Raw genomic sequence first — 288,358 nt, 5'->3', positions numbered from 1 at the left:
AGTACTGAGCGAGGCCCTCTGGGCCGAGGTCAGTATTCAAGGCCGAGGTCACGGTATTTCACCATACGGACCGACCTTAAGCTGGTAAATAATGTATTAATTTTTTTCTTTACCAAATACTAACAGAAAACGAGAGCGCCCAAAAGGGAAAACCGAGCTGAGCCACCATTTTGAATCCTCATTCACGGCTGCAATGCAAATTGCTTCCTCCTCGGTATACAAGTGCACTTCCATGGCAGGAAAAAAAAAAACTACATTTTACCACCTATGTAGTCCCATATTTATACAAATAGGAGTCCTTCAGGATTCAGCCATGTTTTTGCTCGGTGTTAGCAAATTACAGGTTTTTAGCTTTCTCCTGAAATGTTCCATTTTATTTCTTCTTCCTCAGGGTAGTAAAACTCGCTTTCGCTGTGAACACTGTCATCGCTATCCATGCTGTAAAATTAATGCTATTCTCCTGAGAAATGCTGGCAAACATTTATAAGATTTTTGATAATCTTATAAATAAATCTTATTTTAAAAAAAGATAAATGTTGACAAAAAATGCTACCATGTTTGTTGTTGTGGTGAACGAGTGAGCTGCCAGAAGTCCATAACCGGGGTCCGTAACTGGGGTCCATATCGTAGGATACAGACCCACTTGCCAGCCAATCAGAGCGCAGGATTTGATGGAAACCGGATCGCGAAAAAAAAAATAAAGTGTTTATTAATATAACCAACTCAAAATTCTCTTGACCTATCATTAAGCCATTTAATGAATAAAACACTTGGGGGTATGTGACAAAAGGAAGATAATCAAAAAGGTGGTGTGATGTGCCCCTGCATACAACTGATTATTTTCAAACAGCAGTACATCCCAAATGTTACATTCCTCTTATACCACAGCAATTTACAGCAAGTATTTTTTTCTTATTTTTCCAACACTACGAGACTTTTTTTTTTTTTAAATTCCATTTATAGTTACAATAAAGTTTATCTAATCTAATCTAATTTAGTGTAGTGGAACATCCATGAAACAAAGTGAGATTCACCTGTGTTATAGAAGCTATTAACATTAAACATTATTCCCACCCCAGCCTTCCTTTGGTCCTCTCTGGCAAAACAAAACAAAAAAAAAAAGTTACTGAGAAACTGCAAAAAAAAAAAAAAAACTTTTCATGGCTGAAAAAAATAAAGTTACAATCTGTACCTCTGGCTATAAATCACTGATTCTGGAGACTCCTTACATAATTCCTCACAGAATGGGAGCATTATACTGTTAAATAACATTTTATTCCATTTATAACGTCAGATTATGCGACATTTTATTACGTCAGATTACGCGACAGATAACTCCCTGTGAGTTCGGTGTTATGAAAATGACGTTATCAGTAAAATCCTGTGATTTGTCTTGCAGCTGGAACTATTGTCAGAGCTGCTGTCATAAAAACTGCACCAACACTATCTGACCAATCAGAATCAAGAATTGTGCTTAGAGTGCGTTACAGATACATACGAACTACTGTAAGAAATACAGTAAGATCTAAAGACTGGATGGTTTGGAGGTCATCAGTTGTCTGGACGTGCAGATGTAACCAAATCAGGGTATTGAGTCACAGTATTGAGTCTTTAGTGGAACTGTGAATAACTACAAGATAAAACGACATCAATAACTGATCATATTTCTTACTTTACCACAAGTGTCTTTTTGATACTCATTGAAATCTCTCAAGCTGCAATTTCTCTACCTGGAAGACAAATTTTAACCATTTAGAATGAAAAATAGGCAGCTTGTACACAAAAAATAAAATGGTCATAACTCCCCCCCCATTTTCTGCCCAATTTGGTCTTGCTCATTCCCACCCACTAGCTAATGCTCCCTCTACCACATGAAAGCAAACAGGTACCTGTAGATTCCTCCACAAAACGGACGTTGCCGTTACAGAGGCGACTTGAAACGGTTCCTTATCAAGCCGGTGAACCCATTTCGTGACTGGGTCATTCTTTTCGCCTGATCGCTGGAAACTGAGGAGTTCGGATCTCTTCACCCAGGGGTTACGGTAATGCTTCCTCCAAAGTACATGAAACCATCCTCTGAATCTTTTTCAAACTGATGCTCATGCAGCATCACAGGGCAGCATAACACTTGTAGTAAACTGCTTTCTGTCCTACATGAACTCACAGACAACCGTGATTTCCGAGGGTCACTGTGAATGACGGAGAGCGTAAGCATACCATCCCACCAACCCAGACAGCATGGTCAATTTTGCTCCATTGTCTCAACAGTTCAGACTGGTGGAGGTGGTATAGTGGTGTGGGGAATGTTGTCTTGGCACACTTTGGGCCTGTTAATACCAATCAATCATCGCTTGAATGCCACAGCCTATTTGAGTATCGCTGCCAATCATGGCCATCTCTTCATGGTCACGATTAACCATCTTCAAATGGCTACTTCCAGCGTGATAATGCACCATGTCACAAAACAAAAGTTGTCTCAAACTGGTTTCATGAGCATGACAATGAGTTCATGGTTCCTCAGTGGCCTTCCTAGTCAGGAACTGTGTCATGCAATTATGTCAACATGGACCAGAATCTTACGGAATTGATGCCACGAAGAATTGAAGCTAGTCTGGCTAACGCGACTGCAAAGCTCTACGAGCTATTGGTCTGGCCAAGATATTAAGCCCAACCGTTTCCCAGAGCCCATGGTTGACCCGCCTCCCTGAAATGCCTCAGTTTGCTACTGGTCGAAGCCAGAAAAGGCTGTGACGAAGCTTAAACCAATCACATCACTCTTTCCTCTGACGTATGTGACGCGAAGGGGCTAACTGGTAGATTAAACTCTTACCGAAGCCGGTCGGGAGCAAGGCGAAAACGTCCTTCCTTTCAATAAATACCTCCAGGGCTGCTCTTTGCTCCGTTTTCAATGAGAACTTGCTCCATGTTCGTAATGTTTCTAGTGAATGAAGCGCTTCCGGCATAGATTCTGTAAACAATCTATGACTTCTGGTCGCAGTTCTACTAAGTCACTGCCTTGAACACGCCTCTACCCAGGGCCGTTGGAGATGCTCAAAGTTGATTGGTTCCTGATTTTTCGGGAGCTTGGAAGAGCTGTAGATAGCTTGCCTGGCCAGACTAAGCTCACAACAGGCCCTCATGTTGCGTCACGCTTAGGATGGGCGGACCCAGGCTAAATTGAAGCAGCTTTCTCAGTAAAGGGAGGCCCTATTCAGTATTAGTATAGTGTTACTAATAAAGCGCTCAGTGAGTGCATGTTGCAATGTCAACGCTTAAATCACAAACTATTTTCATAAAGCTAGTTGTGATAACATTCTCCAAACATTATTTCTAAAAATTACTGTGGTTATTTAACAGTATACAACTGGAGCTCTGATATTAGACGTGTCATGGCCCACTGCCTTATTTTATTTGGCTCGTACAAAGTTATGAAACTGCATTCAGTACACTACTCCCCCCCTCCTCATTTTCACTTTGCGTAATATGATGACTGATTCCAAGTCCTTCACTGTATACCTGCTCTTAGTTTCTCTCCCCCCTTTTCATCACCAGTGCAGCAAAAAAAAAAAAGGCGATCAGTGTGACGATGCTGCTAAAAGAAGTGGGAGATGTATGGAAGAGTGAGGAAGAAAATTTCCATCACCATTAAGACACAAATCTAAATATGGCAGCCAGACTCACAGCTTAAAGCTTGAGAATTTAAACCTGGCTCTCGCACAGAGAAAAAGTAAACCTTGCTCACCCTGCTGCCTGTTACTGGAGAAGTCGTCTTTGCCCAACAGTGTGTGCGCGCAAGTGAAGAGGTTAGGTATGGAGTGTTCAACTTAACCCCACCACCACCACACACACACACCTTTGTAAAGGTCCATTTATAATAAATCCTTGCTTACAAAGGTTCTGATAAGCAACTAATAAAGCCCAACAGCGGATCTGCTATTTGGACCGCAGTCTACAAACCTTAGTCTTTCTTTGCCCTCCTAATACCCTTGAATTGCCCTACATTCTGCTTTTTAATTGCCCAGATTATAGATGCAACCTATGTTACATAGATAAACACAACAGGTGCACAAATAATTAGAAATTAAGTAACTTTACAAGTTACGGCCATTCAGATGCTTCCTGGAGGACAGAGAACGATTTAAAAACAACAAAAAAAGAAAGCCAGAATGAAGAAAAACAAAAGTAGGCCTGTGCACACATTACCTCCCGTCCTGTTAAAATATGACGTGCTAGTTTGACTTTGGCGAAGTTGCCCTTGCCGATGGTTTTGAGTAGCCTGTAGTTGCCGATGTGAGGCTGGTCGTCTGTGATGGACGCCATGGAGTTGCGACATCGCGGCAGACTCTGCCTGCTGGCTGACTTAGCTGGAGGTGCTGGGGGATCGGGGTAGCCGTCCACGGATGTGTGCTGGAATGCAGAAGGTGGAAAGAGTCAGAAAACTACGGATATAAACTTAAAAGTTTATTTCACAAGAGTGGTTGAGAACTTCAAACAAACCAAACTTCAGTAATAAACCAACATGACATGTACACAGTTCATCGTAATACACAATAATCTCCCTCATTCATCCCCCCCCCCAAGCGCACTGCATGTTTTATAAAACATTTCTTATTACACATAGGTCAGTACCAATGATGTCATTAAAAAAAAAAAAAAATACAGATGTGTTGCAAATCCCTCGTTGCACCACCATGCCTCTGGTAAAATGGGCATGCAGCATACTGAAAACTCTTCTTCCTTCCAGGAAACGTGTTGCACATTTCCAAACATGTCACACATTTGGGATCACAGCCCAGACTATACACAAGCAGACAAAACTATGCAGCTTAAATCACTAAGAAAACGCTAAATGTAACTTCAAATCACCGACAGTCACCGTACACCTCTTTACAGTTTCGTCCAAACTGCCAGTGATTAATCACACTTATATTGAAGGATGCATCAAAAAAGGAACGATAAACCTCAGAAACTGGTAACTTTAGCAGTCTTGATGAAACCCTGCAGCTTGACTGCATTCTCAAGAAACCCCCTGATGTGACCGACACTGCAATAATTACCACAAAGACCATGACAGAAAACCTCAGACCTCGTTTAGACCCAACACCATCACTGTAGGTCTGATGGGATTTGGAAAGACCCATTTGCTTGAGGATGTGGTATAGGAAATTACAAGTTAAACCACATGAAAACCAGCTCTTCTTATACACACAATCACAATAAGTATACATTTGGAAGCATGAAGGTTTTATCAAAGCCTTAAAAACTACTGTTCATGACGTAGGTGCTCACGCTGGACGACTGTGAAAACCAAAGATAAACATCATTAAATGTCGCTAGTCATCCCGGACTCAAAAATGTTGACAACAAGGAAGAGCTGTGCTCCAGTTTTGTGCATGATTTAAAGGGGAACAGAGGGCAATATATAGAGTAAATATAACAATAAAACACACATTAACGAACCTTATTCAAGACTTACAAAAGTTTTTTGTTCTAAGGTTGGAAAGTTATAGTGTTTTGAAAGTAGCTCGAGCAAACTATTTCCGCAGTTTGAACAGCCCGCCATGATATTAATTTTATCCAATCAGAATGCACGTTCATTTTCTCTGCGTAACACTCATGACGTATGTATGTGCCCAGTTGTGTTGGCTCATTGAGGTTGGGAATAGCACGTGTGAAATACCTGTTTCTGCCTCTTGTGACGATTTCGCAAGTCCACGGGTGGCGCCTATCTCATTGCAGCAAATAAATTCTGCTGGACTCGTGAGCAACTCCACGTTACGTTTTCCGCACGAGCACCACGCCGTGTCACCTACACGCAGACGCTCTGCCCCACACTCGCCATGGTCAGCATCAGTCTCATCCTCGCCGTCATCCGAGCTTTCTTCTCTTATTTCATCACCGGAGTCGAGAGTACCTCTCCTAGGTTCAAACTGGTACCCTTCTAAGCCATAGCCTGCTTGCAGTGTGTCTTGCGGGATCTCTTCGTATGATTCGACAGAGCTGTCGCTTTCACTTGATGCGCCCGACGCCATGATTACACGCTTATCTCCTCTATTTCGGAGAGTTCCGCTAGTGCAGTGGGTAGCGCTGACGTCACGGTCTTTTAAAAATGGCGACTCTTGTGCGGTTTAGCGTATAAAGTATTATATTTACAATTACTAAGATATTTCGTTGTTTTCTAGTATATAAATCTGATAGAATACTTAAGAATACGTTACTTTGTCACATCAGCAACTGTATATATTATATTTGGTACCCCTTTAATGCATGGAAAGGTCACAGAAAAGGAAGCGCTGAAATACATGGACACAGAGTCCACAAAGATTTACAAAGAGAAGAATCACACTTGTTAACATTTGGGTGAAACAGCAAAGCTGGTAAGCTGACTTTAGCAGAACAAAAGTTTGTTTAAACTTGTTGATAGCTGTCACCTTGCAGCTTATCATATTGAAAGAAAATAAAGAAGCTAGCAAGACTCGGGTAATGCCTTTCAACAGGGGGACAGAACTCTACAGCTCATAGCCAAAACGTTTACCAATTTTTTTTTTTTTGGTTGAGCCTGCAAAGGTAATGCGCTACATAATACTCATTTCCCTTAACCTGTATTAATACACTTAACTATGGTCATTTTCACACTCGTGTTTTCCCAAACTTTTCCACAGGGATGTTTGAGTCCAAGTTTAGTAGGATTAGTGAAATGTAAATGCTGGTTTCAACTTAGTGATCCGATCCTCAGTCCTCTTGCAAACAGTGGTTCGTGTCAACCAAACCGCAGAACAATCTGCATCAGATGTGGAACCGATCCAAGAGCACAACGAAAAAGGCACGTCTCATGTCCGAGACTTATGAGCTATGAGTCTGCCCATAGACAAACCCAGAATCGGTCCTGAATGCAGGCTAGTATTTCGACCAAGTGTGAAAATGCCCTGATTAACTAACTAGCCGTGTGTTATTACGTTACCTTAAGCCCCTTTCATATAAGAAACGTATTCTAAGGAGCATGAAACTCCACGAGATGTGCAAAATGTGAGACCGGATATGATGTATAATTAATTCCAATTCCCAGCCATATCTGCCCATGTTTTCTTTCCTTGTTATGCATTTGCAGCCGGCTGCTTTAGAGCATAAGGCAATCTGAATATTTAGGTGTTCGTGGCGGCATTTCAATATCCCTGCGTTATCACTCCTCCTCGAAGGAAATGAAATCTTGTGATGAACTGAGGAGTCTTGTCGGCATTGAAAACAAGGTACAACGCTGTTGATTATGTTGGTTTGGCCACGTAGAGAGATGTGATGAAAGCAACTGGTTGAAACACGTCCAGCGCCTGGTGAATGGTTCGAAGGGTCATGGCTGCCCTTGGAAAACCTGGTGTCAAGTTGTTGAGCAAGATCTATGATCCAAAGGAATATCCAGTTGGCTTGCACAAGATCAGGTCGAATGGAGGAAAAGCATCAGATGACAGTCCAACCAATGCTTGCATGGACTAATAAAGGACTATGGACCCTTTTCACGTGACGTCACGACAAACGCGGCCGCCATTTTGGACGTGTACTACCAGTAGTTTACCACAGCCAACATTGAGGAACGGCAGCAAAGAAAGTGTTTATTTTCAGCAAGACTTCCATCATGCCACTATATTGTTGTGCACCTGGATGTAGTAACCATCAACAAACAAGGCAAGGGTTATCATTTTATCAGATCCCGGTAGATGCTGACCGACGGAGAAGATGGATAGCGGCATACTAATGCTTGTGTAGTGACCACTTTGTTGGAGGCAAGACGAATAAAATTAGCCAGAAAAGGCATTACATTGCTGTTAACATTCCATTCTAGTTTACTGTAATTATGATCTGGCAGCTATTTACACCGGATCCAGTGTAAATAGCTGCCGGAGCCAACGTCCGAGGTTCCGGAGCGCGCTCGCTCGCGGCCGGCCGGAGCGCGCTCCGGCAAGCTCGGACGTTGGCTCCGGCAGCTATTTACACTGGATCCGGTGTAAATAGCTGCCAGATCATAATTACAGTAAACTAGTAAATACAGTTTTCTGCATCTCGCTCCTTTTTCTTTTATGTTTGTCGCCTTCCTCGCATTCAAACCGATTCGAGCCGAAGTCCACTACATGTCCAAAATGGCGGTTGCGTTTACGAAGGTCACGTGACTGAAAAGGGTCTATAAAGATGATGATGATCGTTTACATCACCACCAGCAACATCATGACCAGTCACAACACGTTAACCCAATGGTTCCAATTCCGACTGGAGCCATGGCAAAAGATTATCGTTCATGTTACAAGGTCACCAGGGGACAGATTAATGTTTCAACTTTATCGTTTTGATCCCATTCCCAGATGACACCATTACAGCAAAACAGTGATAAATAAATGAGTTTCAGCAGGAGTGTAAATGGGGTATTAACTACCACATTTTAGCTGCTGAGCTAGCTAATAAATTTATGATTTGTTCATCAGACTGATGACCCGTGTTAACTGAAGGTGCTTTTGCTATTTGTTTTCCCACACAAAACCAAGAACAGCAGGCTATGCTAAGCTTCTATTCATATTGCATTGTTACATGGATCACAGTATACAATGTCCAATTAAAAATATATTGATGAGTCAGGAGTTTGTCCTCAAACAGTTTGGGGGAAACACATTACTTGGGTATCGTGCGCCTTCTTACACCATGAAACCAACACCATCCGATTTGTGTGCAAATTGAACTAAAACTACAGAATGTAATTCAGGACAAACGACAAAAAACTCTCCAAAAAGTTCATTACAGCCCTAAAGTTCTGCGCCATAACGGGTCAAAAAACGAAGCACGTCACGCCCTTGAAAACGCCTGTGTAAAAATACAGTACAAGCAGCGAGCCATATCTTACCTTGACCTTTAACATATTCCTGTTTGCCAGCACTAGTCCTTCAGAACTTCTCTCTGCTCAAGCTGTGTTCCCGCTCATGCTTGCATGGCCCCTTAAGCCCTAGCAACCGAGGGCTCGCTAACAATAGTGCTCAAGTAAAAAAGCCCTCTCTCTCCCTCTGTGTCAGTCAGTCATGGTGGCACTCAGCACTCAGTCAGCAAAGAACGCACTGTTCACCGTGACTTCCTGCATGGCCTTTTCTCCTCCAGCATGACAGCAATGGAGCCTGGGCTTTCAAAAATAGCCAATGGTTATTCTAACGTGCAGTGTGAGAAATCCAGACAGAAACCCCTAACTCTACGGCATGATGAGGTTCCTATTGAGTCGAGTTTTGGTGAATCCCTGATTTATCATTTCTCTGCCTCAAAACAGTAGCCTAAAATTCACTAACCATAAATATGATCGAAGGAAACAATAGGCTATTTCTCCAGCTAACACAGCAAGACAAACCAGATAACCAGCACTAGCATGTGAGAATCACGGCAAATAAAACATGCCTTTGCTTTTTGTGAGAGTCGCAAATAAATAAAATATTAATTGGCCGAGCTTGCAAGGCTTCAGATTTCACTCGATTGGATTTGTGCGTTGTTCAGTAAATGCAACACCGCCAATTTAGCGACTTCCTGCATGCCACAGTCCGGCACACTAACAGAAGTCTGTAGGACAATTTCAGTAGGACAGACACAGAAGCTAGAGCATAAAACAACTTCCTCCTCCTCTGTAAGCCTCCACGCACCTCTCTCCACACCATAGCCCTCCCAGTGTGCCTTGCATCACACCACAGGCTGGAAGATATCACCCAATAAAAAGCCCATCCATCCACCCCAGTCGATAAACGGGCTCTTCCCCTGAAGCCTGGAGGTTAGATAGAGGGCACAGCTGCTGGCTCAGTGCCATCGCTGTAACCCTTTTCTTGTGTGATCACACGCAAGCTAGAAGTATCAGCCAATTTTTCAAGGTCAGGTTAAGGTCAAGCTTCCCGGAAACTTTCCAAAGCTCCAACGCTCACTTTTGTCCCTTGAATGAAAAGCTATTTTTGGTAGTAGGTTGCAATCAAAGTTCAGGACACAAAAAATGTGGGAATCCATCCTTCACAGCAAAGAAGCAATCGGTACAGGAATGCCATCCACGCTAGGAAGGAACCTGGCTTCGAGGGCTCACAAACTTAACACAATAATGATAACTCCCAGGTTCTTATTTCAGTCAGCAGAGAACTGACGTCATTCATGTTCTTCAAAAGACACACAGAGCTTGAATCTGAGAGACATGGATACTTTTGGTTAATCTGCCATTCAGTTTGGTTTGGTTTCAACTTGCACACTGCAAAAAACTGAATTTGAGGAGAAAATTCCTTAATACTAGTGAAATTATCTTGCTGCATGGACATAATTTTACTTGGCAAGACATCTTGGAATAAGTTTGTTACAATCTAGAACTAGTTTTAATAATCTCAGAGTTGGCGTCTTGTATTCTTCTACACTGCAAAAATTATATCTTAAGTTAAAATATCTCGAATATAGTTGAAACGATCGAGCATTTCCTATTAGAAGAATATAAGACACCAACTCTGAGATTATTAAAACTAGTTCTAGATTGTAACAAACTTATTACAAGATGTCTTGCCAAGTAAAATTATGTCCATGCAGCAAGATAATTTCACTAGTATTAAGGAATTTTCTCCTCAAATTCAGTTTTCCGCAGTGTACATAATTAAATGTACCAAAAAGAAAGGAAACAAAAGAAAGAAACCAAAGAAAGAAAGAACTCATTGAGTGATGAAGACTGAAAACATACACTCTTTACATCACAGCCTGGATGAATTCTTGAGAAAGTGTGGACTCAATTTGTATAACAGCTTGGACAGTAGTTCTGGCTGTAACACGAACAAGTGTTAAAGTGCATATTCTGGACCAATTTCTTTTTGTTTTTTTAATATGAAAAGTATGTCCCTTTACACACTCATCCAGAAGGGTAATTTTGCACAAGACCATCTGTCTACAGCAGAAAAAAAATTAAATAAAACGCATCTGGAAAAATCCGAAGGGAGTCTGGAGCCAGATTCGTGACTAGGGCTGCATACCGGTACTGTGTACCGGTACTGTACCGGGAAAATCGATTCGGTACAGGTCCAAAATACCGGCTCATGAAGTACCGGTACTGTACCGATATAAATTTACACCAAGTATATGCTTATTTTGTGACTGAAGATGCATAAATCCTACCACAAAGACAAAAATTTAGCACTGGAAAAGACGTAAAATGCCGTGCTGAAACTTGAAATCAGAGCCATCTTTGATTTGAGATCCTCTCACCACAGTCTCACGAGACATTGCGAGAGCTTGGCTGATCCAGCGTTCTGATTGGTCAAAAAGACTCAAAAGCAGGTCAGCCATTTTTCCTTTGCTGGCATTGGCAGCCTTTGTTGCTTTGTGTAATTTTGCCGTGCAAGTTAAAGGCTGCGGACTGTGCGGAGTGAATTTGTTTTGTCATGCCACGTGGGAAGACCAGTAAGGTCTGGGATCATGTAACAAAGCTTTCAGGGGGCCAGAACGCAAGTTGTCTCGCTGTGACTGAGAAGTGAGGTAGGAAACCTAGTTATGTTCGGTTTTCTTTGAATAAAGATACTGACAAGTTGTCAAAAGTTTATTAATGTTTCTGTCATTATTGAAGAAGTTCAGAAGAACACGTTAATTTGTCAAATTGTTCAGGTACAGGTCCGGACCTGTATCTAAACCTCTGTACCGGTACCTGATGTTACGTTTAGGTACGCAGCCCTATTTGTGACGTTACCTGCGGAAGCGCCAGCAGGCTGCGCGAGCTTTGCACGGTTTCAGTGCACAGCCTGTGTAGACCAAGCGCTCCCATTTCTCTCTCATTGTCCGGTCTTTTGGGAAACGATGAGTACTAATCCCATCAAGATTGGTATTGTTACACCCTCCTACGATGCATCTGTTAACCATTTTAATAATTACGCGATAACATTGAAGAAATCTGCAGAAAACCACCAGGTCGTTTTCTCATAAACAAACCAGCGCTGACGTAGGATTCAGAGGGAGGCGTCCCGCACGTGACGTCACGAAAATCAATGTTTGCCGGGAAATCCAAATGGCAAGTTTTTTCAGAGGTGGACCAATTCGCCTCAAATGGCTTGATTTCATCTGAATTTTTCTGGTATTGCGCAAAGTAACAAAATTGCACAAAATGCAAAAATGTGACAGATATTTGACCAAAGTTTAATATAAAATAGGAGAATTACATTGATCTTGCTCCTGAATTTACCCGTGATATGCACTTTAATGTCCTCGTTCTAATATGTTATCGTTCCTCGTAGCAGCTCATAAGCGTCATACAATCTAAGCCTAATAATAAACTGATAATTTTTTTAAACAAAGATAACTGTATAATGATTGATGTTTGTTGCAATCACCTCATTTTGCAAAGTATTTAGTTAGGAGGCATTTATTTAACATTTATGGAAGGAGTCTCGAGTGTCAGTGCTTTGTAACCTTTTCCAGAATGGGCAAGTCTTCAGGACAGAGGAGTTTATGCTTTCTGGTTTCTTGGTAAAATGACGAGATGTTTGAGAGAGACAGAGAGAGCGCGAGACACAGACATGCTGGTGAGGGAATTACTGTGGACTTCAACAAAAGAAAGACTGTTCTAAAATAAGGGACAACAGAAATTCACTTGTTTTATGGACGTTGCACAAAATTAAATTAAACTAGAAACAGTTCAAATGTGTATCATTCATTAAAGTGCTGATGACACGTTTTTGACATCTTTGGCGATGTTTTATAACATAAAAAGTAATTCCCGATGATCCATATATTAATTTACGAAGGTGCCTATTTTACAAGTTATGATAAAAAAACGCGGCTATTTGGGCAATTTTGACGGGGCTGCAGCACCCAGGAGACGGAGGAGGAGCTATATGACGTCAGCAAAAGAACCTTCCTCCTAACTTACCAGTTTGTTGTTGATGCGACAGGTGTTCAGTTTGTCATTATCAGTATTATTATTATACATACATACATATATATATACATATATATGAGCCCTGTGATGACCTGGCGACTTGTCCAGGGTGTACCCCGCCTTTCGCCCGTAGTCAGCTGGGATAGGCTCCAGCTTGCCTGCGACCCTGTAGAAGGATAAAGCGGCTAGAGATAATGAGATTTTATATATATATATATATATATATATATATATATATATATATATATATATATATATATATACACATATATATATATACATACACACACACTTTATATTATATATGAGTGATTCCACGCTTATGGGTACTGAAATGGGGACATGAACTTATTCACCTAAAACCATTTCTTTTTTACCATCAGGTCACAAAACATGTAATCTTTAATGAATGATATGTTAAAAGATAACTTTAATTTTCTGAGATGTAATAAAAACATATTTATATGCCAAAGTCAAGCCTATGAGTTCCAAAATGATGTGTTACATTACTTCTGTTACGATTGTCCATCTCGCGTCTGTTACAAATTAATTACAATCTAGCTATATACCATGTTAATCTTATTGAAAGAATGTGTATGTTTATTCTACTACACATGTTTATTAATTATATTTGCTAAAACATCACCTTCCTATGTTTCAAAAAGTAATTCTACATTGTTAAAATTGAGAATATATATGTCCACAACACTTGTGTTACGTTCTGACTTTGGCATATAAATATGTTTTTATTACATCTCAGAAAATTAAAGTTATCTTTTAACATATCATTCATTAAAGATTACATGTTTTGTGACCTGATGGTAAAAAAAAGAAATGGTTTTAGGTGAATTTTTAAAAATAAGTTCATGTCCCCATTTCAGTACCCATAAGCGTGGAATCACTCATATATATATATATATATATATAAGTTATTATGCCTTCGCGTTGTGTTGCCGGCTTTTGCTCCAAAACCCACAAGGATGGGGTAAGTTTATTCAAGTTTCCCAGAGATCCCAAGCTGCATGCGAAGTGGGTGAAGCAAGTCAGGCGCACTCGTGACAAGTGGGAGCCCTCACCAACATCCGTCCTGTGCTCTGAACACTTCGATTTGGATTGTTTTGACACCCTTCCCAGCTTAGAAGAATCTCTTGGGTGTTCAGTTCAGCACAAACGTGTGTTACTACCATCAGCAGTGCCTACACAGTGTTGCCAGATTGGGATTTTTCCCGCCCAGTTGAGTGGTTTCAAGTGCATTTTGGTGGGTTTTGAACATATTTTGGGCTGGAAAACGTCAGCAGTATCTGGCAACAGATACTGCTGACGTTTTCCAGCCCAAAATATGTTCAAAACCCACCAAAATGCACTTGAAACCACTCAACTGGGCGGGAAAAATCCCAATCTGGCAACACTGCCAGTGTTCCGGAGGGGGTCTACTAGTAGCTATGCCGGATCCAAAGACAGTCCTCCTGTCAGAACATGTGTTGTGAAACGACATAAGATAAAGGTACGTAGAGCTATAGATTCTACATGATAATCATAAATGTAATCATAAAGTCGGCGTGATATCAGTCATGTATTTGCTTGTGAAAGCTTGCGGCTTTCATGTAACTGCCGCCTAGCAACAAGAGGCAAAGGGTAAAGAGGGTAGGCTATCATAGATTCTATTCAGAAGATCAACACAATTCTAGACTCCCAGAAGAGGAACAGCTAGCACTAGAGAGTTCACCGGCATTTTCATGCGCCATTTCCATTGAGTAGAACCAGAGTAGAACAGCCAGTGAACCTCAGCGTGTTCTCCCGCTGACGTCACAACATGGCCGCGAGCCACGGACCCAGTTTTCTTGCGCTGTGCAATTAAAAGTTGGATATTTGCGTAACAACAGCTTCTTTTCACGTAATTATAACAGAAATCTAACATGTTTGCCATGTTGTATAGTTTATTTAAGAAATTGCATAGAGTCATGTTCGTGTCATCAGCCCTTTAAAGGTAGACTACCTTTCAAATTTTTCAAGTGTAGGTCATAAAAAGAATTTTCCCCGACACCCAATTATTTTTGTTTAGTGGACCAAAAGCTATTGAATTCAAATCAAAGACTTCCAATTTTATTATTATTTTTTAAATAGAACAATTAATGAATTTAGAGCCACGTGGCCCTAAATTCTCCGCTATTTTTTCCTGCTTCACCATGACCCAACTCAAGATACTACGTCATGCATCACATGGCGGGCTTTCCCCGTTCGCACAAGGCATTGTGGGATACAAATTTGAAACAGGAGAGAAAAATGAAGGACGCGAATAAAACGTGAAAGACCGACTACAGTAATGGAAAGCGAGAAGAAAAGACATCATGTTGTGAAGGAAAGGAAATGCAAGACCAAACTAATAAATATCGGCGGTCAGCGAGCACCTCGGTGTGATCAGCTGTTCGTTTAGCGACAGAATGATGTAACCGTCAGTGTACGGTCAAGGTAAACCTGTAGATAGCAGTAATGCAACACTGTGGATGCCAGCTGCCATAAAACCCAAAAGGAGGAAGGTAAACCTGCGCATGTGCACACGGACTTCCTCTGTCTGCTTGCCTGCGTGACGCGAGTGATTTCATGCCCATTATTTGCTTAGGAATCCCCTGAAATTAAATAACTTCCCAGCCACAGAATGGCCTGATATTTTGTGACATATAACAGAAATAAACACCTCTCACAATGACCAAATTTCAGAGGGAACTAAATTTCACCGATTTTATGAAATCGAAAGGCCATCTAACTTTAATAAATGGAACACTGTAGTCACTATGGTATAAAAGGAATGACACACTCAACTAGAGACGACGGTTTTCCGCGATCGCGCTAAACGGACGGAAAACACAGAATCCAGTATTTGAAACGGAATGTCCAAAAAGTTTATTTGCACAAATTAAAACTCAATATTTTGTATCAAAAAGCCATTATGGTGTCGGACTTCGTCTTTAACTTTGTTGGGGGATTTCCCAGGCTCGCCCATAGCGTGTATAAATCGCGTGTGCCTATTGGCCATTTGGTATCTGAGCTGGGTGTCCTAGCCAATAGCTTCGCTGCTCTCAGACAGAGACCGGTATTTATGTTGTCGTACTGAAGTGAACAAAAATGGTGACCGGACCAGCATTTAAATGTGTGAAACAATCAGTGCCTGTACTGACAGTAAATGCATCATCAAGAGTGAATCAATTTCCTGATGAACTATATGAAAACAGTATTTTATTTTCCAAATACTGTCAACATTCAATAGATTATGTGTGCCTTGACACGATAAAAGACCACTTGAAAAGTCAGAAACACCGTGTCAGATGTAGATGTCGAAAGATCATTTTCCGAATACAAACATATCCTGAATGATAGAAGAGAAAACCTAACGGAGAAAACCACAAAACAGTTACTTGTGTTATTTCATAATGGTGATGTAGAAGGAAGATTCCAGAGGTGTAATATGGACTAGGTCACTAAGTTTAGGTCTACAGAGAAAGTGACCTTGGGAGTTCTGGGAGCATGTATCAATATAATGTATGTTGGAGTCTTTAGACTGGAATATTATTACCTCTCCCAGGACAGCGTCCACCTAGTCTGGTTAACACCAGACCATATCACAAGTGAAATATGGTCTGGAATCCGCCTATTGAATTTCTCGTAGGGAAGGTGTGGTTTATGATTGTCAACGGCTGTTTATTGGACGTTGCGAATGTCTATCATTTGCCGTATACGTAGCCCATGGCCAATCATGGCAGTTGTACCCGGTGACGTAGTTAGAGCGACGAAGAAGACGAAGAGGCGAAGAAGAGAAGGAAAGAGAAGGCAAAACAAAAATAGGAAAACAATGGCACCGAACGATTACTGCCGTTTGTGCAAGACAAAGCTTGATCAAAAGTTTGGTTCGTATCGCTCGCCGCCATGTTAAATGTGATCTGTAAACAGTCCCAAATAAACTACAAGCTTCCGTTTGTCGAGTAGTACGCGTCACCGTCTTTCCACCCCTCCCCACTCTCTGATTGGCTCCCTAACTCAGGCGAGCCTTTAGACCATAGTTTCCATGCTGTCTTTTCAGATCGGAATGATTGTGCAAAGCAGCATGGGATTTCCCAGGCTAGCGTCCACCAGGAGGCGAGGTATTGTTTTCAGTGGGGTTTCTTTGGATTTTTTTTTTTTTTATTTTGTTAGCAACATTACGGGAAAACAGCTGGACCAATCTTCACGAAACTTTCAGGATAGGTGGGCATTGGTCTCAAATAGAACTGCTAACATTTTGAGGGTCATCCGGTCAAGGTCACCAAAAAGGTAAAAATCTTATTTTTCGCCATATCTTCCTTCATATTCATCATATTTACTTCAAACAAATCCAAAATGTTCATCTTTCAATTCTGCTTCCAGTGACATGCTACATGATGGGGTATCTCTCATAGTTTTCTTAGCGGTTGGGGGTCAAATGTCAGGGGACAAGGTGACAGGTTTTCAGAGGCTCATAACTGGGAAACGGTTCAAGATAGAAAGATACTTTAATATTATCGACATATAGGAAGTCATATATGGGCTTTCATTTGGCACCATGACCTTTGACCATGAGTGACCCTGAAAGCTCAAACTCAACGTCACGGGTTTTCAGAGGCTCAACTTTAAAATGGTTAATGATAGCCAGATGTTTACCATTATCAGAATATCAGAAGTCCCATATGGGCTTTCAGTTGCCACCATGACCTCTGACCTTGAATGGCTTTGAAATGTCAAACTCAAGGTCATGGGTTTTCATCGGACTAACCTGACAGCTGATGATTGAGAAATATTACCATTATCAACATATAGGTAGTCCCATATGGGCTTTCATTTAGCAGCATGAATGATGACCTTGAAATGTCAAACCGAGGGTGAGGTTTGTTTTGCCTGGCAACACTTATTCTTTTACTACTCACTTAAATTAGTTGCAGATACTCAGTTTATGATACTCTTCGGTCAACATGTGCCAATACAATGTTATTTTACTAGTCATTTAGATTACTTACAATTAGTTCAACTCTTCATATTCTTTCTTTTGTGGAAAATTTAAGAAACTTAATCATTTTTAAGTGACAAATTTGTTAAATATATTTTATTCATTTCCTGTAATATTACTCTAAACTCCTAAAGTTGAGTGACTTGAGTGAAGTTGAGTCCAAACAGTTGGTGGCATCTGTAAAGGGGGACAACAGACAAAATGTCGTTTTATAATTGTTAAAGCTTTAAAGTGCATATCACGGGTAAATTCAGGAGCAAGATCAATGTAATTCTCCCATTTTATATTAAACTTTGGTCAAATATCTGCCACATTTTGCATTTTGTGCAATTTTTTTACCTTGCACAATACCAGAAAAATTCAGTTGAAATCAAGCCATTTGAGGCGAATTGGTCCGCCTCTGAAAAAACTTGGCATTTGGATTTCCCGGCAAACATTGATTTTCGTGACGTCACGTGCGGGACGCCTCCCTCTGAATCCTACGTCAGCGCTGGTTTGTTTATGAGAAAACGACCTGGTGGTTTTCTGCAAATTTCTTCAACATTATCGCGTAATTATTAAAATGGTTAACAGATGCATCGTAGGAGGGTGTAGCAACATTACATTCTTCATCCAAAGGTGAAGTAACATTGCGCTCAGTTGACAATTCCATATTTCAATGCAAAATCGCGAGCTGCTAAACTTGGTCTACACAGGCTGTGCACTGAAACCGTGCAAAGCTCGCGCAGTCCGCTGGCGCTTCCACAGGTGACGTCACGAATCAAGCTCCAGACTCCCTTGGGATTTTTCCAGATGCGTTTTGTTATTTTATTTTTTTTGTGCTGTAGACAGATGGCCTTGTGCAAAATTACCTTCTGGATGAGTGTGTAAAGGGACATACTTTCATATTTAAAAAAAAACAAAAACAAATTTGGTCCATGATATGCACTTTAAAACTAACAAAGAGACAAATTTTCATATCATGAGAAGTTCATCAAAACAACGCTTTGAAAATAAATAAATTTAGAAAAATCTTTGTACTGAAGTAGAAAATAAGTACTCTGTCTGCTGAATTTTTGAATGTGCCAATTTACGAATTCTGATCATTTTTATGAATTCAGCATTAATTAAACTTTACAAATATAAATCAAAATGTAATTTACAAGTGTATTTCTTTGTTTTATATCTACCACAAGCCCTGTGATGACCTGGCGACTTGTCCAGGGTGTACCCCACCTTTCGCCCGTAGTCAGCTGGGATAGGCTCCAGCTTGCCTGCGACCCTGTAGAACAGGATAAAGTGGCTAGAGATAATGAGATGAGATATCTACCACATATACATAAAGTGTTTTAAAGCAGTCCTAAGTCCTTAAAATTTGTGTGTCATACAGGAAACCCTGAAACAGGTGTTGAAATGGAATTTAGTAAAACTGAAATGGAAAGATCCTGAATTACAACATGGAAAATCGTTGTCTCTACACTCAACCATGCTGTTCTACAAAAATAATGTGACTAGTGAAAAGTAAAGTAATCTAAATGACTAGCAAAATAACACCGTATTAGCACATGTTGACTGAAGAGCATCATCACACCACCCAAGCATTAATTATTTTTCATGCTTTTCTGTCAGTTAAGCACAAATGTAAGCAACCTGAAGTTCGGCGAAACGCTATGACAACTTTGACTGGAACCATGTTCTGTGGCCTTACGGAAGCCAAAAAAAAGAGCTTTTTGGCAATAAACACTAAAGGTGTGTTTGGTGTAAAAAGAAGGATGGCTGTGATGAAAAGAACCTGATCCCAGCTGTCAAACATGGTGGAAGTTCTGTGATGTTTTGGGGCTGTTTTTCCTCCAAAGGCCCGAGAGACCTTGTTAGGGTGCATGACATCATGGGCTCCATGAAATACCAGGACATTTTAAATCAAGATCTGGCTACCTCTGCCAGGAAACTAAAACTGGGTCATCACTGGATGTTCCAGCAGGACAATGATCTGAAGCACATGTCCAAATCAACACAAAAATAGTTATCTGACCACAGAATCAAGCTTCTGCCATGGCCATCTCAGTCCCCTGACCTGAACCCCATTGAAAACCTGTGGGGTGAGCTGAAGAGGAGAGAGCACAGGAGAGGGGTGAGGACCCTGGATGATCTGGAGAGATTGTGTAAAGAGGAACGGTCTCATTCCCTGCTCTGTAGCCCCAACTTTATAAAAATGTTATAGGAGAAACTCAGTGCTGTTTTACTGGCAAAGGGAGGGTGTACAAAGTATTAAATGCAGGGGTACCAATAATAGTGGCACATGTGTTTTTGTTCAAGTCAAGTCAAGTTTATTTCTACAGCACTTTTAACAATAGACATTGTTGCAAAGCAGCTTTACAGAATTTGAATGACTTTAAAATGGAGTTAATTTTATCCCCAATCTATCCCCAATGAGCAGCCTGCGGTGACGGTGGCAAGGAAAAACTCCCTCAGACGACATGAGGAAGAAACCTCGAGAGGAACCAGACTCAAACAGGAACCCATCCTCATTTGGGCAACAACAGACAACATGACTAGAACATTAACAGTTTTAACATGAAGACAGTTTCATTGATGTTATAAACTCTTCACTGATGGAAACTTGAGTGCAAAACTGTTCATGACAACTTTAGCAAGTCAACTGTAGTCCTCAGCCATAAAAGCATTACTATACAGTAAGTGTCCAGAGCATCTTCCAGGCGTGACTTTCAACTGTCCATATGGGGCCGTCCTCCACAGGAGCGATGTGATGAGACTCACATCAGGATGGATCCAGCAGAAGAGGTCAGCATCTCGATCTCAGGATTGACAAGTTTTGTTGAAAGTTATTATTTCTTGATTAAAAAGGGATTTGTTTTTCCCCTGAATAAAATTTATTTGAGGCGGCACGGTGGTGTAGTGGTTAGCACTGTCGCCTCACAGCAAGAAGGTCCTGGGTTCGAGCCCCATGGCCGGCGAGGGCCTTTCTGTGCGGAGTTTGCATGTTCTCCCCGTGTCCGCGTGGGTTTCCTCCGGGTGCTCCGGTTTCCCCCACAGTCCAAAGACATGCAGGTTAGGTTAACTGGTGACTCTAAATTGACCGTAGGTGTGAATGTGAGTGTGAATGGTTGTCTATGTGTCAGCCCTGTGATGACCTGGCGACTTGTCCAGGGTGTACCCCGCCTTTCGCCCGTAGTCAGCTGGGATAGGCTCCAGCTTGCCTGTGACCCTGTAGAACAGGATAAAGCGGCTACAGATAACGAGATGAGATGATAAAATTTATTTCAATTAAAGGTTGGCTTTTTCTCATTTTTTCAGTGTGAGAAGCTGCGACTTCACCAAAAGGTGGATTTTTTTTTTTAACCCTTTTTACTCATCATTACCAAGGGGGGCCTCTGTAACTAGTAAAGCCTTTTGTTCATGAAGTCCAACATTTACTTCCTCTTTTGATTTGTCATTCCACATATCATATTACACATTCTGCAGTTTAACAGCTCAGAACAGAGAGCACCTCATGCAGATGGTTCTTTCTGTCCACACCAGAGTGTAACTGCTGTGTGGAGCCAGGATTTGATTCAAATGGAATCAACGCTGCTTATGTGAAAGTGCCCTTAAAAATTTCAACCCCATTTGACAGGAGAGCTCAGACAACCAGGATTTGTTCCCCCAGAAGCATTAGAAGCAACACTCTAGGAAACATCATCCTGAGTTGTCTGACTGTGGCAAAACTCCCAGTCCAGGATCCGAGGCATGACTCAGCTAGATATCGGATGATCCAAATTCACCAAATGCTGCTCAGAAACTCCAAAGTTATCAGAGAGATGAGCAAAGGCAAAAAGTTAACTTCAAGCAAACTTCCAAATACAAAACCCTTTAGGAGTTCCCGTAAGTAAAAGAAAGTCATGCCATTATAGATAACAGCATGAATATTTCTTGCCATCATTACACACGTGGTTAGCCAGCTAGCAAGCAGACCGATTAGGTCAACATATAAGCAGCTAGTTACAATGTTTGCTCACTCAACAATACAGTCAGAATGAGTTTTCTGCCTCATTAGCATCACTGCCGGTGGTGTTTTGGTGCAATAAATCTAAGCAGGAGCTGGTCGATAGCTATCAAGAAGAAGAAACCTTTGTCACATGCACACTTCAAGCACAGTGACATTCATCCTCTGCATTTAATCCATCTGAAGCAGTGAACACACGCGCACACCCAGAGCAGGGGCTTCAAAGTTTGGGAGAGTAGCAGGGTACAAATAATTTACAGCAGGGTGCAAAATGGTAAAATGTCTGCCAGCGGCAGACATAATGCACGGGAGGGAGGGAGGGATGGATGGATGGATGGAGATATGCAAGTATGAATTTTTCATGGGGCGGGATGGTTTGGAACAGGTCATCTAAAATTGGGATAACATTTACCCGGGACGGGTATTTGAGGCGGGTCGTCTAGCTTAAGCTTGATTAGCGTTGTTACGCATGCCAGTGTTTCCCACAGAAATTTTGGAGACTATGGGGGAGGTGCGGGGGTTGTTTAAAATTGAGTGATATGTTAAATATTCAGTTATTACTGAAAAACTATTGATTAAAAAAAACAGACACTGAGAAATGGTCCTATAAACAACTTTACCAATATAAAAGATTACCAGGACTACAAAAATGCAGAAAAATAGGCTTTACTTATCCAAATGCTCCTGTTGGTTCAAAAGTTAAAGTGCATAGAACCTCACAGCACAACATGAAGTTACCTTAAAATATAATATAAATGCCTCAACTTTCATGTAAGAAAAAAAACTATTAATACTAGTACTGTGTGCAGGCAGTCTCTCCTGAAGACTAAATTAAACAATAATTATAAACTAATAAAATAAATGGCTCAGGCTTCATAGAAGAAAAAAACAATTTGAACAGAATCTCACAGTATGATGCTGAAGCTGCCTAAACAATGGAAAATAAAATACCATTTTGGCAAAAACGTTGGCATCCATTAATTTCTTGTATTAAGTAAAAAAATATGTTGCCAGATACTGCTGACGTTTTACAGCCCAACATATGTTCAAAACCCGCCAAAATGCACTTAAAACCGCCTAAATTGGGTGGGAAAACGCGCAATCTGGCAACACAAGCGGCAGTAATGGCTGCACTCGTGTCGAGGATGTAAACACAATCCGGCAACACAGGCGGCAGTAATGGCTGCACTCGTGTCGAGGATGTAAACACAGTTGACGCGGCAACGGACATACATGACATAGTGGATGTAATTTACGTTCACAACTTTTTTTGCTGTCAGAAATATTTAATATTAAATTTTGTGACTCGACTGACAATAGCCGGCGGCATAACCAGCCATAGCCGACGTTTTGAGACCACTGTCAGAGCAGTGGGCAGCCATACTATAGTGCCCGGGGAGCAGTCAGGGGTTAAGTACCTTGCTCAAGGGCACCTCAGCCAAGGCCGCCCCATGTTAACCTAACTGCATGTCTTTGAACTGTGGGGGAAACCGGAGCACGCAGAGGAAACCAACGCAGACACGGGGAGAACATGCAAACTCCACACAGAAAGGCCCTCGCTGGCAGCTGGGCTCGAGCCCAGAACCTTCTTGCTGTGAGGCAACAGTGCTAACCACTGTTGCCACCCAAATGAAGTAGGTTAGTGGATTAGGTTTTTAGCCTGCGTTTTCCCACTTTTCATGAATCCCACCCACACAGCAAGTTACAGTAGTGTAACTTAAAAAAAGTAAAATAAAATATTTGAATCATCATATCATGCAGTGGCATCCATAACCAGCCATAGATTTAATATTCAAATCCAATATGACCACTCATATGAAATGTGGTGCTTTTTTTTTGTTTAATAGATATAAAGTACATAAAATCTTCATTGCGAAGGCAGGGTCATTTAAACCCCTCCCCCCACCACACACACACCTTTTCCAGGAAAGCAGCATTCAAGTCATGCAAAATGTGCTGGCACCGATACGGAGCTCAGTCGAGACCATGCTCATTTACTCCTAAAATGCTCCAGTGGCATTTGATACCACATGAAACTATAGGGGTGTTCACACGGCAACTTTTGCTCCGGTGTAGCACCGGGGCTGGCCCGGTAGAGCGTTCACACGGTACAAAGTTATACCGGTGTAGCCCCTGAAAGCTGCTTAAACCGGTGCAAATCTAACCCTGCTCGGGAGGTGGTTTAAGAAATTTACTCCGGAGTAAATGCTAGTTTGCGGGGCAGCACCGATATAAAATGGGACGTCTGAACGCTACGGGGTAGACTCGCTACGTGTGAGGAGAGTTGATTACATACGGGCATTGCATAATTTGCATCCTGGTATTTTGCGCTTCCAAAATGGCGAATATCAACAACAACAGAACTGCGTGTCTTCCAGTGTTGCCAGATTGGGCGGTTTTAAGTGCATTTTGGCGGATTTGAACATATTTTGGGCTGGAAAACGTCAGCAGTATCTGGCAACACTGGTGTCTTCATCCACATTGTTTTCCCAGCGCTTGGTGATGCCATGACAACCGGGAAAAGGAAGTACATTTTCACGCATGCGCATACTTCATTTCCGCATTATTACTACCGTATAGCACGGTCGCAAAAACTGCCATGTGAACGCAAGTGGGACTGCACCGGTGCTAACAAGCTTCTCTCTAGTAAGCAGGTTTGTGACGTGTGAACGCTCCACAAAATTTACACCGGTGTAAGATATAACGCAACAAAATACATTGGTGCAGCATCGATGCAAATATGTGCCGTGTGAACACCCCTTAAGTGACGTAAAACTATTATACGCCATCATGCCAAGGAGAAAACACCATGAGATGACAGCAATCTGGACACATTTCATGATCAATGATAATCGAAGCCAAGCAAATTACAAATTGCTCTCTGTGAAAATATTAAGAGGAACCACAGCATCTTCCTATAATAACCTGGTTTAAAAAAAAAAAAAGTCTCATACTGTTTAAACAGTATCTTTAGACACTGTGTGTGTACACACACACACACACAGTGAGGAATTACAAGATGAATGTCCAGAGCTGTATCTCCAGCCAGGCTTCTGTTGCAGTTTTGTGTAAAATAGAGGCAATATTTAAAAAATTTCGACACAGCACAATTGCGAATGGGCTGCATTTCAATTGAGTGATATATGATTAAAGCTTGGTATTCTCCTCTCATGACAGCTCTTACAGAGCGTGGGGTTTTCAGGAAAATAGCGTTTCTATTTGTCCTGTCATGTGACTTAAACGCGAAAACTGCTTACATTTCAATTTTGCAAACACACTGCTTCATGGAATCATCTGAAAAATTACTTCATGACCATATATATTTTTTAACCATATTTGATAGCGGGCGGCACGGTGGTGTAGTGGTTAGCGCTGTCGCCTCACAGTAAGAAGGTCCGGGTTCGAGCCCCATGGCCGGCGAGGGCCTTTCTGTGTGGAGTTTGCATGTTCTCCCCGTGTCCGCGTGGGTTTCCTCCGGGTGCTCCGGTTTCCCCCCACAGTCCAAAGACATGCAGGTTAGGTTAACTGGTGACTCTAAATTGACCGTAGGTGTGAATGTGAGTGTGAATGGTTGTCTGTGTCTATGTGTCAGCCCTGTGATGACCTGGCGACTTGTCCAGGGTGTACCCCGCCTTTCGCCCGTAGTCAGCTGGGATAGGCTCCAGCTTGCCTGCGACCCTGTAGAACAGGATAAAGCGTTTAGAGATAATGAGATGAGATGAGATATTTGATAGCTATTTTTTTCCCAGAAAATCACATTTTCCATTACTTGTTTTTTAGTTTGCAATTTCAAACTGCACATAAAGCAAGGTTAATGGAAAAACGGCTAGTGAGCGTGGTTGTTAAAAATGACCACAAGATGCTGTTAACTGCATGCACAAACATGTACTGACAAACGTGCAGAGAAACTGTTGCGTGCAGAGAGCGCACTTCAGTTCTGTGAGCACTGAGCAATGCGCATGTCCTTTCCCCTTATTTGCCAAAGTCTATACTTTTCTCGTGAGTCAAGGTGCAATTCATGCGAATTCTGCTTTGTGCCAGCCATACGCAACTTCTCTCTTATAAAAGATACTGTTTACAAGCTGTAACACCTCAGAACAGCAAGTTCACTGCTAAGAGCACAAGGAAGGACCAAACAGAAATGGAGCTAAAACTGTGCTCACTCTAGGACCCAAATTGTTTTAGCGAAAAGTGCTAAAGACTCAAATTTTTCTTTAGCAATTTGCAATTTCACTTAGCAAGAAATGCTAAAAGAACAAATTTTCTTTTTAGCAAAGTAATTTTTTTAGCAAGATAGGTTATACTTCTAAATGTTTCTTGCACTGACATAATATTGAAAAATGAATTGTTTGTTGGTGTTTCAATAGTGTTTGCAAGCTTGTTTCCTGCCTTTGTCTTTCCATGTTCTTGATTTATGTTCATAGCATGCTTATTTATTCTTGAATCCTCTTATTTTGATCATTTCATTAACTGTATATATGGAATGAAATTGCGTGTTTAATTTAACCCACTTAATCTGGTTTATGGAGTCCATATTTTTCATTATAATTATATCTAACATCTGGTGTGATGTGCTTTGCATTCTTTGCTATCTATGCACCTTTTAGCCCTAAAGGCCAATTTATGCTGACAACGCAGTCCTCGCAGATGGCGTCGCAGATGGCGTCTGCGTAGCCCCCCCACCTTCGCAGACGCTCTGCGTGCACCTCACAAAAATTGTGACCACCGCAGAAGCCTCGCAGACAGCGTCACAGACAAGAGGGCTCTGATTGGTCCACTCTACATCCGCTGTACACACACTTCCGCTTCCCTACTTTCCCGGTTTGGTTTGTTTTCACTACCGCCATTTTTAAAAACACGAGCGAAGATGGAGCAGCATGAAGAGCGGTTGATCGAGGAAGTGAGGAAGTACGTACATCTATACGACTCCAGTTCTAGTCATTATAAGTAACCGGAGGATAAACACTCCACTAACCACACCCACCAACTACTCCTAGTGATTTCGCGACTTCGCGCCCCCTTGCGTTGTGGCGGTGAATAACATCGCGCACGCCTATTACTCCCCGCTCAACGATAAATTACTGTCTGCGAAAAGCTATCTGCGAAAGCCTTGTCGCAAGAGCATGCAGAGGCCCTTAGTCACCCTCTGTAGTATGCTGTCTGGCTGTGTAACATAACTGCATGGTGAGTGGCTTCCAACTCTATCAGAAATTTATCACACCTATGGGTCATGTATAAATTTGAACTGGTCAAGTTGGCCTGGCCAACATCAGTGTCTGACTTGACCAATATCAGTGGCTGGCCTTGCTAATATATTAATTTTATTTTTTATTTTATTTTTTTCAAAATTCTATTTTAACATCTCAACCACTGGTATTGCTTCGTGTGTGTGTGTTTTCATTATTGAGATGTGTGTGCGCGCGTGTGTGTGTGTGTGTGTTTAGGGGGAGGGGGGGTGTCTTTATGGGTAGGATGAAGGGAGCTCAGGGAGTTAAAATCAATGGTTGTTTTTTATAAATTAATCTCATAACCCAAATATAATGATATTCACCATTAATTTCTCAAATGAAACACTTGCAGTCAAAACTTTGAACCATGTGCGTCAAAATGCTCTGAAAACAAGGTACACTTGGTCGATATATCCTGGTTCATCTGTGAGTTCTTCCAAAGTTCTGTCAGGGTTGATATTATGTAGAAAATACGTCTTTAGAATGGTTATATCGTGTTATCATCCCTAACTGAGAAAGATAAACAGAATATTCTAATATGTTATCTTACTTTTTAGATAAGTTTTTGTCATACGTAAAGTCGGATAATTTATTTTAAACAAAGCTCGCTATAAATCTTGTACACTAATCAGCGAGAATTGCCGACATTATCAGCGCAACTCGGAAATTGATCATTTCATATGTAAGGTCCAATGCTATTGGAAGACGTAATTTGCGGTCAACCAGTAAGAAACCTCGAAACTCGGGGGCGTTGGTTATAGATCAAAACATCGAAGATGGACATGAAAGGTACTGTTTATCTTGAGAAATCGCAATTGTTTGATGGCTTTTGCTTAAACTTGAAATGACTTTCGCATAAAATGCGAATACAGATTATTTTCTTTTCGCAAATTGGAATAAAACTTCGCAATTTGCGGACGTGCGAGCAGCTAGCGTGACCCCAGTAAAGAAAACAATCCACAACACTCCTGAGTTCATAATATTTAGGAGATTACTCATTTTGGGATCAAGTACCATCAACATGTTCGTACTCAATCTGGAAAAAAAAAAAAAAAATGGCATCTATGCATTCCGATTGCTAGTCCCACAATTCATCCATCCATTATCCGTAATCGTTTATCCTGTTCTACAGGGTCGCAGGCAAGCTGGAGCCTATCCCAGCTGACTACGGGCGAAAGGCGTATGACCAGGCCCTTCTTGCTGTGAGACAACAGTGCTAACCACGACACCATCGTGCCCCTCCCAACAATACATTATTATTATATTATTAGATATGAAATAGCATTAGAAAGCACAAATTTCATCAATATGCAAATATAAAAACACCCCCAAACCTACAGAAAACCCTTTCCCCATGATAAACTCCAGCTGCATGGAATATATTTGCATGATGGCACATTAGTTCTGCTATTTTATGATACAATAACGTAGGACGGTATTTTTAGACAAAGATTTTAATTAATGAGATTTTAAGCTCTCCTACAGTTTTAATAAAATACCACTGATTAATTCACACACACAAATTAATTTTCTCAGAAGAGTTTAATCACGTGGGCAGCACGGTGGTGTAGTGGTTAGCACTGTCGCCTCACAGCAAGAAGGTCCGGATTCGAGCCCCGTGGCCGGCGAGGGCCTTTCTGTGCGGAGTTTGCATGTTCTCCCCGTGTCCGCGTGGGTTTCCTCCGGGTGCTCCGGTTTCCCCCACAGTTCAAAGACATGCAGTTAGGTTAACATGGGGCGGCCTTGGGCTGAAGTGCCCTTGAGCAAGGTACCTAACCCCTGACTGCTCCCCGGGCGCTATAGTAACCAAACATTTCAATAACACAAGGTACTGCAGCAGACATTGAATAGGAAGACATTTTAAGACATGGTGGGCAAGATGTCATGTCATAGACTAGTGCATGTTCAGATATTTTTTCACACATTTTGACTGCACTCCAGCCTGTGTGTAAACTCCTCTACTATAAACTACAGCATGTTCTGAGAATTGGTTCCTGGTGAGCCATACTGTCAAACAGTTGCTGTCAACATCAACTGTTAAGTATACTTTTATCCTCCTACATTCATCTTCAGCAACAGCTTGCACTGTGCTCGCTTATTATTATTTTTTTTAATTAATAGTCCACAGACAGCTTGGTGTTGTTTTCCATGTCTGAGGGGATTTTTGTGACTCTTGTGATCCCCAGGAGGTTTCCGACACTGGTTGTCCCCCAGTATTATTCTGGGCTTGTGGAGACATGAAGACTTGAGCCCAACCATGTGAGCTTAAACATGGCATCTCTTAGAGTGTACGTGCACCAAGAACGATTGCCTTGTACTGCTCCCGAGAACAACTGTCCCCTCTCCCCACTGGCCTGCACTCACACTGCGCTTTATGTTCTGATCCCAAGTGCTCCTACGTCATCACAATGCAGCTTTACTCGTCGGCTACAATTCACAGTCATCAGTAATGTGAGAACTTGACCTGTTATTAACCCACATATTCCCCAATGAATTGAAAAGTGCATACAGTGGTGCTTGAAAGTTTGTGAACCCTTTAGAATTTTCTATATTTCTGCATAAATATGACCTAAAACAATCAGATTTTCACACAAGTCCTAAAAGTAAATAAAGAGAACCCAGTTAAACAAATGAGACAAAAAATATTATACTTGGTCATTTATTTATTGAGGAAAAATGATCCAATATTACATATGTGTGAGTGGCAAAAGTATGTGAACCTCTAGGATTAGCAGTTAATTTGAAGGTGAAATTAGAGTCAGGTGTTTTCAATCAATGGGATGACAATCAGGTGTGAGTGGGCACCCGGTTTTATTTAAAGAACAGGGATCTATCAAAGTCTGATCTTCACAACACATGTTTGTGGAAGTGTATCATGGCACAAACAAAGGAGATTTCTGAGGACCTCGGAAAAAGCGTTGTTGATGCTCATCAGGCTGGAAAAGGTTACAAAACCATCTCTAAAGAGTTTGGACTCCACCAATCCACAGTCAGACAGATTGTGTACAAATGGAGGAAATTCAAGACCATCGTTACCCTCCCCAGAAATGGTCGACCAACAAAGATCACTCCAAGAGCAAGGCGTGTAATAGTCGGTGAGGCCACTAGGATCCCAGGGTAACTTCTAAGCAACTGAAGGCCTCTCTCACATTGGCTAATGTTAATGTTCATGAGTCCACCATCAGGGGAACACTGAACAACAATGGTGTGCATGGCAGGGTTGCAAGGAGAAAGCCACTGCTCTCCAAAAAGAACATTGCTGTTTGTCTGTAGTTTGCTAAAGATCATGCGGACAAGCCAGAAGGCTATTGGAAAAATGTTCTGTGGATGGATGAGACCAAAATAGAACTTTTTGGTTTAAATGAGAAGCGTTATGTTTGGAGAAAGGAAAACACTGCATTCCAGCATAAGAACCTTATCCCATCTGTGAAACATGGTGGTGGTAGTATCATGGTTTGGGCCTGTTTTGCTGCATCTGGGCCAGAACGGCTTGCCATCATTGATGGAACAATGAATTCTGAATTATACCAGCAAATTCTAAAGGAAAATGTCAGGACATCTGTCCATGAACTGAATCTCAAGAGAAGGTGGGTCATGAAGCAAGACAACGACCCTAAGCACACAAGTCGTTCTACCAAAGAATGGTTAAAGAAGAATAAAGTTAATGTTTTGGAACGGCCAAGTCAAAGTCCTGACCTTAATCCAATCAAAATGTTGTGGAAGGACCTGAAGCGAGCAGTTCATGTGAGGAAACCCACCAACATCCCAGAGTTGAAGCTGTTCTGTACGGAGGAACGGGCTAAAATTCCTCCAAGCCGGTGTGCAGGACTGATCAACAGTTACCGGAAACGTTTAGTTGCAGTTATTGCTGCACAAGGGGGTCACACCAGATACTGAAAGCAAAGGTTCACATACTTTTGCCACTCACAGATATGTAATATTGGATCATTTTCCTCAATAAATAAATGACCAAGTATAATATTTTTGTCTCGTTTGTTTAACTGGGTTCTCTTTATCTACTTTTAGGACTTGTGTGAAAATCCGTTTTAGGTCATATTTATGCAGAAATACAGAAAATTCTAAAGGGTTCACAAACTTTCAATTGCCACTGTACAATCGGGTTCAGGTTTTGTGCAGTTAGTGATTACACTGTGCACAAGCCCAAGTGAACCACACGTGAGTGCGGTATGCAGCAATCACACTAATCAAATGAACTGGACTTTGGGGATCAAACACGCTCAGGTGCAGTACGGATCGCCCAGTGCAGAGATCGGTTTAATCGTTCACCATTATGGGATGTCTAAGAGCACTTTTCCACTGTGCAGTGTGTCATGATTTGCACGGCAAATTAACCATGAACCTGCATTTTCAGCACTAGATCGCCCACATACACAACATGTACATGTATACGGGTGGAGCTAAACATCGTGCAGAGCACTGATTGGTCAAACACAACCGACAGCAAATCATCCTAATGCTCCTGCCTGGAGTCACTTCTCTACTCGAGCACTTCCGTGGTGTAATAACAGTCTCCCAAAGTTTCCTTCTTTTTATCCATCCTCAGACTTTAGAGAAATGTCATCAAAGCTTATTATTTGATATTTATTTTTTCAATGTTAAAACTCATGTTCATATAGTTTCCTTTGTGATATTATGCCTGTTTAGAATATAAATAATGAAAAAGGGCACGTGCAACCTATAACACAATCAGTGAGCAGCGTGTGTTCTATGAAGAAGAAACTGACTGGAAATTATGTGAACATATGCCTATTAATGCAAACACATTTACCTAGCAGGCGTACAGTACAAGTCGTAAAATGTCAGTTCATATAATGTAAATGTGCTGTTTATTGTTTTTTGGAACAAATCGCAACGGACTCATTTACACGGCTAATTCAGAAACGATCCAACCCATTAATGCTGATCTGTCTATTGATCTCAGACAGTCTTTTCACAATAAGCGCACTGAACAAGGGATGAAAAGCTATAATGAATGCAGCAATGTTAATGTGCAACAGTATCTCCTCATGCAGAGGATCTTATTTGAAAAAGAGCTATCAGTGTTCCCCACTTTTCAAAAATAAAAAGGTGGTGGCGGGGGTTTGGGGGCCACTGGGGTCCAGGGGCGGAGCCCTGGTAGGGGGTCAAGGTCCCCCCGAAGCTGACGGACTTCGGGCTTTTTTGACAGTGAAACTAGCCAATAAATGGATAGGAAATGCTAAAATCATTGTTAAAATCATTTTACAAAAAATTAACACATTCTTACTGTACATATCATCTTTACTGTCAATGTGAGACTCATTTGTCAGTTCAGTTGAGACTGATGTGCCTGTTGCGCATCCCTGAATTCACGATATATTTTTGTGTGTGAAAAATAAATGAACTTCCACGCATAAACAAAATACCCAATTACAATAAATGCATGCATTTTTTTACAACACACATAATTAATGTTAATTGGGTGAAACCACTCCAATCAATGCACGAGCTGGTGCGCGCGCCCGAGACTGGCACTACAAAGCCACCCCGGCCTCCGTAGTTTACGTCCTTTGACCCAGGAACCCAGAAATCCTGCAGTAAACAACCACAGGGAAGCAACGGGAAAATGCAGCTCTCGCCTACACAATCACAGATACGCAAAATAAAAGACCTGAACTTAACTATTTTGTATGTGTGCGCGCGCGCGTGCTGTTATATGATTACTGTAACTGTGTATGGTCAGAAAAGATGATAGATAAGGGCAGATTCTACCATAACAGAGGCCAGTTAAGTCCCATCTCCTTAAATTGCTGAATTGATTATTTTGATCATTCTATTAAGTTTTTCTAGTAGCATTTGGGGTCTTGGACATTCACAGTAAATTTTAGGACAGTAGTCCTGGTAACTAATGGCCCTTTTCCACTACCCTTTTTCAGCTCACTTCAGCTCACTTCAGCCCGACACGGCTCGCGTTTCGACTACCAAAAAACAGCACGACTCGGCTCGCTTCAGCCCTGCTTAGCACCCAAAACTCGCACGGTTTTGGAGTGGGGCTGAAGCGAGCCAAAGCGAGCCGAGTGAGGCTGGGGGCGTGAGCAGACACTCCCCTGTGCACTGATTGGTGAGGAGGAGTGTTCTCACATGCCCACACACGCCCCGCGAGCACGCTGGGATCTGTAAACACCGTAAACCCGGAAGAAGAAGAATTACTAATTACGAGAATTTCTGAAGCCTTATGCGCCTCGCCTCATCTATACGCTCTTGCCAGTATCTGTTGGCGTTGTCGGTGACAACAAGCCACAGAACCAAGACCAGCAACACTAACGACTCCATGTTTATTGTTTACTATTCGGGTCGTGAGACTACCGCTTAAAAGCTCACTGATGTCACTGTTTGCACTGCTTAACGACATCATGTGACGTCCACCCACTTTCGCTAACTCCACCCAATGTGTCCACCCACTTCCAGCCAGCACGGTTCAGCGCAGTGGTAGTCGAAATGCAACTCCAATAGCCTCACTCAGCTCGACTCAGCACGGCACGCCTCAGCCCGACTCAGCCGTGTTTGTAGTGGAAAAGCGGCATAATTAATAAAAGCCTGACATGACAGACATGCTAAATGACAATAGAAACACATCGGTTTCTATCATCAAAATCTGACAGACAAACTAACGTCTACCATCATATTCTGACAGACACTCTAGATGACAATAGCAACAAAACTGTTTCTTACATTATTAATCTGACAAATTTAGTAATAATATTAAATACCTCATCACTAGAACCAAATAAAATTAAATATTGAAATAAAAAAGATAAAATTTATTTTCAAAATTGAAATATAAACAATAATTGTCAGAACAGTGACGATAGACACGACTGTGTCACTTTCGCGAGGAAATAACACATTGAAATGGCCTGTCGGCTGAAAGGGTCACAAGTGGCTCCGATTTATCTCAACTTATGATAGTTTTCCTCCAGAAAAATTTAAATATGAATGCACAAATATATTCTCAATGTTTCTATCGTCAAAAATTTCTATCGTCAGGATAGCTGACTGAAAATCTTACCTTGATTTATTTGATGAAATCTAGCTGTCAGAACTCCAAATCTTGCCCGGAAGTAAACGTCTGCTGTCACAAAAATCATGCGCAGTAGAATTTCCTCTTTGCGTCAGTCAACATGTGCGTGGTGAGGGCTTCAATTCTGCTATCGTCAGGTGCATTTGACTGACAGACTGACGATAGCATTTTTTAAAAATAACTGTGGGCTTCTCTCGTGAACGAAATAGTTTTTTCGCTGTTAATCTATTTCAACTCTATCTGTTGACACCCAAAAATGATAAAGCCTGCTTCCACATGATAACTACCAAAGATCCATAATGGCTGAGTCTATCGTCAGGTCATCTGACAGAAATTCACTGACGATAGCAACAGGGATAATGAAAGTGATTTTTAAAATGGGAGTTATGTCTGTCAGATATGTCAAAGAAATAGAACTTTATTCTTTAAAAATCTTTTCTTGATATACTCAGTGTATTTTTAAATGACGTGCTGTTTTAGAAGACCAAATACCATATTTTCAATCTTGAAAATATTACCTCACTGAAAAAAAGGACAAGAAAAATTTCTTATTTTGTGGGCAAATGATTAATGGATCCAGTTACGGTAGAATCTGCCCAAGCATAACCGTTGCACAATAACGCTACAAACACCCGTAAAGTTATTTAGCTGCTGGCTAGCTGCAGCTTGTAGCTTCCAGCGTTACTGTGTGTCAGTATAGTGTAATGTGGTGCGGTGTAGTGTAACGCAGGGATAGACCTCAATCTGCACAGCTCTGTGTTACAATCTGTATGCAGCCAGACGGATGGTTTTCTATTGCAATCATGTGGCCGCTTCAGGTAGCCCCGTATGCACTCATTTAATGGTCTTCTGCGTGTTAAATAGTTACAAAATTATCATAAAGCAAATACCTTACGATTTATTTGGTGTATACTGATGAAGTTCCTTTTTTTTTTTTTTTGGCCAAGGGAAGGGCGGCTCGCCAGAATTCTAACGTGGTGGTGCGCCACTTTAAAAGCGCCCGTGGAGAACACTGACTGTTGAAAAAAAATGTATTTTTAACATCAAGAATGTGATTAGATCATTTGTTTGATTATACAGATAAAGCATGCATCTTATTGATAATTAGACGTTAATATTCAAATGTATTGGATACTATAATGTGGTGGACGTGTTAAAGTTTCAGAACACAGCTGTTAAAGTATTTTAAAGCCAAATTTTAGCTACACTGTAAGAATGATGCACCAAGTTATTTTATCATGAAATGTCTGTGGTTTGCTTTTGCAGTTACCCCTCCAAGTTCTCCATTTAACTGTAAAAGGTAACGACAATCATCTTTACTGCAAACAAACTACACTCGTCTCACACTGCTGTGCATTTGCACTTTATGTAGTTTTGTGTGTTGCACCATGGTCCTGAGGAAACATCGTTTCTTTCTAATATATACAATATTTAAAGGAATGACAAAAACACACTTGACTTCAACGTGATTAAAGATTTTTGTATTATTTTAACGTGTATCTATATAAACATAAAATACTGCTGCTATATTGTAGAAATGTGCAAAATGTGTTTGACTCACATGCTAAATGATTATACCTCGCCTTTTTCCCCCCCAAGAGGTGAAAAACTGCTCTTATCTGGTTCACAGCCCTAGAGCCACATCTCCAGGAGTATACAGGAGTAACATAAATATGAAAATGCAGGATTTACAGTCAAACAGGTGAGTGACAGTATAATGTGTTGTCACACCGCCAGAATTTTAACTTGTGCAATGCTGATACTGAGTGTACTATCAATATTCTCTCTGTCAAAATGACACGTGTTCAACCGAGACTCAGGAGACGAGTTGCTGTTGTCCAAATATAAATGCTATAAAATGATTCATAGCAGTTACTGTACGATCCTGAAGGAGAAATAAAAGGCATGGAGATCTCTGAGAGATAGCATCAGTTCATAATTTGGAGTTATGATGTTCTTCATGTTGATCACATTTTGTTTTTAAAAAAAAAAAAAATCTGCTTACATAAATTTCACTTCTTCTTTCCATCTCTCACAATCACAGCACTGACTCCAGCTCATTACTGGGATTGAAATGCAATCACTGCCCAGTGTGGCACAATTCCTATACACGGACAGTAGTAAAATACAATACGGCAAAGTTAATTACGTTCACAATGAAGGTTCTGCTTTTCAGTGTCGAACATTTCCGCATGTCACTAATGAAAAGCAACATCGTATGCAAGTATATTTAGAGTTTCCCCATATTTTTTCTCCTCTCATGACAGCTACCAACTAGGGAGGGTGAATGCCAACGCCTGTTTCCTCAGAGACGAAGAAGAAAAGAAGAAACCTTTATTTGTCACATGCACACTCAAGCGCAGTGAGATTCATCCTCTGCATTTAACCCATCTGAAGCAGTGAACACATGCGCACACCCAGAGCAGTGGGCAGCCATACTACAGCGTCTGGGGAGCAGTCAGGGATTAGGTACCCTGCTCAAGGGCACTTCAGTCCAAGGCCGCCCCATGTTAACCTAACTGCATGTCTTTGGACTGTGGGGGAAACCAGAGGAAACCCACGCAGACACGGGGAGAACCATACAAGAACACACATGCCTCTTTTCCACCAAATCAGTTCCAGGGCTGGTTCGGGGCCAGTGCTGGTGCTGGTTCACAACTTGTTCAACTTGCCAGCCAGCTGAGAACCAGTTTGCTTTTCCATTGCTCGCGGTGCTAAGGGAAGCCACGTCATTACGTCGCTGTATACGTCAGTTACGTCGTTGTATACATCATTACGTCGCTGTATACGTCAGTTACATCGCTACGTTTGCATAAACCTTGGCGCGAATATCGAAGCAAAAACAACACGGAAGAAGCAGCAGCAGCAACAACAATAATAACAATAATGGATGACTTCGCGTTTGTACAGCTGCGGCTTCTCGTCGCTTAAAAATGGCGATCTTTCGCGGTCTTGTTATTGTTGTTGGTCTTAACAACTCCGCCCCCCCCGCTGACGTAAGCGGTTCTTTCCTCTGGCCCAGCAGAGAGTTGGTGCTAGCCTGGAACCGGTTTTTCTGGCCCCAGAGCCAGTTCTTTGTCAGTGGAAACAGAAAATCCGGTTCCAAACTAAGCACTGGCCCCAAACCAGCCCTGGAACTGCTTTGGTGGAAAAGGGGCAACAGAAAGGCCCTTGGGCTCGAACCTAGAACCTTCTTGCTGTGAGGCGACAGCGCTAACCACAACATCACCATGTCACCTCGTGCCAGCCAACTGCATCTTTTTAAACCATTGCTCAGGTTGCAACACTGGACAGTGTAACAGACTCCGAGGAAGGCACTGTCGGCCCTCTTCCACATACTCGCAGATGCCCGCCATTGTTGCGGTGATCAACAAAGGAACGAGACCACGCCATCCCCCCACCCCTGCCAATTTTGCTCCCTTAGCTCCTGGCCATGGATGGTTGGGATTCGAACTTACAGTCTCCCAAGAATCAATGCCATTCTTGTATTGCATTTCTTTTTTTTAAACCACCGTAAATGCTTTTATAAACTAGCTGACCATACATTATTAAATGAAGTTAATGTTAAACATGGATATGGACAGCACACTGGAATATCCATTTGCCCAGTGGGTTAGATTATACATATATGATTTATCTACCCCCTGCTCATGCAACTCTCACACTGGAACAAAGTACCGGTAATAACATCACCAAAAACCACCAACTCCAGGTGCAGTGGCCCTCAAACATGCTGTAAGATTTTTTTTTTAAATAAAAGATTGCCTAAATTTTAGAAGTGAACCCAGTGACAAATCAGAAAAAAAACAGTATTTTAATTAATAAGCACTTAACACTAAGACATATGGAATACTGATAGTGCTGTAAAGATGATCATGTACGGGGAAATTTTCCATAACTGCTGCGCTAGAACATATAAATATACCATGCAAACCACTTAAACTGAACCATTTACATTTATGTTTCAGAATTACAGCCATCCATAAGAGTGAATGAGTTTTTGATGATTCCATAAAACTAGCACAGCTCTCAAGGTTAAATCCAAACTAACCCGCTCGCATTTTGCTCATGGTACTCTGGCGTGAAAATGTTTAGTGCTGATTTACAAAGGAGCGGGAGAACAGTGCTCAATTAGTTCCTTAATCAAATCTGAGCATAAATCTGAGACACTCGGAACACTAAGAGAGGGAGAGAGAGAGAGAACCAACAGCTGCTTTCTGTGCTTTTCTGAAAGTGAATGATCTACCACAACTCTTCCTGAATTAAAAGGACAATGAAAACGGTACGGAAATACAACATTCCTGAAAGGTACTCCGTCCTTATCCCCCCTCATTTAGGCTCTTCCCTCAGAAGGCTCTCGTTACCGCTCAGCCTTGTTCCCGTTATGCAACTGAATTGCAAGAGCCCAGGCAAAGACGATAAGCTTCACTGAACCCACAGATATGGTTAAGTAATTATTTTGTTTCATCTTATACCATGTCTCTATACATTCAACTATGTATACAGACAGGTGCCTGCAAATCGATAAAGTTATTTTGACTGATCAGCTATATTAAAGTGCATATCACGGGTAAATTCAGGAGCAAGATCAATGTAATTCTCCTATTTTATACTAAACTTGGGTCAAATATCTGTCACATTTTGCATTTTGTGCAATTTTTTTTTACCTTGCACAATACCAGAAAAATTCAGTTGAAATCAAGCCATTTGAGGCGAATTGGTCCGCCTCTGAAAAAACTTGGCATTTGGATTTCCCGGCAAACATTGATTTTCGTGACGTCGCGTGCAGGACGCCTCCCTCTGAATCCTACGTCAACGTTGGTTTGTTTATGAGAAAACGACCTGGTGGTTTTCTGCAAATTTCTTCAACGTTATCACTTAATTATTAAAATGGTTAACAGATGCATCATAGGAGGGTGTAACAATACCAATCTTGATGGGATTAGTACTCATCGTTTCCCAAAAGAGCGGACAATGAGAGAGAAATGGGAGCGCTTAGTCTACACAGGCTGTGCACTGAAACCGTGCAAAGCTCGCGCAGCCTGCTGGCGCTTCCGTAGGTGACGTCACGAATCTGGCTCCAGACTCCCTTCGGATTTTTCCAGACGCATTTTATTTTAGTTTTTTCTGCTGTAGACAGATGGCCTTTTGCAAAATTACCCTTCTGGATGAGTGTGTAAAGGGACATCATTCATACATACATTACATACATACATACATACATACATAACATACATACATAACATACATACACATATATATATATATATATATATATATATATATATATATATATATATATATATATAAAAATGGGTCCAGAATATGCACTGTAAGTATTTCCATCCTGATGGGAGTGGTCTCTTCCAGGATGACTCTGCCCCCTCAACAGGACATGAATGGTTCGAGGAGAATGAAAATTAGGTGATTCATAAACCCCTTTTTACACAGATATTGCATAATATTGGTGTCGAGACGACACCAATATTCTGGCTTCAGTGAACTAAAAGCCGGCATGAAGCTACACCAGTGTGTGTTTTTACACCGTGAGCCGGCGTTCCACAATCAGAGTCATGACGGGTCACAACATTATGTTGGGTCCAGTGTGACGCACCTACGCGTTGGAAATACGAATACTCCCATCATACCAGTGTCGCTTTAAAAAAAAAAACGAAGGTGAACTGAGTGTTGAGGTGCTTTTGTTAGCTGAGCACATTAATTACGACTCTTCAGACACAAGCAAAGTTGCTGAGCACCAAATGCAACATGTAATCACTTCTGTTAAATAATTCCTGTTTAAGGGAAATAATTGCCTCATTTGTGTCCTTTAGCCAAGCAGGCTTTTTTTTTTTTTTTTTTTGGGGGGGGGGGGGGGGGGGGGAACCTGTCACAGGACATCAGAATTATTTTGGAGAAGCAAGTGAAGTCAGAAGCGATTTGAGGCAGAACAGTGCTAGACACTGTCAACAGAGCTGTTTAAATTCACATTGATCTGAGATTCGATTCGATTCGATAAAACTTTATTGATCCCTTTGGGAGGGTTCCCTCAGGGAAATTAAGACTGAGAAAGAAGAATGCTGATGTCAAAAACTTCACACTCATCCTACTGTGTTGGCTGTTCCTTCTCTACAGACGCCGAGTCCAGCTCGGTTACCATCAGTCATTCCGGCTCAGAGGTGGAATAACACAGACCCCCCCCATTCAGACGTATTCTACAGAACGCGAGGCGGAATAAAGGCGCAAGACTCCCCTTCAAATACCAGGTATTTTCTATGGATGAATCCGGCGACCAATTTGAGTGTTCCACTATCTTGTGGCACTGCCATTACTGTGGTGACAAGTCGTAGTGACTGTGTCTGCTGCTGCCGCCAACAGCGGACAATGACAGTCACCAATTACTGATGAGGGTACCTTATTTGGATGGCAATCTTAATGTTATTCAAATTTTAATAATAGCCAGAAACAGAAAAAAGGACCACTTGACCATCCGCCACATTTCAAGTAATGAAATACAACATACTGTATTAACGTCACTGTACGAGCTAGCTAGCATAATAATTCCCAAGTTGCAGTTAACTATCACAGACCAGTTACATTAGAAATACAGTAAATAAATAAATAAATAAATAAAACGTTAAGCCAGTATCTCACTGGGCTGTGACAGCTTGCGACAAATTGCGAACGTCATTCGCGAGAGTGTTTCAAAAAAAAAGTGTCTTGAAACATTCGCGGGGCTTCTCAATTTCTTCGCATGACTTGCAAAGTGTCGCTCCTTTGTCGCTGAAATTTTGAACATGTTCAAAAAATTCGTGCGAACAAATTTCTCTCAAAATAGCCGCAAATGCGTCGCTGGTGTCGCAAAGCCGTCACGAACCCTTCTCAAGTCAGTTTCCATGAAGTGAGATACTGGCTGAAGTGCGAGAACTGAATTCGCATATTTTATCACAATTGTTGTGTCTCCAACTAGTCGCAGGCTGTCGCAGCCCAGTGAGATACTGGCTTTATTTCATCAATCGCCTGGCGTATGATGAACCACTTCTGGTGAACATCTTGGTCCTCTGCACAACCTGGGGATCTATGTAAAAGTGTACTGTCTCAGATGGCTATTCTTCATGAAGAAAAGGCTTATGTATTCCGCATTCAGGTTTTTTCAGTTTGCCATTACTGTTGGAGCAGCTGAGAACTGCACAGGTTCTTCCTGATCTCCGAGACAATGCTCTCAAAAGTAACGTTACGTAGAAAGTAAAGGTAAAAATAGAAAATTGTACATTTCTGAGGACAAATTGCACATGTTGTAGGGAGACGCTACCGCAGTAATGGTGACTTGTTTACTTCTGATACTTCCCCGGATTCGTCTATACAAGATCAAAAATATCAGTGCATGGGCCGATGCAAGCAACTTGTCCCAAGTTGTGCATGGGGGCATGTTTTGAAGCAAACCTCAAGCAGTGCATTCTAACTGCAGAATTTTCAATAAAAACACACTTTTTTCAACAAAACCACAATATGAACTCGTATTATTTCCTAGTCATCAATCATCTTGCAGACACATGAACATCAGTGTTATAAAACACCACTGAGTTTTAACAAGTAGCAAATTAACACTAGTTTTCCAAGCGGCCAGAACACATGATTAAAGACAAAGTGATGAATAAAAGCTCAGAATACAGCAGCAATGCAAAGCAAAAAAAAAAAAAAAAAAAGGGATGATCTGCCTGTGTGATGCACCGATCAGTTGTACGGCCTTAAAAACCTTTTCATAGGTTCTATGTTAATGCTGGCGGCACTGGAAAGCAAAAATGGCACCTACTTTACTGAGGTCATTACACCAGCGGCAGGGTTATAAACTCTTGTAGGTACACACACATGCGCACACACAAATAATGATTACAACCGTGGTCCCTTATGTAAAAATACATCCATGCATCCTACCTGCATTGAAATTGCATTTGAGTGAACAAATGACCCCAGTTTTACTGCCCATCTGTAAGGGATCACCGTCAGTAGAGGAGCGCTTGTTTTTTGTTTGTTTTTTTAAGGCCTAGAAAAAAAAAAAAGTGTGTTTTTCCGGTCTTCCGCCCAACCCTGCTAAAACCTCGCCGACCCTGTACATATTTTAACTAGTTCATTCAATAAAGAACTCAATTTCTAAACAAAATACATAGAGAAAATGATCAACAACGCAACATGCAGTCTGTGTGGACTTGTTTACTTAAGACGACAGGGTTCTCGCCAGCGCTTTATATGGTTGCGGCCCGCTACGCTAAAATTTCAGACCGCAACGGTAATTTCCCCCCGCTACGCTAAATTTTTAATATAGCGTAACGGTTGTTTTCAGTTGTTCATCACCATCGCCAAAAGTTTTTTTTTTTTTCCTGCGCACTTGAGCAGTTTTCAAGGTGTCAAAATCAGCCTACGTTTGTTAGGAAACCCATGCCTGGAAATCAGTTCCGAGAGAGAGAGAGAGAGAGAGAGAGAGAGAGAGAGAGATCCTGGCGATAACTTTCTCTTGAACTGGACTTCGGTGAATGACAATGGATGACGGACCCCCTCGCAAAAAAAGAGACATTCGCTCTTTCTTCACAGTTAGAAATGTAAGTGCACCACTTCTACAGGTTTTCCATCACGCTTGAAAACTTAACCCAAAGCCCTTTGATGAATGAAAACGTCTACTTTGTAAGCAGGTTTAGCAATATGACAGGGCGCACGTATCGGATGATTAGCGCTAATTTACTGGATCCCACTGTGGCTAACATTAACACACTGGTAATCTGCCTGCATGCCATCCATCGTTATATTTCTATAAGGAGACAGGCACAAGAGAGGTTGGAGGAGATGAAGGAAAGGACATAGGAGGCAGAGGAAAGGAGGTAGCAGATAAACGGGCAGAGGATGGAGGGAATGGCTAGGAGGAGATTAAATGTCATTTAATAGTTTTAGATTATATATTAATTATTTATTAAGGGGGCTGGGTGTATGTTATGCCTGAATGAAAATGCAATTTGTTTTTTTTTTATTTTTATGTGCTCAGGCATTTCTTAATTTCTTAATACAATAAAACATTCATTATCTCTTTGGTTGTGTCTGAGTTTACATATCTTTTGACAACACCCTTTGTAGTTCAGTGAAATACAACAGTAGGTAACACATTGCCAAGATCCAAAGATGTAACAATTTTCCATCAAGGATATACAACATAAAAAATGCAATTTATCCCCTCCAGGAACGTCAAATATGGCCAATTTTGGGCATGATTTTTCAAAATCTCCGCACCATCCCCCCCGCTCGGTCGCTACGCTCCCTCGCCATAACCCATTACGCTAAAAAAAAATCCTGGTGAGAACCCTGGACGATACACAAAAAAATCCGTTCCGGGCGCTTCCATGTTGATCAGTCACATGACCACATGTTATCGCGATCATATTATCACTTATGGGAGTTTGTCGAGACAAGAACATGGCGACTACCAGTGGCACCATGATTTTTAAAATTAACTTATGTTGTAATTTTTCAATAATTTCGTCCTTTAAATCAAATCTCAATTTAATTCAAATTTATAATTTACACCACCCAACACAAGATATAGCACACAACCTTAAAACATCCACTGTATAGAAGACATAGGTCACACACGACCATCAACAACAGCCCCACATGGAATACAAATAGCCGAGGATATAAATCTGGGCGATCTGCTCCATCGGTAAGTATTTTATCACTAGAGTGAAGCCGCATAGTCAACATAGAAAATTAAAAAAATAAATAAATAAATCTGACCATCCTACCCTAAATTTTTTTTGAAGGGTTGACAGGAAAAACACAATTTTTTTTTTCTAGGCCTAAACATCACTGTGTTTCCAAAATGTTCAAAATTTAGTCTGGACCAACTAGATAGGAAAAACACTGCGTTCAGCACAGAAAAGTTTTCAGTAGAAGTTTTTTCCCCCCTTTCTCAAACACCAAATGGACTAAAGCAGCACTGAATAAAGGCAAACATCACAATCATGCAGATTTTAGTAACACATAAAGCCAATATATTTGAACAAACACTAGCAGCCACCCAAACTCCTCTTACACACATCTCCTGATTCTCAACACTAGCTCTGTTTAGGACTGTATGAAGGCATTAAGTTGTGTGAGTGAACTGATCATCTCATTCACCATTTTAGCACCTTGGTAAACAATTCTGTTCAGGGAAACCATGTTTTAAATACTGCTCAGCCAAAAACGTTTCAAATATTGTACAGTGGTGCTTGAAAGTTTGTGAACCCTTTAGAATTTTCTATATTTCTGCATAAATATGACCTAAAACATCATCAGATTTTCACACAAGTCCTAAAAGTAGATAAAGAGAACCCAGTTAAACAAATGAGACAAAAATATTATACTTGGTCATTTATTTATTGAGGAAAATGATGCAATATTACATATCTGTGAGTGACAAAAGTATGTGAACCTTTGCTTTCAGTATCTGGTGTGACCCCCTTGTGCAGCAATAACTGCAATTAAACGTTTCCGGTAACTGTTGATCAGTCCTGCACACCGGCTTGGAGGAATTTTAGCCCGTTCCTCCGTACAGAACAGCTTCAACTCTGGGATGTTGGTGGGTTTCCTCACATGAACTGCTCGCTTCAGGTCCTTCCACAACATTTCCATTGGATTAAGGTCAGGACTTTGACTTGGCCATTCCAAAACATTAACTTTATTCTTCTTTAACCATTCTTTGGTAGAACGACTTGTGTGCTTAGGGTCATTCTCTTGCTGCATGACCCACCTTCTCTTGAGATTCAGTTCATGGACAGATGTCCTGACATTTTCCTTTAGAATTCGCTGGTATAATTCAGAATTCATTGTTCCATCAATGATGGCAAGCCATCCTGGCCCAGATGCAGCAAAACAGGCCCAAACCATGATACTACCACCACCATGTTTCACAGATGGGATGCTGGAATGCAGTGTTTTCCTTTCTCCAAACATAACGCTTCTCATTTAAACCAAAAAGTTATATTTTGGTCTCATCTGTCCATAAAACATTTTTCCAATAGCCTTCTGGCTTGTCCACGTGATCTTTAGCAAACTGCAGACAAACAGCAATGTTCTTTGTGGAGAGCAGTAGCTTTCTCCTTGCAACCCTGCCATGCACACCATTGTTGTTCATTGTTCTCCTGATGGTGGACTCATGAACGTAAACATTAGCCAATGTGAGAGAGGCCTTCAGTTGCTTAGAAGTTACCCTGAGGTCCTTTGTGACCTCGCCGACTATTACACGCCTTGCTCTTGGAGTGATCTTTGTTGGTTGACCACTCCTGGGGAGGGTAACAATGGTCTTGAATTTCCTCCATTTGTACACAATCTGTCTGACTGTGGATTGGTGGAGTCCAAACTCTTTAGAGATGGTTTTGTAACCTTTTCCAGCCTCATGAGCATCAACAACGCTTTTTCTGAGGTCCTCAGAAGTCTCCTTTCTTTGTACCATGATACACTTCCACAAACATGTGTTGTGAAGATCAGACTTTGATAGATCCCTGTTCTTTAAATAAAACAGGGTGCCCACTCACACCTGATTGTCATCCCATTGATTGAAAACACCTGACTCTAATTTCACCTTCAAATTAACTGCTAATCCTAGAGGTTCACATACTTTTGCCACTCAAATATGTAATTTTGGATCATTTTCCTCAATAAATAAATGACCAAGTATAATACTTTTGTCTCATTTGTTTAACTGGGTTCTCTTTATCTACTTTTAAGACTTGTGTGAAAATCTGATGATGTTTTAGGTCATATTTATGCAGAAATATAGAAAATTCTAAAAAGGTTCACAAACTTTCAAGCACCACTGTACATCATGTTATACCACATAAATGCTGAACAGTAATCAAATCACAGGTTTATATTAATGCACTCAGAAAATTCACATCCAAATCTAATAATAAATAAATGTGTTATTGGGCAATTCCATGTAAATGTCAACCTCACCATGCAAAAATAAAGCAACATGTAATACATCAAAACCACTCCCAGAGATATCACCTAGGCCTGTATTTTACAGATGTGAATAAGTTGAACCAATTTGTAACCAACCTAATATGTCACTGTCAGTCTTTCTTTCTTATAATGTAAACCCCAAGCTAAAATCAACTTTGATCATGTACAATTCTATATTATTGCCACAAGCCACAGAAATGTATGCTAAAATCCACAAAACAGCAAAACAATAGCCATCCTAAATATTATTTAAGAACTTTGATAGTTTTAGCTGATATTTAGAGAGTTTTTCAAAGGGTTATGGTGGTTAAATTGCTGATTTTCTAAACATATGCCATGTCTATTTCAGACGCGTCACATCCATAACGGAATTTCGTCACATCCATAACGCTGACTTTTCCTTCTGAAACTCTGCATGAAATACAAAATATTTTAAACAAAGATTTTTTAATATTCACCTTGGACCCCTCTATCAAATGGATATCTCCATTTCGACATTAGGTTTACAATTTCACAGAGTTTGATAAAAATGTACAGTCACCCAAGAAAAGTGATACTTTTTCTGTCACATCCATAACGCATCTTTTATTGGCATTTTCTGGCATGCCCTAGATGTACTATGGGAACTGTTCTTGTTCTATCACTTCTCCAGTATGGTACAGCCTTAAAATATGCAACACCTGTTTAAATACTGGGAGACAATAAAACATGCACTGGGTCATTTGTTGCCATTTTGAGTTCAAGTGTCACGTCCATAACGCTGGAATTGCTCTATTTAAAGGGGTACCAAATATAATATATACAGTTGCTGATGTGACAAAGTAACGTATTCTTAAGTATTCTATCAAATTTATATACCAGAAAACAACGAAATATCTTGGTAATTGTAAATATAATACTTTATACGCTAAACCGCACAAGAGTCGCCATTTTTAAAAGACCGTGACGTCAGCGCTACCCACTGCACTAGCGGAACTCTCCGAAATAGAGGAGATAAGCGTGTAATCATGGCGTCGGGCGCATCAAGTGACAGCGACAGCTCTGTCGAATCATACGAAGAGATCCCGCAAGACACACTGCAAGCAGGCTATGGCTTAGAAGGGTACCAGTTTGAACCTAGGAGAGGTACTCTCGACTCCGGTGATGAAATAAGAGAAGAAAGCTCGGATGATGGCGAGGATGAGACTGATGCTGACCATGGGCATGGCGAGCGTGGGGCAGAGCGTCTGCGTGCAGGTGACACGGCGTGGTGCTCGTGCGGAAAATGTAACGTGGAGTTGCTCACGAGTCCAGCAGAATTTATTTGCTGCAATGAGATAGGCGCCACCCGTGGACTTGCGAAATCGTCGCAAGAGGCAGAAACAGGTATTTCACATGTGCTATTCCCAACCTCAATGAGCCAACACAACTGGGCACATACATACGTCATGAGTGTTACGCAGAGAAAATGAACGTGCATTCTGATTGGATAAAATTAATATCATGGCGGGCTGTTCAAACTGCGGAAATAGTTTGCTCGAGCTACTTTCAAAACACTATAACTTTCCAACCTTAGAACAAAAAACTTTTGTAAGTCTTGAATAAGGTTCGTTAATGTGTGTTTTATTGTTATATTTACTCTATATATTGCCCTCTGTTCCCCTTTAACAAAGAAAACATCATTGATGAAGCTTTGTAAGTAGATGTTTGACATTTACAAAAGGAGTCTACAGTGTCAGTGCTTTGTAACAGCTTATAACATTAAGTTGTCCACCACAGGAAAGCTTTCAGGACAGAGGACCTTCCAGTTTTGCAGTAATACAAGTTCAGCCCCCCCATCCCCCCTTCATTTTATTAACTTCAAGACAGGAAAAACAAAGGATGGTGAGGGATTGTTTATAACTTTTATAACAAACTTGTCTCATGGACATTCAACAACATTAAATGTAACTATAAATGGATAAAAATTATAATTTGTTGGTCAATAATAAAATCTATAATTGCTGGCAAATTGCTGTGAGGTCAAAGGAATATGCTGTTATAGGAAAATAATTAACATCATTGTAGTGAAGTAACATCAGTGTAGAATCTATGTAACTCTACTTCACGGTGGGCTGCATCACACCACACCACACTGGTGCTTATTATTTTCCTATAGCAGCATTCCCTGTTGTGATTTATTCCTTATTACTACAATATATTTAGCAATGATGCACACACTGTTGTGAATAATGTTTGAAAAGGGTATATATTTAGGGAATAAGATTCTTTCTGGGCAGGTCTGGAATGGCTGTTGGGATGCTTTGCTCACACACGGCAACCCTGCTGCTGACGAATGTCTTGTTTTTGCCTGCTCATGCCCTGACCAGGCAGTTTCCTCATAAATAATACTCAAAAGATCCAACACATTTGTGCCTAAGTGAATCTCCTGGCATGCAAAGAGATGAAGGCAAGCTCACACATGATTTAACCACAACTTGTTCAAGTCGTTTTTACTTCTGTAGCACTTCTGATATTCATTACAGTGTGGGAAATAAGGCCAGACCGGCAGACATTGACCTGTAATTTTTGCATTTGTTCATCTGTTTTTCAAAAGCATCAGACCGGATGGCTAATTATTTTTCATCAGGGCTCGACATAAGTGGTAGTCCAACTATACACCAAGTTTCAAGATATTATTTGTCACATTTTTCCAAGTTTTGCTGCAGGAAACCGACCCTACCTCTTTACACTGACCTCAGCAGCTCATGGCATAAACCCACCGGACCTTTGGTCCAGGTGAGCTAAAAATTAAAATTTCTCACATTTCTTAGTATCAAAAGGCACATATACATTACTTAATCAACACATATACCAACTTTCAAGACCATACCACTCATAGTTTTCAAGTTCTGCTCCGTAAACAAAACCTACCCCTAAGACTAACCTGTGAGACTAAATCTGAAAGTGTTTCCATGGAAACATGAAAATTAAAATCTCAAATTTCTTCGTATGAAAAGGTACATCATCTTGTTAACATGTATACCAAGTTTCAAATCCGTATCATGAATAGTTTTGGATATATGCTCCGGAAAGAAACATTGCTCTGAGAAACTAAGTTTTAAATATAAAAATTTGAAAAAACACTTTTTTTCAAAAATCCAAAAGGCACCAATTCACATGTTGCTTGATATGTACAAAGTTTCACGAAGATACCTTCAGTAGTTTTAAAGACATGGCCCGGAAACGAAAACGTGACCGGACAGATGGAACCCCTTCATTTGGGCAGGGGATTTAAAAAAAAAAACCCGCACTTCACCTCAAACTACGTGAAAGTGTCCCCTCGCCTAATAGGGGTACAATAATGAGGATGTTGCACGCTGTACTGTTTGTAACAGTGACTTTAGCATTGCCCATGGCGGGTTAAACGATTTATAAGAGACATGCTGAGGTGCGTTTAACAGTGTCGTGTGTTCATGTGCATATTATTTCCACTCGCTGGCTCGCTGCTAAGGCTACACGATTAGGCCAAATGCCTTGAAAACGTGATTAAAAGTTGCAGTAGAATACAAAATGAGTTAAATAATAGTAATAAGCAGTTTACATAAATAGTATAAGTAGTCTACATATTTTATTGTCACATTTTCAACATACAGGCCGATCTAATTTAGTTTACAGACTAGAGAAAATTACTCAGAGTAATCATATATTAAACACGCTACTTGCACTCATAATAATGCAATGTCATTATTAGCAAATTAGTAATATGATACTCCACAGCACTGTTGCTTTCTCTCGTCTGATTGGTCAGAAGGTGTTGATTAATTTTCTAATAACAACAGCTCTAACAGTAGGCCCGGCTGCAACATAACTCGCAGGGTTATTAATGCGCTTTTTCTAATGCATTATCATTTCTATAGCAACAACTTACACAGGGACTTGGTCTGGCAGTGTTCCACATAACCGAAGCCCAATAAGTTTATTTAACCAAGAAAAATTTATAAAATCGCTGATACGGTGAAGTTTTCTGTGGAGATGTTTAACATTTAGCAGTTGAAACTTAAATTAAAAACTGTTGACAAACTGATTTGGTGTCAGAGAAAGAAAACACATTGGGATGTGCTGCAATAGGAAGAAATAATTAGGGCCCGAGCCCTATAGGGCGAAGGCCCTATTGTTCTTGTAAGAGTTCACTATTATTATTCTTCCGTCTTCTTCTTCTTCTTCTTTATTTTTCTCCGCTGTTGGGCCATTTTCGGGGCGCTTGCCATGGGCGAAAACGCACCAAATTTGACACCAGTTCCGAGAATTGCCTCCGCTACTCAGAACCAAAAGCCCAAACTTGGCCGGGGCTCAGGGCCTCTATAGCGCCCCCTAAGTCGTTGTGATTTTGGCCTCCCGCATTAAGGTGCCTGGGTGCCGTGTAGTTTGTAGTAGTGGCATGCCATTTGGTACGCATATGTATCTCACTAAGCCGGACAAAAATGTCTTGCCAATGCATTAGCCACGCCCAACAGGAAGTGAGGTAATTTCACTTTTGTGCGAAATGCATGGCCACGAAGACGGCGCAACTCCTCCTAGACCGTTCATAGGAATGTCACCAAAATTGATACACATCATCTACAGACATGGCTGACAAAAGTTACTAAATACGTTTCACGTAGGACAAACCGTTCAGACGTTGTACGTCAATCAATTTTCGATGCAAAATTTTACATGCTTAAAAATTCATAACAAATCTTCTGATTGCTCAAAACTGCTCATTCTTCACACGCAAATCACTCATTGGGCTTCTGACATGTTACCCAATTTCTGTGATATTTCGCCACTGGGGGCGCTATTTTTGGGCAAAAATTCCAATCTTTCCTCAAATTTGGTCAAACTTCACGGCCACCCTCTTACTACCTCCCATGTCATGTCTACCACATTTTGGGAATTTTCGTCCATGGGGGGCGCTGTTTTTGGCCGACGCAATTGCTCCAAAACGGGTTTTTGGTAAATAATTCCATAATGCTTTTCCGTCACACCACTACCTTGTGATAGTACGTTGCTGTTGTAGACACTTATTTTTCTAACTCATAATCGCTCATGTACAGCATAGCGCCACCTACTGACATGGGAAAAACCAAAAAATTTATTCTTCAAAAATCTATATCTCATCTTCTATTTACTCAATTGTCATCAAACTTCATACGCAAACTCTTCATAGCTCACCTGACATATACGCCAAATTTTGTGCACTTTCGCCACTGGGGGCGCTATTTTTGGGCAAAATATCCAATCTTTCCTCAAATTTGGTCAAACCCCACGGCCACCCTCTTACTACCGCCCCTGTCATGTTTACCACATTTTGGGAATTTTCGTCCATGGGGGGCGCTGTTTTTGGCCGACGCAATTGCTCCAAAACGGGTTTTTGGTAAATAATTCCATAATGCTTTTCCTTCACACCACTACCTTGTGATAGTTCGTTGCTGTTGTAGACAATTATTTTTCCAACTCATAATCGCTCATGTACAGCATAGCGCCACCTACTGACATGGGAAAAACCAAAAAATTTATTCTTCAAAAATCTATATCTCATCTTCTATTTACTCAATTGTCATCAAACTTCATACGCAAACTCTTCATAGCTCACCTGACATATACGCCAAATTTTGTGCACTTTCACCCCTGGGGGTGCTGGTTATGGCAAAAATGATATTGCAGCTTCTGATTTGTCAAACTTGGCAAGCAAACTCTTTACAAGACCCTTATTGGGGCGCTTGCCATGGTCGACAACGCACGAAATTTGGCTCCTTTTTCTTGGACTGCCACCGCTACTGAGAACCAGAAGCCCAGATCCAGGCGGGCCTCAGGGCCTCTATAGCGCCCCCCGAGCACCGTACAGTGCAAGACCCTATTGTTGCCATGTGTCCAATTCTGTGCTTTGTCGCCATTGTGGGAGTAATGTCTCTTGCCGAAGAAGCTGTGGAAGGTATTTCGCGGGGACGCGTGCCCCCGCCCCCCTTGGCCGCTGGCGCGAGGGCCCGTCGAGGCCGCTTGCGGCTTTAATTAACTTTGGGCTTGTAACTGTAGCTACGTTTACATGGATCCTACATAATCCATTAATAATCAGATTCAAGCTTGATTGGAACGAGCTTTTCTTTATGTAAACCGCTTGATCAGAATGAAACACCCCAGTGGAATGGTTATAGCATGATAAATGCATTCTAAATAAATGCACAAACGGCTAAACACAAAGTAGAGTTGTCAAAAAAAAAGTACATTCTAGGTTTTAACATCTTCTCTGGATCGAATTTTCATGCCTGTGTCTAAAATATCAAAATCACACATCAAGATTTTACCCAACACACTGATCTGATATTTACTGGATTACGTTATGACATTCGATCCAAATAATCTTGAAGGGTTATCCTACATTCACATCAAACACGGCAAGAGTGTCAAATCGACCAGAAGTCATTCCTGTTCTGTGTGAGACAGCATCTCATGGCAGCAAAATGGTTGCCGGTGGGGGCCTCAGAATAAAGTTGAAGTCTGGGAAACTTCATAGTAATGAGCTATAATGTGGTTTGTTGGCAACCAATCAGAATTTAAAAGTGCTCTGCTCTAAAGAATCCTACAGAACACAGTCGTGCAAATTTTGGTTTTGTTCAAACCTGTTCCGAAGTCACCTACCATGGAGGCGAAATTAATAACTGCAGTGGTGGGTTTCCCATTATTTATTATGTGTGCCTGTTTATATACAGGGACAAATATCTCTAAAAAACAAAGCATGGACGAAAATGAAGAAAAAGAAACCTTTATTTGTCACATACACACTTCAAGCACCGTGAGATTCATCCTCTGCATTTAACCCATCTGAAGCAGTGAACACACGCGTGCACGCACACCCAGAGCAGTAGGTAGCCGTACTACAGCGTCTGGGGAGCAGTCAGGGGTCAGGTACCCTGCTCAAGGGCACTTCAGCCCAAAGCCGCCCCACGTTAACCTAACCGCATGTCTTTGGACTGTAGGGGAAACCGAAGCACCCGGAGGAAACCCACGCGGACACGGGAAGAACATGCAAACTCCACACAGAAAGGCCCCCTGTCAGCCACTGGGCTCGAACCCAGAACCTTCTTGCAGTGAGGTAACAGTGCTAACCGCTACACCACCGTGCTAGAGACTGTAGGTGTTTCAGGTGAGCTGGTGAAATGCATAATATATTTCGTGCAAATAGGAGGGAACTGCATGCTAACTATCACCATAGCATGCAAAAGTGTGTTGTGTGAACATTTACAATTTAACACAGTGTAGGCTACACACAAGTTAAGGTTAAATTCAAGAAGATGGCAGGTCCGGCTCTGATGTCCATCTATCCTTTCTTGTGAAGGATTACAGTAGTGGTTTCCTGTTGCCTTCTACTGGATTATTATAGAGGTTTTCTCCTCTCAACCATTCACACCGCCAGTTAACCTAACCGCATGTCTTTGGACTGTAGGGGAAACCGGAGCACCCAGAGGAAACCCACACAGACACGGGGAGAGCATGCAATCTCCACACAGAAAGGCCCCCGTCAGCTGCTGGGCTCGAACCCAGAACCTTCTTGCTGTGAGGACACAGTGCTAACCACTACACCATCGTACCGCCCTAATGTTAATTAAGACCGTGTAATCATAACTGTTCACTATTTTCCTTCATCGATCAAGTTCTTATCTTCACCTGATTTCACGAGGTGAACTGGTTAGTCGGTACACAGATACCAGGTGACATGGGTTTGCTTTGCAGCCCCATTAAATAAAGTTTGCAAGACGAAGCATCCCGAACAAACTTGCAGCCGCCCATTTCATCTACGTCACAGAGCGTCCATGAACTCCAACAGCATCACAGGCAGGGCGGCGAGAAAGAATTTTGACACCCTTACTGCGTTTGGTGTCAACGTAGGGTATCAGAAGAATGACAAAACCCATTTATTCCTTCTGCAGTCACTTGGCTAACACCATGACTTGCTGGCTAGGTCGAATATTTCACAAGATACAGTACATCCTGGAAACATGTCCAGACTTCATGACGGCAGTTCACTGAAGCACGTTAGTCACTATTTCAATACGCGGAACCTGAAATTAACATTCAGTAAATAACTGTCAGCAAATGATCACGGAGGTGTTTTCTCAAATCCTTCAACTCCTCAGGCATTTCTTACAAAACTGTGCAGTGCGTATAGAAACTGGAGACACACTGCAGCAACCCAGGCATCCGATCCAAACAGCACTGAATCAGCATTAGTGACTGTTATAAATGTACCGTACATGAACGAACAAACATTTTATTTCCAAGTGACGCATGTTATACATATGATCACTGAACTGCTTTATATTATTAATTAGAGCTCTTATGCACAGCTCATGAAGATTTATATGGATCAGTTCTCCTATACATAATATAACAGACCGTGCATCTCTACAGTCCATTAGAGTTAAGAGCAACAGAAATACTGTCTTGTGTCTAATATTTGCTTTTGAGATATAGTGCAAGATGATGATGGTAGTCAAGGACCTTTTCACAGACATCTCTATTTTCATTATTACACATCAGATTTTACAAAATCTAGTCTGGGAGGAACTGAGACAGAAGGGAAAGGAAGGGAAATCCTGTGAGTCTTCTTTTCACTGCAATACTGTCAACTGTTATTGTTCCAGTTAGCATTAGCCGACTGTTAAAGGACAGAGAGAGAGAGAGAGAGAGAGCATCGCTATGCACCTGAATAGCTCTGTCATTAGGTTTACTAGTTAATACGAGGTTAACCTCATATATAAGGGTGTAATAAATACATTTTAACCCAACCTGTCCACATGAGCACTCCTGACTAAAACATTACATCAGGGTTAGCAAGCATGAAGAGAAAAGGAACCGGTTTATCGGCTATCGGTAGCTCGGCCAACACCAGGATGAGAGCTAGCTAGTTAGCAAGCTGATGTGTAGCATCAAAAATAAACACGACAAAGAGAGCAAATAACGTTTTTTATATCTTATAGGTTACTTACATTCTCTGTGTCGCGCTCGTTAACGGTCGGTAATGGCGTTCTGGTCGACATTTTGTATGTTTCAGGCCGCAGAAAAGGGACGAGAGAGACAAGAGGAAAGGAAGAAGGAGGAAAAAAACTGCCACCTCTTCTTTCACACCGGCATGCCCGGCCTGGGGGCTAAAATGGCAGTAACTGTCCGTCCTGGAGCACAACGACACCCCGGCGGAGCCGACATGAGCCGGAGAGCCGAGAACCGCACAGAGGAGGAGGAGGAGAGAGAGAAAGAGGGAGAAAGATGAGAGAAAGAGAGAAAGATGATGCGCTGCGCGCCGCCGCTCCGCTTCCAGGTGAAACAGCAGCGCGCGAGACAGGATGAGAGCGCGCGCGAGAGAGAGGGGAGCGCGCACGCACGCACGCGCACAAAAAACCCCAACACAGGCATTGTGAGGAGGATCTTCCTTTGTCATAATTATTAATGCAGCTAATTAATGCTATGCTACACTACACCTAAACTAAAAGGAAAGACTTGGCTTTTAATTTCATTTAATAAAAGCTGCATTTTTGTAAAAAAAAAAAAAGAGTAGATTTCCTCCTGAGAGGAACCAAGAAGAAGAACTTTATTCATCACATGGTTGTGAAATTCCTCTCTGCATTTAGCACACACACACACACACACACATACCCAGAGCAGTGGGCAGCCATGCTAACAGCACTCAGGGAGCAGTTCAGAGTTAGGTGCCACGCTCAAGGCTGTCCCACACAAACACACGCAAACTCCACATAGAAAGGCCCTCGCTGACCTCGAACCCCAGAACCTTCTTGCTGTGAGGTGCCGCCCCATTAAATACCCATCCATTCATTCATTATCTGTAGCCACTTATCCTGTTCCACAGGGTCACAGACAAGCTGGAGCCTATCCCAGCTGGCTATGGGCGAGAGGTGGGGTACACCCTGGACAAGTCGCCAGGTTATCGCAGGGCTGACACAGAGAGACAACTATTCACACCTATGGTCAATTTAGAGCCACCAATTAGCCTAACCTGCATGTCTTTGGACTGTGGGGGAAACCGGAGCACCCGGAGGAAACCCATGCGGACACGGGGAGAACACGCAAACTCCACACAGAAAGGCCCTCGCTGACCTCGAACCCAGAACCTTCTTGCTGTGAGGTGCCGCCCCATTAAATACCCATCCATTCATTCATTATCTGTAGCCACTTATCCTGTTCCACAGGGTCACAGACAAGCTGGAGCCTATCCCAGCTGGCTATGGGCGAGAGGCGGGGTACACCCTGGACAAGTCGCCAGGTTATCGCAGGGACGACACAGAGAGACAACCATTCACACCTACGGTCAATTTAGAGCCAACAATTAACCTAACCTGCATGTCTTTGGACTGTGGGGGAAACCGGAGCACCCGGAGGAAACCCACGCGGACACGGGGAGAACATGCAAACTCCACACAGAAAGGCCCTCGCTGACATCGAACCCAGAACCTTCTTGCTGTGAAGCAACTGTGCCGCCCCATAAAATACCCATCCATCCATTATCTGTAGCCGCTTATCCTGTTCTACAGGGTTGCGAGCAAGCTGGAGCCTATCCTAGCTGACTATGGGCGAGAGGCAGGGTACAACCTGGACAAGTCGCCAGGTTATCGCAGGGCTGACACATAGAGACAAACAACCATTCACACTCACATTCACACCTACGGTCAATTTAGAGCCAACAGTTAACCTAACCTGCATGTCTTTGGACTGTGGGGGAAACCGGAGCACCCAGAGGAAACCCACGCGGACACGGGGAGAACATGCAAACTCCACACAGAAAGGCCCTCGCCGGCCACGGGGCTCAAACCCAGACCTTCTTGCTGTGAGGCGACAGTGCTAACCACTACACCACCGTGCCGCCCCAAACTAAATTTCCATCCATCCAATATCTGTAGCTACTTATCCTGTTCTACAGGGTCGCAGGCAAGCTGGAGCCTATCCCAGCTGACTATGGGCGAGAGGCGGGGTACACCCTGGACAAGTCGCCAGGTTATCGCAGGGCTGACACATAGACACAGACAACCATTCACACTCACATTCACACCTACGCTCAATTTAGAGTCACCAGTTAACCTAACCTGCATGTCTTTGGACTGTGGGGGAAACCGGAGCACCCGGAGCAAACTCCGCACAGAAAGGCCCTCGCCGGCCGCTGGGCTTGAATCCGGACCTTCTTGCTGTGAGGCAACTGTGCTAACCACTACACCTCCCCATAAAATACCCCATAAGGTCAAAACTAGCAGATATTCCTGTCATTGTTGGGATGTTTGTTCCTCACTAAGCTATAATCACACACAGAGCAGGACTGGGGATGCATTCAGTGTACCGGATTTAATAGAGAATTCAAACTCAATATCTATAGATATAATTTTATGATGCTTATGTCCCTGTAAAAGGAGGAAGATTTTTTCCAACACACACACACACACACCCCTGATGTGACATGTATCATGTACTGTTTACCTGCTAGCATTTTGACAAATTAACCAAACAATGTTCATTGAAGTTTAACAGAATAAGACACCCAACGTGTATGATTATGTATTTATTAATTCTGCATTCCAATAAAATAAACAAAAACAGTTTAATAAAAATGGCAAAGAAAGATTTTAAATTTCCACTCAAAAGCAGGAGATTTTCCTCATATGGACCTTTTAAAAGAATATTTCATTCAAAAATATTTCACATAAATGCAAACTAATTCAGAGAACGCTTTATCCTGTCAAGGTCACAGCGGGTCAGGAGACGGTCCTGGGTGCAAGACAGGAATATGCTCTGGATGGGACACCAATACATCATGGGCAACCAAATGTACATTTAAATAAATTCATACATCATATCTCCCAGTAGCCAGGAACTCTATTTATCGTGTACTGAACATCTCCCATCTCCTTGGTGCATATACTGTGGTTGTGTAAGCATTCGTTGCTTTATTTGCCTCCTTCAATGTTCCAGATTACGTTATTGAATTCTTTTAGGACTGACTTGTGCAGTTTAACAACCATCTGCCTGTTTTGTACTGAGAGTTTATTGTTTTTTCCGATGGTGATGAAAGACAACGGGACAATCTCATGTGCAGAACTGAAATTTGTGTCAAGTGTCACTGGAGCTACAATTGGAATCAAACTTTTTGCACATGGTTAGGTTTAAAATGTGAACTGTGCTCAAGGAAAAGAGGCATATCCACGCAGAAATATGATGCTACACAATGCAATTCGTGGTTTGGAACCATTTCACATAGCTCATATATGGGGAAAACTGTGGCCTAAAGGCTCGAGAAGCAGCTTTGGGACCAAAAGGTTTTGCTGGTACGTATATCAGATACAACAGAATTTCTGGAGTTTTTAGACATTATTGATCATTTTATTAGTTAAATCAACCTTATTAGTGTATAGCTAGAGACCACAGCTCATCTTTTCCACGCACAGTGTTCTAACAGTCCAATAACCTGTCATGGGTGGTTAATGTTTGACCTAGTGATGCTGGCAGATAGACACTTCTTGGCTCATAATGACCGAGATGTTTGGCATGATACATCCGTACCAGTGCCACGTTAGTGTCTGTTCTTGTTTGAGATTGATCTTCTATACTAATATCGGTCACTGGTGGTTTTATGGATCCATGAATAGACAAGGTCGAGGGAAACCGATGAGCTGGGCACACAAAAATATTTCACATAAATGCAAACTAATTCAGAGAATGCTTTATCCTGTCAGGGTCACAGCAGATCAGGAGACTGTCCTGGGTGCAAGACAGGAATATGCTCTGGATGGGACACTAATGCATCATGGGCAACCAAATTTCTATTTAAATAAATTCATACGTTATTGTTATGCCCCTGTTGCCTGGGCATAACACATGGGCTACCATCAGCGATCTGGTAGATCAACTGGAAAAAGTTATATAATGATATAAAAAGTATATTGTATTATAAATGCAGATTAATAGGAATAAAATGGGAAATGAAGCAATAAAAATAATTTTGAACCACACTCGAGTTTAGGTCAAGAGTGCCCTCTAGCGACGTAACAGTGGAACTACCTTTAATAGATGTAAACGATTTTTTTTCTTTATTACAGATGCCAGAAAATCTCTCCAGTACAAAACTACAGGTGGCATATTTTGATAGTCTAGCCACTTATTCAAAAATGCCTCCAGCATAAAAGGAAAAAAAATACATGAAGCATGAATTTGTGAAGTTACCAAAGTGAAGTGCAAAATAAATAGGGAGGATAGGTGCCAAGGCGGCACGGTGGTGTAGTGGTTAATGCCGTCGCCTCACAGCAAGAAGGTTCTGGGTTCGAGCCCAGTGGCTGGTGAGGGCCTTTCTGTGTGGAGTTTGCATGTTCTCCCCATGTCCGCGTGGGTTTCCTCCGGGTGCTCCGGTTTCCCCCACAGTCCAAAGACATGCAGGTTAGGTTAACTGGTGGCTCTAAATTGACCGTAGGTGTGAATGTGAATGGTTGTCTGTGTTTATGTGTCAGCCCTGTGATGACCTGGCGACTTGTCCAGGGTGTACCCCGCCTTTCGCCCGTAGTCAGCTGGGATAGGCTCCAGCTTGCCTGCGACCCTGTAGAACAGGATAAAGCAGCTAATGAGATGAGATGAGGATAGGTGCCAATACTATTGTTTAGTAGTATGTGAAAATGTCAAATTCAGTTTGAAAGCCATACTCAATATTACCTGAAAAAAGTAATATATATTAACTCGGTTTTCTCAGTTACCTTGGTGACCATGGAAAAGCAATAGAAGTTACCTGGATGGATTTCACACTGATTAGATGTTGGTAAGGTATAAATACATAGATATTGTTTAAGGACAAAGTAATGTTGCAAAAGATACAGTTAAAAAAAAAAAAGTCTAACAAAGAGAGAACTGGGACTAAAATGAACATTTGCACACAAATGCCACCTTGCACCTATCTGTCTAGTCATTTATATTGTTTATTATACCTCGATAGCTATATGTTAAGATAGTTAAATGTTTACGTGGATAGCTATAGATAGTTATTTATATACCTTGTATTGTAATATATATATATATATATATATATATATATATATATATATATATATATATATATATATATTTCTCTATAAATGCCCCAGGGAGAGCCTGAGGGAAACAGCATTTCAGTGCACTGTATACTTGTATATGGATGTATTGACAATAAAGCCCTCTTCAATCTTGATTCTTTGTAAAAGATGAACCTTTATTATATTAGCACATTATATGCTAGTTTCTGTGGCTCACAGGTTTTTTTTTCCAAGAAATTATCAAAACCAACAAGTGTATATTTGTAACAGTAACTGGAAAACAAAACTAATGTATAAAAACATAAAAAGATACAGCATTCGGTGTGTACTAAGGCTATCCTTCATCTTACAGGGACTTCAGCTGAAATTTATATATCACATCAGTGACCTCTAGTCAGGTATATAATCTTTCAACATTTTCAAACCCAGCTTTCGTCTGGATTTCAAAAATGAAAAAGAAAAACAAGCTAACAAATAACATGATGAATATAAACAGTACCTTTCTGTACAGTACAAACATTTAAAAAAAAAAAACAGGACCTTTAAAATAAATTACGAGGTTCCTGGAACAATCCTTCTATAATACAAAAAAAAAAAAAACTGATCAGTGCATGGTATTAAGAGTCTATATAACAAATGCACTTGGTGAGAGTGTACAGGTTCTCTTCCTGCTCGAGGAGCAGAGGTGAAATGATGGTTATTTCCATTAACGTAGCTCAGAACATGTAGCCTTTAATTTCATTCTTATTTCTGCTGTTCATTCATTCCAGCATATAACGTAACTTCCTCAAACTCCACACATGGGCTGTATCAATAAGTAGAAAAAGAGAGTCAAAAAACACACAAGATCCAGCCATTGTTCAGAAACAGTCCGTTTTTCCTCTGAGAAGGAAGAGACTGAAGCTTCTTAACAGCTAAAGACTACGGACTTGATAGTCCTAGCAGCCGAACCCTTGCTCACACTTTGCTCTCAGAGGGAAGGTCGCTGAGGGCCGTGACAATGTCGCTGAAGGACGCTCTGTCTTTGGGACTGGAGGCCCAGCAGCGTAGCATCAGCTTGTAGATGCGGGATGGACAGCTGTGCGGAAGGGACAGCTTCAGCGTCCCTGCCTGAAGGCCTGGAGTATAGAGTGAAGCAGAGGCTTTTAGCAGAATCATCATTATCAACCTGAGCAAGACAGCAATCCTAGTCACTGTTCCCAAATCCATCATCAGTTCATTTCTCTGCTTGGATAAAACATCGAAATACTAAAATATCAGTTAATATTATATTCAATCAGCAGGTGTTATCAAAAGCGACTGACAATACAGTTATATACACACACACACACACACAATCAGACTGTTTTGGGTGAGAGTACTGTGAAATATATTGTACACGGGCGGCACGGTGGTGTAGTGGTTAGCGCTGTCGCCTCACAGCAAGAAGGTCCGGGTTCGAGCCCCGTGGCCGGCAAGGGCCTTTCTGTGCGGAGTTTGCATGTTCTCCCCGTGTCCGCGTGGGTTTCCTCCGGGTGCTCCGGTTTCCCCCACAGTCCAAAGACATGCAGGTTAGGTTAACTGGTGACTCTAAATTGACCGTAGGTGTGAATGTGAGTGTGAATGGTTGTCTGTGTCTATGTGTCAGCCCTGTGATGACCTGGCGACTTGTCCAGGGTGTACCCCGCCTTTCGCCCGTAGTCAGCTGGGATAGGCTCCAGCTTGCCTGCGACCCTGTAGAACAGGATAAAGCTGTAAACAGGATGAGATGAGATGAGATATTGTACATGTAAGGAATTAAATCATTTTGGGGCATACTAGGGAACAATCAACAATGGAGAGGTGTGATGCCATAACTTCCCGAAATTGATTAATTTCTCATAAAAGCACATACTGAAGAAGCATATTCCTCTCATAGTACAGCAATTTACCAACAACTGCAATTTTTTATTCATAAAAAAACCCCAACATTCTTTTTATCCATTTATAATTACATTTAATGTTATAGAATATCCACAAGACAAGTTAGATACGAATACCCCTTACGTTATTATAGACAGAAAATGGGCATTCCTTGACCAGACGTTTTTCTCTCTCCGAGTTAGTAAGGAAGAAAGAAAGAAAGGAAAAAAAAAACCCCAGATTGTTACATCAAGAAACTGGAAAGCACAAATTCCTCAAGCAAAATTCCTGAAGACCTTCCGATGGTGGAAAACTGACCGACACCCAAGACTCCTTCCTTACACTTTATATAAATCTCTTTACAGAAAGGTTCACCATATCAATTAAAAAAAAACAAACAAAAAAAAAAAACCTGTAAATAACAGCACTTGTTTTTTGAATCCGTTTCTCATTAGGGTTAGATTTTGTTGCGAATCTGACTTACAAGTAGCTGTGAATTTTAGCTGTTACTATAGGTGGGGTTTACATTAGACCGTATCAGCGGATCATCAGATTAACGTTTTTAAAACGATTCGCGTGCACACAGCAACACCAATACACGGATACGCTCGGCTCCGCAGGCATCCTGCGCTCCAAATCACTCCGCCCTGAACAGCGAGTGCCCTCTGGAGGGTGCGCACTCCGGCCCTGCGCAGCTCACAGAGCACGCGAGTGAAGTGCACAAGCTGTGATTCGGGACTGAGCCGCTGTGTGTGTGATCCCAGCGCACATCACTTACTACTTGCAAGTGGAAGGATGGCAAGCCTAAAGACAATCATAACTACACAATGGGCAGTATTTGCATCAGTATTTGCAGTATTTTCATACTTTTATACTCTTTAATGAAAGGTGATACAAGGCGGAAGTCCGCGCCGTTTTTCAGCAGTCGCGTCACATGACCAACGCCAGCGAATCAGGAAGGTGGATGTCACAGTGACGTTGTCCAATGACGACGCCAGCTAGAGCTCAGCACAGCGTATCCGCATATTCTCAATGTTTACACAGCACCGGAGCTGACACGATCTGGATTGAATACGTGGACCCTGGCGGATTCCCGTTTCCCGGCGTTTTAATGTAAATGGACAGTGCATCCGCGAAGAAAACGAGACAGATACGGTCTAATGTAAACTTGGCCATAGAAACACCACCAGACTGAATTAATAAACCTGTGAGATTTGAGTTACAGCTGGCACCTCTGTCTGAACTGCTGTTATAGAAAGCTGATTGACAGTTTAGAGCCAATCAGATTCAAGAATTCATCAACACTGGATCATAGTTAATACAAAACTGTCTTGCCAAGAAGACAACCAACACTTTAATGCAGTGACACGGTCTTGCTCCAAAATGTTCAAAAGTTTGTATCCTTGTTGGACTGACAAAAACCAGTGCTGTGAAGGTGAGGACAGCCAAAAAGATTTCAACTGGCAAGACTAATAATTCATCAGAGCTTCTGGATTAGTAGTCTACTCTTGGTCTTGGTGCAGTAATTTTGGCAGTTTGCTTGCAAACTTGGCTACTATTTTTTACAATATAATAATGTGTAACTGTAAACATGCTAAAATAAAGCTTTTACACCAGGTTTGCTAGGAAGTTACCCAACATTAGTCTTGCTAACATACAGTGCAAACGCTAGTGAGTGTTAACCTTCACGCTCAGATTAGTGGCCATTTTGTGACAGATAGAGAGACTTACTACAGGCTGGGAACTGGCCATAACTAAATTAGGTGAATAACGTACTATAATCCATCCATCCATTATGTGTAGCCGCTTATCCTGTTCTACAGGGTTGCAGGCAAGCTGGAGCCTATCCCAGCTGACTACGGGCGAGAGGCGGGGTACACCCTGGACAAGTCGCCAGGTCATCACAGGGCTGACACAGACAACCATTCACACTCACATTCACACCTATGGTCAATTTAGAGTCACCAGTTAACCTAACCTGCATGTCTTTGGACTGTGGGGGAAACCGGAGCACCCGGAGGAAACTCACACGGACATGGGGAGAACATGCAAACTCCACACAGAAAGGCCCTCACCAGTGGCTGGGCTTGAACCCAGGACCTTCTTGCTGTGAGGTGACAGTGCTAACCACTACGCCACTGTGCCGCCCGTAATATAATCTTTAGACTTCAAAGCCCAAGTATATACAGCTTTTAAGTCATGTGGCTGCCATGATGAAAAAGCTGACAAGAACATTGCTGTTGCTCTTTAAGAGCCATATTGATAATAGTTAAGGATAAACAGAAGACCTCCAGATGTCTATATGTACATACAGTGCCTTGAAAAAGTATTCATACCCCTTGAACTTTTTCACATTTTTCCACCTTACAACCACGAACTTAAAAGTTTTTTATTGAGATTTTATACTGCTTATTTCATGTTTACCTGCTATACGTCAAGTGCCCTTGACTGTTTGGTTATTTGAACCAATTTATATATATGAGTGTTTAGTCTATGTCTAGTTCATATCTAGAGTGTTTATACTGTTTATATTGTGTGTCTCAGTGTTTAGTCTGTGTGTAGTTCTTATCTAGTGTTTACACTGTTTATATTGTCTGAGTGTTTAGTCTGTGTGTAGTTCTTATCTAGTGTTTACACTGTTTATATTGTCTGAGTGTTTAGTCTGTCTTGTTCTTATCTAGTGTTTATACTGTTTATTTATACTGTTTATATTGTTTGGTCTATGTCTAGTTCCTATCTAGAGTGTTTATACTGTTTATATTGGGTTTTTTTTCAATTATTCTATTTTTATTTATTGCATTGCCAGTTTGCACCGTGGGTCAGAGAGGACTGATATTTCATCTGTGCTGTATGTCGAGCATGTACAGCATATTTGACAATAAAGTTGACTTGATGTGATAGACCAACACAGAGTAGCACATAATTGTGAAGTGAAACAAAAATGATAAATGGTCTTCAAAATTTTAAACAAATAAAAATCTGAAAAATGTGATGTGCATTAGTATTCAGCCCCCCTGCATCAATACTTTGTAGAGCCACCTTTTGCTGCAATTACAGCTGCAAGTCTTTTGTGGTACAGTATGTCTCTACCAGCTTTGCACCTCTAGACACTGAAATTTTTGCCCATTCTTCTTTGCAAAATAGTTCAAGCTCAGCCAGATTGGATGGAGAGCGTCTGTGAACAGCAATTTTCAAGTCTTGCCACAGATGCTCAATGGGATTTAGGTCTGGACTTTGACTGGGCCATTCTAACACATGAATATTCTTTGATCTAAACCATTCCATTGTAGCTCTGGCTGTATGTTTAGGGTCATTGTCTTGCTGGAAGGTGAATCTCCTTCCCAGTCTCAAGTCTTTTGCAGCCTCCAACAGGTTTTCTTCCAGGATTGCCCTGTATTTAGCTCCATCCATCTTCCCATCAACTCTGACCAGCTTCCCTGTCCCTGCTGAAGAAAAGCATCCCCATAGCATGATGCTGCCACCACCATGTTTCACAGTGGGGATGGTGCGTGCAGGGTGATGAGCAGTGTTAGTTTTCCGACACACATAGTGCTTTGCATTTAGGCCAAAAAGTTCAACTTTGGTCTCATCTGACCAAAGCACCTTCTTCCACATGTTTGCTGTGTCCCCTACATGGCTTCTGGCAAACTGCAAACGGGACTTCTTATGCCTGTCTTTCAACAATGGCTTTCTTCTTGCCACTCTTCCAAAAAGGCCAGATTTGTGGAGTGTACGACTTATAGTTGTCCTGTGCACAGATTCTCCCACCTGAGCTGTGGATTTCTGCAGCTCCTCCAGAGTGATCATGGGCCTCTTGGCTGCTTCTCTGGCCAGTGCTGTCCTTGCTCGCTCTGTCAGTTTAGGTGGACGGCCATGTCTTGGTAGGTTTGCAGTTGTGCCAGACTTTTTCCATTTTTGAATGATGGCTTGAACAGTGCTTCTTGAGATGTTCAGAACTTGGGATTTTTTTTATAACCTAACCCTGCTTTAAACTTCTCCAGAACTTTATCCCTGACCTGTCTGGTGAGTTCTTTGGTCTTCATGATGCTGTTTGTTCTTCAGTGTTCTCTAACAAACCACTGAGGCCTTCACAGAACAAGTGTATTTATGCTGAGAGTAAATTACACACAGTAGGACTCTATTAACTAATTAGATGACTTCTGAAGGCAATTGATTGCACTGGATTGTATTTAGAGGTATCAGAGTACAGGGGGCTGAATACTAATGCACACCACATTTTTCAGATTTGTATTTGTTTAAAATTTTGAAGACCATTTATCATTTTCGTTTCACTTCACAATTATGTGCTACTCTGTGTTGGTCTATCACATAAAATCTCAATAAAAAACTTTTAAGTTCGGGGTTGTAAGGTGGAAAAATGTGAAAAAGTTCAGGGGTATGAATACTTTTGCAAGGCACTGTATATGCAGCATGTACACCACTAATAATTGTATAAATTAGTGTTTTAGTTGAGTCACTAAACCCTGAGTCCGAGTTCAAGTCGAGTCCGCTACTGATCTGAGTCGAGTCCGAGAACAAGACTCCAACTGCACCATTTGACGGTGGCTGTTTTAGCACATTAACATTAGTTTGTTCCTGAACATGACTTGTGAACAGGTGAATGTGCTTCTCTTTATCAGGGAGTGTGAAGTATTCTGTCAGAGATGGTTGGGAGACGGATGTAAGTGCAGAAGGTGTGTTTATTAATGCAAGTGAAGACAAGTAAACAATCCAGAACGGCAGGCAAAATCGTAAAACGGTGAAACAGGCGAGGCACAAACAGGCTATCGTAGACTCGGCAGAATCAAAGACGAGAAACAGGAAATCAGGGATCAGGAAACCAAACAAGGAAATAAGGCTCAGTAATGTGTCAGCAACGCAACTCAATGCTTCACAAAGTGAGTGCGTTTTCACAGCGTTTATATTGGCGCACTGATTGCGCCTTAAAGGTCATAGGCAAGGGTCGGAGGTGGAACGTAGAATATCAACTTTATTTTCTAGAAGAACAACCCAAAAAGTGAATTCAATCTTCCTGGTGTCTAATTTGCATCCTAAAATTGAATAAAACAGTTAAAATATATTGGTTTGGGCAAGTTCCGAAGGTTTGTTTACTAGTGCTGCGTACCTAAACTCACATTCAGGTTCAGGTCCGGACTCAAGCTCAGAGGTTCAGGTTCGGACTTATAAGTCCGGACCTGAACCCATGGCTTGTGTGAGTAACTAAAGTGAACTTATTGTAAGCTAAGTAATTATCAATTGAAAATTTGAAATAAACTCAATCAACTCAAATTCAAACTCGTCCGGTTTATCGTGTTCCAAGACTTCCAACTTGTGTCTACATTTCTCTACAAAGTACAAATGTAAAAAAATGTTTCATACACTTTTTGCCACTTAGTCTACAAATGACTTATGACAGCAACTACAGTGAACTACTACAAAGTACAAACATTTATTTCATTTACCAAACTAAAGTAACCAAACAGTCCCTGAGTTGACTGAGCCTAAGGTGGGGTTTACATTAGACCGTATCAGCAGATCATCAGATTAACGTTTTTAAAAACGATTAGCGTGCACACAGCAACGCCAATACACAATTCGCGTGCACACAGCAACGCCAATACATGGATACGCTAATCACATGACTAATTCGGCACGCAAGTTGAAATGTGTCAGTGCGGCTCAGCACTTCCTCCTCAGCGGCTGCGCTCCAAATCACTCCGCCCTGAACAGCGAGTGCCCTCTGGAGGGTGCGCACTCCGGCCCTGCGCAGCTCACAGAGCGCGCGAGTGTAGTGCACGAGCAGTGATTCGGGACTGAGCCACTGTGAGCAAGTCACTTACCACTTGCAAGTGAAAGGATGGCAAGCCTAAAGACCATCATAACTACACAATGGGCAGTATTTGCATCAGTATTTACAGTATTTTCATACTTTTATACTCTTTAATGAAAGGTGATACAAGGCGGAAGTCGGCGCCGTTTTTCAGCAGTCGCGTCACATGACCAACGCCAGCGAATCAGGAAGGTGGATGTCACAGTGACGTTGTCCAATGACGACGCCAGCTAGAGCTCAGCACAACGTATCCGCGTATCCTCAATGTTTACACAGCACCGGATCAGACACGATCTGGATTGCATACGTGGACCCTGGCGGATTCCCGTTTCCCGGCGTTTTAATGTGAACGGACAGTGCATCCGCGAAGAAAACGAGACAGATACGGTCTAATGTAAACTTGGCCTAAATCCCTAAAACTTTGCTGAAAGGTAGAGTGTAGAGTAGACTATACGCATTACACTACTATACACAGGTTACACTTTGCAGTATCTAGCTGCAGTTTCGTCACATGCTCCCACACCTTACTGGATTTAAAGCCCCGCGGCATTGTGTTTACATGACCCGTGATACCGTAGACCAAACAAAGGAGTTAGCTACACTACCAAATATCCAATATGGCGACCACAGCAGCCCACGCTATGTCTAAGCCAATCACATCGCTAGCTTCCCTTGACGTCACACAGATCTCGCGAGCAGTTGCGACATTTTGCAAGACTTCGTGAGTTCAGTAATGGCCGCCATATCAGAAGCCGACACGATGTTTTTTGTCTTTTCTCAGCGCAAATTTCTCGATCTATGGAAGGTTTTATGGTTTAGAACAAAAAGGAGAATATACATAAGTGCTAGTTTTTTTTGCAAGTCCACGTACCGGTTCCCAACGTTTCGGTTTTAACCAGACTTGAACCGAAACTTTTTACAAGTCCAGTACCGGTTCGGCGTACCGGTACGCAGCACTATTGTTTACAGCTCACTTTGGCGCACTTTCACTGCCAGGGGCCGTCGTCGTGACGTCATTCAAGGCAAGCAGACTGGGAGCAGCTCTGTGTTTATTTGCAAACCGAGCACACGTGTACAGACGTTGGTCGTGAGAGGTTGTGCAAAATGTCTGAAAGCGATAGCGAATTTGAAGTAGGAAGTCTCCAAATTGAATATCGAGAGGTGAAACCATACATGTATGAACCTATGGCAGTTGCGAAGCAATCGGTGAATGTGGTTCACTGGTTTGACCGTGCGGCCTCGGAATCGGACAGCGACTCGGCCGACTCTGATCGCGCTGACCCCGGACCTCAACAAGACTCGCGCCCAAACGATTTATCCTGGTAATGATGATAAATTCTTACTTTCGTCGTAATACTAAATAAGAGCCCTTTTGAAGAATAATTAAACCACACGAGCACACAATCCCTATAATATAACGGATTCGTTTATATTGCTAATAGTAATACAAGCATTATACTATTTTTAGCCTACTCTAAGCGAGGAAATATCCCTTTTGTCTCATTTCCACAATGATTGTACAGGATCCCTCAGGATTCTTGACTTGTCAATTGCAAGCGAAGGTAAAAATGTTTACCTCCAATCTTCTCCTTTTTGCTTGAGCGTTGCTACTCTTTCTTCTTTGACTGCTTGACTTTGTGCTCGAATTTTGTTGGAACAGCGTCAAGTTTGAGCTTTTCTGTCCAACACTGACACCTAAACTCTCCAACAGATGGGGATTCTTCAAAAATGAATCAATGCTCCCCCCTCGAAGTGATCGGAGCACAGAGCGGCGTATTTACCGGGCTGCCTACCCTCTCGCTTCACGCGCACAATCCACTCTCTCCTCCTCTCTCGCAAAAAGGTAAAAACTTCTTCCTGAACTGGTCCCATTGTTACAGTTCACTGCACAACAAGGCATGGTTTCTCCTTGGAAATTCCCGAACACACGTCTGTAATCAAGCCGAACGGCAATGCAAATAAACTGAAGTGGACTCAACTCGAGCGATTTGTTTGCCATGAATGACATCATGCACCGAGTGGTCACGGAAATCGCCGAACAGAAATTCGCTGCGATCCGTGCTAACTTATTCTAACTCATTTTAATTATTACTTATTAACAATACTTCTTGGGACCAGAAGAAAATTACAGAGGGTTTTTTAACAAAGTTTCAAATGTGCATAAATTGAAAACCTTTGCCTATGACCTTTAATCCTATGCAGGTGCGAGCCATTTATGGCGAGCGTGCGCTGTCCGGAGCGCACCCGAGAGTCTATCTGATGCACGCACCAAGGTGCACAGGTGTGACACTCTTGCATGAAATTAGTATAAAATAAACGTAGATATAAATCTCTTATGATAAATAACGGCACGTCAGAAAAAATAGAGTCCTCGTCTCCAATTTATGAGTCCGAATGCAGTTAATGCACGAGTCCAAGTCATCAGTGCTCAAGTCCAAGTAGAGTCACAAGTCCTTAAAATTAAAGCACGAGTCGGGCTCGAGTACTACAAGCCTGGTATTAAGAGGCTCTGAAGACATAAAACAGACCATGCCACATAGTGATGTTTTTCTTTTTTTTTTTTTTTGTTTCTCTCTTACCTTCCAGGACCTTGTCGTCAGTCAAGTCAGCATAGGGAAGCTCTCCGAAGCTGAAGACCTCCCACATGAGCACACCAAAAGACCACACATCTGTCTTTGTGGAGAAGTCGTCCTCAAACACAGACTCGGATGGAAGCCAACGCAGGGGAATCCAGGCCTGACGGTAATGGTAATACTCACTACAAACCAACACACAGATACACACAGTAAGTCTTCAGTCAGATACAGATACAGCATATAGCATAATATTCAAATTATTCAGTGACGCAGATCTAGCCACAACTTCAAACATTTCTATTTTATTAAGATCTATTGATGCATGTATGGCGGCACGGTGGTGTAGTGGTTAGCGCTGTCGCCTCACAGCAAGAAGGTCTGGGTTCGAGCCCAGTGGCCGACGAGGGCCTTTCTGTGCGGAGTTTGCATGTTCTCCCCGTGTCCGCGTGGGTTTCCTCCGGGTGCTCTGGTTTCCCCCACAGTCCAAAGACATGCAGGTTAGGTTAACTGGTGACTCTAAATTGACCGTAGGTGTGAGTGTGAGTGTGAATGGTTGTCTGTGTCTATGTGTCAGCCCTGTGATGACCTGGCAACTTGTCCAGGGTGTACCCCGCCTTTCACCCGTAGTCAGCTGGGATAGGCTCCAGCTTGCCTGCGACCCTGTAGAACAGGATAAAGCGGCTAGAGAGAATGAGATGAGACAAGATGATGCATGTATGTGCACCTGTTGAAACTTCCTGTGTTTGCAGGGACACAATAAACTGTAGTTATAATTGCAATACAAGACACTTTTTTTGAAAAGGATTGTAACTACACTTGGGGGGGGGGGGGGGGGAATGAATCAGAATCATTTAGAAGCCATGAATGCAGCTGCCTGCCTTTTATTGTGCCATAAATGAGACACTGATATAAATGCACTGCTCAACTCTAATAGTTTCATTGTCAAGCTATTTATAGACATCACATCACCCCCAGTGGTGACTGTGCATCTGCGTACACATGTAATTATGATCTAGTGGTGTGTGTATATGACATGTGCACCTGTTGTAGACGTCTTTGCTAAGGCCCAGCGCAGACACTTTGACCTGTCTCTTGGCACTGATGAGGCAGTTGCGTGCAGCCAGGTCCCTGTGGACAAAGCGCTGGTTGGAAAGATGCTCCATCCCACGAGCAACCTGCAGACACACCGACACCTGGGAAGAGACACGAGACAAGAAATCCAGTGTGCGCGCGCACGCGTTTCTATAGACACGTAATGAAATCTTTTAAAACAAGCAACAGGTATGAGCAAGTTTACTGGTACATACACTACCGTTCAAAAGTTTGGGGTCACTTTGAAATGTCCTTATTTTTGAAAGAAAAGCACTGTTCTTTTCAATGAAGATCACTTTAAACTAATCAGAAATCCACTCTATACATTGCTAATGTGGTAAATGACTATTCTAGCTGCAAATGTCTGGTTTTTGGTGCAATATCTCCATAGGTGTATAGAGGCCCATTTCCAGCAACTCTCACTCCAGTGTTCTAATGGTACAATGTGTTTGCTCATTGCCTCAGAAGGCTAATGGATGATTAGAAAACCCTTGTACAATCATGTTAGCACAGCTGAAAACAGTTGAGCTCTTTAGAGAAGCTATAAAACTGACCTTCCTTTGAGCAGATTGAGTTTCTGGAGCATCACATTTGTGGGGTCGATTAAATGCTCAAAATGGCCAGAAAAATGTCTTGACTATATTTTCTATTCATTTTACAACTTATGGTGGGAAATAAAAGTGTGACTTTTCATGGAAAACACAATTGTCTGGGTGACCCCAAACTTTTGAACGGTAGTGTAAGTATACTATATTTGTGTGTTTATGTTACTAGTTTTACCTTCTGCTTGGTGCCGAGTGGGTGCACCTTCACTTTCTCATCTTTACTTTTGGAGATATTTAGGTACTGTTTCAGGTCACCCTGTGAAAGAGAGAACAGGATTAGATAAGAATAAAATAAAATAAAAATTCAGTTCACAGTGAAACCTTTTGGTACAATACAAAAAAAAAAAAAAAGATGCGTTTTAAATGTTTAAAATCAGTGACTAAAAAACAGACAAGTGTAACATTCTCTAACAAGTGAAGCACCCACAGGTCTAGCGCCCCTGCTGGCTGGCCGCAGGATATCATGTGTAGCTCCGCCCATGCCTTTCAATGACAAAATGGCTTATTTGCCACGTCACTTTTCACATCGAAACTGTCTTTCCATCTATATTATCTAATTTGAACAGTGAGTTTTCCCTGTGCTGATACCTACACATTTTTCCCCCTCAGAAATTAGTTTTTAAAACATTATTCTACTACATTGCAAGAAGGCAGGGGTAGTGAGACCAGCTGTGATGTATGGATTGGAGACCGTCCCTTAATGAAGAGACAGGAGGCAAGGTTGGAGGTGGCGGAGTTGAGGATGTTAAGGTTTGCGATGGGAGGTTGGACAGGATAAGGAACGAGCACATCAGAGGGACAGCACATGTAGAGAGCTTGGGAATTAAGCTAAGAGAGATGAGACTGAGATGGTATGGGCACATCCTGAGAAGAGATGCAGAGCATGTTGGAAGGAGAATGTTGAGGATGGAGCTGCCAGGCAAACGAAAACGAGGAAGGCCAAAGAGGAGATACATGGATGTGGTGAGAGAGAACATGAAAGTGGCAGGTGTGGTAGAGAAGGATATGGAAGACAGGGAGCAATGGAGACGAAAGATCCGCTGTGGCGACCCCTAATCGGGAGCAGCCAAAAGTAGAGGATTGTAAGAAGGCAGGGGTACGCTTGGGAATGAAATGATCGACAGCCTTGGAATGCGCTGGACCTGTGTATTAGGAGAAGGGGCAGGTCTACCAAATGAGTAGGTGAACCTGACTTTGACTCATCTTTACTGCGCAGACTCTGGCTCCAGATAGCAGTAGAAAGTCCCTACTCTGCAAAATCTGGCTCCAAATTTGACATGATGGAGGAATTTGGGTTTCATTTCTATAAAACAGAAGGGCTTGGAGCCATGCCGTGTGCCCCCCCCCCATTCTTTAATACAGTCACTGGTTTAAACAAACAAATACCTAAAATAAGCCCATAACAATGCCCCCCATCATAATTTAAAGTGGAACTAAAGTCATTTTTAAACTTGCTTTATTTCTTAATTAATGTGTTATTCAATTACGTTTTCGGTTTTATTAACCTTATATCGTGACTCATATTGGCATATTATATTAAACTTATCAGCCTTTTACCCATGTTGAATGTAGTTCGTATGGTCCACAGCAGGTGTCGCTTATCTGCGTGATCTTCACGAGACTTGTGTGAGACTTCAAACGTGAAGTGTCAGCGCCGCCATTTTGAAAACCGTTTACACAGCGGCCAGATCGCCATATCATTCCAATTTAGATTAATTTCGAGATTTGCCAGCTTCATCAGTGATGGAGTGTCAGTCCTGCACGCTGTGGCGTGGGCACCTGAAGGCACGCTGAGTGGACTCCAGCACGTGCGCCGTGAACAATGCGCACCTGAGCTCAATTAAGGAACGATGTGTTTGCCTATTTAAGGACTGTGCTGATGCATTTGCATCGCAAAGTATTACGATACGCATGTATGCATGACTGAGCCTTTCTACCCGCTGTCTTGATTTCCTGTTTCACGATCCTTGTGCCTGTTTCTCGTTCTTGTCCTCGCTTAGCCTTTGATGTACTGTTTGCGCCTCGACCGACCCTTTTGCCTGTATTCTCGTTTTTGACCTAGCCTGCCGTTTTGAATTGTTTGCCTGTGTGTATATATATTCTGCACTTTATTAAACTGTATACTTCTGCACATACATCTGCCTCCCTCGCATGTGAGACATGGAGATTATTCCACACAACTTCAAACCAACGTGGAGTAGAGAAGAGTTGGAAAGGCGACAGGATAAGGACAAGTCCGTCACGCTGGTATTTAGGTCATTACTGTCGCACAATTAATACGTGCCAGATCAGGCGGCTGGTGGGTTTTCAAAATAATAAATACATGCATGTATTTTTTGAGATAAATACATATTATACTGAGCGCATTTCCTACATAATCCTCACTAAGGTTTCGGACAGCACTACAAAATGGTGTCCCCACAATACAGTGCCCTATATAGTGAGTAGGGAGCGATTTCGGACACAGGGAAAACTTCTGGCTTGATTACGTCAGCATTCGAAAGAGGGCGCAAGCGTCTTGACAAAATTGGCAGCTGTTGGTCACTTTGATTTCCGCTGTACGTTTTACTTCCGTCCTATGACGTCTCGCACAGGTCTCAGCGAATCTTGTTTACGGCCATTGCTCTGACATATGGACTGATATATTACGTAGCGTATTTCAAACACTCAACTTGCTATAGCAGTGACAAAATAGCTAACAAAAATACATTCCTCCATTTTATGAGATAAATAGAATTTTGATTAAAAATTTGCCTTCAGTTCCCCTTTAAGATGACACAGGCTGATGTATTAAAAAGCTGTATAGCACACTGTGGAACTAGAATAACCCCTAGATACTTGAATCACACACTGTATTGGCCGCTGTCTCGTGCCTGTGAAGGAGAATGAGCTGGAAAAACACTGCGCTCTAATGTTTACACTTGGGTACGGGAACAGCTGAAGTTTATCCTCATTATAATATTATAATGAGCGAGGTCGTAACAAACATAGCAGAACTGACGGCCTCCAACACAGAAGCGAGCTTGTCTGCTGTTTTTTCCCCTTCTCTTTTCTAGTGTTTTGCCTCTGAAAATGTCAGATACTTCCTTAAAATAGTCTTTTTAAAATTCTTATATTTTATTGAGTTTTAGAGCAGAACAAAACACTGAACATAAAGTTAGGTCCATATATATTTGGACACTGACAATTTTTTTTTTTTTTTACCTGTTTACTGAAACATATTCAAGTTGTAGTTATATAATGGACATGGACATAAAGTCCGACTTTCAGCTTTCATTTGAGGGTATCCACATTAAAATTGGATGAACGGTTTAGGAGTTTCAGCTCCTTAACATGTGCCACCCTGTTTTTAAAGGGACCAAAAGTAATTGGACAATTGACTCAAAGGCTATTTCATGGGCAGGTGTGGGCAATTCCTTCGTTATGTCATTCTCAATTAAGCAGATAAAAGGCCTGGAGTTGATTTGAGGTGTGGTGCTTGCATTTGGAAGATTTTGCTGTGAAGAAAGCATGCGGTCAAAGGAGCTCTCCATGCAGGTGAAACAAGCCATCCTTAAGCTGCGAAAACAGAAGAAAAAAAACATCCGAGAAATTGCTACAATATTAGGAGTGGCAAAATCTACAGTTTGGTACATCCTGAGAAAGAAAGAAAGAAAGAAAGAAAGAAAGAAAGCACTGGTGAACTCATCAATGCAAAAAGACCTGGATGCCCACAGAAGACAACAGTGGTGGATGATCGCAGAATGATTTCCATGGTGAAGAGAAACCTCTTCACAACAGCCAACCAAGTGAACAACACTCTCCAGGAGGTAGGCATATCAATATCCAAATCTACCATAAAGAGAAGACTGCATGAAAATAAATACAGAGGGTTCACTGCACGGTGCAAGCCACTCATAAGCCTCAAGAATAAAAAGGCTAGATTGGACTTTGCTAAAAAACATCTAAAAAAGCCAGCACAGTTCTGGAAGAACATTCTTTGGACAGATAAAACCAAGATCAACCTCTACCAGAATGATGGAAAGAAAAAAGTATGGTGAAGGCGTGGTACAGATCATGATCCAAAGCATACCACATCATCTGTAAAACACGGCGGAGGCAGTGTGATGGCTTGGGCATGCATGGCTGCCAGTGGCACTGGGTCACTAGTGTTTATTGATTATGTGACACTGGACAGAAGCAGCCGGATGAATTCTGAGGTATTCAGAGACATACTGTGTGCTCAAATCCAGCCAAACTGATTGGTCGGCGTTTCATAATACAGATGGACAATGACCCAAAACATAAAGCCAAAGCAACCCAGGAGTTTATAAAAGCAAAGAAGTGGAATATTCTTGAATGGCCAAGTCAGTCACCTGATCTCAACCCAATTGAGCATGCATTTCACTTGTTAAAGACTAAACTTCAGACAGAAAGGCCCACAAACAAACAGCAACTGAAAACCGCTGCAGTAAAGGCCTGGCAGAGCATTAAAAAAGAGGAAACACGGCATCTGGTGATGTCCATGAGTTCAAGACTTCAGGCAGTCATTGCCAACAAAGGGTTTTCAACCAAGTATTAGAAATGAACATTTTATTTACAATTATTTAATTTGTCCAATTACTTTTGAGCCCCTGAAATGAAGGGATTGTGTTTAAAAAATGCTTTAGTTCCACCCACTGAATTAAAGCTGAAAAGCTGAACTTCAACTGCATCTGAATTGTTTTGTTCAAAATTCATTGTGGTAATGTACAGAACCAAAATTAGAAAAATGTTGTCTCTGTCCAAATATTTATGGACCTAACTGTACATGACAGCAATGGAAAGTATGGGGAAAATACATATACCATACAGAATGATATAATAGAAGAAAAAGAAAAAACCCAAAACAAAAACAGAGGTATTGCAGCACTATATAGGACATTACATGGACAATTCTTAGAACACTCACGGTTTAGAGATTACATGTGAATCAGGGAATATACAACTAAGACAAAGAGACAAAATCAGTACCCAGGAAACAGCATTAGGCAAACACCGAGGTGCAAGAGGGACGCCAGTCAACACTGCAGCACCCTCTGTGTACCAAGTCTACGGTTGGCGGCTCAGGAAAGGTGCCCACAACTTATCAAAATACCTCTCATTCCTCTTCAAAACTGAACTCAGGTGCTCCATTGGTAGAAATTTAAATATTTCTCCATGCCATTGGTTAACAGTTGGAGGTCTGGGCTTAATCCACTGAAAAAGTATGCATCTCTTAGCGAACAAAAGAAGCTTGTATAGGAGTTTTTGCTGGAGGCTTGGCAGAGAAAGTTCCTCTCCTGAAAGACTGAACAGAAACAAACCAGGATGTATTTGTATGCTCTTACAAAAAATCAAGTTAATTTACTGTGAGACTTTTTCCCAAAATTTAAATATCAAAGGGCAGCGCCAGATGCAATGTATGTAAGACCCAATCTCCTGCTTGCACTTGACACAGAGGGGAGAGGTTTCAAGATAGAAGGTATTCAGAGCATGGGGTGCATGCTGTAATCTATAAAAGGATCCTGTACTGAATCTACGGTACGTTAGCCTGTTGCACAAAAAGATTTTGCCGACTGATTCCACTGCATTGAACCATGCTTCCTCTCCAAACTCAGTTGCCAAGTCCTTGTTCCATAAACTTTTAACTTTGTCAATGTTACATGAAATGAGGGACTCCATAGAAGTAGGAAATAATTCTTATTATGGCGACATCGTGGGCGGCACGGCGGTGTAGTGGTTAGTGCTGTCGCCTCACAGCAAGAAGGTCCTGGGTTCGAGCCCCGTGGCCGGCGAGGGCCTTTCTGTGTAGAGTTTGCATGTTCTCCCCGTGTCCCCATGGGTTTCCTCCGGGTGCTCCGGTTTCCCCCACAGTCCAAAGACATGCAGGTTAGGTTAACTGGTGACTCTAAATTGACCGTAGGTGTGAATGTGAGTGTGAATTGGTGTCTGTGTCTATATGTCAGCCCTGTGATGACCTGGCGACTTGTTCAGGGTGTACCCCGCCTTTCGCCCATAGTCAGCTGGAATAGGCTCCAGCTTGCCTGCGACCCTGTAGAACAGGATAAAGCGGCTAGAGGTAATAAGATGAGATGGCAACATTATAATAATGAGTCAATAACCGAGGCTACTGGCTGGGCTTCAGGGAGAAAAAAAAAAAATTGTCTTTTTTTGAGTCTCGATTTAGAAGTCTCCGTTCGATCCGCCATTTTTGCTGTGGCTCTGGGGTCTGACCCACGCATGACCTCATGTGACTTTTCCAAAATAGTTGTTGAGCAATTTGTATACGGACTAACACGTGGTTAGGACGCCCAGCATTAGGAAATGTATTGAAACAAGATGATGCATACCAGCTATAGGGATGGGTATCAGCTCAAACAATTCAGAAAGGGGAGTGGATTAAAGGATTCCTAAACCAGCACATCGACCTGTCAGTTAATCTCCAGACATTTTATTTGTCTATTATACTCTTATAAAATATCAAACAATTTAGGCCCAATCCCAATTCTAATTTCTACCCCTCCCCCTCCCCCTTGGCCCTTCCCCTTGAAACTGAGCTACAAGGGATAGGGCTTGAAATTCAACCCTTACGTATTGGGATAGCCCTTCAACGATCGCATACGTCATCGCGTACCTCCGTCAGCGTTTACGTTAGCAAAACGCGACCAAATGCGTCATTGGCTGCGACCAGCCGCTACAGTCAGAGCCAGAACAGAAATCTCTGCTGGCAGGGTGTGATTTGTTAACTAACACCACTGAATGGGATATCTTTGGCGCTTCGTGCACCACATCCGACAGAATGAGGTGTCAGAACACTCATGTAAACAATAAAAGCGAGAATAACAGAACAAAACGTACACAGTCAAGCAACCGAAAACAATACTCACTCCCAAAGCTTTTTAGCAGCAGCTTGGATTTCAGAAATCGCTGCTCATTCTCAGCTCGAAAGCGAATCAAGCGGCGTGTTTCCTCTGGATAACAACTTAAAACACGTAAATAATGGAGAAAATACATTTATGACAATCTTTCGCTGCGGGAACCGCCATCTTTCTGAAATCCGCATTAAATCTCGCTGAAATCCGCATGGCATTGTGGGAAATCACTCAAACCCCTTCGTTCGGAGTCAGCTCCAGGAAAATCTCCGTTTGGAGGGGTACAGAAGCCCTACCCCTTCCCCTACCCCTCCGCGTTAACTGGGATTGGGATACCCCTACCCGTGAACGCGCAAAATGGAGGGGAAGGGCCAAGGGGTTGGTCCAAGGGGTGAAATGGGATTCGGCCTTAACCTGTCGTACAACTATTGCAGGACAATCTCAAACAAATCATTTCCAGCAAAATATTTTTGCACACGAAATTAAGGTTCCCACAGTGTTTAAGGTTCTACAGGTTGTTTGGATGATCACATTTGTAGTGATGCTCATACAAAAAAAAACTATTTAACTGTGTTATTTGTCTATACTTTAAGAAATAAAACTTTACATTTCAGGGCTTATGAAAATGTCACCACACACCAACAGAGTCCATTGGAGATCACACGCTGCACACTTTCACACTAGCAAGCGAAAGGCAACCATTTATATTGTACATACGAGCAGCACACAGTCATATCAGTGATAAGTGACATCGGAATTGAGGTTTTCCTCAAGTGTATGCAAATTACGCCTCAAATTGGTTTATTTCTTAAACCAGTTCTCTGATGTGTGGGCCACTGCAGTGGTCCAACCTACAATTACTCCACATTTATGTGGTTGTGACACATCCACCAGATACAAACTACAAGCAACACAAGCGACTTCCTAGCATGAACAGTGTGCAGTTTTATTTCTTAACCTGCACAACATCCCCCCCCCAGAGTCTTTCAGTGTTCTTTTCTTTCTCATAAGGGTAGGAGCAGGCTTCACTCAATATATGTTATTAATTCTGAGAGTGCTGGCCTAACACAGTCTGTTCAAAAGAAAGGGAGAGGCCGCACTATGCATACAGATATTTATTCGCACAGATGCGTTTCGGCATGTGCCTTCCTCAGTGTGCTCAATACATCAGTGTTATTACAAATCTTAAAAGGAGATACGCAGAACCTTTATTTTTAAATAAATGTCTGGGTGGATAGTATCTCCATCCTTGACTCTTGTATGGTGCATAAATGGGAATTTAAAATTTTTTATTTGAGAGTTAAAATCGACTGCAAAGTTGGTATTCGAGCTGCCCCGCTGAGCCAGCCAGCCCTGAGTGCGTGAGGTCGCAGCGGTAACCGATTTTAAGGCCGAGGCCTTTTACAGCTATAGACCAAAGTCATATAAATAATTTATGGTGAAAGAAAGAAATACCGTTACCGACTTGCTCAACTAAGACTGATTTGACTTCACTGATTGTGGGTTGACTCTCATTAAAACAGGATAGGCATTATAACTTGTGCAACATACATGTACATGCATGCATTTTCACTGATAAAACGTAAAAGGCTAATTAAATAATCAGATGAACTGAGACAATCACATTCTGAAGCAAATTAATCTTATACCGGCAACTTAAACACACAATACAAGTTACATGTATTAATCTAAATGCAGGTAAACAACGAGTGATGTTTTTGTTGTTTTGTATCCAAACGAGAGTTGGAGCTTACCCGTATGTGTTCTCGCTTCTTGAAGGCCGATCTTGTGGCCGATTGTTTTGAAACAATCTGACTTTCAGTTGTTCATTCAGTTCTCTGTTCATTCACTTCTTCCATGTAAGGGCGAGATATTGCTGCTGAGGCGAGCATATCCAGCGGAGAAATCAGACAGCTGGTCCACTCATTCTCCATTTTCTCCATACTGAGTACTCCGTCATTACTGCTCGGCTAAGGCAATTACTAAAACCCGGGACAGGACATCAAAGGGAGGTCACTGCCCGAGCGATAATATGTCTCCTCCCGGGTTTTAGCAACAACCCTCGGCTCACACTTCAGGAGAACTGGTGCAACTGAACTTACTTTCCATTTCTTGTGGTTTTCTTTTCCTTGAATTGTTGGTACTGCATCCTCTTTCAATACGGGCTTATAGCCAACGCTTCTCAACAGATCAGAGGTCTCGTACGAGTCTTCAGTAAAATGTGCAGAGCAGAGGAGAGACCACTTTGTAGCCGCCCAATGTGCCCGTGAACTTCTTGCAAAACGCGTCCAAATCTTTGCAGTTTGAACATTCTTGGACCATGAATGCAACATAAATCCACCTTCTGTCGAGTTGCTGCACCGGCCAGCAACACATCTACGTGGCATGGCGATGAATTACCTCAAAATGGAAGCTTGAAATTGCAGTCAGCTCTGTGTTTTAGTATAGACCCCTTTCACATGACGTCACCGCGCCACGAGATTTTGTTAAGCACCATATTGGAAGACCAAGTACATGCACTCACAATATAAAACAAAGTACGAGCAAGAGTAAAGTGACACGATGGATGATAATTCTGGTTATGTGAGTACATTACCAGCTGCAGAAAGGGCACGGTATGTGGAGAAACTGGCTGTGATTGATGGGTTTGACCCATATGATAAGACTCGCGGCAAGGGAGAATGGAAACATAAGGAGGACCTGACACCAATTCTGCCATCTGTTTGCTACCCAGACATTGTAAACTATTTGTTGTTTACACCCAGTGCCTACACTCAGTGTTCGATATTTTCGGGGGGGGGGGGGGGGGGGGGGGGGTCCCTTTTTTTCCCTTGGGGCGCTTGCGCTGGTCTCGGAGCGCGGATCTCCAAACACATGAGAAGCCTTGCGCTTGTCTCGGAGCGTGGATCTCCAAACACATGAGAAGCCTCTCTTACGCACATATCACGCGGACTCCACACCTCCACACACGCATCGCGTCTGAAGTCATAACTCATCAGGGGAAATCGTGTCCACATTGGCATGTTCAAAAAACAACCTTGCGTCAACAATGATACCACACGCAAGGAAAAAAAAAAAAGTCAGGCTACTCAACAACCAACCTGGCAGCAGCGAGCAAGCCCCAAACCATCCTAAATTATTATTATTATTATTAAATTGTAGAAGTCTGGGAGGCTTGCTCCTCATACAGTTATCAACTTGGGGCCAATTTAGCATGTTTTAAATCTGAATTTCTTGCATTTGCTTACCTCAGTGTCCGCAGATCATGCACAGACTCATCCATTATATCCACAGTTTTTTGCCAAGTCTCACACAGGTTTCTTTCAAGTCTACTGTTGGGCCAATAAATCATAAATAAAACAGCTCAGATTTGTTTAAAGTCGTTTGCCACTCCACTTTATTCTCGTGGGTTCACATACCGCTGCCGTTATTTCCCCCTAATCACGAGTTTGTTGGTCTTCCAATATGGCGCAGGGTCTGTTTACTTCCGGTTTCGGGTGACGTCAGTGAAAGGGGTCTATAGCGGAAATGGCGATGAGACCGATACACTTCCTGCTGTGACGTCACAGATGTCAAGGTCATTCACTCAGACCGCTACCTATATAAATCACTTTAATCGTAAAAATTACTACATTATATTTATTGTTAACGCTTAAAACTATTCCTGTGCCATTCTTGAGGTCTCAAGGCATTTATAAACAAAAAGTGAGGCCACTGTTCTGCGTATATGCTTTAAAGGGAAACGATGAAGTTAATGCAGGAAGACATGACCGTACCAAATGGTCTCTCAAGTTGGGTGGTCTTTTATAGCAAGCACACAGGAGATCTTGAAAAGCATGGCCAGTGTTTGGATCACTACTTAAAATGTGCCAATGACGATGGACAATATTTTTTGTAGTGTACTTGATATCTGCCAATAAGTGGACACGAAGGTAACTGGCATGTTAGTATTAAGTGTCTGTGTGCGCGTGATTGGTCATGAAATCAGAGCATTGAATAGCGCACACCTGCTCTAGGCAACCCTGCAATAAGACTGGGGCATGCCCCCCGTCAAGAAATCTTTGGCATAACTCTCCTGCTTGCCTCTCAAACACTTCACTATTGCAGATACGACATACTCTTAAAAGTTGGCTACAAGGCAAGCTGCGTTTAAGTGAAGGCGGATGGAAGCTTTGATAATCTAAATAAGCGTTACGATCGGTTTCTTTCTAATAGATCACTGTGTGCAATGATTTCTCCAAATTTTTCACTAGAACATCCAAGTATGGCATAACCTTGTCATCACAATTCAATGTGAATTTAATAGAAGGCACTTGGGTATTCACAGTTACTAAAAGTGACCAGTTCTTCCTTTGAACCTAGCCATATAAAAAAAATATATAATGTACAGTGGTGCTTGAAAGTTTGTGAAGCCTTTAGAATTTTCTATATTTCTGCATAAATATGACCTAAAACATCAGATTTTCACACAAGTCCTAAAAGTAGATAAAGAGAACCCAGTTAAACACATGAGACAAAAATATTATACTTGGTCATTTATTTATTGAAGAAAATGATCCAATATTACATATCTGTGAGTGGCAAAAGTATGTGAACCTCTAGGATTAGCAGTTAATTTGAAGGTGAAATTAGAGTCAGGTGTTTTCAATCAATGGGATGACAATCAGGTGTGAGTGGGCACCCTGTTTTATTTAAAGAACAGGGATCTATCAAAGTCTGATCTTCACAACACGTTTGTGGAAGTGTATCATGGCACAAACAAAGGAGATTTCTGAGGACCTCAGAAAAAGCGTTGTTGATGCTCATCAGGCTGGAAAAGGTTACAAAACCATCTCTAAAGAGTTTGGACTCCACCAATCCACAGTCAGACAGATTGTGTACAAATGGAGGAAATTTAAGACCATTGTTACCCTCCCCAGGAGTGGTCGACCAAAGATCACTCCAAGAGCAAGGCGTGTAATAGTCAGCGAGGTCACAAAGGACCCCAGGGTAACTTAAGCAACTGAAGGCCTCTCTCATATTAACTAAAGTTCATGTGTCCACCATCAGGAGAACACTGAACAATGGTGTGCACGGCAGGGTTGCAAGGAGAAAGCCACTGCTCTCCAAAAAGAACATTGCTGCTCATCTGAAGTTTGCTGAAGATCATGTGGACAAGCCAGAAGGCTACTGGGAAAAAAAAATGTTTTGTGGACGGATGAGACCAAAATAAATCTTTTTGGTTTAAATGAGAAGCGTTATGTTTGGAGAAAGGAAAACACTGCATTCCAGCATAAGAACCTTATCCCATTTGTGAAACATGGTGGTGGTAGTATTATGGTTTGGGCCTGTTTTTCTGCATCTGGGTCAGGACGGCTTGCCATCATTGATGGAACAATGAATTCTGAATTATACCAGCGAATTCTAAAGGAAAATGTCAGGACATCTGTCCGTGAACTGAATCTCAAGAGAAGGTGGGTCATGCAGCAAGACAACGACCCTAAAGGCCAATTTATGCTGACAACCCAGTCCTCGCAGACGGCGTCGCAGACAGTGTCTGCGTAGCCCCCCCACCTTCGCAGACGCTCTGCGCACACCTCCCAAAAATTGTGACCACCGCAGAAGCCTCACAGGCAGCATCACAGACAAGAGGGCTCTGATTGGTCCACTCTACATCCGCTGTACACGCACTTCCGCTTCCCTACTTTCCTGGTTTGGTTTGTTTTCACGACCGCCATTTTTAAAAACACGAGCGAAGATGGAGCAGCACGAAGAGCGGTTGATCGAGGAAGTGAGGAAGTACGTACATCTATACGACTCCAGTTCTAGTCATTATAAGTAACCTGAGGATAAACACTCCACTAACCACACCCACCAACTACTCCTAGCGATTTCGCGCCCCCTTGCGTTGTGGCAGTGAATAACATCGCGCACGCCTATTACTCCCCGCTCAACGATAAATTACAACTGTCTGCGAAAAGCTATCTGCAAAAGCCTTGTCGCAAGAGCATGCAGAGGTCTTAAGCACACAAGTCGTTCTACCAAAGAATGGTTAAAGAAGAATAAAGTTAATGTTTTGGAATGGCCAATTCAAAGTCCTGACCTTAATCCAATGGAAATGTTGTGGAAGGACCTGAAGCGAGCAGTTCATGTGAGGAAACCCACCAACATCCCAGAGTTGAAGCTGTTCTGTACGGAGGAATGGGATAAAATTCCTCCAAGCCGGTGTGCAGGACTGATCAACAGTTACCGGAAACGTTTAGTTGCAGTTATTGCTGCACAAGGGGGTCACACCAGATACTGAAAGCAAAGGTCCACATACTTTTACCACTCACAGATATGTAATATTGGATCATTCCTCAATAAGTAAATGACCAAGTATAATATTTGTTTAACTGGGTTCTCTTTATCTACTTTTAGGACTTGTGTGAACATCTGATGTTTTAGGTCACATTTATGCAGAAATACAGAAAATTCTAAAGGGCTCACAAACTTTCAAGCACCACTGCACCTATACCACAACATTAAATGTTGCTTAAAAGGATTATTAGAGTAGATGAAATCTTGCTCAAATTTACCCATGTTGATGATGGGGGTGTGTACATGGGTGTGGGTATTTAAGATTTGTAGTAACACTGATGTACTTGAGCACACTGAGGAAGGCACATGCCGAAACGCGTCTGTGCGAATAAATATCTGTATACATCGTGCAGCCTCTTTCCCTTTCTTTTCTTTCTCAATACTGGGCTGAAATTTGGAAAAACTTAGACAAAGCCAAAATTTTGCCTTCATCACTTACACCCTTCGTTATGGCACGTTTTGTAAATAATTTTACAGATAAGGTTAGATATTGAGGGCGATTTCTCAACACTGCATGGAGGCAGAGGAATGACTCACCATATCGGTGTATTCCAGGATCATGTAGTATGGCTCTGCTTCTCTGCACACACCCAGCAGACGTGTGATGTTCTGGTGGCTGAGTTTAGCAAACATCTCGCATTCCTTTCGAAAATCTGATTGCACCTGCTCATCTTTGGCCTGCAGACTCTTCACTAGAACCGCCGTTTCTTCCTCATCCTCACTGGTCTTCACCTTGGCCAGGAGCACCTCACCAAACTCTCCCTTACCTGAGAAAGAACGTGAGCGCACACGTTCAACATGGATGCTGCTTGTCTGCCACAAAATTTCTTGTCACATACGATTTTAGCAAGAAAGGTTTTCAGGTAATACCCAGAGTTGTGATGGCGGTCAGGCTGGCACGGGGGAACTGAAGTTTGTCTTGAGTGCTGTGGCGTTTGTTGTTCCCAGTAGAAGGCATGGCGTTTAGCAGCATGTCTTCCTGAATCTCCGCTGTGGTTTGGCCATTCTGCTGCACAGCACCCCCTGTAGGAGACGTCAGGAAACTTATGATTACATACGACAAATCATCCAGTCTAATGCGTACATAATTTTAGTTCAGGTCTATTAATTATAGGATTGCAGTCTTTTGAAATGGAACATTAACAACCAAGCTGTCAGTGAACTGATTTCATGTTCAAGAACAATAGTGTGTAGAGATCGTACCATTAATAGGTTTTATAAATTTGAATAGTCAGTCATTCTAAATTACAGCACTAAGGTGTTCATTATTCTGTACATTATAGAACATTTTACATAAAAATGAACTGGAGTTATGTTGAATGCTGAAGAAATCTGTCGATTCTAGGATAAAATATAGTCATTAAGAAAGAGTGCACGCAAACTTTGTTAAAATGTAAATCACTAGAAAACAGTTACTCTTTAAAAGGGACATATTTTCCTGTGCTCGAAATCACTCACTACATAGTGGACTATATAGTGAGTTCACTATTCTGTAGTGCTGTCTGAATGTATAGTGAATTATTACACTCTATATAGTGGACTCATAGTATCCCACAATGCACCGTGAAAAGTAGTGTACAACCGATGGTCACTAACCAAGCAATATATACCATCATGCATTGCAGTCGCACTGGGGGGGGGGGGGGGGGGGGGGGGGGAAGAAACAAACGGACATTCAAGTACAATTAAAAACAGTAGAGAATAGAAAATAAGCTAAAATAAACTAAGCTAAAATACAAGAATAAAAGTTATAGTGCAGAGAGAGGAATTAATCAAAAGCCTCAAATTTGATTTAATGAAAGGCAGCAGCAAAGAAGAAAGCGTTGAGCCTTGATTTAAAAGAACTGAGATGCAGCAGACACAAAGTACTTTGTATTGATTAATGTTGGAAATGCGCTCAGTATAATGTGTATTTATCACAAAAATACAATCATGGATTTATTATTCTGAAAACCCACCAGCCGACTGATCTGGCACATAATTAACAGCGCGGCGGAGTAGTGACCGAAAATATGCGTGTCCCCCCCCATTTTACCAATGAGTTCACTATATAGTCCTTTAACCCTTTGGTGACTGACCCCTTGAAAATGGTTCCTCCAGGAACGATGACGTTTCAGTTGTCAAGACAACGGAAAAACTAAAATACAAAAACAGAAAGATACGTCACAATGCTCTTGTGCACAAAACAAAATGCTCTTGTATTTGTATTTTAGTTTTTCCGTTGTCTTGACAACTGAAATGTCATGGTTCCTGGAGGAACCATTTTCAAGGGGTCAGTCACCAAAGGGTTAAATAGAATTCCCTATATAGTGAGTAGTGAATGAGTGAGTGATTTTGTACACCGGGATTATGAAAAACTCACTTTTTCAGTGCTTGTGCACATACATTTGGGTATCTGGAGTCTACCAACCCATAAACTCTGAAATAAGACACCCAGTCAGTTTCTTTGTTGTGCCCATTTCAGAAAATGTGCTTCAACAAGTCATTTAGATTTGGCTCCTCTTTCTATGTCACAAGTGGAGCTCATTAGAATTATCCCACCCCTCATCTGACACTCTCCACTCATGTCTTGTGAACGGCCTTTGTGAAAGAATATTTCATGATGAAAGTGCTACCTGATTGGCCAGTAAAAAGGGGGTGGGGTGGACAGTGGCTCATCGTTTAAAGGAACAGGTGCTCAAACCGGTCATTCTGAACAGAGCTGTTTAGACAGAGTGAGAAGGGAGCTGTGGTGTTTTATCTTTATGGTATTTTGATCAAAGCATCTCATATCATTATCTCTAGCCGCTTTATCCTGTTCTACAGGGTCGCAGGCAAGCTGGAGCCTATCCCAGCTGACTACGGGTGAAAGGCGGGGTACACCCTGGACAAGTCGCCAGGTTGATCAAAGCATTTCACAGACATTTTATTAAGACCTCAAGGCACTGCTTCAACTTGTGGAAAAGGGGTATGTCACATTTAACTAACAAGAGTGCTCTGAGAGCACAATATCCCCTGCTGGCAACTATATCTATGCTATAAGTGCTTAATACACCCTCATGAAATTGTCAAAATACAAGTTTGGTAAATCAAGGGCATAACTCTGGTAAAATGCAACTGAATTGAACGAAATTGCAATATGCGTATTACCGACATATAACAAAGAATCCTGTCAAGTTTCATGAAATTCCTCCAAAAATTGTGAGAGGAGTAGATTTCAGAAGGTGAGCACCCTTCCTGGGACGAATGGACAGATGGCCATCATGACAATCCCCCTTTGGGCCTTTCGGCCAGTGGGCGATAAACTTTTTGCCAATTTACGTGAAATTCCTCCAAAAACCGAGGGAAGTTGATTTCAGAAAGCAAGCACACCTTGATGAAATTGCCAAAGTACAGATTCGTTAATAATCAAGGGCATAACTCTGGTAAAATTTGCCCAAATTAAACTAAATTTCAATATGCGTATAACTCTCATAACAAAACCTTTGTGAAATTCCTCCACAGATTGTGAGAGGAGTTGATTTCAGAAGAATGTACACCTTCATGAAACTGTCAAAGTACAAGTTATTTAATCAAAGGTCAAAACTCTGGTAAAATTTTCACAAACTAAATTAAATCGCAATATGCATATTAGCATCATATAACAAGGCCTTTTGCCAAGCTTCGAGAAATTTGTCCAAAAATTGTGAGAGGAGTTGATGTCAGAAGGCAAGCACACCTTCATGAAATTGTGAAAGTACAAGGTTGTTAATCAAGGGCCACGACTCTGGTAAAATGCGACTGAATTGAACAAAATTACAATACGGATAGTACTGCATCTTGTCAAGTATGGTGAAATTCCTCCACAAATTGTGAGAGGAGTTGATTTCAGAAGGAAAACACACTCATGAAATTGCCAAAGTATAATTATTAATCAATGGCTGTAACTCTGATAAAATGTGACCGAATTTAAGGAAACTGCAATATGCATAGTATCGACATATAACAAAGAATCCTGCCAAGTTTCGTGAAATTTCTCCAAAAATTGAGAGAGGAGTTGATTTCAGAAGCTTCCCAGGACAGACGGATGGACATCGCCTCGACATAATCCCCCTTCGGGCCTTTCGGCCAGTGGGGGATAAAAACGTAACTAGTGTCGTCACAGCTAGTTATAGCCATATTTGGTAGGACCTTCGACTGATACTGTATAATGATTACTGGAGCTAATTACTGCTATGTCTACACCTAACCTAACCAGAGCCTTGGTAACTGAAAGGAAATTATATTTGCTCTTTTAGTTTTGTGATGTGACAATACTCTATATACGCTATATGTTTGCACAAACACACACCATTGAGACACTCCATCTCGGGCTCCTCTTTGTCCTGGCTCTTCTGCAGTCTCTTAGCTTTGCGTCTTTGCTTGCAGTAGAACATGAGGCCAAGCACGACAATGATGTAAGCAACAGCTGCGCCCACAGATAACCCGACAGTCTGGATCATCTTGTAGGGAGCTCTCTCATCATCTGCCAGAGAGGGCTGCACTGGCTTCTCTACAACCACAAACACACCAATAATATACAGTAAGGGTTACAGAGACTAATCAACTAATACATTTACTAATCAAGGGGACAAAGGCAATATAGATGGTAAAGAAACGCAGACTAAATGTACTTTGCTTGACCCCCCCTCTTTAATACAGCATTATCACTTTGTATGTTGCAAGTTGTGCAAGACTGATTTTGAAATCCTACTGTCGTCTGTTCCAGAGGAAATTCTTCCCACAATTATTTCTGTTGCCCTTTAAAGCTAAATAATAAAATCCTTTTAGGTTGGGCCCAGCGCTATGGTTCAACTTCCTGGAAATACAGTACCAGTCAAAAGTTTGGACACCTCAGCTTATTCATAGGTTTTTCTGTATTGTGACTATGTTCTACATTGTAGAACAATACTGAACACATCAAAACTATGAAATAACAAAATTTACCAGCTGGGAGGTCCGTATCGTGAAATACCGTGACCGAGGTCAGTATTCAAGGCCGGGGTCACGGTATTTCACCACAGACCGACCTTAAGCTGGTAAATAACATTTATTTTTTCTTTACCAAATTCTAACAGAAAACGAGAGCGCCCGAAAGGGAAAACCGAGCCGAGCCGCCATTTTGAATCCTCATTCACGGCTGTAATGCAAATGGCTTCCTCCTCGGTATACAAGTGCACTTCCATGGCAGAAAAAAAACAAACAAGTTACATTTTGCCGCCTATGTAGTCCCCTATTTATACAAAATTGAGTCATTCAGGATTCAGCCATGTTTTTGCTCGGCGTTGGCAACAGTTACAGGTTTTAGTTTTCTCCTTTAGTTTTCTTTTATTTCTTCTTCCTCAGGGTAGTAAAACTCGCTTTCGCTGTGAACACTGTCGTTATTGCTATGCATGATGTAAAATTAATGCTATTACGCTGAGAAATGCTGGCAAAAATTTACAAGATTTTTGATAAAAATCTTGTAAATCAATCTTATAAAAAAGATAAATGTTGACAAAAAAACGCTACTATATTGTTGTGAACAAGCGAGTCGCCAGAGGTCCGTAACTGGGGTCCGTACCGTAGGATATGGACCCGCTCGCCAGCCAATCAGAGCGCAGGATTTGATGGAAACCGGACCGCCAAAAAAATAAATGGAATTATGTGGTTTTAAAAAGTGTTAAAAAACAAACAAAATAGGTTTCATATTTTACAACCCCGATTCCAAAAAAGTTGGGACAAAGTACAAATTGTAAATAAAAATGGAATGCAATAATTTATAAATCTCAAAAACTGATATTGTATTCACAATAGAACATAGACAACATATCAAATGTCAAAAGTGAGACATTTTGAAATTTCATGCCAAATATTGGCTCATTTGAAATTTCATGACAGCAACACATCTCAAAAAAGTTGGGACAGGGGCAATAAGAGGCTGGAAAAGTTAAAGGTACAAAAAAGGAACAGCTGGAGGACCAAATTGCAACTCATTAGGTCAATTGGCAATAGGTCATTAACATGACTGGGTATAAAAAGAGCATCTTGGAGTGGCAGCGGCTCTCAGAAGTAAAGATGGGAAGAGGATCACCAATCCCCCTAATTCTGCGCCGACAAATAGTGGAGCAATATCAGAAAGGAGTTCGACAGTGTAAAATTGCAGAGTTTGAACATATCATCTACAGTGCATAATATCATCAAAAGATTCAGAGAATCTGGAAGAATCCCTGTGCGTAAGGGTCAAGGCCGGAAAACCATACTGGGTGCCCGTGATCTTCGGGCCCTTAGACGGCACTGCATCACATACAGGCATGCTTCTGTATTGGAAATCACAAAATGGGCTCAGGAATATTTCCAGAGAACATTATCTGTGAACACAATTCACCGTGCCATCTGCTGTTGCCAGCTAAAACTCTATAGTTCAAAGAAGCCGCCATGTCTAAACATGATCCAGAAGCGCAGACGTCCTCTCTGGGCCAAGGCTCATTTAAAATGGACTGTGGCAAAGTGGAAAACTGTGTGGTCAGACGAATCAAAATGTGAAGTTCTTTATGGAAATCAGGGACGCCGTGTCATTCGGACTAAAGAGGAGAAGGATGACCCAAGTTATCAGCGCTCAGTTCAGAAGCCTGCATCTCTGATGGTATGGGGTTGCATTAGTGCATGTGGCATGGGCAGCTTACACATCTGGAAAGACACCAATGCTGAAAGGTATATCCAGGTTCTAGAGCAACATATGCTCCCATCCAGACGACGTCTCTTTCAGGGAAGACCTTGCATTTTCCAACATGACAATGCCAAACCACATACTGCATCAATTACAGCATCATGGCTGCGTAGAAGAAGGGTCCGGGTACTGAACCGGCCAGCCTGCAGTCCAGATCTTTCACCCATAGAAAACATTTGGCGCATCATAGAACGGAAGATACGACAAAAAAGACCTAAGACAGTTGAGCAACTAGAATCCTACATTAGACAAGAATGGGTTAACATTCCTATCCCTAAACTTGAGCAACTTGTCTCCTCAGTCCCCAGACGTTTACAGACTGTTGTAAAGAGAAAAGGGGATGTCTCACAGTGGTAAACATGGCCTTGTCCCAACTTTGAGATGTGGTGTTGTCATGAAATTTTAAAATCACCTAATTTTTTCTCTTTAAATGATACATTTTCTCAGTTTAAACATTTGACATGCCATCTATGTTCTATTCTGAATAAAATATGGAATTTTGAAACTTCCACATCATTGCATTCCGTTTTTATTTACAATCTGTACATTGTCCCAACTTTTTTGGAATCGGGGTTGTAGATTCTTCAAAGTAGCCACCATTTATCTTGACGCTTTGCACACTATTGGCATCATCTTAACCAACTTCACCTGGAGGTGAAGGGAGTCACCTGGAATGCTTTTCAATTAACAGATGTGCCTCATCAAAAGTTAATTAGTGCAATTTCTTGCCTTCTTAATGCGTTTGAGATCAAACAGTAAATAGCCCTATTCTACAACTGTAGTAATCCATATTATATCAAGAAGCGCTCAACTAAGTAAAGAGAAACGACAGAACATCACTAAGACATGAAGTGACAAAAATAAAGAAAAATACTGAATTGGGTGGTGTCCAAATTTTTAACTGGTACTGTACCTTTCAGACACTGCTGTAAAAATTGCAAACACCAAGAAAGGTCTGTAATTCAGCTATATAACAGCTCTCTTATGTACTTAAGTAAATGTACTTCATTATTGTCCACCTCTGCTAAATCCATTAATGGTTTTGCTCCGTGTCAACTCACCCACAACATAGAGCTCTGCAGATGTGTGCGCGATGTTGCAGCTGTTCCCAGCAATGCAGGTGTAGCTGCCTGTGTCCTCTGTACTGACATCATGAATAACCAGAGAGCCATTGGGCATTGTCTGGAACCTTTCATACACACCCCATAAACAAGAAAATCAACTGAAGGAGTTTGAACTGAATTCATTTGGCAGAAGATTATTCACTTAGTTCTGGACAAGCAATTTTCAATCAGTTTTTTTTTTTTTTACCTGCTCTTGTTGGACTCAAGGAATTTGTCTTTCTTTTTCCACTGGATGAAGGGTGAAGGATCTCCTGTGGCTTGGCAGTGCAGCACAGCAGTGTGACCCTGATACACAGTAGTGTTCTCTGGCTTCAGCTTGAATGCCACATACACTAAAAGAGGGGCAGAGTGACAATTTCTAGCAGGTTTCTGCATTAAAGGGGCTGGCTCACCCTTCTCAGAATCCTCTTCGCCAAATACCAAGTCGCCATTTCTGATGCTAATGATATTCCAAAAACAACTCCGCAACATTCTAAGCCATATTAAATTCTATCATGAAATTGATGATATTTTGTCAAAGTATATTTATTTATTTTAAATTCTAACCAACTGATCCGTGCAGTTTTCATATGGTTATGCTGTCGTAATGGACCTGAACCGGCCTCGGTTGTCTCGCTGACGGCCATGAAGGAAAGAAAAGAAAAGATGAGGCATATTTTGTTCAAAAGCTTCCACGTATAACTCATAGATGAAGGAAAAGTTAGAGATGGATTCCGAATGGATCGCTCCCAGTGAATTTGCAGAGTGATAACAGAGTAGTGGTCATGTGCTTTCAAAACACAGTGGCCCATGAGTCAACAAAAACGAGCTGGATCGTGGGACGATTCTTTTGAGCCAGCACCTTTCAAGTTCAACAAATAACACCCAACGTCTAAATTATCAGTAGTGTGTGTTCTGTGATAACCTTTTTAACCACAAAAATCATTTGAAAACAGTCAAATTCTATTCAGTCAAGACCTAAGAAATAGGTAATGTCAGCTTGTTGCCATGACAACTCAAACAACTTATAGCGCCTGCACGACTACTGTTTAAGTAAAGAATAAAAAACTTCAGAACATGCTATGAGAAGAAAAGAATCCACACTGGGTTAGTGTGATGTGTTACCACCCCGAAGCAGATTACCTTCCTGTACCACAACATTACCGTACATTATACATTTTAACCTTTCATAGTTACAGTTAACTTTAATAACTCCATTTGTAAATATTAAATAAATGCCTCCTTACAGAAAGCTTCACCACGTCAACCATTCAGTGTTTTTCTTTGCAAAATAAAGATATTTTTATGAGCACACAGAAATCTTGGGCGCCCTAAAAAACGCTACAAGGACAACAAAAAAGAGAGCCTTAAACACTGCGACCTCCCTGCCAAAGACCTAGAAGCCTGTGCGAGAGACAGAATCAAGTGGTGCTCCAAGACAAAAGAGGCCTGTATGAACTTTGAACGGTTTAGGCGTGATAGAGTCCTAGGTGCTAGAGAACGCAGGAAAGCCTCCACATCTGCAAGCCCTGCCATGTCATTCCAGTGCCCTAGAGTGTGTTATTCCAGAATTGGCCTCACTAGCCATGCTCGTGCCCATCAACAAAGACCGCACAACTGACACCATTGATACCGATGGTCAACTGAAGATGATTTTTATGTGGAACCTCTGCTATACAAGCCCCTGTGAATGAGTTGTTACTATAGAAACCATAGCATATTAGAACGAGCACATTAGTAATAAACTGCGATGTGATACGAATCACAGTTGGAACTACTGCATCAGAAATGCTGTTAGAGCAACAGAACTGTAGTATTTAAAAGGAAAAAAAAAAGATGAACACTGGGAATGATTTTGAAGATTAGTGAAATTTAAAAAATCATTCAATATCTGGCAACTGCAAACTTACAAACGGAGTGGGAGCTCCGTTTCTAATACAAACCTACTTTTGAGCATTTCATACTGTGTATAGATGAAGGATCTGACTTTGAATGGGAAAACATTCCCAAAGCTAAAATTAAAACTTGTAAAATGCTCCACAGTAATGTGTTATGGCCTGTGTTCAAGGAACACCTCAGCATTTCAGTACATGAGTACTGAGCCTTTGCACAATGCTGTACTGTACCTGCGACAGTGAGCTGGACCACAGCACGGATCTCTCCTTGCAGGCTGTTGGAGGCCACACAGGTGTAGTTGCCTGCATCTGCCCGTGTCACTTTGGAGAAAAGCAGAGTGCCTCCATTCTGTTCCACCCAAGCAGGGAGCTCACTGCCATCTGCAGGGGGCAGCACAAACAAACCGATATAAAAACATGCCCACACACACGTCCTACAGCAGCTGCTGCTGGGCCAACACATTCTAAGACGTTTCACTGCTTCATAACAATCCCGTCATTAAGGGCAAAATATCTGCACAATGGAGACGTCATTCCAAAACACGCAAACCAGGGATCCCAGCAGTAATTGAAAAAAATAGAGGAATGTAAGAAACTATCAGCAGGGGTCAAGGGGGCTGCAAGCCCCCTGAAGCTGTTGAGATTTTAACATTTAAAGATGCTATAGAACACATTTTTTTTACATAGATTTAGCATAGAAAAGCAACAGAATTTAACAATCATGTGTATCTATTTGATGCCATATTTTGTAATCAATGACATAAGTGGCAAAAAAAAATTGTTATTTATAAAAATTAGATGAAAATGTAGCTTTGAAGAATATACTTCTTCTAACCCGGACACTGTTCCGCTATCTCTTTTATGGACGATATCTTTTTTCCACGACATATTCAGGGCTGTGAAATTGTAAAGAAATCCGAGGAAAAGGGGGGGTCTGGGGGGCACAGCCCCCCGCAGGGCCCCAGACACCAAGCCATTTTAGGTGTTATATGGTGTATTCTGAGCATTTCCTGCAAGTAAAAAATTGATCTCAACAAGTAAATATTTGACTAGTCTTGGTCTTCATTTTGCCATATAAAATACCTATCAACAGTTTTCTCTTTTAAAATGAAAGATCCATGTAAAATACCTTGAAATATCTAATAAGTGCCTATGTATTTTATCTCTTCATCAAAATAAAAGTAAAAAAAAAAAGTGTAAATAATTTAAATAAATGTTAATAAAAGAAAACTTTGATAGGCCTTTCAAAATGACTGTGAAAAATCATGCTCAATATTTAAGTGAGAGATACCTGTTGTCTTCCAAATTACACTTAATTCTTGTATTATGTCCTGGCTTTTTCCAAGAATCTGTCACAATGTCTCTTGTCTACAGAGCAAAAGTTTAAAAAAAAAACAACAACTAATGTTTATCTAATATATTATTTACATTTTTTCTTTTACTTCTGGCTCCTTCTATTCCTCTTTGCATCACTCCCAGCTATTTCTTTCAATTCATCTTTCAGTAAGGCTATTAGTTATTAGTTCTATAGTATTTGCATTCCTCTATTAAAGCTATTTACAAAATGTTCATAGTCTGTCAAACAGCATCTAATGAAAGTCTTTTAATTTTCTTTTCTTTAACACCATCTCTTTCAGTTTTGCAAACTTGTTCTTTTTCATCTTTTCCTTCAGTCTGTCTGTGTGTTCTTTTCTAGCCCTCTTTGCATCTCTCTCAAACACCTCCTTAGCTTTCCTTTTTGATGGCATCTTAACTATGTCTGATCTTGCACCCTGTAAGTACAAAATTCACGTACGCGGTGCCAGGTCACGCAATAGCTATTTTTAGCTCTAGTGTTGCCAGATACTGCTGACGTTTTCCAGCCCAAAATATGTTCAAAACCCACCAAAATTCACTTGAAACCGCCCAATCTGGCAACACTGCTCCTGAGTCACAGTCAAGATGTGTTCCACGCTCAGCTGGCATAAAACTCCGCAAGTCCGGCTGTATTGAGCCGCCGGTCTCATGCAAGGCGATTAAAACCGACTAGACCCCCCCCAATGATTTTTAATGCAAAAATAGACGTTTTGTGAAGATGATATTTTTCGCGACAGAATCCGCGGAATTCCACGAAAATTTCACAGCCCTGAATATTGAATTAAGTTCAACGCATTAGAAACAAAAGCACGAATGGAGTTAAAACGCATTTTCTAGCAAATGGGCACAGCCATATTGTTTTCTCGTTCTATCGCGTACAGTCTCGCGGTATTTACATCAATTTAACTTCCGAATGTTCCCGAATGTCAACGAGAACAAACGAAGCTGACAAAAACATCGCTAAACAAGCAAACCAAATCAGAACGTATTCTGCTGGTCATTTTACTTAAACAAACATATTTTTAACAGATATACAAGAGATTAAAAAAAAAAACAAAAAAAAAACCCACCACTTTGGCTAGAAAAATAGCGGAATTCCGCTAAATAGCGGATGTCTGGGATCCCTGGCAAACATTGGAATTTATAAAAAGTAGGCTTGATTTGAAATATGCATACAGTTATGATTACTCTGACCCAGTGTTGTAGTCGAGTCACTAAACCTCAAGTCCGAGTCCAGTCTCGAGTCCCCAAAGTTCAAGTCAGAGTCAAGTCCAAGTCATTAAAAAAAAAAAATTGAGTCGAGTCCACTCTTGATCCGAGTCGAATCCGAGAACAAGACTCCAACTGCACCATTTGATGGTGGCTGTTTTAGCACCATTAACAGTTTGTTCCTGAACATGACATATGAACAGGTGAATGTGCGTTCTCTTCGTCAGGGAGTGTGAAGTATTCTGTCAGAGATGGTTGGGAGACGGATCTAAGTGCAGAAGGTGTGTTTATTAATACAAAGTGAAGACAGGTAAACAATCCAGAACGGCAGGCAAAATCATAAAACCGTGAAACAGGCAGTAAGTCAAGCGAGGCACAAACAGGCTATTGTAGACTCTGCAGAATCAAAGACGAGAAACAGGAACGGTAATGTGTCAGCAACACAACTCAATACTTCGCAAAGTAAGTCTTTTCACAGTTTTTATATAGGCGCCTTGACCCTGTGCAGGTGCAAGTTGTTTACGGTGCACGTGCGAGTCCACTTGGCACGCCCGAGAGTCTGTCTGATGCACACGCCAAAGCTTGCAGGTGTGACACTCTTGCACGAAATTAGTACAAAAATTAATGTAGATATAAATATCTTATGCCAAATTATTATGGCATGTTACAAAAAAAGTAAAGAAAAAAATCCGAGTCCTCGTCTCCAATTTACAAGTCCGAATGCAGTTAATGTACAAGTCCAAGTCATCAGTGCTCAAGTCCAAGTCACGTGTCACACGTGACCTGTGTGACAGAATTGGAAACTATTTCCATTCTCAAAGTAATAAAAACACTTAAGGAATGGAGACAGCTTCAAAAGTACAACTTAACAGACCTCACTAGTCAGATTTAAAGTAAATCAGTGATGTGAAGCAAGTATTCTGTTGATGTGTATAAACGGAGAGGCACCATTCTCCTTCAATACATATAATGCATCCTCAATTAAAGTCATGAGTTTGCGTCGAGTGTTGGAAACAATGGAAGCTTTGGTTCATTTGATGACATGGCCAGTGTTGGTGTGAAAGAAGTGTGTTATGAGGATAATGTCTGGCTTATGAGGATCATTATCTTCGAATTGAGTCCTGACCTGAAGCCAACGTCGAACAGATCATCACATAAAAATCAAGAGCTTGGACTGAATCCCAGCTCTACAGTAAGTGATTTTAGATGAATAGACAGAATATTAACTGGACACAAAGTGCTGAGAACCTTGCTGACAAGCACTTTTCTGCAGGATGACTGATCGATCATTTCTTCATCTTCGGGCTGCGTACACGTCAACAGATCAGAGAATAAACTTGCTTTCACTAACTTCTTGATCGTGCAGTTCTGTGATGGTTCTGACTAGCGTAGTTGCAAGATTCCCTGGCTCAACATTCTTGCATTTTACCTAATTGACGTGCATTATATTATTCATTTTATAAGGAAAAACCTTTGCAATGGTTCCTCAGGTGTTTCTGAAAAAACTGAAACTGTAGCCCTAGGTGCATGCATACTTCAACTGTGTATGAAGAAAATGTGTGATAATTATTCGACGAAGTCAAGGTTATTATCCATTGATATTCACAGAGACTGAGGTAGATAATTGCTTTGGTATAAATACACAGGTGATTATTTTTAAAAAATTGTATTAAAATAATTTCAAACTTCAAAAGCAGCATGCAAATGTAATAACAGTGCGGCACAGACTTGTCACTTATCTACACCGACTCACAAAATATTTTAAAATAAAATCACAATTCCCCCTTACCTTTGAATAATTTTAGACCAAACTTCGTAGCATCTTTCGTGCCTTTAGGAACAGCATTTTCTTTCATCATTTGTAATCCTTCCTCACTTACGGGGACAAAGCGATTGGCCGCCATTTTGCCGAGTCACTCAAGGTGATTATATAGAAATAGTCCGAATCTCTCGACCAATCAGCGTAATTTTCTATTATCACCTGTAGATTTATACTAATAACCGATACACAGAAGAGACGGTATAAAAGCTTGTACATGTGGACATAACGCACATGATCTTATGCAGGCTGGGGTCTATTAATGGAGAATTGGCCTCGACGCCATTTTATACATCAGCTTATTTTTAGGTAGCTACCTTTTTCTGGTTTTCATGTGCATGAAAACGGATCCCAGACAACTTAATGAAAACGGCTCCTGGAATGTTCTAAATGCACAGAATGTTTAATCTTTCTTCTGTCTGCAGATACACACCAGTTTTCCTCCAGAGGATGGTAGGAGGCAGACGACCCTTGGCAGAACACTGCAGGCTGCCCTCCTTATCCAGCTCCTGGCATTGCAAGGACCGTGGCGTCGGGGTGAACTTTAGCCGCTCTGTGAGGCCAAGCAGAGAAAGATAATGAAGAGTGTAAGAACATAAAATTAGCTCATGCTTAAAGTAGTTAAAATTCTGTAAAGCTGCTTTGCAACAATGTCTATTGTTAATAGTGCTATAAAAATAAACTTGACTTGGCTAATTAATAAAACCCAACGGTGCATGCTATTGTCGGAAAATACTCCAAAATGGAGTGGTGTGATGCAGCCCAACGTGAAACGGAGTTACTTTTACCACCCAGAAATTTATTCTTTTCCAATAACAATGTCCTAAAGTGATCTGTTCCAGTCATACCAGAGGAAGACTGGAATTTGTAGACTTCAAGTTATTAATTTAATTAAGTTACTACACGCTTTCTAAACATTAACATTTTACATTTAATGCTATGGAATGTCCTCAAGACAAGTTAGTTCCTGTCATCACGTACGTTCCAGCAGCTATAAACCGTTGTTCCCTCACCAGCATTTCTTATTTGTATTTTGAAGTCCATTACATAAAACAATGCAACTTTTCACGTTACGAAAAACACAGAAGGCAATACAGAGCTCTTTTTCCTGAAGACTTTCCGCATTGTAGAAAACGCTGGTTACGAATGTAACCGTGGTTCTATGACTAAGTGGAAGACCGCCAGGGCGGTGCTAAAAGCACTAGTGGAAGGATCTTTGCATCCGCGCGTTTCGAGAGTCGCATACAAAAGTTGTCATCTCATGACGTATGACGTGCCTGCCTATATAAGGCAACATCCCACGTCATTTGGCCTCAAGATCATTCTCGCGCAATCCGAGTGACCAAAAACCCTGGCGGTCTTCCACTTGGTCATAGAACCACGGTTACATTCGTAACCAGCGTTCTATTTCCTTCACTCCAGACCGCCAGGGCGGTGCTAAAAGCACTAGTGGAAGACGAATACCAACCCAGTCATGAGGAATTCAGAAGAGCATCACCACCTTCTGGAAGAACAGCTGCACACAGCAATGGCATGGATGCAACATTTAGCCTGTAGTACCAGGCAAATGTACATGTATTGGACCAAGTTGCAGCAGCACAAATGTCAGAGAGTGGTACACCCCGGAGAGCTGCCCAAGATGTTGCCTGAGCACGTGTCGAATGGCAGCGGACAGGAGAGGGCACAGTACGTCCCATAGATTCATAGGCATAGGTGATTGCCTCCACAACCCAACGGGAGAGCCGCTGCTTGGACAGAGGCCTTCCTCTCGGAGCGCCACCAAAACAAACAATTGGTCTGTCGTACGAAAGGCTGCCGTCCTATCAAAATAAAACCTCAGAGCCCTGACAGGGTACAACTCAGCACGCAAGTCCGTCCTGTCCGCCGGTATAGCAGTCAGCAAAATCGGCTGGTTGCTAAACTGGGGAGATGAGACTTTCGGGAGGAAAGCTGGGTTAGGCTACAATGAAACACTGTCAAACATAGGGCCCCAACGAAGACAAACAGTACTCGCTGAGAGGGCATGTAGCTCACTCACATGCCGGGCTGTTGTGATGCAAGGAGAAAAGCTGTTTTAACAGATAGCCACTTAATGTCAGCTGCTGCCAGAGGCTCATAAGGAGGCAAGCAAAGGGATTCGAGCACAGTGTTCAGATCCCATGACGGACTCCGCACAAAATGAGGAGGATTAAGACGAACTGCCCCTCTCAAAAAGGCTACCACCAGCCGGTCGGACCCAAGTGAAACACCTCCAACCTCTGAACGGTGGGCTGTTAGTGCTGCAACATGCACCTTAAGTGTAGATGCAGCCCTGCCAAGCTCTAAAAGGTGCTGCAGGAAATCTAAAATCTGTGGAACAGAGCAGCTTAGGGGGTCAATGTTGCGTTCTGCACACCAATCACAGAACACCTTCCACTTGCCTGCATACAAGCGTCGGGTAGATTCTGCATGTGCGTTCACCACAGTGTTCCTGGTCCCTTCTGAACACTCCAGTAGTAGCCCCGGGGCCCCAAGGGCTACACCCAGAGCTTCAGGCGTTCAGGACATGGGTGTTGAATCCTGCCCTCCATCTGCGTCAGCAAGTCGGGCCTGCTGGGCAGCTGACAAGGGGGTCCCACTAGTAGTGACAGCAGGAGCTGGAACCATGGCCTGGATGGCCAATGAGGAGCTATCAATAGCACATGGTGACCGTGATCGTGCACACGGCAGAGAGTCCTCCACAGTGGTAGAGGGGGAAGGTATAAAGGATGGCCCTCGGCCAGTCGTGGGCCAGAGCATCCTGGCCCAACGCTGCCGTTTCTTCTCCCAGGGAAAACCATGTCGGACAATGAGTTGTCTGACTGCTCGCAAACAGGTCCACAGTTACTCTCCCATAGAGTTTCCAGATCTGTTCCACCGTGTCTGGATGCAGTTTCCAATCCCCTTGAGACACCTTGCCGCGTGACAGAGCATCTGCCACACTGTTTAGGCGTCCAGGTAGATAAGATGCCCTTATGGAAAGGAAGTTGTCCTGAGCCCATACTAGGAGACTGTGAGCCACCTGAAGCACAGCTACAGACCTTGTGCCCCCCTGATGATTGATATAGAAAACAGTTGCCACATTGTCTGTACGTACCAATACATGTTTGCCCCGCAGCACTTCCTGAAAGTGGCGCAACGTCAGAAACACCGACATCAACTCCAGTGTGTTGATGTGGGACGTGCACCACAGAACAGGCCAGGTGCCATTCACACCTTGCCGACGCCAGACTCCACCCCAACCCATGAGGGAAGCATCTGTCCGGATAACCTCCCACCGTCCCGGTGGGGGACCAAGTGGAACTCCACGAGTGAGAAAGTGTGCCTGGGACCAAGGTCTTAGCGTGAGCATGCAACGGCGTGTTATTCTCACCCTCATGTGCCTGTCTCGCACTGGACACAGACGCAGTTGAAGAACCCATCTCTGAAAAGCCCTTAGCCACAGAAGACCCAGAGGAATGACTACTGAGGCCGCTGTGAGTTTCCCCAACAGCCGAAGGAGAGAAACATAACGCTGAGTTCCCCCGACATGAAGGTGGTTCACGCCAGTGAGAATTGAACTTATCCTGTCTGGCGTGGGACTGGCCAGCATAGTATTCGAATCCAGGGCAAGGCCGATGAAACGTGTTGCCTGGACTGGGACCAGTTTGCATTTCCTCTGGTTCACCCTGAACCCCAGAGCCATAATGTGTAGTAGCAACCGGTGAGCATGTTCCCTGGCCTGTTCGGGCAATGCCGCACAAAGAAGCCAGTCGTCCAAGTAAGGGAGCACTCTTATACCCTCCTTCTGAAGGGGTTCTAGTGCTACTTGGACACATTTCGAGAACACCCTTGGCGCCAGAGAAAGTCCAAAGGGGAGAACTCTGAACTGAAAAATCTTTCCCATGAACAAAAAACGAAGGAAGCGCCTGTGGTCCACGGCAATGGGTATGTGAAAATAGGCGTCCTCGAGATCTACGGAACACAAACCAGGACTGGCCACATGCCTAAAGCGTGAGGCAGAAGGGTTTGGTGGAGCTCTGAAGGTGGGTGCTACGCCCACATGATGGGAGCGAGACTCTAACGACACATGTCTGTCAAGAGCCTCTTGTGCTGCTGGCCCAAAGACCTGTCCAGGTGCCAGTGGGAGGTGCCTCAGGTTGTTCCTGCATACTTCTAGCAGAGGCGATTGAGCCAGCCACACTTGCCGACGGGCTTGCAGCAAGGTGCCCAAGGTAGTGCCACACTGGTTAGCAATGACACCCATAGCCTGCAGTGCAAGTTCCAGTACCTCAGCCGCCAGTGGGTCTGCCGATGATGTGTTGAGTGTCGAGTGCAGCATAACAAGCATGTGTGCCAGCGAGTTAGACACCCTGCCAAGAAAGGCAGTAGGAGTTGTAAGCACGAGAAAGTAGCTCGTCTGTGCGGCGGCACTCAGCGTTAGGGCAATGCACCTGCTCCCGAAGTGGGAGACACAATGAGCGAAGCAAAGCTTGATTCGACTACTGGCATGCTACCCAAGCCAACAGCACCAGGGTCCTGCATCGCCGCAAGCATGCGAGACATCTGGTCTGGACGGGTAGGTTTCGTAGCAGCCTCCAGGGCAGAGGCCACCACAGAAGTAAAGTCACGACACTGTGGAATTACCAGAGAGGCACGCTGAACACGGCGCAGGAACATGTTCTCAGATCCGGTAGGAGGCGCTGGGGTGTCCAACTGCAAACGTGCAAGCAAAGCCTTCAGTGTGGCCTCCACCGAACCCACCACTGAGGCAGACTCCCCAGATCGCCCAGAGGTAACATCACTGCCTGAATCATGGGGCTCAACACCTGGCAGGACTTCGCTTGGTGGCTGTGCCGAGGAAGAAGGCTGACTGAAAAAGGTGTCTGAGGCAGCCACAGACATCACTTCCTCTTGGTCAGGTGGCTGAGAACATGAGCCAACGGGCGACAAGGAGGCAGGCGGTGCAGGCTGTTCCTCTACAGTACCTACCTGTGCCCCTGCTGTAGGGGGGGGCCTTGCAAGCAGAGGCAGCAGACGCTCCATTGTAGATGAGAGCAGTTCCACTTTACGCTCTAACTCAGAAGACTTAGATTTTTTGCGCTGTTTTGCATGCACTGGTGGTTAAAGCTTACGCTTATGCTGTGTCTGAGAATCCGAGAGCAGAAAACTGCTAGACGCACGTTCCACACCAGCCAACCGCGCCTGTCTAACAGTAAGCGGCATTAACGCACAGGAAGGGCATGGATCAGACACTGCCTCCCTTAGATGTTGCATGCCAAGGCACTCCGTGCAGCGATCATGTGCATCCAGCACCTCCATTAGATTGGGGCAAGTGGAACACCTCACTGAATCCATCTCAGTGTCTACTCACCCGCAATTTTTTTTTTTAGAAAAGAAGCAAGGTGTAGCACTGCTTGCTAGGCTGGCAACCAAGGCTAGCGAGTTCACAAGCGCAACTTTACCGCTACAGACAACGATTTACTAGCAACCAGAAAACCGATGCTCACGTAAAGTTGTAAGTACACGTTAACGTTATTGGCAACCAATTCGCTAACTCGCTCACTGACAAACCTGCCGGCAACCGAGCAGTTTGTGACAAGACCGATATAATAACCACCCCTGAAAACTTGGCAGCCAAGATTCAGTGACTATCGATGCATAAAACAAGTTACCTTAGTGACCAAACAGCTCGCGTGGAGTCGAGTCCCACTGAAGTCCTCTTCAGTCACGAGCTGCACTGTAGATTGTCGCAGGTATTCCCACAGTTAACACAATTCCAATAGAAAAGATGCGATTCCAACGCGAGAAAAAAGAAGAGGCCAAATGACGTGGGATGTTGCCTTATATAGGCAGGCACGTCATACGTCATGAGATGACAACTTTTGTATGCGACTCTCGAAACGCGCGGATGCAAAGATCCTTCCACTAGTGCTTTTAGCACCGCCCTGGCAGTCTGGAGTGAAGGAAATAGAACTTCCCTGACTATTATTCAGCTCTGACACTGGAGACTCCTCCCATAAATTTCAATTATTCATTTTTCTTTGTTGAACAATACATTTCTTAGCCTTTGATTCTGTAGATCATCTGGTACATAGCTCCCTGTGATTTAGCGGTCACTATAGAAAATATAACAACGCATTAAAACAATTTAAATTGTATTAGAGTATGTTAATATAAATCCGTGGTTTGAATTATGGCCAGAATTCATGTCCGAGAGGCTGTTAAATACCATCTGACCAATCAGATTTGAGAATTCAGTAGTACTGTGGTATCAATAGAATTCACACTTTGTGCCTCGAACACAAACAAAGCCACATTGAGTCCCGCTAGGGGTAAGTAATATGACAAAAAACGTCATATCATATGGTACCATGATTGATGATATCTAGTGTCGCTGATGTTTGTCCAAGCAAAATAGCAAGAGCAAAACTGGAACTAAAATTTGCTGAACATTTTTCATTTTAAAAGGTATAAAAAGGAAAAAGAGGAACAATGAGGTTCATACGGACATGACACGTAATCAGCTTATTATTGTGAGTAACAAAGTAGTACTGCATTATAAGCACTGTAATACTGATGTTATATCAAACGCACAACTGGAGCCATAGCTTTTTTTTTTTAAATCTCTCTCTCTCACACACACACACCTTACCCAGTACAGTGACTTTGGCGGAGGCTTTTAGTTTCCCTGCTTCGTTTTTACTCTCACAGTTGTACACATGGGCATCATAAACTTCCACACTGTTGATACGCAGGGTTCCATTGGAGAATTGTTTAAAACGTGCATCCTGTCTCTCACACACACACACACACACACACACACACACACACACACACACACACAGTGCATCAGATACAGCAAATGTTCAGATCTAAGAAGTTTGTTACTATGAAACAAATCCACTGAGAGTTTAGTTCTAAAGGTCCACTGGCTTTGTAACAACTTTCATCAAAAGATATCCATCTCACCGGGCAGCATTATAATCTGCTGAAATTCTCAAGCGAATCAGATTCAGTGTTACATAACACATTTAGAGCTTGTAACAGAATTACAGGATTGCTTACACTGAGAAGGAAATTTGGCCTAAATAAAGGACCTGAGACTGAACTTTGAATGGGACAAGCTTGTTCTCATGGACCCTCAAATGCTACCTATCTAGGGAGCTGCCTTCTGATTAGAACAGGACATTTGTTTGATAATGTCTTCTCGCAAGCTAATTACAAAAGTAACGGCATTACATTTCTGGTAACTGTACACTCTCCTGTTGGCTTTAGAACGTGGGAAATGTAAGGTATTCGACTACGTGACCTGTCTTTCTACTCACCTCGGCACTGACTGGTTGCATGTTGCGATACCAGGTGACCACAGGGTCAGGCGTGGCATGGGTGTAACAGTGTAAATACCCAGCATGCCCCTCTTGCAGTTGGCTCTCTATATCTGGCTTCTGCACCCATTCAGGTGGAGCTATTGATGACATGAGCAGCAACAGCATGGAACATTAATGAAAAGCTGAAAAATACAGGTGAATAAAAAACTAGACAGAATTTGGATGCAACCCTACTCACAGGCTACAGTGACCATGAGCTCCTGTTTCCTCTCCCCAGCTTTGTTCAGGGCGATACAGGTGTAGATGCCCGAGTCCTCTGCTCGTGTCGGGCTGAACACCAGATCCAGACCTTCTTGGAACACACGCCCCTCAGTAGGCACACGCTGACCCGCCCACTCCCACCGCACCTCGGGCTCGGGATGTCCGCGAGGAGGCTGGCAGGAGACCCGTTCCAGAGAGTCGGCCGTGAAAACACGAAACTGTCGAGGCTGCATGTCTTCGATTTCTGATAGATGGACGGTTCTTATAGGTTACTGGAGACTGATGTAGAGATTTATATCAACGTATCTATATACTGTATCTATACTCCAATACATTTCTGTCCTCAGACCATTGATTCTTCATTGTGACAGTTATTTTCTACATGGTACTGTTCATATCTTATTTTAATTCCAGCACATTGGTGCTGGAAGAAAACTAATTATTTCAGCTGAAAACTCCACCTTTTACAAGCTTTTCCAGATGAGATATTGGCTCCAGAAACAGCGTTGGCATTTTATTGGTGGAAAAGAGTCAAGTGTGCTTAAATGCACACCACAGAAATTTTTTTTCCCCAAAAAAGCATCTCTCTGAATGGTGGTTTATTTGAATAAATGGACTGTGTACAATTCAGATGCACCGCTAGTTCTGCTACACGTTTAAATGCCAGAAAATTTGTCTGTAGATTTATGGCCTTTTTCACACAAATCTCTCTTGCTCCACTATGCCCATTTTCTCCACTTTGTGTCTGTAAAGTTATAATTCTCACTCAAAGCTTTTCAAAACACAGGTGAAAAACTGCTGCTGTCCCTCACATGGCAACTTTAGTGTCGGCAAAGATAAGCACTAAAGATCGTGGCCAATGAGGACAGCGCTAATTAAACCCACACCCAATATATTAAAGACAGAAAAACATTTGCTCATAAATAAAAAATATTTCACCACCTTTTTATTATGCATTATTTCCGCCAAATATAAATATCAGTGGGAGCGATGAAGTTACCAGGGAGGCCTCAGCATACGCTGGGTTGATTTTTGGTTGGCTTCCATGAACAAGAAATCACATAACTGAGGAGCGAACTCATTCCAAAATGGACACATTTGAGACATTCCCTAGTACGAAAAGTACGCCTCCTTGTCAACGTACCGCAAATGTTTCGCTAACATGCTGAACTCACCAAACTCAAACTTCAATTCAGTTAGTTGATGGGCCACATGTTTCTCTTTTCTTTTCTCTGTAAATATGGACTGAAGCTACACATTTCCTGTTCTCTCATTTATGTTCTTCCAAGAACTCCTGCTTCACAACAGTTTATACTGTTGACACAAATTTTAACATCACCACCTGCAGCTGAGTACTTGTATATGACGACCAACATGAAACCGGACAAATCATGCGAACTTGTACGCTTGTGAAAGTGGCTTCATCTTCGTGTAACTCTCAGAAGTCAACTCTGCATTGAGTACAGTGGTGCTTGAAAGTTTGTGAACCATTCCGAATTTTCTATATTTCTGCATAAATATGACCGACAACATCAGATTTTCACAAGTCCTAAAAGTAGATAAAGAGAACCCAGTTAAACAAATGAGACAAAAATATTATACTTGGCCATTTATTGAGGAAAATTATCCAATATTACATATCTGTGAGTGGCAAAAGTATGTGAACCTCTAGTATTAGCAGCTAATTTGAAGGTGAAATTAGAGTCAGGTGTTTTCAATCAATGGGATGACAATCAGGTGTGAGTGGGCACCCTGTTTTATTTAAAGAACAGGGATCTATCAAAGTCTGATCTTCACAACACATGTTTGTGGAAGTGTATCATGGCACGAACAAAGGAGGTTTCTGAGGACCTGCTCTTTCTGAGGAAAAAGCGTTGTTGATGCTCATCAGGCTGGAAAAGGTGACAAAACCATCTCTAAAGAGTTTGGACTCCACCAATCCACAGTCAGACAGACTGTGTACAAATGGAGGAAATCCAAGACCATTGTTCCCCTCCCCAGGAGTGGTCGACCAATAAAGATCACTCCAAGAGCAAGGCATGTAATAGTCGGCGAGGTCACAAAGGACCCCAGGGTAACTTCGAAGCAACTGAAGGCCTCTCTCATATTGGCTAATGTTCATGAGTCCACCATCAGGAGAACACTGAACAACAATGGTGTGCATGGCAGGGTTGCAAGGAGAAAGCCACTGCTCTCCAAAAAGAACATTGCTGCTCATCTGCAGTTTGCTAAAGATCAGGTGGACAAGCCAGAAGGCTATTGGAAAAATGTTCTGTGGATGGATGAGACCAAAATAGAATTTTTTGGTTTAAATGAGAAGCGTTATGTTTGGAGAAAGGAAAACACTGCATTCCAGCATAAGAACCTTATCCCATCTGTGAAACATGGTGGTGGTGGTAGTATCATGGTTTGGGCCCATTTTGCTGCATCTGGGCCAGGACAGCTTGCCGTCATTGATGGAACAATGAATTCTGAATTATACCAGCAAATTCTAAAGGAAAAATGTCAGGACATCTGTCCATGAACTGAATCTCAAGAGAAGGTGGGTCATGCAGCAAGACAACGACCCTAAGCACACAAGACGTTCTACCAAAGAATGGTTACAGAAGAATAAAGTTAATGTTTTGGAATGGCCAAGTCAAAGTCCTGACCTTAATCCAATTGAAATGTTGTGGAAGGACCTGAAGCAAGCAGTTCATGTGAGGAAACCCACCAACATCCCAGAGTTGAAGCTGTTCTGTACGGAGGAATGGGCTAAAATTCCTCCAAGCCGGTGTGCAGGACTGATCAACAGTTACCGGAAACGTTTAGTTGCAGTTATTGCTACACAAGGGGGTCACACCAGATACTGAAAGCAAAGGTTCACATACTTTTGCCACTCACAGATATGTAATATTGGATCATTTTCCTCAATAAATAAATGACCAAGTATAATTTTTTTTCTCCTTTGTTTAACTGGGTTCTCTTTATCTACTTTTAGGATTTGTGTGAAAATCTGATGTTTTAGGTCATATTTATGCAGAAATATAGAAAATTCTCAAGGATTCACAAACTTTCAAGCACCACTGTATGCTGAGGCCTTAGTGTGTAGCCGTGTGCTCATCTCAGTGAGCACTGATGGTTTCTCAGGGTCAACCCAGGCTGCTGCTGCCTGTAGCATTCGTTTAAACGTTATTGTCTTCTCAAAAGTGTTGAATGACACCATCTCAATTCCCAAGTGTTGGAATAAAGCCACCACACAGTGCTTCTCCCGGGGGCTGTACTGCTGTTGCTGGATATTTTTTTGCGCCGCACTATGTTAAATTACTATTATCATTCAATTACTATAATTCATAATAATCCAGCGTACCAAGTCCATAACATACTAGCGAAACCCAGTACCCCTCACCTCCCCTGATGATACCATTATCAACTGGTGATTGCTCAAGGGTGTAACTGGATGATGGTATATTTCACACAAGGTCACAAGACTAGTATGTGGCTTACCCGCTATTCTTAGAAAGGCCTCCAATGAGACAGGCAGGCCACGGAGGCCCTGAGCCACACACCTGTAGCGGCCGGTGTTGCGCTGCTTCACCTGGCTGATGAAGAGTGAGCCATTGTTGAGCAGGAACACACTGTAGAGACAGCAGGGGTTAGCAAGCACAGACAAGACAGACAGAAAAACAGCAGGCATTTTTTTTCTCTCAGCAAAACACACCGACTCTTGTTGGAGATCAGCTCATTCTCGTGGTACCACTCTACAGTGGGCTGCGGCTCAGCCGTGAACTGGCAATGAAAATGCGCCTCCTCGTTTCTCAGCACCACCAGATCCTCGGGTTTCACCACCGGTTGGGGGTAACTCTTATCTACAACAGGAGACATCATTAAAATGTGTTGATCCATTTTTTGACCAGACAGAACAATGTGGAACAGTGAGACAGGGTCGCTGAGAGAAAAAGCAGACCCATCAAGTGCATCTACGCTCTTGCTAAAAATAAATCCACACCGATGATGTTAAGGGTGAAGTTGATGCTGCTGCACACTTGGCCAGCAGCGTTTTTGGCACAGCAGTAGTAGACGCCGTTATCATCAGGACTGGCACTGGGGAGAGTCAGCGTTCGCTCTTTATTGTTGATCTTATGGCTCTTCTCTGCTAAAAACACTCCGTCTCTGTACCAGCGATTTGTCGGCCTGCAAGCACCAGCAAGAAATCAATGACAAGAGATCTTCTGCAATAAAATGTTATTTGTTTTTATTTGGCAGGATTCCCATTGCCCTCATTTTTGTTCAAAACACCATAGAAACGAACACACAAACATTTCCAGGTTCCACTCAAGCGATCCATGAGCGATTCCAGATAAAGAGCGATCCGGGCTTGCTGCGTTCTTGCGTTTTTCATTTCAGAATTAAAATATGAAAAAGAAGAAAGCAGCTTGTCATTTTATTTTTTTTTCATGGCATGTACTAAAATAGGAAAGTAACTTTCATACATCAATTATTCATGAATCTAAATAGGAAAAAAAAATTCCAATGCTGTGCGTTTTGGCATGAACGTATTATAATAAAACATTATATAAAGCTTTAAATCTATCTATCTATCTATCTATCTATCTATCTATCTATCTATCTATCTATCTATCTATCTATCGAACATCTCATCTGCACCACGAAGAAAAAAAAAATCCCACCCACTAGCAAGTGAAGATATCTTGAATAACGGAAAATTATATCTAATAAATCCCATTATACAATTATTACATAAAAAATAAGACCATTGTGCACATTTCTAGACATATTTAGTAATTTCAAGCTTAAAATAGTCTTTTCATTGGCAAATAATTTTCCTTATTTCTAAAAAAAAAAAAAAACACTTGAAATAAGCAACATTATCTGGCAGTAAGAACAAGACAATAGAATTTCAAGCTTGAAATTTAAAAAAAAAAAATCTAGAAATTGGCTTAATTTTATATAAAGAAGAGAAATTTTACTAGTAGAATTTGCCTAAATTCCAGATATTTTTACTTGTAAAGATAAATACCCCTGAATGACAACAGTGTGTCTGGGCCAGGGGTGGGTTTCCCAAAAGTCTTTTAACACTAAGAGCATCTTAACTAGGAGAGAGAGTGTTCATTGGGCTGCTTGTTCGACCATTTAACAATGATTTGTGCTACGATGCTTTTGGAAAACTCGCCACAGATCTGATCACTCAATCCCTACTCAAACCCTACTGCTAACCAAATAAAACTTCCTCTGTAAATATCAAGTCTCTCACCGTGGATGTCCATCAATATTACAGCGTAACGTCACAGACGAGGAGCTCTCGATCTCCGTCTCCAAGGCTGGACTCTGAAGCATCACTCCACCACTTTCCAACCCTACAGAGAGAGAGAAAGCATAAAAGAGATTAAAGTGAGTTACATTTCTAACAGTTAGTTTATTAAAACCTGGCTACTGTCTTATTATCAAACTCAAACACCATCACTGACACCATCTGGTCATGTTTCGCACCCTCAGTGAAAACAGGCCCTCACTTTTCAACTGACCTTCCATGTTATCCAACACAAGTGGCTTGTTGCTGCATTTCAAGCAATTAATCTTGGCAAGATATATAAAGGGGAGCTTTGTGTGCCCCCTTTGCTGGCCCAAAGTTACTTTCTCTCATGCTGGTGCTGTCTGGTTTTGTGCAGAGCCACAGTGGTGAAGGGGTGGGACCAAAAATAAAGAAACCCTCACCAATGGTTTACATGTGCGCTTTTATAGACCAGTTTAACGCAGCAGCAGACTAATGCCGGATGCAGGTCACAAAAGTTTGAGGGTGGGGTGGTTAGAATACTGGGGTTTTCAGAAAGCATGAATATCCATCCTGCTTACACTTAATGTTGAAATTTGCTTCACTTGTGCGCTCCTCTTCTCCGGTCATGTTTTTGGTCGCCACGCACTGGAAAGTGCCGGAGTCCAGGGTTCGGTCGATGGCGGTGAACTTCAGGTTGCCTCCTTCTTGGAAGCGCCGCTCCGAGTCAGAGACGGGCTGGCCGTTGTGAAGCCAGCTATAGGTGATGCCGCCAGGATCGTTCACTTCACACCGTAACATGGCACTGCGTCCGTGCAGTGCATCCTGAGATTTGGGCTCCTTCGTGAAATGGAAGGACGCAGAGTGTACACAAAGCACTGAGGAAAGAGGGAGCAGACCAATTAGGACAGCCCAGCAAATATTGTACCATTACAAAAATGAGCATCCTTACAAATACACAGTTCAGGAATGTGTTCTCAAAACCTAAAGCAAAACTTTATATCGTTATTATTTTTACTGTACATTAGGAAAGTTGCGTGTTTATGGTCTCTGAACTGCCCCTAGGTGTGATGGACCATGAACATTCAAACCTTACACAGATGCAAGTGTCCAAAGACGCAACTAAAAGGCCTTGCACAGAGCTGTTAAATTTCAGGGTCAGTCACATGCCAGTAGATAAATTGGTGGCTAACTAAATCAACAGCACATATGAAAGCCACTGTAACTACATTAACCATCTTATGAGCACCATCTGTTAACTCCAATTACATCAACTATATAACAATAGCCCTTTTTACACATCTTCTGCAATATTGCCGTAAAGATCATCCCTCAATACTCCGGCTTTGGTTGTTTATATTGAACCAAATAAAGCCAGCATGAAGCCACACCAATATGCATTTTTAAATCGTGCACTGGCGTTCTCCAACTAGAGGCATCACTTGTGACCTGGAGCGTCAGCGTCTAGGGTGACGTACAACATATTACTTGTTGGTAATACAAATACCCTGATGTTGCTTTCAAAACAATAAGACTGAGTGTGTTGGTGCTTTTGTTAGCTGTGCACATTTATACCACTCTTCAAAACAGGCAAAGTTGCTGTGGGATCAAAAACATGTTGGAAGAGAAAGTGAAAAGTCGAAAGTGATTTGAGGCAGGAGGGTGCACAGACCGTAGACCTGGTAGATGGAGATGTTTGAATTTGCGCTGGTCTCGAAAAGAAGAAAATCAAAAATGTCACAACCTGTCCCACAATGCTGGCTGTCCCTTTTACACAGATGTCCATTCCACCTCTTACGATCAATCGTTTTGGCTTAGGAGGCAGAACACAGACCCATTGTTTCGCTTTCGGACGTTTTATACAGAATGCGAGGCGGAATAAAGGAGTAAGATTCCTGCCTTGAACAGGCTGAGTAAAAAGGGGCTAATGAGTGAGACCCGAAACCATTATTAGCCTGACAAAACCTGTCCAAGCCTTACAATACAACCACATGCTTTATTATCTTGGATAAGAACAAGGAAAGACAATTAATCCCTTTGTTTTCCATTTCTGGTGAAGAATACACTGTGCACATTTTGGCTGACGCTTCTCACCGGAGCCTTTTCTTTTTGTTTTTGCATGGTTTGATGTTTGTTCTTTGTTTGAATGTTTTGTCTGCAGGTTGTGGCGTAGCTCCAGACCCAGTTTTGGGGGTTGGTTTCCTCAGGTCTCGGTTTGCCATGGGTCATGCCTGTGCTCCTTGCTATGGACTACAGCAAACTCGCTGCTCTTTTTAACATCATGGCTGTCTAGTGCTCTGTGCAGCAGTGCTTCTGTGCTCACTTTCTGGATCCATGGCACGGTGTCCCAGCGATGTTACCTAGTGGCGTTGCGGTGGCTGTGCAGCGGTGTGGGACATACCCTTGTGTACCTTTTGGTGTGACTGGGGGCAGCAATACCACTGGAATTACATCCTGACCCTCTTTTGGTGGACTTTTTTTTTTTTGAGTTGTAAAGCAACCTTGGGTGAGAGAGAGACACTATACAAGTTGATCATATCATCTGACAAGAAGTAGATCTGACATGACAAAAATGCACTGTAAAAGTAAGCCAAACATCAAAGTATTGTTTGTTTTTCATGTAATCACTGTTTATGGCTGTGTCTTTATGATGTGTGGGAGAACACTGGGGGATCTGACTTTGGATGGAAAACATGGAGGAAAGGGAAGTTCCACATTAGAAAAGCAACCAATTTTATAATCACTTTTCATTCGGATGTAAATAGCATCAAGTACTTTTGAAGATCATTGAAAAATTGGAGTGTAATTAAAGGTCCCCTTGCATCGTTTTTTCATTAATTGTGCGGTGGTCTCTAGTATGAATGAATGCCCTGTGAGCCGGTTTTGGTGAAAAAAAAAAATGCTGTGGTTCTCCTGTTTCAGGCTGTTCTAGTTTGGTGGAGGAGTGGGTGGTGGGAGAATGGCAGGATTTCAGCTCTTACTCATTAATATTCATGACATGTAAACGTCTTACCTCTGATTGGCTAACAGCACTGTGACGCTACCTCCAGTGGGTCAGAACAAGCGGATGTGGGTGTCTTTGTAAAAACTGTTTCAATTGGCTATTATAGTCTCGACATCGATGTTTTGACCAATAACAATGTAGATGTGGCAGCGGGGGCATGGCCGAGCGTCGGTCTGTGAATGGAGGGCGGAGTCAGGGAAGGTAAGTAGCAGAATCACTGCACCTGACAGGAATTAACGCGCGTTTGTGTCTTCCCCAGTGACCGCACCCTATAAGAGGAGAGGGAGAGCAGAAGAAGGGAGCTCTTTCCCCAACCAGAACGCTTGTGCGTGCGTGCGCGCGCGACTGGGAGGGAGTCAGTCATTCATTCATTCAATTGAATACTCCCTGCGGCAGCGGCTCTCATCAAGGCATGAGGCACGGAGCGGAGCTCGCCTTGGGGGGTGTGGGGGGGAATAACGTCCCCTGGCTGGGAGCTGACGGGCCCTGGCAGCGCTGGTTCGTTCGGGAGAGGGCAGGGGTCGCTGGCTGCCAAGTCTGGGGAGGCTGGGACCTAGGGTTAGGGTTAGGTGAATTACGTCCCGAGGCGCGGAGCTAGCCTGCCCAGGGAGCACTCTTTCGTTTGGGAGAGGGCAGAGGCCGCTGGCTGCCAAGTCTGGGGAGGCTGGGACCTCCCCTGCCCGAGTTACGAGCGTGCAAAGTCGGGCTAGAGCCGCTGTTAGAAACGAAACTGATGCAGAGCACCGCGCCTCGGGGCGAATTACGTCTCTCTCCTTGCGCTTTCTTCCCGTGGGCGGTCGCAAGCCAAGGTGGGCGAGGCCATGAATACTAATTTTCGAAGTGACGCAACTTCGTATGGCTTTTTCTTATCCGCTCGTTTTTCCAACTATTTTCTTTCATAAGCTAATACAGGGAATGGGAGTAGAATTACATTTTCACATGCAGCATGCATATGCAACTCGGAGTGAACTATGGTATTTCAAAAAGAGCCAGTATTAAACGTTTTTGGTGGAAGGGCACCTTTAAGCTGAATTAAAGCTGATAATGGATGGCATGGTGGTGCAGGATGTAGTGTTTCCACTGTACAACTCCAGGATCCCTGGTGCAACCCTGAGTTCAGGTTAGTCTTTTACCCCTTTTCCACTAACCCAAACCAGGTGCTAGTGCAGAGCTGGTTCAATTTGTAAATCTTCTATAAACCAGTTTGCTTTTCCACGGGCTAGAGAGCCACCAGAGAGTCATGCCATTATGTCATTGAATACATCTCTGCTTTCCCAGCTGCTAGCATTGCTAGCTCACTATGCTAGTGCCAAGCACAACAACTACTTTGTAGCTGGACTACATCGTGTCCTTCAGATTAGTCAGACTAGATGCTACAGTCAAAAAGTCAAAGTCCTTCCCGCACCAGTCATGGCGTGTTTGCCGGCACTGATCTCCATTTCTGTAGCCCTCTGCCTCTCACCTATATTACATAGCTAGGGTTACAGTGGGGGGGCTAGTCCTCTGGTAACCGTAAGACTTTGACTCCCCACTCGCATCTGTATTGCAGCGTGCCTTGCCAGATGGCAGTAGGCACCATTTTTATGATGGTCTTCAGTGTGACCCGACTAAGTAGAACTCACGATCTCCCAATCGAGAGGCGGGCACGCTAACCACTAGGCCACTCACCAGTATAAGATGCTACAGTAGCTTTTTTTTTTTAAATGGCAGTCACAATGTTTTGTTGGTCACAATAATCAAGCCCCTAATACAAGCGGTTCTTGGTTCTAGACCAGCAAAGAGTTGGTGTCACTCTGGCACCAGTTTTCCTGGCTGAGAGCTGATTCTTTGGTTGTCGAAACACGAAGAACTGGTTCAAGATCAGGCATTGGCTCTGAACCGGTCCTGGAACTGCCTTGATGGAAAAGGGGCACGTGTGGAGTTTCACATGTTCTCCCAGTGTTCATGAGGATTTCCTCCCACCTCTGAAAAACATACCAGTAGGTGGATTGACCATGTTAAAACATCCAAGTTTGAATACGAGTGTGTGCGTGTGTACTACGGTGCCTGGCAATGGACTGGCATCCGACCCAGGGAGCATTCCTGCCTCGCACTTAGTGTTCACGGGATAAGCTCCAGGTCTACCATAACCCTGAGCAGGATAAAGCACTTAAACAAATAAATAAACCAAATAGGAGCTACACTGCTAATGCTGTTGCTAATAAAACTTGCTTTGAACAACTACAAAGTTAAAAGCTATAAAAACCTACGACAATGATGTGTGTCAATGCTGAAGGATTTGACCTTGCATCGTAAAGCATATTCTCAAAGCCAAAAGTACACCTTGTAAAGTGCAGTTTCCACCATTTTTGTTATTTTTACAACATGACTAAAATAACTCCTACATCTAATTACATAATGATTTGGCCATTTCTTGAAAATGTTTGCTGGTTGCATGAAATGAACCACCATTTTGTTACTGGGAAGGGTGTAAAAAAAGAAGTATGAACCCCTCCCTCTCAGCAATGCCATTCTCCATCTGCTCGGTGTTTGAAGGCCAGCTGTGCAGGGTCCAGGTGGACTGCAGACATAGACCAGGCAATGTGGACTCAAGATTTGAGTTTCTCTTTTATGTTGATCTAAGGTAGGTAATATTTCCCCTGTCCTTAAATCCTGACCTTAGCAACTCCAGGGGGTTTTCAGATCAATCAGCTTCTTCAACCAACACGGATATGACGATGGAGACAGACAGGTGGACTGAGCTCTCTATATTGCCGAGGACCTGATGACCTCTCGGCCTCCACTTGCTGACTGATGCCCCAATTATGGAAGTTAATAAAGATTAGCACCAAGTGACCGTAATGTATGAAGATGAGATTTGTTGTGGGCTGGTCTGTGCTTGGTGGCTCACCACTTTGTTGACAGAAAAATGAATAGATCCCTCACATGTGAAGGGTGTTTTATTTTATTATTATAAACGATGGACTGATTTAGCATGAAGACACTTTCTAAAAAATACTCTCCGCTCAGACTATTCTCTACTTTCACATACACAATGCCTTGCACCTTGGGGGGTAACCAGGCACTATATTTGTTTACCAAGTCAAATAACCTCAGTCATTTCTTCGAATTCACATGGGGGGAAAAAACGACTTTTCCTGATTGAAAGTTTTACAGAATACCTAAAGAGGCTAAGCGTCAAAAGCGTGGCTAGACAGAAATCGCCATCAAAATTTTACACCAACAGACAAGCGACTGTGTTCTGCACACTTCAGTGGTGGAGTAAAGTCTGATGATCCAAGTCACAAAGCCTACAACCCCTCTGACTGTGTTTAGTCATAAAAAGTGTGAAAACTGTAAAACAAGGACAAGTCAAAGAACCAAAAAGGACAACTTTATTGAAGGATCAAATCCCAAAACAAAGCACAAACAATGCAGCGCAAGTAAGCTTTCATGTCCTTCCCCTTTTAGCGTTTATGTCGGGAGATCAAATGTAGTATTTGACCCTGTAGTCCTAACAGCTTCCTCTAACAGCCCAAAGATTGTCATAATCCGGTAGTGTATGAGCTCAAGGAAAATCAGTGAAGGAAATCAATCAACTTTACATTAAATAAATTACAGTTCTGCTGTGTTTACAGTACTTACTCGACTGAGTGAATTCCGTGCTTGTTTCCGTGCACGAAGCGTTTTGTATTTTCTTACAGCTTTCTCATTGTAACCAGCACCCAGCAAAAACGATTTCACTGTGGATTCATCCATGATCAGTGTCAAGCTTTCTCAGCTCTTCTGCCAATCCTAACCTCTGCAGGGAAGTAATTGTTGGAACCCCCGTGTTGACCGACAAAGAAGGCTGCTGACTGTCACCTAAAGTAGAGATGTGCAAAGCGTTTGATACAATATTTACAAGCACTTTATCGACTGATTTTTCGAAGTCCACAGAAAACACTTTGCAGAGTTCTTGAAGCTTTGGTTTAGTTAGTTTTGACACTTCTTTGAAGGTCTAAGGGAGATTTCAATTCGAAAGATTACTGTCAGTGCGTAACGCCATGTTTTGTTTTTAAAGATATTTTTTGGGCTTTTTTCACCTTTATTGGATAGGACAGTGTAGAGACAGGAAATGAGTGGGAGAGAGAGACGGGGAGGGATCGGGAAATTACCTCGGGTCGGAATCGAACCTGGGTCCCTGGATTTATGGTATGGCGCCTTATCCACCTGAGCCACGACGCCCCCATCGTAACGCCATGTTTTAGTTTGTTTATATTTTGGGTACCCCCCAAGCCACAAAGCATTATGGTTAATGTGAAAGCAGTCAATGCTTCCTTGGGGACAGCCATGGCCTGAAAAGTTAGAGAAGCAGCCTTGGGCCCAAATGGTCACCAGTTCAATTCCTGGGACCAGCAGGAAAAACGTGAGGGGAGTTGAGTGAATGAACAGCACTTTCCCCTCCCTCTGCATCATGGCTAAAGTGCCCTTGAGCAAGGCACCTAAATTCCCAACTGCTCTCTGGGTGCTGTAGCATAGCCGCCCACTGCTCTGGGTGTGTGCGCGCTCATTGCTCACTTGCATGTGCGTGTTTACTGCTTCAGATGGGTTAAATGCAGAGGTGGAATTTCATTGTGCTTGATTGTACATGTGGCAAAAATAAAGGCTTCTTCTAAAAGCTTCTTGGTAAATGACAGACGTCTCTAAACTCTAATCCATGGCTTCTCGGCACGATCACCCCCCCCCGTGGAGTGAATCTTTCATTCATCCACACACTGCTCATTGGCACATAAAGACACCAGCCAGTCCTACTCCAGAAGGCATGGCCCATGCTGGGACAGAGCCAGTGTGTGAGGCGAATGGGAAATGAAGGCGCGAGTTCCCACAGAGCAGGGCAAAGCACATTCAATAAGCATGAGGACAGAAACGATCAAGAGCCCTTCTTCATGTTTAGTCACTGTGGGAGGGGAGACGCAAAGGAGCAGCCAGCCAAGGAAGCCTCATTTACACTTGAGAAGAAAAAGCATTAACAAACAGTCAGTCAGTCAACACCTGTCTTAAAAGAGAACTGAAAGCAAATTTATCAAAACTCTCATTTTATAAAATATAGGAATGCATTTCTGACAGCTATTTTGTCATGGCTATAGCAAGTTATGAGTGTTTTGAAATATGCTATGTAATACCTCAGTCCATATGTCAAAGCAATGGCCGTAAATGAGATTGGCTGAGACCTGTGCGAGACACCGTAGGATGGAAGTAAAACATACAGCGGAAATCAAAGTGACCAACATCTGCCAACGTTGTCAAGACGCGTGTGCCCTCCTTCGAATGCTGATGTAAATCAAGCTGGAAGTTTTCCTTGTGTCTGAAATCGCTCCCTACTCACTATATAGGGCACTATATAGTGGGGGACACCATTTTGTGGTGCTGTCCGAAACCTTAGTAAGGATTATGTGGGAAATGCGCTCAGTATAATATCACAAAAATACATGTATGTATTTATTATTTTGAAAACCCACCAACCACCTGATCTGGCACATTTTAATTGTGCAACAGTAACGATGTAAATACCAGCACGACAGACTAGTCCTTATCCTGTCGTCTTTCCAACTCTTCTCTACTCCATGTTGGTTCGAAGTCGTATGGAATAATCTTAATCACTGATGAAGCTGGCAAATCTCGAAATTAATCTAAATTGGAACGATATGGCGATCTGGCCGGCCACTGTGTAAACAGTTTTCAAAATGGCGGTGCTGACACTTCACGTTTGACGTCTCGTGAAGATCACACGGATAAGCGACGCCTGCCATGGACCATACGAACTACATTCAACATGGCTAAAAACCGAAAAGGCCGATAAGTGTAATATAATATGCCAACACGAGTCCCGATATAAGGTTAATAAAACCGAAAACGTTATTGAATAACATGTTAAGAAATAAAAAGTTTAAAAAAATGACTTAAAAAAAGGTTTCATGTGATGAACTGAAATCGGAGATAAAAAGATGCAATTTTAAGGGAACTCATAGCTACAGTTTGTCGAATTTAACTGCACTCATTTGAAAGGATAAAAGTACAAAGAACAGTTTTGCTTGCACTTGCAAGTTATAAAATATTAGCCAAGATGTGATCCTATGCATCACCCCCATCAAGCCAGTCTGAGCCTTAGACCACCATCAAGATCTGCTTGAGAACGAGAGCCAGTCACGTTTATGCTGCATTCGAGGCCAGATTGTACCTTGTAATTCCCTGCCTCTAATCAGTAAAACCCACAGAAAACACCTTCTCAACATGGAGTATTTCAACTTTCAACTCGTTAAATAGGGGTAAGTCTTCTCAACTGCCTGTTCCATTTACGGAATGACATCAAATCTACATGGCCAGTTACACTGAACAGTGTAAAGTGCTGCTACTTTTATTTTATTAATTAGTTTATATCAGCATTGGCTTTAGATCAATGTATCTACAGACATGGTGCTTAGCTAAACCAATAACACTGACCATACTAAACACTGTTTTGAGAAGGTAACCATCAACATAAGAATCATCACTAACGTTAGCTGGCTAGCTTCTTACTAACGCTACTTGCTATTGGCAACTGTTGTTTCTTTACTACAATTTTAGATCAAGATGTTGCATGAATGTTTCAAGAGAACCATTGTCGAACAGGATCAATAAATCACTCGGGACTAACTGCAAAAGTGTGGTTTAATTAGCTTATGAGCTTTATTTGCAGCACAGCAAACAAGACACTTTCATAGAAGAGCGCTTGTATTTTTTCCACATTCGATGTGCAAAGTGCCAAAGTAGGAAATGATAACGAATTACCACTTACAAGGCCCCACAAACAGCATTAATGACAAAATGTAGCATTATATTACAGGCATTTAGTGGACACGCTTATCTAGAGTGACGTACAACATACCCAGAGCAGCCTGGAGAGCAGTTGGGGGTTAGGTGCCTTGCTCAAGGGCACTTCAGCCATTCCTGCTGGTCTAGGTCAATGAACCAGTGACCTTTTGGTCCCAAAGCTGCTTCTCTAATCATTAGACCATGGCTTCCCCAAACTCTAACAAATGTAAGAAGTCTGGCTTTCTGGCTACAATTTGCATGATCTCATCGCGACCACAACCTACAGATATAACCTCCAGTGGCTGCAAAATTTCCCTTGGGTTTTGATGACCAATCCAACAGGATAGTCTCCCTTGATCAGGAGAAAAGCTAACAAGCAAAAACTCCTCATATAGCTAACAAACATCAGTTACAGACGAGCTCGTATCATCACCGATGCCATGAAGAGTCAGGGTGTAACTATACACAAAATCCAAATTCCAGTTCATACACGAAGGACCTTAAGGATTTATGGAAAACTTCCAGTTTGTGCTTGATGTTCACCACAGCCATTACTGTTTTTCATTCTTCTATGACCAATAGAGATCTTGCAGTCACGTAACCGGAAGTTAACAGCCGCCATCTTGTCGGTAAAAAACACAGCTGAATATTGCTGCACTCGTGTACAGAATGGATCAATTTCAACCAACGGACTACACGGCTCATTTTTCTAATGAACAGATAATTAGATACATGTCTAAAATAAACGATCTACAGATTAGTGACCCTTATGGCTTACCGGACGGAGATTTCACGACCGTGTCAGTGGATATTGAACTGCCAGAGGTGGAATACCCAGACGTGTATAATTACCTCATCAACTTTCCCTCGCTGTTCAGTGGTGAAGCACTGCGTGCTTATAAATCTCTGGACAGTTATCTTTACAGAAATTCAGGATGTCAGCGACTCGGATGTGGCATCTTGTAAACAAGAAAATAACAATCCTCAATGGACAGGTAAGTCACTTAAGTATTACTAGTACTGCACTGACCAGCCGATTATAGAATAGAATAAGGTAATTCCAGCTGTAATTCCAAATCGTCCGTCTTGTTTACCATGGATCTGGTGTTGGAGAGGTAGAGGCTTAGCAGTGGAGATTTGAGTGGCTGTTTTCTGAGCTTAGTCAACAGGCCGGCTCTGCCTGCAGCCTCGCTTTTGCTTCCGCTCCTGATGCCGCCTCCTTCGCTTTGCTTCCGATAACAATCCACGGAGACCCCGCTGGTCTCGCTATCTCGTCCGGAATGTTGTGCATGCGATGGAAATTGCTACAAACCGTCATTTTCTGCTGGAAACCAATGTCCAGTAAGTCCATACGGTTGTAGTGGATATTGAAGTCCAATACAGACGAACAACACGCAAAAATACACACAAAAAAAAACAAAAAACGTCCACAGGTAGGGAGAGCTTGTAGCCGCAGCCGTTGTAGTAGAATTGTATATAGTAGGGTTTTCCAGAAGAAAAGGTAGAAGTAGAAGGCGGAAATATGGCGTTTGACCGACAAGATGGCATCTGTCACAATCTGGATCGGCTGTGACGTCACATGCAAGATCTCTATAGCCTACACTGCATATTAGGCTGTTCGATACCCAGGCAATATCAAATAACGAGTCTTGTCTCAAGCAATACACATGCTGTGCCGTTTCTCCCCCCTACTGAATTGGCAAATAAAGAACAAATATTTTAGTGCAATAAACATTTAAACGTTTACAAGAGGAATATTCCATATTCATGTACTCAGTTGGAGTTCCTTTCGTGTCCAGTTCTACCACCTAAAAATAACATACAGCTCTGTTCACTGAATTAAGAAGTCCAGTACACAGTTAGCACTCTTTTGTTAAGAAACTAACTAGAGACACTGACGAAACACAGACCTTAAGTGCTTACGAGGTGCATCAACAACTCTTCCAAGTCTAAATTAGGCTTAGTTGCCAGGAGAAATGGATTAAACACTTTGCTTTAATGTGAACACTTTATAAACACAACGTTCTCAACTTGAGTGAAGCTGAACACAGACTCTGTTCTTTTAATGAGATTACAGAATGACCCGCATTGGTGGTGATGCTTCAGGGTGGGAGGTTCTCGAGCTGGAAGAAGGGCTGGAAAAGGCAGAAGGAATCTGTAGAGGCAAAAGGACTGCACCTGGCTGGCCTGAGACAAGCTTTTTTTTTTTTTTAATTCAGCCTGAAATGATGTCAACACCATGTCTACCTGTCCTGCATACCAACACACCGCGAAGAATGTAGACAATAAGGGAGAGACAGACTCCACTGCTTTGAATGTCCATCTTTGCCTGCTTTTATACCTGCCCAGGTCTTTCATTTTCCCCCACACCTGCACATACGTGTGTGTTTTTGTGTGTGAGCGCGCACGCACACACACGTTCGTTCACTGGATCATACACACCAGGTTTCTGTATTCGTAGCATAATAAGAAAGTGAAGGAATTTAATTTACATCAACAAGACATTTAGTGTCAGATTTCCATGTTCCTATTCTCCATTCAAAACCCATGATGGACACAAACCAACTTGTGTTCAATTGCATCTCAATTTATTTTTTTTCAAAACTGACTGGAGTTTACTGTTGGCAGCACATAGTTAACACAACCCACTGCAACCCTGGCCAAGATAAAGTGGTTACTGAAGATGACTGATGGATGAATGAATGAAGTTTGTGTATCTCCATGCTGGAAAGCTCACTTTCTTTCATAAAACACAAGGTTTCAGAAGCACGACTCCATCCATGCTACATTTTAACCCATCATCAAAACCACTTATTCAAAACACACACTTCCATAAAATTCAGCTTCAAGAAAAAAATACATGAGACGACAGCTACACACGCCACTATCTCAGGATTCATGCACAAACAGCAGGCCTTTGTTTTGTGATTGTTCCTACAATATGGGATCATTGTAGACCAAATGCTGTGAGTACCCTCCACATTTAACAGTGGTGTTTCTTCCTGACTGTAGGAAAAGGCACTTACCAAGAGCAGACCTTCTCCATCTATAATGAATCTGCTTGGTTCTGAAGTGTCTTTCTTCAGAATCATCCATCGTGGAAAAAAAAAAAAAAAAGAACCCTACTTCGTTCTCAAACCTCCATAAAAAGCATTTGAGCTCTGTTTGACCCTCCTACCTCCACATACCATTTCCTCCAGCTCCATCAAGATGTCAAATATGACCAAACCTGAACACAGACTAATGTGGCTCAAGAAATAAACCAAGGGTAATTTTTTTATTCTTTTCCTGACTACGCAGGGGTTATTATTGAGCAGGCACCCCAACATTGTTCCTTCCCATTCTTCCACAGGAAAACAAACAAGCAAAAAGCCCTATTTGGTGATCTGTACCAGCAAAGTGCAGACTGATTCTGTTTGCTGGCTGTCAAGGGGCAGCACTGGCTTATGCTATAGTACACCATTTTTATGTTTAATATTTAGCTGAACCAATGTGACATACACGAAACAGGAGCGACATGACTACCAGAGCCACGTAATAACCAGATCAGATACAGAAGTAAACAGGAAAAGCTCCATCAAGTTCTTCAACTCCGCCATTTAATCATGTTGCCATTATACAGTGTGTAATTTATTTGATCAACCGCATAGGGCTCTCAACCTTTTTGCAGTTGAGCAGAACAAAATTAAGATAAAGCCTACAAGCTTTCAACCTCCCGTTTCTGCACAAACATGTATGAGAGCTTCTCTCCAAGCCCCGTCCTGGATTCCTGTAGAGAGGCTCAAGGGCTCAGCACAAAGATGGCATTCACACAGTCTCAGTTTCTGATGAACAGGCAGAATAAGGAACCCTAACTGGATTAAACTATTATGCAAATATACATAGAAATTTTAGGTGTGCTTAGATCCAATTTACCTTCAAGTACTGGCCGATACACAATTCTGATCCAATTTCTGACATCCTCTTAGTAACGCAGTTAAATCTCTGAACGCATGTAATGCAAACCATGATGACTACAGGCTTTTAGACCTGACTTTGACCGTGGCATGGCTGTTGGTGCCAGACAGGCTGGTCTGAATATTTCAAAAACTGCTGAGCTGGGATTTTTTTTTTTTTTAAACACAACAGTCTAGAGTTTACACAGAATGGGGCAGGACCTAGTTAGTGGCAGTTCTACAGGGCAGAAAAACACCTTGGGAATGGTCAGAGGAAAATGGCAAGAATGGTTCAAGCTGATAGGAAGACCATAGTAACAAAATCTCTCTACAACCATGGTGAACAGAAAAGCATCCGAGAACCTTGAGGTGGATAGACTACAACAGCTGAAGATCACATTGGGTTCCACTACTATTAGCCAGGAAAAAGAATCGGAGGTCACCAAAACAGGACAGATGAAGATGGATTTTTTTTTAATTCTCCTATCCATTTGGATTATGTTTGCTGAGATTATTAGAATATTTGATTAGGAGAGAATGTTATGACAATTTATTTTAATAATGATAAATACATCACCATCGCTCCTGCTCTGGGTTCAGACTGACCAAATTCAGACTACCCAGAAGACATTTCAAATGTAATACATCCTGCCCAGTCAAGCAAGCAATCATCATCATCATCATCATCAACAACAGTGGGAATCCTCGGCTTACCCATAAGAGGGTCGTGATACAGAGCCTGGAGTGTCAAGCTCAATCAAACTCCCTCAGATCTCACTCACCATTATGCTGCTCCTACAAAAAGAACTGCTTTCATGCTGGGAGGTAAAACATCCTTGGGGTGAGATTTTAAATGCATGGTTGTAGTTCAGTGGACACCCACCTTCTCGCTGGTATGAAAAAGCGCTGCTGACCGAATATAAAGCACCAAAGCTCATTTACATACGACTACTTGTCTCCCAAGGACAGACATGATCTCTAACGAATGTCTGGAGACACTAGTAAAAGTCTGGCTTAAGGGTGCGGGAAAGTAGTGGGGAATAAACTCCGTTTTAAAATTTCTAAGCCAATCAAATGCCTCAGGAAGGCAAAAGTCATATTAGCGGTAGCGAATTTAAGAAAAAAAAAAAAAAAGACCTCTTGCCAGCACTGTCCATTCAACATCAAATATACAGCACTGGTTTTACTATATAAACAATAACGTATTAAAAGGAGCACAGTCAAACCTGGGATCTGAATTACAGCCAGCACTACTATCGAGGTTGCTATTATAGAAGATTAATCAACACCTTCTGACCAATCAGAATGAGAATTCAACAGTGCTGTTGTATAATTAAAGTCTTTAAGGTGTAAAAGAACTGGAAAAAAGAGAAGTCGTCACCCGAACTGTGGCTGAAACTATAACTATATTTATTTATTTAGTCTTCTACCGAGTCATAAAACTGCACTTCATGGATCACTTGATTAAGATTTTATTTAGGTGTTATAAAAGTAAGTAATTGACAATTCGGCGAATGCAAAAATGTCTTCTGCCATACAAATTACTGCATTTGCTGGAAAACAATCAACCACGTCTTGTAACCCAGAAAATATATAGAACAACCAGTCCTGCTCTTGAATATCCATCATCTAACCATCTTCTACGCCAAGGTCAATTACTGCCAATCAAAGCAAACTCTGATGGAAATGGCTTGAAGCAGATACATCCATTTTTATCTTAAATTCGAGATGTCCGAACCTGGATCACGCCTCCACTTTAATCACAAGCTGGAGAAGATTCATGTGCCTGTAGACCCTAAGAAGGATCCTATAAAAACAGACATCCAACTTAGAAAAGTAGAAAACTGACTTGGTAATAAAACATATGGTGGCATGTATTAACCTTTAGACTGACGGGTTTATATTGTCTAACTGTAATTCCATCCAGGATCCATTAATTTTGCTGCCCACAGACAGGTTAAGTCCGAAGCAGTGAAGGGATGACCGCTTGGGAACAAGGATACGTTAAAGGGTTCATATTTAACACTGAGACCCTTCTGATGAATAACACCTGTCTGGGTGAAACAATGAACTTGTAAGCAAGGTATTCTGTTTAAGACTAATAGGTTGACACCACATGCAGGGTTTTAACCATTTATTCATAAAAAAAAGAAAAACCCCCACACAAGACTTTTTTTTCTAATTTACTATTTAATTAGCTTTTTATGCACCATGAACACAAAACATGAAACGTGATCTGAATGACAGTCGATTAATTCAGAACTTAATGTAATCATACAGAGCTTTTTATTCATTTTTTGCCAACACATGAGGTAAATGTTGATATTTCTGAGGTAAATGTTTCAGATTTGTCTCATTTCAACCATCTCGGTGCCTTTTTGTTGTCCTAAGACTTGGGCTATGTTTGCGCTACTAGCATGTTGGCGTCCATAATCTGTTTAGTTGCCTAGCAGCAGTGTTCTCACATGAACCACAAGCATTTGGCTTTCCCATCTCTTAATCATGAATGAAGTAAAATTTGAACACCATTGCATTGTCTACAGAAGATTCCTAATTTTCCACAACGATTTGTGAATTTCCATATTTTCTAGTTCTAGGATTTGGTGCTTTTAATTTGCACATTTTTTCCAAACTTTCCAAGGCAGAACCAGGCATGTGATGCTGTAGGGAAAGGGGAAAAAAAAAAGATAAACTTAGTCATGTACTGAATACATTTGGTATAAATCTTTGGTTTTCTCATATTTCTGAACAAGAAATATGCTAATAAAAGAAGGTTTGCAACTGTTGACAGTATAAAGTGAACAAAATATTGTTTTAGCATGTAAATGAAAAGATAACCTACAAAAACAGCATGGCCAAAAATTTTTTTTTTATATTATATATATATATATATATATATATATATATATATATATATATATATATATATATATATATATGCGCATGCTTACACAGACCCAAGACTTCAGAAGACCCAAGTAAAAATATCTTGCCAACTTCAACATCCCACCCAGAGGTATTAGTGGCTAACTAAGTTAGCAGCACATGTGTGGAAGACTTGGCAAACACCTAATAACAAACTTATAACATCCAGCTGTTGGCCTCCCTGAGAGCAACTCCACACAAAGACTTGACAACCCTACCATGGCCCAACAATTGCCTCTGCTGATAAGTCTCTACCCCCATCACAGTTATTTTCAGGGCACCCCATTGTCTGCCAAGCAGTGGGGACCCATCTTGGGCAGGAAGTGGCTTGTTTTTCCAGCTGTTCACCCCATCAGAGAAGTCATATTCACACGGACATGGCTTAACAGGTGTCGTTCTCCACGCCTTGGACACGCATATCAAACTCCAGAGACAACAGAGCAGGGATGTCCTCTTAGGGTTCTATAGTTTAAAGAAAAAAAAAAAGAAAAAAAGAAAAAGGTGACGGGCGGGGGGCTGCCAGGCACGACGGGAGGGTAATGTGATAGCTGGGGAGAAGGATACTGATTAAAGAATGTAAATCCTCTCTGATTACAGTCATGTCAAGCACGAGAACATTTCAAGCCACGATGTTATTTTATTAAGGGTAGTATCTCACTGGGGTGCAACAGCCTGCAACTAGTTGGAGACAACAATTGCAATAAAATATGCGAATTGGCAACAATTTTCACTTGGAATCACACTGAATTGATATTCGCATATTTTATCGCAATTGTTGTGTCTCCAACTAGTCGCAGGCTGTCGCAGCCCCGCGAGATACTACCCATACACTCACTTCCTGTCTCACGGAAACTGACTTGAGAAGGGTTCGTGATGGCTTTGCGAAACCAGCGACACATTTGCGGCTATTTTGAGAGCAATTTTGTCGCACGAATTTTTTGAACATGTTCAAAATTTCAGCGACGAAGGAGCGGCACTTTGCGACTCATGCGAGGAAACTGAGAAGCCCCACAAATGTTTCAAGACACTTTTGAAACTCTCTCGCGAATGACATTTGCAATTTGTTGCAAGCTGTCGCGGCCCAGTGAGATACTGGCTTAAGGCTTTGTGATGGCATTGGGACGAATAAAGTTTGTGTGACCTAATGGTCACCTCTAATTCCAAGTGCTTGTGCCTATGATGTGTGTATCTTCAAAGTTCATCAAAAGGCCAGAATTTGAGCGACTGTATATGAGAGATCATACACTCTCAGAAAAAGTCCATTATTGTACCTTTAAAGGGGAACTGAAGGCAAATTTATCAAAATTCTCATTTTATTAAATATCAAAATGCATTTTGATAGCCATTTTGTCACTGCTATAGCAAGTTATGAGTGTTTGAAATATGCTATGTAATATATCAGTCCATATGTCAAGGCAATGGCCGTAAACGAGATTTGTTGAGACCTGTGCGAGACACCGTAGGACGGAAGTAAAATGTACAGCGGAAATCAAAGTGACCAACATCTGCCAATGTTCCGTGTCCGAAATCGCTCACTCATTCACTACTCCCTATATACGGAATTACTATATAGAGGACTATATAGTGAGCTCACTGGTAAAATGGAGGAAGGAGGGAAAAAAAAAAAAACAACAACAACCCCGCTTTCAGACACTAGTCTGTCGTGCTGGTATTTACGCCATTACTGTCACACAGTTAAAACATGCCAGATCAGGCGGCTGGTGGGTTTTCAAAATAATAAATACATGTACGTGTTTTTGTGATAAATCCATATTATACTGAGCGCATTTCCCACATTAATAAATACAAAGTACCTACATCTTTCAGTTTAAAAAAAAATCAAGGGTGAATACTTTCTTCTTTGCCGCTGCCTTTTATTAAATCAAATTTGAGCCTTTTAATTTGATTTCTTTCAACGCTACCGCAAAAAAAAAAAAAAAAGACGCGTGTGCCCCCTTTCAAATGCTGACGTAATCAAGCCGGAAGTTTTGTTTGTTTTGATAGCAATCAGGAAAGTTTGAAAAAAGTAGGCAGTAATAGTCATTTAAACTCATTTTTGTGCAATATTTCGTGTGGAAAACAGTTTTCAAAATGGCGGCACTGACACCTGGCTGACACTTCACGTTTCAAAGTCTCGCACAAGTCTCGTGAAGATCGCGTGGATAAGTGACACCTGCCATGGACCAAACAAACTAAATTCAACATGGCTAAAAACCGAATACGCGATAACATTTAATTGCATTTAGATGCCAATACAAGTCACGATATAAAGTTACTAAAACCAAAAACGTAATAACACGTTAATTAAAAAATAAAGCAAGTTTAAAAATGACTTCAGTTCACATCAGCTTGTAACTGGGGCAGTACCTTCTATGGTATTTATTTGTACCCTTTATATACCGCTTGGGAACACATGTACCTTTTTGGCCTTAAAAAGGTACACAGATACCCTGAGGTCCAATAATGAGCCCTCGTGGGTACATTATGGCCCTTTTCCACTACCCTTTTTCAGCTCACTTCAGCCCGACACGGCTCGCGTTTCGACTACCTCAGAGCAGCACGACTCAGCTCGCTTCAGCCCTACTCAGCACCCAAAACTCGCACGGTTTTGGAGTGGGGCTGAAGCGAGCCAAACCGAGCCGAGTGGGGCTAGGGGCATGAGGAAACACTCCCCTGTGCACTGATTGGTGAGGAGGAGTGTCCTCACATGCCCACACACGCACCGCGAGCAAGCTGGGATCTGTAAACACCGTAAACCCGGAAGAAGAATTACGAGAATTATGAAGCCTTATGCGCCTTGCCTCATCTATACGCTCTTGCCAGTATCTGTTGGCATTGTCGGTGACAACAAGCCACAGCACCAAGACCAGCAACACTAACGACTCCATGTCCTCCATGTTTATTGTTTACTATCCAGGTCGTGAGACTACCGCTTAAAAGGTCACTGATGTCACTGTTTGCGCCGCCTAACGACATCACGTGACGTCCACCCACTTTCGCTAACTCCACCCAATGTGTCCACCCACTTCCAGCCAACACGGTTCAGCGCGGTTGTAGTCGAAATGCAACTCCAACAGCTCCACTCAGCTCGACTCAGCCCAACTCAGCACGGCACGGCTCAGCCCAACTCAGCCGCGTTGGTAGTGGAAAAGCGGCATTAGTGTAGACTGTACCATGGGGGACAGAAATGGACTCCTACTGTACCCCTATTTCTGACCATGTAGATGTGCAAAAGGATGGTCAATGTCTCATGGCAAGAACAGTCTTTGATGATATGAAAAGATGAATATATTGCAATGAAGCATGGACTAACAGACCTTCAGTTGTGGTGTATTGTAGCTTTGGGTCACGCTAACCCACGTTAATGTACACATTCATGTCCTTAATGCATACGCTTTCGAATTAAGCAAAAAAAAAAAACAACAACAACAAAGTGACCACCCTTTAAAGCAGAGTCCCTTAGTTTTTTCCACAACTGCATGTAACTTATATGGCTGAATCCCAAATGGCATTCAATCGGGCCTGTTATGTAGGTTCTGAATTGTTATACCCCATGTAGTGAGCATGCATACAACTAGGAAGGGGATTCGTCCTAACTGCATCAAGTCACCAGATTTTTACATGGATCCTGAGTTGGGTAAGAAGTGCCAAATGACCACTGTTTATAAAATTATGATGTTGCCTACTTATTTCATTAAAAAAAACTTTCACTTTTCAGCTTCTGTTATTTCTGATATGATTTCCATTACACAATGTTGATATCTGTGAAGCACATTACTGCAGCTCACTCCAAAGCCACACTGAAAACTGTTCTTTGTTCTGCCACAAATGGTGCTTCATGAAAATGTATCACAGTATTATTGTGACAGGTCAAGTGTTCCTCCAACCTTCCTTCCTCTTGCCCTTGCAGTTCCTTCTTTGTTCTTGTGCCCACCTGTGAGCTACAGATCCATCATCATGTGCCAAAAAATATCCTGTGGCCTTAAGTGTGTACGTCACCTTACAAACAAGGGTGGCAGATGGATCGACTTGCGCTAGGGTGACAAGAGACAAAGAGGTTCCTTTTTTCTTCATCTTCCCCCTTTAGCAAAGGCCACTGTCAAGGGTACAGCCTCCACAACACAACATGGCATGATCTACCCAATTCCCAAGCAACAACTTCTATTCACAAGCCATCCTGGAAGGTCAAACTACACCTCAACAGTGGTTGAAACCCTACACCGTGCATTATGAGCTGAATGAATGGGTAGTGAAAAAGAGGGAAAAAAAAAAAGCACAAGCCTCTTCGTGTTTATAGTACACAGTCTATAAGAGCAATGGGGGAGGGGATCTCTCCATGGGGTCCATGCCAGCAGGGTCCTGGGAATGGGCAAGTTTATAGTTCTGCTACAGGCTAGATGAGGAGAAGCTTGTTTTCTGGCTGAGGTTCAGAAATCGATTTCCGCCCTACAGGGATTGAAGACCACCCCTCTGTCTCACCTTCTCTCCCACCACCCCTTGGCTCTTCCAGCTTACAGGGAGAACAAATGCAGCATGCCTACGAAGCTTGTCTAACAGCTAATCTGATCCATACTCACATCTACACAAAGATCCCAGCCAGCTACAGTATAAGGGGGTGTTCAAGGGTTCTGTTCACACAACGCACCCTGCATGAGGTTCACATCCCAGCCATGGCTATCCCTCTTCACACTGTGAGAGATGTTCTTGGAATGTGGTGGAATTAACTGCTTCTCAAGGCTTAGTGAGAAGATGATCGCTCAACCCTGACTCCCCCCCCCGTACAATTACATTTTTGCTGGCACCAATCACCAAACCAGCCCTGCAACACCTAAAACTCAGACAACAAGATTCTTTCTTGAAGAGCAACCCCTGAAGTTATTCAAGTTACATAACATGACATTATAAAATAAGGGCACAACTTAGTTGACTGACAAGCCAAACCACATCATTATGCACATGTACCAAACACTAGCTAAGGTCGACCTGTAGAAATGAGAAAGTAAGAAATGTAGATTTTCTATCACAGTAATTATGAAAGCAACCTTTATTTGTCTTAAAACCTAACTTGACAAAAAACTGGCTGCTTTTTTTGTATTGTTTTCAAAAAGGATAATTGATGGCATCAGTTATGAAACAGGAATGGAGCTATAATTTGCATTTATTGTGCAAGCTAGGTTTTTCAGTTCATGCTGTAAATGAAAAGTTTGTCAAAGTTATAACTACCACAGAGTTTTAAGGGCTATAACCAATATCACTTCTGAGAGGTTTGAAAATCAGATTGAAATACCAAACACTGAGAACGCAGTGGAAATGCTTGTTTATAATAACCTTAAAGGAGATATGCAGAACCTTTATTTTTAAACACATTTCTGAGTGGATAGTATCTCCATCCTTGATTCTTGTATGCTGCATAAATGGGAATTGTATATATATTACACACACACACACACACACACACACACACACACACACACACACACACACACACACACACACAGAGAGAGAGAGAGAGAGCACTAAAATCAACTCCGAAGTTGGCATTTGAGCTGAGCCAACCAGCCCTGAGCACGTGACGTCACAGCAGGAACCGGTTTTAAGGCCGAGGCCTTTGACAGCTATAGACCAAAGTCATATTCAATACAAATTTGTGGTGAAAGTAAGAAATACCGTTATCGACTTGCTCAACTAAGACTGATTTGACTTCATTGACTGTGGGTTGACTCATTAAAACAGGTGTTATAACTTATGCAACACACATGTACATGCATGCATTTTCACTGATAAAACATAAAAGGCTAATTAAATAAATCAGATGAACTGAGATGATTACATTCTGAAGCAAATTAAATAATCTTATACCGGCAACTTAAACACACAATCCAAGTTACGTGTATTAATCTAAATGCAGGTAAACAACGAGTGTTGTTTTTGTTGTTTTGTATCCAAATGAGAGTCAGAGCTTAAGTGTCTGTTCTCGCTTCTTGAAGGCCAATCTTGTGACTGATTGTTTTGAAACAATCTGACTCAGTTCTTCGTTCAGTTCTCCGTTCATTCGCTTCTTCCACGTAAGGACAAGAGATTGCTGCTGAAGCAAGCATATCCAGCAGAGAAATCAGACAGCTGGTCCACTCATTCTCCATACCGAGTACTCCGCCATTACTGCTCGGCTCAGGCAATTACTAAAACCCGAAACAGGACGTCACCTGTTTTAGCAACAACCGTGGGGAGGTCACTGCCCGAGCGATACGTCCCATCCCGGGTTTTAGCAACAACCCTCGGCTCACACTCCGGGAGAACTGGTGCAACTGAACTTACCGCACTTTCCTTTTCTTGTAGTTTTCTTTTCCTTTAATTGTTGGTACTGCACCCTCTTTCAATACAGGCTTATAGCCAACGCTCCTCAACAGATCAGAGGTCTCATACAAGTCATCAGTAAAATGTGCAGAGCAGAGGAGAGACCACTTCATAGGTGCCCAATGTGCCCGTGAACTTCTTGCAAAACACGTCCAAATCTTTGCAGTTTGAACATTCTTGGGCCATGAATGCAGCATAAATTCACCTTCTGTTGTCTTGCCGCACCGGCCAGCAACACATCTAACGTGGCATGGTGATAAATTAGCTCAAAATGGAGGATCGGAGTTGCAGTCAGCTCTGTGTTTTAGTATAACGGAAGTGGCGATGAGACCGATAGACTTCCTGCTGTGACGTCACAGATGTCAAGGTCATTCACTCAGACCGCTACCTATATGAATCATTTTATTTGTAAAAATTACTATATTAGATTTATTGTTAACGCTTAAAACTATTCCTATGCCATTCTTGAGGTCTCAAGGCATTTATAAACAAAAAGTGAGGCCATGGTTCTGCGTATCTCATTTAAGGTCACTATCGATATTTCTGTGTTAGCTTGTATTTACTAAATCAATGAATAAAACAAATGAACTCCACATGAGAGCAGCCTGATGTAAAATTAAAAGCATCATGGTTGAGATTTGTTGCATGTCCAGCGTCATTTCTATAAAACTGACATGCACTAGTTGTTTAAGGGTTTTTTGTTTTGTTTTTTTAATAAAATGGAGTGGTACTAAAAGTTTAGAAATGTTTTATCTATTTTTTTCTGTCCACCTGCTCCTGTATGCAGGAGAGAAGGGGGGAAAAAAAAAGCCTATTCTTAAAGGAACAGTCCACCATACTTCCATAATGAAATATGCTCTTATCTGAATTGAGACGAGCTGCTCCGTACCTGTCCGAGCTTTGCGCGACCTCCCAGTCAGTCAGACGCAGTCAGACGCGCTGTCACTCCTGTTAGCAATGTAGCTAGGCTCAGTATGGCCAATGGTATTTTTTGGGGCTGTAGTTAGATGTGACCAAACTCTTTCACGTTTTTCCTGTTTACATAGGTTTATATGACCAGTGATATGAAACAAGTTCAGTTACACAAATTGAAACATGGTGATTTTCTATGCTATGGAAAGTCCGCACTATAATGACAGGCGTACTAACACCTTCTGCGCGCTTCGGCAGCGCATTGATATCTGAGCTCCGTATCAATGCGCTGCCGAAGCGCGCAGAAGGTGTTAGTACGCCTGTCATAGTGCGGACTTTCCATAGCATAGAAAATCCCTACGTTTCAATTTGTGTAACTGAACTTGTTTCATATCACTGGTCATATAAACCTATGTAAACAGGAAAAACGTGGAAGAGTTTGGTCGCATCTAACTACAGCCCCAAAAAATACCATTGGCCATACTGAGCCTAGCTACATTGCTAACAGGAGTGACAGCGCGTCTGACTGTGTCTGACTGACTGGGAGGTCGCGCAAAGCTCGGACAGGTACGGAGCAGCTCGTCTCAATTCAGATAAGAGCATATTTCATTATGGAAGTACGGTGGACTGTTCCTTTAAAGCGTTTCTGTGATGGGGTTTTCTCCATCTGGCTGTGTAGCCGTGACAGGAATATACACCAACGAGGGTTGGTAATGTAATTTATGAGGGATTTGACTGGCTGGATTCAATGTGAATAGGATTATTGTCCAGACTTGTAAAACCTATGACCTTTGCTCATTTATACTGAATTATAATCGTTCATCTTGTTGGTAATCACCTTCCCATGTAAAACTAATCCAAAACATTCATATCAAATAAGACTTAAATGTGGATAAGCAAAGTACAAAAGTGAACCAAATGTTCTATAATGTTGCAGTAGGAATTCAATTTACTAGAGCGCTGGACCTTTCTTCCAGATACAACACCGTTGCACAACTCACTGAACAAAGGAAATACGTTTTATTCTTCATCTCATCGTCATCACAGCTCCTGCTCATAATTAATGGACAGCAGTGGGAACGTTCCAGCTAAAGTAATCCACACACATTCCTTTTATTACATAAAAGCCCATGTTGTGAAGACAGAGTGCTGTACTGTTTCTAAATAAATCACCGGCAGGAAAAAGAGAGTGAACGTAATGCAAAGCACATGAACTTCAAGCTAATTGCACTCGTATAACTAATAAGAACCATTTGTCCTCATAAAGAGTGCCTTGAATTTTAGCAGCAGTTTCACACACTAAAAATACTTGCTCTTATTTTGCCTGGCACCATCTACAATATATCAAAGAGTCTTTTAGACCAAAATGTATAGCGTCATTAAAAGTATATCCGACATTTAAAAGCACAAGTAACATTTTAATCTTTCATGTATGATTTTTGAACATTGTAATCAAAGATTAAGAGACATCGACAGACAGAGAGAGAGAGAGAGAGAGAGAGAGAGAGAGAGAGAGAGAGGATTAAATAAACCACATTATATGCAAATGGACTTCATCTTCATCAAGCAAGTCAAATATAATTACAAGGGTATAATTACAAATATAATTACACTTTTTAAAAGTACGAGTTTTCGAAAGCAACAAAAGGCAGGGAACTAATTCAAATTCGCAAATAATTGTCCAAGTTTTTTTAACATTTGGTTAAAATTTAAAAAAAAAAAAAAGCTAATTATTTACAGTGACAAACGGTCCATAAAATCTTGACAGTACAAAATAAATCTCAGCCAACTGCATCTCCATTACCGACTGAATATATTCTGTATCGCCGAGAGCAAAACTGTTAAATCAAAGCTTCTCAATAGTGATGAATCATTCAAAGAGTCTCATTACTAAATACCACAAAAATGGCTACATCACATTTCATTCTGATGGCGATGTTCTCAAAAAGCTAAAGCTAACATTTATTACAGAACCATAATTTGTAACCTGTTAGTCATTCAAAACCACCACTGAAGCATGACCTGATATAATCCTCACAAAATCTGGGCAATAGAGTCCTAAATGGTGCAACAGGAACAAGTGGTGCAAGGGAGCAAAATTAACCATGCTCTCTTGGTGGGAGGGAAGGCATGTGTTCTCTCCCCTGTCAAACACACTAGCCAATAGTGTGGTTTGCTGGTATCATGAGTGTCGGAGAGGTCATGTATAGCTTTCCTCCAGGTGTGTTACACTACCATGTGATGCAGCAAGAGCAGCAGTTTGAACTGATGCAGTTAGCTGGCTTCATGCGTCTTGGAGGATGCACAGGTTAGCCTACACCCTACCCGGTTGGCAGCTGTCAAAAAAGTCAATTTTTCGTTTGCACGTGACGTCATAGCTAATTATGCATGAGGCTTTGAACTGGAAGTGGGCCATGTTGGAGAATATACACAAACTTACGCAGCGCACATTTCCTATAGAAGATATGCTCGAGAGGTTGTTACGTTCAAGAGTTCCTTTTGTTTTTCCACTATGCCACTTTGTGCTGTAATTGGATGCAGGCACAACTCTATTCCAGACAAGGGGACTTGAGTTCTTTAGAATTCCAGCAATTATAAATAATAAAGGAGAAAAAAAAAAAAAAAGTTGTCCACCAACCGTAGACATCATTGACTGTCCAACATAAACCGGGCTGATCTAAGTGATGAGAAAGCAAAAAAAAAAAACAAAACACACGAGTCTGCAGTGAACATTTTATCAAAGGTAAGTGCTACGAACTAGTTATTAATGAAAAATCACAAGAAATATTTGATCGTTTAATAGCCTGGTCATGCAGAAAGTCGCTGCGGTCAAATGTAACAAAGCCGTGATCAGACAATCAAAGGCTTCTATTGCCGCTTTTCCACTACAAACGCGGCTGAGCCGTGCCGTGCTGAGTCGAGCTGAGTGGGGCTGTTGGAGTTGCATTTCAACTACAACCGCGCTGAACCGTGCTGGCTGGAAGTGGGTGGACACATTGGGTGGAGTTAGCGAAAGTGGGTGGACGTCACGTGATGTCGTTAAGCAGCGCAAACAGTGACATCAGTGACAGTGGCGGAACAAGTCAGAGCCGGGCCGGGGGCGGGGCAAATGACCGGGCCCTTTATTAAAGCTTATCATAACATCATTTTAGGCTACAAAATGTCCGCAACTGCGGTGTTTACCAATTTCAACACTACCGGGTGCAACTATGTTATTTAGTACATCAAGTCCTTCAAACGAACATGTAACTCAGAAACAAAAAACATTAGGATACTGTACATGGCTCATAATAAAACATCAATAGCCTATACTGCGCACATTATTTGAAGGGCATACGAATGAGCGCTCAGAGGTTGCAACGGTGACAGGAAGAGTCAGAAATAAAAGGAGGGCGGTGCAAACCTCACTGAATGCACTGTGTTTACCAATTTCAACACTACGGGGTGCAACTATGTTATTTTGTACATTAAGTCCTTCAAACGAACATGTAACTCAAACAAAAAAAACATTAGGCGACATGCTGTACATGGCTCATAATAAAACATCAATAGCCTACTGCGCGCATTATTTGAAGGGCATACGACGACGAACTCGTCCACGATGCTCTGTATGTCACTGATTCAGTGACCTTTTAAGCGGTAGTCTCACGACCCGGATAGTAAACAATAAACATGGAGTCGTTAGTGTTGCTGGTCTTGGTGCTGTGGCTTGTTGTCACCGACAACGCCAACAGATACTGGCAAGAGCGTATAGATGAGGCGAGGCGCATAAGGCTTCAGAAATTCTCGTAATTCGTAATTATTATTCTTCCGGGTTTGCGGTGTTTACAGATCCCAGCGCGCTCGCGGGGCGTGTGTGGGCATGTGAGGACACTCCTCCTCACCAATCAGTGCACAGGGGAGTGTCTGCTCACGCCCCCAACCTCACTCGGCACGGCTTGGCTCGCTTCAGCCCCACTCCAAAACCGTGCGAGTTTTAGGGGCTAAGCAGGGCTGAAACGAGCTGAGTCGTGCCGGTTTTTGGTAGTCGAAATGCGAGCCGTGTCGGGCTGAAGTGAGCTGAAGCGAGCTGAAGTGAGCTGAAAAAGGGTAGTGGAAAAGGGCCAAAAGATTACTGCATTTAAAAAAAAAAAAAAAAGCTGTATATAATTTTTGGCTTTTATTTTGCCTTTTCTTTCCATTAGGGAAACCAGCTGATCTCTACAATTTTACAGATCCAGACTGGACTCCAACGCAAAATATAGGCCACAACAAAATCAAAGATGGTATGAAAGCAGGAGCTTGAAATGCTTGGCTTACAGAGCATAAAAAAACCCCACACAAAATTATTGAAGAATCTTCCCAAACAATCACGGTGTCAATCGAACAAGATTCATGTCAATCCACTACCTCAAATACTGCAGCCTCCTTGCCTGGTGAGTGCTCTTATAACTAAATGTTATATAGTGTTAGATGCCTCTCTTTTGAAGCAGTCAAAATTGTTTTTAAAATAGATTTGAGAAATGACTTCTAGCTTCTAAATGTACAGTGGTGCTTGAAAGTTTGTGAACCCTTTAGAATTTTCTATATTTCTGCATAAATATGACCTAAAACATCATCAGATTTTCACACAAGTCCTAAAAGTAGATAAAGAGAACCCAGTTAAACAAATGAGACAAAAATATTATACTTGGTCATTTATTTATTGAGGAAAATGATCCAATATTACATATCTGTGGGTGGCAAAAGTATGTGAACCTTTGCTTACAGTATCTGGTGTGACCCCCTTGTGCAGCAATAACTGCAACTAAACGTTTCCGGTAACTGTTGATCAGTCCTGCACACCGGCTTGGAGGAATTTTAGCCCATTCCTCCGTACAGAACAGCTTCAACTCTGGGATGTTGGTGGGTTTCCTCACATGAACTGCTCGCTTCAGGTCCTTCCACAACATTTCGATTGGATTAAGGTCGGGACTTTGACTTGGCCATTCCAAAACATTAACTTTATTCTTCTTTAACCATTCTTTGGTAGAACGACTTGTGTGCTTAGGGTCGTTGTCTTGCTGCATGACCCACCTTCTCTTGAGATTCAGTTCATGGACAGATGTCCTGACATTTTCCTTTAGAATTCGCTGGTATAATTCAGAATTCATTGTTCCATCGATGATGGCAAGCCGTCCTAGCCCAGATGCAGCAAAACAGGCCCAAACCATGATACTACCACCAACATGTTTCACAGATGGGATAAGGTTCTTATGCTGGAATGCAGTGTTTTCCCTTCTCCAAACATAACACTTCTCATTTAAACCAAAAAGTTCTATTTTGGTCTCATCCGTCCACAAAACATTTTTCCAGTAGCCTTCTGGCTTGTCCACGTGATCTTTAGCAAACTGCAGACGAGCAGCAATGTTCTTTTTGGAGAGCAGTGGCTTTCTCCTTGCAACCCTGCTATGCACACCATTGTTGTTCAGTGTTCTCCTGATGGTGGACTCATGAACATTAACCAATGTGAGAGAGGCCTTCAGTTGCTTAGAAGTTACCCTGGGGTCCTTTGTGACCTCGCCGACTATTACACGCCTTGCTCTTGGAGTGATCTTCGTTGGTCGACCACTCCTGGGGAGGGTAACAATGGTCTTGAATTTCCTCCATTTGTACACTCTGACTGTGGATTGGTAGAGTCCAAACTCTTTAGAGATGGTTTTGTAACCTTTTCCAGCCTGACGAGCATCAACAACGCTTTTTCTGAGCTCTTCAGAAATCTCCTTTGTTCGTGCCATGGTACACTTCCACAAACATGTATTGTGAAGATCAGACTTTGATAGATCCCTGTTCTTTAAATAAAATAGGGTGCCCACTCACACCTGATTGTCATCCCATTGATTGAAAACACCTGACTCGAATTTCACCTTCAAATTAACTGCTAATCCTAGAGGTTCACATACTTTTGCCACTCACAGATATGTAATATTGGATCATTTTCCTCAATAAATAAATGAACAAGTATAATATTTTTGTCTCATTTGTTTAACTGGGTTCTCTTTATCTACTTTTAGGACTTGTGTGAAAATCTGATGATGCTTTAGGTCACATTTATGCAGAAATATAGAAAATTCTAAAGCGCTCACAAACTTTCGAGCACCACTGTAACTCCTCTTTACCTTCCAGTCTGTACTCTTACCATTGTATTTGTATATTGTATATCCTCCAACATGATGGCGGTCAATGACGCAAGAAGTTTTGGTCACGTGGTTGCAAATGAATACAGTCTCTTGAGTCAGTTTTCACCCTTTTCCTACATCCAGATGTGTTTATAATGCCTGCATCCCACATCATCTCCTGCAAACACTTAAAGCTTTTGGTGGATCCATACCCACAACAGTAGGCATCTCATAGGAGTCATGATGTCTGCTTGCTCTACATGGTCATATAATCGCTAAAGAACATGTGGTCATTTTACAGGAATGGAGCACCCCATGGTGCAAACACTCTGCCTTTAAAATATTCCCCATTCCATGATTATAAAACCCCCATACACACTGCCAAAGTCAAAAGCAGTTTAAACAAAACCAGAATGAATTCCTTTGCCTGCCCAAGCAGCCGATCTAAACATCCCTGCAACGTTGGGAAAACTTCTGGAACATACAGCATTTTGTTACATTTTTAATTTGTCTCCAAACATGACTACTTTCGTGTGCCTCTTGGTTCAGTTCTTAGACTAATTAAATTTGTACATGGTGTAGCTTGAGTAGATAAAAGATGCACCCATCTGTTAAAGAAAATTATAGGCTACATGTTCTATGCATATAGTTCCTCTCTGCCCAGAACAGGAATTGGCTAAACTTCTTTACTGGTGTCAGCCCAAAACCAAAATGGATTACAGCTGTAGCAGGAAGACATTTAGCAGAGGATGATAAGTTGTTAATGTTTCCCTTAATAAAGCCTTAGTCATCTGGCACAGGGCCTTGTAAAAGGAATGGTAACTGCATATAACGGCAACCTCAGAAATGTACAATTAATATGTCTATACTTGGCTTCAGGAAATATCTTTTTTTTTTTTTTTTTTAATTAGGACCATGTGAAAGCTGCAAAATGCATCCATGACTATAAACCTCAAAAAATCGAAAGTATCAGAACAATATTCCAACAGAAATATTAATGATAACCAAGTTTACGTGTTGCAGGCACAAATACTGCCTTGGTGTCCAACCTTCACTCATGTTCAACAACAGAATCTGATCATTATCTTCTGTTATAACAAACTGTGTAAACAACGTTCAGAGAAGCATGACTTAGTAAAAGGCTGCATTCCAGGTTAGCAATCACTTCATAAAATGGAAAAGAAAAAAAAAAAAAAAAAAGAGTAAGCCTGAGATAAAGGCACCTCAGTCCCTTGTATTTCATCACTGAGTAAAAGCATCTCACATAAGAGAGATTTAAAGCACCGCCATGGCTGTCACTGGGGCACTTAATTAAGCTGGTGATCAAACAGATCAAGATGTCAGCTGCTTCTGTCCATTTTTATCTCATCCCGAGCCAAATTCAGGCTCTGTTGAGCATTTTAATAATAAAGACATGATTTGACATGGAGCCTGTAGTGTTTGTTGAAAAGGAAAAGTGATGGGATTTCAGCAGAAAAAGGAATTTTTACTGTTTATTCTGTTCAAGATCGAGGTGGATCAAGAGCCTACATGCAGCCTACTCTGGGAACACATCCATCGCAGGGCATCAAGGACACACACATTCACAGCCAGGGGCAGTTTAGAATAGACAATTCACTTACCAGAAGGATTTTGGGAGGTGAAAGGAAAGTGGAGAAGCAGGAGGAAGCCCACACTGACACAGGAACAGGCGGTGAAACTCCACACACACACAACTACTATGCCACCTAGGAGTTCTCAGCTGTGTTGAAAATACTTTTTTTTTTAAAATCATATCATGGACATTTTACACTTTAACTAGAAAAGCACTCGGAGAGCGTAGACCTCCGTCAAGAATCCTTTAAAAAAAATCCGGGATCCAGACGGTGATCCGGATCACCGCCAAAATTTAATGGATTGTTACTTGTGCCCAGTCACACCTCTGGAAAAAATTTCAGAGCAATCCGTTCATAACTTTTTCCGTAATGTTGCTAACAGACAAACCAACAAACAAACCAACGCTACCGAAAACATAACCTCCTTGGCGGAGGTAATAACACTAAATACATTTACATGCATCTAATAATGCAATCATTAGCTGATTTTGGCAGTTATCAGATAATCAGATTTAGGTCATAAAAATAATTTTCCCCGACACCCAATTATTTTTGTTTAGTGGACCAAAAGCTACTGAATTCGAATCACAGACTTCCAATTTTATTAGTTTTTTTTTAATAGAACAATTAATGAATTTAGGGTCACGCGGCCCTAAATTCTCTGCTATTTTTTCCTGCTTCACCATGACCCAATTCAAGATACTATGTCATGCATCACATGGCGGGCTTTCCCCGTTTGCGCAAGGCATTGTGGGATACAAATTCGAAACAGGAGAGAAAAATGAAGGAGGAGTGCGCGAATGAAACATGAAAGACCGACTACAGTAATGGAAAGTGAGAAGAAAAGACGTTATGTTGCAAAGGAAAGGAAATGCAGAACTAAACTAATAAATATCGGCGGTCAGCGAGCACCTCGGTGTGATCAGCTGTTCGTTTAGCGACAGAATGATGGAACGGTCAGTGCACGGTCAAAGTAAACCTGTAGATAGCAGTAATGCAACACTAGATGCCAGCTGCTGTAAAATCCAAAAGAAGGTAAACCTTCAGACTTCCTCTGTCTACGCGAAGCGAGTGATTTCATGCACATTATTTCCTAGGGAATCCCCTCAAATTAAATAACTTCCCAGCCACAGAATGGCCTGTTTTTTTTTGGGGGGGGGGGGGGGGGGGGGTTTGAGATATTACAGAAATAAATATATATCACAATGACCAAATTTCAGAGGGAACCAAACTTCACTGATTTTATGAAATCGAAAGGCCATATATATTATACACACACACACACACTTTTTTGAGAAATTCATTCAAGATGCCTGGATAACCAGATTTCATTTCATTTTCTAACACCTGTGCATGGACACAAGTATGATATCCAACTGGCAAATACTCCAAACTAGAGACCTGTGCAGGTCTGAGCTCAGCCTTTGTCTGATTTGGAGAGAGAAGCTATAGTACATAAAATAGAAAAAAATAGCCTGCTCAGAAATACATCGATGCCAGGATTTGAACCAACGTTGCAAAATCTGCTCGTTTCCTGGACAGTGCTCTATACCGCTCAGCCATGTAGGATTACATTACAAATTATGTAACACGGCACTTACATAGTAAGGACGCAATGGCGCCACACCACGACCGTGGAATCTGTACCTGAGGCTGGCACGCCAATTACATTCTTAAACATGCTTAAACTTGGTTAAACATACACATACAGACAGGTGTCTCGATAGGCTGAGCCAATAAATATTTACCAGTAATGTGGTTAGCTTTCAGACGCAACTATGACTTTTTTTATCATTCAAATTACTTTATGCATCATCATATCAATTTACCAATACAAACTGCTCTTACTGAGCACCAGAATTTTTCCTCATGTATAAACAATAACGGCCACAAAAACTGAATTTAATCATCTTGAGTAAGTGCTTTATCCTTGTCAGAGTTGCTGTGGATCTGGAGCCTATCCCGGGAACTGGGCTTGAGGTGGGAGCACACACTGAATGGGACACCTGTCCAATGTAGGATGCACGCATGCACACACTCACCAAACAGCTGCTTCCTCCATCAGTATGACCACTATTAACCAAAGCACATGCCCTTCGCTCTCTCAGTGCATCACTGTTCAAAATATAATCAGGGAATGACAGGTGGCAACAGCCAGACAGCAGAGAGCACAAGCCATCTTCTTAATCATGCTGACCTCTCTACGCCGAGTATGCATGGAATTATGGATAAGGCTCAAGGTAAATTTTTTCAGGTTTATTGCAGTGTGCAAAAGGTTGTGTGTCCAATTCCAGGTTATAACAAAACGAAATAGATCTTGATTAACAAAAGTCAAATAGTCCACACTAAAATTTGTCCACCTTCAGTAATGCTGCATTCAACTTTCAAGTCTGAAGTTTCAACTTCTGAGGGAAGCCATGGCCTAATAGTCAGAGAAGCAGCTTTGGGATATGAGCAAACGGTTGGAGGTTTGATTCCCTAGACCAGCAGGAATGGCTGAAGTGCCCTTGAGCAAGACACCTAACCCCCAACTGCTCCAGATATGTTGCACGTCACTCTGGATAACAGCGTCTGCTAAATGCCTGTAATGTAATATAAAGTCGCAACTTGGACTTGCGCCGTTCTCAACCTCTGTACGCGTGAGCTACAAAGAATGGGGGGGAAAAAAAACATGGACTCCACTATGTCAGGCTTTTATTAACAAAAATCAAGTTAATTAAATATGATGAGTGATGTAGACTTCCCTCCTCAAAACAGTGAACTGTGTAGTCAGTGTTAGAGTTAACAAGCAAAAATGTCTGGGTGTTGATGGATTATAAAATCAGACATTATGTGCAGTATAACTCATTTAAAAATAAAGAAGGTATTTGGGACTCAACACCTCTCTTTGTAACTGGGTGCTGGACTTTCTTACAGGGAGGCCACAGAACGTTCAGGTCGGCAGGAACACCTCCAGGACCATCATGCTGAGCGCAGGGGGCCCACAAGGGTGTGTGCTCAGCCCGCTGCTCTTCACCCTGCTGACCCATGACTGTGTACCAATCTACAGCACCAACCACATCAAGTTTGCGGATGACAACTGTGGTGGGCCTCATCACTAACAACGATGAAGCCAACTACAGGAATGAGGTGAGCCAACTGGTCCAGTGGAGTCAAGACAACAATCTCTTCCTGAACATGGGGAAGACCAAAGAGATTGTGGTCGACTTCAGAAGAGGTCACTCACAGCATCCCCCTCTGACCATCGACGGTGCTGCAGTGGAGAAGGTGAGCAGCACCAAATTCCTAGGGGTGCACATCGCTGAGGACCCCTCCTGGTCCAACACCACTGCATCGCTGGCCAAGAAGGCTCAAACTTGCCTCTACTTCCTCTGCAAACTGAGGAGTGCATGAGTCCCACCCCTCATCATGTGCTCTTTCTACAGGGGCACCATTGAGTGTCCTCACTGGCTGCATCACTGTGTGGTACAGAAGCTGCAGTGCCTCCTGCCAGAAGACTCTGCAATGCATAGTGAACACGGCCAGCAAGATCATTGGTACCCCTCAGCCCTCCCTTACGGACATCCATCACTCCTGTCTCACCCGCAGAGCCATCAGCATCGCTGGTGAAACCTCCCTCCCTTCACACTCACTCTTCAGCCTCCTGCCCACAGGGAAAAGGTACCGGAGCCTCCGGGCCCGCTCCACAAGATTACTGAATAGCTTCATCCACCAGGCTGTCAGGATGCTGAACTCTATCCACTACCTACTCCCTGCCCCTGGTCTGTAACACATTCATTCACACAAGAAACTCATCTGTTTGCACATCACACTACAATCATTTGCATTACTGCTGTATCTGCTGCTATTGCTCATTTGCACTACTGCTCATATACACCTCATAAGCTGCTCTTCTAGCACCTTCTCCATTACAGATATTGAACTGCATTTGCACTACTGCTATTTTGTACATTGATTTTATGCCGCTTTTCCACTACCAACGCGGCTGGGTCGGGCTGAGCCGTGCCGTGCTGAGTCGGGCTGAGTCGAGCTGAGCGGGGCTGTTGGAGTTGCATTTCGATTACAACCGCGCTGAACCGTGCTAGCTGGAAGTGGGTGGATACATTGGGTGGAGTTAGCGAAAGTGGGTGGACGTTACGTGATGTCGTTAAGCAGCGCAAACAGTGACATCAGTGATCTTTTAAGCGGTAGTCTCACGACCCGAATAGTAAACAATAAACATGGAGGACATGGAGTCGTTAGTGTTGCTGGTCTTGGTGCTGTGGCTTGTTGTCACCGACAACGCCAACAGATACTGGCAAGAGCGTATAGATGAGGCGAGGCGCATAAGGCTTCATAATTCTCGTAATTCGTAATTATTCTTCTTCCGGGTTTACGGTGTTTACAGATCCCAGCGTGCTCGCGGGGCGTGTGTGGGCATGTGAGGACACTCCTCCTCACCAATCAGTGCACAGGGGAGTGTCTCCTCACGCCCCCAGCCTCACTCGGCACGGTTTGGCTCGCTTCAGCCCCACTCCAAAACGGTGCGAGTTTTAGGGGCTAAGCAGAGCTGAAGCGAGCTGAGTCGTGCTGTTTTTTGGTAGTCGAAACGCGAGCCGTGTCGGGCTGAAGTGAGCTGAAGCGAGCTGAAGTGAGCTGAAAAAGGGTAGTGGAAAAGGGCCATTAGAGTGTATTTTTACCTGTATTACCTATATTTATAAATATTGTTTTTCTTAATATCAATATTCTTTATCTGTTTTTACAAGTAAGGTGAGAGAAATGGCATTTCGATTCTCCTATATGTCCTGGATAATATAGTGAATTGACAAAAAAAAAAATCTTTGAATCTTGAATCAACCTTCCCAACTTTCCAAGTAGGAATTCCAAGTTGAGGTTTCCAATCAAAGGTCAGAAATACTGAAGTACAGGTTTTAGTCAAACATTATCCTGGCAGTGGATCCGGAGCCTATCCCAGGAACACTTGGTGTGAGGTGGAAACATGACCTGGATGGTACTCTAGTCCTTCACAGGGCATCACACAAACACACCTTTAGCATAGCCAATCTGCCAACTTGCATGTTTTTGGGAGGAAACCTGAGAAATTGGAGGATATTCAAGCAGACACAGGGGAATCATGCAAAACTCCACAAAGACAGTAATCTGAGCTCAGGACCTGAAGCTGGAAGGAAGCAACCTACCTCCTGCACCACCATGTCACCCACTGGATGCCAAGATATTAACAATTAAAAAAAAAATCTAAATATAATAACCTTATACCCTGTTCAGCAACCCACAGGACGGACCTATAATGCTTCTTAGAGTTTAATATGGTTTGTCACAAAATGATTCTTATTTACTGCCCACTGACTGCTTCAAACAAAGCATGTGAACCATTTAAAAAAAAAAAATCATTGTGTATTCAAACTTATTTTTTTTCTCCATTGGAAGAGGCTGCAACTCGACATTCTGAAGCTTGTGGCCAGAGAAGTAAACATTAGATAAACACTCTGAATGTAGTGGCTGGGCTGGAGTTTTGCCCTGATAACTGCCTCCAATGTCTTTTTGGATTTATTTTTCAGTTAATTTTGCCTCATGCTTTGGACTGCTGTCTTGTTTCATCTTTCATCTTCCTGCAATTTTCCTTTTTCCACCCAGACTCCAGAGGGTTATACACTTCTTAGCTTTCTGAGAAAAAGACCTGTGAGCACTGACTTCAGTTACTCTGCTAAGAGAAAAAATTAAAAACATTTTGGGGAATAAACCATTATGACATTTAAGCAAACGCAGTGGACTACAAATCATACTGTATTGGTTCCTGAAAACGATTCTCTGAGACAGTGTTTATATGGATTTTGAGTTCTACGAGCCACTGTTTACAACACTATGGTAGAGGATGACAATTCCAAACACCACGAAAAGGTTCCAAACGACAAACTCAAAAGTATTATTTGAGGAAACTCTCGGCCTGCTTTTAAATGACATGGGCTTTTCAAGGACTCAATATTAAGTGCTTTGTAATTCTATCCTGGGAAGCTCTTTTGGGAACTTTTGAACCAGAACCCTTTCCAGCACTAAAAGGCACCACAAAATTTATGGTATAACCTTTGAAGACACTGAACTATGGACTTAGCTGTGTGACAAAATTACTAGTGTGATTTACTACTACTGAATAATTAATACATACATAACATACATACATAACATACATAATCTCTTTATCGCTCAGTAGACTGCTTTTCACAAGAAGTCCGGAAAAGAATTGTAACTCAGTTACTTCTTCCAATATTTGATTATGCGGATGTTGTCTATGGCAACACCTCTGAAACACATCTTCGCCCTCTTAATGTATTATATAACAGTCTCTGTAGATTTGTACTTAGATGTCCGTATAGGACACATCACTGTGTGATGTATGAAACTTTGGACTGGCCAGCTCCTAAGATCAGAAGGCAGCTCCATTGGTCAACCCTAATTTTCAAATGTATTCACTTAAAGGCTCCTCCTTAAGGCCAATTTATGCTGACAACCCAGTCCTCGCAGATAGCGTCGCAGACAGTGTCTGCGTAGCCCCCCCACCTTCGCAGACGCTCTGCGCGCACCTCCCAAAAATTGTGACCACCGCAGAAGCCTCACAGACAGCGCCGCAGACAGCGTCGCAGACAAGAGGGCTCTGACTGGTCCACTCTACATCCGCTGTACACGTACTTCCGCTTCCCTACTTTCCCGGTTTGGTTTGTTTTCACGACCGGCATTTTTAAAAACACGAGCGAAGATGGAGCAGTATGAAGCTCCATCCACACGACAACGGCAACGAGATGTTATTTAAAAATATATCGTGTCCAAATGGGCAACGATCAGTAAAATATCAGGTCCATATGGCAACGCAACGCTTGCTGAAAACGATGCAATACACATGCCACACCACTAGGGGCGCTGTAAGACGGTCCCTTCGGAGACACCAGAACAATAGAAGAAGGACGCATGCGCATAAACTATTATGCGCGAGACTTCATATTAGCCACAAAGTCAGGAAAATCTGTTTGTAAAATTACATTATAATGACCAAATACAATGAAAAGTATTTTTCCAGTCTCACCTGTGAAAGGTAATCCCATGTGATCTCGTTTGGACGGCAAACCTGTTGGTACAGTTAAACGCAACTAATCTTTATTCTCCGCTTTGACCTATCCAATATGGCGGCGAGGATGACGTATGATTCTGCGCGGAAGGCGGCGTCTTTAATGGTCCGGAATAAATTGAATGCTACACGTTGATGGATTAATTTGTTGTTTCTCACCTGTGAAAGGTAATCCCATGTGATCTCGTTTGGACGGTAAACCTGTTGGTACAGTTAAACGCAGCACATGAATCTTTATTCTCCGCTTTGACCTATCCAATATGGCGGCGAGGATGACGTATGATTCTACGCGGAAGGCGGCGTCTTTAATGGTCCGGAATAAATTGAATGCTACACGTTGTTGGATTAATTTGCTCTTCTACGCCCTTTTTGAGGAATGTATTGTAGGACTTAAACCCACATCTGAAGAGGTGAGATCACTCCTTTTTTTCCCTATTTTTGCTGGCGGGATTGACTCTGTCCTAAGGGCAGAGTCTCTCCCTCTCTCTGACTTTGCACCATTACACAATAAATATTCACAGTGAAAATATTTTGTAAGCGCGTTTCATGAACCAAGTTATAGGATTTGTTGACAACTCGCATCGAGTTCGTTACACTTCTACCCGGCGTGAAGCACTCAGTCATGTGGTTGTGACGTCATCGTAAACAAATCCGTTCTACTCATCCAGACGACTTCACAATGGCAACGTTGCCAGATCTTTCCACTCTGGAACCCGTTCTCAAAAAGATTGCGTTTTGGGCACCCAAAACGCCGGTGCCGTGTGGACGCCAGGCCTAAACGATAAGCAGTTGTATCGGAGTCACCTGAATCTGTTGCCGTGTGGACAGGGCCCAAGTTTAAAGCACCATCAGACTGGAACAGCCTTCCTTCAACACTCAGGTCCATTTCTTCCCTTCACGTTTTTAGATTATCTCTAATTACTCATTTTCAAACATCTTGCTCTGGTTTCTGAATGTTTTTTGTTTGCTTGTTTGTTTTTTCTCTCTTTTTTGGATTAGTTGTACTGATACCGTATATAAATGACATTACTGTAGTATGCTGGGTGGGGGTAGTGGGGTAGTTTAGAGAGCAACGTTGGCAAGTGTGTGAGTGTGTTTATGTGTATATGTCTATATGTCTATTGTGTATATGTTTAGTGTGTGTATTTAAGTTTTTTTTTTCTTTTTGTATTATTAGGACCCCCTTGAAAATGAGATGCCACATCTCAAGGGGTTATCCTCAAAATAAATAAATAAATAATATACACATATATAAATAATGTATAAATTATACATATATACACATATATATAAAATTTATTTATTCTATCCACATTCACTGGATATGAGCAATCGTGCGCTCTGATTGGCTACTCTACTACTAGGCTATCAGCTCATATACCATGAGTAGAGAAAAACAAAATGGCGAAGCGTGTTGCTGAACCAACCAAGGATGAAATAAAAACTCTTCTCGAAAACAAAACCCCCCAAAATACAATAATAATAATAATAATAATCGCAACAAAATATGGAATTCAAGGATTTGATGGTAAGAACGTGCCTTTTATTTTTCAAGAATTATAATAGTATTTTTCACAAGTTGCTCCTGTCATTTCACCGGTTTGTTTACATTCTTCACCTTTAAGCATTAAAATTTGTTGAATTTTTTTTTAGACTGGTTCAAAAGCTCAAAGAAGTTTGAAAATTACACAACTGAAATGTCCAAAGAAGAATTAAATAAACGTGTAAAGCTATTCTATACCTCGGCACGACAGCAAGACGAAACTTTCTACAAAAAATAATAAAAAAAAAACACTAAAAAGTAAATTAGTGCAGCCATCGATAGGTTTTTAGGAAGTCCGCCTAAGCAGAAATGATTTTGTTGTACGCTTTGTATAAAGTTTTTGTTTATTGAATTTGCTAAAAATAAAAATGCTTTGTTTCTCAAATGTGGATGTGGATAGAATAAAACAATTATTCCATTCAATTTCATCGTACATGGCTTATAGCTGACTTGGTGCTATGCTCCTTGTCAGCTATCAGCTCGTGTATGACTCGATTTTGTGGAATAATTGCTCAGAAAAAAAAAAAAAGATAAATTATATAATCTCACACACCGTGACTTGCATAATTATTGACGACACCCCTTGAACTTTTCAACATTTTTAGTGTTACAAATACACAAAATAGCCCATAATATGGTGAACAAAATCAATGTAGCTTTCAAAATGATTTATAAATCCAAAAAAAAAAGATAAAAAATTGTGCCAAGAGATGATGTATAAGAAAGCAGAGAAAAATTATAAAAATGTATCCCATATTAGGGAATACGGTTCGAACATTTATTGTTTGAAAAATAGTCTGTCTTCACGAGTCACACCTTTATTCGACCATTGTAAGGAATTGGCTTTCCCAGACCTGCTCAAATTAGCACAACAAAGGAGTGTGACGCTCCCCTGGTGTTCGTAAACATCAACCAGGGCCTTCAAGTACGTGTGAAGTGCCGCTGCCCTATGTGCTTTTATCTTTCAGGCACCCATGCAAATGTTATACTATTTCCTCAGTGGGCCCTGGAGGAATACTTCAGCCATACACAACACACCGTTCTCTTATCCACCCCCACACACAAGGTCCTCCCTTCTCTACCTTACCTGGATCCCCTGGGATGTATTACGCAGGCAAAGCATTCAGTATTCAGCACTCATATGAAGGACATACTCAGTTTTCATGCCTACGGTCCTTTAAAACGCACCTATATCACTTCTGTGCTCTTATAGAGATCAGGGATAAAGTAATACACAACATCAGGAGCATCTTGGTTTCATGCAAAGTACATTTGGAGCTGTATGGAGTCTGGCATTGATCCTAGACTGGTTCCATTTGCTCGCCAAATTCATGAAAGAGCCTGTTGAATTCGCCAGCTTAGTCAAGCAATGTCAACATTCAAAATCCTGGTTAGGATGGAAGCCCAGAAATTCATCTCTCACTCACATTTAGGAATTTGACTATTCGAAGACCGTGCAAAGCACTATTAAAAATCAAAAATCAAGGAGCCGGAGAGAGATGCAGTTTCGCCACTTGTATGATATGTAATCATGCAAATGTATGCAATCCTCAACAGTTGTTTTACAACCTTTAATGCAATCACCCTTTTGTTTGGTGGACAACCATTTGGCACAAGAGTGCACTGGTAACTTTAATCCTCTCCATTGTTTATGCATTACAAGTCTGGTAAAGTAAAGATTCACCACCCATCACTGCTGCTTATGGAAAACCCTAATAATTATTACCCAGGACATGCCAAGGAATCACACAACAGACAAAACTAAATGCTTCAGTCTAACTAAATACAGTACCGTGCAAAAGTCTTAAGCACCCTGTTTTTAACAGAACCTTTGTTATAGGTTTTTATTTTATGATTTCTGCATTATGGAGTCAGGAAAAAAAAAAAACAAACGAGATTTTCAAGCAGTTATCCAGCACAAAATTACACAGAAAAATTTAGTAGGTCAGTAAAGAAAGCAGCGTATTACATAAGAGTTCACTTTTCAGACAAAAAAAAAAAAAAGAAAACATAATGAAGGCTGCTGAGTTTTGCTGCAAAAATAAGCAGCAAGTGGCTGGTTCTGCAAGATGCTCAGTAAAACCTACTATTGCATTTCCTTATCAAACTGCACTCATGGTACCTGAGATGACTTTTTTTTTTTTTTTAAACCAAAGGGTCCTAGCTCCAAATATGAACTCTGTTGTATTTATTCCTGTTTACTTCTCCTTATAGTATCTTTTTAAAAGCAGAAACAGTTCATTTCAATATTTCTGAATGCATTTTGACTCTACAGCATTTCTTCACATGTACCGAGACTTTTACACTCGACTGTATATCTCTATCCTAAAATGTCAACTGGACTATTACAGTAAAATGATTTTCAAGTCACAAGTCTGCAGTCAGGAATTATGTCTGCCAACGCAAAAAGCATGCTGAATAATGAATACATAGGGCACAAAAGCAGGATTTTTGGGAAGTGCAGAAATCAAGCCACTAACACAAGGAAATGTGAGAGTCTCCATGTTGGCTCGTTTAAAAAGTCTTTATTTTAATCAGATATCACACCAGGAGAGAAACACTTTTGTTTACTATCAGCTTCCATTGTGGCCTGCTTTAACGTTCACTAGTCATGTTTTCATCTTGCAAATTTATTCTAGTTTTTACTCTGGTGCTAGGTCCTTTTTGTTACCATAATAGTATTATTATTGTTAGTATTACTTTTTTTTGCATTATCATTAATAATAATAATATTAGTATTACCATTAATGTTATCAGTATTAATATTTATATTAATACTAATATAGTATTAATACTTTATTACTGTTTATATTTTGGGTATTTACTTAGTATGGTAACCATGGCGGGGTGGCACGGTAATGTAGTGGTTAGCACTGTCGCTTCACAGCAAGAAGGTCCTGGGTTCGAGCCCAGCAGCTGACGAGGGCCTTTCTGTGTGGAGTTTGCATGTTCTCGCCGTGTCTGCATGGGTTTCCTCCACATGCAGGTTAGGCTAATTGGTGGCTCTAAATTGACCGTAGGTGTGAATGTGATCGTAAATGATTGTCTCTATATGTGTCAGCCCTGGGATAACCTGGCGACTTGTCCAGGGTGTACCCCGCCTCTCACCCATAGTCAGCTGGGACCGGCTCCAGCTTGCCCGTGACCCTGTAGGACAGGATAAGCAGCTACAGATAACGGATGGTAACCATGGCTGTCTCTGATAAGTATCAGGGGCCACAATGGAAACAAGTGTTCACACTTTTTTGTGCAATCCTGGTTTTTACACCATGTTCATACTGTTTTTTGTATATACTGCATTTTAACCAAATAAATCAAAATCGTTTAGATCTAATCTCTAATATAGGATGTTTATGAATCAGTGTAACAGGTTTGGGTGATGAAATCAGAGTCTGATTTCACGCAGAAGTTCCTAAAAATGGGCGGCACGGTGGTGTAGTGGTTAACGCTGTCGCCTCACAGCAAGAAGGTCCGGGTTCGAGCCCCGTGGCCGGCGAGGGCCTTTCTGTGCAGAGTTTGCATGTTCTCCCCGTGTCCGCGTGGGTTTCCTCCGGGTGCTCCGGTTTCCCCCACAGTCCAAAGACATGCAGGTTAGGTTAACTGGTGACTCTAAATTGACCGTAGGTGTGAATGTGAGTGTGAATGGTGATCTGTGTCTATGTGTCAGCCCTGCGATGACCTGGCGACTTGTCCAGGGTGTACCCTGCCTTTCACCTGTAGTCAGCTGGGATAGGCTCCAGCTTGCCTGCGACCCTGTAGAACAGGATAAAGTGGCTACAGATAATGAGATGAGATCCTAAAAATAATCAACAGATCATGGAAAAAGCCCATGAGCAATAACCAAATAAAGTGAATATGCATATAAAGTGTTTTGCAACAAAGTACATCACTGGCAAAGCACATCATTTTCATACCTTGTGAAAGAAGTGTGATAATTGTGCACACAGCAGCAGCAGCAGTGTGTGTCCAGCTTCCCTGAAAGTGAGCTTTCTCCTTCATCCACCAAGTCATGTTTCAACTTGAACCCAGGCAGAAAAATCGAAACAACAACCCACCAACAGGTCGGTATCAGATGGGGTGAAAACTCCAGCTGCCTTTTGATCCACGTCTGTGTTTTTTATCCAGTGTGAACTGAAGCGAGTCAGAGGAGAGAAGTGGTTTAGTACAGAGGAATTACAGATCCGCAGGGGGGATGAGGCAGGAGTCCATGCTGCTTTCATTACTTACTACTTTCTTTCCTAGAATCTCGCTGGAGGTCTGGTGTGGACCTCTGACCCCTTCTGCTCTGCTCTCTCCAGATGAGTCCGGTTTGGAGGCACCACACGGCTTTAGTTCGTTCCGTATAAACGTCAGATCTCGAAAATACTCCGACTAATATACTTTATAATCAACTATAGTTCCATGTGATGAGTCGCGATGGCTCCTGCTGCCTGCGTCCTCCTGAAAAGCCCCGCCTTTATTGTTTAAGACCCGCCCACAAATGATTGCGTTTGGATACAAACTTCCGGCGTTGGAGTGAGTTAGGTTTTAGGGTCGAGTCCCGAACAGCTGCCTTTGGATCCTATAGTGCACTATATAGTGTGTAGAAGCTATTATGTCTCACACAAGGTAGTGAACCTGTGCAGGGAGAGAGGAGTTATTGGGGATGTAGAGGGCGGGGCTGCAGCAGGCAACAGCTGCATTGTAAGGAGCCCAGCGCTCCGAGCATTTTTAAAGATGTTGTGATTTCTTTCGAATCACCTGCAACCAGAAAAAGACAAAACCAGGACTAAGACATTGAGAAGACCAACTCTTTGAAATCAATCAATCTAAGCGTTAGTGTTTAGAGGTTATGCACTGCACTGTAGCGCCACCCTCAGGCTCAAAAGTGTCTGCAGCGCATCACACTGAGGAGATCTTTGGTTTCCTCTTCCAGAACACCAAAACTGATTCACATTCTACTACACTATCTCATCTCATCTCATTATCTCTAGCCGCTTTATCCTGTTCTACAGGGTCACAGGCAAGCTGGAGCCTATCCCAGCTGACTACGGGTGAAAGGCGGGGTACACCCTGGACAAGTCGCCAGGTCATCACAGGGCTGACACATAGACACAGACAACCATTCACACTCACATTCACACCTACGGTCAATTTAGAGTCACCAGTTAACCTAACCTGCATGTCTTTGGACTGTGGGGGAAACCGGAGCACCCGGAGGAAACCCACGCGGACACGGGGAGAACATGCAAACTCCGCACAGAAAGGCCCTCGCCGGCCACGGGGCTCGAACCCGGACCTTCTTGCTGTGAGGCGACAGCGCTAACCACTACACCACCGTGCCGCCCTCTACTACACTAAATTCCAGATTAATTCAAATTCTACCACATGCTGAGATAAATTCCAATTCAAGCGCACAAAGTTCCATCCTAATTCCCGTTCTAGGATACCAAATTCCAGAAAAATTCCAATTCTAGGACACCAAGGTCCAGATTAATTCCAATTCTAACACACAATATTCCAGACTAATTCCAATTCTAGCACACAACATTCCAGACTAATTCCAATTCTAGCACACAAAACTCAATCTTAATTCCAATTCTAGGACACCAAATTCCAGACACATTTCAATTCTAGGACATTACATTCCAAATTAATGCCAGTTCTACCACGCTAAATTCCATCCTAATTCCCATTCTTGGGTACCAAATTCCAGAAAAATTCCAATTCTAGGACACCAAGGTCTAGATTAATTCCAATTCTAGCACACAATATTCCAGACTAATTCCAATTCTAGCACACAAAATTCAATCTTAATTCCAATTCTAGGACACCAAATTCCAGCCAAAATTCCAATTCTAGGTCATTACATCACATCACATTATCTCTAGCCGCTTTATCCTTCTACAGGGTCGCAGGCAAGCTGGAGCCTATCCCAGCTAACTACGGGCGAAAGGCGGGGTACACCCTGGACAAGTCGCCAGGTCATCACAGGGCTGACACATAGACACAGACAACCATTCACACTCACATTCACACCTACGCTCAATTTAGAGTCACCAGTTAACCTAACCTGCATGTCTTTGGACTGTGGGGGAAACCGGAGCACCCGGAGGAAACCCACGCGGGGAGAACATGCAAACTCTGCACAGAAAGGCCCTCGCTGGCCCCGGGGCTCGAACCCAGGACCTTCTTGCTGTGAGGCGACAGCGCTAACCACTACACCACCGTGCCGCCCTAGGTCATTACATTCCAGATTAATTCCAGTTCTACCACACTAAATTCCAGACTAATTCCAATTCTAGCACACAAAATTTAATCTTAATTCCAATTCTAGGACACCAAATTTCAAACAAATTTACAATTCTAGGACACCAAGTTCCACACTACTTCTAATTCTAGGACATTAAATTCCAGATTAATTTCAGTTCTACCACACTAAATTCCATATTAATTCCAGTTCCACCACAAACAAACAAACAAACAAACAAACAAACAAGCAAACAAAAACATCCAGGCTAATTCCAATTCCAGCACAGAAGATTCCAGACTAATTCCAATTCTTGCACACAAAATTCCAGACTAATTCCAGTTCGAGGACACCAAGTTCCAGATTAACTCCAATTCTCGCACACAAAATTCCAGACTAATTCTAGTTTTTATACACACCAAATTCCAGACAATTTATAATTCTAGGACACCAAGTTCCAGACTACTTCTAATTCTAGGACATTAAGTTCCAGATTAATTCCAATTCAACCACAATAAATAAATAAATAAATAAATAATCCAGGCTTATTCCAATTCTAGCACATAAAATTCCATCCTAATTCCAATTCTAAGACACCAAATTCCAGAGAAATTCCAATTCTAGGATGGCAAATTTCAAATGCTTTCAATTCTGTGACATTAAATTCCAGACTAATTCTAATTCTAGCACAAAATATGCTTGGCTAATTCCAATTCTATGACACCAAATTCAAACCTAACTCCAGTTGTACCGAATTAAGTCATAGCCTAATGCAAATTCTAGGACACCAAATACCACAATAATCTTATTTGTAGAACACAAAATTCTAGGCTAATTCCAGTTCTAGTGTCTTCCAATAAAGCTGGTGTACTAAACCAAATATAATGCAGCTCTCCTGAACCTGAGTTTGAAGAGACTCAGATGAGCTTGATGGTAGAGCTGTAGGCTAGTTCATCGCTGTCAGTGGCCTCACACTCTTGTTTTTTCTTCTAAGTGGTGCGCTCAGGCAAAGTAATCTGTGCCAGACATTCATTCATATTGAGTAATAGCTTTCTCCTGATTAGAGTTGTGGTGGATCACGTGTCTATCACACCCTGGATGAGATGCCAGGTCACCACACAATGATATTACTTTTTGTTTTGCAAAACCTCCACTATTTAAATACACACAGTTTCGATATTTTTTAACTAGAGATTTTCAAATGAGTGATTTTTAAACTTTTTTTTGCTTGACTTAAAATGACCCTCTAAATTGCCACAATGAAAATGCATAGACACTCTTCTGTTCTAACGTTTTTCTGCTGTTATTGGCCCAATGCTGAATATCAGATTATATTATTACATTTCTCACACAATTAAGAATAGACAAATAAAACCAGAGAACACTGCTACACTTTATTCTTCAGAGTAAAGCATAAATAACAACTAATGTCCACACCATATGTATTTTATAGCCCCAGTATACATGAAATTTACATCAGCACAGTTTAACAAACCTTGAACTAGTTTATAACATTGATATCTGCTATGTTAGTCTCTTATTTTCTTAACAGACACAATAAACTTGATTACTTTATTCAACTCTAATAAAATCACTGGAAAGTGTTCTGTGAACATGATACAAGTACAAACGCAGTGAGGAAAGTGGCACACAGGAGAACGTTCTGACAAAAGCTGATCAAATCCAAATCAGTGATTATTTAAAGGTTGGCAAAAACTCTTTATAATGCTCATGTTCTTTTGACACACATCAAATAGAGTATCTACATCTTAATGGTCCCATTCAGTAAGAAAAGATCAACTCTTCTTTGCCTTAAAAGGAGACACCAAAGTGGTCATGCTGTCCACCTAGTGGTCAAACACACTAACTGCAAATATATAAAATATGTTTTCAGTGAATATTCTTCTTATTCAAACTAATAGACTTATACGAGGGGAAAATGTTTATATTTCCCCATGTGTATTTTGCCAGGCTTCTGTGGTTGTACAAAAATAATATATTATTCCTTACAATAATTGGTTATAACTAAATTTGCATTTCCTGAAGGAAAACTAGTGCTTGCAAAGCAAAAAAAAATTACAAGTCCAAAATAAATACAAAGTAAAAAATTAGAAAGTTAAAAAAATATTTAATACAGGCAGAGAGAGAGAGAGAGAGAGAGAGAGAGAGAGAGAGAGAGAGAGAGAGAGAGAGGGCAATGTAAAGAAAGAGAGTGAGATTTTACTTACCTTGATATAAAATGAGATTGGTTAATATAGATAGATGGATTGATTGATTGATTGATAGATAGCCTATGCCTACAAAAATAACCAAGTACATAAAATTAACCAGGGATGCAAACAGGCTATTGCATTAATATATTAAACCCTTTGATGCAAAACATGGGTCAAAAGTGACCCGGCTGAGTTTTTATCTCCTATATCTTTGCAATAAATTAATTTCATCATTCAGTATTCAAGGTATTCCCAAATTAACTTGTTTTTGATCATCATACATCCTTATTTTATTTTTTCCTTTCTTACTTTTTGAATAAAAACCCTTTTTGTATCACTACCCTTCTAATGCACAACATGGGTCAAAAACGACCTGCATTCATTTTCCAGGTTATTTCATGTATGGCTGTGTTTCTATGATATACTTTTGAAATAAATTCGTTTTGTCATTTACTTTTCCAAATATGCAGTAAACATCTTGTTTTTGTTTAGCACAAATCATCATTTTTATGTTTCCTTTCTTAAGTTATGAACAAGCACAGCTTGTGTAATTCTACATCAAGTTTACACACATGGGTCAGAACCGACCCGCATGCATTTACTCCAGCGTTTGGTGGGAACTGTGAATTGTGCTTGTGTCAGACATTTCACAGCTCAGCACGGCGCCCTTTGCCCATCTAATACATGGAAGTAATGTTTTTCAATTGTTCTAACATTACCTTAGAAAAAAATTGATTATGTTTAGGTTCCCTTGAGAGTGAGTAGATTACTTGTCAGAAAGTTACAAGTAATTACTATTAGCTACCGAGCTGTTGACATATTCTACTTTAGTTAGCTAATTTTATTGTAGTTGGCTTAGCTAACTACATAGTTAATAAATAAATAACTGGCCCCATTCACTGCTAAAGTAATTACTTGAAACAAATTATTATTATAGTATTAAGACATTTAATTTTAAATCACACTTGGATGGCCCATGTGTAGTAATATAAAAAGTATTTTTGTTCATAAAGTAGGAAATTATGATTTGTGGTAATTAAAAACAAGATATTTAAAGAATACTTGGAATATTCAATCATAAAATAAATTGATTTCAAAAGATAGAGCAAAGAAAAACTCAGTCAGCATGAAATAACCTGGAAAATGAATGCGGGTCATTTTTGACCCATGTTGTGCATTAGAAGGGGTGTGCATATGTTTTGCATCAAATGGTTAAATAAAACATAATATGAGGTGGTAATTCCAACTTATTAATAAGACAGTATAGAGTGTACAGAGAAAGAAATATAGATAGAGACTGGATGGTGATAAATAAAGATAAACATAGGGAGAGAGAAATAAAGTAGAAAAGGGCATTTCCTGGAGAAAATGCATGTGATAAGTGTTTGCATTAGACTAGAAAGATAGCAATTGAGAAAGGAAAGACGAACAAATAACCAAAGGGTGTGCTTTGTTCCAGCAGTTGAATCTACACACAAACTTCAGTTGAATCTACAGACAAACTTTGTCTGTAGATTCGGACAAGAATAGAAGGGTGAAAAGCAGTAAAGTGCTATACTTTTGCAGTTGAATCAATATACCGTACCAAGTTCCGTGACTCTACCTTGAAAGATGTAGGAGTAGTAAAATCTAATGGGAGGTTGGAGAGATGAAAAGAAAGAAAGAGGTTCAAAGAAAAAGTTATGCCATATTTATGGTGTGCTTTATATCAGCAGTTGAAATCAGTGGATTGCTATGGAAGGATGAAATAACAGAAGAGTGAGATAGAATGTTATTAATATGAAAAGCAGTTAAGTGCTGTACTTTTGCAGTTGAATCAGTCTACCATGTTTTGTGACTCTACCTTAAAGATGTAGGAGTAGTAAAATTAATGGAAGGATGGAGGAATGAAGAAAAGAAGGCTGAGAAGGTAAAATCAGTGTTTATAATGGGATAATGGAGGGATGAAAAAGAAAGAAAGAAAGAAAGAAAGAAAGAAAGAAAGAAAGAAAGAAAGAAAGAAAGAAAGAAAGAAAGAAGAGCCGAGAAAGAATTACGCCTTATTTATGTAAGATATGAGGATGACATTTGCCAACTTTGGTGGTCCGAGCTTTTAATCTCTAGGAGCAGACTGTTCTTCCTCGTTTTCTTATTCCCTTTTTTCTTCTAACTGATATCCTGTGAATAATTCCTCAAGCACGACTCAACATAGAAACTTCGTTCAAACTTTGTTGCATAGGTCTTGTAAATGACACTTAAGCTATGATATTTGAATTTTGATATTCCACCTGCAGTCCTCTTTTTTAATCTATCCATCCATTTTTTCCCATAGACTTAGAATAGGAAAATTTTCAAACTGCTCCGACATACAGTTTCCGAAATAATACCTCCAACATTACTAGACATGTTCTGGGCAATACTACAAAGCACTCAACTTCTTTTCATACCTCTATCACTCCTGTTTTCTGTTTTTTTCATCCCTCACTTTTCCTCCCATTAGCTTTAGTTCATTTTTCAAGGCCTAACAGCTTTTTGCTTTGCAAGCACTAGAATTAAAAGCATAGTTACAAGAATATTTTAAATACACAGTCACAGTAAAATCCGTTTCTGGAAACAACTCTGATTTGTCTTGCTGCATAAACCTTTGGTAACGTTTTGGTAAAACCTTGTAAAGTTGATGAGTGCAGTAAAAAGCTGCACTGTTTTTGAGAGCATTTGTTTGACGACTAGCAGTTCTTCGAACCAGAAATGATTGTCATGCTGCTGGAATAGCTTTAGGTGGAGTGTATTATTGGAGGATTGCACTATTAGCTGCAAAGTGATTTCTACTAATACACAGTGAAGTTAAGTTGAACATTCTCTATTTCATCTTTTCATATTTCTCACATAAAATATTGAGTACAGCAAACTGTTCTGACAATACAAAAGTGTGAAAAAAGGTATCCAGCGCAACCCGTGTTCCACAATGTAACCGAAATACTGAGGTTCTGGACAAAATATGTAAAAATGTTACCTGAAGACTGTGTCGAGGATTCCTCTTATATATTTCATATGTGACCTAATATTTGTGATGTATATACAGTACTGTGCAAAAGTCTTAGGTATATGTAAAGAAATGCTGTAGATCAAAAATGGCTTAAAAATAATGAAATTAAATGTTTCAACATTGAAAAAAACCCCTATAAACAGCAGTAAGCTATAATAAATGAAACAAAGTTAATATTAAGTGTGAGACGACCCTTTGCTTTAAAAAAATAGTCGTCTCAGGTACAGTGAGTGCAGTTTTAAGCGGAAATGAGCTGTAGGTTTTACGGAGCATCTTACAGAACCAGCCACAGTTCTTCTGGACACTTTGACTGTCACACTCGCGTCTTCATTTTGCACCAAAACCCAACAGCCTTCATTATGTTTTCTTTTTTTCATCTGAAAAGTGTCTGTTATGTAATATGCTGCTCAGATACAAACTTTTTTTCCTGTAACACTTCATTTTGTGCTAGAAAACGAACGTTTAGAACTCTAAAATGTTTCTGTACTGACTCGATAATGTCTCATCTCATTCATCTCATTATCTCTAGCCGCTTTATCCTTCTACAGGGTCGCAGGCAAGCTGGAGCCTATCCCAGCTGACTACGGGCGAAAGGCGGGGTACACCCTGGACAAGTCGCCAGGTCATCACAGGGCTGACACATAGACACAGACAACCATTCACACTCACATTCACACCTACGGTCAATTTAGAGTCACCAGTTAACCTAACCTGCATGTCTTTGGACTGTGGGGGAAACCGGAGCACCCGGAGGAAACCCACGCGGACACGGGGAGAACATGCAAACCCCGCACAGAAAGGCCCTCATCGGCCACGGGGCTCGAACCCAGGACCTTCTTGCTGTGAGGCGACAGCGCTAACCACTACGCCACCGTGCCGCCCCACTCGATAATGTATAAGTCATAAAATAGAACTCTATAACAAAGATTGTATGAAAAAAAATAGGGTGCCTGAGACTTTTGCACAGTACTGTATGTAATTATTATGTATTACTAGCATTAAATAACCTTTTATCATATTCAAAAATACATTTTTATTAAAAGACCTGTAAATATTCACTAAAATCCTCAGTTGCCTGAGTTCATACTGTGGGTAATGCTTAAGCCCTGTCCTCTCTTATTCATCCCACTTCCCTGGTCTTTCTCTCTGGTGCCACAAGTGAGGGGCTATAACAATGGCTTTGTGTGTGTGTGTGTGTGTGTGTGTGTGTGTGTGTGTGTGTGTGTGTGTGTGTGTGTGTGTGTGTGTGTGTGTGTGTGTGTGTGTGTGTAGAACCCTTTAGGGGTTATGGCAGATGAACCAAATCTCATTTCGACGGGACGGCACCCCAGGGTTCTCGTAAACAGCCACCATGTATTGGTCTTGGTGAATGTCATCAGATGTTCCCAGCAGCTCCCAAAGCAGGCTGATCTGTCGTGAGATTGTCTCCTCTGTGGTGGTGCCAAAGAAAACCCTAATGGAAGCACATATATGCATCGCCTTACACTTTGTACTGAAGAGCAATTATTCATCTGAGTTACTTTACGCTACCTTTAAAATTTAAGACAACCTTGTTATACAGTGGTGCTTGAAAGTTTGTGAACCCTTTAGAATTTTCTATATTTCTGCATAAATATGACCGAAAACATAATCAGATTTTCACACAAGTCCTAAAAGTAGATAAAGAGAACCCAGTTAAACAAATGAGACAAAAATATTATACTTGGTCATTTATTTATTGAGGAAAATGATTCAATATTACATATCTGTGAGTGGCAAAAGTATGTGAACCTTTGCTTTCAGTATCTGGTGTGACCCCCTTGTGCAGCAATAACTGCAACTAAACGTTTCCGCTAACTGTTGATCAGTCCTGCACACCGGCTTGGAGGAATTTTAGCCCATTCCTCCGTACAGAACAGCTTCAACTCTGGGATGTTGGTGGGTTTCCTCACATGAACTGCTCACTTCAGGTTCTTCCACAACATTTCGATTGGATGTCGAATGTCAGGACTTTGACTTGGCCATTCCAAAACATTAACTTTATTCTTCTTTAGCCATTCTTTGGTAGAACGATTTGTGTGCTTAGGGTCGTTGTCTTGCTGCATGACCCACCTTCTCTTGAGATTCAGTTCATGGACAGATGTCCTGACATTTTCCTTTAGAATTTGCTGGTATAATTCAGAATTCATTGTTCCATCAAAGATGGCAAGCTGTCCTGGCCCAGATGCAGCAAAACAGGCCCAAACCATGATACTACCACCACCATGTTTCACAGATGGGATAAGGTTCTTATGCTGGAATGCATTGTTTTCCTTTCTCCAAAGATAACTCTTCTCATTTGAACCAAAAAGTTCTATTTTGGTCTCATCTGTCCACAAAACATTTTTCCAGTAGCCTTCTGCCTTGTCCACGTGATCTTTAGCAAACTGCAGACAAGCAGCAATGTTCTTTCTGGAGAGCAGTGGCTTTCTCCTTGCAACCCTGCCATGCACACCATTGTTGTTCAGTGTTCTCCTGATGGTGGACTCATGAACATTAACATTAGCCAATGTGAGAGAGGCCTTCAGTTGCTTAGAAGTTACCCTGGGGTCCTTTGTGACCTCGCCGACTATTACACGCCTTGCTCTTGGAGTGATCTTTGTTGGTTGACCACTCCTGGGGAGGGTAACAATGGTCTTGAATTTCCTCCATTTGTACACAATCTGTCTGACTGTGGATTGGTGGAGTCCAAACTCTTTAGAGATGGTTTTGTAACCTTTTCCAGCCTGATGAGCATCAACAATGCTTTTTCTGAGGTCCTCAGAAATCGCCTTTCTTCGCGCCATGATATACTTCCACAAATGTGTGTTGTGAAGATCAGACTTTGATAGATCCCTGTTCTTTAAATAAAACAGGGTGCCCACTCACACCTGATTGTCATCCCACTGATTGAAAACACCTGAATCAAATTTCACCTTTAAATTAACTGCTAATCCTAGACGTTCACATACTTTTGCAACTCAGAAATATGTAATATTGGATCATTTTCCTCAATAAATAAATGACCAAGTATAATATTTTGTCTCATTTGTTTAACTGGGTTCTCTTTATCTACTTTTAGGACTTGTGTGAAAATCTGATGTTGTTTTAGGTCATATTTATGCAGAAATATAGAAAATTCTAAAGGGTTCACAAATTTTCAAGCACCACTGTAAATTTCATCCCATGAAATGAAGATGGCAATGCAAATTTCTACATGTGCAGAATGTGTAGTTATATGAAGTCATTGCAACTTGACTTTCTGAAGATGGTGAAGAGCTCTAGCCTTTATAAATGGCTTCTTTTTTGTATAATCTTGAAATGTTGTCCAAGTTTAAGCCAGAAGGTCAGTGACATTGACTGATTACTACCACACATTTCAGCATATCTTGAAATATCTTGAAACCTGATTTTTAAGCAGTTAACAGTGAGAACAGTCATGCAGGGAAGCCTCTTACCGGGTGATTACTCGCACTGAGTCCCTGTGGATGATGGTGATATCTGGATCAGTAGACTGTGGAGGGTTTGCCTGAAACTCCGCAGGCAAGTAGAAAGCTGTCAGGACTTCACTTTTGAAACTCCTGCCGTCCTCCAGCATCCGTATTTCATTCACCACAGGCACGGTCATGCCCAAGTAACGACCTGGAGAAATCAGTACCCAGGAAGCATGAGGTTGATGTTATACAACATATTGTTGATTAGTTATAGAGTGTCCTTGGTGAGATTTGTATTAAATACCTGCTGAGTTCTCTTTACAGATGAAGCCCATGAGTTTCATGAAGCCCATAGAGATGCTCTGCTCATACAGCTTTTCTCCAACAGTGATACAAGCCCATTTACCTGGTGGATACACCCTCTCCTCATACATCACCTCACCCAGCTAAAACACAGGCACACAAAAGAAAGTAATCAGACAAATACATATGTATAACAAAGACAAGACATTTGTATCCTACAAGAGCTCCTGAGTTTGTCTCCTAAATTTACGTAAAAGGTACTCACTCATTCAATTTTATAGATTTATTTAATAAAATAATCACAATTTTAATAACAAATTGTATGAAACTTGATTGTTTCATATTAATGGCGTAATGAAACCAAAACATATCTGTAAATGAAGACCAGGGTTCCTGCTGGCGCTCATCATGCTCATCATTGACAAATGTAATCCATCAGTGATGAAGAGAAAATTACTAGCAGCTGTCACAGTGACGAATGTATTTATCATCTTTATCATTATCATAAATCATTTTTTTCTAGAAATCCCTCCACAAATCCCTATGTTTGAGAAGCCAGAGTGTAAACAATGAGCATGTGCTTGTGACCAATAAAAACTGACCACACATAATGACCAAATGAGCGCCAAGCTTTTGACCGATCGCCATGCGTCTTAATCGGCCTGGTGTGGTGATGTAATTATCTCTGCGTGAACCGAACAATGGCGTAGCCTAAGCTGATGAAGTTTTTAGGCAGGCTTCTTCAAGCACTGAAGATGAATTAAGGGCCAAAACAGCCATGGGGAAGGCACACTCAGAGCCCCGACCGTCCCCGAGCATGTCGAACAGTGTCAGTAATACAGGGGTCGGTTAAAAAAACACCGAAGTGAAAGTGTCATCAGCCAGCAAGCGACTGAAAGGAGCTCCGTTTCAGGGGCATGACGTGTTGAGTCCACGTGGCAAACGTATGATGAAAAAGGTGGTGTCATTCTGTGTTCGGTTTGGAAATCGATGGGAAATTTGGATTCCTTCACTATTGGTTGTTCGAAGGTTCTTCTCAACTCTGTTCAATTGTAAATTAAGTTTTGTGTTGAAGTAAAGGCTAAAGGGAGTCCTAAGACCTCTTTTGAAAAATTCCATGCTAAAAAGCTCAAACTAAAGAGGTTTATTTTAGCTCGATGGTGTACAGGCGGCCCAAAATCAAGTCTTTCTTATTAGAGGCTGGAGTGGAGCCCAAATTTTATATGTAATGGAGAGGCCTGTACAAATATTTGAATTGTGCCAGTTTGGTTGGTATAAACCTGTATTAGGCCACTCATTTTTTATTTTCTGGTTGACAGATTTTTCAGGTCAAATTGTGTGATGTAGGGCGAAAAAAGAAAAAAAAATAAGGCTACAACATTGAAAAAAATATTATTTTCTTTAAATGAAAAAAAATGTGTCAGAGGAAAAAATAATAATAATGCACTTAAAACTTTTGGCTGTATTGTTGAAATTAATTAACCCAAATTATATGTACTAGGGGGCGGCACGGTGGTGTAGTGGTTAGCGCTGTTGCCTCACAGCAAGAAGGTCCGGGTTCGAGCCCCGTGGCCGGCGAGGGCCTTTCTGTGTGGAGTTTGCATGTTCTCCCCGTGTCCGCGTGGGTTTCCTCCGGGTGCTCTGGTTTCCCCCACAGTCCAAAGACATGCAGGTTAGGTTATATGGTGACTCTAAATTGACCGTAGGTGTGAATGTGAGTGTGAATGGTTGTCTGTGTCTATGTGTCAGCCCTGTGATGACCTGGCGACTTGTCCAGGGTGTACCCCGCCTTTCGCCCGTAGTCAGCTAGGATAGGCTCCAGCTTGCCTGCGACCCTGTAGAACAGGATAAAGCGGCTAGAGATAATGAGATGAGATGAGATATGTACTAGTCAACCAAAAGAAGTTTCCAGTTGAAATACTGACGTGTTCATATTAATGAAACAAATGCAAAACCAATTTAGGTATATATTTATATGAAGGAAAACATTTCCTCGTGAGGTCAACTTCCATATATGCTGTATAATATAAACAAACACTTACCATGCATATTTTGGTATCAATATATTCCAGGTCTATACACATGCAATTAGATTCTAATAATCTCATCTCATTATCTCTAGCCGCTTTATCCTTCTACAGGGTCGCAGGCAAGCTGGAGCCTATCCCAGCTGACTACGGGCGAAAGGCGGGGTACACCCTGGACAAGTCGCCAGGTCATCACAGGGCTGACACATAGACACAGACAACCATTCACACCTACAGTGGTGCTTGAAAGTTTGTGAACCCTTTAGAATTTTCTATATTTCTGCATAAATATGACCTAAAACATCATTAGATTTTCACACAAGGCCTAAAAGTAGATAAAGAGAACCCAGTTAAACAAATGAGACAAAAATATTATACTTGGTCATTTATTTATTGAGGAAAATGATCCAATATTACATATCTGTGAGTGGCAAAAGTATGTGAACCTTTGCTTTCAATATCTGGTGTGACCCCCTTGTACAGCAATAATTGCAACTACACATTTCTGGTAACTGTTGATCAGTCCTGCACACCGGCTTGGAGGAATTTTAGCCCATTCCTCCGTACAGAACAGCTTCAACTCTGGGATGTTGGTGGGTTTCCTCACATGAACTGCTCGCTTCAGGTCTTCCCACAACATTTCCATTGGATTAAGGTCAGGACTTTGACTTGGCCATTCCAAAACATTACCTTTATTCTTCTTTAACCATTTTTTGGTAGAATGACTTGTGTGCTTAGGGTCATTGTCTTGCTGCATGACCCACCTTTTCTTGAGATTCAGTTCATGGACAGATGTCCTGACATTTTCCTTTAGAATTTGCTGGTATAATTCAGAATTCATTGTTCCATCAATGATGGCAAGCCGCCCTGGCCCAGATGCAGCAAAACAGGCCCAAACCATGATACTCCCACCACCATGTTTCACAGATGGGATAAGGTTCTTATGCTGGAATGCAGTGTTTTCCTTTCTCCAAACATAACGCTTCTCATTTAAACCAAAAAGTTCTATTTTCTTCTCATCCGTCCACAAAACATTTTTCCAATAGCCTTCTGGCTTGTCCACGTGATCTTTAGCAAACTGCAGATGAGCAGCAATGTTCTTTTTGGAGAGCACTGGATTTCTCCTTGCAACCCTGCCATGCACACCATTGTTGTTCAGTGTTCTCCTGATGGTGGACTCATGAACATTAACATTAGCCAATGTGAGAGAGGCCTTCAGTTGCTTAGAAGTTACCGTGCGGTCCTTTGTGACCTTGCCAACTATTACACGCCTTGCTCTTGGAGTGATCTTTGTTGGTCAACCACTCCTGGGAAGGGTAACAATGGTCTTGAATTTCCTCCATTTGTACACAATCTGTCTGATTGTGGATTGGTGGAGTCCAAACTCTTTAGAGATGGTTTTGTAACCTTTTCCAGCCTGATGAGCAGCAACAACGCTTTTTCTGAGGTCCTCAGAAATCTCTTTTGTTCGTGCCATGATACACTTCCCCAAACATGTGTTGTGAAGATCAGACTTTGATAGATCTCTGTTCTTTAAATAAAACAAGGATGCCCACTCACACCTGATTGTCATCCCATTGATTGAAAACACCTGACTCTAATTTCACCTTCAAATTAACTGCTAATCCTAGAGGTTCACATACTTTTGCCACTCACAGATATGTAATATTGGATCATTTTCCTCAATAAATAAATGACCAAGTATAATATTTTTATCTCATTTGTTTAACTGAGTTCTCTTTATCTACTTTTAGGACTTGTGTGAAAATCTGATGATGTTTTAGGTCATATTTATGCAGAAATATAGAAAATTCTAAAGGGTTCACAAACTTTCAAGCGCCACTGTACGGTCAATTTAGAGTCACCAGTTAACCTAACCCGCATGTCTTTGGACTGTGGGGGAAACCGGAGCACCTGGAGGAAACCCACGCGGACACGGGGAGAACATGCAAACTCCACACAGAAAGGCCCTCGCCGACCACAGGGCTCGAACCCGGACCTTCTTGCTGTGAGGCGACAGTGCTAACCACTACACCACCGTGCCACCCGATTCTAATAATACGGTAAATATTTATTCTTAATTTAAGTTCAGCCATTCGTCATACCTTTTTGCGGGCAAGGATGTGTACTTTCGTTGGACATTCATGAGGACATCAAATGCTGATGGGCAACTGTCACTTTTTTATCTGTTGCAACTGGATCGGTCCTTATGTCCATTGTAAAAAAATTTGTAGCCAAATTCGTCCGCTACAACTGTCATGGGCATCTGTAGGTCGGCTTGTGTCGAATCTGCTCGATGACCATCGTTGCCGACTCTAACGGTCAGGATATCGGCCAGAGCACAGTCTGCCACGCGCATAATAAACTTGCCGACAGTTTCTCCTTCGGCAGACTGCTTAAATGCAGCTTGTCCCCAATTTAAACGAACCTGCACGAACGAAGTCATTGTGATTTGTTATTCGATTCTTCTCACATGGCATGAACACGCTTCCTGGACGCCGCCATTATTCGCAATGCACTTTGGGAACTCTCGAGACGCGAGACACGAGACGCGAATACAGTGGGGTCAATACAGTGACCGAAAAAATGGCAAGTTGTATCGTGAGGTATCAGATGGTCATGATAAAGATGCGATTTAATGTTTAATTTAGATTAAATAAAACTATTCTCACATCAGCATCTTTTGAGAGATCGGCAGGGGAAAAATAAAAAATAAAGTTGAATTTTTTTTCAAGCGGCACTTTTCTCAGCACTTCGGCGGATCCGTCAACCAGATAATATAAAATGAGTGGCCTTAAGTCCACTTTGGTAACAAAAAAAAATACAGACTAAGTGAAGAAAAATAAGAAAAAGTGAAAGATACTTCTTTGACTTGATTTTTCAAGGAAAGAGTGGAGAATGCTTTTCAGAACTGTTAGGGTTTTGCTGGGATTCGAACCTGGCTCGTTGGTGTGATGATCCAGCAAACCCCCACTAGGCCACCAGGGGAATGACTCAAATGCAGAGGCGTGAGGCGGAAGTAGAAAAGGTAACAAAAGGTTTATTTATACTATGTACACTATATACAATCCAGGGCAAAACAAAAAAAAAACAAAAACAAAGAGTATAATTCAAAAAGAAAAAGGCAAAAATGCAAAAGCTCAGAAGATCCACAAAACACAGTACAAAGGAAACTGGAGATAAACATAACAGCACAAAGACTCCGTGACAAGAGGACTGAACTCAGGGGTATAAATACACAAACTAATTAAGGACACAGGTGAAGATAATTAGGACTAACAGGCAATTAACAAAAAAAAACACAGGAACAGTGGCGGCCTCTAGAGGCCAAAATAAATATGACACGAAAAGGAAATAACAGCGGCCTCTAGAGGCCAAAACAGTCCAAGTCCTAACAGGACCCCCCCCTCTAGGAGCGTCTCCTGACGTTCCCAGGGCGATCCGGATGGGCCGAATGGAAGTCCCGACACAGTTCTTTATCTAGGACATCCCGAGCAGGAACCCAGCAGCGCTCCTCAGGACCATAGCCCTCCCAGTCCACCAGATATTGCAACCCGCCGCGGACCCGGCGGGAGTCAAGCAGGCGATGCACAGTGAACACAGTCTGCCCCTGGAAGATGCGGGGGGGTGGGGGGTTCCTAGGGGCAGGGGCATACGTAGACGTCAGTACAGGCCGCAACAGGGAAACATGGAAAGTGGGGTTGATCCTCAGAGTCCGGGGCAACTGGAGCCGGTAGGAGACAGGGTTCACCCTGCGCACCACCTTGAAGGGGCCAATGTAGCGAGGAGCAAGCTTGCGGTTCTCCACCCGCAGCGGAAGGTCCTTAGTGGACAGCCAAACCCGCTGCCCAGGGCGAAAAGTGTGTGCAGGTCTTCTGTGGCGGTTGGCCTGAGTCTGGTTGGTTCTGGAGGTCTGTATGAGGGTCTTCCTGACCTTGCTCCAGGTCTTGCGACACCGTCTCACATATTGGTTGACCGAGGGCACCCCCGCGTCCTCCTCCTGGTCCGGGAACAGAGGTGGCTGGAACCCGAATTGGCACTGGAATGGCGACAGCTTGGTGGCCGATGACTGCAGGGTGTTGTGGGCGTACTCTACCCATGGCAGCCAGGTGCTCCACGATGTCGGGTTATCCATAGCCAGGCCTCGCAGGGTGGTTTCCAGGTCCTGGTTGAGCCTCTCCGTCTGACCATTGGACTGTGGGTGAAACCCAGAGGAGAGGCTGGCAGTGGCTCCGATGACCTTGCAGAACCCGTGCCACACTCGGGAGGAGAACTGGGGCCCTCGGTCTGAGACGATGTCCTGTGGAAGACCAAAGACTCGGAAGACATGATTAAATATAAGTTTTGCTGTTTCAAGAGCAGAGGGGAGTTTGCACAGAGGTATGAAGCGGCAGGCCTTGGAGAATCTGTCAACAATGACCAAAATGACCATGTTACCTTGTGACTCAGGGAGACCCGTGATGAAGTCGACTGCCACGTGGGACCAGGGACGCCGGGGAATGGTCAGAGGATGCAGGAGACCCTGGGGACGCTGTCGTGGGTTCTTGGTTCTGGTGCAAACCTCACAGGACAGGACAAATGACCTTACTTCCTGCTCCATGTTAGGCCACCAGAAGCGTCTTTTCAGGAAGTCCAGGGTCCTCCGAGCTCCCGGGTGGGCGGTGAGAGGGGAAGAGTGACCCCACTGGAGAACCTTGGCCCGGGCTTGATGTGGGACGCACAAGAGGCCCGGTGGCCCCGTCCCAGGACCGGGGTCCTGGCGTTGGGCTCGTCGAACAGCCTCCTCAATACCCCAGCGGACAGGGGCCACAATCCGGGACACCGGGATAATAGGTCCGACTTCATTCTCCCTGTTAGTGGCAGAGAACAGCCTGGACAGTGCGTCAGGTTTGGTGTTCTTGGAGCCGGGACGGTACGAGAGGGTGAAGTCAAACCGACTGAAAAACAGGGCCCACCTAGCCTGTCGAGGGTTCAGTCTCTTGGCTTGCTGGAGGTACTCCAGGTTCTTGTGGTCAGTCCAAACCAGGAATGGATGTTGCGCTCCCTCCAGCCAGTGCCTCCACTCCTCAAGGGCCAGTTTGACCGCTAACAGTTCTCGATCCCCCACATCGTACCGGGACTCCGCAGGACTCAGGCGGTGGGAGAAGTAAGCGCAGGGGTGCAGCTTTCCTTCCGAACGTTGAGAGAGTACCGCGCCGACACCACTGTCCGAGGCGTCCACCTCCACGATGAATGGTTGGGAGGTGTCCGGGAGGACCAGAATGGGTGCCGTGCAGAAGCGGGCCTTGAGGTCTTTGAACGCCTTTTCTGCCTGAGGAGACCAGCCATAAGATCCACCTGTCCCTTTGGTGAGGTCTGACATGGGTGCTGCCACAGAACTGAAGTTCCTGATGAACTTGCGGTAGAAGTTAGCGAATCCTAAGAACCGCTGAACCTCCTTAACGGACTTGGGAGTAGGCCAGTCCCGGACGGCCAGGGTCTTGGCAGGGTCCATTTGGAGTTGGCCTGTCCGTACAATAAATCCCAGAAAGGACACCTCGGGAACATGAAATTCGCATTTCTGGGCCTTAGCGAACAGATTGTTCTGTAGCAGCCTCTGGAGAACCTGGGGGACATGGTGGCGGTGCTCCTGCACGGTCTTGGAAAAGATAAGGATGTCATCGAGGTAGACAAAGACGTACAGGTTAATCATGTCCCTTAAGACGTCGTTGATTAGGGCCTGAAAAACAGCTGGTGCGTTGGTGAGTCCGAAGGGCATCACCTGGTATTCGTAGTGCCCAGATGGGGTGTTAAAGGCAGTCTTCCACTCGTCTCCCTGTCGGATACGGATGAGGTGGTATGCGTTCCGTAGGTCCAACTTGGTGAAGACGGTGGCGCCTTGGAGCAGGTCGAAAGCAGTGGACATCAGCGGAAGGGGATATCGGTTGCGCACAGTGATCTTGTTCAGGCCCCTGTAGTCAATACATGGTCGGAGCCCCCCATCCTTCTTGCCGACAAAGAAGAAGCCGGCACCAGCAGGTGAGGTGGAGGGTCGAATGAACCCAGAGACCAGGGCGTCTTTGAGGTATTCCTCCATGGCCTTGCGTTCTGGCTGAGAGAGGGAAAACAGTCTGCCACGAGGAGGGGTAGTCCCAGGGAGCAAGTCGATGGCACAGTCGTAGGCCCGGTGCGGAGGAAGAACGGCGGCCCTGCTCTTGCTGAATACCTCCTTGAGATCCCAGTACTCTGTGGGAACTTGAGATAACTCGGTGAGATCAGGGGGCTCGGCAGGAGACACAGGAGAGCTAGAGAGCAGACAAGAGGCATGGCATGCAGGGCCCCATTCCACAACCTGGCTTGTTACCCAGTCTATGTGAGGGTTGTGGCGAGTAAGCCAAGGAAGGCCTAGAATAACTGGGAACTCAGGTGAAGGAATCAGGTGCAGGGATATTTCTTCCTTGTGACCTTGAGACTGGAGGAAGACTGGAGAAGTAACTTGAGTGACTCGTCCATCACCTAACGCTTGGCCATCGAGGGCAGACACAGACAGAGGGACTTCAAGAGGTGCAGTAGGTATATTGATGCTTTGGGCGAAGTGACTATCCATAAAGTTCCCAGCTGCCCCTGAGTCTATCAAAGCTTGACAAGAGTGGACAGACTCACCCCAGGAGATGGAGACCGGGATGTAGATTCCTTGGCCAGGGAGTCCGGGAGAGAGGGTAGGCCCCGTCACAACCCTCCCTCGGCTGGACGGGGCGGTCCTTTTCCCAAGAGTTCGGGACATGATGCTCGGAAGTGACCAGGCTTGCCACAGTAGATGCAGCACTTGTCCCTCCTTCTGCGCTCCCTCTCAGATGCGGAGAGGCGAGTACGACCCACTTGCATGGGTTCTGGACAGTCACTGAAGGAGGTAGACGGTCTCCAGGTAGAGGTAGGGAGGCTGGGGGGGCTCAAGGCTTGGTGGCGTTCTCTCATCCTGTTGTCCAGACGAATAGCATGTGAGATGAGGGTTTCGAGGTCACTTGGGCATCCAATAGAGGCCAGACCGTCCTTGATGGGGTCAGACAGACCATGGTGGAAGGCTGACACCAGGGCAGTCTCATTCCATCCACTTACTGCTGTGAGTGTTCGGAACGAGATGGCGTAATCTGCGACGCTTCCTCCTTGCCGGATGGACATGAGCTTTCGGGCTGCGTCGGTACTGATGTCTGCCTGATCGAAGACCCGAAGCATCTCTTCAGAAAACAGCTGGAAATCAAAGCACTCAGGTCCCTGTCTTTGCCAGATAGCAGTAGCCCAGGCTCGCGCCTTACCAGCTAATAAGGTGATCACAAAGGCAATCTTGCGGCGATCCGTAGTGTAGGTGGTAGGCTGAAGCTCAAAGGTGAGTTGACACTGGGTAAGGAATTCTCGGCACTCACTGTGCTTGCCGTCATACCTCTGTGGTGCAGGAAGGCTGGGTTCGCAAGGTGAAGAAGGCAGCATGGCAGGAGGCACTGGAGCAGGAGTGGGAGCTGGATCAGGAGCAGGAACTGGATCAGGAGCAGGAGATGCAGGCAGAGATGTCAGCTGTGCCAGGGTTTTCCCAATTTGCTGAAGCAGTTCCTCGTGGCGAGCAAGGGCCTCACGTTGGCTGGTGAGCGTACGTCCATGAGCGTCCATGGTTGCTCCGAAGCGTGTCAAAGCTGCCATAATTCCCTGAAGGTTGGCCGGGTAGACAGTTGAAGCAGCCTCTGCTGAGTCGGTCATGACGGAGTCTTTCTGTTAGGGTTTTGCTGGGATTCGAACCTGGTTCGTTGGTGTGATGATCCAGCAAACCCCCACTAGGCCACCAGGGGAATGACTCAAATGCAGAGGCGTGAGGCGGAAGTAGAAAAGGTAACAAAAGGTTTATTTATACTATGTACACTATATACAATCCAGGGCAAAAAAAAACAAAAAAAAAACAAAGAGTATAATTCAAAAAGAAAAAGGCAAAAATGCAAAAGCTCAGAAGATCCACAAAACACAGTACAAAGGAAACTGGAGATAAACATAACAGCACAAAGACTCCGTGACAAGAGGACTGAACTCAGGGGTATAAATACACAAACTAATTAAGGACACAGGTGAAGATAATTAGGACTAACAGGCAATTAACAAAAAAAAAACACAAAACACAGGAACAGTGGCGGCCTCTAGAGGCCAAAATAAATATGACACGAAAAGGAAATAACAGCGGCCTCTAGAGGCCAAAACAGTCCAAGTCCTAACAAGAACCTGGCAGGAACGCTGGAAGACCATATAAGGAGGAAGAGTAAGCATGTGCCTGTGGAAGTCGACATGCTGCAGTGGCTGAACTGGAAGATTGTGACCTTTCATGGTGTTTTGTAGGCATCACTATATATATATATATATATATATATATAATCTCTCATCTCATTATCTCTAGCCGCTTTATCCTTCTACAGGGTCGCAGGCAAGCTGGAGCCTATCTCAGCTGACTACGGGCGAAAGGCAGGGTACACCCTGGACAAGTCGCCAGGTCATCACAGGGCTGACACATAGACACAGACAACCATTCACACTCACATTCACACCTACGCTCAATTTAGAGTCACCAGTTAACCTAACCTGCATGTCTTTGGACTGTGGGGGAAACCGGAGCACCCGGAGGAAACCCACGCGGACACGGGGAGAACATGCAAACTCCACACAGAAAGGCCCTCGCCGGCCCCGGGGCTCGAACCCAGGACCTTCTTGCTGTGAGGCGACAGCGCTAACCACTACACCACCGTGCCGCCCATATATATAGCCAGACCAGCTCAGGCAAAGCACCAGGAATGGATGGAATTCCAGCTGAGTTCTTTAAGTCAATTGGGCCAGTGGCACTAGAAGCCTTCCACAACATTCTTACCAGCATCTGGAAGGAAGAAGACATGACTAAAGAGTTCAGGGACGCTACGGTCATCACACTGTTCAAGAAGGGCAGCAAGGCTGACTGCGGCAATTACTGAGGGATTTCACTTCTATCAATTGCTGGGAAGATTTTGGCTCATGTCATCTTCAACCGCCTGATCACCGACATCTCAGAAGAGAATCTGCCTGATGCACAGTGTGGTTTCCGTCCAGGCCGCAGCACCACCGATATGATCTTCTCAGTTCATCAAGTCCAAGAAAAGTGCATTGAGCAGAACATGGAGTTCTACGTTGTCTTCATAGACCTGACCAAGGCCTTCGACACAGTAAACAGAGAGGCCTTCTGGCTCATCCTGTCAAAGTTTGGATGTCCAAGGAGGTTTGTGAACCTGATTCGCCTGTTCCATGATGACATGACTGGTCTAGTACGTTCTGGTGGAGAAGCGTTGAAGCCGTTTGACATCACCAATGGCGTGAAGCAAGGATGCATGCTGGCTCCCATTCTCTTCAACCTCTTCTTCACCTGTGTGCTGACCCATGCCGTCCGTGAACTGGATCAGGGAGTGTACCTTCGGTACAGGCTGGACGTATCCGTATTTGACCTTCGTCGCCTGAGTGCAAAGACCAAGACGATAGAAAAGAAGATCCTAGAAGCGCTATTTGCTGATGACCATGCCCTCATGGCACACAAGGAGTCAGACCTCCAGCTCATCATCAACAAATTTGCTGAAGCTTCTCGTCTTTTCGGTCTCATCATCAGCCTTGCCAAGACAGAGGTTCTGGTGCAGCCTGCCCCAGCTTCTACTGCTCGTCCTCCCTTGATCTTCATTGAAGGAACAGAGCTCAAAACTCCAGATGAGTGTAAAATGTATGAGTAAATAATCCCATGTTATTTTTTAAAAAGAAAATTAAAAATAAACACCAGATAAAAAACCCCATCTATCTTATATAAATAAAGACACAAATTTTGTTGGCTGGTGGTCAAGTGTTTGTGAGATAGGATGCCTTGTACTTACGGTCGGGTTTCCTGCGGTGGTACATCGTATGGACGTCGTACGGTCGTAAAAGCAATCAAAAATCAGGTCAATGCATTACCATAATCTCTTAAGTATGGAGCTTCGTGCATGGGAAGCTCTGCTATTAAAACAAGCTGTGCCCTAAACATGCTTGATAATTTAGGGGTGATTCGCATTTCTCAACATGGGTATGAAGAAAAACAGGGTTTTAAAAACCTGTAAATTTGGCAGGAAGTTTTAGTTTTGTTTGGCCAACATAAAAGCAATTTACTGTCTATACAACTTTACTAAATGATGCAGCATTATAGTGCATCGCTAATAACGGGTTAATAATCCCATAACATTTAATTAATAAAGCACATTCCCTTCGAAGCATGAACTACAGAGCCATTTATTCATTCCTTTTCAGTAAGTCCTTTATACTGGCCTGGATTGTGGTGAATCTGGAGCCTATCCCAAGAACACTCAGCTTGAGGCAGGAATACACTCCGGATGAGACATACTAGCTGGATTGAACTGGGAACCCTGGAGCTGTGAGGCGGTAACACTCCCTGCTATACCACTGTGCTGCCTGTCTGTTTTGTTTGATATGCTGGATTATTGCATGACATGCTTGGGACATGCCTTTAGGTTTGGACAAATGCCATTTTTTGCTGCCTAGGCATGTACTGTGGAGTCACAGCTTGAACTGTACTCACCACTGCAAGCAGACAGCCAGCATCAAGTGCTGTATTAATGCTATTATTAAATGGTAATTCAAGCATGGTGGAAAAAATTATACAGAGCCCAGAGTACATGAACATATATATGAAGTATGACAATGTATTACTGTGTCCCACACTAATAATGTAACATTTGTTTGTGTGTGACTAAATCATAAAAGACAACCACATTTTAGTATTCGATGTCTAAAACCTGTGAGGGAACACAAAACTATAGCAAGGGAACAATTTCGGTATTTCAGTAAAATGCTTTTATGCATGAAAGAAAAATCCAAACTTAATCATGTCATGACATCCTAAATTAATTTGAAGAGATTTCTAAAAAATAATAATAATTAATTAGAGATGCTGTCTTTAATTATGCAGATGTTGATGAGTGAATGGTGATCCTAAAGCTGTCAAATTCCATCCTAATCAGCATCAACCCACTGCACAAAACCTACAAGCAGCATTTCAGAAGAGATGCACCAGAGCAGCCATTTGCATGCAGGTTCCAAACTTAAGCGATGAAAAGCATTTATAACCCCATTTCCAGAAAAGTTGAGATATTTTCCAAAATGCAATAAAACAAAAATATGCGATTTGTTAATTCGTGTGAGCCTTTATGTGGTAGCAGGGGCATGGCCAACCAGCAGTCTGTGAATGGAGGGCGGGGTCGGGGAAGGTAAGTGGCTAAGTCATTCCACCTGCTGTCAATTAATGTGTGTGTGTGTGTTTGTTACAGGGATGGAGCATAAAAGGAGAGAGAGAGCAGAGAAAAGGGGCTCCCTCCTGACCACAACGCATGAGTGAGTGAGTGAGTGAGTGAGTGAGTGAGTGAGTGAAAGCTGAAAAGCTGAAATCAGTGAAATAAAGCGTTTGTGTGTGACCATCAACTCTCGTCTGCCATGCTTCTGTGCTCCACCCACATCAGGAACTGCTACAGTGGTGCTGAAACCCGGGAGCACAGAAGGGAACCACCCCATGGAGTCCTCCCCATTCATAGAGCTCATCCTTGCCCTCGCTACCGCCCAGCAGAACGAGCATCAAGCGCTGATTGCCCTCCGAAAGGAACAGGAGCAATGGTTCGAAGCCTTGATGCTGGCCCAGCAGGAAGATCGCCAGGCGTTCCGGCAGCTGCTCGCATCAGCAGGGGCGTCGACCATCACCGCAGCCGGCACCCTTACGAAGATGGGCCCGCAGGATGATCCAGAAGCGTTCCTCGTCCTCTTCGAGCAAACAGCCAAGGTGAGGGGGTGGCCAGTGGAGCAGCGTGCGGCGAGCCTCCTCCCGCACCTGACTGGCGAGGCGCAGCTCGCAGTGCAGCAGCTCCCTGCTGACAGCCGACTGGTGTATGCTGACCTGAGGAAAGCCATCCTGCAGCGGGTTGGCCGCTCCCTGGAACAACATCGCCAGAGCTTCCGGACGCTGGCATTGGAGGAGGTCGGCTGGCTGTTTGCATTCGGCCAGCAACTCTGGGCCGTCTGCCGGCGGTGGCTGAGGGCAGAAGACCGCGACGCCGACAAGATCATCGATCTGGTGGCACTGGAACAGTTTATCTCTCGACTTCCGGAAGGAACGGCAGAATGGGTCCAGTGTCATCACCCGGTGTCGCTGGAACGAGCCATCAAGCTGGCGGAGGACCATCTGGAGGTGGCTCCGACGGCAGGCAGATGAGGCATTTCCCCTCGCTTCTTTTCTCTCTCTCTCTTTCCCCCCGTCTCTTGTTCCCCTCCCCACCCCGTTCCCCTGCCGCGGAGGCAGTGACCGGCTCCTCCCCAGCCGGCCCGTCACACCCGTGGTGTCCTCCCATCTTCCTCTTCCGTGTCTGTGTTGTCTTCTCCTCAGGTGAGTGACTCCCATAACACCAGTGCAGAGGGAAAGCCTGGGCTGGTGTGCTGGTGCGGCGGGGAATCGGAGCATCTCCAGTCAGAGCTCCACAAGGGAGGTGGGAGCTGTAATCCGGATCTCCGACGCGCCAGAAACTGCCCGGAACATATCACATACTAGTAAGTATTCAAGGGGATACATATCACGCTTTGGTGGATTCCGGTTGTAATCAGACCTCAATTCACCAATGCCTGGTGCAAGGTGAGGCATTGGGGAGAGCACAAGCGGTGAAAGTGTTGTGTGTGCATGGGGATGTTCACAGTTATCCCTTAGTGCAGGGGTCACCAAACTTTTTTCTCTGGGGGCCACATTGTCGTTCCTGACTGTGATGGGGGGCCAGGTTCGGGTCAGCTATATAACATAGAATTGTATGACCCAGACAAATATGACCACCAGCAGGCCTCATTGTGTAGTAGAGATTACTAGCCTGGCACAGCCATCCCCACTACTATATCCCAACTACTATATCCCAACTACTATATCCCCACTACTATATCAACACTTGATTCCTGGCACATATTTGTTTATCTTTACTAGTGGTTTGCAAAAGTAGTAATCGAGTCTTCACACTTTGTTTTAATTTGAAATACCACTGATATTCCATTTATTTATTTTCTAATAAAAATAACATCAAAGCTGTCAAGGTAAGAAACATCTGCCTATTTAAGGTGATTGACACTGGCAAAGGTGAGTGGAAAATTATAAATTGTAGGTAGGCCTGTTGATATTATTAATAATATAAATAATAATTGTATGCAGCACTTAATAAAGGTCAAATAAATAGGCCTATAAAATAAATACATTTTAAAAAACAGTGAAATTATAATAATATGAGCAATAGATCAATAGATCACAGCAGTTGTGCTGTGTCCTGCACGCCATTGCTCTCATCCATGGCCAAAGCAAAAAACTCGAATTCTGACGCTTTCTCATTCAGCTGGTCATACACGTTGTCCCCCAAATCTTCGGTTCGCCTGGTCATAGTAGGTGCGGAGAGACTCACCGCGTTGAGTGCATCCTTCTTGTTGGGACACACCTCCTCGGCCACAGCAAGCATGCATACTTTAACAAAGTCCCCATCAGTAAACGGCTTTCCATGGGTAGCTAGTAGGTGAGCTACCTTATAGCTAGCTCGGAAAGCAGCCTGGTTGATCTGGGTTTGGCGAAGGAAGACATTCTGTTGTGCAGCCGGTCCGCATTTCATCCTCCGAATCCTGTCTTCTCTTGTTTGCCCTCACAAACTAGCATACTCTTTGTGGCGGGTTTCGTAGTGACGACGCAGATTATATTCTTTGAAAACCGACACTTTCTTTACATACAAGACAAACTGCACGGTCCTTACACTGAACGAAAAAATAATCGGTGGTCCACTGTTCTTTAAAAACTCTGCATTCTCTGTCAGCTTTTCGCTTACTGCTAGCCATTTTGCTGTCCTGAACACTGACAGTTCTCTGCGCATGTGCTGCCTGTCACTGCTTGATCGCGAGCATATGACGAAAATTCGGAAAATATGAATAGTTCATTTTATAACTAAATATCAATTTGAATTGATAAAATCAACAAAATACAAGATGCAGACATGTTATTATTTGCCAAAAAGCAATTTAAAAAAATAGGCCATGACCACTTTTGGGGATTGCCTCATAGGGCCGGTTCAAGTGGTGGGGGGCAGAGGGGCTGGGGGGGCCGGTCAAAGGGGGGTGGCGGGCCGGATCTGGCCCGCGGGCCGTAGTTTGGTGACCCCTGCCTTAGTGTCTGTCCATATTCTATTCCGGGGCCAAATGCATAGAGTAAAGGTGGTGGTTAGTCCTTGTCTCAACCACTCGTTGATTTTGGGCACTGATTGACCAGGGTTTAAAAAGCTGATGGAATATTTAACACGTAGTGGGTCCTGCACTAGTAGGTCACGGGAAGATCCTGGTGTAGTGTTGACTGGAGAAGCTGTCACAGAGCCGTCTACGTCAACACCGCGTCAGAGTGAGGAGCAGCCCACTCCTCCTCCCTCTCTCAGGGATTGCCTTGGGGATTTCCCCTTAGAGCAGTTGCGAGACGAGACTCTGCGGCATGCGTTTGACCAAGTGAGAGTAATCGATGGTCAAACTCTTCAGTCAAGCGCGGCACCGGCCTTCCCTTATTTTGCTATTGTCAAAGATAGATTGTACTGAGTGACATAGGACACTCAAACTAGTGAACGAATAACCCAAATGTTAATCCCACAGAGCCATAGGGAACTTGTATTCCATGCGACTCACTTTAATCCCATGGCTGGACACTTAGGGCAAGATAAAACACTAGCCCAAATAATGGTCCGGTTCTATTGGCCAGGGATTCGCAAGGATGTCCGTCGGTGGTGTGCGGCATGCCGTGAATGCCAATTAGTAAATCCCGTGGCCACTCCAAAAGCACCGTTGCACCCTTTTCCTCTAATCGAGACCCCATTTGAGCGAATTGGGATGGATCTTGTCGAGCCAATTACTGTAGATCGGTCAGCACGAGGATATCGCTTTATTTTAGTTCTGGTGGACTATGCAACATGATATCCAGAAGCAGTGCCTCTTCGCAATATCTCAGCACGCAGTAATGTGGAAGTGCTCTTCCGCTTTATCTCCTGGGTCAGGATTCCGAAAGAAATCCTGACAGACCAAGGCACTTCGTTTATGTCACGCACACTGCGCGAGCTGTATGGGTTATTGGGAATTAAGTCTATCCGCACCAGTGACTATCACCCACAAACGGATGGCTTAGTAGAGTGATTTAACCAAACACTCAAGAACATAATCCGGAAATTCATAAGTGAAGATGCATGTAATTGGGATCAGTGGCTCGAGCCCCTGTTATTCGCAGTACGAGAGGTCCCGCAAACCACCACGGGGTTTTCTCCATTTGAATTATTATATGGGCGTAAGCTGCATGGCATTCTGGACGTGCTATGGCAAAATTGGGAGGAGGGACCTTTACCTAGCAAAAACGAAATCCAGTACGTTCTTGACCTGTGCGCAAAACTCCACAACCTCACGCACCTAACCCAGGAGAATTCGTGGCAGGCACAAGAACGTCAAATCCGGCTGTATGACAGCGCACGCGCCTTAGAGAGTTCATGCCGGGAGACAAAGCACTCGTATTATTGCCCACGTCAAGCTCCAAATTAGTTGCCAAGTGGCAAGGGCCCTTCAAGGTTGCACGGCGAGTCGGGGACGTAGACTATGAGGTGAGGCGAACGGATAGGGGATTCTGGAATTCTGTTTTTATGCTGCAATGAGTTCCCATGTGGTTTACTATCCAAGCACATAATACCCTGTTACTTCTTATGCAACCTTATAAAAGTTCTTCTAGCACATTGATGGTGCTAAGGTCCTGTGTAAGTTACCTTAGATCTTATGGTCGAATTTTTACACTTGCAAATTTGGTCTAGCGAGCTAATGATTGCAGAGGAACTTTTCAAGCACACTTAACTAGCTAGCTCATGTAGCTAATCAATAAAGTTTAAATACCTTTTATTGCAGAAAATATTGGGGGAATATGTTTATGTTCATTCATAGACACTTATTTATAATATGACTGTGATGTGATCTTCTGTCACTGAGTATAAAAAGTTGCTGTAAGCTAGATCCAGTTCTCTAAAATGCATGTACTTGGAATCAAATTATACCTTTTCATGTGTTGATAGGGTGACGAAAGGAATCTGTTCCACTTCCTGATTCCTCCTCGTCATCTCCACAATTGGTCCAGCCATCTCTAGGAGGAAATATGAAGCCCACACAGAGTGTGAATTGAGCCTGATTTTAATCTTGACTTATCTAAAATCCTTCGCTTACTAGTCGTGATTTCATTAGAGGTGGTGATCTTATGGAGTCAAATATTTAAACAAGCATCTAAAGGTGCACTCATTACACACACACACACACACACACACACACACACACGCACGCACAAAGTGCTGTGTACAGTGTACTAATAAGATACAACCTTCACCACTGTGTTTTTTTTTAAGCCTGTTATGTTTTACTGAGACATTAAACTTCTTTCTCTTATATGGCATACGACTATAAACCTGTAGGACTGAGGGCAAATGAACGTTTTCAATGTGCCCAATGCCGCAGAGAAGGTCAATGCAATAGAGAAGCTTGGAGAGCAATATCTCCACATAAAAAAGCTATGTGACCTTGTAGAGCTCTTCAATTCTCAACACAGCAGTGTGTATGAACCATGAGAGGAAGAAAAACACGTTAGCTGACTAGGATTAGTTCAGGCAGAAATTAAATCTATACAATTTTCCCCTTTAGCTTTTACATGAGCTATAACACTAACATACTGTCGCTAACAAGTATGAAAAGTTAGATTTTGTGCCTTGGACTTACATTATTATTCAGAATTACTTCTAATGCACAAGATTCACACCTCCTGTCTGAATCAGACACCTTTCTGGCATGATACCAAACTATGTGTCGAAGAAGGAAGTGATTCTGGCTGTAAGATGGCCTCTATTATGGTTAGCTCGAAACTCAACATGGCTTGAGGTGAGCTTGTTAGGCATGCAGTTTGCCTAATGCCAAAATTGGATATGCTTCCCTTCCTTGTTATCTATAGCCTTGTAGCACCAGTTCAAACCTAAAAAAGCAACTGGGGTACAGAGGAAACTGTGTAAACTTCATTTCTGTATTTCTTCAAACTGTTCTTTTACATTCATGGCTCTGAACTCTAACATCACTAACAATGTGAAACAGACAGTGGCTTGCACAAGCACAGCCCTTTTCCACATTTTGTAGTGTTAAACCCGCAACAAGAAATGGACCTAACTAGAATTACAGTGTCTCGCAAAAGTATTCATCCCCCTTGGTGTTTGTCCTGTTTTGTCGCATTACAAGCTATAATTAAAATGGATTTTTGGAGGGTTAGCGCCATTCAATTTACAAACATGCCTACCACTTTAAAGGTGCAGTTTTTTTTTTTTTATTGTGACAAAAACAATAATTAAGATGAAAAAAAACCAGAAATCTGGAGTGTGCATAGGTATTCACCCCTTTCGTATGAAACCCCTAAATAAGAGCTGGTCCAACCAATTCACTTCATAAGTGACATAATTAGTTGATTAAGATCCACCTGTGTGCAATCAAAGGGTCACATCATTTGTCACATGATATCTGTATAAATCAACCTGTTCTGGAAGGACCCTGACTCTGCAACACTACCAAGCAAGCAACATGAAAACCAAGGAGCCTCCAAACAGGCCAAAGACAAAGTTTTGAAGAAATATAGATCAGGATTGGGTTATAAAAAATATCCCAAACTTTGAATATCCCAGGGAACACCATTAAATCCATTATAGCAAAATGGAAAGAATATGTCACCACTACAAAACTGACAAGAGAAGGCTGCTCACTAAAACTCACAGACCGGGCAAGGAGGGCATTAATCAGAGATGCAACAAAGACACCAAAGATAACACTGAAGGAGCTGCAAAGATCCACAGGGGAGATGGGAGTATCTGTCCATAGGACCACTTTAAGCCGTACACTCCACAGAGTGGGGCTTTATGGAAGAGTGGCCAGAAAAAAGGCATTGCTTAAGAAAATACGTTTGGAGTTTGCCCAACAGCATGTGGCAGACTCCCCAAGCACATGGAAGAAGATTCTCTGGTCAAATGAGACTAAAACTGATCTTTTTGGCTATCGTGGGAAATGCTATGTGTGGTGCAAACCCAACACCCCAAGAACACCATTCCTACAGTGAAGGATGGTGGTGGCAGCATCATGCTGTGGGGATGTTTTTCATCTGCAGGGACAGGAAAGCTGGTCAGGACTGAAGGAAAGATGGATGGCACTAAATACAGGGCAATTCTGGAGGAAAACCTGTTTGAGTCAGCCAGAGGTTTGAGACTGGGACAAAGGTTCACGTTCCAGCAGGACAATGACCCTAAACATACTGCTAAAGCTACACTGGAGTGGTTTAAAGGGAAACATTTAAATGTCTTGGAATGGCCAAGTCAAAGTCCAGCCCTTGATCCAATTGAGAATCTGTGGCATAACTTGAAGATTGCTGTACACCAACGCAACCCATCTAACTTGAAGGAGTTGGAGCAGTCTTGCCTTGAGGAATGGGTAAAAATCCCAGTGGCTAGATGTGCTAAGCTAATAGAGACATACCCCAAGAGACTTGCAGCTGTGATTGCAGCAAAAGGTGGCTCTATAAATTATTGACTTTGGGGGGTGAACACCTATGTACACTCCAGATTTCTGTTTTTTTCATCTCAATTATTGTTTGTGTCACAATAAAACAACAATTTGCACCTTTAAAGCTGTAGGCATGTTGTGTAAGTAAAATGGTGCTAACTAGGGATGTCCCGATCCGATCACGTGATCGGAAATCGGGCCCGATCACATGGTTTCAGACTCGATCGGAATCGGGCATTGCCTCCCGATCAGGGATCGGATATATATCTATATAATATATTCTCATTTTTAACACATCAATAACTATGCGTTGGCACAGAGTGAGACCAGACCTCTTGTCTCAACACAGCAACATCAACGCGTGCGGCATGACATCACTTTGTAGCGGAGACGCTATTGGTTATTGGCTGCCTGTTGCCGGCAAAGTTGAACACGGAAGCAGTTCGAAGCGGAAAGCAAAGCATGAGATCATTTTTTTTTTTCGTTGGATGACAAAAGAAACGGGTTCAAACCTGAAAGGGTAGAAATGCTTGTTTTCATCAAGAAAAACGTTCATTTCCTTAATTGAAATTACTGTACACCACTGTGAGATGCGTTCTTAAAAGCAAATTACCGGCACTGTGGCACTTTATTTTTTTTATTTGTTTACATTCCTGCCAGGTATTTTAAGGTTATTTTTTAAAATTTGTTATTTATTGTTCAAACTGCCTCACGTAAGTGCTCTGTTTGCTAACAGAGTTGTTGGATGTTAAAATAAGGTGTTAAATAAAAAATGAGGAACATCCTGGATCCGTTTCTTTCCTCGTCTTTATTTTTTATGGATTATAAGAAGTATCGGATCGGGACTCGGTATCGGCAGATACTCAAAATCAAATGATTGGTATCGGATCGGAGGGCAAAAAAACCTGATCGGGACATCCCTAGTGCTAACCCCTCAACGATCCATTTTAATTTGAGCTTGTAATGTGACAAAACAAGACAAACACCAAGGGGAATGAATACTTTTGCAAGATACTGTATATGATAGAAATACACACAAAATAACCCATTATATTGAAGTGGGAGAAAAATCAATACAGTTTGCAAAAAAAAAAAAAATAGTAAAACATGTAAAAACACAAACAAACAAACAAACAAAAATTGTGATTGCTGGTTACACAAGAACTAACCACATGTGAAGGGTTATGCATTTCATACCTATGGGGATGAATATTGATAAAATCAGAACTTTTACAAATTTTATTTGTAAATAAAATACAAACTATAGTGACTTCAGCATTATGGGATAGTATGTGTCAATTCATCACACTGTATATTTGGTTCACTATTCATGATGGTGGTAGCATATTATACTAACAGTGCTTATATAAGAATTATATGCAATAATTATATACATTTAAAAAAAATATTTTCATAACTCAAAAACTGTCCTAATAAATTATAAGAAGAAACCCAATCCAGCATGCGCCACACTTTATGGACTCATATATTATAACATTGAATGTCTGCAGTCTAATATTAGCTTTCAGTTGGCAACATGACTGTTTCAATAGAATTAATCTTCCTGTCTCTCAGACCTGCTGCTGAATGAGTTCAACAGTCTTAAAGCTTGTTGAACAACTGAAAATGGATCCATGATGAGAATAACCAAAGCCCTGTCAAACCCCAAATTCAGAAACTGTACCTCTTGGGACGGTGACCTGATGTGTACGCCCCACAGCCTGCCAGTGAGCAAGCAGCCTTTCCTCCTCCTCTTCATCTGCGGGTTGGGAGTTATCAGTAACTTCATCATCTAACTGCTCATCATCCAGGTCAGCAAGATCATCAATAGAGATAAGAGCCATTTTTGCCAAATTTTCAGTATGACCTGAAATAACAGATTAACAGACTAAATGTGTCAAAAGCAAAGGACGCATTTGGGCTTGATACTGCCTTTATTAAAGCTCACTGTTCTGTCCTGGCAAAACCCTTAACACATTTGATAAACCTATCCATCAGAGTAGGCAAATTTCCACAGAGCTGGAAACAAGCCATCATAACACCAATTTTTAAATCTGGTGCTAAAGATCAGGCATGTAACTACAGACCAATCTCTATATTGCCTGCTCTTTCTAAAATTCTAGAGAAAATTGTTACAGAGCAGCTAATAGACCATCTTGAGAGTAATGGACTTATTAATAACAAACAGTTTGGTTTTAGACCAGGATACTCAACAGAAATAGCTAACTGTTATCTTACAGAGAATATTAAGAGGAGTTTGGACAGGGGTAATGTTGTGGGGGCTGTATTTATAGACCTCAAAAAAGCTTTTGATACGGTCAACCACAACATACTCCTGAACAAACTCATCAATTTTAATCTTTCTAAACATGCTATAGACTGGTTTGCATCATATCTAGAGCACAGAGAACAAAGGGTCAAGGTAAATACTGAACTTTCACTGCTGTTAACATCAACTATGGGCATTCCGCAGGGCTCAGTTTTGGGGCCTCTGCTTTTCAGTTTATATATAAATGACCTACCTACCTGTTGTCAGTCAGCTAATTGCCAAATGTATGCTGACGACACAGTTATTTATGTGTCAGCCAGAACACCAAGTATAGCAGCTGAAATTTTAACTAAGGAGATGGAAGGTGTATCCTGCTGGCTTAAAGACAATCATCTCACTCTCAACATTAAAAAGACTGTATCTATGTGCTTTTCTATAAGAGGGAAAGCCACCTGTTCTATCAGAATAGACCAGGACACTATAGATGAAGTTAATTTTTTTTAGGAAGTTTAAATTTTTAGGTATCATTTTAGATTCTCAGCTTAAATTTAATAAACATATTAAGAAACTCACTTCGACACTCCGAACAAACCTGAACTGTTTTAGAATGATAAGGCATCACATACCCACTAAGGCAGCCTTATTGTTCTTTCATGCCATGATACTTTCTCATCTGTCTTACTGCATTACTGTATGGAGCCAAGCCTCCCAGACAACAATGAAACCTATTCTATCATTATACAAACAGGCACTAAAAATATTGGATCACAAACCAATAATGTGGCATCATTGCTTAATAGTGAAGAAATATAACTTCTTAAGTTTTGAGAATTTTATGAAGTTTTCTTTTCTTAAACTAATTTTTAAATGTGTAAATAACCTTGCTCCTGCTGTACTATGCCCTTTTGTAATAAAAATAAGTACAAGAAGGGTAGCCACCAGGGGAGCAGTGAATGGCAACTGTATAGCAGAGGGGCGTAAAACCAGTTTTGGCCAATCAAGTTTTTCAATACTTGGGACAAATTTCTGGAACGACTTACCATCGGAAATAAAAACACAGACTGAGCCTAAAATATTTAACAAAAAAGTAAAACAATTTCTTAAGGCAAACCAAAAATGCAGCCATCAGGACAGGCAATAGATAATATACACACATATACACTTATACACACACACCATATACTGTCTGTATACACAAGTGGTGTTGTTTATCTTTTTTGTTTATCTGTGTTGTTTATTTTTTGGTATAAGGTTTTTATGCTATAGCAAGCATGTTTTAAAATAGCATATATCTGTATAATTTTTGTTTAATGTGATATTTTATTATAATAGGTAGCCTGATCAGGGACAGGGGTTGCAAACTAGCCATTTGGCTACAAACCTCCTATGTATTCACATCTACAAGTTTTGTCATGGCTTTGCCACGTCATGTTTGTAATAATGTGCACTGCATTGTCCCTGCCAAATAAACTATAAATGAAATAAATGAAAATGAAATACAGTAAGGCACACCGGTTTTTATTTACTGAACAGAAGATGTGAAAAAGTAGGCTTATTTACACACATTTAGACTGTTTACAAAGGAGGAAATAAATGACAGGCAGGAATGCAAATCTTGTTCAAACAAGCAGTAACGTGGCTATCATATTTACTCTGGGAAGTAAGCTGTATTACTATTAGGCCTATTGAAAATAAGGCCTATTGTTGATTCATGCCCATCGAACAACCTTCTATGGAACTCTTTCAGACCAGGCCTTAATAAAAGAAGCCTGATTCCAATCTTTTCCACCCTTACAGAGTTAAAAAAAAATCCTCAACTACCATCTGCTTGTACAAAGGCCAATTTTAATTAACACACATCTCTCCCCGCCTCTCTTCATTACACACATACGCATGTTTCATTCCTGGAAATGAATCAACACCATGGGAATACGACTGACAACACACTGACAACTGACCCACATACCGCAAGTACACACCCATGTTGTAGCCTCAATTTGTTCTCATAGCCTTGACTTGCAAGTGGCGTAAAAGCAAAATAGAAACCCGGATGTCGGCCATGTTAGTGGATATACAAAGTGGGGTCAAACGACATTCCATACAAAACATAGTCACGCATGCGCAACTCTTTGTTTATCCACTGCTTTAAGGGTTCTTTTAGCTATGCCATATCTTTATGCTGTATATGGTTGTGGTCACAACAGTACTCATGACCGTGGCACATCCTGATTTTTTAGAATTCTGTCCGTGATTCGGAAAGAGGGCGAGGAAACTCCGAGGCTTAGTACGGAGAGGAGATGAGCACGGCTGAACAACATCGGCAGGGCTGATCTAACAGAGGCTAAAACCAAAACAGCTCGTGTTTGCAGTAATCATTTTATCTCGGGTGAGATTCAAAACCTTTCTCGATAATATCATGGAAGAATTTTATTTCTTGTTGCTAGAATTTTGCTATAAAATGAATGTTCTCTCATCGTGGTTCACTTGGTCGTTGTTATAATTTTAACACGTGTATTACCATTTCGCTTCTAGGAGCGCCAGCAAAATTATATGATAGAAACAATCCAGACTGGGCACCCACTCAGAAAATGGGCGATGTTTCGTCCAAGGTCAGACTTGATTCTTCGGCAGCTGAACCAGATAGAACGCGATATCTGGGTACTTGATGGTCGGTAGAAGCGTCTTATCTTCAGAAAAGTCTGACTTTTTAAAAATAATATGGGTCAAAACCATGGGCGCAGATAGAGGGGGGGACGGGGGGGATTCGTCCCACCCAGATTTAAATTCACCTCGTTCGGTCCCCCCCACTTATAGGGAGGAAAAAACGTCTATGCTGTCTTTCTTTGCATAAGGCAAACCTCACGGAAAAATCAAAAGACTAATTACCATTCGGTTTATTGAGGTGCACAGCAGTACATATACATAGTTGCAACTGCGCAGACTGCACAGGTTGCGAGCTCGAGCTTGGTTGCTATGGTTACCTACAACAAGTTTGACAGGCATATCGGGGACAGCTCCTCCTAGTTCAGGACCCCAACACGGCATGATGAAGGGTGCCAAAAGGCAGAAAACGATTGCATCGTTTAAAAAAAAAAAAAAAAACGACTGTAAGTAAACTGTGCCTTACTTTATCATATCATCTTGCAATTTTTTGATAGTCTGTTCAAAGTAATGTCGTAGTGAAAGTAAAATCGTACGGAGTAGTGATGCCTTTCTGGTAGCCTCCTTCTTTCGGTGGTAGCCTGTAGATACAGTGCTCAGAAGGCAGTTTTAATGTTTAATCTGGCGTTCCTTGCCATAATTTCAGCGAGCATATTGTTTCATAAGGAAACTTTGCGAAGAGTTGTTGACTGACTGCCGCTCACGCAACACACAGGCATAGTTAGAAAGCCAGGATGCACTGGTTTACACTTTACACACACACGCGTAGCCCAGCTTCTCGCTATGGTTAACAGTGGGAACTTAGCGGTTTTAAAACTAGCTTTGCAGTTTTGCAATTTCTGTGCGTGATGATAATGTGTAAACTTTGGATTTCCATAGGCTATGTTAAAATGTTATCATTGTAGTTCCTGGTGATGGCAGTGAGGGAGGTGAAATAACATGTATACACACTACCGTTCAAAAGTTTGGGGTCACCCAGACAATTTTGTGTTTTCCATGAAAAGTCACACTTTTATTTACCACCATAAGTTGTAAAATGAATAGAAAATATAGTCGAGACATTTTTCTGGCCATTTTGAGCATTTAATCGACCCCACAAATGTGATGCTCCAGAAACTCAATCTGCTCAAAGGAAGGTCAGTTTTATAGCTTCTCTAAAGAGCTCAACTGTTTTCAGCTGTGCTAACATGATTGTACAAGGGTTTTCTAATCATCCATTAGCCTTCTGAGGCAATGAGCAAACACATTGTACCATTAGAACACTGGAGTGAGAGTTGCTGGAAATGGGCCTCTATACACCTATGGAGATATTGCACCAAAAACCAGACATTTGCAGCTAGAATAGTCATTTACCACATTAGCAATGTATAGAGTGGATTTCTGATTAGTTTAAAGTGATCTTCATTGAAAAGAACAGTGCTTTTCTTTCAAAAATAAGGACATTTCAAAGTGACCCCAAACTTTTGAACGGTAGTGTGTGTATATATATATATATATATATATATATATATATATATATATATATATATATATATACACAAAATGGAATCATTTGCTGACAGCTCAGTCCCCCCCAGTTCAAAAATCCTATCTGCGCCCCTGGTCAAAACCACACATATCAATCTTCTCTTTGTATCGAATCTTCGCTCGAGCGTTCAAATCGTGGTAATACTGAGAAAATTCAGCATTGTTTACAGACACGCTTTCAGCGGCTGCCATCCTAGTTGCTTTGTATATCCACCATCATGGTGGACGCTCATGACATAGCACATTTTGATCACATTGTTGCAAGTCATCTACTGTATACCCATGTTGGTCCTAAACTCCAATACTCAAGGTGGCAATACAATAAAATCAAAGTATAGAATAAGAGCTGCTGTATGCCTTAACTTATAACCACCATTAAACAGGCAACTCACAAGGCGTCTGTAGTTTTAACAGAGCTGGCAAAGTTGTTTGGGGGAAGAAGAAAGGCTTGGGATAGTTTTCCGTGCAATTGCTATCACCTTGCAAGCAACAGAGATATGGAACTTGACAAAAGTATCTGAATATGGATTTCATATATTTGAATGATATCATCACATCACTTTAAACAGAATTCATTTTTGTGGTGTGTTAAATTAATGTACATTTGTGCAAGCATTTTTTTCTTCATTTTGAAATTGACAGGGCTGAGATTTGTCTTTGAAAAACATAACATTTGAAATTACAGTTACAGTTTTGAGACTTTTAAAAAATAAGAACACAAAAACAAATATCAGAAATTCAAATCTCAAACATTCAATTATCCAAAATACAGATTTTATGTAAATTAGTCCAAAGGTGGAGCATCTAGGATCAAACAAATAAAAATATTTTTATGCTCTACTCAAATAGCTGGAAAACATTTACGTCAAATTCACATCAAATCTGTATTATTGATATTTACATTTTTGAAATTAGGACCATAAACTTTAATTTTCAATTATATTATTGTCAAACCCGCAACAGGCTTTCTCTCTGAACAGCGCCTGCAACGAACTGCCTCTCACGTGCACTCTGAACAACGCGTGCCGTTAATGACATGGGCCATCCAAGTGCGATTTAAAATTAAATGTCTTAATACTCATCTCATTATCTCTAGCCGCTTTATCCTGTTCTACAGGGTCGCAGGCAAGCTGGAGCCTATCCCAGCTGACTACGGGCGAAAGGCGGGGTACACCCTGGACAAGTCGCCAGGTCATCACAGGGCTGACACATAGACACAGACAACCATTCACACTCACACCTACCGTCAATTTAGAGTCACCAGTTAACCTAACCTACATGTCTTTGGACTGTGGGGGAAACCGGAGCACCCGGAGGAAACCCACACGGACACGGGGAGAACATGCAAACTCCACACAGAAAGGCCCTCGCCGGCCACGGGGCTTGAACCCAGGACCTTCTTGCTGTGAGGCGACAGCGCTAACCACTACACCACCGTGCCGCCCCATGTCTTAATACTATAATAATAATTTGTTTCAAGTAATTACTTTAGCAGTGAATGGGGCCAGTTATTCATTTATTAACTATGTAGTTAGCCAAGCCAACTACAATAAAATTAGCTAACTAAAGTAGAATATGTCAACAGCTCGGGAGCTAATAGTAATTACTTGTAGCTTTCTGACAAGTAATCTACTCACTCTCAAGGTAACCTAAACATAATCAATTTTTTTCTAAGGTAATGTTAGAACAATTGAAAAACATTACTTCCATGTATTAGATGGGCAAAGGGCGCTGTGCTGAGCTGTGAAATATCTGACACAAGCACAATTCACAGTTCCCACCAAACGCTGTAGTAAATGCATGCGGGTCGTTTCTGACCCATGTGTGTAAACTTGATGTAGAATTACAAAAGCTGTGCTTGTTCATAACTTAAGAAAGGAAAAATAAAAATGATGATTTGTGCTAAACAAAAACAAGATGTTTACTGCATATTTGGAAAAGTAAATGACAAAATGAATTTATTTCAAAAGTATATCATAGAAACACTCAGCCATACATGAAATAACCTGGAAAATGAATGCAGGTCGTTTTTGACCCATGTTGTGCATTAGAAGGGTAGTGATACAAAAAGGGTTTTTATTCCAAAAGTAAGAAAGGAAAAAATAAAATAAGGATGTATGATGATCAAAAACAAGTTAATTGAGGAATACCTTGAATACTGAATGATGGAATTAATTTATTGCAAAGATATAGGAGATAAAAACTTAGCCGGGTCACTTTTGACCCATGTTTTGCATCAAAGGGTTAAGGCCAAAAGCATGTGGACACCTGATCATCACACCATATGTGGTTCTTCCCCAAACTGTTGCCACAAATTGTACAGGGTCTTTGTATGCTGTCGCTTTAAGATTTCCCGTCAATGGAACTAAGGAGCCCAATGGTCCAGCAGGACAACGCCCCTGTGCACAAAAGCCAAAATCTGTAAACACATGGTCTGCAAAGATTAGAGATGAAGAACGCGAGTGTCTTGCACAAGCTGGCCCAGGCTGACTAGTCAATTCCTGTGCACATAAATCTTTCCGAGTGTGAATGTGGAAGCAATCTAAATCAGAGAGGGAAGGAGAGGATTTGCTTCTTCTATGTGTACAGTGGTGCTTGAAAGTTTGTGAACCCTTCAGAATTTTCTATATTTCTGCATACAACCCCGATTCCAAAAAAGTTGGGACAAAGTACAAATTGTAAATAAAAACGGAATGCAATAATTTACAAATCTCAAAAACTGATATTGTATTCACAATAGAACATAGACAACATATCAAATGTCAAAAGTGAGACATTTTGAAATTTCATGCCAAATATTGGCTCATTTGAAATTTCATGACAGCAACACATCTCAAAAAAGTTGGGACAGGGGCAATAAGAGGCTGGAAAAGTTAAAGGTACAAAAAAGGAACAGCTGGAGGACCAAATTGCTACTCATTAGGTCAATTGGCAATAGGTCATTAACATGACTGGGTATAAAAAGAGCATCTTGGAGTGGCAGCGGCTCTCAGAAGTAAAGATGGGAAGAGGATCACCAATCCCCCTAATTCTGCGCCGACAAATAGTGGAGCAATATCAGAAAGGAGTTCGACAGTGTAAAATTGCAAAGAGTTTGAACATATCATCTACAGTGCATAATATCATCAAAAGATTCAGAGAATCTGGAAGAATCTCTGTGCGTGAGGGTCAAGGCCGGAAAACCATACTGGGTGCCCGTGATCTTCGGGCCCTTAGACGGCACTACATCACATACAGGCATGCTTCTGTATTGGAAATCACAAAATGGGCTCAGGAATATTTCCAGAGAACATTATCTGTGAACACAATTCACCGTGCCATCCGATGTTGCCAGCTAAAACCCTATAGTTCAAAGAAGAAGCCGTATCTAAACATGATCCAGAAGCGCAGACGTCTTCTCTGGGCCAAGGCTCATTTAAAATGGACTGTGGCAAAGTGGAAAACTGTTCTGTGGTCAGACGAATCAAAATGTGAAGTTCTTTATGGAAATCAGGGACGCCGTGTCATTCGGACTAAAGAGGAGAAGGACGACCCAAGTTGTTATCAGCGCTCAGTTCAGAAGCCTGCGTCTCTGATGGTATGGGGTTGCATTAGTGCGTGTGGCATGGGCAGCTTACACATCTGGAAAGACACCATCAATGCTGAAAGGTATATCCAGGTTCTAGAGCAACATATGCTCCCATCCAGACGACGTCTCTTTCAGGGAAGACCTTGTATTTTCCAACATGACAATGCCAAACCACATACTGCAGGGGTCATCAAACTACGGCCCGCGGGCCGACTCCGGCCCGCCACCCCCCTTTGACCGGCCCCCCAGCCCCTCTGCCCCCCACCACTTGAACCGGCCCTATGAGGCAATCCCCAAAAGTGGTCATGGCCTATTTTTTTAAATTGCTTTTTGGCAAATAATAACATGTCTGCATCTTGTATTTTGTTGATTTTATCAATTAAAATTGATATTTAGTTATAAAATGAACTATTCATATTTTCCGAATTTTCGTCATATGCTCACAATCAAGCAGTGAAAGGCAGCGCACGCGCAGAAAACTGTCCGTGTTCAGGACAGCAAAATGGCTAGCGGTAAGCGAAAAGTTGACAGAGTGTGCAGAGTTTTTAAAGAACAGTGGACCACCGATTATTTTTTCGTTCAGTGTAAGGACCGTGCAGTTTGTCTTGTATGTAAAGAAAGTGTGTCGGTTTTCGGAATTAATTCAACAAAGTGTAAATTCAATATCATAGTCGCCACTGAAGTCCACTCGATCCTTGTTTACCATCAATGGATCGGTCACTCGTCAAACAGTCCGCCAAAATCCGAGTAGGGAATGGCTGAGCGTAGCTGTCAGTCAAACACAAGTTAGCCAATGGGAATGCATTCCTGGACAGCCCACCCACACGTGAAGTTTGTGCCAAAACTGCAAGCAAAAAGTCAGGGAGCGCAAACGAGAAAGCTGGAATCGCAACCAAAATAAATTACGTCAAACAAAACCGAGAAAGACACGGAACAAAAATAAAAGGTTTCTGAAGAGTAACAGACTGATATTTTGCACGATTACACGAATAATTTGTTTGCCAGTCTAAAAAAATTGACTTTTTTTTGTTTTTTTTGTATTTTGAGTTGTCGTTTTTGTTTGATATTTCAAAAGTATTGTATGAACATTTTGGCACAAAATTGATTCCATAATATTACAGCCGGGCGGCACGGTGGTGTAGTGGTTAGCGCTGTCGCCTCACAGCAAGAAGGTCCGGGTTCGAGCCCCGTGGCCGGCGAGGGCCTTTCTGTGCGGAGTTTGCATGTTCTCCCCGTGTCCGCGTGGGTTTCCTCCGGGTGCTCCGGTTTCCCCCACAGTCCAAAGACATGCAGGTTAGGTTAACTGGTGACTCTAAATTGACCGTAGGTGTGAATGTGAGTGTGAATGGTTGTCTGTGTCTCTGTGTCAGCCCTGTGATGACCTGGCGACTTGTCCAGGGTGTACCCCGCCTTTCGCCCGTAGTCAGCTGGGATAGGCTCCAGCTTGCCTGCGACCCTGTAGAACAGGATAAAGCGGCTAGAGAGAATGAGATGAGAGATTACAGCCTACTGCAGCCCAATAAAACACTTTCACTTGGGTTTTCACAATACAAATGTCTTCAAAAAGTAGGAAACAAGTTGATTCGAAGTCACAGGCTGCATGGTTGAGTAGTTCCAGTCCCTGAAATGGGATTAAACTCAGAGGACGCCGTGTTTTCTCTCTCATTCCATCCTGCGCTTCAATCCCAGGAAAGTAGGTCAACCAGCAGGAAACACAGTACCTGACAGAAAACGCGTTTCTTTCAGCTCACACCAAACGCACCGTGTGTTTACACCAGTGTTTGATCCAGTCGCATGTTTACGGTCATTTAGTAACCAGCTCAGTTGCAGACAACACATCAACCTGTAAACAATGACGTCATAAACACAAGAATAATTACTACAGCCCGATTATACCGCAGACTGCTGCTGTTGTCCACGCACTATACACCGCACACACACTACGCTTGTGTGGAGAGTAATAAACAGTGGTGTAAACACTCACCGGGTCAGGAGGAGATCAGAGCGGAGCGACAGCTGCTGCCCGTCTGCCCGTCTCGCGCTGCACCGTCTGCGATTCGGTGGTCACGTGACCTCCGTCTCCTACCATCCGTGAAGACGAGTGTGAGGGAGAGAACCGTCTGAAGAACGAATCCACGCTGTTCGCTCTTGTCTGATCAGATGCTTATATGAAAACGAATTAACCTGTGATCCACCTTTTAAAGAACTGACTGAATTTCTTTCTTCCTCAGGATTCAGGAGTTTATTGCCAGACAGACAGACAGACAGACAGCAGCTACACCCTACAATCAAATTATTACTCCGTATTTATTATCATAACTATCAACACTGCGTGGTTATCAATATTCAAGAATAGTCTGAGCTAGTCCCAATATACAAGAATAAGTCAAGTCAAGTCAACTTTATTGTCAAATAAAGTTGACTTGACTTGTCACATGCACACAACAGTTTCTTCCCTCAGGCTGTCTCTGAGATGAACAGCTAAAATCCAGATTCATACATCAGTAATATCACTTGCAAAATATCCGCACACTCATACTGTCATTCTGTGCTCACTGTTACTTATATTTATACTTATTTAAATTTACTATTCATCTTTGCACTATGCACCATATTGCACCAAAAGGGAAATCCTTTCTGTGATGAACAGCTAAAATCCAGATTCAGTATATATATATATCAGTAATATCACTTGTAAAATAGGCGGCACGGTGGTGTAGTGGTTAGCGCTGTCGCCTCACAGCAAGAAGGTCCGGGTTCGAGCCCCGTGGCCGGCGAGGGCCTTTCTGTGTGGAGTTTGCATGTTCTCCCCGTGTCCGCGTGGGTTTCCTCCGGGTGCTCCGGTTTCCCCCACAGTCCAAAGACATGCAGGTTAGGTTAACTGGTGACTCTAAATTGAGCGTAGGTGTGAATGTGAGTGTGAATGGTTGTCTGTGTCTATGTGTCAGCCCTGTGATGACCTGGCGACTTGTCCAGGGTGTACCCCGCCTTTCGCCCGTAGTCAGCTGGGATAGGCTCCAGCTTGCCTGCGACCCTGTAGAAGGATAAAGCGGCTAGAGATAATGAGATGAGATGAGATTCCATACTTGACTTACCTGGATTACTTTGCACTATGCACCTATTTTTGTTGTTGTTGTTTGCTTGTTTGTTTGTTTTGTGTATACGCTTTTTTTAAATCTGTTTTGTACTATGAGAGCTAAGTGAACCGGAGTCAAATTCCTCGTGTGTGTCCACATACCTGGCAATTAAAGTGTTTCTGATTTCTGAAATACGCTATACATGCTCGACATACAGCACAGATGAAATATCAGTCCTCTCTGACCCACGGTGCAAACAGGCAATGCAATAAATAAAAATAGAATAATTGAAAAAAACAAACAACAAAATAAACAGTATAAACACTCTAGATAGGAACTAGACATAGACTAAACACTCAAACAATATAAACAGTATAAATAAACAGTATAAACACTAGATAAGAACAAGACATAGACCAAACACTCAGACAATATAAACAGTGTAAACACTAGATAAGAACTACACACAGACTAAACACTCAAACAGACAATATAAACTGTATAAACACTCTAGATATGAACTAGACGTAGACTAAACACTCATATACACACACACACACAAATTGGTTCAAATAACCAAACAGTCAAGGGCACTTGAGGTATAGCAAGTAAACATCTCATCTCATTATCTCTAGCCGCTTTATCCTGTTCTACAGGGTCGCAGGCAAGCTGGAGCCTATCCCAGCTGACTACGGGCGAAAGGCGGGGTACACCCTGAACAAGTCGCCAGGTCATCACAGGGCTGACACACAGACACAGACAACCATTCACACTCACATTCACACCTACGGTCAATTTAGAGTCACCAGTTAACCTAACCTGCATGTCTTTGGACTGTGGGGGAAACCGGAGCACCCGGAGGAAACCCACGCGGACACGGGGAGAACATGCAAACTCCACACAGAAAGGCCCTCGCCGGCCCCGGGGCTCGAACCCAGGACCTTCTTGCTGTGAGGCGACAGCGCTAACCACTACACCACCGTGCCGCCTGGCCAATTCATAAAATTAAAAAAAATCTTTTATCCACTTTCTTTGAAAATGCTGTAGATTATAGTTGGTGCAGTGCTTTACGTTTCAGTACATCAATAGATATTTAAATTTCACTCAGTCAGGATTCAGAGGTGAGATGTCAGAAGCAAGACACCCCCAGAAAAATGTGTTTCATGAAAACTGGAAATGCATAAATATTAGAAAATGGTATCAAACAGAAAACCAGGTAATTGCAAAATGTTGTAAAGATTTACTTATTTTCTCTGCTTGTACATCATGAATTTTGTCCAAGACTTTCGGCAGAAAATGAACTCCACAGGATTTCTGTTCCCATTTTAACACAAAACAATGACATTCACAGCTATGAGGTGTCCAAAAATAATTAATACAGATAAAAACAAAATAAAGCAGAAAAGTTGTGCCTTATTTGAAAGCAAATCAACAGAAATTTCCACAGCACTCATTGCTAGAACAACCATTCAGTCAAATAAACATCTCTCAGTGGCACTGAATAAACTAAACTATACAGATAACGAACAGGTTTTTGAAATCTGTAACGCTGAGTAGCTCATGCAGCATCATGAAGGACAACAACAACCATCTAACATTTGTAATGTCATACTTATTTTTAGTTATAACTTTCCTTGCTTCTATTTCTGTTGAATGTTATTCAACAGAATACTATGCTAATGCTAGGCTACTATTATGAGTGTAGCCCAATGCTATAGTAAATGATTGCTTTCAAAATCATGAACAACAATATACTGTGTAGTAAGTCCATATGACTGTGAACTAAAACAAGCAAACAAACAAACAAACAAAAATCAGTTTTAGGTACCGTGCACATGACCTGTGCTTATATGCCTTATATTTTTCCCTGAGAGATGTGAACATTCAAATGGTGAATGGAGAATCAAAAATAACAACCATTTTCATCAAATAAATCACATTGTACATTCCGTATAAAACTACTGTATAGGCACATCCATTAATTATTGATAACAGTGATCACTGGTTTTAAATTTCAAACATGATTGCAAATTTATAGCACACAAAAACAACCAACAAGTATGAAAACATCACTCGCCTGTACAGTATATGGGACATAGGCAAGAAATATTAATGTTTGCATCAAGATAAAAGAAAAGAATTTGTATGCAAGTAAGTGTGTGTGTGTGTGTGTGTGTGTGCTATTTTCCAGTGCTATCGTACAGCTCCACAGTGCTGGAGCTCAGGGTTCGACTGTCTCTCAGCCTCCTGCTTGCTCTTCCACCCTGTGAACAGGAAAGAGTTTAAGCTTAACTCTCCGAGAGCTACACCTATTTTTTACTCATTTTTGATACCTGTGTTAACAATAAATTAAAAAAAACATAGAAAAATGATCCAAATTCATCAAAATGTGGTGTTTTATATAGTTTTATTCAGATAGGTTGATGATACACACAAACCCCTTGCTGAATGACCAGGATTAAGATTGGTGTAGGAACTTAAGAATAAAGTATAATCGGTCAAAAGATCTTGTTTGAAACCTGCGGTCCTGCTATTTATAGCAGGGATTAGAAATGTTAAATGGAGCAAAAACAACATTTTTTCATTGAATGTAATAAAAAATGTGAACACCTAGTTCCAGAGTGAAAAAAAAAAATGTAAAAGTGCTTAACTGGTTATTTAAAGGCAGGGTTGGTAATTTTGGAGAAACCAGTAAGAGTAATCTAAATATCGAAAGTATTCCACCAAAAAATCCCAGCTCCTCCCTTCAGCCCTCCCTCCAAAGCCAGTCCTCCAAAACACATGAATGCACTGACTACTGCTGGAAGACGAGTCCACGAGAGAGTGTGTGGAGGGGAGCAGTGTAGTGTGGTCCTGTCTCATTCACATGTAAGAAAACACCTCACATTATCATAATGAATACAAATAGGCTATTGTTAATACTTACAGCTGTCAACTAGCCTGCTAGCTTTAGCAATATGCCTGTCTAGCCTTGTGGAAGACTCCGGTCACACGCAATATGTCCTCGAGCAGAGTGCACACAGATCGGCAGGTAGGTAGGCCATACAATCAATTCATTCAGACTGAATGAAATGATTGAACAAGCTTTTTACAACCCTGTGACTGCCATAGATGACATTTTTTTTCCTTTTAATTTGATTTATTCATTGCTGTTGAGATGTAAAGAGAATTTTAAAAAATTTAAAAATCACTTATCCTGTCTTTAACAGCTACATCACTGGCCAAGTGCAATTCTGTTTTCAGGGCTGGTTTATTAACCCTGAATCGTCTTACCTGAAAAGCCTCATCATCTCCGGTCCTGTTCAGGAAATTCAGTGAGGCCGCTCTCTTCAAGCTACATGAGATCAATGATAAAGCGCAGTTGTTATATCTGTATGAGATATACCAAATAGCAAAACGTATTCTGAAATATCATGCAAGGAAAAACACAATTTAACAAAGAAAAGAGGTCAGAAATTCAGGAAAGAGATTCTGTGGTGATCTGTAAACTACGTCTGTCCAGTCTCTTTAAAAACCATGAATTGATAAATAATTTAAAGGAAATATGTGACAAAGTGACAAAGTATGGCAGAGATGGCATATTTATTCAGACTCCCTTTCTGATGTCGAACAACATAGACAGAAAGTACTTTAACAGAAAGTACTTCAGCTGAAAGTAGAATGTGGGATCTTGAATATTTGAATGCCTTTGAGATAGGTAAATAAATGCAAATCTTACTTAGGGTTAGGGGAATCTTGCAGTATCGTGTCCTGCAGTCTCTTCACCAGCATCTCACTGCTTCTGCGCAGCACCTCTCGCATTTTACCCAGAGAACCAGCCCTTTTTAAAATGCCGTTCTACACACACACACACACACACACACACACACACACACACACACACACACACACGGCTATTTGTATAAATTAAGCTAACAACCTCAGAAATGAAGAAGAAACCATTTGGCACCTAACATTTTTCAAATAAACTCTTCAGAGAGAGCGAGAGAGAGAGAGAGAGAGAGAGAGACGTCCCCACAAAACCCCCCTACCTTTTTTCCATTCCAAATCTGTCATATTTTTCATTTCTCATGGGGCATTTGGTCCCCAACATGAAATAAAAACATTAACACACACTCACGAGATACTCATCTCATTATCTCTAGCCGCTTTATCCTGTTCTACAGGGTCGCAGGCAAGCTGGAGCCTATCCCAGCTGACTACAGGCGAAAGGCGGGGTACACCCTGGACAAGTCGCCAGGTCATCACAGGGCTGACACATAGACACAGACAACCATTCGCACTCACATTCACACCTACGGTCAATTTAGAGTCACCAGTTAACCTAACCTGCATGTCTTTGGACTGTGGGGGAAACCGGAGCACCCGGAGGAAACCCACGCGGACACGGGGAGAACATGCAAACTCCGCACAGAAAGGCCCTCGCCGGCCCCGGGGCTCGAACCCAGACCTTCTTGCTGTGAGGCGACAGCGCTAACCACTACACCACCGTGCCGCCCCACATGAGATACTGTTCTTACTTACATGCAAACATTGTACTATATTGTCATATTGTCAATTTATTTAGAAAAGAATTCATATGGACACCATATGGACATCAGCTTACCATATGCAACATCTCTCTCTCTCACACACACACACACACACACACACACACACACACACACACACACACACACACTATCTTTGTGGGGACATTAACTGACATAATACATTCCCTTGCCCCTTACCCTAACCGAATTCGAACCTGAACCCTAAAACAAAGTCTTAACCCTCAAACAGTTATTTCAGGGAGTGAGGACCAGCTAAAATGTCCTCACGTCCCAAAAAATGTCCTAACTCTTAGTACAAAATGCATTCCAGTCCTCAATATGTAGCAAGTACACACACACACACACACCATAAAGGGATGGACGAACAGCTCGGGTCAGTCAGTGCATGCTGGATTACAGCAGTGCTTGTGGTAAACCCTGTTCCCACAGAAACCAAGATGTAGGTCACCACATGAGCGCATGAGAGAAAGCCAATAATCAGCCATCAGAGAGCTCCGGATCAGTCAAATCACTCCTCCTTTGCAATGATAAGCCATTTACTGGTTTGAGTCAGAGACATTAAGAAAGTCCACACAGTGCTGACATGCCATCAACACTGACTTTACTACAGGTAAACACACAGAACACCCTCATGTACAAACAAACACGTTATTCATCCATTCTGTGTTGCGTTAGTTACAAGTAGCTCTGGAGCAATTTCATGTCAGGCTTTTTCCACATCTATACCGATGACTCAACAAGGACCACTGGGGTAATAAGTTGCAGATTTCAATTTCATTGAAATGTCCTCTTGTGTTGTTTGTTCCACACTAAAAGAGCAGTTTTTGAAATTAGCTCCCTCTGCTGCTTGAAAAGTGAATTGCAATTGCAGTGAAAACAAACCCAAACCAACTCCATCCACTTTACTAAAACTTTACATGCATTGTTATTTTCCTTTGATGGAAAACAGAACAGTTCAGAATTGTAAACAGAAACCTAAATTGAAGAAACAAATCTCGATTTTTTTTCTCTAAGGTATCTTTAAAACAAACCCATTATGATGTCTATGCACACTTTTAAGCATTATAATCTGCGCTTTTCATTGTATTGCTCCTTTTTCTTACCTTTACATTTAGCTATTATATTTATTACATGGTACATTCATATGGAAGGATGGATATTTTATATAAAGGTTGTTTAAAGGTCCCATGGCATGATGGTTTGTTGATGCTTTAAACGGGCTCGTGGAGGCTTCCGGATGTTATATCCGCAGCCTTTCTCGAAATGAACCCTCGGCACGTAAATATAGCCTCCTGGGAGAAAGCCCCATTTCAGCGCTTTTCCCAGTGCGTCGTTTTGCTAATGAGAAGCAGGAGGCGGGGAAGGGTAGAGGGTGGGGGCGGGCCATGGGGGGAGGGGGAGGGGCTTGACCAAGCTGCGCACACACATACTCGCTGCTATCAGCGCCTGTAGCCACGCTGCTAAGACGAAACCCCGTTCTCCCTCGGACTCCTTTCGTAAACTCAACGTGACGCAGAGAACAGAGAGTGAGAGTGTTCGGAGTGGTAGTTTACGAACGTATAATACCCTAGGCTTGAACACGCACTCCATAACCAAAGAGGATAGAAGCAGCAACTACAGCAACATATCGCTTATCCAACAGAAGACATGCATTGCGGAGCAATAGTCAAACATAAGCTCATAAGTTACAGTCAATTTCCAGACTAAACTCAGTTTAACAGAGCATGCTGCATGCTCTTTAGTTTTGTAGCGCAGATTACCTGGCTAACTGCAGGAAGCGGTTAGCTGCACAGCTAATGTAGCCATTGCAAGGCTAACACACCGATTTTAAAACACGGCAAAACAACTTAACAGTTATACACTTACTTGTTCGGTGTTTGTGGCTGATGCGGCAGGGATGCTTGGTACGGACCCAGGCTTCAGTGACAGTTGATGTGCAAAATCTGCCCTGTACTGTCCCAAGTTGTGGAAACATTCATCAGGAAAATGCTTCCGACAAACATACACCGTCTTAGGTAGACTCGACGGTGTATTATTGAAGTAAATAAAATTAAGCCACTGCGTCTTCAGGGGCTCTCCCGTCGGCAGTAAAAACAGACTCTTTTCTGTGTTGTCACATCCATATACAGCGCAATTTCCATGTTTCGCTCGCTTAGGTGATGCCATGTTGTTGTGTCCTCTATGGTCTCCTCACTACAACTGGGCGGGGCAATCCATACAGTGGGTGGGAATCCAGAGGGGGGGCGTGGGGATCATCTCCCTTGCTGACGTAGTAAAGGGAAGAGCTTATCAACACGCCGTTTTGACGCGCCATTCTCAAATGTTGGGCATAGTTTGGTTTACACATTATGAAATTTCTAGCCACTGGGGTGACTTAAGAAGGTCAGAGGAACTCATTTTAATGTTAAAAAACCTCAGAAAGTGAAAATTTCATGCCATGGGACCTTTAATGCCAATGGTGATGCCAATAATAAGGCAATACATGCTAGAATGTCTCTTAGCAAAACAAGCCAATTAAATAAAAGTTAAGGCACATTTTAAAATACAAATGCTTCTTTAAATTATAAACATTATTATTAGAGCACTAAGTTTCAACTGTGTTTATGTGTTTACTGTAAGAGCCAACGTGCAGCTGTCATTTTGAACACAGACTTGGAATTTCTTTTGGCCTTTTTCTCAGGCACATTCTTTTCATTTTTAAAGTAAGCTTCTTTTGCAAACACAATGGCTGCTTCCTCCAGTCTGCCTCTCTCAATAGCACAGTCTAAAGCCCAAGAACAGTTTTAAAGCCTTTGCTGCCCCACGTTGAGATGTGCAAATGATGTCTCAAACCTCATCTTAGTTTCTGAAACGCCACAGAAAACACCTTGCCACTCTGGTCTTTCTTAAGCAAATGCACACTAGTACAAAAAGTACAAGAATCAGTGTGGAAAACGAAATGTCTGTATAAGCTTTGACTCATTCAGATAAATATTCCCAAACGTAAAGTCTTATTGCATTAGCAGTAAACCGCATTGGCATCCAACCTATGCAGACTTATTTATAAATTAACCTTTGGCCAAATGTTACACACTTATATTACCCACAGGCAAGTGGAAAAGTGTGGCTCCCTTATTTTACAATTTATCTCCCAGAAAAAGAAATTCATGAGGTCTGTATTAGTTATAGTTTTTCCTTAATTAATAAGTTTAATTAAAAAAATAATATAATTATGGGTGGCACAGAGGTGTAATGGTTAGCACTGTCGCCTCACAGCAAGAAGGTCCTGGGTTCGAGCCCAGCAGCTGGTGAGGGCCTTTCTGTGTGGAGTTTGCATGTTCTCCCCGTGTCTGCGTGGGTTTCCTCCGGGTGCTCCGGTTTCCTCCACAGTCCAAAGACATGCAGGTTAGGCTAATTGGTGGCTCTAAATGGACTGTAAGTGTGAATGGTTGTTTGTCTCTGTGTGTCAGCCCTGCGATGACCTGGCGACTTGTCCAGGGTGTACCCCGCCTCTCGCCCATAGTCAGCTGGGATAGGCTTCAGCTTGCCTGCGACCCTGTAGAACAGGATAAGCAGCTACAGATAATGGATGGATGGAGAGATGGAATATAATTATGGTACTAGCATGTTATCCATTGTAGATTTAACATCTTGTTAAATATATAAAAGTTATTGCGGAGCTCCCTGTGCACAAAGTGTGCAGAGTGAAGCTTCATACTTAAGAGAATATGGTAATGCCTCGACCTGATTTTTGATGGCTTTTGTCACTGTACGACGTCTGTATGTACGTATGAACAACATACGTATACCACCATCGTAAGTGCAAGCCAACGTATGCCATAAACACTTGTCCACCGGACAACGAAATTTGTATCTTTATTTACATGAAATAGATGTGTTTTTATCCAGTGCTTATTTTTAATTTGCTTTTTAAAAAAATAATGTGGAATTATTTACAAACATGCTTTATGGGAAAATATTGATGAAAAAATAGTTTGTTTGTTTTTCATAGCGGGCAATGCATTTTTGCATTGTATGCTTTTTTTCCTGAAAGAATTCCTACTCTGCACACTTATGTAAACATAATTACTGTATAGTTCAATAGCAGCCATGGCCTAAAGGGTTGCTGGTTTGATTCCCTGTACCGGCAGGAAAAGTCCATGACTGAAGTGCCCTTGAGGAAGGCATCCAATCCCCAACTGTTCCCCAAGGCACTGGGTATGTGTATGTGCTCATTGTATGTCGCTCTAGATAAGAGCATCTGCTAAATGCCTGTAATGTAATAGCAATTATGAGCATCTTTATTTCATTTTGGATAATCTAAAACTACGACGGATCAATATAGATTAGATCTTACGTCTGATAATATTCCATCGTAACTATATAGTAATGATGTAAAGTGAAAGTGCTGGTTCACTGCTGTCCACCAGGCACCCAGCAGAGTCACACCATAATAAATGTCATGGTGTTGTTTCTGACACATGGCATGTGGTGTCAAAGAAAGGAATAAACGTGTACTCATAATTGTGATGCGTATCTCATTATTGGTGTCACTGTCACAAAACAATGCAGCAATTTATTGATGTGAAATGCACTCCACTACACAATTCGATGGTTCATGTGCTACAACCCCGATTCCAAAAAAGTTGGGACAAAGTACAAATTGTAAATAAAAACGGAATGCAATAACTTACAAATCTCTAAAACTGATATTGTATTCACAATAGAGCATAGACAACATATCAAATGTCGAAAGTAAGACATTTTGAAATTTCATGCCAAATATTGGCTCATTTGAAATTTCATGACAGCAACACATCTCAAAAAAGCTGGGACAGGGGCAATAAGAGGCTGGAAAAGTTAAAGGTACAAAAAAGGAACAGCTGGAGGACCAAACTGCAACTCATTAGGTCAATTGGCAATAGGTCATTAACATGACTGGGTATAAAAAGAGCATCTTGGAGTGGCAGCGGCTGTCAGAAGTAAAGATGGGAAGAGGATCACCAATCCCCCTAATTCTGCACCGACAAATAGTGGAGCAATATCAGAAAGGAGTTCGACAGTGTAAAATTGCAAAGAGTTTGAACATCATATCATCTACACAGCAAATTCCTCAGTGTTGAATTAACACTTTCAGAGTTAATTTGTGTCCAATTGGACCTATATAAACACAGTAGGGTGTTAAATCAACACTCTGGGTGTTAATTCAACATTGGGGATTTTGCTGTGTACAGTGCATAATATCATCAAAAGATTCAGAGAATCTGGAAGAATCTCTGTGCGTAAGGGTCAAGGCCGGAAAACCATACTGGGTGCCCGTGATCTTCGGGCCCTTAGACGGCACTGCATCACATACAGGCATGCTTCTGTATTGGAAATCACAAAATGGGCTCAGGAATATTTCCAGAGAACATTATCTGTGAACGCAATTCACCGTGCCATCTGCTGTTGCCAGCTAAAACTCTATAGTTCAAAGAAGAAGCCGTATCTAAACATGATCCAGAAGCGCAGACGTCTTCTCTGGGCCAAGGCTCATTTAAAATGGACTGTGGCAAAGTGGAAAACTGTTCTGTGGTCAGACGAATCAAAATTTGAAGTTTTTTATGGAAATCAGGGACGCCGTGTCATTCGGACTAAAGAGGAGAAGGACGACCCAAGTTGTTATCAGCGCTCAGTTCAGAAGCCTGCATCTCTGATGGTATGGGGTTGCATTAGTGCGTGTGGCATGGGCAGCTTACACATCTGGAAAGACACCATCAATGCTGAAAGGTATATCCAGGTTCTAGAGCAACATATGCTCCCATCCAGACGGCGTCTCTTTCAGGGAAGACCTTGCATTTTCCAACATGACAATGCCAAACCACATACTGCATCAATTACAGCATCATGGCTGCGTAGAAGAAGGATCCGGGTACTGAACTGGCCAGACTGCAGTCCAGATCTTTCACCCATAGAAAACATTTAGCGCATCATAAAACGGAAGATACGACAAAAAAGACCTAAGACAATTGAGCAACTAGAATCCTACATTAGACAAGAATGGGTTAACATTCCTATCCCTAAACTTGAGCAACTTGTCTCCTCAGTCCCCAGGCGTTTACAGACTGTTGTAAAGAGAAAAGGGGATGTCTCACAGTGGTAAACATGGCCTTGTCCCAACTTTTTTGAGATGTGTTGTTGTCATGAAATTTAAAATCACCTAATTTTTCTCTTTAAATGATACAGTTTCTCAGTTTAAACATTTGATATGTCATCTATGTTCTATTCTGAATAAAATATGAAATTTTGAAACTTCCACCTCATTGCATTCCGTTTTTATTTACAATTTGTACTTTGTCCCAACTTTTTTGGAATTGGGGTTGTATAATATTAATCACTTTATTCAGGTTGATTTTGTGCCTTTGCAAATATTTTGCTTATACACTTATCAGCAGCTCTGCGATGGATGGATGGATGGATGGATGGATGGATGGATGGATGGATGGATGGATATAATAATATACTGCTATACACTGAACAATGTGAACCTAGACTATCTGCTCTGTTACAGTACAGTGAGTTTTGTGTACCACTACACCTGAGCCATATTGCTTTTCTCTCTAGTTATTATACAAACCATAGTATTCCCCTTTAGCATATCAGGTTCATAAAGTCATTTAGAGTCAGTCAGTAAACACAGGAACATGAGCAGAACAACAAACTGTCTCACAGCACCATACTAAAACCCTTAAGTCCTCCTGACTGATGTCTCTCTTCAGAATGGTCTCATAAAATTTAGCCTTTGGTATTTAACACAGCTATGATCATATATCTAGCCATGAAACTGTAATTTAATCCAACACAAAAGAGCAACAAATACACATAAAGCAAAAGCTGGAGGGAGAAAGAGAAAAGGGAATAACCGAATAAATGACAAGTTTAGAGAGAGAGAGAGATATGCAATGTGATCTGATTTGTTGTGGGATCAAAAGGAGGAAGATGAAAACTTAAAGCATCATACCAAAAGAGAGAAAGCAAGATAAAACAGAGGATAGAGGGAAAGACTAGAGAATGAAGATAGGGAACACACAAAACCTCTAAAACTCAATCCCAATGCAGCAAAAACATAAATGAAATCAGAGCGTTCCATACATGTAACTCAGTAACACAATCTGTATCTGTATGTGTTTCACGCTCCAAATATTCACCTCTGTGTCTGCGTCTGGATTTACAGTAAACTGAGTTGGGCATGGCCTAAACCAGAAGCACTGTAAAGTTCATAATTGGTCTCTGCTAGAGATGGACATTTTGTAAAATGCTGCTCGTGCATTTATTATTTTCATTTGTACCTACCCACAATATATTCTAATAAATTTATTTGGTTCTATTTTCCAGCATGTACACAAACTAGCAGCCTAATTTTAACCATCATGGTCCTGACCAGGCAGTTACTAAGGATGAATACACTCCAAGTACATAACTAAGCTGGTAAGGGTTAAGGATCTTGCTCTTTGGCAGTCTGGGTATTTAAGCTTATAGCCTTCAAGATCAGGACAGTACCCACTTATTTCCAGTGGAGTAAATATCGTTAAAGTTCTTTATATTTGCAGTTTCTTCAATACCCACAGCTTCACAAATGAGTCCGTTTCATCTTGGGTTTGTATTTTGCAGTGATCTAGTTCCAACCACACCATCCACCAAATCCAAATGGGACGACTTAAAATTAACTAGCAACCACATGTCTAATTACATCTCTGTATAACGATGCAGTGCTGAATAAGTATGGGGTGGATCACACTGGTGGTGAAGTTTGGCTTGAGAAGAGAGCAGAACTACTCCTAACGACCCAGATATGACTCTCCTGGCCATACACACATCCTTGTCTTAAAGAAACAGATAAATAACAAATAATATTTAAACAATTTAGCACGTCAATATAGATGTTTAGCTATGACATGTAATGTCTGATATGATTTATAGTATTGCAGTGGAGCTAAGAAGCTAATGTCATTGACTACACTCAGAAAAAAAAGGTTTCTTCAAAGACACTGAAGGATTCTTTAGTTTAACCCTGAGGAAAACTATACCGTAGGGTTTCCCCCCCTTTAGAAAGCTAGAATGTATGGAATAGAGCAGTGGCGGCTGGTAGTCTTTCAAACAGGGGAGGCTGGTCGGTTACGATATTTCCAGATTTTAAAAGAAAAAAGAAAAAACAAATCAATTTTGCCCATACTCTTGCCTCTGATCTGGCTGATTGTTGGCAGGGTCACAAACTGTGAAATAACAGGTTCTTTTGGCCCATTAGCCTACTGTCCAATATACATGATGGTGGTGTGGGGGGGGGTATATTTTAACATTTTATATTTTTAAATTGTGGCATGTTGTTTAAAAATTGATCATTATTGAAAGCAGCTCTTTGTCAGGAACCTCAGCAGTAACAGCAGAGTGTTCTGGAATAGGCACAAGCACTGACCTTGGGAAGCCAAACATAGAGCTGGGTGCCGCACATTTCATTCAAACACACTTTCCCTATATTTTACTTATTTTGACTGAGAAATGTTTTATTGACAATTTTGATAACCCTTCACTTTTAATCCAGATCTGTAGTGTGAAATGTTCTCGCCTGTGTTTTTGTTTAAAATGTTTTCCAAATTGTAGCTGTGTTTAATTCATATCCAGAAAAATATATATTCCAATATAATATACTCAGCATAAACATTTTAAATAGATTCTATATTTTTGGTCCATCCATGACATATTACTAAAGTAGCCTATTTACTGTTGTTGATGTGGGTCACTTGCTGTTAGCCAATTCACTTTCTCGTACCAGGAGAGCTGAAAGGAACGAGTATTATTCCCTACCTTTTTCACCAAGTCAATTTGAGGCGTTGGTCTACCCTGCTCTTTAATTTTAATTTTTTCCTCGAAAGGAAGACTGGCAAATGGCTTCGCCAAAATTAAATCAGCAATGCTTGGCCTCCGTGCGCAGCTTTCTTGCTAGCTGACTAGCCTCCTCAAGTTCAAGTTCAGTCACTCAAATAAATGAAATTTCTGGAACTAAGATAGCAAACTTGATAACACTATATTTACACTTTATTTACAATGAAAATATATACAAACTAAAAAAGCTGGTAGAAACCGTATGTAATGAATGAAATCGAAATGTAAGCTGATCTCTTACAATATACCACACCACTTGCGAATCCGCATGGGACTGAACTGAAATTCACCGCTGCCTGTCTATATTTGAAACGAGCTGTCAATCAAAGAAAATATCCGGCCGCTTTCACCAATCACCAGTCTCCTCACGGAAACTGCCATGTCCCTCCCACTGTGAGGCTGGGAGTCCAGTGGGCAGGCGTTTTTGCAGTATTTGTCCAATAACCGTCTTGCATTTTGAGATTGAAAAGCGCATAGCTCCCAAATGCCATTGAAGTCCACTGAGGCTGGGAGTCAGTGAGACTCCGTGGGCGTGCGTTTTCGAAGTATTTGTCCAATAATCGTCTTGCATTTTGATATTGAAAAGTGCATAGCTCCCAAATGCCATTGAAGTCCACTGAGGCTGGGCTGCATCGCGCTGTCACGAGGGGGAAAAACTCACGCGCACATTAGACGAACTGGGGAAAGTAATAACGGAATGATTTCGCACTGTAGTTGGGTTGAGCACATATATTTCTATGATTCTGGATCTGAAATAGCAATGTTATAACTTTGCTATTTCAGATCCAGAATTTTTAGAGGAGGCTGAGCCTCCCTCGTCTTAGAGCAATCGCCCATGGAATAGAGGTCTTTTTTTTATACCTCAAATACTTTAGCGCTTTAATAATGTCATGCAAAATTACTGCTATAAAAATGATCACTTTGTAGCCAGAAACTGCACATTATGGAGCAGCCATCTTGGACACATAAAATTATGTTTTTCCTCACCAAAATTTGGTATCATTCTGCCCCTTAATCAGCACAGACAGTATTATAAAGCTGGAGGTAGTGCAGATGACAATATAGCTCCACTTTGAGCATAACTTTGAAAATACAGACTGTCCCTCCCTGATATTTCACATTATCGTTTATTTTAAAATAATATTATGTAGCTTGGACTGGTACCCGAAAGAAAACACCCCACCTACATAGAGAGGTACATTACATTACAGGCATTTAGCAGATGCTCTTATCCAGAGCGACATACAACATATCCAGAGCAGCCTGAAGAGCAGTTGGGGGTTAGGTGCCTTCCTCAAGGGCACTTCAGCCATCCCTGCTGGTCCAGGGAATCAAACTGGCAACCTTTTGATCCCAAAGTTGCTTCTCTAACCATTAGGCCATGGTTTCCTCTAAATACAGTTTAGTACTATTGTTTCTGAGGGTGTAGTATGTGAAGTCTTGGGCAAGTATTTACAGAAACAATTTTTAGCTACATTAGCTTTGAATCTCTAGTGCAGAACTGCAAATGACAAAAAGCAAATGTTGGATAACAAACATGTCTTGGCTGATGAACAGAAAATTGCATCATTCTGATTTGTCATCAAATTGTTCCTTTAAGACTGCACTCAGGCAGACAGAATAGAAACAAAATGAACAGTAAATGGTTTTATAATTATAATTGCTCTTCATAACCTTCCTTATTTATTCAATATGTGCCACTCTCTCTCTCTTCCTGTCACACACAAACACACATCATTGAGACGGTAGTGAAGCAGGCAAAAAACAGATAAATTAAATGAGCACTGAATTTTAGTTTTGTTTTTAACATGCAAGTATGAGAGGGGTCAAGCAGTATAACATGGCGAGCAGGGTATTCTTTCAGAAAAAAAAGCCCAGAACACCAGTGTTCATAATAAATATACAGTGGTGCTTGAAAGTTTGTGAACCCTTTAGAATTTTCTATATTTCTGCATAAATATGACCTAAAACATCATCAGATTTTCACACAAGTCCTAAAAGTAGATAACGAGAGCCCAGTTAAACAAATGATACAAAAAATATTATACTTAGTCATTTATTTATTGAGGAAAATGATCCAATATTACATATCTGTGAGTGGCAAAAGTATGTGAACCTCTAGGATTAGCAGTTAATTTGAAGGTGAAATTAGAGTCAGGTGTTTTCAATCAATGGGATGACAATCAGGTGTGAGTGGGCACCCTGTTTTATTTAAAGAACAGGGATCTATCAAAGTCTGAGCTTCACAACACATGTTTGTGGAAGTGTATCATGGCCCGAAGAAAGGAGATTTCTGAGGACCTCAGAAAAAGCGTTGTTGATGCTCATCAGGCTGGAAAAGGTTACAAAACCATCTCTAAAGAGTTTGGACTCCAGCAATCCACAGTCAGACAGATTGTGTACAAATGGAGGAAATTCAAGACCATTGTTACCCTCCCCAGGAGTGGTCGACCAACAAAGATCATTCCAACAGCAAGGCGTGTAATAGTTGGAGAGGTCACAAAGGACCCCAGGGTAACTTCTGAGCAACTGAAGGCCTCTCTCACATTGGCTAATGTTCAACAATGGTGTGCATGGCAGGGTTGCAAGGAGAAAGCCACTGCTCTCCAAAAAGAACATTGCTGCTCGTCTGCAGTTTGCTAAAGATCACATGGACAAGCCAGAAGGCTATTGGAAAAATGTTTTGTGGATGGATGAGAAGAAAATACGTAGAACTTTTTGGTTTAAATGAGAAGCATTATGTTTGGAGAAAGGAAAACACTGCATTCCAGCATAAGAACCTTATCCCATCTGTGAAACATGGTGGTGGTAGTATCATGGTTTGGACCTGTTTTGCTGCATCTGGGCCAGGACGGCTTGCCATCATTGATGGAATAATGAATTCTGAATTATACCAGCGAATTCTAAAGGAAAATGTCAGGACATCTGTCCATGAATTGAATCTCAAGAAAAGGTGGGTCATGCAGCAAGACAACGACCCTAAGCACACAAGTCGTTCTACCAAAGAATGGTTAAAGAAGAATAAAGTTAATGTTTTGGAATGGCCAAGTCAAAGTCCTGACCTTAATCCAATCGAAATGTTGTGGAAGGACCTGAAGCAAGCAGTTCATGTGAGGAAACCCACCAACATCCCAGAGTTGAAGCTGTTCTGTACGGAGGAATGGGCTAAAATTCCTCCAGGCTGGTGTGCAGGACTGATCAACAGTTACCGGAAACATTTAGTTGCAGTTATTGCTGCACAAGGGGGTCACACCAGATACTGAAAGCAAAGGTTCACATACTTTTGCCACTCACAGATATGTAATATTGGATCATTTTCCTCAATAAATAAATGACCAGGTATAATATTTTTGTCTCATTTGTTTAACTGGGTTCTCTTTATCTACTTTTAGGACTTGTGTGAAAATCTGATGATGTTTTAGATCATATTTATGCAGAAATATAGAAAATTCTAAAGGGTTCACAAACTTTCAAGTACCACTGTACACACAATGACTTGCAGGAACAAAGTCCTCCCTGTGGCAGTAGCTAGACTGGGGCTAATTTCTTTCTAGCCCAGACTGTAGTTTCTTTCCCCATTTTTGTGCACTATTGGACATGTATAATCATAAGGACGATGTATACATTTTAGAAATTTTCCTTTAATAGCAAAGCTGATTGTGTTTTGTATGAGAACTCAGGGTCAGTGTGTGTGTGTGTGTGTGTGTGTGTGTGTGCTGTTATGCTGACTGCATAACATTTTACTGTATAGTTTATAATGTACAGGATGAATGTTTAACTGAGATTGTGTGTGTGTGTGAGTGAAAAGCACTCACCCCTCTCCACTCCACATTGCCATCATCTCCAGGCTCATACTTAACAGTGTAATGAGACGAGCTTCTCCTCCGGCTCGCATCCTTCAGAGGCTCCACTGTGGCTCCCTGATTCAGACACACATGCATAATAAACAACATTATTATCCGAGATTAAATGAGTTACTACTGTTGACATAAAATGAAGTTCATCCTTAAAAAAGAGTGAGATTTTTTCCCTTATGCTACACTTCTAAGTAATTTAAGGTCATCATTAATTCAGATTAAAAAATTACTTATCTGAGAAATAAGGTTTATCATCTGATGCATATTGGGTGTGGCATGAAAATTTGGCAATACTACTCTTAGATAAGTGGTGCCAAAGCTGAATACGAGTCCTGAGATGAGCACAGGAACATCTTTATGATTACAGAAGCAGTTCTTTGGCACAAATCGAAAATATCCAGGTGAAATGATCGACTAAAGGAACAGACTCTGGGCAAAGACTGTACTTAGGAACAGCGATTCTTTAGGAAATCCATGTTGGCGCAGCTAGAATATGAGGGGAGGATGAATGAGGGAATCAGTTGAAGAGTGAATAGCTAAAAACAATGAACTGAGGTCCATGGTATGTATTTGTAATGTGCCGGTCATTAGGAACAGATGTGTAACAGGTCATGTGACAGATCAGGTGACAAGACGTTCATTAGTAGATTTGTCCGAGGATTCTGAGAAACGGTGATTGCTTTTGTAGACCTGCAATCTGACTGACCTTTTTGCATGTTGCCATGGTGTACTCCTCCATAATGTCTGCTGCTTCAGTTTTGCCTTGATATCGATACAGAGCTCCGAGACTCCGCATGGCGCTGTTTATTACAGGGCTATGAATAAAATCACAAGCAACACACTTGGTCTAATCCCATTCCTCAGCAAACGCTGTGAACAGTTTGATTATTTTACTCTGTCTCCAAGGCCCAGATAGTTTTCACAGTAAAACTGTACTTCAAGGGTCGAGATTTAACCCCTTAAAACTCCCAGGATGCATCAGTCTTCTAGCTACATTTAAAAAAATATATTTATTATTTTCAATATGGGCGGCACGGTGGTGTAGTGGTTAGCGCTGTCGCCTCACAGCAAGAAGGTCTGGGTTCGAGCCCCGTGGCCGGCGAGGGCCTTTCTGTGTGGAGTTTGCATGTTCTCTCCGTGTCCGTGTGGGTTTCCTCCGGGTGCTCCGGTTTCCCCCACAGTCCAAAGACATGCAGGTTAGGTTAACTGGTGACTCTAAATTGACCGTAGGTGTGAATGTGAGTGTGAATAGTTGTCTGTGTCTATGTGTCAGCCCTGTGATGACCTGGCGACTTGTCCAGGGTGTACCCCGCCTTTCGCCCGTAGTCAGCTGGGATAGGCTCCAGCTTGCCTGCGACCCTGTAGAACAGGATGAAGCGGCTACAGATAATGAATATTTATTATTTTCAATATGGGCGGCACGGTGGTGGAGTGGTTAGCGCTGTCGCCTCACAGCAAGAAGGTCTGGGTTCGAGCCCCGTAGCCGGCGAGGGCCTTTCTGTGTGGAGTTTGCATGTTCTCCCCGTGTCCGCGTGGGTTTCCTCCGGGTGCTCCGGTTTCCCCCACAGTCCAAAGACATGCAGGTTAGGTTAACTGGTGACTCTAAATTGACCGTAGGTGTGAATGTGAGTGTGAATGGTTGTCTGTGTCTATGTGTCAGCCCTGTGATGACCTGGTGACTTGTCCAGGGTGTACCCCGCCTTTCGCCCGTAGTCAGCTGGGATAGGCTCCAGCTTGCCTGCGACCCTGTAGAACAGGATGAAGCGTCTAGAGATAATGAATATTTATTATTTTCAATATGGGCGGCACGGTGGTGGAGTGGTTAGCGCTGTCGCCTCACAGCAAGAAGGTCTGGGTTCGAGCCCCATGGCCGGCGAGGGCCTTTCTGTGTGGAGTTTGCATGTTCTCCCCGTGTCTGTGTGGGTTTCCTCCGGGTGCTCCGGTTTCCCCCACAGTCCAAAGACATGCAGGTTAGGTTAACTGGTGACTCTAAATTGACCGTAGGTGTGAATGTGAGTGTGAATGGTTGTCTGTGTATATGTGTCAGCCCTGTGATGACCTGGTGACTTGTCCAGGGTGTACCCCGCCTTTCGCCCGTAGTCAGCTGGGATAGGCTCCAGCTTGCCTGCGACCCTGTAGAACAGGATAAAGCAGCTAGAGATAATGAGATGAATGAGATTTTCAATATGGTTACTGATCACTAATTACTAATCAAGGGTTTAATAAAAATGTGACAAAATGATATGTCAATCAAACCTGCACAAACAGCTTCTGGAACATGGAGCTGTAATTGGATGAGAGCTTTAATGCTGAAGGGATCTGCTTGTATGGACTTGGCAATGTAATTAGGCCTTGTTTTCCTCACCTGGTCACTTGGCAGCCTCTGTGCTCAGCATAATGAGTGTCATTACCCGCCGTGGCCTGAGGGTGAGAGAGTAGAGAAAGAAAAACACTTTCAGATGTGAGTCAGTGCATTCTGGCTCTGTGTGTAATAATATTATGCGCTGATGTATAAAGGTGAAAAAAAGCGACTGTGGGTTCTCTAGATGATGACACATTTGAGGAGCGACTTACTCGGCCCTCCTCAGCGTACATCCAGACAGGTTTATTTTCAGCTAGAAGGAAAGAGACAGGAATACGGGTTCAAATTGATGACAAATGTAGTGCGGCCATGATGGTGAATTACACTGACTATACACTTCCAGCTAACCACAAGTCTAAAGTGTCATTCAGATACAAATAACCTAAAATAAAAACTTATCCGAGTACCGTCTGGTTAATTATATTGTATATCTGTAACTCTGCATGTTAGAGATGTTGAAAAGTGAAAGGTCTGTAAAATAAAATTTTAATTAAAACAAAGGCAAAAAAGACAAATCAGAAGGAAAAACTCAATCACATGCTGATTTATTGAAACAAACAAGAAATCAACAGATTAAATTTAAATCACGTCAATAAATAAAAACTATAAACACAAACATTTTAGATTTTTTTTGATCAGATAGATTGTGTGGAATGACAAAGAGGAAAAGCTGAGGGAATAGTAACACCCGTTCAAATGACTTAAAAAAAAGTACAAACTACAAAGAGAGAAGTAAATAAATAATTAAAGATGCAAAAATACACATACAGAAATTCACAGATATATTTTCATATAGTAACAATGTCACAACAAATTCATTCTTAACTTTTTTAAGCCTTTTTTTTATTTGTATGAGCTGAAAAGTGCTCAGTGAAAGTAATTATTCTTCACTGTTACCGAGTCTAAAAAAAACCCATAATAAATAAAATAAAAAAACCCCAAAATGATTTCACACAATTTTTCTTTCACCCCAAATGTAGTCAAGACATGCCTGGTGTCTTCGTTTTTCAACTTTAGTTTTCTTTAAACTACAGTACAAGTCAATATTTTGGACACACCTTCTAATTCAATGTTTTTTCTTTATTTTTATTAATTAAAAGACACCTCATGTCTTAAAGTAATGATGGATGTCATTTATTTTTACTTAGCTGAGCGGTTCTTGACGTGATATGGATTACTACAGTTGTGGAATAGGGGTATTTACTGTATTTTTATTATTTACTGTTTGATCTCAAACTCATTAAGAAGGTAAGAAATTGCACTAATTACCGTTTGACGAGGCACCTGTTAATTGAGAATCATTCCAGGTGACTCCCTCATGAAGCTGGTTAAGATAATGCCAATAGTGTACAAAGCGTCATCAAGGTAAACACTGGCTACTTTGAAGAATCTAAAATGTCAAACATATTTTGGTTTTTTTAACACTTTTTTGTTCACCACATAATCCCACATATGTTCCATGTGTTATTTCATAGTTTTGCTGTCTTCAGTATTGTTCTACAATGTAGAAAACAGTCAAAAATACAGAAAAACCTATGAATGAGCAGGGGTGTGCAAACTTTTGACTGGTACTGTATATCAAATTAAGTAATCTCAAACTGACTTCTGAATCTGAATGACAGTATACTGTAGTCATCTATAAAAATGGACAGATGCACAATATGGTGCTTAAAAAATAATGCAGCCTCTGTTATTTTGAAGTCACATTCTTCCTCAGATGATAAAATTCCTCCAAGTTGATTTGTTTGAATATTTTTAATACAGAATTAATCTGCTCTTTTAAGAAACTATGTACTCAGCATCACTGAGACAAACAATGCCTTTTAAGGTAAGTGTGTGATGATTATGACGGGCAGTTTGTACAACTGTACAGTATATGATAGCAATAGCATCGTGCTATTGATTGTGGAAGGTTGCCAGGTTTTCAGTTTCGCACCAGATTGGGCTACATTTGGACCAAGGTTGCAGATGGATACAGCAGAGGGGTTTTTTCCCAGGTGCTAGTTATTAAATAGTCCACAGCCACCACAATCATATTTTAAAGCAAATAACTCTAGTCAAAAATGAGAATCAAAGACTTTATATAGCTATGTAAGTGCTCTGTTGATTAATGAATGAATATACAAATTTAAAGCAAAAACGCAGAGCCATGGCCTCACTTTCGTTTATAAATGCCTTGAGACCTCAAGAATGGCACAGGAATAGTTTTAAGCGTTAACAATAAATCTAATATAGTAATTTTTACGATTAAAGTGATTTATGTAGGTAGCGGTCTGAGTGAATGACCTTGACGTCCGTAACGTCACAGCAGGAAGTCTATCGGTCTCGTCGCCATTTCCGCTATACTAAAACACAGAGCTGACTGCAACTCCGATCCTCCGTTTTGAGCTAATTTATCACCATGCCACGTAGATGTGCCAACAACACGACAGAAGCTGGATTAATGTTGCATTCATGGCCCAAGAATGTTCAAACTGCAAAGATTTGGACACGTTTTGCGAGAAGTTCATGGGCACATTTGGGCGGCTGCGAAGTGGTCTCTCCTCTGCTCTGCACATTTTACTGAAGACTCGTACGAGACCTCTGATCTGCTGAGGAGCGTTGGCTATAAGCCCGTATTGAAAGAGGGTGCAGTACCAACAATTAAATAAAATTACAAGAAAAGGAGAGCATTTATTTTATTTATTTTTTAAAAGGAAAGTAAGTTCAGTTGCACCAGTTCTCCTGGAGCGTGAGTCGACTGTTGTTGCTAAAACCCGGGATGGAACGGGACGTGATATATCACTCGGGCAGTGACCTCCCCGCGATTGTTCCTAAAACCGGTGACATCCCATCCTGGGTTTTAGTAATTGCCTGAGCCGAGCAGTAACGGCGGAGTACTCAGTATGGAGAAAATGGAGAATGAGTGGACCAGCCGTCTGATTTCTAAACTGGATATCGCTGCCATCTTGCCCTTACGTGGAAGAAGCGAACGAACGGAGAACTGAACAAACAAGTGAAAGTCAGATTGTTTCAAAACAATCGGCCACAAGATCGGCCTTCAAGAAGCGAGAACACAGACGGGTAAGCTCCGACTCTCATTTGGATACAAAACAACAAAAACACGTTGTTTACCTGCATTTAGATTAATACATGTAACTTGTATTGTGTGTTTAAGTTACCGGTATAAGATTATTTAATTTGCTTCAGAATGTGACTGTCTCAGTTCATCTGATTATTTAATTAGCCTTTTACGTTTTATCAGTGAAAATGCATGCATGTACATGTATGTTGCATAAGTTATAACACCTATCCTGTTTTAATGAGAGTCAACCCACAATCAATGAAGTCAAATCAGTCTTAGTTGAGCAAGTCGGTAACGGGATTTCTTACTGGCTTTGGTCTATAGCTGTAAAAGGCCTCGGCCTTAAAACCGGTTACTGCTGTGATGTCGCACTCAGGGCTGGCTGGCTCAGCGGGGCAGCTCGAATGCCAACTTTGCAGTCGATTTTAACTCTCAAGAATATATATATATATATATATATATATATATATATATATATATATATATATATATTTTTTTTTTAATTCCCATTTATGCAGTATACGAGAGTCAAGGATGGAGATACTATCCACTCAGAAATTTATTTAAAAATAAAGGCTCTGCGTATCTGCTTTAAGCTATTGACAACGTTTCTATCATACAGTGGCAACATTTTGGGGCTAGTGTCAGGTTTGTTGTTTGGGTTTTGAGATCTAGTTGGTCTGGAAAGTTTGCTGAGATCTGACAACCTTGACATTGTGTCTTCAGTAGTTATAAATACCTTAGAATACCTGCTGGCTGACTGACTACGTCTGGGGTGAGAAGAAATTGTGTAAAATTTATTTTAGTTCAAATCATTCTTTTAAAAAAAAAATATTGCTAGCATCAAACTCTACCATATGATCTCCTTTCAGTGTAGTAAACACAGCAAACATTGCATTAAAGTTCCTCTGCTACTGGGATTTTAAACCAAATTTCCAGCCATTCTACATACAGTATGTATGATATGTAAGGATTACATCACAGAATGTGTCGTTGTGATGTGTTACCACTCTGAAGTTGATCATTTTCCTATAACAGCACATCCTGAAGTGTTTAACGTTTCTTATACACAGCAATTTGTTGATGCAAAAATTGTTTATTTATTAAAACAATGGCGCATTGCACATTTTATCCATTTATAGTTACATTGTGGAATATTCACAAAACAAGTGAGTTCCTGTTATCACTTAATAGGAACTAATAACTAGAAACATTTTTTTAAAAACCCCGGAAAGTTAGTTTCACTGTTACAGTACAACATCCTTAAAAAAGGTAAATAAATGTCTCCTCGCAGAAAACTTCATATCAAGGAACACGTTTTTTTTTTTTTTTAAATCACTGTGCAAGTTGTTAATATAGAATGATAACTTATTCGAACGAGCACATTAATATAAACCTGTCCTGTACATTACGGCTGAACTACATTCAGAGTTGTGCTGTTATTGGAAATGAACCTTCTGACCAATCAGAATCAAGAATCAGTAAATCGCATAGTACAATTTGCAGTAAAGCCTTTTACACACCCTCCTTGTGTCCCCTCCCTTTATATCACAGTTTTGTTTACAAGTGAATTACTGTATAACCTTTCACCTCTGACAGCCATTATGGTACAAACTTTTAATTTTAGTTAAAATTATATTGCTTCACAGACATTGTCTGTTTATTTTATACAGTCCTACAGTAAACTTGAGACCTCAGACAAACGATGTTCATTCAAGTTAGCCAGGTAACACAATAATGCAATTTTTAGTAACGTTCGGTCTTCAGAACATGAAGTGGTCACTCGGTAATCAGCTTGAGCTCCTCTCAGCCAGGTCTTGGGCTGTTTTTAAACATGTAAATAACATCGCAGAGAGAAAGAGATAGAGTGTGAGAGGCCAAGCAGTACGAGAGACATAAATACAGTACAATCAGTAATCTAATGAACTAAGGTGGAGGTTTTCATATCTTAATACAAGCACATACTGTAATTTCAAGGGAAAAAACATTAATTACAAGAGACAAAATGTAGAACAAGAATGTTATTCCTTTTTCTGATTATATTTGCAAAAATAGACAAGAAATTATTAAACCACAAAAAGTTTAAGGCGACTTAATATATGGAGTGTTGAATTACGTACACATGAAATGTCTTGCCTATAAATTAAGTCACATATAGACTCTGTTTAGTGGAAAGATAATTAAGCAGCTCTTGACCTGAGGTTTGTGAAGCTGTACTGTGACCTGTAGAACTGTTTAATCTGATTACCAATGTTGATTTTTGTGTCAAAACTGTAATTATTATAATTATTGTGTCTCATGGTGGTTCCTCCTATTGTTGACAGTGTTTGGGAATCTCTGCTCTAAGAGCAGAATACTCACCATCTACTGTCCCAAACTCCTTCTTATGAGCTTGTGTAAGTATCTCTTTGTACAAGATCTCAGCCTCCTTGTATTTACCCTGCTTCAGATAGCATGAGGCCTATAAGAAACGCAAAAAACTGTCAATTGTGAACAGCGTTACAGACTTTTCTTTGTTTGAGAGCGCAAGAGAGAGAGAGAGAGAGAGAGAGAGGGGAACTATAAATGACCACGTTCTACCCTTTGCATACATCTGCACAACATGTGCTCCACCTTTTACACAGATCCATACAATTAATCATGAATTACAGCTGTTTGAGTAAATTAAGCTCCTCCCTGAAAGGATTGCTTGGCATATAGTGGCCATCCATCCATCCATCCATCCATCCATCCATCCATTATCTGTCACCACTTATCCTGTCCTACAGGGTCGCAGGCAAGCTGGAGCCTATCCCAGCTGACTACGGGCGAAAGGCAGGGTACACCCTGGACAAGTCGCCAGGTCATCACAGGGCTGACACATAGACAAACAACCATTCACACTCACATTCACACCTACGGTCAATTTAGAGTCACCAGTTAACCTAACCTGCATGTCTTTGGACTGTGGGGGAAACCAGAGCACCCGGAGGAAACCCACGCGGACACGGGGAGAACATGCAAACTCCGCACAGAAAGGCCCCCGCCGGCCACGGGGCTCGAACCCAGGACCTTCTTACTGTGAGGCGACAGTGCTAACCATATAGTGGTCATATTATTTATCATTTTGAACATGTTTTTGACAATGACTGAGATTCAATCTCTGTGGAGTATTTTGACACTGATCTTGTGAAGTTATGACAAAAATTTTAGTATTAGTTCACAACAGTTGGTCTCAAATATTATGCAAATGCTAAATGCTAATTTCAGGGAAAGAAATTTCACTGTATCAAGGATGGTTCACAAGGTGTGGGTGAAAATGAATTTAATCAGGCCAATCTTCTTTCCTTGAGTAGCAGGATGGAATACTGATCAAGTTTAATGCCTCTATGATGTACGGTTTTAATAATTACAATTTTAGTAAAATCTATAGGGTTCCAAACGTGTAGATGCTTGGACCCTGAAATAGCCTTGCTCTTCAGAATGCTATGCAGCAGTACACTGCCCTTCATTATCCTCCTGTAAAGATTAGTTAAAAAAAAAAAGGTTTAAAAAAAATCCACCTTTTCATAAAGCAGCTTCAGCTCACACCGAAAAAAAATGAGAAAAATCCAACCTTTAATTGAAATTTATTCAGAGAAAAACAAATCCCTCATCAAGAAATAATTATTTTCAACAAAAACCACTATTATTGACATCCCTGCATTTAACACTTTGTACACCCTCCCTTTGCCAGTAAAACAGCACTGAGTCTCTCCTATAACATTTTATAAGGTTGGAGATACAGAGCAGGGCATCTGAGACCGTTCCTCTTTACACAATCTCTCCAGATCATCCAGGGTCCTCGGCCCTCTCCTGTGCTCTCTCCTCTTCAGCTCACTCCACAGGTTTTCAATGGGATTCAGGTCAAGGGATTGAGATGGCCATGGCAGAAGCTTGATTCTGTGGTCAGATAATTTAAGTGCTGATTTGGACATGTGCTTCAGATCATTGTCCTGCTGGAAGATCCAGTGATGACCCAGTTTTAGTTTCCTGGCAGAGGCAGTCAGGTCTTGATTTAAAATGTCCTGGTATTTCATGGAGTCCATGATGTCATGCACCCTAACAAGGTCTCTCGGGCCTTTGGAGGAAAAACAGCCCCAAAACATCACAGAACTTCCACCATGTTTTACATTTGGGATCGGGTTCTTTTCATCACAGCCATCCTTCTTTTCACACCAAACACACCTTTAGTGTTTATTCTCAAAAAGCTCCATTTTTTTTTTTGTTCCATCAGACCACAGAACACGGTTCCAAAGTTGTTGTAACATTTCACCAAACTTCAGATGCTTAGGTTTGTGGTTAACTGACAGAAAAGGCTTTTGTGGAATACCTTCCAAATAATCTGTCAGCATGGAGGTGGTGTCTAATGGTTTTGGAAATTTGGAAACCCCAAGATTTTACTTTTTCTTGTCATTCACCAACAGTGATCCTTGGATGTTTCCCCTCTCTTACCCTCTGTCTCACTGTACATGGGGGCAAAATAAACTTGAGTCCTCTTCCAGGTGAGTTTATAACAGTTCCTGTTGGTGTCCACTTTTTTATTATTGCCCTAACAGAAGAAATGGACATTTTCAGGTGAGTAGCTAATTTTTTCTTAACCATTACCTGACTTATGAAGGTCAGCACACTTCTCCCTCATTTGGTTTATGTTGATAGATGACCAAGGGAATTTGGCCTCTGTGTCACCTCATATTTGTACCCCAGTTAATCAGGAAGTCATGGTTTACAGTTTGAAAGTTCCTACACACTCCAATCAATTCACAGATGTAAAATTTAAATGGGAAACATGCTTCAGTTACATTGTGTTCACTATAATTTCCAGGGGTGCCTATAACAGTGGCACATGTGTTTGTTGAAAATAATTATTTCTTGATGAGTAATTTGTTTTTCCTCTGAATAAATGTAATTCAGTTAAAAGGTTGGATTTTCCTCATTTTTTCAGTGCGAGATGAAGTGACTTGACCCAAAGGTGGATTTTTTCTAACCCTTTTTACTAATCTTTACAAGGCGTGCCAATAATTGTGGATGGCACTGTACATGCAAATACAAAAGGGGACTCCAGTTATCATCCTAGTCTAATGTGGGTACTCACCAGATTGTTCTTTGTTTTGGCAACATTGGGGTCATCCTGGCCCAGGTTCTTCTCGTATATGTCGAGGGCTCTGCAGTAGTAATACTCCACTTCTTCATACTTGCACTGGTTCTGACAAACCAGTGCCATGTTATTCAACTGTTTGGCCACATCTGGGTGATCTCTGCCCAGGACCTGGACACCAACAGAGAGACACTATCATGAAGAATGTACAGAAATATCAGGATCCCGACATTCAAAACTGTTAGAGATATCCTAGAAGCTGTAATTGCACCCAACGGTGGGTGAATACTTACAACTAACACTTGTTTGCTTTTATGTTTTTGTTTCATTAGTGTTTCAATAAAAATATTTTTCACCTTCAAATGTTAGATATATTGTGTAAACTGAATGAGGAAAAACCTCAGTTTAGTCCATTGAAATTGCAGACTTAGTTGAAGAGAGATTAATGGTTATGCAAGGCACTATACATAGGTACATTATGTACAATGGGACATGCTGTTATTGGAAAATAATCAAAGATGAAGTGGTGCATACACAGCAATTTGGCAAAGCTAACAATATTTAAATTATTAAGGAACACATTATGAACACTGCACTTTTTACTTGTTTATACATTGCCCCAGGGCCGCTGACAGCTTTGGCTGGGCCCGGGACAAAATGCTCTGAATGGGTCCCCCCTAACACCCCCGGGTCAACCCACACACACACCCACCTCTCTTATCCCAGTCTCTACTCACGCGATTGGGGTGCTCTTGAAGGAGCAGCGATGGACGGGGGATTTCGGGCAGGGCTGGGGGCGAACATATATGTATACTGTATATATATATGTATATATGTGTGTGTGTGTATATATATATATATATATATATATATATATATATATATATATATATATATATATATATATATATAAAAATCTCCTTCTCACCCCCGGCGGGGGGGTGGTATCCATGTCATCCTCAAGCTCGGGTCCTCTACCAGAGGCCTGGGAGTTTGAGGGTTCTGCGCAGTATCTTCGATGTTCCTAGTACTGCACTCTTCTGGACTGAGGCTTCAGATGTTGTTCCTGGGATTTGCTGGAGCCACTCTCCCAGTTTGGGGGTTACTGCCCCAAGTGCCCCCACTACCACGGGGACCACGCAACCCTTGACCTTCCACATCCATTCCAGCTGCTCTTTCAACCCTTGATACTTCTCAAGTTTCTCATGTTCCTTCTTCTTGATGTTGGCGTCAGCTGGGATCGCCACATCTATCACCACCACCCTCTTCTGCTCTTTGTCCACCACCACTATGTCCGGTTGGTTAGCCAGGATCTGTTTGTCAGTCTGGAAGCTGAAGTCCCACAGAACCTTGGCCCTGTTGTTCTCAGCCACCTTCTGTGGTATGGCCCATTGGGACTTGGGTACTTCTATTCCATACTGGTTGCAGATGTTCCTGTATACTATCCCAGCCACTTGGTTGTGCCTCTCCATGTACGCTGATCCAGCTAGCATCTTACACCCTGCTACTATGTGCTGGACTGTTTCAGGGGCTTCTTTGCACAGTCTGCATCTTGGGTCTGATCTACTCTGGTAGATCCTGGCCTCTATGGCTCTTGTGCTTATGGCCTGTTCTTGTGCTGCCATGATTAGTGCCTCTGTGCTGTCTGTCAGTCCTGCATTATCCAGCCACTGGTAGGATTTCTTGATATCAGCCACTTCCTCTATCTGACGGTGGTACATGCCATGTAGGGGTTTGTCTCTCCAGGTTGTCTGTTCCTCCTCCTTCTCTGCACTCTCATCAGGGTTCTGCTGCCTGAGACATTCACTTAGCAGTTCATCCTTTGGGGCCATCTTTCTGATGTATTCTCGGATTTTCGATGTTTCATCCTGGACCGTGGTCTTGACGCTCACTAGCCCTTGGCCTCCCTCTTTCCGCTTAGTGTATAGTCTCAGGGTGCTGGACTTGGGGTGGAACCCTCCATTCATGGTGAGGAGCTTTCTAGTCTTGATATCTGTGGCTTCTATCTCCTCCTTTGGCCAGTTTATGATACCAGCGGGGTATCTGATGACTGGTAGTGCGTACATGTTGATGGCTCGGACCTTGTTCTTACCATTCAGCTGACTTTTCAGGACCTGCCTTACTCTCTGGAGGTATTTGGCTGTGGTTGACTTCCTTGTGGCCTCTTCATGGTTTCCATTAGCCTGTGGAATGCCAAGGTACTTGTAGCTGTCTTGGATATCACCTATGTTGCCCTCTGGTAGGTCAATCCCCTCAGTCCGGATGATCTTGCCTCTCTTTGAGACCATCCGGCCACACTTGTCCAATCCGAATGACATCCCTATGTCATCGCTGTAGATCCGGGTGGTGTGGATCAGCGAGTCTATTTCTCGCTCGTTCCTGGCATACAGCTTGATGTCATCCATGTAGAGCAGGTGGCTGATTGTTGCCCCACTACGGAATCGGTACCCGTAGCCGCTCTTCGTGATGATCCGACTGAGGGGGTTCAGGCCTATGCAGAACAGCAGTGGTGATAGCGCATCTCCTTGGTATATGCCGCACTTGATGTTGACTTGGGCAATGGGTTTTGAGTTGGCCTCTAGGGTTGTCTTCCACATTTCTATTGAGTTCTGGATGAAGGTCCTTAGGTTCCTGTTGATCTTATACAGTTCCAGACATTCCAGTATCCATGTGTGTGGCATTGAGTCGTAGGCTTTCTTGTAGTCAATCCAGGCAGTGCACAGGTTGGTCCGTCTCTTCTTACAGTCTCGGGCGACTGTTCTATCGACCAGTAGCTGGTGCTTGGCTCCTCTGGTGTTACTGCCAATTCCTTTCTGTGCCTCGCTCATGTATTGAGCCACATGCTTACTCATTTTTGCCGCAATGATGCCTGACAGGGCCTTCCATGTTGTGCAGAGACAGGTAATTGGCCGGTAGTTGGATGGGATGGGTCCCTTCTGGGGGTCCTTCATGATTAGGACTGTCCTGCCTTGGGTTAGCCATTCTGGGTGGGTTCCATCCCTCAGCAGCTGGTTCATCTGTGCTGCTAGGCGTTCATGGAGTGCAGTTAGCTTCTTCAGCCAGTACGTATGGATCATATCGGGGCCTGGTGCTGTCCAGCTCTTCATCTTTGACACTCTTTCTTGGACGTCTGCCATTGAGATGGTTACTGGTTCTTGTTCTGGGAGGTTGCTGTGGTCAGCTCTTAGGTCCACTAACCATTGGGCATCGGTGTTGTGTGATGCCTTTCTTTCCCATATGCCTTTCCAGTATTTTTCCACCTCAGCTCTTGGTGGGTCTGACCGGTTGTTGTTCCCCTGCCACTGAGAGTACACCTTGGCTGGTTCAGTGGAGAACAGCTTGTTTATTCTCCTGGCCTCTCCCTCCTTGGTGTATCTCTTCAACCGGGTGGCCAGAGCTGTTAGTCGCTGTTTGGCAGTTTCGAGTGCCTCTGGTATGGAGAGTGAGTTGTACTTCCTGGGTGCCCCTTTATTCACCATGTTCCCTTTCTGTAGTTCAGCTAGCTGGCTAACTTCTCTCCATGCAGCCTTTATCTTGGCCTCTAATCGTCTCTTCCATGGTGGATACTCTTTGTTATGTCCCGAGCCCACCTTGTGTCCAAGCATCTCCATGATTACTGTTGCTGTACTGTGTATCAGCTTGTTGGTCTCAGTGATGGTTCTTGTGGAGATTGTCTTCAGAGCAGCATTCACATCTACTAGTAGATCTTCTGAAGATACTTGGCAACTCAGCTTCGGTATTCGTCGGGGGCTCCAGGTTTCCAGTTGGGTCACGATCTTCCTTCTCAGGTCAGCAGCTCTTGTGTTGAGGCTGTTAGGTGTTGGGGCTTGGTACCCAATCTCTGGTTGTGGGGATGATGACATCTCCCCGCTGACCTGTCTACCTGGCTCCCCGTTGTTGTATTTCATTAATCTCTAGTTGTGATTTCGATTATGGATGTTGGAACACTGGGCTAATAGCTGTTTCTTTGTTAGCCTTGATTGTGGGTTTCGAAGTATCCAATGGTCCCACATTCGCTGCATGTATCCCCTCTCTCTGGGATTGCTTGTATAGTAGCATTCCAGCAAATCCGTATTTTCTGTCCTCGTCCATCGATGACTTGTTCCAGCCCATTTCTCATCAGTTTGCCCTGGTTCCCTAGCAACTGACGCAGACCTTGTTGACCTGGGCGACGTCTGAGCCGGTATGACTCTATCAGTTATGTCTTCACTCATTCCTGAGGTAGGCTGATATATCATGAGGGGTTTTTGCCTAAGAACCCTTACTGGATGATGTTTTGCCCCGACCGGGATTCGAACCCTGATCTCCTGCGTCGTAGTCAGTGAGTGTTACCACTGTACTATCCATCTATATATAATGTATATATGTATACACACTATAGTATACTGTGCGTGTGTACTGTCCAGTGTGAAAAGCAGAGAAGAACACACCGCTCGAGAAACGGCGGGATATGATTGCGGGCTAATGTGAATATTCTTAGCTTCAATCAGATATATGAAACACAATGTTATTAAGCCGTTGTGGTTATGAAATGATTCAATGCCCTGTGCGTTTGATATGGTGTTCAGTGTGACTTGCTCTCCCCTCGTTTGTAACATGAATTGCGTGTCGCGTGTGCCTTGGTTGGGGTTACTTTACGGGGCTGGAAAAAGTTGGCTGTGTCTTACCTGGCTCAGCTGCCCCACTGCCTTTGCTAGTACCTGCTGCATCATCCCAATCTTATTAAAAATATTTATGCAGTGAGCCCCTGAGTCTCTTGGTTTCTTCCTCTCTTTTTCTCTTCTGTGCTCCTGACTTGTGCATGTTGGCAAATGGCACGCATGCTGATTGTCGAAGCGCTATGATCGAACGATGTCGTTTTTTTCCCCTTAAAGGTGGGGTATGAGATTTTGGAATAACGGTTCCCGCAAGCCATATTTTGAAAAGAAACCCGCCCGCCCTCGCCATGCTCCCCTCCCCCTTATAAAGCCTGAGAAAATCCGCCTTTATAATGGGTGTCTATTGCGTTACACACCAGTGGAGCAGAGTGTAGAGAGCTTGGAAAAATAGCTCAAACTTTCTCATTTAAACTGTGTTTTCAGCCCCAATTTTCACTCCACACACATAATTTTCTCAAAAGTAGTAGCCACACTTGTCCTGATTCACACAATGTGTCTACCTACACGATAGGACTTGCAGTTTTTGAATGAGAAGCCTGAAAGTGAGGAGAGGACAGCCGCGCAGCCACATAGACTGCCATTATAAACTTGGCAGAAAAGTCACTTGTCTTTAACTCGCTCTAGTGACCTCATTTTTTACACTACAGACAAAAAATTACATCAGTGTGTTCAGGAGAGCCTTGTGGCACTCACTATGAAAGAATTTTGTGAATATCTCCTTCTGTTTTCATGTAAATCCCCGTTGTTTGGAGGGAGCGCACTGAGAAAATCCTGTGACACTCTGCTCGCAGCGCACGGGTTGGGGGAGGGGCTGCTCGCTCTCTCTCTCACACACACACACGCACAGAAGGGACGGGCTGAAAGAGTCAGACCAAACCATTTTTGCATTGGGGTGGTAGGGCGTTCTTGACACCTTTTTCAAAGACAATAAAGGCAAAAGATCTAGAAATCATTTATTGAATGCAAATATAGCACATTTCTCCCCCAAATCAACACATTTTGAAATGAAATAAAATAATCGCAACTTCATGAGAGCCCAGTTCTGCCCCCCCCCCCCCCCCCCCCCCCCATTCCTGGGGACAACATACCCATTTGTCATCCCCCCCCCCGTCGGCGGGCCTGCATTGCCCAGCCCAAAAAAAAAAAAACCCTAGCACACTAATATTTCAGTGGACCACCTTTAGCTTTGATTACAGCATGCATTCACCATGTCATTGTTTCAACAAACTTTTACAACATCACAACATTTATTTCTGTCCAGTGTTGCATTAATTTTTCACTGAGATTTTGTCTTGACGATAGGAGAGTTGAACAACTCTATAAAATCTTCTCCAGCATGTCCCAAAGACTTTCAGTGGGGTTAAGGTCGGGACTCTGTGGTGGCCAATTCATGTGTGAAAATGATTCCTCATGCTTCCTGAACCACTCTTTCACTATGGGGTGCCAAGTGTCACCGGGCCCATTTCGTGGACGAAATGCATTTCGTCCATCACAGAATGCATTTCGTCCCACGGAATGCATTTCGTCCACCACAGAATGCATTTCGTCCACCACAGAATGCATTTCGTCCATCACAAAATGCATTTCGTCCATCACGGAATGCATTTCGTCCATCACGGAATGCATTTTGTCCATCACGGAATGCATTTTGTCCATCACGGAATGCATTTCGTCCATCACGGAATGCATTTCGTCCATCACGGAATGCATTTCGTGGGACGAAATGCATTCCGTGATGGACGAAATGCATTCCATGATGGACGAAATGCATTCTGTGATGGACGAAATGCATTCCGTGATGGACGAAATGCATTTTGTGATGGACGAAATGCATTCCGTGATGGACGAAATGCATTCTCTGATGGATGAAATGCATTTCGTCCACGAAATGGGCCCGGTGACACTTGGCAACCATATTTCACAATCTGAGCCTTAATTTTATGCCTGTGCCATCAGGGTGGAAAAAAAATCAATTGATGTGATAACCTGGTCATTCAGTACATTCAGGTCATCATCTGACTTTATTTTATTGCCCCATAACATTGTTGAGTCTCGACCTAACCAACTGAAACAACCCCAGATCATAACACTGCTTCCAGAGGCTTGTACGGTGGCCACTATGCATGATGGGTGCATCGCTTCGCGCACTTCCCTTCTTACCCCGACACACCCTTCACTCAGGAATAGGCTAAATCTGCACTTATCAGACCACATGACCGTTTTCCATTGCTCCAGAGTCCAATCTTTATTCTTCTGAGCAAATTGAAGCCTTTTATTCCGATGAGCCTCACTAACAAATGGTTTTCTTAGGGCCATACAGCTGTTTAGTCCCAATCCTACGAGTTCTCATCACATTGTGCAAATGGAAATGTTATAGAAACAGTTTTTTGTTGTTTTTGAAATATGTCAGTCAAATATGACTTGAGGACATACTGGGCTTTTCAAAGTGGACTGTTACCAGTCTTTAATGGCCATAGAAAGAAAAGAAGTGGAGAGAACAGGTCAGTTACAAAAGTGCAAGCTTCTTACATCAAATCTCCTCTCATTTTTTAAGCATGTTGGGCCTAAGGTTTGATTAAGGAGTCGTTGTTATGATCATGGTATTTCCTGTTATTAAAAAAAGGTACAATTATTCTATATATAAATAATTATTTAAAAAATATATCAGGAGGTGAATTTTTGAAAGTAATAATGTAGGATACCTTCTCTCTCAGTTCCAGAGCTCTTTTACACAGCGGCTCAGCCTCCACGTACTTCCCCATCTTCCCATGCAGCACTGCAAGATTATTCAGCGTAGCAGCCACCTGCAGGTGACACAACACTTAAAATAGTAACCACTGTATGGAGAACAGTGAGAGTTCACTGTCAGACTGATTGGGACTAATGAAGCCTGACCATGGTATGGAGTTGACATGTCAATGAAACTATTCCAGTTCCCCTTTTCTTTTTATACTCTAGTTCTCTCTCTCTCTCTCTCTCTCTCTCTCTCTCTCTCTGTTTTTATATACTACTGAGGACCAAATGTCCCCACAATGATAGTAAAATCTGACAATTTCAATCTTGTGGGGACATTTGAATGGTCCCCACAAGGAAATTGCTGTTGTTGTGTTTTTAAAAACAAACATACATACATACATACATACATACATACATACATACATACATACATACATAAGAGCCAAAAAGTTTCCTTTTCATTACTGAGGTTAAAGCAGATACGCAGAACCTTTATTTTAAAATAAATTTCTGAGTGGATAGTATCTCCATCCTTGACTCTTGTATGCTGCATAAATGGGAATTAAAAAAAATATATTTTTGAGAGTTAAAATCGACCGCAAGTTGGCATTGGAACTGCCCCGCTGAGCCAGCCAGCCCTGAGCGCGTGACGTCACAGTAGTAACCGGTTTTAAGGCCGAGGCCTTTGACAGCTATAGACCAAAGTCAGATCAATAAAAATTTATGGTGAAAGTAAGAAATACCGTTACTGACTTGCTCAACTAAGACTGATTTGACGTCACTGATTGTGGGTTGACTCTCATTAAAACAGGATAGGTGTTATAACTTATGCAACATACATGTACATGCATGCATTTTCACTGATAAAACGTAAAAGGCTAATTAAATAATCAGATGAGCTGAGACAATCCCATTCTGAAGCAAATTAAAAAATCTTATACCGGTAACTTAAACACACAATACAAGTTACGTGTATTAATCTAAATGCAGGTAAATAACGTGTTTTTGCTGTTTTATATCCAAACGAGAGTCGGAGCTTACCCGTCTGTGTTCTGGCTTCTTGAAGGCCGATCTTGTGGCCGATTGTTTTGAAACAATCTGACTTTCAGTTGTTCATTCAGTTCTCCGTTCATTCGCTTCTTCCACGTAAGGGTGAGATGGTAGCAATATCCAGCGCAGAAATAAAACAGCTGGTCCACTCATTCTCTATTTTGTCCATACTGAGTACTCCGCCATTACTGCTCGGCTCAGGCAGTTACTAAAACCCGGAATGTTACCAGTTTTAGCAACAACCGCGGGGAGATCACTGCCCGAGCAATATGTCACGTCCCGTTCCGTCCCGGGTTTTAGCAACAACCCTCAGCTCACTCTGGGAGGACTGGTGCAACTAAACTTTGCTTTTTAAATAAATAAAATAAATACTTTCCTTTTTTTGGAGTTTTCTTTTTCTTTAATTGTTGATACTGCACCCTCTTTCAATACGGGCTTATAGCCAACGCTCCTCAACAGATCAGAGGTTTCGTACAAGTCCTCAGTAAAATGTGCAGAGCAGAGGAGAGACCACTTCATAGGTGCCCAATGTGCCCGTGAACTTCTCGCAAAACGCGTCCAAATCTTTGCAGTTTGAACATTCTTGGGCCATGAATGCAACATAAATCCACCTTCTGTCGTGTTGCTGGCACATCTATGTGACATGGCAATAAATTAGCTCAAAATGGAGGATCGGAGTTGCAGTCAGCTCTGTGTTTTAGTATAGCGGAAATGGCGATGAGACCGATAGACTTCCTGCTGTGACGTTACGGACGTCAAGGTCGTTCACTCAGACCGCTACCTACATAAATCACTTTAATCGTAAAAATTACTATATTAGATTTATTGTTAACGCTTAAAACTATTCCTGTGCCATTCTTGAGGTCTCAAGGCATTTATAAACGAAAGTGAGGCCATGGCTCTGCGTTTTTGCTTTAAGGTTAGGTTTAGTTGCAAGCAGAGCATTAATTAATTGCAATAATAATTATGTCAATGGAAGTTCCTCACAAGGATAGTGAGACAAACGTGTGTGTGCTGGAACTCACCGATGGATGCTCTTCACCCAGAGTCTTCTCTCTGATACTTACAGCATCATACAGGAGATGGGCTGCTTCTTTGAAATTATTCTGGCCCCTGTAGCACAAAGAGGACAGTAACAACTCAAATTAGCTTCACTGCATCTGTTATTATGCAACATAGTCAACGTAGTCTTATATTGTATAAGGTAATAATCTGAAAAGGGATCAATGCAGCCTTATAATTAAAAATTATATCCTTGCTTAACGTTTTACATTTTTCCTAAAAGGTAACAATCCTGAAAACTAATTTGTGCTTCTCTAATGGAAAAAAAATAGTTATGTTAAAGATGAAGCTAATGCTTTACATTTTATCAAGTCATTTTAGAACTGCAATGTGAGTGTTTTTGTTAATGGCAATTTTGCACTTATGAATTTGTCACTTAATTGGTATTTGTTCCTGTAAATCACCTATATTAACTACAGAGGAGTGAGTGGACTGATACTATAATAATATAATGTGATAAAAATGTAATATTTATGTATATTAATCATCTGTAAAACAAACAGCTCCAGATGCAAGAAGGATATGCCTTGATGTATATAACAGAAATTATGGTCAGGTCATTTTTAACCTAAAAGTAATAAGGAAAAATAAAAGCGTTTAAAAAAAATCCCAGGCCTGTAGGAATTAAGCAGAAAACCTAAAAAGGTGAAATGAAACTACAAGGTGATATTACTTTCTACTATCTCTCTCTCACACGTGTTTGTCTTACTACCCTTGTGAGGTCCATCCGTTGATTTAATTATTAATCAATCAATTAGCTGTATTAATCATTAGATTTCACATTTTCCAATGACAATAATTAGTTTACAGATTTCCTTTTATTCATGCAGCTTATTAATTCTATGCCTACACCCTCAGTCTAACCCTAACTTTAACCAGAGTAACAACAAATATTATTTATTTATTTATTTATTTATTTATTTATTTGCTGCAGTTTAAAAAGCAGTTTTCCTTGCAAGGACCAACAAATGTCCCCACAGTGTCAAAACTAAGATATTCATATTCTTTGGTGCCCAATACAATACAACTGAATTGCAATAAAATCTAAATTGAAGTCTGTGTGATTAGGACATTCACTGTTAAGTAATGAACACACAAAACCTGAGAGTTTTTGATCCATGATCATGATATGTTTGGATAGTAACTCTTTAAATGAGGACTGGCCTGTATACAAGAGCGAGGATGTTTAGCATGGTAGCTACATCGGGGTGATCGTGACCCAGAGTCCTCTCCAGGTCCTCCAGAGCCTGTTTACACAGTGGCACGGCCACTTCAAAGCGGCCTTGGTTGGCGTACTGTATCACAAGGTTATGGAGAATTCTGAGGCGTTCAGGGACCTCATAGCCCCCCTGCTGGGCCGCCGCCATTGCCACTCTGTTCGCTTGCCACACTGTTGTACACACAGACAAAAGTCATAATTCCAATGAGACACACTTCCTTCTTCAGAAATGAATCTGAGAAACACTTCTTTCTTCACTTCAAAGATGTCAAAAGTGCTTATTTATAGCAAGAGGCAAGATGATAGAAACTTCTTACTTCCTGATTGATTTGCCTCTTCATCGTTGGGGAACAACTCATCCAGAACGTCTTTTGATGTCTCCTCTTTTTCCCCGTCCTGCTACAAAAATCCCTTTGATAACAACCTCAACATGACTCTGATTAGTAACACCACTACTTGCCTGTGGCATTCTTTTCTATTAATAATATTCAAAAACTTTATTAAAACCTTTTTTTGTGGAATTTAAAGCAATAATGCAGTTAATGTCATATTTTGGAATTAAATATTGGCAACAATTGGCATATCATTTTTATTTTATGTATAAAGGCCAAAATATGAATTTGATCATTCATGTGATGGCAATGTCAGTATGTTGCGCCTGATTATCTCAAACTCTCAGATCATGGCACTGGACTTACTTACATGGCTCCTCTCTCAAGTCAACATTCAGCAAGAAGAAATGTCTCATCTCATCTCATTATCTCTAGCCGCTTTATCCTGTTCTACAGGGTCGCAGGCAAGCTGGAGCCTATCCCAGCTGACTATGGGCGAAAGGCGGGGTACACCCTGGACAAGTCGCCAGGTCATCACAGGGCTGACACAGACACAGACAACCATTCACACTCACATTCACACCTACGGTCAATTTTAGAGTCACCAGTTAACCTAACCTGCATGTCTTTGGACTGTGGGGGAAACCGGAGCACCCGGAGGAAACCCACGCGGACACGGGGAGAACATGCAAACTCCACACAGAAAGGCCCTTGCCAGCCACGGGGCTCGAACCCGGACCTTCTTGGTGTGAGGCGACAGCGCTAACCACTACACCACCGTGCCGCCAAGAAGAAATGTCTCACATCTAAATTTTGAATACCAATTTCAACAATATGTGCATAACGCAACTGAATCACACATAGTTATGGATTACTTATGAACTTCCCCCTGAAATCCATCCATTATCTGTAGCCGCTTATCCTGTGCAGGGTCACAGTCAGCTATGGGCAAGAGGCGGGGTACACCCTGGACAAGTCACTAGATCATCGCAGGGCTGACACATAGAGACAAACAACCATTCACACTCACATTCACAACTACGGTCAATTTAGAGCCACCAATTAACTTAACCTGCATGTCTTTGGACTGTGGGAGAAACCGGAGGAAACCCACGCAGACACGGGGAGAACATGCAAACTCCACACGGAAAGGCCCCTGTCGGCCACTGGGCTCGAACCCAGAACCTTCTTGCTGTGAGACGACAGTGCTAACCACTACACCACCGTGCTGCCCGCTTGAAACCCTCGGGAAAAAAATCTCAAATAAGCACTCTGTTTTCCATCCTGGTTGTTCACTCGCCCTTCTGAGCTCTGGCCTGACTACCTTGTTGCCACTTCCAATATGTTTACAAGTAATATATGCACTGGTTGAGAAAAAACAGAAACACCGTAACTGAACACACCTAACTAATTCACTGAAAGAGGAAGTGAAAAACAAAGTGGGAATGTAAAAGTAATAGGAGAGGAATTGTGTATTTTTTTTAAATAGTTATCATTGTTTCGAAACAACTATTATATTTAGCAGATGTTCAATGCCCTCAGCTGTTACAGGAAGGTTCTGTGAAGGTAGCAGCAATGCGTATGAATGTAGTGACAAAAGCTAAAATGTTAAAAGCTTTACGATTTGCTGTGTAATGACTTAATGACAACTAAGGGTTAAAGTTTATTAACCTAATGACAACCCAAAGCAGAACAGAGTCTCTCCTATTTTTAACAGTTGGCAATGTATTCTTTTCTTCAACTACTACTCTTTTTTTCTCATCTCATTATCTCTAGCCGCTTTATCCTGTTCTACAGGGTCGCAGGCAAGCTGGAGCCTATCCCAGCTGACTACGGGCGAAAGGCGGGGTACACCCTGGACAAGTCGCCAGGTCATCACAGGGCTGACACATAGACACAGACAACCATTCACACTCACATTCACACCTACGGTCAATTTAGAGTCACCAGTTAACCTAACCTGCATGTCTTTGGACTGTGGGGGAAACCGGAGCACCCGGAGGAAACCCACGCGGACACGGGGAGAACATGCAAACTCCACACAGAAAGGCCCTCGCCGGCCCCGGGGCTCGAACTCGGACCTTCTTGCTGTGAGGCGACAGCGCTAACCACTACACCACCGTGCCACCCCACTCTTCCCCCCCCCCCAAAAAAAAAATTTTGGTGATGGTGGCCATGTCCACCATCTTAAATCTTTTGTTTACAAAATCCCTCTGATGTATCTAGCAGGGCTTTGAACCGGTTCAAGGAACGAAAACGAAAACCGGGAACTTTTTCTATTTCACATGGAACAGAAACGAAACCAGAAACTTTATTATTTTTCATGTTCCGGAACAGAAACGCTTATTAAAAATAATGGTAACTGGTTAATACCGGTTTTTATTTCGTTCCTCAAAGTTTCCGTAGCCTACAAATAAAAAAGTCATTCTTCTCCTGCGCAAGTTTCTATGACCCGCTGGGGTTCACTTCCTGTGTGACGTTCGCTGACTGAATGGAGAGAGCAGGAAGGTGGACTACTATCACATCTCCATTACTGAGTGTCTGAGCAAAGAAGAGCCTGAACGATGCAACCTCCCTATTGGCTGTTTGTAATAATGTATCAATTGTTGCCCTTCCCACGGGAATCATCGCGGGCTCGAGAGACGAGACCTGACGAGTTAGTTCGTTGGTAGCAGAACAAAATGTCTGGACACAAATCGGGTTTTCAGAAAAGGAAAGAAAATAAACGGAGGGTTGAAAATACAAAAAAGGAGGCAGAAAATGCAAAACAAGTTTTAAGGTAGGACAAATGGTTACTTTTCTGAGGCAGCCGCCGTGGCTGCAGGCTTTCAGTTGGTGTCATTGAATGGTTACTTTTCTGAGGCAGTCCGCCGTGGCTGCCTGCAGGCTTATTTATTATAGCCCATTTAGTTAAAATAGTTGATATAAAATGTTTATAGTTATAGTTATGTGATGGTTGTCCTGATTTAGACTGTTTTTTTGGGGGGGTGGGGTGGGGTGGGGTGGGGGGGGTTGCGTGATGTTGCACCCGGGTCCAGATTAGGGCAGAACCGGCCCTGGCTACATTTCAGATGTAGTTTGTTTTATGAATGTATGTACTTGCATAGATGTGTACTTGGTCTTCCAATATGGCGCCTAACCGAAATCTCGCGGCGCGGTGACGTCATGCGGTAGCCCTCTATAGGGCCTGACTAGCCTTTGGTAACACACTAAACGAATTATCTTTCATTTTTGGCACTTTTTCTGTTTGTGTAGATGGGAAGACATACTGAGAATCCAAATCGCCAACATTTGAAATAATAATTGTTTTGAATTATTTCTTGTCTTATTTAATGAAGGTTGTAATAGAATTAGCCTACATTTGGCTTAAGCTGGATGAGACAGAGACATAATTTTATAGCCATTTGTTAAACCGCTGACAGGGAACGTAATTAACCGTTCCGGGAACGAAATTTTTTTGTTCTAACCGGTTCGGGACCGTCTATTTAATGGTGGAACCCAAAACCGGAAACGTTAAAATTCCGTTTCTGTTCGGAACGAACCAATAGGAAAAAAATTCTGGTTCAAAGCCCTGGTATCTAGACATAGTGTTGTATACTTCAGAAGTTCATTTTTGTGATGAGGTTTCACAAGGTTTTCTTGTGGAGCTTAAATTATTTAAAAAAAAATTACAGTAGATGTAGACTATAGTACAATGTAGCTAGCTAGCTAGATAGATGAAAAATGGCAGTTTTATCAATTTTTTTGTCAACTATCCTCTTATATTTACTAATCTTAAAAGCATATTGCTGATAAACCCTAACAAGCCTGTTTAAAAATTGTAAAAAACACAGTGTGTCTTATATACTATGGTTGCAACCATATTGAAAACTTCTTAGTTTCCACTTGATCTTGACCACAGCATTATATCAGTCCTGTAGTAAATGGAGAACTGCAGCCTTAAATTACAGTCATGCTTATTGTCCATATATCTACATATATACACACACACACACACACACACACACACACACACACACACACACACACACACACACACCAATCAGCCATAATATTATGACCACTGGCAGGTGAAGTGAATGGGGAACGAAGGCTAGCCCATATGATCCAATCCCATAGAAGAGCTACTGTAGCACAAACTGCTGTAAAAGTTAATGCTGACCCCTTTCTGTTTTAGCCAGCATTAACTTTTTCAGTAGTTTGTGTTACAGTAGCTCTTCTGTGCCCCATGTGAATCAATGAGCCTTCGACGCCCATGTCCCAGTCACTGGTTCACCGGTTGTCCTTCCTTGGACCACTGCATACCGGGAACACACCATAATATGTGCCATTTTGGAGATACTCAGACCCAGTCATCTAGCCATCACAATTTGGCCCTTGTCAAAGTCACTTAGATCCTTATGCTTGCCCATTTTTCCTGCTTCCAACACATCAACTTCAAGAACTGACTGTTCCCTTGCTGGCAAATGTATCCCACCCCTTGACAGGTGCCATTGTAATGAGATAATAAAATGTTATTCACTTCACCGGTCAGTGGTCTTAAATGTTATGGCTGATCAGTGTATAGTATAATATACAGTGGGGCTTGAAAGTTTGTGAACCCTTTAGAATTTTCTATATTTCTGCATAAATAGGACCTAAAACATCAACAGATTTTCACACAAGTCCTAAAAGTAGATAAAGAGAACCCAGTTAAACAAAGGAGACAAAAACATTATACTTGGTCATTTATTTATTGAGGGGCGGCACGGTGGTGTAGTGGTTAGTGCTGTCACCTCACAGCAAGAAGGTCCGGGTTCGAGCCCTGTGGCCGGCGAGGGCCTTTCTGTGCGGAGTTTGCATGTTCTTCCTGTGTCCGCGTGGGTTTCCTCCGGGTGCTCCGGTTTCCCCCACAGTCCAAAGACATGCAGGTTAGGTTAACTGGTGACTCTAAATTGACCGTAGGTGTGAATGTGAGTGTGAATGGTTGTCTGTGTCTATGTGTCAGCCCTGTGATGACCTGGCGACTTGTCCAGGGTGTACCCCGCCTTTTGCCTGTAGTCAGCTGGGATAGGCTCCAGCTTGCCTGCGACCCTGTAGAACAGGATAAAGCGGCTAGAGATAATGAGATGAGATGAGATTAATTTATTGAGGAAAACGGTCCAATATTACATATCTGTGAGTGGCAAAAGTATGTGAACCTCGAGGATTAGCAGTTAATTTGAAGGTGAAATTAGAGTCAGGTGTTTTCAATCAATGGGATGACAATTAGGTGTGAGTGGGCACCCTGTTTTATTTAAAGAACAGGGATCTATCAAAGTCTGATCTTCACAACACGTTTGTGGAAGTGTATCATGGGACGAACAAAGGCGATTTTGGAGGACCTCAGAAAAAGCATTGTTGATGCTCATCAGGCTGGAAAAGGTTAAAAAAACATCTCTAAAGAGTTTGGACTCCACCAATCCACAGTCAGACAGATTGTGTACAAATGGAAGCAATTCAAGACCATTGTTACCCTCCCCAGGAGTGAGCGACCAACAAAGATCACTCCAAGAGCAAGGCATGTAATAGTCTGCGAGGTCACAAAGGACCCCAGGGTAATTTCTAAGCAACTGAAGGCCTCTCTCACATTGGTTAATGTTCATGAGTCCACCATCAGGAGAACACTGAACAACAATGGTGTACGTGGCAGGGTTGCAAGGAGAAAACCACTGCTCTCCAAAAAGAACATTGCTGCTCGTCTGCAGTTTGCTAAAGATCACATGGATAAGCCAGAAGGCTATTGGAAAAATGCTTTGTGGACAGAGAAGAACAAAATAGAACTTTTTGGTTTATGTTTGGAGAAAGGAAAATGCTGCATTCCAGCATAAGAATCTTATCCCACTTGTGAAACATGCTGGTGGTAGTATCATGGTTTGGGCCTGTTTTGCTGCATCTGGGCCAGGACGGCTTGCCATCATTGATGGAACAATGAATTCTGAATTATACCAGCATATTCTAAAGGAAAACGTCAGGACATCTGTCCATGAACTGAATCTCAAGAAAAGGTGGGTCATGCAGCAAGACAACGACCCTAAGCACATAAGTCGTTCTACCAAAGAATGGTTAAAGAATAATAAATGTAATGTTTTGGAATGGCCAAGTCAAAGTCCTGACCTTAATCCAATCGAAATGTTGTGGAAGGACCTGAAGTGAGCAGGTCATGTGAGGAAACCCACCAACATCAGAGTTGAAGCTGTTCTGTATGGAGGAATGGACTAAAATTCCTCCAAGCCGGTGTGCAGGACTGATCAACAGTTACTGGAAATGTTTAGTTGCAGTTATTGCTGCACAAGGGGGTCACACCAGATACTGAAAGCAAAGGTTCACATACTTTTGCCACTCACAGATATGTAATATTGGATCATTTTCCTCAATAAATGACCAAGTATATTATTTTTGTCTCATTTGCTAAACTGGGTTCTCTTTATCTACTTTTAGGACTTGTGTAAAAATCTTTTTTTTTATGCAGAAATAGAGAAAATTCTAAAGTGTTCACAAACTTTCAAGCACCACTGTATACTATAATATGAAACTAACAAATGGTGTGCATTTTCCTGTTGCCCTTTTGTCAAAAGCTAGTAAAAAGCTGACTGCTTTCGAAGCATTGTGTGGGAGAGAGTGTGTAGGTTCTACCTCTGGCAAGGTTTCCTGGCCATACTTCTTGAGCTGGTTCATGAACTCCAGGTGCTTCTTCTCCTCCTCTACTTGGGCTAAGCTCTGCTCACACTTCTGCAGTTTCTGCTGCACATTGTTCAGTTCATCGCACAGCCACTTGTTCTCCTGGCCAAGCCGACGCACCTGAGCTCGTAGCTTCTGTTTCTCTGATTCCACTGCACTCAGGTGGGCAGCCAGAGCCGTCATTACCTGCAAGGGGAACACACAAACAACTCAGAGGTGTTTATGCACAACATAGAGATGTCTGTTAATGTATCCGTTAATCCAAAAAGGTAACTTATTTGATTGATCATTTTGATTAGATCACTTTGGGAATGCCCATTGAGAAACAAATTCTATTTCCTTAGATTCATTCTATCTATTTCCTTAGATACATTCAACAATTCACAACCTCATCTCCACTAAGAGCAAGCTGAGTGCTATTTCATTTTTTTTATACCCCTGTCCTGTTTTTATGTCTGTGTTTTGTTTTTTTGTCTTTGTCTAACCCTAGGATCCAAACCTGCTCTAATTGCTTCACTTCTTTCCTTACCTCTGCCTCCTCCAGGCCGAGCTCAATCATCTCCACAGACTTGTGCAGAAGTGAGGATTTCTCATGCACCAGGCCAGCCTCCTCATCCTTGTTCAAGCACTTGATGGTCTCCATCAGACTGTGCAGCATGACATTGTGGTCGCTCTTCAGTGCCTCTAGGCCTTGGATCACCATCTTGGTTTTGGAGATGATCTGCTCCTGTGTTAGTCTCTCAAGCTTCTCCTCACAGCAGAACACCATGGTGGACATGCTCCCACTGGAACAGTTTAAAGAAAATTGAGTGATGACTTCACAAATATTTTTAGAAGTATAACATGATATGACCATGTGGCAGCAGGGGCGTGGTCAAGCGTCAATTTGTGAATGGAGGGCGGGGCCAGGGAAGGTGAGTGGCAAAGTGATCACACCTGTTGTCAGTTGATGTTGTGCGTCTGTTCCACAGTGATGACAGAGTGGTGAAAAGTATGGGGAGAGTGATGAGGTGGTTGTCTCCTGACTGGATCTTGTGTGTTTGTGTGCATCGGAAATAACTTAAGTTGAAAAGCTAGTGAGAATAATGAAAAGTGACTGTGTTTGACATCATTACCTGCCTGTCTGTCCTTCAGTGTTCCACCCACGTTCAGGGACATAAAACAGACCAATAATACTACATTGTGATTAGTATACTGTATTGCGAGATTATATTGCTACATATTGTGATATTAATACATGCAATGCATGTCACAATCAATGTAGTCTGTCATTTGTAGAAGTATTTCTAGGCTATATTTCTAAAAATGCACACTCTAAAATTATCTTGGGTCTCTCAGAAATCTAAGAAAAAGAATAAACAACAAACTTAGCTTTAAAACTTAGTTTTAAAGGGGACGTGCCATGGAAACAGTTTGTTGTTTGGTGTAGTTTTTGAAATAAGATACGTCAACGTGACTTGGGGACACACTAGGCCTTTCAAATTGGACTGTTACTTTCCCAGTCTTTCATGGCCACAGAAAGAAAACAGGTGGAGAGAATAAGCCTGTTACAAAAGTGCAAGCTTCTTACGTAGAATCTCCTCATTTTTTTTTGGTACCACCCCTCATTTAATATCCATGAAGGAGATGGAGAGATGCCAACTCTATTGGAATTGACTGCCAGTCCAATAACCATAAGTAAAATGTATTGATGTGAACTCCCATAAACACACATTACCACGTACGATACAAATGTTACCACAAGTTCTCTTTTACCACTTCAGGCAGTTAGCTGTTACTAGTTCCGGTTAGCTTAGCAGGGTAGCTTACCCAATGTTAGGGATGTGATGGGGCACACCAGCTACAGTGGGGCAAAAAAGTATTTAGTCAGCCACCAATTGTGCAAGTTCTCCCACTTAAAAAGATGAGAGAGGCCTGTAATTTTCATCATAGGTACACTTCAACTATGAGAGACAGAATGGGGCGAAAGAATCCAGGAAATCACATTGTAGGATTTTTAATGAATTAATTGGTAAATTCCTCAGTAAAATAAGTATTTGGTCACCTACAAACAAGCAAGATTTCTGGCTCTCACAGACCTGTAACAACTTCTTTAAGAGGCTCCTCTGTCCTCCACTCATTACCTGTATTAATGGCACCTGTTTGAACTCGTTATCAGTATAAAAGACACCTGTCCACAACCTCAAACAGTCACACTCCAAACTCCACTATGGCCAAGACCAAAGAGCTGTCAAAGGACACCAGAAAAAAAAAATTGTAGACCTGCACCAGGCTGGGAAGACTGAATCTGCAATAGGTAAGCAGCTTGGTGTGAAGAAATCAACTGTGGGAGCAATTATTAGAAAATGGAAGACATACAAGACCGCTGATAATCTCCCTCGATCTGGGGCTCCACGCAAGATCTCACCCCGTGGGGTCAAAATGATCACAACAACGGTGACCAAAAATCCCAGAACCATGCGGGGGGACCTAGTGAATGACCTGCAGAGAGCTGGGACCAAAGTAACAAAGGCCACCATCAGTAACACACTACACCACCAGGGACTCAAATCCTGCAGTGCCAGATGTGTCCCCCTGCTTAAGCCAGTACATGTACAGGCCCGTCTAAAGTTTGCTAGAGAGCATTTGGATGATCCAGAAGAGGACTGGGAGAATGTCATATGGTCAGATGAAACCAAAATAGAACTTTTTGGTAAAAACTCAACTTGTCGTGTTTGGAGGAGAAAGAATGCTGAGTTGCATCCAAAGAACACCATACCTACTGTGAAGCATGGGGGTGGAAACATCATGCTTTGGGGCTGTTTTTCTGCAAAGGGACCAGGACGACTGATCCGTGTAAAGGAAAGAATGAATGGGGCCATGTATCATGAGATTTTGAGTGAAAACCTCCTTCCATCAGCAAGGGCATTGAAGATGAAACGTGGCTGGGTCTTTCAGCATGACAATGATCCCAAACACACCACCCGGGCAACGAAGGAGTGGCTTCGTAAGAAGCATTTCAAGGTCCTGGAGTGGCCTAGCCAGTCTCCAGATCTCAACCCCATAGAAAATCTTTGGAGGGAGTTGAAAGTCCGTGTTGCCCAGCGACAGCCCCAAAACATCACTGCTCTAGAGGAGATCTGCATGGAGGAATGGGCCAAAATACCAGCAACAGTGTGTGAAAACCTTGTGAAGACTTACAGAAAACGTTTGACCTCTGTCATTGCCAACAAAGTATTGAGATGAACTTTTATTGACCAAATATTTATTTTCCACCATAATTTGCAAATAAATTCTTTAAAAATCAGACAATGTGATTTTCTGGATTTTTTTTTCTCATTTTGTCTCTCATAGTTGAGGTATACCTATGATGAAAATTACAGGCCTCTCTCATATTTTTAAGTGGGAGAACTTGCACAATTGGTGACTGACTAAATACTTTTTTGCCCCACTGTATGTAAATATTATATGGATAAAATTTTGGGAAAATTTGTTTTATATGTACACAAGTATCTGAATGTCTTCATAAAAATAGTAATATGAAGACCGCAGCAAAACAATTCTTTGGGCGTGGCTGACAGAGTTCTTGTTTATCCTTGAAAAAGCTGTGGCACAGCAGTTATGCTTATATTTACATAGGAATAGCATCCATGAAATGTATCAGTCAGGATTTAGACCTAATCATAGCACAGAGACAGCTCTGGTTAAAGTAAGTAAACGACCTACTGTTGGCGTCTGATCAGGGCTGTGTCTCGCTGCTTGTGTTGCTTGACCTTAGTGCAGCATTTGATACCATTGATCATTCCATCCTTCTGGATAGACTAGAAAATGTTGTGGGAGTTAAGGGAACAGCCCTCTCCTGGCTCAGGTCTTATTTAACTGATCGCTATCAGTATGTTGATGTAAGTGGTGATTTTTCTAGACATACTGAAGTAAAGTTTGGTGTTCCACAAGGTTCTGTCTTGGGTCCACTGCTTTTTTCTTTATATATGTTACGTCTGGGTGATATTATTCGTAAACATTGTATTATTTTCCACTGTTGTGCTGATGACACTTAATAGAATTGAGGAATGTGTGAAGGACATTAGACACTGGATGCTTATTAACTTCCTTCTGCTTAACTCTGACAAGACTGAAGTACTTGTACTAGGACCACATGCAGCTAGAAGTAAATTTTCTGATTACACAGTAACTCTGGATGGCCTTTCTGTTTCTTCACGTGCAGCAGTAAAAGACCTCGGAGTGATTATTGACCCCAGTCTTTCATTCGAAACTCACATTGATAACATTACCTGGATAGCTTTCTTTCATCTCACAAATATTGCTAAGATAAGAAATTTAATGTCACTACATGACGTGGAAAAACTAGTTCATGCTTTCGTTACCTCCAGGTTGGATTATTGTAATGCCTTACTGTCTGGATGTTCCAATAAGTGCATAAACAAGCTCCAGTTAGTTCAAAATGCAGCAGCAAGAGTCCTTACTAGAACTAGAAAATATGACCACATCACGCCTGTCTTATCCACACTGCATTGGCTCCCAATCAAATTTCGTATTGATTATAAAATACTACTATTGACCTTTAAAGCACTGAATGATCTTGCACCACAGTACCTGAGTGAACTTCTGGTCCTTTATGACCTGCCATGCCTACTTAGCCTGCACCTTTTGATCTATCTGCTGGCACCTCATATAGTGAAGGCTACATCAGGGGGCAGAGCCTTTTCTTACAAAGCCCCACAGTTATGGAACAGCCTTCAAGTAATGTTCAGGAATCAGACACAGTCTCAGCGTTTAAGTCTAGGCTGAAAACATATCTGTTTAGTCAAGCCTTGTGTTAATGGTGTTTATGAGGTAAAGGTGTAGATCTGGAGGGTCCTCAGATATAGTGTTTTGGTAAACTGGGATGTATGGATGCTGTCAGTCCCCACTCGCTTGCTCACTTGAGTTTGTTGATAGTGTAGTGGCTGCTGCTTTATGTCCCGGGGCTCCCTCGTGCCTGTGTTACCTTCTGGCTCTCCCCTTTTAGTTATGCTGTCATAGTTAGTTGCTGGAGTCCCTGCTTGTACTCAGTGCAATATGTATACTGTTCCTACTTATTCAGGTGACATTGGGCATACCTAACAACCTGTGTTTTCTCTCTCTCGTGCTCCCCCCCAATCTGTCCCTCTGAGTTACATGTCAATCCTGAGATCGAGATCCTGACCTCTTCTGCTCCTCGGACCTGCCTGATCCATCCTGGTGCCCTGTGTCTGGTTGGAGTCTCATCGCATCGCTCCTGTGGAGGACGGCCCCATATGGACAGTTGAAAGTCACACCTGGAGGACGCTCTGGACACTTACAGTAATGCTTTTATGGCTGAGGACTACAGTTGACTTGCTAACTTTAGGACTGCAGTTTTCATGAACAGTTTTGCACTCAAGTTTCCATCAATGAAGAGTTTATAACATCAATGAAACTGACTTCATGTTAAAACTGTCAATGTTATAGTCATGTTGTCTGTTGTTGCCCAAATGAGGATGGGTTCCCTTTTGAGTCTGGTTCCTCTCGAGGTTTCTTCCTCATGTCATCTGAGGGAGTTTTTCCTTGCCACCGTCGCCACAGGCTTGCTCATTGGGGATAGATTAGGGATAAAATTAGCTCATGTTTTAAGTCGTTCAAATTCTGCGAAGCTGCTTTGCGACAATGTTTATTGTTAAAAGCGCTATACAAATAAACTTGACTTGACTTGTTTAAATATGTTAGCCAATCAGAGTGAATCTATTTACATACTTAAACGCACAGCCGCAAAATCAGCTTGTATTCCTATAGAGTTTTCATACCATGCTGAAACAATATGAAAAAAAAAGAACCAAGGCTTTTTGAAAAGTATCTCCAGAGAAAAATATTAAATAATTTAAAAGTTTATAGCATGTCCACTTTAAACTTTGAGCTCAGACCTTACAGGAAAGTTAGTAGCTGCAAAGTCCAAGTTCACATTAAAAATATATATATATTCCTTAGCCCAAAGGCATATTTTACACTGTGGACACTAGCTGTATAGAACCACCACTTTTTGTGAAAGTGTAGTCTGTTTTTATATAAAAATTCTCACCTGAAACTGGGCCAACCATGTTTTAAAAATTTATTGCTGTGAAATCCATTCTAAAGTCATTTACATTTAAAAAAGCTATGCTTTACCTGTGGCGGTCATAAAGATAATCAGCCTGTATGGTTGCATTCTTTTTTTTTCTAATGGCTCTCAGTGAAGACAGTATTTAGGCAATGAAAAGCATGTACAGTATTTAACACTTCCATATCATTCCATGAATTGTGAATGGTTTCTAAAACTGGTGTGGGTTTGGAAGTGGGTGGCATGTTGGTGAGCTCCGTTACTGAAGTTTCAGACCTTTCAACTATATGCAGATAGGTGAATTGAATATGTTAAATTTGGCATCCCATATTGGGGTGAATTCTCCTTTCCTTGTGCTCAGTGTTCCTGGGATAAGCTCTAGATCCACTGTGACCCTGAGCAGAATAAAACAGTTACTGAAGCTGAAGAAACGAATGACTGAAATGGATGTGCATCTTGAAGTATGTTTAAAGTAAAACACTTTTGGTGCACTTTCAGATCTTATTTGTCATTGATCACGCAAGTGTTTTTGTCCCATCTTTCTTATTCTTATTGCCTCTCTTATCAAAGCACACTTCTCCTCCTTAGTATTGCCTGTGTAACACACTCACATGGTTGAAGCCTGAAAGGTTTTCGCAAGATTAAAATCCCTGCAGTTCAACATTAACCAAAAACGGTCATAAACCTTTAACTAAACTGTTAACAATTCAAAGCGTAATCTATCCAAACAGTCACAACAGTGATGGAACTGACCGTCCTTTAACGTTCACTCACATGATGCAATAAATGTTGGAAAGGTGACATTAAGGATTCAGAGAGAAGTCAGGACACGTTTTATAATATTTGCCAAATTTCTCTTCACATTATGCCAACTTTAATAAAACATCTGCTCAGAGGAGGGACTCTGTGGCTGCCCCAGGTGTCTCTATACTCACCTGTTCATTTATAATATTTATAACCTTCCCCTCATTCTCTTGCATTCTAGCCTAGTGCATGTATTGAGGTGTGGCTTTGGAGAGAACATCAAAATAAGGGACTGTAATTGAGGGTTGACGTTCAAAACAACGTCTCTCCAAATTACTAGGTATTATATTACTAGGCAGCAATCTAAGAACACACAAAACAAACGTATTAAAATTGCAATCTCAATTCATTTCTCAATGCAATTCAATTCATGAACAGCATTGATTCTGCAGCATTTGCACCCATGCGACCCCTGCATAAAACGGAGTGCCACTGTTCCTTCTTTGTTGTGAACACACACACACACACACCTGAAGCACTGTGACTGTAGAGAAAAAAAACAGGAGAAACAGCGTTGGAAAGCTGTGAGTGAATTTTAAAATGTCCCACTCACTCACTTACAGTGAGAAAGAAAAGATTTGCCCTAATTGAATGCAAGTACTGAATATTAAGTTAGCAATTACAAAACACAGAAAGACTAATGTATGAACTGAACACATGAACTGTGGGAAGCCATGACCTAATGGTTAGAGAAGCAGCTTTGGGACCAAAAGGTAGCTTGTTCAATTCCCTGGACCAGCAGAAATGGCTGAAGTGCCCTTGAGCAAGGTATCTAACCCCCCAACTGCTCCCCAGGCTGCCCCCCAGGCTGCTCTGGGGGTGTTGGATGTCGCTCTGGATAACAGCGTCTGCTAAATGTCATTAATGTAATGAAATGAACAAATAAGCTGAGCGAATCATGGTGACGTGTCTGCGCTATCAAAACTTGCCGGTGATGCATTACCAGGCCAGTTGTTTCCACATAATAATCTGGCTTGCAGAAAAGTGTACATTTATACAAAATGTACACTTTTTTGCAAGTTGTGTTGCAAATTACATATACAGTGCTAGGAGACATATTCAGTGAAAAGTCCAGCCCTTTCTGGACATTAAAGATTAATATAATTTAGCAGAGGGCGGTACGGTGGTGTAGTGGTTAGCACTGTCGCCTCACAGCAAGAAGGTCCGGGTTCGAGCCCCGTGGCCGGCGAGGGCCCTTCTGTGTGGAGTTTGCATGTTCTCCCCGTGTCCGCGTGGGTTTCCTCCGGGTGCTCCGGTTTCCCCCACTGTCCAAAGACATACAGGTTAGGTTAACTGGTGACTCTAAATTGACCGTAGGTGTGAATGTGAGTGTGAATGGTTGTCTGTGTCTGTGTGTCAGCCCTGTGATGACCTGGCGACTTGTCCAGGGTGTACCCCGCCTTTCGCCTGTAGTCAGCTGGGATAGGCTCCAGCTTGCCTGCGACCCTGGAGAACAGGATAAAGCGGCTAGAGATAATGAGATGAGATAATTTAGCAGATTCTTCTTTTTCATGTACCATCAACTTAGCTCCACCCTTCGAACATATTGGGTACCTTGGTAATCTAAATTACAAAAAATCCAATGTGTAAGGTGTTCAATCCTTATGTATGGCAATGTATCACAATTTTCTACTGGAGGCTTTATATACACCATAAGGAACAAGTTCAGTCTGGTCTAAGGACCTGAAACTGGATCACAAGGTTTTGTTTTGTTTTTTTGAGAGTTGTGTATCGGAAACATTCAATATATGGTATCTTTAAAAAACCCAAATCTTCAGTTGCGAAACAACTGCAGAAAAACTGTTAGACAACTGATGGAATCCTCCACACGCTACAGACAAGCACCAAAGGACGTTTTATTTGCTGGATTATTTCAATGGACCCAAATCCATGGTGTCCAATCACCAACTATTGAAGCTTGACAGAACATGTTCTTTTCAGTAAAGTCTTTATTTGATACCTGCTGATGGATAAAGGTATTTATCTATTTGTGTAGAATATGTGTAATTGCTGTCATACAATTGCTGTTGTGTAAAATAAAATTATTGTGCTAATAATAAATGAATATGTTTATATGTTAATATCTCATTGAAAAACTGCTTCCCTTTTTTATCAAGAGGAGCTGAACCTTAAAGAGAAGATTTTTCTTAGTAATGAACTAAATTCATCCTATGGCACATGTCACAGTGAAAAATGCAATAAGTGAAAACTGAGTGTAACTTATCGAGAGAATAAGCAGTTCTCGTTTTCTGGACCTGAACTTTCACCTTTGTAAATTAAACCAGAGGAAATGCTTGGAAACTTCACCGATGTTCATGAGTCATGGGAAATGATGACATTTTATTATTAGGAAGATATATACGAGCAGTAATGCCAGGCTGTTACGTGTATCTGTGTCCTTTTCTTTTTATTAGTTGTAATTATCTCTAAGTGAAATTAACATACGACAGCATATTGGGGTCAGTGAAGGTTTAAAAAACACAGAGCTCATCTCATCTCATCTCATTATCTGTAGCCGCTTTATCCTTCTACAGGGTCACAGGCAAGCTGGAGCCTATCCCAGCTGACTATGGGTGAAAGGCGGGGTACACCCTGGACAAGTCACCAGGTCATCACAGGGCTGACACATAGACACAGACAACCATTCACATTCACACCTACGGTCAATTTAGAGTCACCAGTTAACCTAACCTGCATGTCTTTGGACTGTGGGGGAAACCGGAGCACCCGGAGGAAACCCACGCGGACACGGGGAGAACATGCAAACTCCACACAGAAAGGCCCTCGCCGGCCATGGGGCTCGAACCAAGGACCTTCTTGCTGTGAGGCGACAGCGCTAACCACTACACCACCTTGCCGCCCCAAAGTCAGAAATTTATGAGAAAAAAATCAGATATTCTCTGAGATTATAAAGTCGTACATTTGCGAGACAAAACTCAGAAATCCTGAGATTATTATTGTTCTTTTTTTTTTTTTTAGTGTTCCACCTGATGGCAGGTCCAGCTCTGACATCCATCAGAGTTTCTAGGGAACATTACAGTAGTGGTTTTCTGTTGCCTTCTACTGAATTATCATAGAGGTTTTCTCCTCTCAACCATTCACACCTATGGACAATTTAGAGTAGCCAGTTAATAACTGCATTCATTTTTTTTTGCAGTCCGGTTTCCATCAAATCGTGCGCTCTGATTGGCTCGCAAGCGGTCCGGAATCCTACGATATAGACCCCGGTTACGGACCTTTGGCGACTCACTCGTTCACAACAGCAACAAACATAGAAGCAATTTTTTGTCAACATTTATTTTCGCATTTCTCAGTATAATAGCATTAATTTTACAGCATGAATAGCGATAACGACAGTGTTCACAGCGAAAGCGAGTTTTACTACCCTGATGAAGACGAAATAAAAGAAAACATTTCAGGAGAAATCCAGTAGTATATTGAGGAGCAAAGGGCAGAAAATACAACAAAAAAGACGACCTACGACCTCAATGTCTTTGAGAAGTTCTGTCGAAACCTAAATGAAGGTCGAAAGATGGAAGACATACAGTACCTGGCGAAGAACTAAACATGTTGCTGTGCAACTTTTTCATGTCTGCAATAAAGAAAAATGGCGATGTGTACGAGCCGTCCTCGCTCATGTCTTTCCAGACAAGTATCCAGCGCTATCTGAAGCAGGTTTGTTCTAAATATGGTTTCCCTTTCGGGCGCTCTCATTTTCTGTTAGAATTTGGTAAAGAAAAAAATATATATATATATTATTTACCAGCTTAAGGTTGGTCCGTATTGTGAAATACCATGACCTTGGCCTTGAAAATACTGACCTCGGCCCAGAGGCCTCGGTCAGTATTTTCAAGACCTCAGTCACAGTATTTCACAATACGGACCTCCCAGCTGGTAAATAATATATATGTCTTTGGGGGAAACCGGAGCACCCAAAGGAAACCCATGCAGACACGGGGAGAACATACAAGCTACACACAGAAAGGACCTCCCCATCTGCCAGACACTGGGCTCTAACCCAGAACCTTCTTGCTGTGAGGCGACAGTGCTAACCACTACACCGCTGTGCCACCCATTCCAGGATTACATAGTCACAAAGTTACGAGAAAAAACTTGGAAACATAGTGCTTTTTTGTCAAGGAACCAGATCGCTTCACTTTGCCAGACTGGATCAACGTCATCATACCACAGACACCACGGCTGAGCTGAAAGTTATCGGAGACGGAGTCTTTCCTTCACACAATTCAATATAAAAGAATAAATTGCTAAGAGATTTTCAACTGCATTTCCCAGAATGCATTGAAACCAGGAAGCAAAACCCGAGTGTTCTTTTTTTCTCGTAAATTTGTGACTTCTTAATCTTAGAATTTCTGAGAATTATTTTATTTATTTTCCTCCTGTCCCCCAGCTCTGTTGGCCCTAATAGGCCATCATATTGATCAACATGAAACAGAATGCAAATCTTTCTTGTTTAGAACTAGAGTATCTTTTCAAGCATCAAAATACAACAAATGCCACTCATTTCCTATTTTTTGTGACTCTCTGATTCAGCAGCCTATACAATTGATTTTACCTCAATGTCATAAGACCTGAGCTCATGAGCAAAGGTGGAGAATCTGAGAGACAGAAACATTGACCAAAGAGATATAAAGGTGAGCAACTTATTAGCTAGCTGTTTTGAAATTCAAATTCAAACAAATTCAGCCCCTCCCTTCAGAAAGTCCATGCAAAGCCATGCTGCCTAAACACTTAAATGCTTGTGTAAGGCAGACACTTTTCAATTTGCTCCGATATTTCTGTAAAGGGTGGCACGGTGGTGTAGTGGTTAGCGCTGTCGCCTCACAGCAAGAAGGTCCGGGTTCAAGCCCCGTGGTCGGCGAGGGCCTTTCTGTGTGGAGTTTGCATGTTCTCCCCGTGTCCGCGTGGGTTTCCTCCGGGTGCTCCGGTTTCCCCCACAGTCCAAAGACATGCAGGTTAGGTTAACTGGTGACTCTAAATTGACCGTAGGTGTGAATGTGAGTGTGAATGGTTGTCTGTGTCTATGTGTCAGCCCTGCGATGACCTGGTGACTTGTCCAGGGTGTACCCCGCCTTTCGCCCGTAGTCAGCTGGGATAGGCTCCAGCTTGCCTGTGACCCTGTAGAACAGGATAAAGCGGCTAGAGATCATGAGATGAGATTTCTGTAAAGTAGCCTCTTTCAGCTGTTTTAATTTCCATTTGATCTGATATGCACATTCTTTTATATCTCATCTCATTATCTGTAGCCACTTTATCCTGTTCTACAGGGTCGCAGGCAAGCTGGAGCCTATCCCAGCTGACTACGGGTGAAAGGCGGGGTACACCCTGGACAAGTCGCCAGGTCATCACAGGGCTGACACATAGACACAGACAACCATTCACACTCACATTCACACCTACGGTCAATTTAGAGTCACCAGTTAACCTAACCTGCATGTCTTTGGACTGTGGGGGAAACCGGAGCACCCGGAGGAAACCCACGCGGACACGGGGAGAACATGCAAACTCCACACAGAAAGGCCCTCGCCGGCCACGGGGCTCGAACCCGGACCTTCTTGTTGTGAGGCGACAGTGCTAACCACTACACCACCGTGCCGCCCACATTCTTTTATATTAATAAAAGAATCCTCTTAGTCTCTGCATTGTGGTATGAATTTGAGTATTGTGACAGCTCTAGTACCAAGTCATCAAGAACACTGAGTACCTTCAACAAGCAAGGAATAGCAAAATATATATACACTTAAATACACTCACCAGCAACCATTAGGAGCTATTAGGAACACCTATACACCTGCTGTTTTATGCAGTTTTCTAATCAGTTAATCTTTGGTAGCAGCACAATGCAAAAATCATGCAGATACAAATCAAGAGTTTCAGTTAACGTTCACTTCAAACATTAGAATGGGAAAAATTGTGATGCCTGTAACTTTCACTGTGGCAGGGGTGTTGGTTTGAGCCAGATGGACTGGTTTGAGTATTTCAGAAACTGCTGATCTCCTCGGGTTTTCACACACAACAGTCTCTAGAGTTTAAATAGAATGGTGCCAAAAACAAAAAACACTGAGTGAACGACAGATCTGTGGGTGGAAATGCCTTATTGATAAGAGAGCTCAGAGGAAAATGGCCAGATTGGTTTGAGCTGCCAGGAAAGATAGAGCAACTCATAGCATCTCAGCAAGCAACAGCAGAAGGCCACACTGGGCTCCACTCTTGCCAACTAATAAACAGGAATCTTAGAGTCAAGAACAAGTTCCTAATAAAGTGGCCAGTGATTGTGCATATATTCAACAGTTATTCCATGAAATTGAGTTGTACATGAGCTGATAGCCAAGGTGCGTAACACTGAGTTGGCTGTAAGCCATGTATGACCAGATTGAGTGGAATAACTGTTTTATTCTATCCATATTCACTGGATTTTGAGAAACAGAGCATTTTTATCCATCCATCCATTATCTGTAGCCGCTTATCCTGTTCTACAGGGTCGCAGGCAAGCTGGAGCCTATCCCAGCTGACTATGGGTGAGAGGTGGGGTACGCCCTGGACAAGTCGCCAGGTCATCACAGGGCTGACACATAGACACAGACAACCATTCACACTCACATTCACACTTACGGTCAATTTAGAGTCACCAGTTAACCTAACCTGCATGTCTTTGGACTGTGGGGGAAACCGGAGCACCCAGAGGAAACCCACACGGACACGGGGAGAACATGCAAACTCCACACAGAAAGGCCCTCGCCGGCCACGGGGCTCAAACCCGGACCTTCTTGCTGTGAGGTGACAGTGCTAACCACTACACTACCGTGCCGCCCATCAGAGCATTTTTCATCTCATCTCATCTCATTATCTCTAGCCACTTTATCCTGTTCTACAGGGTCGCAGGCAAGCTGGAGCCTATCCCAGCTGACTACGGGCGAAAGGCGGGGTACACCCTGGACAAGTCGCCAGGTCATCACAGGGCTGACACATAGACACAGACAACCATTCACACTCACATTCACACCTACGCTCAATTTAGAGTCACCAGTTAACCTAACCTGCATGTCTTTGGACTGTGGGGGAAACCGGAGCACCCGGAGGAAACCCACGCGGACACGGGGAGAACATGCAAACTCCACACAGAAAGGCCCTCGTTGGCCACGGGGCTCGAACCCGGACCTTCTTGCTGTGAGGCGACAGTGCTAACCACTACACCACCGTACCGCCATTGCAAATCATATTGGATAAAAATAATATATGTAAGGATCTGTAGTTCATGGTGAGGCTAACCTGGTTCTTTCTAATTACAAATCATCCAACACACACAGTGAAGATCCTATGTGAACATACATTACACGATACAGATTAGATATCTATCAGAAATGCAAAAAAAAAAGTATACACATTCAGTCATTTTACTTCCAAAAATATGCTTCATTTGTAATTCGATAAGGAATAAAACCTGACAGCTGGTTACTAGCAGAAAGTTAATTATTTATTGTGCTTATACTACAGCAATTTGCCAACAGTAATCACACATTATAATTTTTATACCTGTTGCTGTGGAATGTCAGTGACACGAGTTAGTTCCTGTTATAACTTACATTGCAGCAGCTATAAAAAAAAAAAAACTTCCTTCACCAGCCTTCTCTCTCCTGTTCTCTCTCAAAGTTAATACGACAAAAAAACAAAAAACAAAACTAAAATACAGGTTATCATGTTAATGAGAAACCACAAAGTTATCCATCCTATAGACTTTCTTGTGTTGGAAAATTTAAAGGAACAGCTTTACCTTTGACTGTTACAATCCATTAACACTGGACACTTTACCTTATCAACAATTTCACGTTTTTTTTTCTGTTTATGTAGCGTATCCACCATACAAGCCCCCGTGTGTTACTATAGAAATGGTAGCATATTCAAATGAGTGTATTAATATCGACCTGTGATTTGTCTTGGGTCTGGAACCCCTGTTAGAGCTGTGCTGTTATTTAAAAAATGAATCAACAACTTCAGAATTGAGAAATCGACAGTGCTGTGCTTTAAATGTGTATAATGAGTCGGAATTTTAAAAAAAAGCATATTTTATAAAAGCAGTTGCAGTTTTATCATATCCTGTAGTGCACACATACTACTAGCATTGTGTACAGGCCGGCCTCTGTCTTTACCTCTGATGATACTTTGGTCATAATAATCCCATATCTGACTCGTATCAGCTTTTGCTTACTAACACCAGGGCATAGTCCACCGTGTTATTACCTTCCAGAAAGCCCAATCCTGCTTCGTCATCACATAAACACAGACATGTCAAGCTCCATGAAAAGGCACTCAAAAAATTACCCTTGTAATTCACAGCAAATTATTCTCTCTGCTACACATACAAAGAAAACAATGGTATCAAAATATAAAAGACTTAATTTAAGCCATAATTTAACTTAAGAATATTAAGGGCTACACAATAAGACCAAAATAAGCAAATATATTCCGACACGTTGTGATTGGGATGTACCTTGCAAAGCATTAGACACTGATCAGTGAACTCTTGTTATGATATGGTTAAAAATAAGCCTGCGTTATTTTGACTGAAATAATTTGTGGTGATTGGATCATTTGAATGTTCTGATTCATTCATTTTGGTTCAGTTTGGTCATTTGCCACTTTAACTCGCGCTGTTTCAATATTGTAATGAGGTCCAACTCCTGACAGAAATTTTTCATGTATCTGTTCTATAAGCTCTTCCCCTTCCATCCTGCAGTGCAGGCTGGGTTTTTTTTTCATATTACTGTAAAAATTGTACATTGCCCCATACTTCATGTTTTGCCTAATATAGTCAACCATATTGGCCTTCTCAGTGTGAACGCACTCGAGATTACTCACAATATGATTAGTCCAAGAGTCAGACTACACGAATTCAGCCGGATTTTGACACGGTTTTGTTGTAGCTGACAAATTTCCAGTTTTGAGCCCAAATATGAATGTCAGGAACGACAAACAGTACTTATAGTGTGACATAATTGAAAAACAGCACTGTGGAATCTGGGATGCCCCATAACACCCCCACAAAAAGTGTAGCATGTCAGAATGTTTTGTATTTTCATGCCTAGTTTGACCACTCCTATGACATGTTCCTTCTGTAGCCATGACTGACGATTTCTTGGCCCTCCTCCCCAATGACACACAAGGACACGAATGATGGTTGGCTGGGGTCAACCTTGTGGTGTCACTAGTCTCCCAGACAAGACCTGGCCAGAATTTATGGCACTATGATTGCCTAATATGACACAGTGACCATTGTAAAAGACAAAAATATTATTTAGTCTGATCCCGGCATAAAGTAACGTATGTATGAGGTCTGAGATGCAGCTCTGGTAAACATGAACATGAAGAAAACATTCCGTATCTGGTTTTCTACCAGAAAATGTACAAATACCCCTTTATGAATAAAAATCTGAATTAGAATTAGTTAAAAAATTAATCAAACGTGAAGCTATTTTCATCTAGTGTTAGGAAGACTATTGAGTACATTTTGATTTAGAAGTATAAAGGTTTTTTGGCTATGGTTAACTTTGATCCATGTATGTGTTTAAGACTGTGAACACAAAGTAACATACCGGTTACACTTCACAGGTCAGCAGCTCAGGTTCAATAACAGCTCGTGTGTGTGTGTGTGTGTTAACGGCAGTCCTCTTGTGTACTGACATCCAGAAAATCCACCAACACAGAGGCAGAGCAGCAGCTCCAGCACGCGCAGTAGACTGAGATCTGAGGTGCTTTAGTGAATAACAGGAGGAGGGAGGTGTGTTTACACAGAGGAAACGCCCTGCGGTTCACTTCCACCAAAGTTCAACATAGGGAAAGCTAAAAACCGGAACACTTCTCATCTCAAGATCAAGTTTAAGTTGTGTTCTCAACATGAAAGCTATCTAAGTTCTCAGATACCTTAAATTTCTGTTTAATTAATGCTTTAAAGCACAGTGTCCACACTTATCAGGTTAATATACAGTATTGATAAGAATCATAAGCCCCCAAATCATCACTTTACTATACTTTATACTATAACATAAATCATCCCAATTTCTCTTTAAACTATTTTTGATTCACAGTGCAGCAAATCACTGGTATAGCCAGAATCTTTAGCAGTACCTTTTATGTCTTTACAAATAATTTTATTCATTACATTTTAAAAAATGACACCATACACCAAAGAAGGCCTTTTATATATATAATTTTTTGTCATTAACATTAAAAATTTTAGGAGTGAATGTTAACTATTTGCTGATAATTCCCCTATAATTTGTTTGTTTGTTTTGCTCATGGTATTCCTAAACCTGGACAAGCCATCTACTTTTTAACATGATATTTCTCATCTCATCTCATTATCTCTAGCCGCTTTATCCTGTTCTACAGGGTCGCAGGCAAGCTGGAGCCTATCCCAGCTGACTACGGGTGAAAGGCGGGGTACACCCTGGACAAGTCGCCAGGTCATCACAGGGCTGACACATAGACACAGACAACCATTCACACTCACATTCACACCTACGCTCAATTTAGAGTCACCAGTTAACCTAACCTGCATGTCTTTGGACTGTGGGGGAAACCGGAGCACCCGGAGGAAACCCACGCGGACACGGGGAGAACATGCAAACTCCGCACAGAAAGGCCCCCATCGGCTAAGAGTTTGCATGTTCTCCCCGTGTCAGCGTGGGTTTCCTCCAGGTCCTCCGGTTTCCCCTACAGTCCAAAGACATGCAGCTCGGTTAACATGGGGCGGCCTTGGGCTGAAGTGCCCTTGAGCAAGGTATTTAACCCCCAACTGCTCCCCGGGCGCTGTAGTATGGCTGCCCACTGCTCTGTGTGTGTGTGTGTGTGTGTGTGTGTGTGTGTGTGTGTGTGTTCACTGCTTCAGATGGGTTAAATGCAGAGGATGAGTCACACTGTGCTTGAGTGTGCATGTGACAAATAAAGGCTTCTTCTTCTTATATGACTTTACATTTAGAGCCAGTGTTCTTTCTACTAAGCATGTAACGGCTGGCAAAGTGGTCTACCAATTTGACCAGTTCAGTCTGTGTGTTCTGGCAGCTGGTCAGACTAAGCTAGACTTATTAAGGATAACTGTCATGCTCCTCATATTTGTATATCTGGTTTTAATGTTATAATGGTGTATATTTGTATTATGTACTTCTTTATTTATATGTTCATACTGTAGCTTAATGATCTTGTTTACTTCAAGTTGAATTAATATAAGTTTTATTTGTATGTTGCTTTTCACAATAGTCACCAACCATGAGAAAACAGATTTACAGAAAATGTAGATTTAGATTCAGACTTTTTTCTACTTTTTTCAAATGGGTAGCTATTTAACTTATTAGCTTTGTCAAGCCATTGAAATATTGTCATTGAAGGTTTAGCTTTAGTTATGGTGTAGCTTTAAATGAAGTATATGAAAAGAATTACATTAAATACGTTAAAATATCTATAAAATCAGAAAATAAGAAATTGTTGTTGCTGTGCTTACTCTAACTTAAACTACATTTAATTAGAAATCATCGATCCGTATAGTTTAATGGCGCTGAGGTGACAAACACTGCAGTAGTAAATATTATCTGATGAAAGTGCTTCTTCAGAGTTTTTAAGCTCACACCATCATACAGAATAATGTCAAATTAATTTGCTAGCACAAGTTGCTTTTTGACATACCCATCCATTATCTGTAGCTGCTTATCCTGTGCAGGGTCGCGGGCAAGCTGGAGCCTATCCCAGCTGACTACGGGCGAAAGGCGGGGTACACCCTGGACAAGTCGCCAGGTCATCACAGGGCTGACACATAGACACAGACAACCATTCACACTCACATTCACACCTACGCTCAATTTAGAGTCACCGGTTAACCTAACCTGCATGTCTTTGGACTGTGGGGGAAACCGGAGCACCCGGAGGAAACCCATGCGGACACGGGGAGAACATGCAAACTCCACACAGAAAGGCCCTCACCGGCCACGGGGCTCGAACCCGGACCTTCTTGCTGTGAGGCAACAGTGCTAACCACTACACCACCGTGCCACCCTTTTTGACATATTATTAATTCATATGCTTTTATTTACACGTAATGGAGCTCAACACCCAATAATCCTCTAATTTGTATTAGCATTATAAGTGATATATATATATATATATATATATATATATATATATATATATATATATATATATATATATATATATATATAACCTAGTTTATTTACCAAATGATTTAGACAGCTTTAATCAAATCTGTATATCAATATTTATACAATACACTTCTTGTAGTACTCAGATAATAAGTATTTTCTTATACTACTGCCATCTGTTGGAATGCACAGGAATTACAAGCTGCCAGGAAACTACATGGCCAGCAACCTGCTGTTGAATTACAAGCAACTACACTTGACTTACTTAAATTAAAATTTTAAAGTTATTTTAACTTTGGATAAAAATGTAGTGGGGAGACTGTCTGGAAAATATGTATACCATTTAGAAGATGTTTGCGGAGCCGCCCCGTAAGTGTTTAAAGATAATAATAAAGATAATTGTGGATTCCACAGATGTGCAATAAAAATAAATCAACGGATCTCTGAATAAATCTGTGTTCTTCCAGTTCTTTAGATGTAAGCTTTCTGTCCACTACACCAGTTGTTTTACTTTGAAGTGGTCTCCAAATGAGAAACACAGCTAAAAGCTTCTCTGTGGTTTAACCACTGTTAATCCTGTGCCACAATTTGTTCGACATCCCCCTGTAGAAATAAAACACATTTCGGCTGCATGTTATTTTATAGTAAAATTCTGAACTTACTTTCAAATATACATGAGTGACAAATTAATGAAAAAAACAACAACACACACACACAGAGGCTCTGTTATGCTGTGAGAGTATTCTGCTGGCAAGGTATATGTCCAGTTGTCCTCTTCGAAGAGATGGAAGAGTCAGTGCTGATTGATCAACTTTATCCTTCGTTGAAACATTTCTATCCTGATCCAGTTTTCTCTTCCACAGGGCATGAGGGCCCACTGAATGGTTTGATGAGGATGAAAATTATATAAATCATATGTTATGGTCTTTATAGTCACCTGATCTCAGTCCAGTTTAACACCTATGGGAGATTTTGGATTACTACCATCATCATCATACTGCGAGTTGGCCTAGTGGTTAGCGTGTCCTCCTCTCGATTGGGAGATCGCGAGTTTTACTTGCGGTCGGGTCATACCAAAGACCATCTTAAAAAAATGGTGCCGTCTGGCAAGGCATGCTGCAATACAGATGTGAGTGGGCAGTCAAACTCTCGTGGTTACCAGAGGACCAGCCCCCCACTGTAACCCTAGCTATGTAATAGGCGAGAGGCCGAGGGCTACAGAAACGGAGCTCAGCACTGCCTAATGCGCCATATGGTCCAGGAAGGACTTTGGACTTTAGATCATCATCATTATCAAAACACCAAGTGATGAAATATTATTTGGAAAGATGGTGTTCATGTACAGTGGGGCAAAAAAGTATTTAGTCAGTCACCAATTGTGCAAGTTCTCCCACTTAAAAAGATGAGAGAGGCCTGTAATTTTCATCATAGGTACACTTCAACTATGAGAGACAAAATGAGAAAAAAAATCCAGAAATTTGTCTGATTTTTAAAGAATTTATTTGCAAATTGTCTGATTTTTAAAGAATTTATTTGCAAATTATGGTGGAAAATAAGTATTTGGTCAATAACAAAAGTTCATCTCAATACTTTGTTATATACCCTTTGTTGGCAATGACAGAGGTCAAACGTTTTCTGTAAGTCTTCACAAGGTTTTCACACACTGTTGCTGGTATTTTGGCCCATTCCTCCATGCAGATCTCCTCTAGAGCAGTGATGTTTTGGGGCTGTCGCTGGGCAACACGGACTTTCAACTCCCTCCAAAGATTTTCTATGGGGTTGAGATCTGGAGACTGGCTAGGCCACTCCAGGACCTTGAAATGCTTCTTACGAAGCCACTCCTTTGTTGCCCGGGCGGTGTGTTTGGGATCATTGTCATGCTGAAAGACCCAGCCACGTTTCATCTTCAATGCCCTTGCTGATGGAAGGAGGTTTTCACTCAAAATCTCACGATACATGGCCCCATTCATTCTTTCCTTTACACGGATCAGTCGTCCTGGTCCCTTTGCAGAAAAACAGCCCCAAAGCATGATGTTTCCACCCCCATGCTTCACAGTAGGTATGGTGTTCTTTGGATGCAACTCAGCATTCTTTCTCCTCCAAACACGACAAGTTGAGTTTTTACCAAAAAGTTCTATTTTGGTTTCATCTGACCATATGACATTCTCCCAATCCTCTTCTGGATCATCCAAATGCTCTCTAGCAAACTTCAGACGGGCCTGGACATGTACTGGCTTAAGCAGGGGGACACGTCTGGCACTGCAGGATTTGAGTCCCTGGCGGCGTAGTGTGTTACTGATGGCAGCCTTTGTTACTTTGGTCCCAGCTCTCTGCAGGTCATTCACTAGGTCCCCCCGTGTGGTTCTGGGATTTTTGTTCACCGTTCTTGTGATCATTTTGACCCCACGGGGTGAGATCTTGCGTGGAGCCCCAGATCGAGGGAGATTATCAGTGGTCTTGTATGTCTTCCATTTTCTAATAATTGCTCCCACAGTTGATTTCTTCACACCAAGCTGCTTACCTATTGCAGATTCAGTCTTCCCAGCCTGGTGCAGGTCTACAATTTTGTTTCTGGTGTCCTTTGACAGCTCTTTGGTCTTGGCCATAGTGGAGTTTGGAGTGTGACTGTTTGAGGTTGTGGACAGGTGTCTTTTATACTGATGACGAGTTCAAACAGGTGCCATTAATACAGGTAACGAGTGGAGGACAGAGGAGCCTCTTAAAGAAGAAGTTACAGGTCTGTGAGAGCCAGAAATCTTGCTTGTTTGTAGGTGACCAAATACTTATTTTACTGAGGAATTTACCAATTAATTCATTAAAAATCCTACAATGTGATTTCCTGGATTCTTTTCCCCCGTTCTGTCTCTCATAGTTGAAGTGTACCTATGATGAAAATTACAGGCCTCTCGCATCTTTTTAAGTGGGAGAACTTGCACAATTGGTGGCTGACTAAATACTTTTTTTCCCCACTGTATCAGTACAGTTCCAGAGACTTATGCAGTTGACACCACGGCGCATTGAAGCTGTTTGTGTGATGGTCTCACAGCTTACTTGTGTCTTTGCTCCCCATAAATTTCCATGTATCTTTAATAAAAGCACCACCTGTTGGATGAAGACTTTACTGACCTGTTATAAATTCTCACTGCCACCATATTAAAATACGGAGGTTATAGCTTTAGCGTTTATTTCATCAATTTACACAATGTTATGTATTTATCAAATACAGAAAAAAAGCAAAACAAAAGTATTTGTCTGTGCACTCATAAAACAGAACACACTGGTTCATTTTTTCCTGTATTCAGTTACATGTGAAATGCTTCAAAACCTTAATTGAACACAAAATATCCTATAAAAGAGGTCAACTCCTTTAAAAGGGTAATACAAAACAACATGTTAATAACAATAACAGTTAAAAATAATGCAGGCAAGGTTAAAATTGTTTTTGTATTCACAACAGTTTTTAAGACAACTGAACAGAGTAAAAACAATACGCAACAAAAATACATACGTTCACGTATGGAACGGGAACATAAGGAGCAAAGCTTGTCTCAGTGGTATACCGCAAAGAATACTGTCATATAACTTAAAATGACATTTGTGCAAAATATGTCTGCAGATCTTTATTTCGACAAACAGACTGGGCGCAGATTAGTGTTTTTAACCAACCGTTCTTGGCTGTAAAGGAGGGCAAGCGCACGTCATTGTAGTGCTTCGGAACAGAACTTGTAAGAGTCCAAACGTCTGATGAACAAAACTGAGCCTCGTAACTGCATACAAACGAAGCCAAGCTGTCCACTGAAATGCACTGTGACAAAATATGAACATTTTTGTACAACTGACAATGAGACTACACACAACCCCTCTATATGTAACAGTGTACCAGTCTCGACTTGGTTTATATATTAAAAAAAAATAGATAGAATAACACTGCAATGCTTACAGAAATGCCCTCAGCCTCATATCATCCTTAATCCATGCTGAAGACCTTCTCCTGGTTCTCCCCCCTTCAAACACACGTGCAGTTACACACACACACACACACACACACACACACACACACAGCGCTACAACTGAACCCTTTTAAAACTTAACCATTTCTCCATTCTCCAAACTGTTCACTTTCTGTTCATCTTCATTACCTTCAAGCACACACACATGTATATATACACATACAGATGTGTAAAGGGATTATTGAGAGAATGGATATACAAAAACACAGCTCTACTATAAAAACATGGAGCACCTTGCTCTCAACTCCTTGTCTTTTAGCGCAAGCCCTTTAATGGCAGTCAACAGCTGACACAACTGACCCTGTGTACACAATAACACAATATCGCTCTGGCAAGTATACTCAATAACACCCGAATGCACTTCCATAGTTCAGTCATTTACTCCAAGCATAATATTATATATGTGTCCGAATATTTTTGCCATCATAAAGCGTGTCTGGAGTCTGACGTACGCTTCAGTAATGCACTTAAAGGGCACGGTTTTATAATCCGATGTGTTGAGGGTGCGACAGTTTTTGGTCTGAGTGTAGATCCGTATTGAAACGTTCCTCAAACTGAGGTATCTATATCGCAGTCACGAGTCAAATTCGAATCTCCATTTAAATTTGCACCAAACTGAGTTTCCCTCCTTTAGTTAAAAGCTCAGACAAGGCAAGAGCAGCATCTAGTTCTTTTTTTTTTTTTGCTTTCTTTGCTTTCACTGTGCTTTAGAGTCAAACCAGACAAACTACATGCTAAGCACTGCCTTAAATAAATACCCCAGCATCTTTCGATCTAATCTTTATCTACTGTATTGTAGTGTATGTGCTATTACTACAGACAATAATCTGAACACGTTTCCCCGTCCTGAGTAAAAGAACTAAAAGCGTTTACTTGGAGCTGACTTATAAGGGAAGTCGAAATGCAATTGGTTGACGAGGCATTAGTTGTAGAACATTCATTAATCCTTTAGTCAAAGGTATTAGTGAAGTAAATTCATTTCTAAGCCAGGTTTCAGAGACAGGACGACATTTCTCAGAGGGTAGAAGTAGTTTCTGTGTAACCCTGTGTTCACGTGAGAGCGTGACCGGCCGTTCATTTTCTACATATGGGCCACAATTTCATTGAACGTGCTAACTTAGCATGGTAAAACAGGAAAAAACAAAGCCTCAAATGATTCTTGTAGTGCATGTTGTCTGACATTTCTTTAGTTCCCTGCTTATAACTTTAGTTCCGACTTGCATTAGTTCTCATTTATTGTTTGATATGGGAAAATGGAAGAAGAAAAAACATATAAACATGGTTTAATCTTCTCCTGTCATTGACAATCTGTCATTAAGCATGTATAGAAATGAAAAATAAAAATAAAAATAAAGCTCGGAAGGAAGTAGCAGAGAGTTTAGCTTGCTTTGCTAATCTGCCAGTGAAACTAGTACAACGCCTAGCATATCACATGTAAATTAAACAAACAGTTTTCATATTGATCAGTGTGTTATTTAAGCTGTGTTTAATTTGCCTTAAAAGCTACCGAGAGCTACTAATATTTCTCACTAGTAGATTTAAAAAAAAAAAGAAGCTGGATAGTGCACTTATCAGGTTTGTGACTTTCTAGTGTGAACGTCTGGTTAAGTCGTGTGGGACTAATGGTGCACGGACACCATAAACCAGGGGTGCCCAAATTGATCCATAAAGGGCCATGTGGCTGCAGGTTTTCATTCCAGCCATGCAGCAGCACACCTGATTTGGCTCATTCAATCAACTGAACTGTCTTCACACAGTCAAATACTTGCAGCCACACCCACCCTTGATTAAAGGGTGGGTGTGTCAGTTGATTGAATAAGCCAAATCAGGTGTGCTGCTGCATGGCTGGAATGAAAACCTGCAGCCACACGGCCCTTTATGGATCAATTTGGGCACCCCTGCCATAAACGCTTTGGGAAAGTGTGAATCTGTCACACGTTTGACTTGCTTCAGTGTTAAAAGTCAGCGAAAACAATCAGCTAAAAAGTAGTGCTGTCAAGCGATTAAAATATTTAATTGCGATTAATGTCGCGACTGTCATAGTTAACTCGCGATTAATCGCAATTTAAATCGCACATTTTTGTCACATGAAAAACCATTGTAATTCTCTTATCAGCATAAAAAAGTGAATGGGCTTGCTTTGTACCAATGTTTTTTTTTTTTTTATTGCAGAGCATAACACTACGGAGCCGTAGACGGGACATGGTGAATAAAAAAATAAAGCGTGGGAACGACTTATAAGGCGTGTGCACGAGATATTAATGCGCGCGCACGAGTTATAACCCGTGCGCACGCTTTGCGTTAAGGCGCGCGCTCGGGTAATTAAAAGTGAGGGGACGAGTTACTACGGCTCCGTATAACACGTCTTGTCACAGCCACTGCAAAGTCGGGCTGGAGCCGCCGATGGGAAAACGAAACCTAAGCCGAGCACCGTGGCTCTTCGTCCCGAGGCGCGGCAGCGCGAGCTGCCCGCGCTGGTTCTTTGGGGTGAGGGCAGAGGACTCTGGCTGTGCGGGGCGTGGCATTACAGTCTAGCTGCTATCGTTTTTCTAAGCAAAGTCTCTGTTCTGTTCCAAGTTCCTGGCAGTTTCAAAAGCTTATGGAAAACCTATATCATGTCACAGAGCGTTAATCTCGCGATAAAAAAATTATCGCCGTTAAAATTGAGTCAAGTTAACGCGATAATAACGCGACATTTTTGACAGCACTAATAAAAAGACATTTCCTCATATCTATTTTAAAATATGCAGATGATACAGTGATTGTGAGCTTACTGCAAGGCGGGGAGGCAGGTCATGGCCCAGTAGTGGAAGAATTTATAGAGTGGTGTAACAAATCATTCCTGTAGATAAATATTTCGAAGACCAAAGACATGGTTATTGATTTTAGAAAGCACAACCAGATCCGGATGCCCACAGAAATTAATGGTCAGAAAGTGGAGAGTGTAGACAAGTACAAATACCTTGGCACCATTATTGACAACAAGCTCACATTTGAGGTAAACCGTGAAGCTGTTTTTAAAAAGGCCAACCAGCGTCTGCATTGTCTGAGGAAACTGTCTTACTTTCACATTGATCGAACCTTGCTTACCATGCTTTTATTGAATCTATCTTATCTTTCTGTTTGGCGTGCTGGTTCAACAACCTGTCTTTTAAAAACCAAGAATTCCCTTTTTCAAATAGTTAAGTGGTCTGGCAGGCTGACTGGAGAGCCACAACTTCGTCCTGAGACCCTGTACACCAGACGGTTGCAGAGGATAGCTGGTTCCATCTTGGAAGATACCGTAGCTCTCACCCACTGTATAAGGAATTTCAGCTCCTTCCATCTGGTTACAGATACAACCTACCTGTCTGCAAGACAAAGCGTTTCAGAGGAAGTTTTGTCCCCTCTGCTATTAGAGAGATTAATAATATAACTTCTAAACATAGGCTGTAATAGCACAATTTATTTTATTTGTTTTATAATTAATTTTTAATTTGTTTATATAGTTAAGAATCTTATCAGTCTCATTTTATTACATATTCGTCAATTTATCATGGCTGGTATATGACTGTTTTTTTTTACACAATGTGACACTATGTCACTCTAGGATGCGTTACTTTGGTCCTGTCTAATGTTTACTGTTTTTAAACATTTCTGTAATATTTCAAATGTTTGTATGTTAAGCGTGTCCTTTGTTTTAAATGTTTTGTATGAGTGGAGATCACTTGGCTGCACACCAAATCTACCTTTGGGTACAAATAAAGTTATCGAATCTAATCTAAATATCTGTCTAAAAGATCTTTATGGTTATAACATAGTGTGCAGTTTAGAATTTGTGTAATATAAACACATCTTGTACACGTTTATTGATAGAAATCAACAACCGCCCTTAGATTTGCACTATAGCCGAGTTTCAAGTAAATTAGTTTGAAGTCATTTTCTCAGTACAGGGAAACGTGTTGAGGGTTTTGTGTGTCGTAATCACACATATGCTACATATTTGGCAAATACAGATCAGGCTGTAAAACGCTGGCGTGTTTTTTTAACGGGTGCGAGTCCCTTCTCTCAGCTTCAAACTACAATCTTGAAAAGAAGAGCCGTTAAAAAGAAAAGCTCTTTAAATTTCACAGCAAGGTCTGAATCACTATGAAGAGCAAACCTGAGCCCACCCCACCCCACCCCTACCTGCCCCAACAATCCCCCTCCCCTCATTTTTTTTCAGTACAATCACCCTCACTTCTGCACCACTGTCACCATCACACACACACACACACACACACACACCACCTTGTACACAGAACAAATACGACCACAGGATTTCATTGAAATAATAAAAATACTAACCAAACAAAGTGCAAAACCAAGCTGCCATTACGTGGTGGCTACAAAATTCTAACCACAATATGTATACAAAAATGGCAGCAAACAAACCTTCTTCCTTTTGCTGGTGCAACAGCCAAGAACAGAACATTAATAACAACATCCATGTAGTTTGGGACGCGGGCTTCAGAGCATTTCCACAGGAAAATCCACATTTCAGGTTTTTTTTTTTTTTTAAATTTCAGTCTCCCTTTTTCCTCAGGCAGGCTCTCCCTTGTTTCATGAGGCGTGTGGCAGAGAAAGTTCCAGAGTGTCACGGGCTCGTCACAGGGGCTTGGTATAGCCGAAGATTCCCACAGGGAAGTGTTTTACATGGGTGGGCCACTGCGCAGCCAGCTGGAAAAACTTCACATCGTGCCACTCCACACCATCAATGGAAACTGATGAACAAATACAAGAAAGAAATGAGAACTATAGCAACCAAGTGAACTCCAACTGTGACTCGTATGATGAAGATGAACCTGAGTACAGCGTGTGGAATTGCACATGAATTTAAAAGGAAATTTTCTGTGAGGTTCACATGAAAAAAAAAAGAGAATTTCAAGAGAAAACTGGATATTTGAAATAATGCAGAGTTATAAAAATGATTTGAATTGTAAAATGGCTCCAGTGATACAACCAAGATTCAAATCAAAGAGAAAATGATGAAAAACTGATCCATGTGTCAAACACAGCTTGTGATTTTACCATGAAACTGAAAAGTCCTCCGTCTTTAAGACTTTCCTGTGGTGGAAAACTGAAATCTCTCTCAAGTGAATCAGACCGGTGCTACACTGAATAGTATCAGGTCATCTTTACTTGTTTAACTGTATTTTTTTATTGTATCATAATCACCTTTTCAAAATTGATGTTGGAAAAAAGTAGATTCACACTCCTCAAATACTGAAATCTAGATGCAGTACAACAACATAACCAGCAGATGGCAGACATTTCCCAAAAGGACTGTTAGCATTGAGCAAGCACTGAGTTCTTGTGTGTGAGAGAGAGAGAGAGAGAGAGAGAAGTCATGGTATGAAGACAAGAGTTTAGTTTTGGTTTCGTTAAATTAAAGGGCCTCATCTCATCTCATCTCATCTCATTATCTCTAGCCGCTTTATCCTTCTACAGGGTCGCAGGCAAGCTGGAGCCTATCCCAGCTGACTACGGGCAAGAGGCGGGGTACACCCTGGACAAGTCGCCAGGTCATCACAGGGCTGACACATAGACACAGACAACCATTCACACTCACATTCACACCTACGGTCAATTTAGAGTCACCAGTTAACCTAACCTGCATGTCTTTGGACTGTGGGGGAAACCGGAGCACCCGGAGGAAACCCACGCGGACACGGGGAGAACATGCAAACTCCACACAGAAAGGCCCTCGCCGGCCACGGGGCTCGAACCCGGACCTTCTTGCTGTGAGGCGACAGCGCTAACCACTACACCACCGTGCCGCCCTCTGTTTATCTCATTTCATTAAATATCGGAATGCATTGTTGATCGCTATTCTGTCACTGCTATAGCAAGCTATGAGTGTTTGAAATATGCTCTGTAATATATCAGTCCGTATGTCAAAGCAATGGCCGTAAACAAGATTCGTTAAGACCTGTGCGAGACATCGTAGGATGGAAGTAAAACATACAGCGGAAATCAAAGTGACGAACATCTGCCAACGTTGTCAAAAGATGCGCGCGCCCTTCATCGAATGCTGACGTACTCAAGCCGGAAGTTTTGTTTGTTTTGACAGCAATCAGGAAAGTTTGAAAAAAGTAGGCAGTAATCGTCATTTACAATCGTTTTTGCACAATATTTCATTTGGAAAACAGTTTTCAAAATGGTGGCGCTGACACTTGACATTTCGAAGTCTCGCACAAGTCTCGTGAAGATCGCACGGATAAGCGACGCCTGCCATGGACCAAACGAACTAAATTCAACATGGCTAAAAACCGAATAGGCCGATAAGTATAATATTTAATTGCAGTTAGTTATCAATACGAGTCATGATATAAGGTTACTAAAACCAAAAACGTAATTGAATAACATGTTAATTAAGAAATAAAGCAAGTTTAAAAACGACTTCAGTTTTCCTTTAATTCAGCTAGAATATAGCAGCTGTGTCTCATTTTATTAATTTCAGAATCTGTACATTCAGCAGTTGTGCAATGTAATAGTCACAGGATTTCATAATGCTTCTGCTGTTATTAAAACATTATTATAATTTGTTAAATAGCAGAATGTCATTCGCTGTTATGAGCAGGTCTGTGATCCGTGCTGACTTCTCACGCTTTTGTACAAAGCTCATAAATCAGATTTATTAACAGTGTTCACTGCCAAATGTAATAATAATAATAATAATAATACAACCCCGATTCCAAAAAAGTTGGGACAAAGTACAAATTGTAAATAAAAACAGAATGCAATAATTTATAAATCTCAAAAATTGATATTGTATTCACAATAGAACATAGACAACATATCAAATGTCAAAAGTGAGACATTTTGAAATTTCATGCCAAATATTGGCTCATTTGAAATTTCATGACAGCAACACATCTCAAAAAAGTTGGGACAGGGGCAATAAGAGGCTGGAAAAGTTAAAGGTACAAAAAAGGAACAGCTGGAGGACCAAATTGCAACTCATTAGGTCAATTGGCAATAGGCAGACATGTGGACTCGAGTCATGTGACTTGGACTCGAGTCAGACTCGAGTCACCATTTTGATGACTTGAGACTTGAAATCCCTAGATGAGGAATGACTTGCAACTCGACTCGGACTTGCATGCTGTTGACTCGAGACTTGACTTGGACTTGACAGTTTTAGCTTGCAATGACTTGGCGTATCAGGTATAAATATTCTTTTTTCCCCCCCTCGATTTTGAATCCAAGTACACTCGTTATTATTTGAATGCGGTGTAGCTCCTTGTCCTAGGCTACGGCAGCTCAATCCACTAGCACTAGGTGTCACTCAAGCACTTCAACTGGTTCAAATGAAAACCCAAACGGTGATGGGCAACGAGGACGCTGAACATTGATGACGCTGAATGATGAACGGACGGATAAAAACATGATTCCCCGCGTAATTTCCTTTGGATTTAAAGAATACTCCAATACAGATGGCAAACGCATTGCTACGTGCAGAACATGTGGAGCCACAATTTCGGACAGCCAGTCAACCACATCAAACTTCGCTCGTCACCTGAGGCTGCATAAGGAAAAGTAAGTAACAAAGCTAGGCTACAGCTAGCAAGAATCTGTACAGGCTAGTTGGTGGCTAGAAGTGGAATGTGTTAATGTATTAACGCTGTCAAGGATTTGTTTTGCTTTGCTGAATGTAAAATAGTGAAGTAGATTTTTTTATTGGATTGCTTTTGTGTTCAGTCTAGTGTTAGATTATGTGGACTAGGCTACCAGTTAACACACATTGGGAAGGCATAGCCAGAAGGTGGTGATTTGGTCAGAGCAGAGAACGTTTACAAGATTGTTATAAAGGCTCTGGTCAGAACGACACAGACTTATGATAAGAACCGGACAGCAAAGGATAAAACATGAATCAAATAAACAGTTACCCAGGCTGCAAACTAAGTATGTAAAACAGAAGTTCGCTCTTTGCAGTGGGAAAGTCAGTGCTTGTCATGAAAGGCATTTAAACCACTGAGATGAGATGACTAGCAATGCAAGTTAAACCAGGCGTTTAACTGTTTGCTACGTTCTGCACCAAGTCATGGACGCTGTGCGATGTGTGTTATTAGTGCTGGGATTACGTGTCATCAGAGACATTCAATTCTATTCTCTTCCTCTCTCTGGTGTCATGTAGGCAATGTGAATAATGGGCCATTTGGGCTATGTAAAATGTAAGCTCAGCTAGGGCTGTGCGATGTCCCCTTAATTGGCATCGACGATGTTTACAGTGCAAACATCGTGATGGACGATGATATCGTGGGCGGGGGGGGATTTTAATACCACGTTATTAAATATATTATTATTATTATTATCTCATCTCATTATCTCTAGCCGCTTTATCCTGTTCTACAGGGTCGCAGGCAAGCTGGAGCCTATCCCAGCTGACTACGGGCGAAAGGCGGGGTACACCCTGGACAAGTCGCCAGGTCATCACAGGGCTGACACATAGACACAGTCAACCATTCACACTCACATTCACACCTACGCTCAATTTAGAGTCACCAGTTAACCTAACCTGCATGTCTTTGGACTGTGGGGGAAACCGGAGCACCCGGAGGAAACCCACGCGGACACGGGGAGAACATGCAAACTCCACACAGAAAGGCCCTCGCCGGCCCCGGGGCTCGAACCCAGGACCTTCTTGCTGTGAGGCGACAGCGCTAACCACTACACCACCGTGCCGCCATTATTATTATTATTAAAAGTATTAGATACTCATCCGAGGCTTTGGCACGTAAAGGAAAAAAAAGCGCTAGGTGATGTGGAATATTTGGCCTTGATAACGGATATGTGGTCCAGCTGCAACATGATGCCCTATATGTCAGCTACCGTACATTATGTGGACCGAGAGTGGGCAATGCAGTCCAAATGCCTGCAGACGAGTTTCATGCCAGAGACACATTCAGCGGACAATTTAGAAAACGCATTGCGCGAGACACTTGCCGAATGGAAAATAGAGGAGAAAAAGATCGCCTGCATAACAACGGGGCGAATACTGTCGCAGCCATCAGGCAATTGAAATGGCCGTGGTTAAGTTGTTTTGGGCACAATTTGAACCTGGCCATAACCAACTCGCTTGCGCAACAGAGGGCCAGTACAGACCGAGCGTTTGGAGTTTGCCGAGCAGTCAACACTGCGTTTGCGCACAGCTGGCTTCGGAGAAATGAGCTGCGCAAAGCGCAGGTGGAAATGAACCTCCCCGAGCACTCACTGATCACGGCAAGATATTAATCTGCTCTAACAATGAAAGACTAGTATTCAAACTATGAGAAGAAACTACACTTAAGCTATTACTCATTGTTTATTTACACCATATCAATTGAAGATGCGTTTCGGCCTTTAGTGCGCACTTGAACGCGCTAATTTTTCCAATTTATTAGTGTTTGAATTATTGCACCAGCTTTTAAAATCATGATTTACTATTGTTTTTTTTTACTGTCTTTACATTTATCAGAATCACCTTCATTCTTCCATTTGGTTTGACATTATGGCTTAGAGTGGATCATTTTGTGTCTGAAAGTAGGCCTATTTACCAGATTAAAGTTATTTGACTTCTGCCGAAGTCTGCGCTTCACTGCCGTTTGATAAGGTTCAATATTTCCCGACTGAAGTCGTTAATAGTGGCTATTTGTTTGAACAACATGACAAATTTTACATTAAAAGTATAGTGTAGGCTAAAAAATGAAGTCGAAATTTATTATTAGTAGCATACTGTCTGTTTGTGTAACCACGTTATGTTCACTAGCACGTCCCTGCACTATAGCCTACGTGAACAAGCGGTAATAGGATATTACTTTATAATTATTTATATAATTATGTATTTATATATATGTTATATAATATATTTATATATTAAACAAAACTAACTAAACTAACAAAAAACTAACTTTTTAGGTTAAATAGGCCCAGATGATACCGTATATGCATGTTTATGACAGGAGGGGGCGTGGTATCACGATGGTGGCTCTCCATCGTGATGGATGACCACCATCGTCGATGGACGATGGCATCGTCTATCGGCACAGCCCTAAGCTCAGCTGACGTTTTATAGCGCAGTACATCCCGACAGATTGGAGTGTAGCCTACTCCGACGCGAAGCATTATCCCACAGTCTTACCCAAACGACAGGGCACACAATGCCTCTACATAGCGTGGCTTTACCAGTGCATTTATTAGTCTCTGGCGAGAAACCAAATTCGCCAAAAGCACGCAACCTGGATCTGGAGGATTCCGCTGAATATTCTGAAATTCACAACAACTGTTTATTCTACTTTATTATACGGCTCTCTAGAATGTTGCCAGGGCTTCATTCTCACATTCTGGCCAGAGCCCTAGAGGACTCTGATTCTGGCTACATCGTCACAACGTTCTGTGTTTACTGAGGCTACCGGTATTTTAGCGAGTGTTTAGTGAATGCATTGTGGTCTAGCTAAACTGGGAACATCCTGGCTGGCTTGTATTAAACATTATACTGTGTATAAACAAATATGTTCAGATTAAATGAACTCAGACTTTGATATTGAAAATGATAAAAACATGTTAATGTCTACATGATTAAAAACAGAAAACAAATAGGCCTACTAATTTTACATTTTTTTTTCTTGTTTAGATTTGCAGAATATCTGAAGAACAACATCATCCCAAGTGAGACAGAGCAGCCGTCCATTTCTGGATTCCTTACTGCAAAAGATAGACAGTACAATGCTACCCACCCACAACAAAAAGCCATCACAAATTCAATACTAACAGATTTGGTCATTGGATGCAACATCCCTCTCTCAGTAGTGGAGAACAGATATTTCCGGAATTTTTTGTCAGTTAGTTGGTCTCTCTCACACACACAAACGTACTCAAGCCACGTTGTATTGTGTTAAAGGCATGTCATGTTGTATGTTGGGACAGTGCCTAACTTCAGAAGGAAAACCATTCTTTGATTCTAAAAGTACACAGATCATCTGTTAGCTTGGACTTTGAGTTTCATGTCTTAAAATGCACATGAAAAGCATTTGTATGTGAAAAATGACATAAATGAAATGAAAAGAAAATGATTTTTGTTACACAGTACCAGTACTAGTTTTGTTTAGAATTTTGTTTTAATTTCTCACTAATTTTCCAATAAAAAATTTAAGGAAATGGTCATACTTTCACTCATTCTCACACCCTTAGCCTCAGATGTACACTGACTCACTCAAACTAAACTCACTGAAAATTTAGGATGCTTTACTAACGTTAACTAACTAATCATTGTCTCCTCTGAGATTCTTTGATTGTCTTGGGGCACAAGCTCTAAAACATTTTAAAATGGAAAAGAATGGGTGTACTGTAGTTACTTATGCTGACTCTATGAATCATTGACATTACATTACATTTAGCAGACATTTTTATCCAAGGTGACTGGAAAAGGAGGACATACACTGCAGTGTGGAGAGGTAATACATTTGTGATCAAAAATGTGTTGATTGCCTGTAGAATAAATGGTGACTTGTTAGGGACTTGGAAAAAAATGAGACTTGGACTTGGACTCGACTTGGCTTGGGTAGGACTTGGACTTGGACTTGACTTGGTCAAAAGTGCCTTGACTTGTGACTTGACTCGGACTTGAGTGGTAGGACTTGAGACTTACTTGTGATTTGCACATTAGTGACTTTGTCCCACCTCTGGTAATAGGTCATTAACATGACTGGGTATAAAAAGAGCATCTTGGAGTGGCAGCGGCTCTCAGAAGTAAAGATGGGAAGAGGATCACCAATCCCCCTAATTCTGCGCCGACAAATAGTGGAGCAATATCAGAAAGGAGTTCGACAGTGTAAAATTGCAAAGAGTTTGAACATATCATCATCTACAGTGCATAATATCATCAAAAGATTCAGAGAATCTGGAAGAATCTCTGTGCGTAAGGGTCAAGGCCAGAAAACCATACTGGGTGCCCTTAGACGGCACTGCATCACATACAGGCATGCTTCTGTATTGGAAATCACAAAATGGGCTCAGGAATATTTCCAGAGAACATTATCTGTGAACACAATTCACCGTGCCATCCGCCGTTGCCAGCTAAAACGCTATAATTCAAAGAAGAAGCCGTATCTAAACATGATCCAGAAGTGCAGACATCTTCTCTGGGCCAAGGCTCATTTAAAATGGACTGTGGCAAAGTGGAAAACTGTTCTGTGGTCAGACGAATCAAAATTTGAAGTTCTTTATGGAAATCAGGGATGCCGTGTCATTCGGACTAAAGAGGAGAAGGACGACCCAAGTTGTTATCAGCACTCAGTTCAGAAGCCTGCATCTCTGATGGTATGGGGTTGCATTAGTGCGTGTGGCATGGGCAGCTTACACATCTGGAAAGACACCATCAATGCTGAAAGGTATATCCAGGTTCTAGAGCAACATATGCTCCCATCTAGACGACATCTCTTTCAGGGAAGACCTTGCATTTTCCAACATGACAATGCCAAACCACATACTGCATCAATTACAGCATCATGGCTGCGTAGAAGAAGGGTCCGGGTACTGAACTGGCCAGCCTGCAGTCCAGATCTTTCACCCATAGAAAACATTTGGCGCATCATAAAACGGAAGATACGACAAAAAAGACCTAAGACAGTTGAGCAACTAGAATCCTACATTAGACAAGAATGGGTTAACATTCCTATCCCTAAACTTGAGCAACTTGTCTCCTCAGTCCCCAGACGTTTACAGACTGTTGTAAAGAGAAAAGGGGATGTCTCACAGTGGTAAACATGGCCTTGTCCCAACTTTTTTGAGATGTGTTGTTGTCATGAAATTTAAAATCACCTAATTTTTCTCTTTAAATGATACATTTTCTCAGTTTAAACATTTATAATGTCATCTATGTTTTATTCTGAATAAAATATGGAATTTTGAAACTTCCACATCATTGCATTCCGTTTTTATTTACAATTTGGACTTTGTCCCAACTTTTTTGGAATCAGGGTTGTAATAGTAATAATAATTGCACCATTATGATCAGTGTTTACATCTTGTGGCCTTGCTCCACCACTCTGTTCACACAATACGAGTGTAAACAAACTTGTACGGTTTCAGCTTTCAACCTTGGAAAAAAAAAGGTCTTGAACAGTAAAGGGACTCCGTCAGAGTCAGTCAGTCAGTTAGCAATAGTTCATTTCTGTAGACTGCAAAAAACGCGTCAGTAAGGAAAACAGCGTAGCAGCTAGTGTGATGCTCAGCAGTGACACAGGGCACGGGGGTGTTCAACTAAAATTTGTAAAGACCCTACTGCATAAAACACCTTGCTTACAAAACTCCAGATAATGAACTAACATGACTGAATGGCGATAGCAGTTACCTTTTCACTGGAGTAGCTCAGGTTGATTAATAAGACAGTTGGAAGCGATTGTATTTTGGTTCAGGTTACTACTTTGGACTAGTGCCACAGACTCTGAACAGATGAGACACGTCTGTTTGAATTTGCACATGTCTTTATCCAACATTATGTTTTCATAATCGATTTCTTTTGAAACACGCATGTCATCAGTTTGCTAATCAAACCAGAGATGGTAAATGAAATGTAAAAACTATGACATCTATGAAACCACACCCCTTTCTGAGCTGATGTGTTTCGCCCTGTAGCAAGTCTCCGGGCCGACAACTTCAGTTAAATAATTTACATAAATGCATGTCACTGGATAAGCCTCAACAGAGGATCTGTTATAGAAGCTGAGCTGGTTCATGTTTAGAAAAAACTCTGAATGACGGACAGTAGTTTTTATTTCGTTTTAATCAAACCAGATAAAATCGACTCTGCTTCAGCACTTTTTAAAGTTTTTGCTTGCTGAAATTTTGCTGAATCCACATGGGGACTGCAGTTCACCATTTGACAATCTCTGACATATCAGATATCAAGTCAAATAAACTTGGCGGCAGATTCCGTAAAACCGATCCTGCACTGGGATCCATAACTGGTGTAGTATTTTCAGCTGTTTGTCTTTCTTCAATTTCTGAAAGCCTGAATAGTCTTCCGCGTATGTGCGTGTGTACATAAGTGATGTGGTTTGCAGGCTGTTCTTATACATACTATACAAGCAAATCATAACAGAACCACCACATGTTATACTTATATTTCAGTTATGATTATGACTGCTAGCGCTGTTGCCTCACAGCAAGAAGGTCCGGGTTCGAGCCCCGTGGCCGGCGAGGGCCTTTCTGTGTGGAGTTTGCATGTTCTCCCCGTGTCCGCGTGGGTTTCCTCCGGGTGCTCCGGTTTCCCCCACAGTCCAAAGACATGCAGGTTAGGTTAACTGGTGACTCTAAATTGAGCGTAGGTGTGAATGTGAGTGTGAATGGTTGTCTGTGTCTATGTGTCAGCCCTGTGATGACCTGGCGACTTGTCCAGGGTGTACCCCGCCTTTCGCCCGTAGTCAGCTGGGATAGGCTCCAGCTTGCCTGCGACCCTGTAGAACAGGATAAAGCGGCTACAGATAATGAGATGAGATGAGATTATGACTGCTGGGTGTTCCAGACCTACACAATATATTGATTTTTCTGGAACTAATGTTAAAAGTTGAGAGAGTTAAGAGTTGGATGTTCCAAGTCCCCCGTTATGTGAAAACTACACCTACAGTATGTGTGATAATATACTGGTTAGAAAATGTGAACCTGTGGTTACTCTGTACCAGTACACTGAGGTGATATGTTGCCTCAAACAGACTAAAAGAATATTATATTACATTCACGGTCAAACAGTTTTACTGCACTTGTAATTTTAAATAAAGTAAAACACTATTTTCTTTCCCACTATATGGATTGAAATCCTTACTCACTTTTCCTGAGTGTTAGTCCTATAGATGCTAAACATAATCACCATTACAGTATAAATAAACAAACAAGTTATAATAATAATATGCAACCAAACACAAAGTGTTCATGTGCAACTTGTAATTTAATGCACTGGAGTCAGTTACAGTGGTGCTTGAAAGTTTGTGAACCCTTTAGAATTTTCTATATCTCATCTCATCATCAGATTTTCACACAAGTCCTAAAAGTAGATAAAGAGAACCCAGTAAAACAAATGAGACAAAAATATTATACTTGCTCATTTATTTATTGAGGAAAATGACCCAATGTTACATATCTGTGAGTGGCAAAAGTATGTGAACCTCTAGGATTAGCAGTTAATTTGAAGGTGAAATTAGAGTCAGGTGTTTTCAATCAATGGGATGATAATCAGGTGTGAGTGGGCACCCTGTTTTATTTAAAGAACAGGGATCTATCAAAGTCTGATCTTCACAACACATGTTTGTGGAAGTGTATCATGGCACGAACAAAGGAGATTTCTGAGGACCTCAGAAAAAGCGTTGTTGACGCTCATCAGGCTGGAAAAGGTTACAAAACCATCTCTAAAGAGTTTGGACTCCACCAATCCACAGTCAGACAGATTGTGTACAAATGGAGGAAATTCAAGACCATTGTTACCCTCCCCAGGAGTGGTCGACCAACAAAGATCACTCCAAGAGCAAGGCATGTAATAGTCGGCGAGGTCACAAAGGACCCCAGGGTAACTTAAGCAACTGAAAGCCTCTCTTATATTAGCTAATGTTCATGTGTCCACCATCAGGAGAACACTGAACAACAATGGTGTGCATGGCAGGGTTGCAAGGAGAAAGCCACTGCTCTCCAAAAAGAACATTGCTGCTCATCTGCAGTTTGCTAAAGATCATGTGGACAAGCCAGAAGGCTATTGGAAAAATGTTTTGTGGACAGATGAGACCAAAATAGAACTTTTTGGTTTAAATGAGAAGCGTTATGTTTGGAGAAAGGAAAACACTGCATTCCAGCATAAGAACCTTATCCCATCTGTGAAACATAGTGGTGGTAGTATCATGGTTTGGGCCTGTTTTGCTGCATCTGGGCCAGGACGGCTTGCCATCATTGATGGAACAATGAATTCTGAATTATACCAGCGAATTCTAAAGGAAAACGTCAGGACATCTGTCCATGAACTGAATCTCAAGAGAAGGTGGGTCATGCAGCAAGACAACGACCCTAAGCACACAAGTCGTTCTACCAAAGAATGGTTAAAGAAGAATAAAGTTAATGTTTTGGAATGGCCAAGCCAAAGTCCTGACCTTAATCCAATGGAAATGTTGTGGAAGGACCTGAAGCGAGCAGTTCATGTGAGGAAACCCACCAACATCCCAGAGCTGAAGCTGTTCTGTACGGAGGAATGGGCTAAAATTCCTCCAAGCCGGTGTGCAGGACTGATCAACAGTTACCGGAAATGTTTAGTTGCAGTTATTGCTGCACAAGGGGGTCACACCAGATACTGAAAGCAAAGGTTCACATACTTTTGCCACTCACAGATATGTAATTTTCCTCAATAAATAAATGACCAAGTATAATATTTTTGTCTCATTTGTTTAACTGAGTTCTCTTTATCTACTTTTAGGACTTGTGTGAAAATCTGATGATGTTTTAGGTCATATTTATGCAGAAATATAGAAAATTCTAAAGGGTTCACAAACTTTCAAGCACCATTGTAAGAATGAAGCCTACTATTGCTAAGCTCATTAATGTCATATTTACTAATTAATCGAGGAAGCCAAAAAATTATGATTGTCCTTTGCCTGATTAATAAAAACCTGATTATGTGAAAAGCAAAGAAAACTCTGATAAAACAATGACATCAGTACAAATGTTAGAAAACCACGACACTGGCTTGTTTAGAAATACTGGCTTGTTTGCTTATCATCATGATGCCCTGAATTTTTTATAATGTTCCCCCTACTGTGAACTAATCAAATCTGGTCTTGCATTATTCATCCAAGGATGGTGTGTTTGTGTGTGTGCATGTGTTTGTGTGTGTGTCATTCTTTACCTCTCAGCATGGTGTGTTGGTGTTTGGCCGTGCAGATCAGCCTACTAATACCATCGATCACCTGGCTCTTCGAGTCCACATCCTTTTCCTTCGGCTTCTTGCTGAGGAAAATCACTACAAACAGAGAGGGGCACAAAATGCTCACCGTGGCCTGCTGCGTCAACTCCAATAAATCACACGGAGAAATCACAAACACAATAAATGCACCATATGCACTCTTGTGTGAACTACGTGAAAAAAAGAACGTGCACAGTTAAGAGTCAGAACACAATATAAAAAATAAAATGCAAAATAATGGGATGTGCTGGCTCAAGTGCTATTTTATACAGCGCTAGATAAAAAGGACTGAAGCCATATTGTTAAAATAAACCAAGCTTTCAGTGATTAATATGATAATAACAAATAGGTCTATTCACACAGCAGTATAATTAATAATATACTTGACTCCTATTTGATCAAATCCTATTTGATTTTTCAATACTTGCCACCTTCTTTTGGCTGCTCCCATTACGGGTCGCCACAGCAGATTATCATGACCTGCATATTTGATTTGGCATAGGTTTTTACACCAGATGCCCTCCCCAATCTATCCGGGCTTGGGACCAGCACCAAGTACACACTGGCTTGTACAACCACAGTGGCTGGGTATTTTACTTAACCTGCATGTCTTTGGACTGTGGGGGAAACCGGATCACCCGGAGGAAACCCGGACAGACATGGGGAGAACATGCAAACTCCACACAGAAAGGCCGCCATCGGCTAAGAGTTTCGAACCCATAACCTTCTTGCTGTGAGGCGACAGTGCTAACTGTTGCACCACCATGCCACCTTTATCATATACCATCACGTTAACCTTTCCACTTTTCATTTTTTAAAATTTGCTTTTGCATTTATGTTGCACCGTATTATATTCGACAGCAAATAATTAAACAGCGTCTTCGGTCCACATTTTCTATCCCTGATTTTTGTGCTCAAAAACAATTGCTTGTGTTTAAAGGTGGTGGTTTAGATGCTATTAAAAAAAATACATCACAGATGTTTCTGCTAAAGAAACTCTGGCAACCTTACAAGCATGAAATATATGCAGTTAATTTGCATCATCTGAATGGCGCATAGAGAAAATTGA

General features: G+C 41.9%; 5 protein-coding genes across 9 annotated transcripts in view; all 5 read right to left on the bottom strand.

The window, feature by feature from the left end:
- The window catches only part of mark1 (MAP/microtubule affinity-regulating kinase 1), a 106,507-nt gene extending 51,008 nt beyond the window's left edge, over positions 1-55,499 (bottom strand). The window contains exons 1-2 of the mRNA XM_060941499.1: positions 55,152-55,499; positions 4,204-4,407 (exon numbers count right to left, since the gene is read on the bottom strand). Of these exons, the coding sequence (XP_060797482.1) occupies positions 4,204-4,407; positions 55,152-55,202 (255 nt within the window). The 5' untranslated portion in view covers positions 55,203-55,499. The remainder of the gene's footprint in view (positions 1-4,203; positions 4,408-55,151) is intronic.
- Positions 55,500-60,370: 4,871 nt separating this feature from the next.
- Positions 60,371-157,142, bottom strand: ptk7a (protein tyrosine kinase 7a). Of its 2 annotated transcripts, XM_060941497.1 has the most exons (22): positions 156,922-157,142; positions 156,609-156,825; positions 112,941-113,237; positions 112,342-112,444; positions 111,383-111,454; positions 111,076-111,260; positions 110,788-110,935; positions 110,574-110,704; positions 107,065-107,331; positions 106,824-106,963; positions 106,151-106,286; positions 99,932-100,051; positions 95,346-95,495; positions 93,428-93,572; positions 93,178-93,305; positions 89,720-89,920; positions 86,281-86,433; positions 85,948-86,177; positions 72,375-72,455; positions 71,544-71,695; positions 70,506-70,684; positions 60,371-61,333 (listed from the first exon to the last, which is right to left on the bottom strand). In XM_060941497.1, exons 2-22 carry the CDS (start codon positions 156,703-156,705, stop codon positions 61,173-61,175), a joined length of 3,276 nt encoding a protein of 1,091 aa, XP_060797480.1. In that variant the 5' UTR covers positions 156,706-156,825; positions 156,922-157,142; the 3' UTR covers positions 60,371-61,172. The 2 variants fall into 2 exon arrangements, with proteins under 2 accessions (XP_060797480.1, XP_060797481.1); XM_060941498.1 differs by lacking the exon at positions 111,383-111,454.
- Positions 157,143-164,854: 7,712 nt separating this feature from the next.
- Positions 164,855-200,766, bottom strand: soul4 (heme-binding protein soul4). Its single transcript, XM_060941496.1, has 7 exons — positions 200,586-200,766; positions 190,261-190,443; positions 186,056-186,141; positions 167,897-168,038; positions 167,617-167,800; positions 165,434-165,614; positions 164,855-165,371 (listed from the first exon to the last, which is right to left on the bottom strand). Exons 2-6 carry the CDS (start codon positions 190,418-190,420, stop codon positions 165,440-165,442), a joined length of 747 nt encoding a protein of 248 aa, XP_060797479.1. The 5' UTR covers positions 190,421-190,443; positions 200,586-200,766; the 3' UTR covers positions 164,855-165,371; positions 165,434-165,439.
- Positions 200,767-202,963: 2,197 nt separating this feature from the next.
- On the bottom strand, positions 202,964-263,932 carry LOC132899527 (kinesin light chain 1-like). 3 transcript variants are annotated; one of them, XM_060941493.1, is made up of 16 exons: positions 263,788-263,932; positions 247,814-248,069; positions 247,240-247,470; positions 240,571-240,652; positions 240,199-240,424; positions 238,998-239,085; positions 236,889-236,990; positions 229,526-229,699; positions 226,774-226,873; positions 221,561-221,601; positions 221,352-221,407; positions 219,693-219,801; positions 218,945-219,049; positions 205,397-205,515; positions 204,952-205,012; positions 202,964-203,942 (listed from the first exon to the last, which is right to left on the bottom strand). In XM_060941493.1, the coding sequence occupies exons 2-16, from the start codon at positions 248,060-248,062 to the stop codon at positions 203,859-203,861; spliced, it is 1,827 nt and encodes a 608-aa protein (XP_060797476.1). In that variant the 5' UTR covers positions 248,063-248,069; positions 263,788-263,932; the 3' UTR covers positions 202,964-203,858. The 3 variants fall into 3 exon arrangements, with proteins under 3 accessions (XP_060797476.1, XP_060797478.1, XP_060797477.1); XM_060941495.1 differs by having other exon boundaries at positions 240,571-240,649; XM_060941494.1 differs by lacking the exon at positions 263,788-263,932 and adding an exon at positions 252,470-252,485.
- Positions 263,933-274,543: 10,611 nt separating this feature from the next.
- Positions 274,544-288,358, bottom strand: part of si:ch211-126j24.1 (phosphofurin acidic cluster sorting protein 2) — a 207,135-nt gene continuing 193,320 nt past the window's right edge. For both annotated transcript variants that reach the window (XM_060941491.1, XM_060941492.1), the window contains 2 exons: positions 287,233-287,346; positions 274,544-275,095 (listed from right to left, as the gene is read on the bottom strand). In XM_060941491.1, coding sequence (XP_060797474.1) covers positions 274,980-275,095; positions 287,233-287,346 — 230 coding nt within the window. In that variant the 3' untranslated portion in view covers positions 274,544-274,979. The remainder of the gene's footprint in view (positions 275,096-287,232; positions 287,347-288,358) is intronic.

Source organism: Neoarius graeffei, chromosome 15 (assembly GCF_027579695.1).
Source record: "Neoarius graeffei isolate fNeoGra1 chromosome 15, fNeoGra1.pri, whole genome shotgun sequence".
Lineage (NCBI taxonomy): Eukaryota > Metazoa > Chordata > Actinopteri > Siluriformes > Ariidae > Neoarius > Neoarius graeffei.
The sequence above is the reverse complement of the archived record's forward strand: the minus strand, read 5'-3'. Positions and strand labels throughout refer to the sequence as shown.

Coding starts and splice junctions, on each gene's coding strand:
- ptk7a (XM_060941497.1), bottom strand. CDS start 156,705: ATGACTTGGTGGATGAAGGAGAAAGCTCACTTTCAGGGAAGCTGGACA. Junction 95,496..99,931: donor CATCCTCTGGAGGAAAACTG/GTGTGTATCTGC, acceptor TGCCCCCTGCAG/ATGGCAGTGAGCTCCCTGCT. Junction 61,334..70,505: donor TGACGACAAGGTCCTGGAAG/GTAAGAGAGAAA, acceptor TCTATACTCCAG/GCCTTCAGGCAGGGACGCTG.
- LOC132899527 (XM_060941493.1), bottom strand. CDS start 248,062: ATGTCCACCATGGTGTTCTGCTGTGAGGAGAAGCTTGAGAGACTAACA. Junction 247,471..247,813: donor TCGGCCTGGAGGAGGCAGAG/GTAAGGAAAGAA, acceptor TTCCCCTTGCAG/GTAATGACGGCTCTGGCTGC. Junction 205,013..205,396: donor CAAGATTCCCCTAACCCTAA/GTAAGATTTGCA, acceptor GATCTCATGTAG/CTTGAAGAGAGCGGCCTCAC.
- soul4 (XM_060941496.1), bottom strand. CDS start 190,420: ATGGCTCTTATCTCTATTGATGATCTTGCTGACCTGGATGATGAGCAG. Junction 186,142..190,260: donor TCAGGTCACCGTCCCAAGAG/GTACAGTTTCTG, acceptor ATTTCCTCCTAG/AGATGGCTGGACCAATTGTG. Junction 168,039..186,055: donor CCCTATCAACACATGAAAAG/GTATAATTTGAT, acceptor CCTGTGTTTTAG/CTGGGTGAGGTGATGTATGA.